Below are 288,358 nucleotides of genomic sequence, written 5' to 3'. Positions count from 1 at the left end.
AGCTCCCAACTCTGTCTTTCAGGGTTTTAATGAAAATTTTATGTATCACAACTCATTAAATCGTTCGCCATTGGTGATTGAACTATCTCTAGCTTCTCTTGCTTCCCAGAGATCTAAACATCTAATCCAGCAGTCCTCAACCTGTGGGTTGCGACCCCTTTGGGGGTCGAACGACCCTTTCACAGGGGTCGCCTAAGACCATCGGAAAACACATATATAATTACATATTGTTTTTGTGATTAATCACTATGCTTTAATTATGTTCAATTTGTAACAATGAAATTGGGAGTCATCACAACATGAGGAACTGTATTAAAGGGTTGCGGCATTAGGAAGGTTGAGAACCACTGCTCTAGTCACTTGATTGGCTTTTCTTGAAGCTATCTAGGGTCCTTCCATGAATCACCTTATAAACATAAAAAAAAAGGTGGTAAATTAGGAGCTCTGTGCCAGGAATTGGGGGCAAAGGTCAAATATTTATTTTTTATTATACCATTATAGCTAGTAACAAAGACTCCAAATTTACAAAGCAGAATTCACAGAATTAAAAGGAGAAATAAACAATTCCACAATCAATTTGGAGATATTAAAACTCCATTCTCACTCATTGATAGAGCAACTAGACCAGTGATGGCGAACCTTTTGAGCTCGGCTTGTTAGCATTTTGAAAAACCCTAACTTTGGTGCCGTGTCACATATAGAAATTTTTTGATATTTGCAACCATAGTTAAACAAAGAGTTATATTTTTGATATTTATTTTATATATTTAAATGCCATTTAACAAAGAAAAATCAACCAAAAAAATGAGTTCGCGTGTCACCTCTGACACGCGTGTCATAGGTTCGCCATCACTGAACTAGACAAAGGAATCGGTAAGGACATAGAAGATGTGAGCAATACTATCAACCATCACAATCTAGCTGATATTTATAGAACACTACACTCAGCAACTGTAAAATGCATTTTTAAAAAAATGTACAACATACACTATGCTAGGCTATAAAATAAGCCTCAATAAATTTGAAAGGATTAAAATCATACAGAGTACATTTTCTAAATATATATTTTATTGATTTTTTACAGAGAGGAAGGGAGAGGGATAGAGAGTTAGAAACATTGATCAGCTGCCTCCTGCACACTCCCTACTGCGGATGTGCCTGCAACCAAGGTACATGCCCTTGACCGGAACCAAACCTGGGACTTTTGAGTCTGCAGGCCGATGCTCTATCCACTGAGCCAAACTGGTTAGGGCTAGAGTACATTTTCTAAACACAATTCAATTAGGGATTAAGGGGAAGCAGAGTTTGCTAACCCCAAATATACCTTTTTTTTTTTTTTTTTTTTAAAGATATTTGATTATTTTAAACTGGTTATTTTTAAGAAATAAACGCTTTAGGAATTTTTTTTTTTTTTTTTTGATATTTCCACCTAACTGCCTAAAAGAATCAGGAAGGGAGCTATTATCATAGACAACTATGGTTTAATATGAACTACATGTAATAGGGAGAAACTAGCAAGGCCCATTTGATCACTCCTCTCTGTATCCTATTGTTCAAGATAGCAGAACATTTATTTGCCAGACATTTGCTTTTTAAACTCCATGTAAATTGCCTTCCTCCCTCCCCTTTGAAACCCCAAACCACAAAACTCCCCCTTTCCCTTTCTCCTTTGCTCGAGATGACATATAAGCTTTACTGCCCAACCTGTCCTGGGTTCCATATTCTTAGTGAACCCCTGTATGTACATATGTAATAAATTTGGTCATTCTTTTCTATTAATCTGTCTCATATTAATTTGATTATTAGACCAACCAGAAGAACATAGAAGGGTAGAAGAAATACTATTTTTCCTGCCCCGAGAATCAGCAACAATGATACCTTTAAGGAAAATCCCAAATTTTGGAAATTAAACAACAGGCTTATAAATAACCTATGAATCAAAGAAGTAATAAGGAAAATTAGAAAACATTTCAAACTGAGAAAAAAAATGACAATGTATCTAAATTTGTGAGCTACAGCAAAAGCAGGACTTAGAAATTTAAAATTTTAAAGGCTTATATTAGGAAAGAAAAACGGTCTAAAATCAATGATGTAAAGTATCATCTTAGGAAGGTTTGTTGTAGGCAGTGGGAACAGCAGCAGGGCTAGACTGGTGGGATAGGACCAGACCTAAGTTCAGAAACCTTAGTACTTGAGTTTTGGCTAGGAAAGAATTCAGAGCCAAAACCCAAACTATAAGAGAACATTTATTTGGAAAATCACAGAGATAGAAGAAGTTATTTGTAGAATAAGTGGGCTTAGGAAACAAGTTATAGAAGTAAAGGAAGGGCCCTTAGAGTATGGGAGTGAGGTAAGGTGCCTGGAGGGGAGGGTGAGGGAGAGGGGGAAGGGAATGTCTCTAGCATGCTCCCAGGAGGTTCTTGGGTCCTGTGCCCTAAGAGTTTTAAGGCTTCCCAGGGGAAGATCTCAATAGAATATTCAGCAGCTTTCCAGGTATGTCCTTTCTGGGTCTAGGTCTCCAATGATTCATTGGTCGAGGCGAGGGCAGGGGGTCATTATCCTATGCAGTTGGTCCTGAGGTCAGCCATGGGGTCACTTGTCTGGTTTTGCTGCTTTCTGGGTCTGGAGCTGAAATAGAACTGTGGCCTAGATGTTATCTCTGGGGAGGAAAGGTCAGGGGGGTCAACCACAAGACTAGCGATAAGCTAGGAGAGGAAGATCACCCTGGGGCAGGGGGGTAGGGAAGGGGATGAGTTCTACCCTATAATTTTCTTTTGCTAGGCACCTGGGGCTTTCCACCCTGGTAATGGTCTGTACCTGGCCCCATTGTCCTTGTTCTGCACATGTCTGTCTAACTGCCTACCACGGGTTGAAAATGAAAAGCAAAGTAACATGAAAATAAATAAAAGGAAAGAAATAATAAAGATAAGAACAGAAATCAATTAAATTGAAGAACATAAGAGAAATTTGTCAAAGCCCAGGGTCAGAGGGAAAGAAGCTGAGTGATCTGGGGATGCCAACCATGTGGAACAGTGGTCTGAGGTGTAGAATGCCCCACATGTCATCGGGTCTTTGTGGAAAACACCCTGTCATGTGAGGGGTCTTGTTGACACTTTTGTTTTGCTTGTATACAAATGGTGTTGTGAGGCATATATTATTTTTAACAGCATTTTATAATTTAAAATATTGGCATAATTTTATATCATTCAAAATAAAGGTAGTGACTTCCACTTTTCTATACTTCTCCTTTCTCTCTTTGCCATTCAGCACTATTGATGAGAACCTCTTTATTTTATTTTATTACTAGAGGCCCGATGCACGAAATTCATGCAAGAGTAGGCCTTCCTTTCCCCAGGTGCCAGCACCGGCTTCCCTCTGGCACCTGGGACCCTGGCTGGCTTCTCTCTGGCCGCCCCCAGGCACCCGGGACCCAGGCTTCTCTCTGGCCCCAGCTTCGTCCAGAATGACGTCCAGAAAAACATCCAGTCTAATTAGCATATTACCCTTTTATTATTATAGACTAGAGGCCCGGTGCACAAAAATTTGTGCACTCGGGGGGGGGGGGGGTCCCTCAGCCCGGCCTGTGTCCTATCGCAGTCTGGGACCCCTCGGGAGATAACGACCTGCTGGCTTAGGCCTGCTCCCGGGTGGCAGAGGGCAGGCCTAATCCCTAGGTGAAGCCCCTGGTCGGGCTCAGAGCAGGGCTGATTAGGGAGTTGGGGCGCCGCCCCCTGTCATGCACAAAGCAGGGCGGATTGGGAGGTTGCGATGCCACCCTCAGTCACGCTCAGGGTAGGGCCGATTGGGGGGTTGGGGCACTGCCCCCGTCACACTCAAGGCAGGGTCAATGGGGAGGTTGCAGCGCCACCCCCTATCACTCACAGAGCAGGGCCAATCAGGGGGTTGGGGCTCCGTACACTGTCACACACAGAGCAGGGCCAATCAGGGGGTTGGGACGCTGCCCCCTGTCACATACAGAGCAGGGTCAATCAGGGGTTTGGGGAGCTCCCCCCGTCACACACAGAGCAGGGCCCATCAGGGGGTTTGGGCGCTGCCCCCTGTCACACTGATCCTGGTGCTGGTAGACCTCTCGGCTCCGCTGATCCCGGTGCTGGGAGGCATATAACCCTTTTACTATATAGGATAGAGGCCTGGTGCATGGGTGGGGGCCGGCCGGTTTGCCCTGAAGGGTGTCCTGGATCAGGGTGGGGGTCCCCACTGGGGTGCCTGGCCAGCCTGGGTGAGGGGATGATGGCTGTTTGCAGCTGGTCACACACCCTTCAGGGTGGGGGTCCCCACTGGGGTTCCTGGCCAGTCTGGGTGAGGGGCTGAGGGCTGTTTTCAGGCTGGGACTGAAGCTCCCAACCGCTCCTTTCTTTCTTTTTCTTTTTTTTTTTTTTTTTTTTTTTTATTCTGAGCCAGCTTTAGCTCTGAGGCTCCAGCTCTTAGGCCTCCCCTCCTGAAAGCAGGTATCTGGTTTATTTAGGTTCTACAATTGAAACTCTGTATCAACTCCAGGTCTGAGATCCCGGCTAGCTGAAAGCTAGTTTCTGGGGTTTTGTTTAGCTTCTATTTTTGTAACTATGTTTCAAACTGCCAGCTCAGAGGCCTGCAGCGGCAGGCCGGGAACGTTGGAGTCCTCCGTCACTGAAGCAAGCAAGCCTCATGTTAGTTTCAAGCTGCCTGGCTGCCGGCTGCCATCTTGGCTGGCAGTTAATTTGCATATCGCCCTGATTAGCCAATGGGAAGGGTAGCAGTCGTATGCCAATTACCATGTTTCTCTTTTATTAGATAGGATTTTATTGATTTTAGAGAGAGAGAGTGAGGAAGGGGGGTGGGAGAGAAACTTTGATTTGTTGTTCCACATATTTATGAATTCATTGGTTGCTTCTTGTATGTACCTTGACCTGGGATCGAACCTGCAACCTTGGTGTATTCAGACGATGAGATCCTCTACTTGGTTTCTCACTCCCATTACCTTTTCTGATTCTCAGCAATATGCAAACTAATGTATATTACATTCAAAATGTAATGCCTTTAGGGCTGGTTTTGGTCTTGGTTAAGGGTCTCCAGGAAAATACCATCTAGAAGAGAGGGCTACCTATTCTTGCTTGAGTTTAACATGCTGCTGAAATTTGCAAATGCCATGTACACTTGTAAGAATGTAAGTAACAATACAGTCTATAGGAAATGGCAATTTGATTAATGAAATTTTGGTTAGTTTCCATTTGAATTTGAGCTTCAATTTAAACAGTTTTTCCTTAAGTGGAATTCATAAAACTCAATAAAAGTTTAAGTAGGTCATGCATAAGTAATTGCATTTTATTCTTATACCATTTAACCATAACATTCTTTTGTTCCACTGTGCCTTTCTTGCCTTTTTATCATGGAAGTGGAAAGAGAAGAAAAAGAAAAAATTATTTTAAAGTAGATTTTTGACCTCTAAAATGAAAACTAAAAAATATAGAAGAACTTTGGTATATAGCAATTTGTGATGGATACAGATTTGGCTATGCCATAAGTCAAATATTTTCTGAAGCATAACTACATTTTATTTTTTAAAAAGCCTCATATAAGGTGATAATTATTCAATTCACAAATACCAGCATTATATAAAGCTCCACTTTGTAGGAGGTGGAATGGGAGAGCAGAAAGAACATGCCTTTGTGTCAAACATACATGGTTTCAAATACTAGCTGAGCCACCTACTATTTCTGCAATCTTGACTATGCCCCTTAAAAGGTCAGTATTTCTGCTTTGCAAGCTTACACTGTGCTTTATACAAGGTTTCCACCCAAAATTTATAGACACTTCAAGGGTTCAATTTTGAAAATGAAGTGTATTTTAATGAACACTGCCTTTATAATTATTCAAAGTGTGTGTATGCATTTTGGGGGACACCCTATATGTATGTGAATGATAAAGTATGTGAAGTGCCTGGCACATAGGAGGTCCTCTGCTTTCTTTCCTCCTTGACCTATGATATAATAATATACCATTAACGACTGGTGACTTTCTGTATTTTCAGGGAGCTAGTGTGGCAGAGTGGAAAGAGCAAGGCCTTTGTAGTTGCACAAAACCAGCCTCACTCTCCTTGCCACTCATTGGCTGTCTGACTTTAGCCTCTTTCACTCTCTGTTTCCCCATGTATATAAAAAAGATTGGCTCAGGTGGTTGGAATGTTGTCCATGCACCAAAAGATTGTGGGTTCAATTCCCAGTCAGGGCATGTACCTAGGTTGTGAGTTTAATCCATGGTCAGGATGAGTATGGTAAGCCACCAAAGGATGTTTCTCTCTCACATTGATCTCTCTCTCTCTCTCTTTCTATCTCTCCCTCTCCCTCTCTAAAATCAATAGAAACAAATCTTTGAGTGAGGATAAAAATAAAAAAAAGAAGATTGTATTTGCAGACACAAGGAGTTATGATATGTAAATGTGTAGCATAGTGCCTGGTGTATTAATTCTTCAGTTAGTTTCCAATGAGTTTTCCATAGGAATAGTCTGTCTTGGCTCATACTTCAGACTTTCCTAAAATCTCTTAAACATGCAGCATCTGACCTCAGCATGCCCTGTACCTCTTGCTAAGTGGCTCCAGGCCCAGCACTAGTGGCAGCTGGCCATGGTTTGCTGTTTGTTCTCTCCTGGACACCTCCAAGCCCAGCACAAGTAGAAGCCATCTGCAAATTGCTTTGTAGATCATGCCTGGTTGCCCCGGACAGAACACAAGCAGTGGCTGACATTAGCCTGCACCTCTTGGGGGAGGCTCCAGAGCCAGCACACTCAGTGGACAGCTTCAGGCTATGTTGAAACACCACCCAACCATCTCCACAAGTGACATACTCATGGGTGAACTCAGCAGGTGCCAGAGCCCTGCTGAAGTTAATCCTGCTCTGTGGGGTGGGCTGCTGCAGACTTGATCCTCCATAGAAGTCACAGCCAGTCCTTGCAGCCAATAGGCTTTGGGAATAAATCCCTACCATTGATGTGCCAATAGCAATCAATGTTCAACTACAACAAGAGGGTGTACACAGCCCACACGGTGGGGCACAGCTGGAGTGCCCAGCTTGGGTGAATGGGGAGGCTATGCCACAGGACCCTAAAGGACACCTTCTACGTTAGGCCACATAACCAAGCCCAGGAGATGTTGAAGCTCTACCTAATGCATAGAAACAAACACAGGGAGGCTGCCAAAAGAGGAGACAAAGGAACATGTATCAAATGAAAGAAGATAACAAAACTCCAATGAAAGACTAAACAAAATGGAGGCAAGCAATCTATTAGATGCAGAGTTCAAAACACTGGTTAAAAGGATGCTCAATGAATGTAGGGGGAGAGTAGATAAACTTAGTGAGAACCTCAACAACATAAAAAAGGACATGGAAACCATAACAATTATCAGTTAGAAATGAAGGATACAGTAACTGAAATGAAGGATACATTACGAGGAATCAACAGTGGAAGAGATGAAGCAGAGGAATGAATCAGCAGTCTGAAAGATAAGAAAGCAGAAAATACCCAATCAGAACGGAAAAAAGAAAAAAGAATTTAAAAAATGAGGATAGTGTAAGGAGCCTCTAAGACAACTTCAGGTGTACCAATACTTGTATTATCAGGGTGCCAGAAGGAGAAAAGAGAAAATAAGAAATTGAAAACCTATTTGAAGAAATAATGATGGAAACTTTCCTAACCTAGTGAAGGAAATAGACATACAAGTCCAGGAAGTGGAAAGAGTCCCAAACAAAATTAACCCCAAGAGGCCCAAATCAAGACACATCATAATTAAAATGCAAAAGGTGAAAGACTAAGAGAGATTCTTAAAAGCAGTAAGAGAAAAGCAGTTAGTTACCTATAAGGGAGCGCCCATAAGACTGCAGATGATTTCTGAACAGGAACTTTTCAGGCCAGAAGGGAGTGGCAAGACATATTCAAAGTGATGAAAAGCAGGGGCCCTACAACCAAGATTACTTTAATCAGCCAAGCTATTATTTATAACCGAAGGACATATAGTTTCTCAGAGTCTTCTAGAAGAAGAAGAAGAAGGAGAAAAAGAAGAATTAAAAATATGAATGATAAAATGTCAATAAATACATATCTGTCAACAATTGAGTCTAAAACACAAAATAAACAAACAAGCAGAACAGAAATAGACTCATGGATACAGAAAACATATTGATGGTTTCCAAATGGGAGGGGGTTTGGGGTTTGGGTGAAAAAGGTGAAGGGATTAAGAATTGGTACAAATTGGTAGTAACAGAATAGTCATGGGGGAATAAAGAGCAGCATAAGGAATATAGCCAATAATATTCTAATAACTATGTATGGTGTCAGATGGTTATGAGATTTATAGGGATGATCACTTAGTAAATTATGTAATGTCTAATCACTGGAGTGTACACCTGGAACTAATATAATATTGTATGTCAATTATTATTGAAAAATAATAAATGATTTTTAAAAATTTGCAAAGACATTTTAGGAATGTGAGAGAATCAAAGGCTTACCTTTTATCAGTGAAAATGACCTGATTTTGCTACTCACAAAAACAGGGGTTTTGATTTTTAAAGAGGTCATGCTAGAGATAGATATAAGCAGTATTAAAATAATTATAGAGGTGATATAATCGATATAATCTATAAGGAATTAGGAATTATTTCTCAAGGTAAATCCATGGTTTCTAATCCTGGTTCAGATAATTCTTAGATTACTTCATTCCGATTTACCTACTGTTACATTACAGTTGTACGGGGAAAATGAAACCTTAAGGCTATTTTTGAAAGAAGAAATAAGATTTTGATGTGATATGTAATGCCTATGGGTAAATTCTTATAAAGTTATAACTTTAAAAAATAAAATAGTTAGAGAAACTAAGATGGCGGCATAGATAAACACCGGGAAATAGTCGCCTCCCACAACAATTGAAAATTAGCCCAAAGGACGGAGCAAACATCGTCCAAAACAACAGGAAGGCTGGCTGAGTGTAATTTCTACAACTAGAAGAAAAGAAAAGCACGCTGAGAGCCAGAGGAGCTGCGGAGGCTGAGTGCAGAGGTACGGCGGCGGCTCGCGCGCGCGGAAAGGGGGTGGCACCTGAGGACGCGGCTGTCTTTTTGAATCACAAGCTCCCGACTGCTCTGATCTCCGGGAAGTCTCTGGGGACCCAGGACTCATACGGGGAGAGGCTGCTCTGTCAGGCGGCAGCGGGCGAACTTGAGGGCGGATTTCCCTCAGAGGTGCTTGCAGCCGTTACCGGGACACTGAGACTCGCGACTCCGGGCGCGGAGAATCAGCCATTGCTTCTTTCTCCGCCCTTTGACTCCCTGAGACCCCGCCCCACCCAGGCTGCAGCAGAGGCTTTTGCATGTGAATGCCCCAGAACTTTGCAACCTGATAATTACCTAACTGCAGCCGGGCCAGCCAGACCCGGAACTTCCAAGAGAAGGCCCAAGGCCCCGCAGCAGCTTGCATTGCTTCACAGCTGAGCCTCTTCATAGTTCCTGCTGTGTGGCCTCAGGCAGGGGCTGAATTAGCACCTCCTTAGATCCAGGAGCCACTGTACCCAGTGGTCAGAGGGGGTCCATTCTCCCACTTCAGACACAGCTGCTTCCCACAGCCAATTGGCCTGGAGGTCAATTCCTCCCAGTGATCCTACAACAAGCGAGGCACCAAGAGTGCACCAAGAGTGTCCACCCCAGCTAACTGGGGAGGCTGAGCCACTGGGCCCTACAGGACACCTGGCGCGCAGGCCACTCTATCAACACAGGGAAGCAGCCAAAATGCGGAGACAAAGAAACAGGTCACAATTGGCAGAAACGGAGGAGGCCAGACTACTGGATATAGAGTTCAAGGCCACGTTTATAAGGTTTGTCAAGAATTTTATGGAAACCGCCGATAAATTTAATGAATCCCTCAAGGAGTATGGTGAGACCATGGAGGTCATGAAAAAGGACCAACTAGAAATTATGCATACACTGACTGAAATAAAGAATACTTTACAGAGCTCCAACAGCAGACAAGAGGATCCCAAGAATCAAGTCAAAGATTTGAAATGCAAAGAAACAAAAAATACCCAACCGAAAAAGAAAAAAGAAAAGAGATTCAAAAAATATGAAGACAGTGTAAGGAACCTCTGGGACAACTTCAAGCGTACCAACATCAGAATTATAGGGGTACCAGAAGGAGAGAGAGGGCAAGATATTGAAAACCTTTTTGAAGAAATAATGACAGAAAACTTCCCCCACCTGGTGAAAGAAATGGACTTACAAGTCCAGGAAGCGCAGAGAACCCCAAACAAAAGGAATCCAAAGAGGACCACACCAAGACACATCATAATTAAAATGCCAAGAGCAAAAGATAAAGAGAGAATCTTAAAAGCAGCAAGAGAAAGACAGTCAGTTACCTACAAGGGAGTACCCATCCGACTGTCAGCTGATTTCTCAACAGAAACCATGCAGGCCAGAAGAGAGTGGCAAGAAATATTCAAAGAGATGAATAGCAAGAACCTGCAACCAAGATTACTTTATCCAGCAAAGCTATCATTCAGAATGGAAGGTCAGATAAAGAGCTTCACGGATAAGAATAAGCTAAAGGAGTTCATCACCACCAAACCAGCATTATATGAAAAGCTGAAAGGTATTCTTTAAGAAGAGGAAGAAGAAAAAGGAACTCTTACCATTTGCCACAGCATGGATGGAACTGGAGAGCGGATAAATACCACAAGATCTCACTTATTTGTGGAATATAATGAACAACATAAACTGATGAACAAGGACTGATCCAGAGACGGAGAGGCATTGATTGGACTGTCGGGCCTTGGAGGGAAGGTAGGGGAGGTTGGGGGCAAGGGGGAAAGATCAACCAAAGGACTTATATGCAAGCATTTAGGCCTAACCAATGGACACGGACAACGGGGGGGGGGGGGGGGTGAGGGGGTGAGCGGGGAGAGGGGGGGTAGAGGGTACACATATGTAATATCTTAATCAATAAAAAATATTAAAAAAAAAAGAAATTCAAAAAAAATAAAATAAAATAGTTTTGGTACTTTTTAAAAAAAGAGTAGCTTTGGTTTTATCATTATATTAAGATTTTTTTTATTGTTTTTTTCCCCAAGGTGCCTTCTATTTTCACTGTGTTCTAATGATCAAAACCCTTAGGATTGAAATCTGCAATGGTAGAGCTCAGATCAATTTCTGGTTCATGTATTGGATATTCAATTTTATCTGTGCCTCTCTTTATGAGGGCTAGAGAAGCCAATTTCAGTGTTCCCTACCTTGCGGAGCAGAAGGCTGCTCATGAGCTCAATGGAGGTTATTTTTCATGGCTCCAAGAACCCAATCTTGATGATTGATGATTGTTGTTTTACTATAAAAAAATTCATCCAAAGAATTCACATCTCAGATTATTGATTTCTATTGCCTACTTTTCAGTGCAACGAAGTGAAGTATATGATCAGGGAAGGAAAGAGCAGTATTTATTTGATTAAAATTTCTTCAGCTTGATTTTCTTGTTGCTAGTGGCAACCAACAAAAGAATAGATCTAAAATGACAGGCAACAACCATGATGATTACAGTCCAAGTTTTTATCTCTCCCTAGTTGTGATTTTAAAATATCCTCACTAGTGCTTGTAGTCATAAAAACGATTGCTACATATGCCACTTCAGACATATTGACAAACCTACCTACACAACCCTATTCCACTAATGAACCTCTTCCCAGGGCTTGGCAAGTCAACCTCAGGACACATATGTCATTGCAAACAAGCTATAAGGAAGATGATACTGGTTATATTATACAAACTATTTCCCAAAATAAATGTTCTATCCGCTATATGTCTTGGGTCAGCATGTTATATGTAGCAGCAGCATTTACACAGTTTGTATCATTTTGAAAATAGTATCACTTCCTAAAAAAGCCCCTGTATGTAATCTATTTAAAAATTTGCTCATTCTGATATAGATATATTCTGAAGTCTCTAAAGGAGATTAAAAATATACCCTGGGCAGAGGTCTTCATAATGCAGTGAAATTCTGTTAGACTGCTTTCCAAAGAAGAACATCTTGGTAAGCAGGAAAATGTTACGTTTACAAAATCATGACACAGAAGCAGACACCCTTGAGATGTTTGTTGGCTATTTCAAAAATGAACCTGATATACAGGGGGAAAAATACACCAGAGCAGCAAGAGACATAATATAGTTTTACTTTTCCTCCATCATCTTATTTGCAAGGCAATAGAAAGAGTCTTCTGGCACATGATTGGATGTCTGCATGCTGTGATGCCCCTTGTCTGACTCCTGGAGGGTGACATTCAGAGACAGGTCTTCCAGAGGGGGAGCCATTATCAAATTTACAATCAGACTTCTGCTGGGTGAGAAGCCTTTTAGTGAGAATCATGTATGCCAAGTTGCATTTCTTGAGGCCCAGGGAAGGTCTCTATGCACTCCCTGGTAGGGAGGAACACCTCAGGCTGCTAACAGGGCATGGCTGGGAAGAGCTGGAGAGCTCAGCATTTTCTAGTCAGCTGGGAATGGGGAGGCTCTTCGCAGCAAGCTCTGACAGAGGAAGAAATACAGGGAGCGTCTCTCTGAGCTGAGCAAGGCAAGAGGGTAGGGGAGCAAGCCAAGAAGCAGCATGAGAAGATCAAAATCATTTTGTCGACTTCATAAAATTTCCTTAAGCTGGCACTGAAGATATTTTCTAATTAAAAAAAAGTGCTGTTAAAAAAAAGTTTAACTCAGCCAAAGTCATGAGATACAAGTAACAGTTCCCCATTTGACTTTCTTCTAAAATTGTACAGTGTCGCAACCCTCTGCCGGCTCCTTGCTTAAATTTGCCACAGGCACTGAAGATCTGACCTTCCTGGCTCTGAGAGGGAGTTGGCTCAGAGTGTTGCCGGGGCAATGGTTAGTAAACTAAAGAAGGGATGACTAAACTGTTAACCAAATGCTAACTCTGCCTGCCTCCATCGTTACTCAATCTGGAAATGGATCAGAGCTCTCCCTGTCTCTCGTGTGCACACTGGCTATACTAATTTATTAAACCAGAAGAAAGATTGGTCTCTGGGAAGAAAACTTTGGCTCCAGCCTTGCTTCCCAGACATTCCATCCTTCACTGAGCAGGTATACTCACTGCACTGGGTACCTGTGGATACAACAAACTCCCTCCTCCTTCCCTGGAGCCTACTTCTCTAGAGCCTATATTTATTCATGCAACAAATCCTTAGTAAGCTCCTACTTTATATTAGGTACTATGCTAGGGCACGGGTACAGAAAAATGAATAAAACTGATACATGCTCCCAGTGAGACTCAGTCAAGTAAGGCTGTTTTTCTGTATGCTTTCTACTTCTCATTCCTGTTTTTTGTTTAAACTATTTTTTTTCAGTTTTAAAAATTTGAATTACATTCTAGGATTCATAATATATTTCCTCTCAGTAGCCCATTTTTACAAAATCCCACAAGTTTTGAAATTTTGGAAACCCTTCCTTCCTTCCTTCCTTCCTTCCTTCCTTCCTTCCTTCCTTCCTTCCTTCCTTCCTTCTTTCTTTCCTTCTTTCTTTCCTCCCTTCCTCCCTTCCTCTTTTCCTCCCTTCCTCCCTCCCTTCCTTCCTTCCTTCCTTCTACATTGACTTCCTCTAGGTATAAAATTTGGAGTAATTCTTCCAATGTAATTAACAAGTATTTGGAGCAGAGTTTTGAGGGCTTAGTGACCTTGTATTAGGTTCTTATTGCTACTGTAACAAACTGCCACAAATTTAGTGACTTAAAACAAGTTTTATTATTTACATTTTGGAGATCTAAAATGGGCCTCACTGGGCTAAAATCAAGATGTCAAGGGCTGTGTTCCTTTTAGAAACTCTAGGAGAGAACTGCTGCTTGCCTTTTCCTGCTTCTAGAGGCTGCCTGGGATTCCTTCACGGGTGGCCTCTTCCAGCTTCCAGCTTCAAAGCTGGCAATGGCCAGTCACAGCTATCTCATGCTCACCACTATGACTTTGTTTCTTTCAAAATATCTCCTTCTCTGACTCTTACACTCCTGCCTTCCTACTTTAATTATAAGGACACTGTGATTACATTGGGTCCTCCATTGGCCAGCCTGGGTGAGGGGCTGAGGACCGTTTTCAGGCTGGCCACACCCCCTTCAGGGTGGGGGTCCCCACTGGGGTGCCTGGCCAGCCTGGGTGAGGGGCTGATAACCTCCCCATCTCAAAATCCTTGATTTAATTATATCTTCAAAATCTCTTTTGCCATGTGAGACAATATAGTCACGAATTCCAGGATTAAGATGTAGATATATTGCAGAGGGTGAAGGGGTGATGGTGGTGTGGTGTTCATTCTTCTGCTTACCCACACCTTATGGGCTCTTTAAAAATAAGGTTCTTTATTCCTTCGTGGTGAAATGGTAGCTGAATTTAACTCAGATCTGACTCTCTAAGTCTTGGCCCAAATGCTTGACTGATCTTCTCTGCCTTAAGTCCAGTAGAATAGCACCTGATATAATGCTTTTGTGAAAGAGCACATTACATTATAGACCAGAATGACTTCTTTATGTTTATGCAGGCAGGTAATAAACGTTATAGTGAACTAAATATGAGGTTGACTCTGAAAAATGTCACCTCATACATAATTTACACAACTATATGATTTGAGTGATGGTGTATGAATGCATTTTTTTTTTTTTTTACAATTTTCACACTTTATTGTACTAATTTAAATTTCACCATTAAACACTGAGCCAAAGTATATGCTGACCTATGTCAGATTTTTGAAATGTAAAAGATAAATAGATGGGTGGCTTTAAGGATGTGCTATTGTGGACATTGAAGAGAATTAAAGAATTAGGATATGCTAAAATTTTGTCTAAACACATTTATACATTTATCAGCACAGGTAAAAATCTATAGGGATAGAAAGACATACATAAAACTTTGGTTTGCAAGTTGGGAGAAAAACCTGTTCAAGACTAAACTGAAAGGTTATTCATAGAAGAGAGAATTAGCAACCTGTGAGAGCAACACTCATACAAGAAAATTAAATAATGGTGATTCAAATTGTGTTAGTAAATGACATTCAGACTGTAAACATGCTAGCAAAGATATTTTCTTGGGGACCTAAGGTAAATGTCACTTGCTTAAGTTAATATATGGAACAAAGAAAGTTGACAATTATAATACATACTAGAGGCCTGGTGCCCGAAATTCATGCACTGGGGGATGGGGGTTCCCTCAGCCCAGCCTGCCCCTCTCACAGTCCGGGAGCCCTCAATGGAAGTCCTACTGATGGCCACAGTCTGGCAGCAGAGGCTCGGAGCAGGCGTCCCGTATGTGTGTGTGTGTGTGTGTATGTGTGTGTGTGTGTCTGCTAGGGCCTGCCCCCAGCCGCCACGTAGGCTCGAAGCAGTTGCCGTGTGTATGTGTGTGTGTGTGTGTGTATGTGTGTGTGTGTGTGTGTTCCCATTGGGGGTCTGCCCCCAGCCACATTGGAGGCTCAGAGCAGGCACTGTGTGTGTGTGTGTGTGTGTGTGTGTGTGTGTGTGTGTCTGCTGGGGGCCTGCCCCCAGCCACACCATGGAGGCTTGGAGCAGGAGCCCCTCTGTGTTGACCTCTCAGGCTCCTGGCCTCCACTGCATGTTATACTCTCCTTTGAGCTATGGCCAGGATGGGGGTGCTGCTTGCAAGCTGGGCTTTCCTGCTCCAGGATCGCCATGGCGACGGGGGAACAGGCCCAGCTGGGGGCTGCCCACAGGCCGGGCTTTCCCGCTTCCAGGTCTCCATGGCAACCGGGAGCAGGCCCAACTTGGAGCTGCCCGCAGGCCGGGTTTGCTCTCCTGCTCCCGGATCCCCATGGTGACCAGGGAACAGGCCCAGCAGGGGGCTGCCCACAGGCCGGGCTTTCCTGCTCCTGGATGAGGCCCAGCTTGGGGCTGCCCGCAGGCCGGGCTTGCCTACTCCCTGATCAGGCACAGCTGGGGGCTGCCTACAGGCCGCACTTTTCTACTTACCGATGGCCGGATCACCACAGTGACCCAGGGCCCAGCGGCACTTTCCTGCTCTCCAATAGTCATAGGGTCCTGGCTGGGGGTGGGGCTTAGCAGTGTGGGGCTTAGGCAGCACCGGGGTCCCGGCTGGGGGCTCAGGTCGCACATAGGGGTCCCGGCTGGGGGTGGCGCTTATGCCCCACTGCCCAGGGCTGCCCAGGGGCCCGAATGGCAGCTTGTGCTCTCCTACCCTGCCTGTAGTAAGGTTAGAGGCCTGGTGCACGGGTGGGGGCTGGCTGGTTTGCCCTGAAGGGTGTCCCAGATCAGGATGGGGGTCCCGCTTGGGTGCCTGGCCAGCCTGGATGACGGGCTGATGGCTGTTTTTAGGCTGCCCACACCCCCTTCAGGGTGGGGGTACCCATTGGGGTGCCTGGCCAGTCTGGATGAGGGGCTGAGGGCCATTTTCAGGTTGGTGGGTGACTGAAGCTCCCAGCCTCTCCTTTTTTTTTTTATTTTGGGATTTATTTACTTTCTATGGCTGTCACTGGAGCTGAGAGCTGGCTTTAGCTCTGAGGCTGGCTCCAGCTTGAGGCCTTGACTGCTGAAAGCAGGTTATCTGGGCTTTGTTTAGCTTCTATAATTGAAACTCTGTTGCCATCACTGCTGCTCTAAGCTCTGAGCCTGCTGCCGGCTGAAAGCAGCTATCTGGAGCTTGTTTAGCTTCTATAATTGTAACATTGTTGCATCCGGAGCTCAGAGCTGGGCTGCCGCAGGCCAGGAACCTTGGCTTCCTCCATCACTGGAGCAAGCAAGCCTCCTGTTCGCTTCAGCTGCCTGGCTGCCGGCCGCCATCTTGGTTGGAAGTTAATTTGCATATCCTGCTGATTAGCCAATGGGAAGCATTCAGGGGTATGATCAATTTGCATGTTTCTCTTATTAGATAGGACAAGAGGCCCAGTGCACAAAAATTTGTGCACTTGGTGGTGGTGGTGGGGGGGGTGGAATCCCTCAGCCTGGCCTGTGCCCTCTCGCAGTCTGGGATCTCTTGGGGGATGTCCACCTGCTGGTTTAGGCCTGCTCCCTGGGAGATCGGGCCTAAACTGGCAGTCAGACATCCCTCTGGCAGCCCGGGAACCCTCAGGGGATGTCCACTTGCCAGTGGGGAGCAGGCTTAAGCTGCAGTTGGATATTCTTAGCACTGCTGAGGAGGTGGGAGAGGCTCCTGCCACCACCGCTGTGCTGGCAGCCATCAGACTGGCTTGTGGCTGAGCAGAGCTCCCCCTGTGGGAGTGCACTGACCACCAGGGAGCATCTCCTGCATTGAGCATCTGCCCCCTGGTGGTCAGTGTGTGTAATAGAGACCAGTCATTCCCAGTCGTTCTGCTGTTAGGGTCAATTTGCCTATTACCCTGTTATTATATAGGATAGAGGCCTGGTGCATGGGTGGGGGCCGGCTGGTTTGCCCCTGAAGGGTGTCCCGGATCAGGGTGGGGGTCCCTCTGGGGTGCCTGGCCAGCCTGGGTGAGGGTCTGATGGCTGTTTGCAGGCTGGTCAAGCCCCCCAGTGGGGACCCTCACACCATGGGGTGTGGCCAGCCTGGGTGAAGCCTGAGGACTGTTTTCAGGCTGCCCACAGACCCTTCAGGGTGTAGGGGGTCCCCACTGGGGTGCCTGGGTGAGGGGCTGATGGCCATTTTCAGGCTGGCCACAGCCCCCGGCGACCCAAGCTCCCAGCCTCTCCTTTTTTTTTTTTGGTGGGCTGGAAGCAGATATCTGGGATTTATTTATCCTTTACTAATAAAATACAAACATGCAAATTGACCGTACATTCACTATGCCTTAAGCCACGCCCACCAGCTGATCAGAGTGACTATATGCAAATTAACCCAACCAAGATGGTGGCCAGCAGCCACAGAGCTGAAGCGAGCAGGAGGCTTGCTTGCTCCAGTGATGGAGGAAGCCAAGCTTCCCCGCCTGCCACAGCCCAGCTCTGAGCTCCACTGAAAGCAACAAAAGTTTTAATTATAGAAGGTAAATAAACCCCAGATACTTGCTTTCAGCCAGCCATGGCCACGGAGCTGGAGCGAGCAGGAGCTGGCTCTGAGATCCACTGAAAGCAGCAAAGTTTCAATTATAGAAGGTAAACAAACCCCAGTTACCTGCTTTCAGCCAGCTGTGGCCATGGAGCTGGAGCGAGCAGGAGTGGGTTGCCCCTGGCGATGGAGGAAGCCAAGCTTCCCTCAGGCCTCTGCTAAAGGCAACATAGTTTCAATTATAGAACATAAACAAATCCCAAAATAAAAAAAAAAGAAGAAGAAAAAATGGAGAGGCTGGGAGCTTACGTCACCAGGGTGCTTGGCCAGCCTGAAAACAGCCCTCAGCCCCTGGCCAGGCACCCCAATGGGGACCCCCCCCACCCTAAAATGGGTGTGGCTAGCCTGAAAACAGCCATCAGCCCCTCACCCAGGCTGGCCAAACCTCCATGGGGTGAGGGTCCCCACTGGGGTGGACATCCTCCGAGGGGTCCCACACTGCAAGAGGGCATAGGCTGGGCTGCAGGACTCCCCCCGCCCCCCAAGTGCACAAATTTTTGTGCACCGGGCCTCTAGTCTTCTATAATTGAAACTTTTTTAGCCTTGAGCAGAGCCCAGGCTGGCCAGGGCATGTGGGAAGCTTGGCTTCATACATTGTGGGGGGCAACCCAAGCCTCCTGCCCACTGCAGCTCAGTGGCTGCCACCATCTTAATTGGGTTAATTTGCATACTCACTTAAGATTGGCTGGTGGGCGTGGCTTGTGGGGGTAGCAGAGTGGCGGAGTGATGGAGTGATGGTTAATTTGCATCTTTCTCTTTTATTAGTGTAGATTGAAGTAAAATTTTTAATTTGAAAAGTCTTTTTTTCATGTTTTTATTTTTTAAATTATTTTATTTTTTCTCCTTTATTGATTAAGATATTACAAATGTGTCCTTATCCCCCCAGTGTCCCATCATCCCCCAATCCTACCCTCACTCTCACCCCCTCTTGTCCACATCCATCGCTTATGCTTATATGCATGCATACAAGTTCTTTGATTGGTCTCTCCCCCTCTCCCTGACCCTCCCCTGTCTTCCCTTTGAGTTTTGAGCATCTGATCTATGCTTCTCTGTCTCTATATCTGTTTTTGTTCATTGGTTTATGTTGTTCATTATAATCCACAAATGAGAGCCTGTGATATTTATCTTTCTCTGACTGACTTATTTGCTTACATATTCTTGATATCATATTAAAAGATTTGATGATATTAATAAATACATCAATGCATAGAACATGAAAATGGATATTGCAGTGATTGGAAAAAAAGTATAAGCAATTAAAATATGGTTTTGGTTGTTGGGATTTTTGTTTATAAAATACCATTGAAGTCCTAAACTCCAAAGGAAAGTGAAAGACCTAGGTAGTTTTTGTTCTTGATAAATGGGAATAACAGGCAGGTCCATAATGATTAATTATAGTATAAAAATAATGTAAGTGATAAATCTTAGAGATATATAGGCAGTTACCTATAGTTTATGGAGATAATTACATTAAGACTTAGTGATTGGGAAAGAGAGAACAGTAAGAGACTAAGAGTAATTCTTGAGTGACTGCCAAGAAATGCCATTTTTACGAAAATGTCTTCTCTTATGAATAGATATTGTAATCATGAAACCCTTTGATAGAGTTACTCAGGTAGCTTTAGAATAATTTTTCTAAAGCTAGTAGAAGATATAATTAAATTTATGATAAGGTTCTGTGATCATCTTCTCTTGCATTTGTCAACCCAATCTGAGTTGACTTAGGTTGTAGCTTTGGGAAGAATCTTATCATTTAATCAAGGTAGAATTTCTATTTCTCACTTCAAAAGGTTGAAAATTTACTCTGTGTGTACATGGATGGGGATGGGTTAGGGTCACATTAAATATGGTTATAGAAACTGTAGCCAGGGCACAAATGATGATGTTTGGGAACTACTACCTCGAGTCATTAGATCTGCATCCACTTTCCACCCTTAGCCAAACCATGCTTTATTCCACTTGGAAGTGTAGTTGGTATGCCTCAAATGAATTTATTGTAATGTATTTCATATTATGACTCTCTCTTTCTCCATATACATGTCCTATATAATCATATATAATAAAAGCCTAATATGCTAAGTGTCTGACCATTCATTCAACTGGACCAGTTGCTATGATGTACACTGACCATCAGGGGTCAGACAGTCCGACCGGTAGGTTAGTTTGCTGCTGGAGTCTGGCCAATGGGGACTGGGCGAGATGGGCCAGACACTCCCTGGAGCCCTCCTGCTGTCCCTCTCTGGCCCAAATCTTGCAGGCCAAGCTGAGGGACCCCACCAGTGCATGAATCCGTGCACTGGGACTCTATTCTCTCTATTACTGTGTGTGTATGTAATCTATCTGTCTGTCTATCTATCTATCTATCTATCTATCTATCTATCTATCATCATCATCATCATCTATCATCAATCATCATCATTTATTTCCACACTCTTTTATGCTCTCCCCTTCACAGGGCTGGAAGCCTGAGAACCTTATTTCCCAGATTCCTTTACTGTTGATGTTCTGGGTGCACATTATATTCTGTCAATGAAATGAATTCATACAAGGTTCTGAAGGTAGAATAAGGCTCCGTGAATCCATATATGAAAAAAAATAAGAATACCTTTGAAATATAAATAACAATTTTCCTAATTTATTGATTTTGCAAATTTAGAATTGTAAAGAGCAGTGTGTTCCCCTTTAAAGTAAAGAATGCCTGCTTGTTCTGCATTTGCTTCCAGCATTGAATTCTTTAGTAGACAAAAAGGTGAATTAATTTTTTCCCTCTGGCTTACTTTTTATGTGACATTATTTGAGAGACTAAGCTCGGTATTTTCAAACAGATGACAAAGTGTCACCATTGAGTGGCATAAATTTAGTAACAACAGTAGTGTTTTATCATGATTTCGTTACAGTATGAACCTCAGAGTTATTCCTCTGTGCCTCCCTGATGAAATCACATTGAGAGGCAACATTAATTCAGTGATTGGGAAGAAAGGCGAGTGAGTGTGAGGAGAGCAGTATAATTTTCATCTAAGGAAATAGCACTAGATGTTCGAGAAGGTAATTGCATGTATTACTGAGCAATGTGATGACTCTCCCACATGAATAGTTCACCTCCAACAAGCATTCAATCAGTGGAACTATCAACAAGATCTGGCCTTTGATAAACACATTCACTTTAATAGCAGTTCCTGAGATGAAAGGTTTGGTTTCTTTCAAGGAAAGAGATTCATGGCACTCAATCTCTGAAGCCTGAAAAGATGAAAAGCTGCCTCTAAACCCATAAAATTATGCTAGAATCTTCTTTTAGACAGAAGAAAGACAGAAGATGTTACTAATTAATTCAACTCCCTCTTCTTTTGGTAATTTTTTTTCTATTTTATTTTTTTATTGAATTTATCATCCTATATAATAAAAGCCTAATATGCAAATTGTCCCCTCGACCAGGAGTTCGATCGCTTGCTATGACGTGCACTGACCACCAGGGGGTGGCGCAAAACATGGCAGGTGTCAATGACACGCTGTGACTTCTTGCCAGCTACCTGGGGTTCAAGGTGACAGGAACAGAGGTGCAGTGAGAATGCAGGGTGTCTGCTGAGCTCGCTCTCACTCCCCCTGTTACCCACCCCTGGGACACCAGGGCTCACGCACCAGGGAAGCCCCTGTGCTCAGGTGCCAGGTGCCCGTGAGGAGCCTGCCCCATACCCATGTGGCATCTTCTGGGTGAGCCGGGCCACAGCTGCCAGGACCACAGGGGCAGGTTGGGTTCCTCTTGAGTTTGCACAAGAGCCAGTCTGCGAGGCCAGCCCGCTGGGAGAAAGCGTGCTGCCCACCTGGCTTCCATGCGGTGCCCCAGCCCGCAGCGTCCAGCCACGCTTACTGCATCTCTGCGTGGGGACTCAGGTGCCGTGACTCAGGTGGAGGGAGCCGCATGGGGGCCTGGGGACCCAGGTGCTGCCCAGGGCCCAGAGGTCAGCTGGGACCTCCCCTTTCATGCCAGATGCTTGTGCTTCGAATGCCGGCCAGGCCTAGGGACTGCACCCGTGCATGAATTTTGTGTCCCAGGCCTCTAGTTGTTTAATAAAATTATATAGGTTTCAGGGAGTACAATTTTATAATACATCATCTGTATATTGTATTGTGGGTTTACTACCCCAAGTGAAGTCTCCTTCCATCACTATTTATCCCCCCAAACCCTCTTCTACCTCCCTCCACACCCTCTTTTTTCTCTGATAATCTCCATACTGCTGTCTGTCTATGAGGTTTATTTTATTTTATTTATTTTGCTTAATCCCTTTACCTTTTCCACACATCCCCAACTCCCTATTTATTTCTGAAATGATTTCTGGCAACTGGCTATATAATATAATGGGGAAATACTACTACTTGGCCTACAGTAAAATGAAATAATTTCTGAGGTGTCTTCCATATCACACTTTTTATGAAAAAAAATTGGGAAGTCTATTCTTTAAAACTTCATTACAAGTTGTTGCTGGAGAAATTAGTGGGCCAGATTTTGCCATTGCTCACGGGATGGGGTTCTTAGGGTACCAGTAAAATAAGCATTTTCCAGAAGCCCCCAGGGGACACTGAGATGTGGTAAAAGACTTTATTTGCATGGAGTTACATTCCTCAGGTTGCAAAGTCCCATGGCCCTTAACTGAGTCCTGAAAAAGGGGCAACTGTGGACTCAGTAAAGCCAGAAGCAGAGGCAATGTCCAGAGCTTCTGTTCCATGTCGCAGTTCAGCATCAGGCTAATTAAAGACCATTAGTCCATTGTGTGGAGTCCACATGGCTGTGGGCCACATGGGTGAATGCAGGAGAGTGTACACCCTGCAACAGGAGTTCCAAGAGAGCTAAAGGCCAAGAGCCAAGAGCCAAGAGCCAAGGGAGAGAACTCCCTTTGTCTAGGAGTTTAAACATTCAGGTTTTGAACCCTTGCAGTGGCCACACCTATTCTGGCCACTGACTTGTTCCCAGGTGTGACTGATAGATAAGCACCTTTCCACATCACCTGGACTTTACTGGGCATGTGTCTCTTGCCCAGTTCCTTTCCCAATTGATTTGTGGGGAAGGGACTTGGAGAATGTTAAATTACAGCTTTCTGGCAAAGCTGTATAAATGGCATGCCTATATTACTTAGCCTTTGCTTTATTCCTTTCCTGTTAAATAATAACCAGATTATTACAACAGTATCAAAGGGACCATATTAAGGTGAAATGAATAATATACCTCCTGATGGGGGCTTTAAGATAGACTTAAATGCATCCTAGAATCTATGATGTAGTTGGACTGTTGTGATTCTGAAGCAAACATGTATCCACAAAGTTGATGTAAAATTAGTTCCCGGAAAAATTAGGAGATAAAGTTTTATTCTCCATTCTTGTTGCTAACTTGGTGAATTTGGCAAATTGTTGTCACACATTTAGTTAACAACAGGAGAATGTTTTTATTATAATCTCTATATTACATGAATTATAAAGCTAAGTAGGAGGGGAGGAGGTTAAGAAGACAGTATGCTTTTCACCTAATAAAAATAACTCGACTTGTGGGAAGCTGATTGTAGGATTACTCAGCAACATGGACTTTCTTTCCTGACTGAATAGATTTCCTCTTGAAGCAAAGGGTGTCTGTTTTATCCTACTGAGAAATTTTTCTAGCCAATATTTTACAAGAAAACATTTTAAAGAGTTTAAGCAACATAATTCATAATAGCCCAGTGATGAAAGTAATCCAAGTAAGTATCATTGACAGATGAATGGATGAACAAATGTGATATACATACAAGGGACTATTATTATTCAGCCTTAAAAGGGAATAAAATTCTGACGAATTCTGAAAGTGAAATAAGCCAGTCAGAAAAGAACAAATATTGTGTGATTCCACTTACATGGGGTACCTAAATAGCCCAACTTACAGTGACAGAAAGTAGAATGGTGATTACCAGGGGCTGGGAGAGGCGGGAATGGGAAGTTAGTGTTTAATGGAAACAGAGTTTCAGTTTCAGAAGTGAAAAAACGTTCTGGAGATGGGTAGTGGTGATGGTTGCATAACAATGTGGGTGTACTTAAAGCCACAGAACTGTGCACAATGCTTAAAATGGCAAATTTTATGTTATAACATTTAAGAAAAAATGACTTCATGCTTATCTATTTTCCTAATTTAAGAGGGGAATGTTTCATTTCTCCAAAATTCTGTGGCTCTGAAGTCAGATAAGATAGAGTTGTATCCAGTTTTTGTTTTATAATTACAATTACAAATATGGAAGATAAATTAAGAAAATAATGTTATCATAGAAAATTGCCTTTTAGGAGATTGTATACATAACAGTTTCCATTAAAGATGTAATATTACCATGTTTTCTTATTATTGAACATATTTTTAAATGCACATTTCAACATCAAGTTGAAGATACTTATAAAATATTTTCTAATTTCTAAGTGAGCCCCACTTATTGATGTTATGTTTCTTGTTTCCTTATGAATGTTTGACCAAATCTTACTCTTACTTTTATATGATGCTTAAAGTATTCTAATAATACCCCCAAAGTTGCTTATTTTTCTGTTTATTTTCTGATGTAATAACTCAGATTTCTGATGTAAATTTTCATGCCAAATAACACTATAGTTTCATGACAGTAACACTAAAGTGAGAATTATTTTTCCATTTTTTAAGGACAAGTCACAGTAATTTATCAGGTGTTTTAAAATTCTGGTTCCCATCCAAAAACATGTATGATATTTATTTTAGAAGATGCCGCCCCCACACTTTCAGGATGGTGGTAAAAAAAAAAAAAAAAAAAAAAAAGGAGGACTCCAAGCACGTACATACAGACATATTTTGGATGACATAGAAAGCATCTTGAAATTTTCCTCTAGATTAGTGCCTTTTAATTATGAGTATGTTATTAAATTTTGAGAGACATTTTTCCTAAATGCATAATTCTTTTATAGGTAAAATGATTTAAAATAAAGCAATTATTACAAAGAAGAAGCAATAACTGGTAGCATTGCACTGAATTTAAAGGTGAAAGCATTTATAATGCAAGCAAAAAACACTTGGAAGTTTTAGGAAAGTTATTAGCAGAGAAGTACTGCATGTCCTAAGTGGAAACAGGGGTGGAGATTGGCAAAGCAGAACAAGTATTGTAAAATGCATCTTGGGCAGCAGCAACTCTGGCTTCGGACAGATTCCTTAATTTTATTTTTCCTCCCAAGTCTGTTGCAGAATGGGGAGGTGTTTTTGTTGTTGTTGTTGTTGATACTATAACAGGTGCCCCCCTCCCCTTTGTTCTCCTCTACCCAGCCCCCTTCACACCCCCGGCCTTCATCACATTGTTGTGTGTGTCCTTGGGCTATGTATACTAGTATATGCATATATGTTCTTGGGTTAACCTCTTCCATCCCCCCACTTCCCTCCACTCTGAGATCTGTCTGTTCCATGTATCCATGCCTCTGGCCCTATTTTGTTTGTCAGTTTATTTTGTTTATTAGATTCCACATATACATGAGATAATATCGTATTTGTCTTCCTTTGACTAGCTTATTTTGTTTAGCATGATAATTTTCAGGTCCAACCAAGCTGTCTCAAAGAGTAAGAGTTCTTTCTTTTTTACAGCTGTATAGTATTCCATTGTGTAAATATGCCACAGCATTTTTAAAAATTGATTCCAGAGAGGGAGGGAGGGAGGGAGGGAGAGAGAGAGAGAGAGAGAGAGAGAGAGAGAGAGAGAGAGAGAGAGAGAGAGACATTGATGTGAAAGAGAAACATCATTCAGTTTCCTCCTACACATGACCCCCAGCCGGGGATCAAACCCTCAACCTAGTTATGTGCCCTGACCTGGAATCAAACCCATGACCTTCTGGTGCAGGGACAATACTCCAGCCAACTGAGCCACACTGGTCAGCACTGTACCACAACTTTTTAATGCACTTATCTACTTATGGGCACTTGGCTGTTTCCCGATCTTGGCCATTGTAAATAAGCTGCTATGAACATAGGGGTGCACATCTTCTTTCTGATTGGTGAGATTATTAGGATATATTCCAAGCAGTTGGATCGCTGGGCCAAAAGGCAGTTCCATTTTTATTTTTAAATTCTCACCCAAGACATGTCTTTTCACTGATTTTTAGAGAGAGAGAAAGGGAGGGTGCGGGGTGGGGGGAGAAAGAAAGGGACATTGATGCAAGAGAGAGACATCAGAGCAGTTATTGGGGTCTTTAGCAAGGGATTTCTTGTAATTTGATCATGGTAGGCCAATTAGGAGGGGAGAGGAGAAGAGCATTTCTTTTTTGAAAGTTTAGTTGTGAAGGGGAGTAGAGAAGCAGAGAGGTAACTAGAGATAGATGCAGGAACAAAGAATTTATTTAAAACAGAAGTGAGCAGTCTGAATGCTGATGGCAATAATGAGGAGTGAAGGAGATGTGGAAGATGCCTGGGAGATGAGAGATTCAAGGAGTTGGGGCTACTACTTATTCTGTAATGGGGTATTAAGCGTATTATATACTTAATCCATTTCAATCCTCTCAACACCACTAGGGATAAGTATCACAGTTTTAACATCTTGTTACATTTCAAATGGCTTGAAAGTCTAATGAGAAAGGCCCAGGTTTACACATCTATTAGGAATCTCCTTGATGTACAAATGAAAATGCAGATGTTTCTCTACTACTCCCCTTGGCTGCCTTCCAGTCACTGCAAGTTTGCCCCCAGAGGGGCTCTCTCCCTCAGTTCTGACTTTTACCTCTGTGGGCAAGTTCTCTTTGCACTGTGTCTCCTCATTTTGAGAAAGTACCCATGAGACCAACAAAAGTTAATGCTGATCACTTCCCAAAACGCATCTTGGATTTATTCACCTGAGTAACCACTGTACTATGCACTGCTGAGCAAGCAGGCATGGAGCTTGTTTTCTAAAATGTGTGTGTGGGGGGCGAGGGGTGGAGAGGTGGTGGTGCCAATGATTGACAAGTGAACCAATAAATTAAAAAGCAAGATAATTTCAGATAATGATGAATTTTCTGAGGAAAATAAACCAGGGAGCCCTAGCCAGTTTTCTCAGTGGTTAGAGCGTTGACCTGCAGACTAAAAGGTCCCATGTTTGATTCCGGTCAAGGGCACATGCCTGGATTGAGGGTTTGATTCCCAGTGCGGAGTGTGCAAGAGGCAGCCAATCAATGATTCTCTCTCATCATTGATGTTTCCATCTCTCTCCCCCTCTTCTTTCCTCTCTGAAATTAATAAAAAATATATATAAAGAAAAAAAAACAGGGAAATGTGATGCAGAATTACTGAATGTTTATTTTAGATTGGGAAGTCAGTAAAGTTCGTAAAATTATATTACAAATCCTTCTTCTCCAAGGTGAGGGTGTAAATGAAGAGAACCTGACTTGACCCATGGGATGCAATGGGATGAATCAAAGGAGTGAGGTGGAAGGGAACTTGGCCCACCCATTTTATTCTCATTTCACAGAGAAAGATCCAGAGATCAGACTTACCCATCCTACTCAAGGCCCTTTAACTCAAAAAGGATAACACGACAGTTCCAGCATATGTCTAGTTATTCCTTGAACAAAAGCACCAGTTCTAGGCCTATAATAGTCTCTGGGAAACCTTGGACAAATAACCTACCTTGCTCTGTAAGTGAGGCATTACCAAACTAAGGATTGTAGGGCTACATGATGTATGTACAAGAGCACTGTGAATCTTTTGAAGCTAGTGGGCAACATCAAATCAAAATGTTCACTGCCACACCATCTCACCATTGTAAAATGTCATTTTTTTTAGATAGTTGGTCTTAGAATTCTGCCAAAGACCACTTAGTCTTTCCCTTCTCTTCTAGGAAGGAATGTGCCTAATTTTTCCCAGAAATATGGGTGTTCCCTTCAGAGAAATAGATTGCTCAAGCTTGTTCGGTGGCAGCCAACTCTAGAAAAATCACAAAAATTAGGGCATGATTTATTGTTTTCATATCTTACAAAAAGAACCGCGCAGAAATCTAAGGCGCTGCACTGTGGCCTCTGCTTCACTGTGGCAGGGAAGGATCCAGAGTTGTTATCGCCTGATTGGTGTGAGAGTCTCCTCAAGCCTCCGACCAATCTCTGGCGTATCCTTGAAGTATAACCATGGGTCACGGCTTGGGGAGCTATGGGGAAGTGCTCCCCCTGGTTAGTCTTTTAGCCTGTATTCAGTTAGGTGACTTTAATTGAAAATGTCTATGCAAAACCAGGAAATAGTCTATCTATTTTGAAAGAGAGTTAAGGGAATGAAATAATTAGATGGTTTGAAAATAAGACTTATGAGAGAAGATTAAAGAAGATGGGGAATAATGAAGACAAGACTGAAGGCATCAGATCCAGTATTGATGATTTTAACTCTTTCCTCCCCACCCCTGGGCAGGACCTCAAGGTACTCCCTTTGAAAATCCCTGGAGTACCTCAAGGAAACTCTCCAAGCCAAGCCCGTTCCATGCCTCCTTTTCTGGTATCCCTCCTCCCTAAATCTCCAATTTTTTCATACCTGGATTGTTTTTTATTACTCAACTAAGTTAATTGTCTTAGTCAGCTGTGTTGTTTTCTGGGTCTCTACCCTTTTCATAAGAACGATTCACCACACCCATTTGGTGACTAAGTAGGCGAAGACCCTTCCTGTTAGTTTCTGGCATATGGCTTGTGCTTACTAAATGTTTTGAATTGAATAGTCACAGTATCTTGGCACAGCTATCTTACTTTAGTCTCGTGCTTCATGGACCAGTGACAGAGAGAGGGAGAAAACAGCAGTTCTCTACAGTCACACGCATTCCCAGCAGCTTGGTTTTGCCATTCCAGCTCATGTCCAAGATCTTTAGAACAACATCAGTTTTCTCAGACTGGTGTATGCATTGGAACAGGTCAGCTGCCAGAGCACACAGTTTAAAAACTCCAACGTTTAAAATTTGGATTAAGAATCCAAAATAAAAGTTTATTTGTCACTCATTACATTCTTAGTTTGGTTGGCTGGCTCTACTGGGCAGCTTTCCTCCAAGCAGCAATGCAGGCTCTGCATCATTCTCTTGATCCTTAGATGTTGCCACTCAATGGGTACAAGGGAAAAAAAGAGAGAAATTGGTGCATGAGGCCTAAAAGTCATATATATCACGATTCATACACTATTACTATTCGCTATGTTCCTATTTCATTGACCAACACCCAGTCACTAGGTGACATTCAAGTGGAAAGGAGGCTGTGACATACCGCTCAGCAGTGTCCTTGGGAAGAAAGGAATAATCGTTTGGTGAACAACTACCTCGTTGTTGGCACAGATGCCATTCGTGAGTCTCTGTTTCTATTTGTCAAATGATTCTAACTAAAGCGTTAAAGAAAAAGTAAGGCAGCCTTAAAGGGTTTATACAAAGTCCTCAAAAATCCTTACAGTTGGAAAAACATTATACTCCGATATACCGAATTATAGAAATGAAATTAAATATATGAAAGCATATTAAATTTTAAAATATGCATAATTGGTATACCAGAATTGTGACTTTGCCACCACGTTAAAATTTTCTCATGGCAAAACAATTAACAGTATTATAGCATACATTGAAGACAGTTTGACCCTTTTCCATTTCTCTCATTTTTCATATTTTCAAAAGTAGAAAAGCCCCTTTATCTTATCTGCTTATATGTATAATCATGAAAAAATGAACAAACAAGTTAAAGAAAGAAAAAAGGGAGGGAGAAAAGAAGGAAGAAAGGGAGGGAGATAGGAAGAAAGAAAAAAAATCATAGTATATAAGCACTCCCACATTTACGACCATTTTGGTGCTGTTTTCTTAAATGATTGATCCCATTATTTTTGAAAATTTTTTCCCAAATGTGAATAGATAATGGGAAGAATTTTATTTCAGTGTTTATTTTGGCATCAGGTTTAATTATTTTCTTTTTGTTTAGTTATACCAGCTCATCCCTCTGTCTACCAGCATTCACCCAGGCAGGACTCCTAGCACAGGAGTTCTGTGTGCTTCTGGTGGCATACCCATTAAAAATAATAAAGTGCAAGCAATTTCACAAACACCGTAACCTGGAGGGAGTTTGGGAAGAAGAATAGACAGAGCCTGCAAAGAATATGTAGAAACATAGCTACAAACCTGATAAGAGATCAAAGAACCCAATATTCTTCTCTTGAAGCATTTAACTTTATGAAACTGTTGTCTGAGAAGCTAAATGGCTCATTCAAATGGCGCTATTGGGCCTGAAGGTGGAAGAGACAGAAAGGGCTCAGCATAGAACAACAAGTGGCCTCACTAGCAGTCTGACAGGTTTGGTGTTGAAAATTCTTTCTATATTCAAGGAACTAAAGCTTATCTAGCCATTCTTTTGTTCCTTCCTCTCGCATAGAGCACTTCCAATGTGAGAGACGCTGAACTAGACACAAGTTAGTCAATACATCAGATTGAGGAATATCAGCTAACACTGTCCAGCAGTTCAAGAACCTTAAAGTCATTGGCAAAGGCTGAACAGAGGGTGCATCCAGAGGGCATGGCCAGAGACAGCACAGACACCTGTGAACAAAGTGGAGCGCCATCCATGGAAGCTCAGACTCTAGCTTCTGGATAGAGGATTAGATTGCATGAGAAGCAAATCACCCAGGGAAGTATGCTGGGTGGGCCCCATTCTTTGCTTCCTTCTACCTTGCAATCTCATTCACCCAGTCGACATTTATTGAATTACAAATGTACAAGACAGTCAGGGGTAATTGAATGATATGTGAAACACAACCTGCTTTTTAGGAGTGTATAGTAACTGTAATATGAAATGGCTGGGGCCATCTGAAAGATACAATTAGGACCACTGGGAGTGCACATCTCTCTGGTATTTGACAATAAGAGGGAAGCTTCTGAGAGAAATTTCTAGAATCGATCCCACTGCATACTTTAACTGAGCCCCTCAGGTCTCAAACTTGGCAGGCACTTTAGAATCATAACTTTTATCATTGCTTATGACTAATTTTAATTTTACAACCTGTCCTCTAGGCTAGGTTTTTTTTGCTTGCAGTAGAAACAGATATAAAAACAATCCTTTGGTGCTCATAGTCACTGTAGTTTATGAAGGCCTCTTCAGGAATCTTAGATTCACTAATTCAGGTTTTCTATCTTTTCCAGTAACTAGAATGAATCTAGTGATCCCAAGTGGCCAAATATTTAAGGCGTGCCTGATTCTACTGCTCACATGCAACTCTTTTATGGAAAGAAAAGGAAAGGCAAATGAAGGTCATGTGGATTATTAGAGAGGCGATTAGAATAAAACGTCAGAAAGTCTATTATAAGATGCCTTGCATTGGACTCAATGATTTGCTTTTCTATGCATTCACTTGAAAAAAAAGTATTTCCTGATAAAAATATATGTAAATATGTTCAATATATTAATTGCAGTTATAATTCAGACAGATTGAAGAAACTGTCTTGGACCAAGTATCATGCTTTCTCCCTTGTACCGTCAGCAAGTGAGGCTCAGTCATCTCAGTCTGGGGAACAAGGATGTGGTCATTTCCCATTGTCTCGGTCTGAAGTACCCAGAGCCGTTTCCTCCTAGGAGCCAGCGTGCCGTTGAAGTCCCCACACAGCTGGCAGAGCTCTGCTTCCGGAAATCAAAACAGATTGGCCCTGACGTCTGTCCTAGTTCATTCACTTATGCCTAGAATTGCTAACGATTCTTAGATACTTTGAACATTTGTAAACTATAGTTATAGCCACATTTCCAAGGGCCATTCAGCAGTAGCTGATCTGGAAAATGCGTCTTGCATGTAATGTCATGGCATACAGGTTGTTCTACTTTAAAATGACTGTGAGGAAAAACTACAGGCTGGAAATAATGGAAAATAGTATATGCTGAGGCCCTTAAATACTTTTTGGTTTTGAAGTCTAGGGTGCTATGTAATGCTTAGGATTCTTGTTCATGGCCTCCCTCCTCTTAGCCCAATTCTCTTTTTGGAAAGATTTTTAAAGAATAAGAGCTGAGTGGTCCAATGTCTGGCACCATTTTATCTGCATTTTCATAAGCATTTTAGCAATTCCCTGAGTCATTTCTTCCTCACCTCCCACAAATAACGTGGGTAAAATAGAGCCACACGGATTTTTTTTAAGAGTAAGAATTCTGACTTCAGAATCTAAAAAGACACCACTTTTATTACAAACACACATAAACAGCAAAAGACCTACCAATACAGCTGCCTGTAAATGTTCCTTGCGGCCGACACCAGTGATTTGTGTTTTGGTGCATTATCCTTGATCTTCTGTCTTGGAGGCAGCGTTAAATCGCAGTGTGCTGGGAGACTGACCTCATTACATTACATGTGCTGAGTCACTGTCCTACTGCTGCTGTCCCAAGGCACCGGGCAGACTTCGCATTCTCGTCCCATGGTCATAAAAATGTGCGCCAGTAAAAATCCGCTCAGGCTTGTGTGATATTGTCCCTGCTGTTTCTCATTAATGGCACATTAATGTGATCAAGAAGATTCTCTCAACACTCCAGCCCCTTAAACAACCAAATAAATGCTTTAAAAATCCGGCAAAACAGCTTTCATTTTAAAGGTCGGATCTAAGGACTTGCCTTGTCACATCCCCAGTGTTTTGACTGTCCTCTAGCGGCTATTCTGAATCCTCTTATGTTTCAAAAAGAATTTATTGTTTTGTTTCTTTCCTGGGTCTCAGATAAAAACCTGTCTGCCGGGAGTTGCCCTTTAAGAATGCAATGCTTTCATGTCTGAAAAAGAACAGAGAATAATGATAAATTCTAATCTCTGTTTTGCCTCATCTTTGTTGAAGTTTGAAAACCCCAGACCTCTGAAATGGCTATGTAAATTTACCCACCATCTGCGCGGCCTCCACCAGAGAATGCAATAGTTTTCCCTCGTTCTTTGAAAAACAAACTGCTTTTGTCTGCACCACTCAGTTTAAGGGACAACTACTTCTGGAATCCCATCCAAGCTCTTCACACTCAGAATGATTTTTACTGCCACTCTAATGATCAGCCAGGATGCTTATTTGTAATCACCAGCTTTCAATAATTTAAGGAGGTAGTTGTTCAGCCAACTATTTTTATTCAAAATGTGACAGAAGCTAAAATCGCATGTTGAAGTTTATCCAGATGCTGTCTTCTTTTACGACACGCTAACCGATGCAGAGCAATTGTTCGTTTACTTGTAACATGTCAGAAGCACATCTTTACTTCATGAATCTAACCAACAATCTAAAACGAAGTCTATCATTTATGTATCGGTTGAGTTGCTCACCAGGACCAGCAGGCAGGGCATGGTAAGGATTAATTCAGCGTGCTGAATCATCAGACATTATCACACCCATAAGTCGTGGTTATTACACTTTAGAGAGGAGCTTTCCTTTGTCTATTTGCATTTCAACAAGGATTATTTGGGTGGTTACATTTTTCATTAATAATAATAAAGACCACTGTGAATAAATTTGTCAGTATAAGTATCACTAAATATTTCTGTAAGGCCTTAAATGTCCTTTTTTCCCAATTTTTCTTTTATACTTTTGTATATAAAATGTACCAACTTCTTAGGGTGAAGAAGAACTAAATCAGACAGAATCCAGATTCCTTAAGAACAAATTTCTGCTATCTTTAAATTTTATTTTCTCATCCAATAATTACTGCCTTCTGGGCAGCAAAGGAGCTTACTCTAAAAAGTTCCAAATCTATAAAATTGCAAAACTGAGAAGTCAGGCTAAACGTTTTTTCTGCTTTGTAAAATTTGTTAAATTTTTGCCAAATCCCCAATTTTACACTGAAGAAGTTTCAGGGAAAGCTTCTGTTGTCCTTTGTTAGGGTCCTTGTTAAAAAAAAGAATGTCTCCAGAGTGGCTAATTGCTATTAGAGAATGCAAATAGAATCAGTTGCCTCAATGCAGCTTAATGATCCTTTTGCCTGTTCCCCTCTCCTGTTCTCTTTGTGGCTTTCCCAAGTCTTCATCTCTCTCTTCAAATATCCCCTCAACTCCCTACACTCACATCAGCAGATTACCTTGGCTCTTGGCTAACAGAAGAAAGTCTCTACTTGCAATAACTCCTTCAAGTTCCTTCCACTCAATAAACATACCTACCTCTGCAATGTCAAGAGTGGGATCTGGGTGGGGGGCAAGAAGATTCCTGAATTTTCCAAGACCAACTCCTCCACTTCACTCTCATTTCCTCAGAGCCCTTGCTCCATCCTTGTCTCTTCTCTCTCACATATCTTCAACCTCCTGCTGGTCACTGACTTAGTTCTCTCCGCTTATAAACCTGACACAATCTCTCGCAGAGAGGTATTGAGTTAGGGTCCCTGAGAGTCCCAGGTGAGGGTCCCCAGCTCCCTCCTGAACGCAGAGGCCGCAGGTGGCTGCTTTGACAGAAGCTGCCAAGCTTTGGGTTACGTGGCGCTGCCACCCTGGCCTCAGGGGTTTGGGTTATGAATAGGGGCCATAGCTAAAGGCAGTTCAGATGGGAGAGCCAGAACTACATGGTGTCTGAGTCCTGTTTGGGTTCCTGTTTGCCAGCAATAGAAAGCTATTCTGGCTAATTTCACCTCAATAGAATATTCACTGGAAGGATGTCTGTGGTTCACATATCTACAGGGGCCTGGAGGACTTGGCTTAGAAAAGAAGAAAAAATCAAGGTACTCTTAAGAGTGCAGTGGGAAGCACAGCAAAAGTTAAACAAGAAGAGCAGTGTGTGAGCCTGCTGCTTCTGCTGCTGCCCCCTTCAATGGGGGTGGTCTGCAGTTGTCCCTACACTTGTCTGACTGACCTAGGCCAACTGATATGCTTCCCCATAGCCAGGCCATTTAGGAAGAAAATGCAGGGCTCCTTGCATTCTATGCATAGTAAGTAAGAGATTCCCCTAAAAGGAAATGGGAGTGTTAACAGGAATTGGATGCTGGACAGCCCACACCAAGAAATGGTAACTATAAATAGTTCTCTAACACAATGAGGTGCTCTTCTGAAGAGCAAGGACGTGAGACACAGAGAAAAGAGAAACAGAAAGCAGTAGAAACATAGAAGCAATAGCCAAGAGAAGCAAAGATGGGATAGACTCAAAGAACAGCTGGAACATAGAGATATTGTCATGAAAATGGTAGAGTTGTGAGAAGGAATAGATTGGTGTCCACTCTTAGGGGGTGATGAAGCAACTGGTGACCATATGTGCTGGATTGCTTGGGGCAGTGGAGCTGGCTCAGTTCTGGAGGAGCATGTAGTGTTACCTAGCTCACAGACTTTGCAGTCAGAGGATCCAGGAGCTGAGATAAATCCCAGCTTCACCACTCACCTGCTGGGTGAAACGGGACATAATTTTTAACTGCTATATCCTCACTCTCCTCATTTGTAAAAATTGTACCTATGTCATTTGGTTGATGTAAGAATAAAATCATAATGCAATAAGTGATTAGCATAATTCCTTGTATATTATATGTTAGCTGCTATTACTACTATTTTATGCCTTTCATGATTTCACAGATCTATTCCTTTATCTTCATAGAAAATTACAACTCACCTTTTAAGATCCAGCTCAGATGTTACCTTTTCTATAAACCCATCCAGGAATCTTTCCCCTGCCCCAGGCAGAACTTACAATTCAGGTCAACACTTATTAAGTGGTTGTTATTATGCAAATTATAGTATTAGGTCCTAGAGATAGCAAAGATGTCAAAGACTTTGTTTTGTTCCTCAATAGCCTATAATTTAAAGGGAGAAACAGAGACATAAATATACAACTTTAACATCTTGAGTAAATACCATGATAGAGCTACAACAGAGCAATACCTTGCATTTACCTCCATCTAAATCATATCTCTATTGCAGCAACTATGCCATTATGAGTTAGTTGTTTGCATATCTACCTCTGTCTTTTTGAGCTCAAGAATATGTCTTACTCACCTTTTTATACCCAGGATATATTAGCCAGTGGTTCTCAACCTTCTGGCCCTTTAAATACAGTTCCTCATGTTGTGACCCAACCATAAAATTATTTTCATTGCTACTTCATAACTGTAATGTTGCTACTGTTATGAATCAAAATGTAAATATCTGATATGCAGGATGGTCTTAGGTGACCCCTGTGAAAGGGTCGTTCGACCACCAAAAGGGTTCTGACCCACAAGTTGAGGACCACTGTAGGCACTAAATATTTATTGACTAAAGTATGATTCCATTATATTTTCACTGAATAAATTATTAATTTCTAGAAATATAATTCCTAATATGTTATTACTATGTAAGAGTACAAGTTTTATCCTGAAATTCTATAAGTTACTTCCTTACCAGAAATTAAGGTTCAGTCACTGTTCAATGTCACCTCTAATCTGGTTGAAAAAAATTTTTTCTCTAATATATTATTTGAAAAAAATTTTTATTAAAGTAGAGTTAACATACAATATTATTTTAGTTTCAGGTGTACAACATAGTTATTCAACATTTATATACCTAACAAGGTGATCACCACAATAAATTTAAAAACCATCTGGTTGAAATTTAAATGAAGAGAGGGAGATATATCTGAGGAATACCAAACTGAACCTTAAGGGAGTCCCACACATGCAAGATAAGGGCCCAGGTTTAGGGATGGCTGTTATAAGGGGGAAAGTAGGGCTAGGAGAACAGGAAGAGACAGAGATGGAACTGGACAGACACAAATGGGTACAGTCCAAGGAAGAGGTGGGGAGTGGGAAACTCGGAGACTTCTACCATGTGAAGGGGAGGAGAGGCCAGGGTTCTGGAGCAGAACGGGGAGCGAGTGGAGGCCAGAGAGGTGATGCGGGTGAGGGAAGATTTATTTGTTTGGGAGTTATGTGAAACACTGGCATGCATAACAAATGCTCATGGAAGACTGAATGCATTATCTAACCGTAACAAGGGCGGATGGGTGGGAAGGTCAGAATAATGGTTCCTGGTTATCAGGTGGGAGAGTAGCTGTCATCATCCCTGCTCCAGGGGAGCCCAGGGGAGTGGAATAGAGCTGGGATGAGGACCCAAGAAGTAGGGCCCAATTCAGATTGTGAGATTGTGGTGTCCTTCTCTCATCTGAGCTTTATGTTGCGACCCTGTACCAACCAACAATGCATGTGGCACCCAGTCCCACCTGGGATTATTGACCCACAATTTTTAAATGTCATTTTCTCTGCTTTTGACCTGTTTGGCAAATTTTATCAATGACAATTTTCTTCATCTCTGGGTCTTCCTTTATAGTTTGTGTCTACAATTTGTATTAATTTATGTCTAAATACTATTAAAAATATAATAAAGCATTATGGGAATGCTGAGTAACTAGATTATTTTTTGCTTGTATGACTCAGAATTGGCAACTTTACAATTTGTGTTTTATCTCCTTTGGCTGATTACCTTGATCAATCAAGCCAAATGGAAATAGGGCCCACTTTAGGTGGGGGTAGGGCACAAGCAAGTGAACTTTGGCCAAATAGAGTTGACAGTCTTTCAGGGCTGGAAAGAATCTTGTCCAATTTCTTTATTTTGCAACGTGGAAATGGAATGTAGAGAGGCCAAATGGCTTGCTAAGGCTACCCAGTGGAAGCAGAAATAGGAAGCCACATTTTTCTCTCTTTGGATGAATTATTATAGAATCGTTAATATTTGGTAGAGACAGTAGCAAAAACTCCATTCTTTAGTATTGGGTAAGTGAAAGAGGAATTTTTTTTAAAAAATTTAAGTCAAATTTAATTTACCTTTTCTTTATGTATAATCTCCATTTGAAGTAGGGTCTATTTTGAAAATCAGAGGGGAATTTGAGGAGGACAGTGAAATGTTTAGATTTACACTTTAGAAAGTTATTCTAGTAGGAGTATTCCTGAGTACTCTGAGTGAATTAAAAAACTATATTCAAAAAATTTCTCACTGTGCTTTTATTAATTCAAGCTAGTTTTATTTGCAGGATTTAGGTTTTTGACGTGTACAAGAAACATATTACCCTTTTGCTACTATCATATTTCCAGATATTGCCATTTGTTTCTCCTTGAATTGGCTTAGTTCAGAGAGTTGAAACTTTTGAGTTGCACTTAACAGGAATGATCAGTTTGGTATCATTCATGCTCAGTGACCTTTAGAGCCCATTGCAATGCAGAACAGCACACCTGTTACTGCACAGTCATCCATGGAGTCTTCCTAGGAACCCACTTTATAGTTGGAGTGTGATATAACCTGTACTTACACATTCTGTGATTTACTGCCGTAGAATAAAACATTGCTATATCTCATGGAGATTTATGAGATATTAGTTCATTGTGTGTGTGTGTGTGTGTGTGTGTGTGTGTGCGTGCACGCAATGGTATGGGAAATAAAGAGTATCATGGTCAATAATCTAAAGTGATCTTTAGTTGGGGAGGAAAAGCATAAGTATATGAAAATTTCATTAAAAGTGAAATATTTTACCAAGATGAGGACTCTCAAAATAGTGTATATTTTTATTGATTTTTCAAGTAATATCTTTCAGTGTTTGAACATCTAGTCCACACACCTTACTTTTAATTCCTGTAAGAGAGATTTCATATCCATTTTGCTTATAAGAAAAAATAAAATTAAGAGAGATTAATAGAAAGTGAAGGATGTGTGCAAATTAAATCTGGGTCTGTCTGTAGCCACAGCCCCGCCATTTCTAATAAAGCATCTGCAGTGGACATTTATCATTTTCTGTCCATCCAAGTACCAGGATCCACTTTCTGTGTTTGAAAAACGTTCTCCCTTATGATGCCTTGCCAAGTACTCACCTGTGCAGGTTCCTTGCAGTTAGGGTGTGGGTTTAGGGGTTTGGCCAATCAGATCCACCTGCTCTCCAAAGTATGAATCAGTGACCAGTGACACCCAGAAGCAGGGGCCACCCAGAATGTAAGTGGGCAACATGTGGGGTTGGGGTGTCTGGTTGCCGAGACCGCCTGAATGTGCTGCAGCATCTGCCCAGGAGGAGTTTAAAGATGTCTTTACTTGATTAGTTCTGTGGTTTGCTTTTGGGAATTGTTTGTTGCTGTAAAATTCCTAAGTTTGCTTTTTCAGTCTTCTCAAGAGAATATGTGAGCTAGCCCAAAGCTTTTGAATAATTTACATTAGCCAGAGTCAGTTTCTTTTATTAGCATCCAAAAACCCTGATTGCTACTGGAAAGTGTACCAGGAGAGGTTACAGGTAATAGACCTTCAGACAAAAAAGGAGGAAACTGGAATTTATTACCTGTCCTTGGAGGGAGAAAGGGGAAATGGAAGTCAAGTTGATGTTAAGAAACTAGACCTGAGCAACTATTGAAATTTGTGAAAAAACAGCTAACTAAATTGTTACCCTTTGTCCCCTTAAGTGATAGTCCCATTAAAGGCTGCGTTTGTGAGACAAAGTGATTGCTGCAAGAGGATAGTGCAAGGACTGAATAGTGGTGCAATAGACAGTTTACCAACAGAAAATGACAAATTCACTCCTTGACTCTCAGTTCAAGACCCCAACGGGAAACCAGTCACTTTCTAATGGTTCTAAAAGAATGTATAATCTCTTTCAGTCACAGTGCTGAGGTCATTGGAACCTACACTCAAAGGTTTAAGCCTCCATGTTGCTCACATCAATCTAGTATAACATTTCCTAGTCTCTTGTGTGACCATTCCTACTTTGACTAACGTAAGATGCTACACAGAGATCCTGACATAGGGTGTAGATATGTGAGAAGAGTTGGGTTGCTCAGTATTCAAACATTCAAAGCCACTGAGCCCCCATTCTCTCCGCCCCTTTCCCTCAGTGAAAGCATGCCCCAAGGCCTATTACAAAGTCAACTCAAAAGAATTACAACATTTTTTAAACTTATATTGCAGAAATCTGGCTGATACATGTGGGAGTGAGTTTTGAGGATTGTTGGCCAAGGATGGAGGAACGAGATTTAGATCAAGAAGAATATGTCACTATGTGTACAGGTACCTATATGTGAATGTATATTCAACCGGGGGTGATTTTGGTTACCTTTTTTAGACTGCTGCTAAACTTGGACTCAACAGTGACCTCGACATCTCTGGCATAATAGAGAGGAAGACATTAAAAAAAACTAAAAGATGTATAGAAGTGGGAGTGAGTTTCTGGTTTGCAATCCATTCCCTGTAGCCCCAAGGCCTTCACTGAGTCATGCCTTGAAAAACACATTGGTGAGGAGAGTCCCAGCCTTTTAGAAAATCTCTATAGAGACTGTTCTTCATGGGCCTAAAATGCAGTGAGAGGAGATTGATGGGCCTAAAATGCAGTGAAATGAGCGTTCTGATTTTACTGAGATACTAAAATCCCAGAGTGGCAGCAGCCATGTAACAGCATGTAAACATTGGAGGCCATTAGAGTTGGGCAGGTGCATGGGGAGGGAGAGGGCAGGTCAGTGTAGTAATCAAAATGGTCCAACCTCTGACATCTTTGTGTTTGCTAATCAGTCATAGGTATTCTAGAAATGAACTGTATGAACATTCAATTTGTAAAACAACACCACCACCAACCAAAACACAGAAACTCGAGGAATGGCAATCAGAGTCCCAACTTGAACTATCCCATAAGAAAGGGTTGGCCTTTTACCCAATTTTCAAACTTAAACTCCAGACACTGAAAGGAAGGCTAGATTCTTGAAAATAAATTTGTGATGTTATTGTAAGTGTGTATTTCTCCTAGTCTTCTGCCAAGGGACCTTTGTCTCTTGGGATGACTATACTTTGGAAAAGGCAAAAGCCCAGACCTTTCAGGTGTAATACAACAGCTGCTCTGAGCTAACACTGTTTCCGGAGTTGGGGTGGGGATCCAGAATACCACTGTGTTCTGTCAGTCAGAGTGAGGGCTATGGGGACCAGGTAACAAATGAGGTTTTGAGCTGAATCTACTTTAGTGGAACCTGGGCTCTGTTTTTTAACTCTGTTCTTGATTTTATGATTGAGATTAAAACCCTCAGCAACCACAAAATCTCCTTGTTGACTTCCTGACACATGGAATAAGGGTTATTATGATTAGAAGAGCTGAGTCAGATCCCCTGGATTCTTCCTAATGCCCCCCTCATACTATTTATTTATTCATTTTTTTCAACAAATTTTTGTTGATTGATTACTATGTGTCGGACACTGTGTGCTGTTAATTTATTAGTAACAAAACAAACAAACATTTTTGCCTTAATGGGACAAAAATACTAGAGGAAGAAGACCAAATAATTGTCAGGTAGTGATTAATGCTATGAAAAAGAAATCTGGAGTGGGGTGGTGGGTGGAGGGATTGCTTCATTTCTCATACAGCTAATTGGTATCAAATCAAGGAAATGGGGGCTGATGTGGGGGCCCTGGACCTCTTATGGTGACCAATGTAGGTTGAGGAAACAATAAAATAATATCTAATACCAAATGCAAAAAATAATAAACAAACAAACAAACAATTTCACGTGACAGAAGGAATCACAAAGTCATCAACAAGGACTTAAAAGATGCAGGGTGATTATTTCCTATCTGATCTCCATTTAGCTTGTCTATGTAGCAGATGCAGGAGGCAGATTGGTATTGGAGAAAAAAGTGTTTGTGTTTCTATATTAGGATTTAAGTTAAGCATGCAACAGAGAGAGAAGCCAGCTCATTGCACTGGTAATTTTGATAGTAATTTTAAGTGTTTAGCAGCTCAGCAGGTCTCCATGGAGTGGTGCTAGAGAGTCAAGTACTATACAGTATTTGAATATTATGAGCTGTAGGCTTGATTGATTGTTATATTGTTCCTTTCACGAATGGCCTTTCCACTCAGTTTTATCATCATTAATCAGCAAGGTAGCCTGTTGGGTGTTGGTGTCTAACCTGAAATTAAAATCTGTTTGTTCAGGATGGTTTCATGGATGCTTAGTACAGCAAGAGAAGAATGATTTATGCAAAGGTTTATCTTTCAGTGCGTTTGTTTTCAGAACTAAGCCAGTCTGATTATATTGAGTGTATTAGCTTTTGTCCTTGAGCTGGGTAACTTTGGAATCGAGCCCAAGCATTAAAATACAAAAAAAAAAAAAAAAAAAAAAAAAAAAAAAAAAAAAAAAGATTTCCTTCTATTTAAGGTAGCTCTTTGTTAACAATCTTTAAAAAAATGATGTCAATTCCACTCTTTTGCAAAATATGACAGTTGTCCTGAATTGATCTACAGTAATTTAAAAAAATTGTTATCAATTTTTTATTCTGCTACAAAATAAATATTTATTACAGAAAATCTGGAAAACCAGAAAGGTGGAAAGGAAATGTATTAATTCGCTATTGATGCGTGAGAAATTATCACAGGAGTAGTGGCTTAAAACAACACATATGTATTGTCTCACAGATTCCATGGGTCAGGAGCATGGGCACAGCTTCCCTGGGCCCTCTGCTCAGAGGCTGCCCTCGTGGAGCTGGTCAGGTCGGTGGTCTCATCTGAGGTTCAGGGTCTGATTCCAAGCTCAAGTCACTGCTGGCAGAATTCATTTCCCGCAGCACTACCGCTCAGGGTGGCGCTGCTTCGTCATGGCAGTCGCTCCTGTGAGGGAAGATCCAGGGTTTTATGTTGTTGTGGTTTTGTTTTTTAAAGGGCTCACTTGATTAGGCCAGACCCACCCAGGATAATCTCCTTTGTTATTAACCCAAAGTCAACTGACTAGGGACTTTGGTTACCACTGCAAAATTCCTTCATTTTTGCCAAATGAATCTTAATCACAGATATAGGAGCTCATCATATTCACAGTTTGGTTAACAAACACATGGGCCATCTTAGAATTCTGCCACCACAGGAAAATAATACTCAAATTATCCTATATAATATGCAAATTAACCCTCACACTCTTACAAGATGGCTGCCTACGACCAGGCTGGCAGGGGGGTTAGTGAGGGACGACCAAACGACTGAACAGCAGGCTGCGTGGGGTGACCAGTCTGGTGTGTGTGTGTGGGGGGGGGGGGGGGGGGCAGTTAGGGGCGACCCGGCCAGCAGAGGCAGACAGTTGGGGTGATCAGGCTGGCAGAGGGGGGCAGTTGGGGGCAACCAGGCTGGCAGGGGGTACAGTAAGAGGTGACCAGGCCAGTGGGGGGGGGCAGTTGAGGGTGATTAGGTGGGCGGGGAGGCAGTGAGGGACGACTAGGTCGGCAGGGGGACAGTTGGAGGTGACCAGGTCAGCAGAGGAGGGCAGTTGGGGGTGACCAGGCCGGCAGGGAGGGGGAAGTTGAGGGTGTTCAGGCCGGCATGCAGAGGCAGTGAGGGGCGATCAGATCAGCAGGGGGGCAGTTAGACCAGGCAGGCAGGCAGGCAGGTGAGCGATTAGGAGCCCAGCGATCCAGGATTGTGAGAGGGATGTCCGACTGCCGGTTTAGGTCCAATCCCTGGGATCGGGCCTAAACCGGCAGTTGGACATCCCCCGAGGGTTCCTAGATTGGAGAGGGTGCAGGCTGAGCTGAGGGGAACCGTCCCGTGCACGAATTTCATGCACCGGGCTTGCCATAACATTTTTCCTTTGTATTATTTAAAGTTTCAAATATACACTAAAATAGAGAGAAGACTAAACTCTCATGAACTCCACAGTCCAGTTTCAGCAATAGTCATAATTCTGTAGGGCATAATATTTGAGGTCTACTCCTTTATCATTATCATTATATCATAGCAATTCCCCAATTTATTACCATGGTCGTCTTGATACTTTATACATGATAGCTCTGACACTATTGCTAACTCAGTCCCTTATTCTCAAGAAAGGAATCTCTTCAGTTCTATCAGTTCCTGGCTGGCCAGTGGATTGGCTGTTTTTATGCAGGTGCCATGCTCTGCTCCAATCTTATTTACAGGGGCCTGGGGTGAGATTCCAGGACTCAATATGGGTTGCTGTCTCTCACCAGGTATGGTCAGTCAGTTTCCCAGTTTCCAACCAGTGGGCACCATAAAACCTGTACTGCAAAAGATGTAAGTGAATATGTGGATAGAAACATTGAATCTTAAGTGAGTTTTTGCAAATCAAACCATGATTTTCATTGACTTTATAACTTCAAAGATATAATTCATGGACTTCTTACTGTTATGAACATAGACCCTTAAAGGGTAAAGACACCATAGTGTTGTAGAAAGAGCACAAAGTTTGGAGTCAGGTGGTCTGGATGAGTCTAGCTCCTGCCCCGAGTCACTGGTTAATCCTGGCGATGCATGATCTCTCTCTGAGAATCACTTTCTTCATCTACAAATGGACAAAAATCTATCTCACAGAATGCAAGATATCAGTTATCATTAGACATACACTACTTTATAAGGAGTAGCTTCAGCCTTTACAGAAAAACTCTGCATCAGAATTCAAAAATATAAAGTGTGTCATCATTACAATAGATAAAAGGTCTTTTTAATGTCTGTGCTTGCCAAGATCAAAAGGCTGGTAACACAGAGAAAAAAAAATCAATGGTAGAGTGAATATAACAATAAAGTATAAATGATATTAAAGAACAGCAGCTCAATACTAAGCTGGAAATAATAAAATTCCAGCAATTTCCTTAGATCAAAGACTTGGGCCTCATAAAAGAGAAAAAGAAACCATTTTAAGAATTTGGGCTCAGGGATAGCAGAGTTTGCTCTTTCTAATCTCACTTTTAAAATTGCAAATTTAACTTACTTTCTAATGTTCATGTTGTATATTAATAGGTCAAACTTAGTTACATATAAGATTCTGATAGAAGAAAAACTTGCACTAAATGGATGTGTCTACAGAGTGTGATTTGAGGGGTACAGGTAGCTCCCTTCCCCGAGTACTATTTCAATAGACGGCTCAGTTCTGTATTCTCCTTGAGAAAACACATTTTAGCTAAGCTAAGGGGTTCTGCTTTGTGGAAGATGTGATTACCTGATAAATAATGCCAACCATATTTATTTTGCAAATATTCCTGAATGAATGGAATGTACTTGTAGAACAGACTCACTTTGAGTCAGGCTGCCTGCTTTTGGATTTCAGCTCCACAACTTACCAGCTGTGACTCACACTCTCATCTTTTAAGGTGTGTGTGTATTGGGGGTTGGGGTAATAAGGCTACCTCATAGTCATGTACTTCATAAGGTTGAATGAGCTAATATATATAAACACTATATAAGTATCAACACCTATTATGTTGATGAGAGGAAATGTCTGGAGAATGGAATCAGACCTTAGTGAGGGGTGTGTGTGTGTGTGTGTGTGTGTGTGTATGTGGCAGCTAAGGGACATCATAAGGACATTAGAGCTGAAACAGTGGGAGTGCTAGAAAATAACATAAAGAGCCCACCCTGAAGGGTAGTGGGTGTCAGTTATTAATTTTCATAATTTTGCATCCAGCCACACTAATTAAAGCACCTTTACCACTGTGGTTCCCAGAGAAAGATTGGTGTAAATCTCTCTCAAATTATAGTCCACTAATTCTTTTGTCAGTGAGAGAGTTTTCCGGTTCCCTTAGTTAGTTTCCCCCCCTTCAGTTTCATTAATTTAACTAAGCTTTTGGTACTAAGCAATGGGACTATAAAGGTTGTTTAATGTCTATTAATATGTCTTTGTAAGAAAATTTGATGATTGAAAATTTCTCAAAGAAAAGTGAGGGAAGTAATCATGCTTTATTTGGGGAATGTCGATGTCACTGCTCAACTTGTATGCTGCCTTAAGTGGGGTGTTAAATGGCTAAAACAGATGATCTGATTTTCCACAGATTTACCCTCTTTCTAACACGTTGTACATTGATAGCCACTATGAGCACATGGCATTAATACTTTTTTTTCTGGATGTGACTTTTACAAGAAGATGGCACAGTGAATTACTTAGAATTGGGTTTGGTTGTAACTATCAATAAAACTCAAATGACAGCACTTTTATCAAGAAAGTTCCTTTCTCTCTCACATTAACGCCTGGACGTAGGCATTTCATGACTCTGATGGCAGGAAGCTTCACTTCTTGACAAACCCCAGGACCCAGGCTTCTCTCTCGGTGCTCCTCCATCCATGGTCTCCATTTCTCGAGTCATGCCAGCGTGTCCCCATCCAGACATTGGGAGAAGGGCTTGTTCCGACCATTTTTAAGGACACTTTCTGGTGCTTCGCACAATACTCCACTCACATCCCACTAGCCAGAACTTAGGCACAGGGGTATGTCTACTTGTAAGGGAAACAGAGCTATACTGTTATTCCGAACAGGGATGTACCAAGGCAGAAGGGAGACCAGCTATTTTGGGACAAATAGCAGCCTTTGCCATCCTGGACCTAGGGGGACTCTGAGTCAACCTGTACAATAAGATACAATGTAACATGAACTTAAATGTACATCTAAGTATTTCAGCAGCATCTGCAACTGCTCAGTTTCCTAAAATATAGCACTTAATTATCACAAAAGAAGCTCATTTATTTCAATCGGTGAATTATACGTTTAAGCAAAGAAGATGTAATTTTGGTGATCTGCTCAGCCTCCTAAACCCACAATTGTTAAATTCCCATAGGCGTTTCCCAGAACATACGTGACTGGAGGATTAATTCCATGGTAAGCTGGAACAAGCAGAGAGAAATCTAGGCGCGGATGCTCAGCATCAGGGCACATTTTGCGGATTTCCCTCTTAGACACTTGAACTGCTTCTAAACTTTGACTTTTTCTTAAATAAACAAGCCCCTGCCGTGAACTTCGTTAATGGGTCCTCTAGTACCAGCGTTCTCAGCATTCCTCTGTGGGAACTGATGCCCTAAGCCTGTCTCCGAGGTCATGTCAGCATCTGTCCCTGAGATGTCATCCACATCCAGGTTTACATTCCCTGGATGACCCGGTACTGTTTCCTGGTGCTGAGACGCCTAACTGGTACCCACTGCTGAGCCATTAGGCCACTCTGGGCTTCCGGGCACTGCCTGGACTGCTTGTTCTGCTGGGGTGTCTTATCCTCTGGGTTTCTGCTTTCTTATTCCAGTGCCTTTCAGAAAGCCTATATCTTCATATAGCTAATGATCCAGATGACAGGAGAGGTTCCACGGCTCATTCTAAGTCCTATTTGTATGATGCAAACCTCCTCCCCCTGAAACCTAAGTCCTTATATATTTGTCATTGTAGAAACACAGTCCAAGATGGATGGGCTGTCAGTGGGATGACACTGCTTATGGTAGCTGCAGCTACAAATTAAATTGGAATTGGCTGATGCATAGCGTAAAGGATTCCTCACAGGAACAAACATATACACCGTCATCATCTTGCAAAGTCACGTATGCTTGACTGGATATTATTGGCCATCCAGGCCAGGATGAGTAACATGACTTCATGCAGCAAGCCAGGAGTTCCTTTTTTTTTTCTGCTTAAAAATGGCTTACAGAAAGGATCCTCGAACTTGCTCTTCACAAATATTCAATATACGATGTACTCCTTTCAGGAAAGAAACTGTCAAGGCAGAGTGGATAAAAGTGTGGGATTTGGATTCAGGAAACTCTCAGGGAACCCTGACTGTCTCACTTATCTGCTCTGTGGAAGCTGCATCATCTCCTTAAACCTCAGTTCTCTCATCTTTAAAATGGGTATGATAGTAGTGCTTATAGTGTTATTCTGAATAGAAAGGAAATAATTCATTTAAATACTTAGTGTATTATCTACACATTACATGTCCTTAATAAATACCAGCTTAAAAAAGCAAGGAAGATACTAATCTAACTATAACTTCATTGCTGTTTTTTAAATGAGCAAGAGAGGAATCACATATCAGATAAAGAAAAACCAACAACATAGCATGATCCTCCATAGTACACATAGCACTGTGTAAGTTTAAGGTGTCAGCATAATGATTTGATTTACAATATCATGAAGTGATTACCACAATAAATGTACTTAACACCCATCATATCATATGGACACAAAAATATTTTTTCTTGTGATAAAAACGGTTAGGATCTACTCTCTTAACAACTTTCATATATGTCGTACTTTTTATCACTTTATAACTGGAAGTGTGCGTGTTTTGACCACTTCATCCAATTCCCTTCTCCTACTCTCTGCCTCTGATGACCACAAAATCATGATTCATGGCATGTTCTACCATCACATAGCACTCAGCTTCATTACTGTGGTGTTTATACTCTAGTTTTAAGAGTGATGAGAAGTTAAGTGATATGCCAGACCCAATAAGGAAACCCACAGGGATGTGTTCCAGAATATTTACATAATTATTGCTCCACCTAAACCCCAATTCTAATCTCCCAAATCTCAGGTTAGGCCTGCTTTGATTTCTGGTGCAACTGGCTATTACCGTGCCCATTTCAAGCTGGTGAAACCTAAAGAGGTCTTGCTCCATTTGAGAAAGTAGAGAGATTCAGTTCTTACCTGGTGTTTCAAACAGGTATCAGCTAAAGCTTTGCCACACACAGAGCAGTTTGTGGGTCAGCACATCAACATCATCCAAGAGCCCGCTGGAAATGCAGAATCTCAGGCCTGATTGTCCCTTACTAGAGTAAATCAGTTTTCTCATCTATAAAATGGGCATTTTATTAATGGTTCTTTCCCCAATGACTCCCACAGCTTTTAGGGTCAGATAGAAGGCATTGTGTGATCAATCCATTTCCTAGGGAACCCTGAGTTGCTAGCCAAAACTAATCCATATAGAATTTATGCAATTCAAACTCTCCTGTTTTAAAGATGAGGACAGGTTTCCCATTTCCATTTCTTAAGCCCAACTTACATTTATTCAGCCAAGACTGAGTGTCCTCCGTGTGCTCAGCACTGTCCTGGTGAAAAAATACTGAGCAAGTCAGAGAGAGCCGCTACTCTCAGGGAGCTTACATCTTAGTAATAACTATCTAAATTGTAAGTGTGTTTGCAACATTCACTTTTCCTTTCTGTTTCAGAAAAATTTCTATAGGGCATGGCTTGCTGCATTTCTGTAACTTCTATGTAAGCATACAAACACAAAACTCTAGGATCAAAAGAAAAAATGCTGCTATTGTTATCCTATCTAATAAAAGAGAAACATGGTAATTAGCATATGACTGCTACCCTTCCCATTGGCTAATCAGGGCGATATGCAAATTAACTGCCAGCTAAGATGGTGGCCGGCAGCCAGGCAGCTTGAAACTAACATGAGGCTTGCTTGCTTCTGTGATGGAGGACTGCAACGTTCCCTGCCTGCCTTGCCAGCCTCTGAGCCTGCAGTTTGAAACATTGTAACAAATATAGAAGCTAAACAAAACCCCAGAAACCTGCTTTCAGCGAGCCGGGATCTCAGGGCTGGAGTTATACATTGTTTCGATTATAGAACCCAAACAAACCAGATACCTGCTTTCAGCAGTGGAGGCCTAAGAGCTGGAGCCTCAGAGCTAAAGCTGGCCCAGAATTAAAAAAAAAGAAAAAAAGGAGCGGTTGGGAGCTTCCGTCACCCGCCAGCCTGAAAACAGCCCTCAGCCCTTCACCCAGACTGGCCAGGCACCCCAGTGGGGACCCACACCCTGAAGGGTGTGTGACCAGCTGCAAACAGCCATCATCCCCTCACCCAGGCTGGCCAGGCACCCCAGTGGGGACCCCCACCCTGATCCAGGACACCCTTCAGGGCAAACCAGCCGGCCACCACCCATGCACCAGGTCTCTATCCTATATATTAAAAGGGTAATATGCCTCCCAGCACCGGGATCAGCGGAGCCGCGAGGCCTCCTGGCACCAGGATCAGCATGACAGGGGGCAGCGCCCAAACCCCCTGATCACCCTGTGGCTCTGTGTGTGAAAGGGGGCATGGCCACAACCTCCCCATCAGCCCTGCCCTGAGTGTGACAGTGGTTGCGCCCCAACCCCCTGATTGGCCCTGCTCTGTCAGTGATAGAGGGCAGTGCCCCAATCCCCTGATCCGCCCTACTCTTGTGTGACAGAGGGGGGTGTCCCAACTCCCCTGATTGGCCCTGCTCTGTGCGTGACAGAGGGGAGCGCCCCAACCCCCTGATCTGCCCTGCTCTGTGCATGACAGAGTACGGTGCCCCAACCACCTGATTGGCCTTGCTCTGTGCGTGACAGGGTGGAGCTTCCCAACCCCCCGATGGGCCCTGCTCTGTGTGTGACAGGGGGTGGTGCCGCAACCTCCCCATCGACCCTGCCTTGAGTGTGACAGGGGGCGGTGCCCCAACCCCCCAATCAGCCCTACCCTGAGTGTGACTGAGGGTGGCATCGCAACCTCCCGATCCGCCCCGCTCTGTGCATGACAGGAGGCGGTGCCCCAACTCCCCAATCAGCCCTGCTCTGAGCCCGACCAGGGGCTGCACCTAGGGATTGGGCCTGCCATCTGCCACCCGGGAGCAGGCCTAAGCCAGCAGGTCATTATCTCCCTAGGGGTCCCAGACTGCGAGAGGGCACAGGCCGGGCTGAGGGACCCCCCTCCCCCCAAGTGCGCAAATTTTTGTGCACCAGGCCTCTAGTTTAATTATAATAACCCATGGGGTTTGTGAGAGCTGTTAAGTTTGGAAATTCAGGAATAAATGAAATGAAGCATTAGTTACCTTTTCGGAGTCATTCTATTAATACATGAAAAAAATTTAGAGGTGTTAAACATCTTTTAATTTATAAATCCCCAGATTTTAAGGACCCAGGCAAGACTAAGGATTAGATCTATACTCATTCAGCTCTGCAAATAAATACCAAATATATACCAGGTCTCAAAATACATACTTTGTTTTTATAAAAAGAATTCGAATTAGTAAAATTGGCATTTATCACTTTGTTTTCCTATTTTAACAATGGCTGGCTCTTGACAAACTATTAACACGCACATTCCATGTATACATTTTAAAGTCGGGTGTTACTTCACCAAGTACTTTGAGTAAATTTACTGGGACCCAATGAGGTTTCCTTTCTCTCCCCCTCCCCCATCCCCCAGTAAGAATAGTCCCTAATTTGAAATTTGGTTGAGTAAGGCCAGTTACAAGTTCAAACATTATTACATTTCAATACCAAATGAGTTATAAAAGTGTTATATATACATAAAACACCATTTAAAATAGTCACTGTGGTAGACTTGGAAGATGAGGCTTACTTTATTGAAGATTTTGCTCCACTAAAAGATGGAAATGGACAGCAGATGGGAGGGTTAGAGACTGTGAACTCCCCAAAAGGTTTAATGACACTTGTCATCATCGACAACGAAAACCCCAGACATATTTTCTTTATGGGAAGATAATGATGAAATGTGTGCACTAACTTGTGATGTGTCTTTTTAAATTTTTTAATTTCTGAAAGACATGAACTTCCTATTGGCATACTTATAAAGGAAACTGAAGTCAGAAATGGTGGTTGCCTCCTGTTCTTAATAACAGTAAAATATATGCTCCTACATGTAATTGGGAAAGTAATTTCCTAAAGAGAATTTAAATAGGCCTTTCATCATAAGCTTGTGTAACCCCAAATCCTTCTCTGACCTGACTTTCAGCTTCACTATTTTTTCTGCCCTCTTTGGGGGTAATGGGTCTTCTGAGGTTCCAGCTGTAGATTTGTCCCTGAGAAATAGGACTGAAATATTATGAAATAAAATCCAAACTGGTATATTTTGGAACCAGGCTACCAGTTGAAAGCTTTTTTCTCCCCTAAAGAAGCAGAAATATACACTAATAAAATGGGAGGTGGGGAGTGTCCTCTTAGTTTAATACACTAGATTTTCTCATTTTTCTTACTTTGTTTCCCTCTAGTGCTCCAAAGTGCAAAGTGCATGAGGATTATATAGAGAGACATGTCTAACTCAAAGGTATTTGTTCATTTAAAAGGAACTGGGACTATTCACTCTCATTGTTCCTTTATCTGGCATTATTACCCCATTCAGGATGATGTCTGGAACCCCCTCTTCTTCCCCAACTCACCAGCACCCCTAAATACCTCTTTTCCTGGTTGTACTTAGATTTCAAGAGACTAAACACATGACTGTGTTTGTTTCCATGTCTTCTGCCTGGTCCTGGTATTATGTCTGAATTTAATAGTGCTGCAAATTATGATGATGTGCAGGTATTAGGTTCAAATTGGAACAAATTTTAGCTTATAGGTTAATACAATCAAATTAATGTAAGGTTTGATACAAATATCCACTTTATTATGCCATAATAACATATACACATAGGATTTTTAAAAGCGGGAATTGGATTAATATATGGATTTCGGGGACCAAGCATCTATTTTTGACCCAGGGACTCCGTCCTTGTCATATTTCTGATCATTCTGAGCATCTGAGACAATAGGAGTCTTTCCCCTGGTCTTAAGAAAGAACAATGGTCAGGACTTGCTACCATAGCAAGAATTATTACTTTGGGGGAGAATTACTACCTTATTGATATTCTAAATGAGGATCAATATGCTTCGCAGTCGCTCTGGGCTGGTTCTCTGGAACTGGGGTTCAGAGCTGCTTAAAATGCCTTTTGGCAGGAGGTTCCTTAAGGTATGTATGACCAAATGATATTTTCTAGCTTTTCCAGGGTTTGATGATCTCACAGTGCATACTGGACAACTCTCCACAATGACATGTTTATTCACTAGAGAATCGAGGTGTGACAACCAGTCAGGCGATGGCTTTGTCCTCTTCTCAGAAAGGAAGGTACTAGACAAGCCAACAGGGAAACTCACAGATACACTGTAAGCTTGTCCAACCTTGACCTTTTGTGGTCTTAACTTCAGAGTCACACCTCTTGCCTGTTCTCTATCAGGTGATAATCAGGAAACACAATAAAACAGCATCACTCGGCTTTCAGTCAGCCAGTTTTCTAATTTGTTTGTGCAGTCCACGATAGAACTGCTGTGTAGCAGGTGACATCCTGGTTATTTAGAATTCGAGCAGGCAAGGTTGAGATAAAGTCAACCTGGATGAGAAGTTTTCTTTGGCATTATTTCAAAGATTACTTGGCAGTAATCTTCAAAGGAGGGTGTGTGTTTATCTTTCTTGGCACAGCTTTCATTTTACTCATTCTGGAGCCCCACCTCTTATTTTGGATATTTTCTCCAATCTCTCTGGCAGCTGTGCTGAGGCTTCTCACAGTACCAAATTATCTGGTCAACTTAGGGAAACAATTGGATAATTTTAATTTTTAGCAACCATTAGAAAGATTATTGCCTTGCAGTTCAGAATGTTGGTTGTGATGGTGAGACAAACCACAAAGCAATCTTAACACTCCAAAATTTTGGCAACTCATTTATGTAGAACTCAGTAAAGTGAGACTTCAAAAATATATATAAATAAACATCTTACTTTACTTAAAAAATTATTCCAGTTCTCTTACCCATGGCCACCAGCTTCATTTTTTAATGGCAATGACATTGCAAAAGGCAGCAATTTAGGATCTTCCACTAAAACTCGACTGTAGACCAACATTTAGGAAGGAAGTATTTAAAGATTTAATTCTTAATGTAAAAATATAGTGTCAAGTGCATGGGTTTTGGAAGTATTCAACCTTGAGGCTGAAAACATGCTGACAGTTACTAGTGAGAGCTCTCTGAAGTTAAAGACTTCATGAAATTAAGAATCTCTCTTTTCTTTTATGCCATCCTGCCTTTTGTATCTAGCAAGTTGTCTAACACACAGTGAAAGCTCAAATATGTTTAATGGCTACATGAACAGTAAGTTTTTTTTCTGTGCATGAACATTCTTTTTGAGTTAGTGTTTTCCTATAAAAAGACTGACCTATTGCTCTTTTCTAAAGATGAGTTGGTTCTGCAGTGTATTGTGTGCCTATGAAGATGACACATCCTTCAGAAATCTGAAATCCCTTGCTTCCTGTTTCCTATTCTGTTGCTCCTTGTTGAGCATGGCAATTAAGTTGTTCCTAAAACTACTTCTTCACTGACTGTTTTATGACATTTAATAAATGAAGGAACTCTCCGAATTCAGAGTCTACAAAGCATGAGTCATTGAAACTAAGGCAAAGGGATTGTATTTTGCTGTTAAAACCTTCAGTTATAAACTATCTTCTGTACTCTGTGCCCTGTCACCATCAGGGAGCTTTATCAGCACCAACATTAAACTTGGGTCTTACAACCAAAGTAAACTTTGAGAAGTTGGTTCTCAAGGTCTTTTTATAATTACAGGAAATTCCTGTGCAATATCAAATGTATGTATCTGGGATATCTTGAATATCAACTCCTTTAATTTCATCAACTTTACATGAGCAATTACTGTGGGACTGGCCCTGAACCAGGCATTGGAACAACCAAAAGTCAACACAGATATTTCATATCCAAAAATTGTACACTATAGTTTACTGATAGGATAGTGACATGAATACAAACAAAATATGATACCTTGTGGATGTGAAGGTGATCCTGCTATAACATCTATCACCCCATTGATCACCTGGGTTGATTTGGCTGATCTGGCTGGCTAGGTGGGTGTCCCTCTCCTCCCTTAAATAAATAAATAAATAAATAAATAAATAAACAAACAAACAAACCAATAAATAAATAAATAGTACCTTGTAATAATGGAACATGTACAGAATAATGGAATCAAACCTGGCATCCTGTAGTCTGTGGACCGATGCTCTATCCACTGAGCCAAACCTGCTAGGGCCAACACTGTCTTCTTACTGAGAAAGTTCTAGGGCAGCAGTTCTCAACCTGTGTGTTGTGACCCCTTTGGGCGTCGAATGACCCTTTCACAGGGGTCGCCTAAGACCATCGGAAAACACATATATAATTACATATTGTTTTTGTGATTAATCACTATGCTTTAATTATGTTCAATTTGTAACAATGAAAATACATCCTGCATATCAGATATTTACATTACGATTCATAACAGTAGCAAAATTACTGGGGGCAGGGTTGACTGGGGGAGGGGCCACAGGTGGTTGGCCAGCCAGCCCTATCCCCTGGTCGAACTCCTGGTCGAGCTCTGGTCAAGGCACAGTTTGCATATTAGCCTTTTATTATATAGGATTATTTAACTAGAGGCCCAGTGCACGAAATTCGTGCATGGGTGTGGTCCCTAGGCCTGGCCGGCAATCAAAGCGCAAGCATCTGGCATGGGAAGGCAGATCCCAGCTGACCTCTGGACCTTGGGCAGCACCTGGGCCCCCGAGCCCCCACACACCCCCTTCCACCTGAGTTGTGGCACCTGAGTCCCCATTCAGAGATTCGGTGAGTGCAGCTGGACACCACAGGCCTGGACACAGCATGGGCCTCTGGGCTGCCCGGTGGCGCCACATGGAAGCCAGGCAGGTAGTGTGCTGTCTCCCAGCTGGCCTCGCAGACTGGCTACTGAGCAAACCCATGGAAAGCCTCACCGGCCCCTGCAGTCCTGGTGGCTGTGGCCTGGCTCACTTGGAAGATGAAAGATGCTGTGCGAGTGTGGGGCAGGCCCCTCGTGGGTGCCCAGCACCTGAGCGTGGGGGCTTCCTCAGTGCGTGAGCCTTGGTGTCCCAGGGGAGGGTATCAGGGGGAGTGAGAGCGAGTTTGGCAGACACCCCGCATTCTCACCGCACTCTGTCCCCATCACCCCTGCCCTCATGTAGCGGCGAGAGGTTGCAACCCCCCACCCGCCACTCGTCACTACCTCCTGGTGGTCAGCACACATCATAGCGAGTGGTCGAACTTCCAGTCTCCTGGTTGAACTCCTGGTCGAATGACCTCCCGAGGGGATAATTTGCATATTTGTTTTTTATTATATAAGATGTCCTCGAAAGTTTCATAATTTTCTGCATATCATAATTTTAATTTTTAAAGTCTTTTTTATTTTATTTATTTTTATTTTTAAATATTTTAAGTATGTTTTTTAATGATTTCAGAGAGAGGAAGGGTAAGAAAGATAGAAACATCAATTGGCTGCCTCCTGCATGCTGCCTACTGAGGATTGAGCCTGCAACCCAGGCATGTACCTTGACCAGGAATCAGACTGGTGACCTCCTGGTGCATGGGATGATGCTCAACCAACTGAGCCACACCATCCAGGCTGCATATCATAATTTTCTTGCATATCACAATTTAGTAAGCATAATGAGGTTCATCTCCCATTTTAATCTATATATATTTGTGAGACTTTTTAAAGCTCTTGTGGCTATTAAAAATAAATATTGAAATACAATGAATTTAGAATCAGATATTCAAATATGCTATTAATAGAAAAGAATTAACTATAAACTAATATTTTTATTGAGAAAAATGCTTTTATGCTATTTATAGAATAAAATAGCATTTATGTTATTCTTTTTTATTTCTATGGTGTATGTTAATAAGGAATGCTTTATAAGAAATACATGTCAATAAGATTTTTGCTAAGAAAACATAAAGGCTGGGAGAATGAAGAGCAGAGCTGCTGATGGCTTTCAGGAAATCAGGACTTGAAGGAAATGCAAGAAATGGCTGACTATGATTCAGCTATCTGTTTACCACTGAAATGAAATAATTCACAAGAGGAAGCCCAGAAGCTTTTGGAAACATCTTACATCTAAAATCTGCCAAAGAACATGATATGCCTTCCAGGGAGAGAGGAACAATATTATGATTTCTGCTTCTCTCCCATCTTCTAAAGCTCATGTTAGAGTATAATGTAAAACCCTACAGCAGGGATTCTGAGAATGTAGTTCCTAGTCTTCTAGCCCTTATTAATAAGAGATCTTGGGCAGTAAAGAGTGTTGGGTTAACCACAGATAATTTGCACAATAAAAAAATACAAAAATAAAGTCAATATACTATATAGGTATATGCACTTGAAATGTTTTAATGCTGATGGAAATCTGTATATACAAAAGAGTAATATGCAAATTGACTGGATGGCAGAACAACTGGCCGCTATGACACACACTGACCACCAGGGAGCAGACGCTCAATGCAGGAGCTGCCCCCAGCCTGCAGGCCCCGATCGCTCAATTGGGGCCTGATGGCCAACCTCTCAGTCCCTCTCCCCAGCTGGCAGGCTCCAATCACCCAGTGGGGAACGGGAACCGGGGGTGGGTGGTGGTGGACATTGGCGGCACCAGGCCAAGGCGGGTGTGAGCGAGCGGTACCCCAATCCCCCTGCCAATCACCCCACACACAGAAGGCAACCAGCGAGCGGCAGGGGGCAGGGCTGGCGAGCAGGCTGGAACAGCCAACCTCTCGGTCCCTCCCCCTGGCCTGCAAGCTCTGATTGCTCAATGGGGAATGGAGAACTGGGGATGGGTGGCAGCAGACACGGGCGGTGCCAAGCCAAGATGGGTGTGAGCAAGTGGGCCCTGATCGCCCAGCTGGTTGCCCCACACACAGAGGGTGACTGGTGTCAGTGGCGGGGGTGGGGCTAGTTGCCTGCAGCCAAGAAAGATCAGCCCTGATTGCAGGCCAGACCTAGGGACCCTACTGGTGCATGAATTTCATGCACCAGGCCTCTTGTATGTAATAAAAAAAATTTGGATTGTACTTTTCTAGAGCCCAGTGACTCTAGGGAGTCTCTCACTCAATTATTCCCTAGTTACTCTCTAATTTGTCATCCTTTTCCCTAACATTTTGATTTTTGAACACATTCTTCAAAAAGGTGACTCCAGTAAATGTTTAGGACACAATAGACTTACAGAATGCATCAATTTCCTCCTCCTCCAACCTGTGCAGGTCCTATGATGTGTAGTCGATTCTTTGGCTATAAATACTTTCTTCCTGAAAATTGACCAGAAATATAGACAGTAGAGGGTACAGTTGAGTGAGCAATGTTCAAATGCTCTAATAAGGGCTGGGGAGAAGGGAAAACTATAAACCCCTCTTCATTAATATATTTGCTTCAGCACACAAAAACAGAAATAATTATAGATAGTACAGCTTTCTGTATCTGATCTAACTCTAGTCTAATCCCAAAGGGTTGATAGCATCCCACATGCATTTTGTATAACTTTCTTTCTCCATGTTAGGGGCAGAAATAGAATATTGGGGACCAGCTACAATGATAAGAAATATTAATCATGCTCTGTTAACCATGATGGTTCTGTTCTGATTAGAGAAAGCACATTCTAACTTGGCTGAGAGTTGAACTCCCTGGGACATGGGAGCTAACATCGGAATGCAGTCCATCCTCCTGTCCTGAGAGCTGCCTATCATTATGGAAAGATTTACAACCTGGTGGCTGACACAATCTAGTCCCGGAGGCACCCGCTCTTTACAGCCCTCAGCCCCTACTGCCTATAATCTGGTCCCAGGGTGCCTAGAGGCGCCAGCCCTCTGCAACCTCCCCCCTCCCAGCTTGCATGATTATCCTTTGCCTACTTTCCCAGGTAATATTTATCCTTCTACCCAACAAAAGCTGCTGGCTTATGGGAAGAGGCAGAGCAGATTTTTGTGGATGACCTGCGGCTCTCCCATGCTGCTGGCATTATTGGAAGAAATGCTCATATATGATTCAATTCTGTCTCAGCTTAATTGTCTGAGGTAGTGACAGGCAGCCTGGACCCTCTGGTTGTCCAGTTACATAATTTGGTGACTCTGGTGGGACACTACTTGGCGTTCTCTTGGGTGAGTATGGAGGATCCTGTTTGCTCTCTGGACTGGAGGTCTCCAGGACTGAGGCCTGACCTTTTTTATTTGTAGCACTGCCAGGAATTTTCCCGTTCTGAAACTCTGTAATGGGGGAAGCCAGTTGTCTGTTGCCCACTGTTTGGGTTGAGTTTGATCAGCTTCTGGTTGCAAACAGCCTCTAAAGCAGTGGTTCTCAACCTTCTGGCCCTTTAAATACAGTTCCTCATGTTGTGACCCAACCATAAAATTATTTTCGTTGCTACTTCATAACTGTAATGTTGCTACTGTTATGAATCATAATGTAAATATCTGATATGCAGGATGGTCTTAGGTGACCCCTGTGAAAGGGTCGTTCGACCGCCAAAGGGGTCGCGACCCACAGGTTGAGAGCCGCTGCGAGTCTAAAGGTTCTTGCCTGGGTATTTTGTCTGGTTGTGCATGGTAAGGTCTGACAGTGCAGTTAGCCACAATGGTTGTCTGTCTGTTGTGCACACTCATAAATATTGTATATTAGGGTGGTTTTAGCCTGATGTAACTTTGCTTGGAATCTTGCTTAAATTGTTCAAGGATGGGTGCTGGTGGCTCGATCCCAAAAGATACTCCATTGGTACGGATATTGGGGTATTGGGCTACTTATGTTTATCCATCAATGAAAAAAATGAAAAGGGTGTCTTACTGCAATACTGCTTGCCCTCATTCTTAAATAGCCTCTTATTTGGAGAGCAGTGGAGATTAGTGTTTAGGAATGCGTGGTGTGAAGCTCTTGTCTGTGGGTTGTGCATGCCAGCAATATTGTATATGAGAGTGTCTCTGTTGATTGTTTTATGTCTCTTTGTTGTTTGGTTTAATTTTTAAAAATTCTTTATTACTTAAAGTATTACATATGTCTCCTCCCACCCCCCCACCCCCCATTCACCTCTCCCTGGTCGTTCCCACTCTGGTTTAATTTTTTTAAAGATGGGAGCATATTTCATTTTGCTGGGGGGGGGGGGGGTCCTAGCTGCTTGTGGCAGGCTGAACCCATGGCATGAATTGCAAGAACTTCCTAGGAGCTGCCAAGTTTTTAATCTTGGGGACCCTCCCTGCTCTCCTTCTCAAGGCATCAGCCACCCCAAATGCTTAGCTAGTAAGAGTTTTGTCTGTCTGTAATGTAACTTTGGATAAGGATGTTCTTTGCTTGCTTTCTTACCTTTTGGGGACTTAGTTTACTCCTCACCATTTTATGAACACAGGGAATCCTCTGTCTCTGCTATGTGGGCTTTGTGCCACTCAGAACCAAAGGTTATTTGCTGTTTTGGATTCTCAGGCTAATGGCCCAGTCCCTCCTTTTGGGAGTACTCATTTATTTACTTTAGGAATTGTTTTGTTTCTGTCTTGAAATAGGATACAATTTCTTCCTGCATGCAAGATTTCATGTTGCTACAGTCTACTCAGAAAGAAAATTATAAGAAATAAACCCTCTAAACCCCCCAAGTTTTTCTCCTAGAAGGGCCAGATCTGTAGAAGTGCCCTCGTGCAGGGACCACTCCCACTTTGTAAAGGAAAAAAAAAATAGTAAAGTCTTTGATAACTTAAAACTTTGGAGTTCTGCTGTTTAAATAATAGAAATTATTAAATATCTAGGTATTTTGAAATAACAGGATACTGAAATATTAATTTATCTGAGTTTATCTACTTTTGACCTTTTATTACAGAAAAGTTAGAAAAGACTTGAAACTATTAGTGAATTTTTTTATTAGAAATATGTCTCAAAAGTATAAATGTATTTTCCAATCTAAAGAATGCTAACTGCTTACTTTCTAGTGATCGCCTAAAAATTAAGATTTCTAAGAGTTAAGAATTCTAACCAAGTGAAAAGAAATTGTATAGTTTGGGTAATAGAAAGCATGAGGCATGGAGATGCATTTTAAAGGAAAAAGAAAGTGAGTTCTAAAGCTGGTTTTTCTAAATGGGTAAGAAGGTTTGTGAAAGTTGAAAGGTTGTGAAGAGAAATCTTAAAAGGAAATTATAGGTAATCTGAATAATAAATTTAATTAGATAAATAAAACTAAAGTAAGCTAATGCAGAATTTGTTTAGTCTTTTCTAGTCTGTTAAAAGGAGAAAAGTTCTTTCCTGTTTTTTCCCAGGAAGCAAAAGTTCTATAAATTATTAAAATGATTATATATTATGTTATATTAATCAGGTATTTGATTACTTAAAAAGACTGTCTTCTTAATTGCAGGAACTGAAGTTTTGCTAGCCCATGTTTGTGTTGAATACCCTTTTGTCACTTTGAATGAATAATTTAATACTGTTTCATAATAATAAGGATGATATATAATCTTTTGGTAAAATAAGTTTGACAACCTTCCCAGGGTTTGAATTTTGAGAAACTTTTTTGACCTAGAATTGGCTTTTGGTCATTTCAATAGGCCCTAGAATGCCTTAAGGATTTGTTTTCTCTCCTTCTGAAGGAAAATTTTGTACTTAAGTACATGGGAAGCTTTGTCAAGTAAAAAAATAATAACTATATTATCTTATCTAATAATAGACAAATATGGTAATTGACCGTACCTTTGCTATGCCTCCCATTGGCTAATCAGCACAGTATGCAAATTAACCACCAATTTGCATACTGCAGGCAGGGCGGGATAGTGAGAGCTGCCAGCACACCACCATCCAGGGCAGCCCCAGAAAACACAGAAGCTGGCCTGCCCCGCCGCGGGGTATGCGATTGTGTTCCTGGCAGCGAGGCAGGGAGGGACCCAGAAGACATAGAAGCCGGGTCTTTTTTTCTTTTTTTTTTTCCTTTAGATTGTGTAATTATTTATTACAAATAAACGGTGGTTTCACATCTGTCAAAAATGGGTCCTGTTTTTACATGTGTGTGCAGGTTCTGAATGTACAAGAAAGGGTCATGTGCTTAGTTCGTCCATGCAAAGCTCACATGTACATCACTAAATACTTTAAAAATAGAATGCTCTCCTTTTGAACCAATCTGTTTAGATTCAGGATTAGTAAAACAGTATGGAACTAATGAAATACAGTGATAGGAGTTAGGAAGTGTGACACTGATGGTTCTGGGCATGTGGAGGGTGAGGGACAGAGGGTACACACGGCCTTCCCTTCAGTTCTGCTGGAGAGATGAGCTCCGAGGGCCAGAGCTGCTCCATGCCCAGAGGAGGTGGGTGTGGTCAGTGGCTCTGTTTCAGAACTTCCTGCCAAGCAGAGAGCTTACCCGACCCACAGGAACCTTTTTACTCCAGAAAACAGAAATAGCCAGTTCCCAATGGGCATGGGAAAACCAGTGTCCCCTCCTGTGCACGGTGTCCTGATGGGGTGACGGGGGAGGTGGGCGAGGGGAGCAGTGCAAAGTTGTTAGGCAGCTGGAGTGGGAGTGGAAAGGCCATGAAATGTCCACAGTCCTGGCTGTGCCCATGGCCTGGGTGGCTCCTCCAGGCCCTGGCTGAGGGATTAGGGCTGATTCTCTCAGGAAGGGAATATTACATGGTTGGAAGATTTACAGACTCAGGGTGGGCTATGTGTTAGTTTGGGGCAAATCCCTCAGCATTCCTGCTGCCAAGCCCTCAAAGGAATGAGACAGAGGCACCCCTCACCCCCAAGACCCCTTTGTGGACATTTTAGCATCTATGTGATTTTTAATCCCTTCAGGGAGACTTTCTATCCTGCAGTCCCACCCCACCCCACTGTTGCTGTGTGTCTGCCAGCTGGGTCGAGCATCAAGGGGAAAGGGGGTTAATACTCACTGAAAGACTACTGATCCTACTGGGAAACCAACCTGTTTACTGTACTGTTGTAAATATCATATCCTTTATATCCTGTATATTGGCTTCTTTTAAATAAAAGGGGGAGCTCCCCAAACCCCTGATCTGCCCTGCTCTGTGCATGACAGGGGGGAGCTCCCCAACCCCCTGATCGACCCTGCTCTGTGTGTGACAGGGGGTGGTGCCCCAACCCCCCAATAGGCCCTACCCTGAGCGTGACTGAGGGGAGGGTGGCATCGCAACCTCCCAATCCGCCCTGCTCTGTGCATGACGGGGCAGTGCCCCAACTCCCCAATCGGCCCTGCTCTGAGCCCGACCAGGGGCTTCACCTAGGGATTGGGCCTGCCCTCTGCCACCTGGGAGCAGGCCTAAGCCAGCAGGCATTATCTCCCAAGGGGTCCCAGGCTGCGAGAGGACACAGGCCAGGCTGAGGGATCCCCCCTTCACCCTGAGTGCACAAATTTTTGTGCACTGGGCCTCTAGTATAATAATAAAAGGCTAATATGCAAATTGACTGAACGGCAGAATGACCGGTTGCTATGATGTGCACTGGCCACCAGGGAGCAGACGCTCAGTGCAGGAGCTGCTCCCTGGTGGTCAGTGCACTTCCATATGTCTGGGAAAAGGATGCAGGAATGTTTTCTCTAAAGGTTGCTGTAGTAGCTGCCTATGGTGACTGCCTGACTTTTACTGGATGTTCTAGTCTTTAAGTTTCTAATAACTACGATATAAACTCTTCTGATAATTCCACCCTCCCTTACAGTAATAGACATACTAAGCTGCTGGCTGATTGGTTTCTGATATGTGGGGTAATTGAATGCCATTTCCAGGTGTGTACATGGTATAAATCAAGAGCTGAGCCAGGTCAGGGAAGCAGTTCTAGAGAATCAGGCTTGATTTTCCCCCTGTTTATTTTTGTAGACAGATTGCTTACTGCTTATTCAATGTCTTCCTCTTTTTAGATCCTGCATTCCCTATTTTCCATCCCCATGAACTTCTTTCAAGACAAAAGCAAAGGAAGTCCAGCAGGATGAGACTTTTCAGCTAAAACTAATCTCATAGATATGAGATGATAGAAATAGCAGTGGGAAATGTTAGGGGCAGAAATAGAATATTGGGGACCAGCTAGAATTATAAGAAATATCAGTCATGCTCTGTTAACCATGATTGTTCTGTTCTGATTAGAGAAAGCACATTCTAACCTGGCTGAGAGTTGTACGCCCTGGGACATGGGAGCTAACATCGGAATGCAGTCCATCCTCCTGTCCTGAGAGTTGCCTATTATTATGGAAAGATTTACAGCCTCGTGGCTGAAACAATCTAGTCCCGGAGGCGCCTGCTCTTTATACCTCACCGGCCACGCGCCCCCCCCCCCCCATCCTCAGATTGCATGACTTGTAACCTGTAATGATTATCCAGTGCCTACTTTCTCATACCTGTAATTCCTACTTTCCCACATAATTTTTGACCTTCTATCAAATATAAGCAGTTGGCTTATGGGAGAGGCAGAGCAGATTTTTGTGGATAACCTGCTGCTCTCCCATGCTGCTGGCATTATTGGAATAAACACTCATATATGATTCACCCCTGTCTCCGCTTAATTGGCTGAAATAGTGACAGGCAGCCTGGATTCCTTGGTTGTCCAGTTACATCCGGACTTCCTTGCTGTCTATTAGTTTGTTTTTTTGGTCTCCAGGAACTGGCTTATTGTTTCACTTACCCCTACCTATGGTAAGTCAGTCTTCCTTATTGAAAAAAAAAACAAAATAACAACAACAAAAGAAAACACTTCAGTGCTCCACCCACCCGACGTTTTTTTCAAGAGGGTCATACTTAGGTCACCAGTGATTCACAGGACCATGACAATTGACTCCCATTGAGAAATAACAGGAGGCTCAGCCCTTTGTTCAGAGTGACAACTCAGCTTACCTCTGCAGTCTCCCTGATTCCTCACTCAGCATAAGATTCCTCCCCCCCATTAGAGAGGGAGTTTTACCCACATGCAGGCCAACAGAGTGCCTTTATGACCCAACATTGGATTGTGTCCAAAGTAAGCAGAACCACAACAAAACTATAAGGATAGTGACTGACTTCATGTTGTGTCTAGTAGGAATCCTTGAGATAAAAAGATAGGGGCTGGAACCAAACTCCTCTGAAGCCGTTGGCATTTTCCGTGATTGATGTGGCCTGTGGAAACAAGGGTATAGTTAGAGACATTATTATCTCCCTATACACATAATGCCCTTTAGGACTGGAAATGGTCCCTATAGAGGAGGGCCTGTTCTAGGCCTGAAGCCTATCATTCCCTGTGGGACGTTAGAGGTGCTTGCGTCATCCTTACTGGGTTTCCACGATGCACCCCGAACGTCAGGAGCTGTCTCTGCTGTTCCATGAAGGGAAGTAGATATGATATTTATGTAAAAGATCCTGTATTAGTTCCACCTTGCACTTGGTTCAGTACATTTGCCAGAGTAAGTTTTGTTTTGTTTTGAATTTTGTTTCAATATTTTAAAGATGTCAGTAGGGAAGGAAAGCAAAGCTATAGGTGTTTTAATGTGAATATGGATTTCTGGATAAAGACAATTTAGTAGTACTTTCCTGTAGAGAGGCTGTAGATAATCCATCGCCCCTTGGCTGAGGGACTTGCTCTTTATGCCACACCTTGTGAGGAAGGCAGAGCTGCCAAATTCCTCTGCTTTTGCCTTTGCCAGTGTATTTGCTCAAGCCTTGTCAGCTTTGGCTGTGCAGGGTGGGTCAGCCCACAGGGCGGGCTGCATACCTTCCCTGGGAGACCCAGGAAGCTGCCAGCCACTCACACGGCTGTGGAAACTTCAGGTAGGACATTAGGGTTTGTTTACTGTGGTTAGGCATTTGCCCAGAGGTATCTGAAGTGCTCCAGTGAGATCCTCTTGGTGGTAAAATTTTTTAGTTATTTTAAAATAACTCTGTTTACCTTTAGTAAATGACTTCAGCAACATAATTTTTAACATTTCTTGATTTGCCTCTGCTATCTTGACAAATTATATGGTTATATGAAATATGTTGGCTTTCTTTCCTTCTAATCTTTGTAGTTAACTCAGGAAGTCCCTGAAAGAAACCCATCCGCACTGTTTCTCTCTGCCTTCGGCTCTGCTGGGTGAGTGAAAGGAAAAGGAAGGCATTTACTAGTAATACAGCTGTTTTGATGATATGACCCATTGCTTCACTATCCCAGTCTTGTCCTACTTTATTGGAGATTCCAATGGGCTGTCTCACCTAATTTGACTCCAGATTTTTTTCTCCGTTACCGTTCGAGAAATATGGATTTGGATGAAAGAGTAAAGGACAACAGACACTATGGAGTAGATTTATTAGACCTTGCTGCAAGATAGAAGTTGGCTCCCATTTGAACCTATCTATTTTAACAGAGGCAAATGGACTTGGTTGGGAAAGAAAAGGCAGAGAAGGAATCTGAGTGGCCAGATTATTATGACCACCCCATCAGTACAATGAATTGAATTAGTTATGCAAATAATAATAATAATAATAATAATAATAAAACCTTGAGAGTATTTGCTTAGGAAGTTTTCAATATTCAGTATTTTTGGAAGTATCAATGAAGTACTGATGGGGTGGTCATAATAATCTGGCCACTCAGTGTATGCTTCTAGGGCTCAGTAATCTAAGGATCATGCACTTTATAGATGCCCTTTCCTCCAGTCTAAGATGCAAATAAAAGTGGGCAGACCACATAACTTCTTAAGTAAATGGACAAGTAATGGTGGCGTACATTCATGCGTAGGATCCATGAAGATTAGTACTGAATTCTCTGACATGAACACATCAATTTATAAAACTTTCTCTTTTTCAGCTCAGAGCTTGCCATCTGTGATGGCCTTTTCTTTTAATGGTGTGACACTTTCCAAACCTTCATGAGGAAATACAATTATTCAGATAAGAAGTGTGCACTGAATGTCTCTCTACTTCTTCCTACATTTTCTATACCTACTTGTTCCACAGAGCTTATCAAGAAACAAAGAGGGTAGAGCGGGTGGATGCTGATGTAGTACAATGTTAGGGGTGCCGGAAAGGCCGGACTTCCTAAAAGAATCACACATTTTAGCTGTGAGACAAAAGGGAATTACAGTCCAGCTTGTCTGAGGCCTTCCCTGGATGCCTGGTGAGCCCCAGAGTTGCTCCAAGCAGCTAACAGAGTAGGAGGGACACTTAGGTGGGTCTTCTGGGATTGGTGTTGCAGAAGCAAACACCACACACTTCCATTCTCAGCCTTTCTGCATGGGGTTGGCCGTGGGTGTGTGAAGTCGAGGTCCACTCCCTGTTTCTGTGTTGCAGAATTACAGTTGGACTGGATTGACAAGTCAGGTTATGCGAGCACTTCTGGGGGAGAAATTCCTAACCATGACACCTTAGGTCAGATGCAACAGTGGGAAGGCTACTGTTGGCTTCCAAGGACAGACAATACACAGACTAAAATGAGAAGGCTTTTCCTCGAGGGGATCATGGGATAGTAGCAGTGGAGGGTGGAATGCAGGCATGTTGCAACAGCAGCAGCAGCAGGAGCAGCAGCCAGTAGCAGAGGGTAAAAACCCTGACTCTTTCTCTACCATGTGCCTGCTGTGAAACTTGAAGCATGTTGCTTAACCCCTCTGAATCTCAGTTTCTTCATCTGTGACATGAAGATGTCAGTGTCACTTTAGAAAGTTGTTACGAGGAAATCAGATAAGGTGTGAGTGCCTCTAAGCTTACCAGGCATGGTAAGTGGTCAGGAAGTGGCCCATCATTTTGAATGGGCTCTGTTCTGACTGCCACACAGATGAACTTGCGGGGTCTTTGGCAAGTCACCTGGCCATTCAGAACCTCAGTATTTTGGTTTTGAAAGTGAGGTTTCAACTTTATGATCTTTTTAGCATTCCCTCTCCACAGGGAGAGGAGCAACAATAAGAGGCATGTTTTTTTTGTTTTGTTTGTTTTGTTTTGTTTTGCCTTTTCCCCCATAGGGTTAGTTGCACAGACCAGAGACTGGCCCAGCACTGCCAGCTCCAGCCACTCCAGACCATTCTTCCCCTGCCCATTCTTTTCCATATTGTCTATGGCTGCTTTATGCTACAACAGTAGAGGTGAATTTTTGGACCTTGCTCACAAAGCCTGAAATAAAATATTCACTATCTGGCCCTTTAAGAAGAGGATTGCGAACCTGTGGCCATGAGGAAAAAGAACAAAGAGGAGGGTTGATTCTGAGCTGTGTCAGTTCTGTTAATAAAAAGCTTTATATTTTTATTTGTAACACTTTTATTCTGTTTGATGCTACCATGTCAATCTTTGTTTCTTTCTGTGCTCAGAGCCAAGGACTGTCATATTTTATTGGCTAATGTAGGGTTTGTGAACAAGGATCTTGATGGTTCCTCTAATTGGGAGGAAATGTTCTATAAGATACATTTTCTAAAAGTAACTGTAATATTTTAAACAGCATTGACTTTGGAACTATAGGTTAGTAGTGCCTTTTATGTATAAAAATGAATTTAGTTGAGTCTTTAGATTACTTTGTAGTATGCCTTAAGGATTTGACTGGTTTGTTAGTTGAAAACTTCCTCACTTTCTTTATTCTTCTTTAGGCATTAGCGTTAGAACTGGTGAAAGTCAAGATGTGTTTTTACGGTAGACATCTGAATGTATAAACATATATAATTTTTTAAGGAGAGGACTGGAGTGTTGGCAGGGGGAATTGTGAAGTCAAAGTGATAATAACGCACATCAACTCCAAAGAATTTAAAAATCACTGTTTTTTAGGGACATCATTCATGTTATAAATTTTGTTTCAGTAAAGTCTAATCCATTAGTTTAAAAAATGTTTGGAAATTAAACTTTTTCTAGAATCTCTGCTCTCTTCTGCAGGATTTATACTTTGCTTATACAAAGTGAAAGAAATGGAAGACCATTTTGAGATGAATTGTGAGAAGGACTGTGAGAGGGGGAGGAAGTGGGTGGGAGGAATGGGTGCAGGAAATGAGTGGGAGAGGCTGAAGTTATGGTCAGTGGGGGCTCTTCAGACATTATGTGTGGAGAGACACAATTTGGGAGAGATTCAGTCAGTCAGCATGTGTAAGAGGTAAATGACAATAGAGTCATAAGCATGAAGGAGTTTATCAAAGGCTGAGATACCGAGAAGGTAGATGCAAGAGAAGAAAGGGTCTGATGATTTCATTTTCTTGTCAGGTGTCTTCCAGTCCCTGTTCCCATGTGCCACATGGTAATGTGAGCATGTTCAATTAAGAAACAATCACTGAGCTCTGGCCATTGTTGCTCAAATGGTTGAGAGTCTCCGGTGCACTGAAAGGTCATTGGTTTGATTCCTGGTCAGGGCACATGCCAGGTTGCGGGTTCCAACCCTGGTTGGGTGTGTAAGAGAGGCAACCAGTTGATTTTTCTCTCTCGCATCGATGTTTCTCTCCCTTTCCCTTCCTCGATCTCTAAAATCAATTAAAAAATAAATAAATGGAAAATGAAAAGCTCCATTTTTTTTTCTTTTTAAAAAAAAGAGAGAAAAGAAATTATCATTGAGAACTATCTAGATCAGGCCCAGTGTAGACACTTAGGCTCCTGCCCTAAAGACGTTTACATTTTTCTTTTTTGTTAAGCCTTACCCGAGGATTATTATTTCATTGATTTTTAGAGAGAGTGGAAAGGGGGGCTGCCGGGAGCCGGTCCATCTTTGCTGTTTCAAGGGACCTGGCATATATGGCATACTGTTCTTAATATGTTTGCTCACCTTCTTGGCACTATGTGTTTTAACCAAGGTCACCTCTCTGAGAAAGGTTGTTTCCCCAGGTGAGGATTTTCCCCCGAAGTTAGGGAGGGAATAAAACCCCTTAACTAAGTGCCAGGCGGGTAGTTAATCACTTTAACTACGAACAATCATGCTTAAGCTACATAATCTTTACTCCCTGGAATGGAGATAAGAAACGCCCTAACCTTTGGAATAGAGATTGATAGGATTGAATCAATTGGTATAAATACAGTTGTAACAAGACAACAGGACACAGAACCTAGACACAGAACCTAGACACAGAAGCTACACAGAACCTAGAGACAGAACCTAGCGAGAGAACCTGGCTGAAGAACCTAAAGACAGAATCTGGCTACAGAACCTGGATAGAACATGGCAAGAGAACCTGACTAGAACCTGGTGACTGAACCTGGCTGGAGAACCTGGACAGAACCTGGCTGGAGAACCTAGCAAGGGAACATGGCTACAGAACCTGGCTGGAGAACCAAGAAAGAGAACATGGACACAGAACCTGGCTGGAGATCCTAACCAGAACTTCGCTGGAGATCCTGACCAGAACTTGGCAAGAGAACCCAACCATACTGATCAACTGAACGCTGCCTCTGAGTCTTTCCTTCTTCGCCGACTCCGTCCATACCTTTGGGGACCCCTGGACCTGCTGGGACCCCAGCAGGGGGCGACTAGGGGTTAAGAGAGAGAGAGACAGAGAGAGAGAGAGAGACATCAGTGTGAGAAAGGCACATTGAATGGTTGCTCCCACACGAGTCCTGACTGGGGCCAAGATTGAACCTGCAAACCAAGTATGTGTCCTTTACCGGGAATTGAACCCATGACCCTTCCATGTGCAGGCTGACACTCTAACCACTGAGCAATGCTGGCTGGGAAAAGACATTTACATTCTAATAGGGGAGATAAGTACAGGTAGAACTATTGATGGGTATATATAAATCTAATATACATGTGCTCTATGTGTGTAAATCTAATATATATGAGATGCATGCATAAATATATGTATTACATGTGTGAATATGAATATATGGAGGTATGCATATATATGAGGTATATATATTTGTTTGCTTATATGTACAGCTTATGTATGTTTCCCCTAAGACTTAGCTGGTAACCAATACTCAAGCAACCAGTGATATTTTGAAAACATGCCTACTGAATTAATATTGTTTATCTTACTCATAATTGGAATGTAGAAAACAACTGTTTAAAATATTTCATGTGTTTCTAGCATTTTATGATTTTTAAAATATCACATTTTAGATGCAGTCCTAAAAATGTCACTTATTTTTAAGAGCATAGATTTTTTTTTTTAATTCACTAAATCAAATAGGTGCGTGCATTTTGAACTTTTGGTTACTTAACAAAATGTTTAGCTTTTTAAATTGTAAAAATACACAGAATTATAGAGAGCACTGAGGAATAGTAACCATGCACCTCGGAGTTTCAGGAAGGCTTGTCAGCATTGTTCAGGGACAGACATCAGAAGGCCCGGTCACCAGCAGGAATGTGCCTACGTGACCAGCGTGGTGTAAGGATTCCCACTGAGATCCCTTTGGGTGTTCTCTTCACAAGTCAGTGTGCTTATTTATTTATTTACTTTCCATGAAGTGAAAAACTTTAATTTGCTTGATTTGGGGGTTAGGTGCATGAGTGCATAATTTAGACATTTTTCTACCAATTGAAAGGTACAGAATATTATAGACTTTCTCTGCAATTTCCTTTTGGTTCTCTCTCTCTCTCTCTCTCTCTCTCTCTCTCTCTCTCTCTCTCTCTCTCTCTTCCTTCCTCCCTTCCTCCCTTCCTCCCTTCCTCCCTTCCTTCTTTTAATGTGCATTTTTTTCAAATGAATTCAGTGGTTCTTGGTCTGAACAAGTGGATCCTATAAAGATGCTTCCAGGGAGAAGATAACTTCCAGGGAGCTTGCAAGTGTCTCCTCTGACCTGTTACTATGAGACAGTCTTAGCTGTGGTGCTTATCTTTAATGTGATTGCTACATTGCATCTCTTTCCTGTAATAAACTGCAGATTTCTAGGTATTATCATTTTGGGTGCTGTGGGTCTTCCCTGTTGAACGGCCACTATTAGTGGGTTCCTATCAACTGAATTTTCTGGAGCTTATCGCTGATCTTTATAGCCTGAAGGGGGCTGACAAAGCAGAGGAAAGATGTGAACAGGGAAGAGCCCAATAAGCAGGTCATTAAAGTAGTATTCCCTCGAGATGATTAGCTTGGAACCAAAGCAGGGGTGGTGAGAGTCAATGGGAAGGTAAGCGTTAGACTGAATTGGAAGATAGAATCGGCAGTGGTAGGCTAGTGACCATTAATTGGATGTGGATGTGAAGAGAGTGAGGGAGGAGGTTCTAACCTTGGGCAATAAATTCAGCTATGGTAATTATTATTTGAGCAATCTCTATATAATCTAGAGAAACCTTCTATTGTTTTAAGAGAACAGTCAGTGTTACAAGTGAGTTGAAGAGCTAATTTTATAGTCTTGAGCATATTATAGTCTATAATTTAGCCAGAGATAGAATTGTCTGATAAGAAAATCAGATTTATAAAACAGATAATCCAAATTTTTGGAAAACGGTGAATACTCTTTATTCATACTTACTGTTTATGATCCTCACTCCTTCATTCAATGAACAATTACTGAATGCTATTATGAGTCAAAAACTGTTCTATGTATTTAGAATAAAGACAAATTTGAAGGCCTGGTCACTAATCTCAAGGGGCTTATGATATAATACTACAGAATATTTAGCGATGAAGAGACTAGTGCAAAGTGGATGAATTGACTGCAAATTGAAAAAATCAGAAATGATGGTCATGAAATTACAAAATAACAATCTAGATATAAAAGTGAGATTTTAATTATAAGATTAGATTTGTGAGTCTAAGTTTTTCAATGGAAGAAAGAATGATTCTTCCAATCTTTGTGAAATAGTTTATTTCAGCCTGTGGCCAGGAGGGTTGCAGTATATCTGTAGTGTATCTCATGTTTCTCTAAAGAAGACCATGAGACTAGGAAATTTTAAGCCCCCTGAGTATTGCTGGGCTGCAAAAATGCTGGGTGTGGTGGGCAGGAACGAGTAGAAAAACTTTCAAGCAGGGCTTCTCAGTGTTGGCACTATTAAGGAGAGTCTGGCTGTGAGTCCTGTTTACCCAATTATAGCTCTGCTCCTACTTCTCTCACTAATTGGAGTGATTAATGATTGCTCAGATTGCCAAACTGTGACTATATCCATAAGAAGAGCAGAAATCTGGAAGACATTAAGAAGAAGATCTGGGAAGACAGAGTGGATGAGTGACTTTTTCCACTTGACCATCTGATTACTGCCCACTTAACCTTAAAGTCGGTCAACATCACCTCCCAGGTTCAGGTAGACTTCTTCAGTCTCTCTGCTATACCATACCCAGCATTGAAAATTGCTCTGCATGACTTCTGGTGTAGTATAGCTATTTAATCCAATGTCTGTCTCCCCAAACATGGTGAACTCTTGGAGAGCAAGTACTAGGTCTCACTAATTTTTCTATCCCTTGGAACTGAAAGAGTACCAGAAGCATACGGAGTGCCTAATATCTTAAATGAACAAATAATGAAAGAAGCTAAATAGAGTAAGAGGGATAAGTTGGTAAATCCATTACAGAGGACAATCTCGTAACATTTATCTACCAAGGTTAAAATGTACTAATCCTTAGATCCAGCAATGACATCTCTAAAAATTAATCCTACAGTCATATACAGTACAAACATGTGCCAAAGATTTGTGTAAAGTGTTATTCACTTTAGCATTGTTTGTTAGTAAAAGCTTAGAAATGATGGAAATGTCCACTAATATTGATGAAATAGATTATGGAATAATTCATATTGTGGAATGCCAAGCAGCTGTGAAAATTAAAATATAGAAAGGTCTTCAGGATATAATGTTAAAGGAATAAAGCAAGATTCAGAAGAGTGTAATACACAAACAATAGTGTAAAAAATGGAGGAAATATCTGTATCTTACATTTGTATTATGTATATATCTGAAAGGACCCAGATGAAACTAATAACTACTTTTTATTTGGAGGGAGAGAAAGGCTTTTCATTGTATTCCCTTTTATACGTTTAATTTCTGAAAAATATAAATAAATGACTGATTCAAAATATTGTGTAAATAATATTTTAAAAACCTGCATATGCCCTGGCCAGTATGGTTCGGTGGTTAGAGTGTTGTCCCATACACCAAAGGGTTGCAGGTTTGATTCCTGACACATACCCAGGCAATCCAGGTGCATGTGTGAGGATTAAAAAAACAACAACACAAAACTGCATTTGGATGATTAGAGAAACTTTATAAACATTGCCAAGACTTGGTAGCAGCCAAGTTGGCTTCATTTAGTGAATGAATAAATAAACTGTGATATACCAAGACAATGAAGTATTATTCAGTGCTAAAAAAAAAGAGTTATCAAGCCATGAAAGACATGTAGGAAACTTAAATGCATATTATTAAGTGAAAGAAACCAATCTAAAAAGGCCACATGCTGTATGATTCCAACTATATGACATTTTGGAAAAGACAAAATGGTGTAGACAATAAAAATAGTCAATAGTTGCCAGGGGCTCTGTGGTAGAGAGGGATGACTAGGCAGAGCGCAGAGGATTTTTAGGACTGTGAAACTATTCTGCATGATAGTACAATGGCAGATACATGTCATTATACATTCATCAAAACCCCTAAAATGTACAGCACCAAGAGTGATACCCTAATGCAAATTAGGGACATTGGGTGATTATGATGTGTCAATGTAGGTTCATCAGTTGTGACAAATGTACCACTCTGGCGGGAGATGTTGATAATAGAGGAGGCTATGCATGTATAAGGGCAGGAGTATATAGGAACTCTCTGTACCTTCCTCTTCATTTTGCTGTGAACTTAAAACTGTTCTAAATGTAGTCTATTTAAAAAGGAAGAAAAAAAACACTAGTAGTTAGATTTACACTATCATTCAAGGGCCCTAAGTTCTGAAGTGATTCCTGGTCATTCTGTGGTCTGACATTGTGATTTACCATATGTGGGCTGTGGTATATTATTGTTGGTGCTGTGAGTGTATAGGTGCATACATCCATGCATATATACATACATTTCCTGCCAGAAGCCACTGCACTTTTCTGTCACCTCGTAGTCGGGCTCAGGCCTGCAGTAAATTTAGTTCACTCTGCGGTCTGGCCACAGTCTCCTGGCCCAAGTGCCTGTGCTCTTTTCTGGCACTTTGGAGCCTCATACCCAAGAATGTGGGCTCGAAGTCAGCCTGTCTGGCCTGGGATTTTAAACACATCTTTTTCCTAGTTATGTGACCTTGGGCTTTTGGTTTTTTATCTCTATTATGGATATAACAGCAGTTCCTATATTGTAGGGCTTTTGTGAGGATCAAATGAAATAATACATGTAGAGCACTTAGTAGTGATTGGCACATACTAAAACTATTGTGTTGTTACTGTTATCATTACCATTTGCCACGCCTAATCTCTGCTGGTTTCTTTGGGCAAGAGTAGTTGCTGGTTTGAAGCACGAAGAGTCAGAAAGACTCACTTAGGAACTCTGGCCTGACTTCTTGGTCCCTTGTTATGTCCTCTATTGGAGCACAGGCTCGGAGTCCTGGCTTAAAACACCTGACATCGTCATTGTGATCTGTCCAGTTGATAAAGAGATTGACTCATCGGTCTTATGGCACCAAGGAAGACCTGGGCATAAGGGAGAAGAGCTTTGCCATAGTGAATAGTGGGTCTGCACAGAAAATGGGTGTCAGGCTCCTGAGGGCTCTCTGCTGTGCTCCACACCTGCATCACGGTGGTGCCATCGAAGTGGATGAAGCAATGCACTGGCTCCTGCAGCACCTCTGTCCACTCCCAGCCAAAGAGAAACTGGTTCTGTAATTATCACCATAATGATAAGTCTCTTGTTTTAACATGCACATAACATTTACTTTCTCCACCTGGGAGGGAGATTGGGGACCCTCTATCTTTCAACCCCTGAAAGTCCCAGCATAATAGATTAGAGATGCTGATTTGTTCTATTATATATATAACTAGTGGCCCGGTGCACGAAATTTGTGCATCGGGGAGGGGGTGTTCCTCAGCCCGGCCTGCACCCTCTCCAATCTGGGACCCCTCGAAAGATGTCCTACTGCCGGTTTACAGAGATTGGGCCTAAACAGGCAGTCAGACATCCCTCTCACAATCCGGGACTGCTGGCTCCTAACCGCTCACCTGCCTGCCTGCCTGCCTTCCTGATTGTCCCTAACCACTCTGCCTGCTGGCCTGCTTGCCTCCCCCACCCCCCCGCCAGCCTGATCACTCCCAACTGCCCCCCTGCTGGCCTGCTCACTCCAACCTGCCCCCCCCTGCTGTCCTGATCACCTCCAAATGACCCCCACTGATGGCCTGCTTGCCCCCAACTGGCTCCCCTGCTGGTCTGCTTACCCCCAACGGCCCCGCCCCCCCACCAGCCTGATCACCCACAACTGCCCTCCCCTTTTGGCCTCTAACTGCCTCTACCTGGGCCCCGCCACTATGGCTTTGTCCAGAAGAATGTCCGGAAGGTCTCCTGAAGGTCTCCCAGTCTAATTAGCATATTACCCTTTTATTAGTATAGATAGAGGCCTGGTACATGGGTGGGGGCTGGCTGGTTTGCCCTGAAGGGTGTCCTGGATCAGGGTGGGGGTTCCCTTGGGGCGTGGGGCGGCCGGGGTGAGGGGCCTGTGATGGTTTGCAGGCCGGCCACACCCCCATGGGGTGAGGGTCCCTGCTGGGGGTGTGTGGCCAGCCTGGGTGAGGGGATGAGGGCTGTTTTCAAGCTGGCCACACCCCCTTCAGGGTGGGGGTCCCTGCTGGGGTGCCTGGCCGACCTGGGTGAGGGACTGAGGGCCATTTTCAGGCTAGCCACACCCCCTTCAGGGTGGGGGTCCCCACTGGGGGGCGTGGCCAGCCTGGGTGAGTGGCTGATGGCTGTTTGCTGGCTGGCCATGGCCCGGGGCAACCCAGGCTCCCAGACCCTCCTTGAGCAGAGGCCACAGCGGCTGGAAGCAGGTATCTGGGACTTATTTATCTTCTATAATTGAAACTTTGTAGCCTTGAGCGGAGCCCACAGCCAGCCAGGGCAGGCAGGAAGCTTGTCTTCCTCCATAGCCAGGGGCAACCCAAGCCTCCTGTTCACTCCAGCTCTGTGGCTGCTGCCATCTTGGTTGGGTTTATTTGCATACTCACTTCTGATTGGCTGGTGGGCATGGCTTGTGGGCATGACTTGTGGGTGTAGCAGAGGTGCGGTCAATTTGCATGTTTCTCTTTTATTATATAAGATTGCATTTTTAGCACCACTTTTGGAATCTTTCACGGGTGAGGAGGTATCTTGGTCCATTCAAGCAGCTTCAACAGCATACCATAGACTGGGCAGCTTAAAAACAACAGAAATTTGATTCTCACACTCTAGAGGCAGCAGATCTGATATCAGCATGCCAGCATGTGTTTGTGAGGGCCCTCTTCCTCATTCATAGCTGGGGCCTTCTTGCTGTGCCCTCACATGGCTGAGGGGGCCAGAGAGCTCTGTAGGGCTTTTTATAGAAACACTAACCCTAGGCATAAGGGCTCTACCCTCTTGACCTAACCACCTCACAAAGGTCTCAGCTCCCAATCTTTGGGGGTTAGGACTTCAACAGATGAATTTGTCAGGGTGTGAGGAACCACAAACATTCAGAATATAGCAGGAGGAAACTATCATTTAATAACAATTATTAAATTAACGTATAAAAAGTGTTTAGAAAAATGCCTGGCACATTAAAAGTGCTACATACATTTTGCTATTTTTATTATTATGTAGTAATATAATTTTCATTATTATGTAGTGTTCATCTTGGCTGATTATTTCTTTGGATACAACACATAGAAAAAGCACTGTCCTGTGTTGGGAAGAAGGGTCAGCAAACACTCCCCAATCTGAGGCCTGTGGCAGACATTGCTAATAAACCATGGCACTCTCCTGGGTAAGTCCGAAGCTGTCTACAAACCTTGTATCCTTCTAGGCAGCCAGCACCAAGCAGTTGGCTTTGGCACCTGAGAAAAACATTTGCTATCCCAGAACCTCAGCTTGGCCTGCACCCTCTTGCAGTTTGGGAGCCCTCTGGGGATGTCTCATGATGGCTTAGGCCTGCAGGGAGCAGGCCTAAGCCGGCAGTCAGACATCCTTAGCACTGTCACAGAGGTGGGAGAGGCTCCTGCTACCACCGCTGCACTCGCCAGCCATAAGCCCAGCTTCTGGCTGAGTGTTGCTCTCCCTGTGGGAGCCCACTGACCACCAGGGGCCAGCTCCTGCATTGAGCATCTGCCCCCTGGTGGTCAGTGCTTGTCATAGCGACCGGTCATTCTGCTGTAAGGCCGAAACCAGCTCTCCAACATCCTCCGAGCAGTCCCAGATTGTGAGAGGGTGAAGGCCAGGCTGAGGGACCCCACTGGTGCATGATTGGGGCTGGGGAGGGACGCTGGAGGTTGGCCAGCCGGGGAGGGACCACAGGAGGGCTCCAGGGTTTGTCCAGCCCATCTCACTCAGTCCCGATTGGCCAGACCCCAGCAGCAAGCTAACCTACCAGTCAGAGTGTCTGCCCCCTGGTGGTCAGTGCACGTCATAGCAAGCAGTTGAGCGGCCTTACCATATCATTAGCATATTACACTTTGATTTTGTTGAACGGCTGACTGGACGATAGGACACTTAGCATATTAGGCCTTCATTATATAGGATCATTTGTGGGCCATACGAAATTATCAATTTGCCTGCTGTATTTGGTCGAACATTTAATTAACTCACCCCTAATGCCTTGGTGGGGCTAGACCAAATGATTTCATGGGCCTTACATGGCCCCCAACCTGGATGTTCCTGACCCCTGCAAACAGACCTCAGGTGCTCCGACACTCACAATGAAATAGGTGTGGTGAAGTCAAGTTATTCTAAGTATGCTCAAGACTTCCCCATTCAAGGAAGTCCAGAGTGAAACCAAGGCCAAACCTATTTGCCACCTCCACACCCAGGCACATTCTTGATTGACCTCTTCACACTGAGATTCTTAATTTTTGGCTTTTTTTTCCCTGAATGCTCAGTGATAAGTAGGTCTGAATTTTTCCCAAGTGTTTAGAATTAGCTCTTTTTTTGAATCAAAGGTTTGGTTCTAAATGAAAAGACACTGGTGTGGTTTAGTGGTATGTGTTCCTGGTCCATGAAATAAAGAAACCTTCAATTACATGCAGAAATAATTGCGTAAAAGCTCAAGAGCCTTCAATGTACTTTGAGTAGTGTATTTTACTTCATTACAAGGTACAAAATTTTTCTGGTTCTATATTTTATGAAGAACAAAAACATACATTTAAACATTCTATAATGAAAGTTACTACTTGTCCCTAGAAGCCAGCTCTGAAAACTGTTTTAGCCTTTCATTTGGGCTTTCTAATTTATATTTTTAGTTCAGCCACATTATACTGGGGCTTTTTAACTTTCTCATCTGTAGTATTAATATCCAACCTCAATCTAACCAACATTTATGAGCATCACAGAAATTGAAAACATATTTCTAAAATATTTTACATACATAAAATTCCATTAAAGGGCTGAATAAACACACACACACACACACACACACATATACATGTATATGTATATATGTATGGATAGATATAATTTAAAAAATCATTTTCCATTTTAGATTTAAATTCCTTAGCCAGCCTAGAATAAAGGGCACATTAAGAAAGTCATGTCCCAGTTCATAGTGACTGCATATTGCAATTGCTTGTGACTTCCAATCCGAATCTTTCTGGTTCTTGTTATAGCCACTTCTGTGACTATAGCTCAGCTGGCCTGTGGTTTCCAGGAGCTGTCTTGAAACTGGGAGGGCTGGTTAATTGTTGGTGTGACAGATGAATGAAGGTGAAACTCCCATGACCTGGGCTCCCTCAGCATTGTTCCAGACCTGCTCAGCTTCTGTAAGGCCTCCCTGGCCATTGTGGAAGGCGCAGCTCAGAACCCCTATGTTAGGAGCCCCTCCTAGCACGGCCCTCTGCATTGCTCCCTCCTCGCGAGAGCAGGTGTTGACAGTGGAGTCTGCCGCTGCCCTCAGATGTGAAAACAGTGGGAAGCATCCTTTTCACATTTGTGTACAAGGTAAAATAATAAAAGGAGCAGAACCCTTATATCTCAGAATGTATTTTCCTCTGATAGTTTTACAAAATACTCCATGTGTAGAACTTGTGTAACAGATTCCTTTCATATGTTCTGATCTCAAGGTGCCAAAGGACTTCTCTCCTAAGAGATCTTGGTTCCTATGGGCAGTGTACTTCCTTGGGTGTGTCTGTGCCTCAGCCTTCGGTCACTGTGGGCAGATAGAGATTCCTCCTACCCCGAGTGCTTTGTTTTGGTTTTTGAAAGAGAATCCAAAATAGATTGAGTTCTGTGCCACCTTGCCGGTGATTTAGTCATGTGTGTTGCTGATATTAACTTAAAAAAGTGATCACAGCAGCACTTTCGTTTTTGGCCAAACAAGGCCATAAATTATAAGAAGAATCCACCAAAGACAGAAGATCCAGGAGTGAGCCTGTTTTCATTGAATTGGTATTTGTACCAGGTGACACCCTCTTTCACACCACCCACCTCCTCCCTGAATGACTCACCCCCGAGGGAGAAGCCTCTGAACTGCTCATTAACGCGGGCAGGTGAAGTGGAAGCTCCACTCAGCCCACTCCAGGTGCTCAGGCGTTTCAGCTGGACCCGCCTCGGGAGTCAGGCAGGCTGCTCAGACAAAAAGTCCTGGTTTTCAGTCAAGACAGGTAAGTTGGAATCATATTTGCAAACAAATATGTCTGCTTTACTTGCATAACTTTCTTTGTTTTCTAAGCAAATGATTAAAATTAGAACTTAGTATTAACTTTGTCTTTTACTGCTAAAAACAGTACAAGTCACTGAGCTGTGAGAGAGGTGCCAAAACCATTCCCTACCCATTCTATTTTCCCCATTAAGAAAATCACATATTTTGCATTAATGTACCAAGGAATGAATCAGGGTGGGATTAAATTGGGGGGTGGGGGGGGGGAGTGTGGTTTCACAGAAATTCATGCACATTTGGTTCACTTCTCTATGCTTTACCCTGAGTTCTAACCTAAGAATTGATAACTATAATGTAACCTAAGAATTGATTACTATAATGTGTATGGGGCAATTTTCAATTTCTATTCATATCCTAGTCCTGAAAAACCAGTTTTAAAAGCCCTTTGATAAGAATAGAAAGGTTATTTTAGTCAGGCTTTCCTTGATAAATAATAGCTAAATTGACTTGTGGGACTGTGTTTTTCTCCACCATTTCTATATGTGATACAAAGCTGCAAATAGAATTGAAATTGAGGGGCTCAATTTCAATTCAGGGGCTCCTCAAATTTTCAACTAGCAGCTCTCTGTCCTTCAGAGGGGGTGTTTCCCATAGCGTCCCAGGCCCTAATGCAGGGGTGGGCAAACTTTTTGACTCGAGGGCCACATGGGTTCTTAAACTGGACCGGAGGGCCGGAACAAAAGCATGGATGGAGTGTTTGTGTGAACTAATATAAATTCAAAGTAAACATCATTACATAAAAGGGTACGGTCTTTTTTTTTCAATAGTTTTATTCATTTCAAACGGGCCGAATCCGGCCCGCGGGCCATAGTTTGCCCACGGCTGCCCTAATGAGTTCTAGAGTTTTCATTGCTTCTCTTGCTGACCAGGTCATGTGCATCTCAAGGCGGTGTAGAGCTCAATTCCTGAAGGATTACTGAAGACTTTGACAAGTTGGCTTTCAAACTTATAGTAACCAGAGAGCTAAAATTTAACATTTGTGGATTATAACTTTATTTTTCATGAACTGTGATCAAATTTAAAACTGGCTTTCACTCCCACAGTTTATAATGCAGACATAGTTTTTTTGATATTTGCTTACTCCAGTGTTTAAAGTATTAGAGAAAACTGAGATATGATATCAGTAAAAATTGTAGTAAAACATTTGGTTGATTCTAAATGTCAGGATAGAGAGTGAATGTAGATAAACCTGCCAGGAATTTTATTAAAATTTTAGCTTCGTGTAAATCTTAGATCTAATTGACATAATTTTCAATGGGAAAAAGCATAGGCTCATCTAGCATAACTCGTGGGTTTTCTAGATGAGGACAACAAAATATATAAACGTTAAGCAACTTGCCAAGACCAGAGTAACAGGACCTGAATGAGAAGTCAGATCACCTGACTTGTGTTACTAAATTTCTTCAATGATTTCTCAAGTTTCTTTCACATTAAATATGTACTAGCAATAACTGGGCATTCTTCTGTATCTATAAATGGACTACCAATGATATGGAAGTGAAAATTTTCTTACCCAGTTACACTTGAAAATTTATGACAGTATGTATGATATGATTATGACATAATGGAGTATATTTTTCATTTGTGGTTTATGAAGTCAGTCTTGTTCTTTATTATATTAATGGGTTTTTAATCTCAGGAGCTGTTAGCCCCTCTGTAGGAAGGTAATGTGTGTGTATAGGTTGCGGTACAGCCAATCAGGGACATTCTCACCTCACCGATCATTCCATAGGTGCAGCTTACCTACCTGGCTGTCTTCTCTAACACTGGAATGTTTTTAAATTTACTTTTGACCCTTCACCCATTTCTCTCACCCACCACCTTCGTATCTGGCAATCACTTTTCTCTGCATCTATGAGCTAATGTGCTCAAGGTCCATCCATGCTGTTACAAATGGCATAATATCCCCCTTTCTCATGTCTTAATAATACACACTTTACAGCTGATAGCTCAATTGATGTTTCTTTCTTTTCGGATTTAACCCATTGGAATTAATAATTATTCAAATAGTGTATACATTTTTGGGGGGACACCCTGTATATATATTTATATGTCTATGTCTATATCTATATCTATAATCTATATCACATTGTTTTTATCCATTAATTCATTCGTGGGCATTTAGGTTTTTCCATATCTTGGCTATTATGATATTATTAGTGCTATAATAAATATGGGAGTGCATATATCTCTTACATAATCCTATTTTCATTTCTTTTGGTATATACCCAAAGTGGAATTGCTGGATTTACGGTAGATCTATTTTTAATTTTTTGAGGAACCTCCATATTGTTTTCCATACCGATTGAACCAATTTATATCCCACCAACAGTGCAAAAGGGTTCCCTTTTCATCACATCCTCGCCAGTACCTATTGTCTTTTACCTTCTTGATGATAGCTATTTGAACAGATATAAGGTAATATTTCATTGTGGATTTGATTTGCATTTCCTTGATGATTAGGCATATTAAACACCTCTTTTGATCTGTATGTCTTTGGAAAGCATGTTTATTCAGATCTCCTGCTCATTTTTAAATCAAATACTTTGCTATTAATTTTTATGAGTTCTCTACACATTTTGGATGTTACCTACTTTCTGGTATGATTTAAAAATATCTTCTCTCATTCAGTAGGTTGCCTTTTTAATTTGTTGATGGTCTCCTTTGCAATGAAAAGATTTGACCAGTGATCCCACTTCTAGGAATATATCCCAAGAAACTAGAAACACCAATCAGAAAGGATATATGTATCCCTATGTTCATAGCAGCACAATTTACAATAGCTAAGATTTGGAAACACTCTAAGTGCCCATCAGCAGATGAGAGGATTAAAAAACAGTGGTACATCTACACAATGGAATACTACACTGCTGTAAAAAGGAAGGAACTCCTACCATTTGCAACAGCAAGGATGGACCTGGAGAGCATTATGCTAAGTGAAATAAGTCAGTTGAAGAAAGATAAATATCACATTATCTCACTCATTTGTGGAATATAATGAACAACATAAACTGATCAACAAAACCAGATCCAGAGACAGAGAAGCATTGATCAGACCATCAGACCTCAGAGGGAAGGCAGGGGAGGGTAGGAGTAAGGAGGAGAGATCAACCAAAGGACTTGTATGCATGCATATACTAATAAGCATAACCAATGGACACAGACACTAGGGGGGTGAGGGTAGGAGCGAGGAGGTGGGGGGGCAGTGGGAGGATAAGGTCACATATGTAATACCTTTATCAATAAAAAAAATAATGAAGAAACATTTTAGTTTAATGTTGTGGGGAGCCGGCGTGGCCATGGCATACTCAGCCCTAGGGCGCCTTATGTGCCATTCCAGCTCAGCCTGGTTCAGTGACCCTGAGTGGGGGTCGGGGAGCGGGGGGTGTGGTGGTGGTGGTGAAAGGATTGAGAAAAGACAGACAAGAGAATGAAAAGCTGGGTCTCGGTGGGCCGCTGTTCCCTGATGAGGAGACAGCGCCCACAAGCCGTGTTTTTATTTTATAGCAGATGCCATGAGGCCAAGTAGGGGCATGATCACGTTGTTTACAGCATTCTCGTGAGTTCCAACCTCACTTAACTACATGCACCCGAACTCTATCACAAAGCACGTGGGGCTACGTGTTTGGACCATAGGTTCAAGCTTACAACTATAGCCGTTGGCTATAATTGTGCTGAGAGGGCCCTGCCCTCCAGCTGGGACTTGCACGTGGCAATGGGAGGACCCTGTCCTTCCATTAGTCCGAGGCTTGAACCTGTCCAAAACACTGTAGCCGCACCCCACATAATGTAGTCCCACTTGTTTCTTTTTGCTTTTAATATCAGATTCAAACAATCATCACTAAGACCTAAGTCAAGGAGCTTACCACCTATGTTTTCTTCTAGAGTTTTATGGTTTCAGGTGTTACATTCAAATCTTTGATCCATTTTGAGTTAATTTTTGTGAATGGGATAAGGAAGTGGTCCAGTTTCATTCTTTTGCATGTGGCTGTTCAGTTTTCCCAACCCCATTTATTAAAGATACTATACTTCCTCATTGTATATCTTGGCCCTTTGTCATAAATCAGTGGATAATTTATGCATGTGTTTATTTCTGGGCTCTCTGTTCTGGTCCAGTGATCTGTGTGTTTGTTTCTATGCCAATATCATACTGTTTTAATAAATATAGCTTTGTAATATAGTTTAAAATCAGGGAGTGATTTCTCCCGCTTTCTTCTTCTTTCTCAAGATTATTTTGACTAGTTGGGGTTTGTTGTGATACCATATTTATTTTAGAATTTTTGGTTCTATTTCTTTGAAAAATTTCATTGGAATGTAGATTACTTAGAGTAGTATGGACATTTTAGCAATATTGAGTCTTCCAATTCATGAACATAAATATCTTTCCATTTATTTGTATCTTTTTCAATCTCTTTTATTAATGTCTTACACAGTGGAGCCTTGACTTACGAGTATCCCGACTAATGAGTTTTTTGAGATACCAGCTGTCTCTTGGCCGATTTTTTGCATTGAGTTGACAGAGTAATTTGAGTTAACGAGCTCCTTAACGAACTCGGTCTCGGAACGAATTAAACTCGTAAGTCAAGGCCCCACTGTAGTTTTCATACAGGGTTTTCACCTCCTTGCTTACATTTATCCCTAGATATTTTATTCTTTTTGATGTAATTATAAACCAGATTATTTTCTTTATTTCTCTTTCTGATAGTGCATTATTAGTATGTAGACACATAACAAATTTTTGTGTATTGATTTTGTATCCTCCAACTTCACTGAATTTAGTAGTTCTAACAGTTTTTTTTTAATGGAGTCTTTGGATTTTCTATATATAATATCATGTCCTCTACAAATAGTGACAGTCTTACTTCTTTCCAATTTGGATGCCTTTTATTTCTTTTTCTTGATTAGTTGCTGTTTTTAGGACTTCTAATACTATAGAGAATTAAAATGGTGAGAGTGTCTTATTCCTGATTGTAGAGGAAAGGTTTTCAGCTTTTCACCTTTGAGTATGATGTAAGCTAATAGTTTGTCATATATATCCTTTATTATGTTAAGGTACACTCCTTCTGTACCCACTTTGTTGAGAGTTTTTATCACGTGTGGGTGTTGAATTTTATCAAATACTTTTTCTGCATCTATTGAGATAGTCGTCTGATTTTTATCCTTCATTTTGTTAATATGGTATATCACATTGACTGATTTGCAAATGTAGAACCATCCTTGCATACCTAGAATAAATCTCATTTCATCATGGTATATGATCCCTTTAGTGTATTGTTAATTTTGGTTTGCTAATATTCTGTTGAGGATTTTGCATTTATGTCTTCAGGGACAGGGTTATTTATCTATAATTTTATTTTCTTGTGGTGTCCTTGTCTGGTTTTGGTATCAGGGTAATTCTAGACTTATAAAATGAGTTTGAAAAAGTTCCTTCCTTTTCTATTTTTTGAAAGAGTTTGAAAAGGGTTTATATTAATTCTTCTTTGAAAGTTTTGTAGAATTTTCCAGTGAAGCTATGTGGTCCTGGACTTTTGTTTGTTGGGAGGTTTTTGATTAACCACAGGAATTTTGATGGAAATACCTGAGAGATCTATTTTTCTGGTGACTTTGTAAACAAAACAAAGAGGATATGTTTTGAGTGACTGAACTCATACTGTGGAGTGAACTGCATATAATCATTTAATTCACCAAGCACTTAACTTAAGCAAACATGATTTAACTGATAATGTCGCATATGATTTTTACCATTAACTTGAAGCATTCTTTAAGGAGGAAGTTCAAGGGAAATCTTTGTTGGGTTCACACGGCTTATCTGTTGACTTTATCCTGTTTATATGTCATTTGTTGATTTCTTTTCCCTTGCTGAGAATGTTGAAACAAGGGCTGCATGTATTAATTGCTGTGTACCTGTCTATAATTGCTCAAGTTCACTTTTTTATTAAAACTCTTTATCAAATGTATTTAAGTGTTTTTAGCTTACTGTTGTAAAAATCTATGTGATTTTGGAATTTAGGAAAGATCTTTTCTCAAATGGATGCTTTGTCAAATGACAAACACATTCATTAGGTTTGCATTTTATGTTAGTTGTTAAATTTTTTAGAGATATAAATCATCCTTTTATTGTAATCATTAATTGGAAGAGTGCACTTTATAGCTGTCCATTAAAGACAACTGGCTTACTTCTAGACATGAGAACGAATAGTCCTAAGTGCACATTGTCATTGTATACTGAGAGCTCTAAGCATCTAAATGATTTATTCCGTGTTTCTAGACCCAATTTCTCTGGCCTCAAAAGTTATTAAGTTTCCTTTATATGGAACCTTTGGGGGCAAAGTAGTGAACTATAAACCACATTTTTTAAACTGGGATACACACATCCTGAGAGACTATGGCAGTGTTCCAGAAAATGCACAGAAGCCACAAGATAAGCATGGCACATCTACATTGAGAGCTAATTTTAGTTAAAAGTTTTTGCAGAAAACTGCTCATCTAAAATCCTGCCTTCTTCCCTACTCCTTCCCATGTACTCTCTTGTGTCATTAGTTAAAAGCTTGAAAGGAATTCACATAGGAAGAATGCAGGAGGCTGGAATCCCGATAAACGTGGATTTAATTATGACCCCACTTTAGTTAAGGGTAACTTGTATGATTGTACTTATCTCACAGCACCAACAGATAAAAAGAAAATTTAGGCTCTATCCTGTTTGGCTCAGTAGATAGAGCATTGGCCTGTGGACTGAAGGGTCCCAGGTTCGATTCCAGTCAAGGGCACATGCCTGGGTTGCAGGCTTGATCCCCAGTGTGGGGCATGCAGGAGGCAACTGATCAATGATTCTCTCTCATCATTGATGTTTCTCTCTCTTCTTCTCCCATCCCCTGACCAATCACATTACACCCGCCTTGGCTGGACTGGCGCCAGTGGGTGTAATAGCGTGGTCCTCAGGACAGTCGTTCCACTGTTCGGCAGTTTGGTCACTTTGCATATTACGCTTTTATTATTATAGACTAGAGGCTCGGTGCACAAAAATTTGTGCACTCGGGGGGGAGGTATCCCTCAGCCTGGCCTGCGCCCATGTGCAGTCCAGGACCCCTTGGGGGATGTCCACCTGTCGACTTAGGCCCACTCCCCGGAGGATCAGGCCTAAGCTTGCAGTCAGACATCCTTCTGGCAGCCAGGGAGCCCTCGGGGGATGTCCGACTAAAGGCTTAGGCCCCCAAGGGATCGGGTCTAAACCATTAGTTGGACATTCTTAGTGCTGCCACGGAGGTGGGAGAGGCTCCTGCCACCACCTCTGCACTGGCCAGCCAAGAGCCAGATTCTGGCTGAGTGACACTCCCCATATGGAAGTGCACTGACCACCAGGGGGCTGCTCCTGCATTGAGAGTCTGCCCCCTGGTGGCCAGTGCGCATCATAGCAACTGGTCATTCTGCCGTTCAGTCAATGTGCATATTAGCTTTTTATTATTATTATATAGGATGTCCCTATTTCCCCCCTTTTCCCCCTCTAACCAGCTCTTGCCCCCCACTTCTCTCTGGCCATCACCATACTGTTGTCTGTGTCCATGGGTTGTGCATATATTTTCTTTGGCTAATCCCTTCTTTAAATTCACTTCTTTAAATTTTTATTTTCAGGTAAGTGCTTATAACTGCACTATTATATATTTTCTATTACATCATTTAGAATTAAGATATCTTTTAATTGAACCCTTGTAAATTTTAGCACAATTTAATAAATTATGCTAGAAACAATTAGGAGATTTTTCATGTAATGCAGATACATTTCAATTAATATTTTATTAATTTTTAATTTTTAATATTTTAATTTGAAATAATCTCATATATGTAAAAAAAAACTATAAAATACTACAGCATATTATATGAACCCTTCACCCAGCTTCTTAGGTGTTAATAATTTAAACATAACCATTATACAACTAACAACATTTAGAATATATTTTTCTTATAATCTCTTTAATGTTACTTAATCCATTTACTTGTTTTTGTTAATCTTCACCCAAGGATATTTTTCCATTGAATTTTAGAGAGAGTGAAGGGAAAGGGAGAGACACATTGATTGGTTGCCTCCTGCACATGCTCTGATAGGGACTGGGGATCAAGCCAGCAACTGAGGTACATGCCCTTGACTTGAATCAAATCTGGGACCCTTCAGTCCACGGGCTAATGCCCTATCCACTGAGCAAAACAGGCTGCAGCTTAATTCATTTACTTTTAATCTGTAGGTGTCTTTATATTTAAAGTGGGTTTTGTTTTTGATTCACCCTCATAATCTGTCTTTTAATTGGTGCATTTATGCCACTGACTTTCAGAGTGCTTACTGATAGAGTTACTGCCATATCAGGTGGCTTCTGGGGCTTCTGGGGCCGGCCTGTGGCCTGGGATCGGATCCATCACGGGCAGCAGGCAGGCGGCTTCTGGGGTCGCACATGGGTCCTGGATGGCAGCTCACACTCACGCTGTCCCGCCCTGCCTGCAGTATGCACATTAGCCACCATCTTTGTTGGCAGTTAATTTGCATATCATGCTGATTAGCCAATGGGAGGTGCTGTGAAGGTACGGTCAATTACCATGTTTATCTGTTATTAGATAGGATAACTGATTATGTGCCAGATGCTGTAATAAGCTTTAGAAATACAGCTGTGGGGAACATGATCTTGGTTATGATGTCAGGACTTAAAGTGTGTGGGGATGGGGGTTGGGGAAGAATATTTAGCCACACAAAAATGCAGTCTGTATGGCAATGTTATAGAGAAGTATCCTTTACTCTTTGAGTGCTCAGCCTGGGGAAGAAGTAGTGGGGCAGGTTGGGATGGTGTCACTGAATGTTTCCAGGAGGATATTTAATACATGACTTCAAAGAGAAGTCTTTCCTGAAAAGAAGTTAAGTAGTGAAGAAAGCTCAGAAATAAGAATGTTTTAGGCACGAGGCACAGAGCGAGCACAATAGCTCAAAGGTGACAAAAGGATGAAGCCCTCAAGGAACGACTCACTGCAGCTGGATAAAGTCAGAACTGAATGAGGGGAGGGGCCTGGGGAGAAATGAGGCTGCAGAGTGTGGACTGGGGAGCCTTATAGCAACTTGGATTTTACCCTGATGGAAAGAGAGCACCATTGGTATCTTGAAATAAAAAGCAATGCAATCAATAGTATGTAGAAGTAGAGTTGTAGACTTGGTGATTGCTTGGATTTTGGGGTCAGAGAGAAGGATCATGGATGGGCTACAGGGATTTTTAATGAGTGGAAGAGTTAATAGGGGAAAGATATAGAATGAAAACCAGAAAGCTGCTGATAAAAATATCACAATTAGAAGCTTAGTGAGAAACTGGGAAAACATGGATATTTCTGATAAATAAAGAAAATAAGAAAGTAGTAAGAAATCTATAATAATAACCAATAGATAATTTACAAAATAAGAAGTAACCAATAAAATTAGAAAATGTGCAACTGAAGCAAAATGATAACACTTACATCTTTTAAACTATTAAAGAGATTGATAAATGATCATTCTAAACGCTGGCAATTATATGGACTCTCATATGTTGCTAATGGATTATAAATTATTATAAGGTTTATGGAAAGAAATTTGACAATAGGAATGAAGAACATTTTAAAAGTTATACCCCTTGGCAAATAATTACACACTTAAGGATTCAGTCAAAGAAAATAATTAGAGTTGTGTTCAATGACTTTTGTATGATTTTATTGCAAAAATAGAGGAATTACATTGTACTGATAAATAGGCCCATAAGATGAAATATTCTGTAGTCACAGAAGAAATAATTATTTTTTATATATATATATATCTTATTGATTTTTTACAGAGAGGAAGGGAGAGGGATTGAGAGTTAGAAACATTGATCAGTTGCCTCCTGCACACCCACTACTGGGGATGTGCCCGCAACCAAGGTACATGCCCTTGACTGGAATGGAATCTGAGACCCTTCAGTCTGCAGGCTGATGCTCTATCCACTGAGCTAAACCAGTCAGGGCTATTTAATTATTTTTAAGTGTCACTGAAAAATGTGTACCTGTAGGATCTAATAGGCAAAACAACAACAACAACAAAAAAAAACAAACAAAAAAAACCCGACTGATGAAAGCTGCCTGATTTTTTTTTCTTTGTGTTTTCTTGCATTTTCCATATTCTCTGTAATAAGCATGTATTATTAATATTCTGAGAAAGATTATATCTGAAGTTGGGATAAAGAATGACCACATGACAGGGCTGTTGTGAATATGAAATATGATGAAGTATTTAAGGCAACTATTGGGGTTTTGGCCCTAGTTTGTGGTCAAAATTTGGATTTGCACTCATTTAACAAATATTTTCATTTAGAACTGACAATAACCTATGAGGGGCTCTAGTGATAGGTCATTTTTATTAGCATTCTTATTAATAAATATTAACCCAGTGTTTTGTAAAATAAAACAGCTAACTGTCCTAGAGGGTAGGACACTTTATGCGAATACTTGATGTTATCATCTGCAGAAAAGATAGGTGGCAGAAGCAAGGGTCTTACATTAAAAATAAAAACCAACAGTAAGAAAATTTTATGGTTGGTGGTTATCAGACTCAGAAAATTGGTAGCATATAGATCTCTGACTAGCTAAAAGATTTTATCTGTGCTACATTCTGAACTGTTTCACCATCAGTAAGCAAGTTTCCCAATGTTAAAATCAGACTGTCAGGCCCTGTCTGAGAAATAGCCAACTTACAACCATTGCAGCAGGCTAAATCAGTCTGCCAACCTGATAAGACTGGTTTCCTGACACACTGCATATTTAGAATAAACAGCCCATTAATTTAAATGGGCTTGTTGACATTTATGCTTCATGAAGCTCTGTTTGTTTTCTCCTTACATAATATTTCATGTTCTTTTAGGTGATAATTAGTTGTTTGATGGTTTTATTTGCCTTCTAGAAGACAATGCTTCTGTTTATTGGTTGGTGATTATTGGGTCCCACTTATTCTTCCATTGAAAATGGTTTAATAAAATTTGTGCTTTTCAAGTTCCCAGGGAGTTTTCCCTACTACCAGCGATTTCTGAGATTTAAATACTAGTGGGTATAGAAACATTATTGGGTCATGAAACCCTCAAAACTTTTTCATGCACACAGGTAAATACCACCAGGGTGGGTACATATGCCATTTTCTGGACATTTTAGCTGTATTTCTTATTCTATGTTAGCTTTTTAATACTTTCCATCACTATAAAGATTTCCCCTAACTATTTATATTTGGTCTTTTCCATTGAGATATCAATTTACATAAGTATTTTAGAAGCTTGATAAATTGATTGGAAATGCTTGGAACAGTTAAAATATTCAGTCATCACCCTATGCTGAACTCATGAGACTTTGGTGAAATGATCAAAGAAAGTCTGCTCCAACTCTCACTCTTGCTGGAGGTCCATCACGGATGTCTGTGATAAAGGAAATATTCTTCTCACCCTGTCTTTTAGTCTGGTAACTTTGTACTTGTTGGCCCCTTTTTGCTTCCTGGGCCTTTGGAACAGGAACTTTGGTGTTAGGCTTATTTGAGTTGGAATCCTAATGGTGCACAAGCTATGTAACCTTAGGCAAACTACTCATCCTAAAACCTCTTTCCAGAAAGAACTAGTTTCACCCACTTCCAACTCCTTCCCTAGCCTTCTTCAAAAGGACTCTGACTTCATTGAAATTATTGGTCATAAATTTTCACATAAGTATACAATGAGAGTAATAATAGTGGCACCCATAAAGCACTGTGTGAATCTTAAATGAAATAATACATATAAAATTTGGCTCAAATAGCTAAAACTATTACATGATCCAAAATATCAGCCATCAGAATGGAATTCTTTTTTTATGCTTTTTGTTGTCTTGTTTTTTGGTCCTCTCTTATTCTCTATTTTGTTCACTTATTTTTGTTGCACAGTTTTTCTTTTTCTGTCTTACTTTTCCTATTCTCTTTTCTTTTTGCCCCACCCAATTTCAGTTTCTTTGCCCATATAATCTTTCTTAAAAGAGAAAGTTAGCAGAGAATGGTGAAGTTATTATTATAAAGCAAATCAGGAGGCATTTTGTTCTTGGGTGGGAAGGGAAGAGTGAAATCTACAAAGTCTTTGTGTCAAGAGGACCCAAAAGATGAAGAATAAGATTGTAACTTAGTTGGGAGATGGCCTGGGGAATTCTTGGAGTTGGGACAGGAGGAGATGAGGCTGGGATCAGGCTATGGGAACAGCAGATTGATGGTTCTAAGTGGTCCCAAGGAAGTGCTATAAATTGAGAAAGATCATAAGGAGATAAAGAAAAGCTGAAAAGAAGGCAATTTAAGAAATGAGATGCTTGATAGCTTCAAATACATCCAGAGAGCACTAAGAAAGTTTATTAGTTTTGTGATTGAGAATTTCAGATGAGTGATTTCATCTAAAACCTAAAGACAGATGTCTTTGGGCAGAAGCTGTAGGTAGTGGGCCAGAAGTTGAAAAGTTTCTTTTTCCCTCTATCCTAATTAACTGTGATGTCATGATTTCATATAAGAGTTTCCAGCTTGTGTATTCAGTGCTTTAAACTCAGGAAAGGGTTTTTGTAGTTCTCAGCATAATAGACACACAGCTTTCACACATTTTTGCCCATAATATTCCAGATTTAAAATACAGTTGCTGGTGTCTGCCATTGTTAGTCATATGTACTGGTAACAGCTTTTAGAGGAGCCAAGATTGGAGTTTCATCTTTCTTAAGAAAGTGAGAAGTTAAAAACTTAATTAGAATGAATGATGGCACTTAGATATGAGTACAGTTGGCTGAATAGAGACTAAAAGAGTGTTGAGTGGATTTGAAACTCAGGATAACCTCAGTCCCTACATAAATAATTCCTTTAAAGAACAATATACAATTAATATTGTGTTGCATATATTTTTTATACTACCAATTTGAGAGGGTTGTAATCTCTAATGCACGCTATAAAAGGTTATTTTAACAAGGGCATTATTCACAGAGACATATTTTAATAACAAGAAATATTTATGTATAAAATATTGCTATATATTCTGGACAAGATGAAAGGAGTTCCACTGCAGTAAAATTTCTGTGCAATTAGAAGGTGATGAAATAGAGGCTTGTACTTTAGCAGTTTTAGAATAGAGTCTCTAAAACCTACCCAGTGGGTTGATATGAGATGGTTAGGGTGAAATGGCCAATGGGTTTTAAGGGGGAAAAAGAAGCAGAGCAGGTGGGGCTGAAGGAGGACATGCAGGAGATGTAGGAAAATTCACATAGATTTGATGAGAAACATTATTTCCTCACAATATTGGACATTTGCATTAAAATTACTGCATACTTATTAAACTATTATAACCTTAAACATAGAATACATTAGTTTCCTTTCTCATTTACCTTCTGTAAATGAATAGCATGGGCCTAGGAAAGAGTATAAAATGTTATCCAGCTATCTAATGGGGAGATAGGTCCAGGGAATGATTAGGGCCAGGTTACTCATGGCTTCAGTGTGGCCATGGGAGGGGTAAGGCTTGAGGTTAAACCTGTCCAGAGTTGATGGAGCAGTCATTCATTATTGCTGTTCCTTCTAGCTACTCACCCATTATCTTTCCTTCTTTTAAAATTTTCTTTATTGATTGAGATATTACTTATGTGTCCTCCCCCCCTTGTCCCCTCTTCCCCCCCCCTCCGCTCATGCCCTCATCCCCTTGGTGTCTGTGTCCATTGGTTATGCTTATATTCATGCATACAAGTCCTTTGGTTGATCTCTCCTCCTTACCCCCACCCTCCCCTAAATTCCCTCTGAGGTTTGACAGTCTAATCGATGCTTCTCTGTCTCTGGATCTGGTTTTGTTCATCAGTTTATGTTCATCTGGTTTTTCTCATTATTATTATTTCCACAAATGAGTGAGATAATGTGATATTTATCTTTCTTCAACTGACTTATTTCACTTAGCATAATGCTCTCCAGCTCCATCCATGCTGTTGCAAATGGTAGGAGTTCCTTCCTTTTACAGCAGCGTAGTATTCCATTGTGTAGATGTGCCCCAGTTTTCTAATCCGCTCATCTGCGGATGGGCACTTAAGCTGTTTCCAAATCTTAGCTATTGTAAATTGTGCTGCTATGAACATAGAGGTGCATATGTACTTTGTGATTGGTGTTTCTAGTTTCTTGGGATATATTCCTAGATCTCCTGTTATCTTTCATCTTTTGGAACTCCAGGACATTTCCCTGAGTGTTTGGTATTATGCATATCACATGATACTTTGAGTGACATATAATGTGTGTCCTGAAAAGAGCCCATGGAGCTACAGTCACAGTTCCTGGTTCTGCCACTTACTGTATGACCTTGGGCAGGTTATTTAACTTTTCTGAGTTTTGGGTCCTATAATTAACTATAATAATACTCATCTGGAATAATTAAATATATAATGTGCATAAAGCTGTGGCACAATCTAAAACGCATGATAGATACTCAACAAGTGAACCTTAATGGGAACATCAAACAAATAAACATATTGCTAGGGATAATATCTATACTAATAAAAGGGTAATATGCTAATTAGACGGGGTTGACCGGACATCTTCCAGTCATCCAGTCCTCCTTCCGGACAAAGCCACAGTCGTGGGGGCCGAGGCAGAGGCGGTTAGGGGTGATCAGGCCAGCAGGGGAGGGTGGTTAGGGGTGATCAGGCAGGCAGGCAGGTGAGCTGTTAGGAGCCAGAGGTCCCAGATTGTGAGAGAGATGTCCTGGATTGGAGAAGGTGCAGGCTGGGCTGAGGTTCCCCTCTCCCGTGCATGAAATTTGTGCACCAAGCCTCTAATTTTACTAATAAAAGAGTCACTAGTATCTTATGTTTTGTAGATCACCATGGGCTTTTAGACCTTTTATTTGCTCCACAATGGCCTCATAACAGGTAGAAGGACAGTATTAGGCTTAAGTAACTGAAATATAGAAATACAATCTCCTGAACAGCTTTGTTTTTCTCTTGCAAGAAGAAGTGCAGAGAGAGAGATAATCCAGGGCTATTGTGGCAGCTCTAAGATACTGTCAAGGAACCAGACTCCTTCTAATTTCCCGCTCTGCCATTGTTAGTGTGTGACTGTAGTCCTGGTGGTTAATCCATGGTCCCATGGAGGCTGCTCCTTCCTTTTGCAGGGCATCCTAGTTCCTGAGAAGGGAAGGGTTAAGTCAAAACGCCAAGGCACTTCCATGGAAGAGGCAACAAGATAAAATGGGGAAAGCAAGTGGGTTTGTTGGTAACTCTTCCTAGAAAATACATCAAGGACTTGGGTGGAGTTAGTGAGGTGTTTATAGGATACCCAAGGCTAGTAACTGGCAGGGAGAAGGAGGTTAACAGCCATGATATTGCTTGGAAGTCTTATCTCATTTGATTCCTTTTAGCTAGGACTTCTGGAGAATGCCTAGCTACCAAAGGCAGGGAAATACCAGACCCTCTTATAGAATGTTGGATCTGACTAGAGCAGGCCCTAAATGTGAAGAGGAGATACCTGCTTTTCTCTAGACAGCTCTCTGCAGGAAGTGGTGACAATCTGGAGTCCCTGACATAGAGGAAAGATGATGAATCTTGAGCTACAGAATTTTAGGTTGAGTCCCAGTTTGGCCAGTCATCAGCTACTCAAGCTTCTGTATCTGCAAAATAGGGATTATGTCACACTTAAAACACTGTTCTGGAAACTCAAAGAGATAAAATGTAAATAACTATAAAGTCATCGAAAGTATTAGTATTGTCTGAACTTTCCTCCTTACCTAGCAGAGCCTAAAGGGAGAATTGAGATGGGATATCAAGGAAAATCTAAAAATAACATCCATATAGAATCATATAGATGTCATAGTTTAATGCCTGGCTTATTTCATCACTTAACATGTTTCAAGCTACATCCATATTGTAACATGTATCAGTACTTCCTCTTTATTGCCCAGTAATAGTCCATTGTATGGATATACCACACTTATGTATCTATTCATTCCTTGATGAGCATTTGGGCTGTTTTCAGTTTTTGGATGTTTTAAATGCTGCTGCTATGCCCATTTGTGTACAAGTGTTTGCGTGGACATATGCCAGGAGAATATCAGGGAGAACACAGAGAAGGCTGCTCTGTGAGGGTTTGTCCTCTGCAGTGATTCCTTGAGAGGCTGCTCTGGGTCTCATGCTGCTGGGCACTGGAGGCAGAAGTCATGGGACTTCCACAGAGAGAGATGCCAAGAGTCAGGCAGGCCCCTGCTGTCTACCTTCTTCTCTCACTCTAATGCCAGGGCACCTGTCTGGACTTGCAAATATTCATGATGAGCATTATTTCTGGTTGCTGACTAAGGACTTGGCTTTGGTTTAGAAACTAGATTCTGCTTCTTATCACCTTCGGCATGTTAGGTACGTACTCTCCCTGAGCTTGGGTTGTCTTATCTGGGAGATGACGGTAATAATAACTATCTTGCAGACTTTATTCGAGGATGAGAGGCAATGCCTATGAGGTAACCTGTTCAGCGTAGGTGTTCGGCTAATAGGTATTTACATTATTAGCAATTGCCCTGTGCAGTAAAACATTAATGACACAAGGGCTCCGGTCAGAGATAGTGTGATCCAAAGCTCTTGGAATGACTTAGAATCACTTTTCCCAGAAGAACTTTATTAGTTTGCTGGGGCTTCCACAACAAAATAACACAGTCCGGGGAACTTAAACCCCAGAAATTTGTAGTCTCACAGTTTTAGAGACTAGAAGTCCAAGGCCAAGGTTTTGTTGTCAGGCTTTGTTTCTTGTGAGACCTTTTTCCTTTGTTTATGGATGGTCACCGTTTCCCTATGTCCTTGTATGGCCCTTCTATGTGCACACACATCTCTGGTATCTCTTTGTGTGTCCAGTTTTCCTCCTCTTATAAGGATACCAACCAGATTGGATTAGGGCAGGGGTGGGCAAACTTTTTGACTCGAGGGCCACAATGGGTTCTTAAACTGGACCGGAGGGCCGGAACAAAAGCATGGATGGAGTGTTTGTGTGAACTAATATAAATTCAAAGTAAACATCATGACATAAAAGGGTACGGTCTTTTTTTTTTTTTTTTTAGTTTTATTCATTTCAAATGGGCCGGATTCGGCCCGCGGGCCATAGTTTGCCCACGACTGGATTAGGGTCTAGCCTCATGGCCTCGTTTAACATAATCACCTCTTTAAAAACACTATCTCCAAATACATTCACATCCTGAGGTATGAGAGTTAGGGCTTCAATATATGGATCTTCAGGAGACACAGTTCGGCCCACAACAGCACCTAGAGAGCACCTGCTCTGGGAATATAAAAAGATGGGCGCTTTCAGACACCCCAAGTTATACCTATAAACGGCTGTCTGATAAGAGTAGCAATAGCATTTGTTGTTTAACAAAGTGCTTTTTGTGTACATTACTCTTGGCTCATCACAACCACCTGTAGTTGATGGCAGGTGTCATTAGCCCCATCTTCCAGGGAGAGAAAGTGGTTCAGTTGCAGAACTTGGATGTGATAAAGCTGGGCCTGGGGTGTGCTTCTGCCCTGAGAGCTGATGCCCCTCCAGCATTTCATTCCCTGCCCAGTTGGATGAACTTTGCAAAAAGCAGAACACTGCACCAGGGGCGAGCGGACATCTCTGGCTGCCCAAGAATTTTCCAGTTTTAAAACTGAAAGTCTCACGTTAGCGGAAACCTAGAGTGGACTTATCCATGAAACAGAAAAGGCAGTGCCTAGAGCCCATGATTTTTTTTAGGGGCCCGCAAAAAGCTTCTAATTTTTATTCCTTTTATCAGCAGAAGAAAAAGTAAATAAATATAATAATAATAATAATAATAATAATAATAATAATAATAATAAAATATATAATAGTGTAGCCAGCATGAATTATTCATCTTTATACTAACATAGTCATAAATATAATTTTAAGTGTATGTGTGCATGTGTATATGTGTAAAGGAAATCTCTAAAAACCTGATATGTCCTGTATGTTATCAGTTTAAATTTAAAAATGTATGTTACAGAAAAAGTATTTTTTTTAAAAGGAAGAGGCTCACACACACACACACACACACAAAAGTGCCTAATACAGGCTTGGAAACCCAGTCAATTCCAGGCAAACTGGGACTGTGGTTTGCCTTAACCCCTTAACAGCTTAGAAGTGGTTGTTGGTCATCGCTAAGAAACTTGGGGCTTCCCCAAGCAGTGGTTACCTAAATGATCAGAGTTTCCAGCTCTGTGATTGCCATGGCCCTGGCTGCTTCCTTCTTCATCACACTCCAGTTGCCTGGGTTCACCTTGGCTCCCTCAGAGGAGCCATGCGCCCTCCTTGGGGCACTCGGCATAACTCGGCTGTCAGTTCACGTCTCCTTCTATTGGCCTGGCTAGCCACGTATCTAACTCATCTTTCGCCTCCAACTACTGGCTCAGTGCCTGGCATATCATAGGCATTGAGTGCATATTTATATATTTTTAATTTTTTTCATTATCATTCATCTATATGTATATATATATATATATATATAAAATTGACAGTATTACAGACGTCCCTCATCCTCCCCCCATCCAATGCACATTTACTGATTGAATAACTGGATTAGCTGATGGCCTAGTTCAGTCACTCCCTTGTTCTATAACACTGGGGACACTAAACACTCTGGGTCTCAGTTTCTTCATCTGTAAAATGAACACAGTGGAATAGATGAACTCTCAGGCTCTTAGGGGGCACTTTATGTCATGTATTCATTATATCAGATCCTGTGACTTTGTCAGTGACAATGAAAAATGTGTCTCAGCCCCGGCAGGCATGGCTCAGTGGTTGAGCATAGACCTATGAACCGGGAGGTCACGGTTCAATTCCCGGTCAGGGCACATGCCCAGGTTGCAGGTTCAATCCCCAGTAAAGGGCATGCAGGAGCCAGCCAATCAATTATTCTCTCTCATCATTGATGTTTCTATCTCTCTCTCCCTCTCCCTCTTCCTTCCTCTCTGAAATCAATAACAAAAAATACTTTAAAAAAAAAGAAAAGAAATATGTTTTGTTAGCAATGGAGAGTCCCTTGTAGATTCTTAGAGTCATTGTTGTGTTTTCCCCACCCCCATTTTTCTTTTAGATCTGTACTGGAAGGCAGCATGTCCAATGTTTCCTTAAGAAAAACATCTGCCACAGGAAACGGTATGTAGATGATTTTTCCCTTCCTCAGAAAACTGAAAAATCTGGGGAAAACAGCTCACAGGTCCTAATGATTTTATACACATACTAGAGGCCTGGTGCACAAAACTTGTGCATGGTGTGTGTGGGGGGACCCTCAGCCCAGCCTGCACCCTCTCCAATCCAGGACCTCTTGGGGGATGTCTGACTGCCGGTTTAGGCCTGATCCCAGGGATAGGGCCCAAACCGATAGTCGAAAATCCCTCTCACAATCCTAGACCACTGTCTCCTAATCGCTCACCTGCCTGCCTGCCTGGTTACTCTTTAGTGCTCCCCTTGCTGACCTGGTCACCCCCAACTGCCTCCTTGCCAGCCTAATTGCCCCAAACTGCCCCCCCCACTGGCCTGGTCACCCCTATCTCCCCCCAACCACCAGCCTGGTCACCCCTAACTGCCCCTTCTGCTGGCCTGGTTGCCCCCAATTTCCACCCCCCCTCCAGCTTGGTCACCCTTCATGGTCCCCTCGCCAGCCTGGTCACTCCATGCAGCCTGCTGTTCAGTCATTTGGTCATCCCTCACTAACCCCCCTGCCAGCCTGGTCACCCCACACAACCTGCTGTTCAGTCGTTTGGTCATCCCTCACTAACCCCACCCCCCTGCCCCTGCCAGCCTGGTCGTAGGCAGCCATCTTGTGAGAGTGTGAGGGTTAATTTGCATATTACCTCTTTATTATATAGGATTGAATGCTTAGAAACAACTATCTAATTTAATTAGCATTGCTAAAGTTAGACAGAAGAAAAAAGTTAGAATGCAACAGCTTTTACTCATGTAAATGCAATCCAGAAATTTTTAAAAATAAAATCAGTAAAAATGTTCTGTTTTGTGTATGGCCTTCTATGCTTCTGGCTCCCATTAGATCAAAGACGGAAGTTATTTATAACCATAAAGCTTTTAAAATAGTCCTATGCATACTTCGGAAGCATATTTCTTTCTCAAGTAAAATGGCCACCCACGAAGCCCTGCCTTTGTTTATCCTAGGCCCATGGTTGAATGTTCCCGGGTGCCAGACTGGGCCTCATGAGCTGCATGGGCAGTTTCAATTGGCACCTGAGCAGTTACATGTTATCTTTGATGATGGGGTGTGGGATTTGTTTTTTCTTGCTGGTACATCCTACTTTGAAACAGTACTGGACTTGCCAGCCTAGAAGGTTGATGCTGGCCAATCAGATGTGACTTCCAAAATTTCTAGGTTAACAAACACACACTCAAGTCCATTCTTTCATTTTTCTGTTGATAGCTATGAAGAGTTCTACTCAGGGAACAACACAGAGACAACAGGGTTTTCTCGAGGTGAACAAAAGAAGGACTTTCTTACAGGATAACAGCTGGATAAAGAACCGTCCTGAACAAGAAAGGTAAGGGGATGTGGACTGGGTGGACGAGGAGAGAGAGAGAGAGAGAGAGAGAGAGAGAGAGAGAGAGAGAGAGAGAGAGAGCTATTCTCTGTTTGGGAAGCGAATGGCCATCTAAAAAGGGAATACTTTCATTTTAAAACACTTTACTACATGGCTTAATTTTTGGTAAGATTTATGAAGCATAAATTGGTAGCAAAAGATTTTCAGGAACATCACTACCATTCCTACTGTCCACATACTGAAGAGGTAAAATGTTTTCTTCAGGTGAAAACATGTCTGGTGACTGCTACTCACTTCTAAGTTTAGAGAAGAATACCAAGGAAGATAAAAAAAAAATTCTCTTGGGATATTTGAGGGTGTATATTTGCTGGAGCTGTTTCAATATTCTCTTTGCAAGAGAAAACAAGGTTTCATTGTTATAACCAAATAGATGCTTGTGGCGGGGAGATTTCTGGTGCATGTAGACCATGTCAGTTGAAATAAACACAGAATAGTATGATTGCACATTTACAAATGTAATAACAATTTGAAATAAAATTTATTTATGCACAAGTGAAGTCAATAAATTTGTAACTAATTTTAGTCTCAACTAGCTATCTCCCTCCAGCTGGTGGTAAATATGGTATTACTTTGAAAGGGAAAAGACTTACCATTCAGAAAGCTTTGTCTGCTTTGAGCATTGTTTCAATGATGATTTTAAAGCTATGACCATATTGTCTTCCTGCCAACATAGATTTACAATAGACATTTGTCCAGCCCAAATATATCTTTATTATAAATTATGTATATACATGTGCACACTTTTTTGATTCCCTCTTATGCATCAGGCTTGACACTAGGTACTTTATGTATCAAGCATTAGTAAATCTCACAGCAATCACACAAATGTGTAATGAGGATAAAATACTATCAAGTCCATAAAATGAAGGTGTCCAGACGTAATGGGAAATCTGAGGCTCAGAGAGGTTAAATAACTTGTCCAATGGCACATTACTATTAAGTGGTGGAGTCAAGATTTTAATGTGACCATTATCTTTCCATTATACCAATGGTTTTCAATCCAATCAGGGTAATTTTACCCTTAGGAGATGTTTGGCAAGACATTTTTAGTTATAAAAAGGGGAGGAGTACACCTGACATCTAGAGGGTCGAGGACAGTGATGCTTCACAGGACACTTCCCAGAATAAAAACTAATCAAATCCATAATGTCACTAGCGCTGAAGTTCAGAAAACCTGCATTACAGAATACTTACTCTGAACTTACTGTCTATGGGTGATTATTTGAAGAGTATACTTGTAACTGTTAAATAAAAAAAGTCTAGTAATTTCTGTGATAAAATATTATTTTAAGGGACTATTGGGGTATTTGGAGATTCACACTAACTTTTAGAGTTAGCACTCTTGGACAACAACTACTTCCTTCTGTGAAGCAACATTATGACTTCTGTCAGAGCCTAATATGGCATTTCTGGTTTTTTTCATAGCGGTAGAGTGATGTCAAATGTAAAGCATAAATTTTGGGTTGCAAATATTTGCACAGATGGGTAAAGACAGAGATGTCTAAGACAAATTACACTTGGCAGGAATGATGGTTTTTATGCCAAGCATGCCTCCTTATAAAGTCCCAGGGAAGCCAGCCTGGGTGGTATGACAGCTGCTAAGTGAGGGGAAATTGGCTCCAATGGTTCCCCTACTCCCACTGGCCCAGTTTTGGGCTATGCGTTATAATTTTTCTTCAGGTGAAAACATGTCTGGTGTCTGCTACTCACTTCTAAGTTTAAGGAAGGATACCAAGGAAGATAAAAAAGTTCTCTTGGGATATTTGAGGGTGTATACTTGCTGGAGCTATTTCACTATTCTTCTTTGCTTCTAATGGTCTATTATTATATTTTTATAGCTTTATTATACATGGTTTCAGAGTGTTGAGTAACATTAGTGGAGCAGAACCGGGAGAAGTGTGGTATTTCAGGTTTGATTGGGTTGACATGAAAAAGGTTCAGGTACTTATTCTCTGCCTTGGCTCGAGACCAAAGGCTCTACTACATGTTTTGACATTTCCTAAAATTGCCTGTACTTTCAGGTCTGCTGTACAAACTAAGAAGGACATGGCTTTGGGATTTTCTGTCCGATGGTCTTTTGCAGGGTTGACCAATAGGAAAAGCAAAAGTTTGGAGTAAAATGGTCTTGGTCCTAGACCCATCTCTGTCACTTGCTAACCTTTTGGCCTTAGGAAAGCCACAAAATCCCTGATCAATTTCCTTATCTGTGAATTGGATAGGAGGGTGTCTCCCCTGCCTAATTCATAGGGTTAAAGACCAGAGCAGACTGTGTATTCTCATGGATAAAAAATGGGCTATATCTCCTGTGAATAATTACCAAATAATATTAGTAATTATTTTCCTACACTTGTCAAGGAAAACTATCAAGTCCATAAAATGAAGATGTCCAGACATAATGGGCTCAATTAATTTTATAACATTTTTATGGAAAACTTTTGCCTCCCTGTAAAAAAGTGACTCTCCTAATGCATACAAAGTAGACGGCCTCGTGTTCCCACACTCTGATGGAAAATCAAAACAAAACAACAAGCACTCACTCCATTGTTGAATCACATGGAAATCTCATGGAATAAATTAGAATAATGATCATTTGTACTGACAAACTTGTTTCTTTCCACTGTGCTCTTTCAAGTGGGGACTGGTTAAAATGAATACATAGCTGTGTTTTTATGCCTGAAGAAAAATGAATTAACCTTGCCAAAAATTGTGGGCTGTTTAATGTCTCCCTTATTTAGCGATTACTAAATACTGTGGTAACTTTTCATGTGACTTCATTTTGTTCTTTCTCTGCAGAGATGAAAATTATGGTCGGGTGGTGCTGAACCGACATAACTCCCATGATGACTTGGAGAGGTGAGTGTTTCAGAAAAACTACGTCATTAGCAGAAACACAAAGGCGGTCATTTTTGAGAAGACTTGTTCAAGACAGGCTGCATATTTGCGGTTGCCTCAGGCTTTCCTTGATGTCTGGGCACGTGAAGGATACTCTGTGATATCACCAGGGGTTTGCACAGGGCAAACTCTGTGCTTCTCCAGCTCTATGCTTCCCTACATGCAGCTTGAAGAGTAGAATAACCCATCCTCTACTTCTGATGGGACAGGGAAAGAGAAAGGGCTCCCACAGAGACTTGACCAGATAAGTTATCTCTGAACCATAGAGAAAGGAACTCTAAAATGCAGGCCTAACAGCTAAAGAGTTCACATGCTTTCTGGGATAGTACACTTCTTTTTGGAAATTTCTAGGCTTGTAGAAAACCAGCAAATAGTCAGTGGCAAATGGACTGACAAAGACAAATTAGTAGGGAAAGTCAGACAAAACTAGTAATCATAATGATTTAAATAATCTAAGATTGATCAAATAAATAGATAATATTCTTATTAAGACACATTTACACTTGCACACATTCAACCACACCCATCAAAAGAACCCAGTTATTTATCAGACACAAGTTTTATCTGGTCCAGTGGCCGCATGTCATCCAGGTGTACATAGGAAAGGAGTGCAATTGTCTTTCATGGTGTGATCTTTAGAAAGTAGATACCTTCAATATGTCTATTTTGTAAACTTTTATTTGTGGATTTTTCTAAACTCTTTTAAACCTGGTCATAATTTTGACCTGCTGTAAGGTTTCCAGCCTCAACTCATCTGGTTGAGTGACTGCTCTGAGGTTCGGCGGCCTCTCCCTGAGCCTTCTCCTTATTCTTCATCAGCTTTGTTCTCAGTGGGCCTCATGTCACCAAACAAGGGAGCCTGACCACTGAGTCCAGCCTCCAGTGGAATTGCTCCTCCATTTTATTGGCCCCTCTGTGGGACTATTAATAACGTGAACAGAAAAACTAAGCTTCATGTTCTCAGTGTGTCTTAGGATAACAGGATCCTAAGGCCTTGTCTGCTTATTTTATATGTGAAATTATTTTGGTTTCCTGAAACCTCCCTGTTGGTGGGCAGCATTTTGGCTTAAGCAGCACACTTTTATCTTCAATAGCAAAAAACCTTTAAGCCCAAGACATTTTCCCTTTGACTTACATCTAATGTCTCAAACTACGTCTTCTGAAAGGGTAGTATAGATGATTTTTTTCCTTGCACTTGCTCAAACAGATGTCCACCTGACACTTGTTTGCCCCTTCGCCAAGGCTATATCCCCTTTGGTGTTTATTTAACACCACTTTGGAGCACCTACCATGGGTTGACATTGTGCCGGGTGCTGGGAATACAAAGATGCATAAGATACCATCCTTAACGAGCTCTCACATTAATGAAAAATAGATGGATCCATAAACTAAAATACTGAATAAAATTTACTGTGGACAGTGCCCTTGTGGAAGTGTGTAGGGATGCTTTAGGGAAGAGAAAGGAGAGAGAGACTAACTCTGCCTAAATAGAGGTCGTGGTCATTTGGGTGAGTGCTGCTGCCTGAAGGATGAAGAGGAAAGATTCCTAAGGAGGAAAGGGTAGCTGGTGGACATGGGGCCTGGAAAGAAGCACTCCCAGCAGAAGGACAATGTGTGCAAAGAGCTCCTCGTGATCAGAGACTGAAAATAAAGAAAAAGAAAATAATAAATTCTCACCACCCTAGACAAAAAGCTTCATCTTATCACAAACTAGAAAATTGTATGCTGCACTTCTCTGTCAGATCATTCAAACATGTCAAATAAGCACAAAGGACACTTGCACAGATGCCTACTGTGAGTCAGGTGCTATTGTAAGGTCTGGAAACAAAACGAAACCCCTGCTGGCATAGAACTTGCAGCCCAGTTGAAGGTGGAGGCGGGAGGGATGGAAAAGAAATAAAAACACTATAGTATGTTCTGCTGTGATCCGTGCCAGGAGGACTAAAGCCAATGAATGGGCGCACAGGGACAGTGTCCGAGAAGGGGCAGCTTTACGGAAGGGTCGGACGGCCCTGCAGCACCTACTTGCATTCAAGCATTGCATGCAATGAGGAGCCAGACCATGGTTTGATGCTGAGTTCGAAAAACTTGGGGAATTGTGTGAGGCACTGTCCTTTACTTTGTTCTCGTCTTACCTGACACTATTCTCTCTGCTGTTTCAGTGTGTTCACATTTATGTACCCTCCAAGGTCCCACTCAAACTTCACCCCACCCATAAAGCCTTCTCTGATTCCTACCTCTGCAAATAAGCTTTCTCAGCTTGGAACTTCCTTGTACTTTACCTGAACCTCCTTTACAACACTGACCACTTTCTACCTGTGAGTGTAGGAAGGTATGTAATTTGTTCCTCTAGCTCTGCATGTGTTGGGTCCATGGTTGTTTCTTTCTTAATTTCCTCATCTGTGCATTGTATACTGTGTGCCTCCAAATATTTGCTTAATAAAAATATGCAACATCAAGTTGAAAATTAAATCTTAAATATACTGTTTCAGGACTTTTTACCAATTTAATACTTTGGATCTGGCAACTTCAAAGGATCCTTTGATATGCAAATACAGTAAATCATGGCATAATTCCCCAATGAGCTTGCTTTCCCTGTCCCACAGGGTTATGCAAGACATTAAAAAGGCTTTATATTTTTTGCTGATTGATCATTCTGATCAAGATATTTCCATGATTGATGATCATAATTCATACTATTGAGACTTCTATCCTCTCTTCCCTTATTTCCTTGTCTTCTTCCCTCATCCTTTCGTTTGTCTTTCTCAACTCTCTGTCTTCTGTTTCTCCTCTCCCTGCTTCTCCCTATCTCTCTTCTCTTCTCCTCTCCTTCCAACATCCATCTGTTTTCTCTTCTCTCACTTTCTTCTATTTTCATGTTTTTCCAATTTTTTTGTTTCTCTTTTCCTTCTTTCCTCTTCTTCCCTTTCTTCTGCCAATGTTTTCATCTTCCAACCCTGTCCGCGGTGCTGAACTTTAAATAAAGCAATTTGTAATAGGCCTGTTGGGCTGCCTTATGTGCTGGAAAAACTCTGCAAACAAAATATAGCTGATTGTAGTAGACTAACTTCCTGGTATGTAAAAGTCAACAACATTGACAAGGGTACATATTAACCATTTTTCATGTTGTGTTGTTTCCTCAATATTACATTCTAGTTAGAAATAAGTGGACTTAGAGAATTATTCCTTTATTCGCAGGAGATTTGGGTTTTCCCTAATTTATTTTTTCCAAGTAAAAATATTTGGGTACTTCAGGTCTATCTTTTCTTGATAACATATATTATCTCCTACTGAATAGGCCAATATTTTACCAAATGCATGATAGGTTTTATAAACTATTTTTGATCATTTATTTGATTTTTCTTTATTTTTGCTCTAGGAAAATAAATGAGATAAATGAGCTAAAGGCCACAATTAGCCGGTACAGATCTGATGACAGTTTGGACAGGTAAGGCATTTTGAACTGTGTAAGCAAATGCATGCCACATATAAAATCCCATTTCCTATAAAGCATGGCGTATTTAAATGTTTACCAAGGTAAACTTTGAACCATGATATTTTATATGCAGGCACAGAAGGGCAATAAGAATTGAATTTTCTTCTTCAAAACTCAAAATCTCAATAACACTATTTTCTTAAAATCCTGCTAATAGTAAGCTGATAGAGAAAAATGGAAGAAACTGGGTTAAGTATAGGTAGGGTGGGCATTGTGTGGAATCTGTTCAATTTAAAATGAGAATATAGTTATTTTTGTGAATATGAGTTGTCATTTCTTACTCCAATTTTTGGTCTTTCCATCCCAAGGGTGGAGAAACAATAGTTTCTATATCACTACTTTATGGAGAGAGTGCAAATTTTAATAACATGATAGTTTTGATCCACTATAGGATAAAGACATTAGCTCTTTACTTTAGAAAGGGAAACGATTCTTTCAGCCCCGGCGTCACCGTATGACTTATAGAATGAGTACATTATTGTGCCTGTTGTTAGGAAAAGGCTCATCTCCATAGAGAAAGTTCAGAAATGTATACTCAGGTTGAAGTGTAAATTCTACAAAGCACGTTTAAATTTTATAGTAAAGAGATGCATAGTAAGCAAAAGTGAAAAGCATAGGTAACATCTTTAATCGGAGTCTAGACACAACGGACACCTGCAGCCATTGATAATTGAGGTCACTCCCTGTAGCTAAAGATGTGCTATCATTGTAGACAAAACTGCTGCCTGCTGCATTTAAAGCAGATGTGCTGAAACTTAGAGTATCACATTTGTTCGACATTGAGGCTATGCCAGTGTTAATTGACACAGCTAATGTATATACTTTACTCACAGGTTTTTGAAGTCAGTTACCTAAAGGAGGACTGTCAGCGCTGGTATCTCTAACGAGCTGACACCTCTCTTGTAATTAACAGCGTTAACAAAGATGCGTTTGTAGAAGTATATATGCTAGATCTCATCTCCACAGCGCTGAGCGGAGAGAGGAGTCAAAATGCCTCTGTCCATTCACCCTGGCCTTGCTGGTGTCCTATTGCGCCCGTTAAATTAGAAGAAGAAAATGCTATTTCTACGAATGAATTTGAAAGTAGATAATTATGCCTCAAGAAAGGTAACCATGCAGGAGACCTAAGCCTTTGTAGGCTCTGTGTCTGAAAATTTATCAGGCCAGTCAGTATAGAGCCGGAAGCATTAGCCAGACCAGACTAGACCACACAGGCAAACTAGCTAAGCCACCGTCAGCTCAGCTGCATGTTAGAATTACTGAAAGGGCTTTTAGCTGTCACTGTTAGCTTGTTTCCATCACCTCTCATCCCAAAATTTCAGATTTAATTGGTCTGAAATGGGACCCAGGCATTTTTTTTTTAAGTTTATAAAGTGATTCTAATGTGCAGCCAAAATTCAGAACCACCAATATAGCCCCAAACCTTAATTTTATACACTAAAATATGAAGCCAGGGATCACCTAATTTATTTATGCAGAACTTTAGTAGCATATTTGGGAGAAATATCCTGGTCAACCCATTTCCCAGGCAGTCATGGCTCCCAACAGTAATCTATATCTCTCAGAGTGTGGAAATAAATGTATGGGAGAGGACACAGGGGTCAGTATAGAAAGGCAAGTGCTGTTAGAAGGAGTTTGGTCCCATAATGTAGGCCACTCCTAACGCAGGATATGAAATAATTTTAGTAGGAAGATGATAAAATATATATGGTGTGTGGGTATATGCGCATTACAATAAAAACGAATTTAGTTTAAATGAAATGATAAAAGTACTGAGTTTACATTTGAAAAGTTCCCTTAAAAAATACATGTTTAGTTTAAAAATATGAGATATTATAAAGAAACATAAGTAAATAATAGTGTATGTAGCATGTTCTATGACACAAATCCTGACAGTGGTTTAATGATAAAGTTGGAAAAAATCTAGGTTAGGGCGACCTCTAGTGTTTTATTGTGGAAATTACCCCCCAAGTAATGTTAATAGCATTGGGTATTTTCTATCTCCAATATCGATTCCTATTAAATAACCTATTTCATACCACAAGTTTGCAAAAACTTAATTTCCCAGAGAAGCACAAAGTAATCTCTGTAATTAATAAGACATTGGCATATACTATATTGGAATGGTGGTTTAGAGTTCTCCCCATGAGTATTCATAGACTGGAAGAGATAGTGGAGGTGAAGAATAATAACTGAAGGAAGATAAGAGTTTTGGAACAATCCACAACAGAATCAGATGTGTGATGACCTGGGGCCCTACCGGACAGAGTTTGGAGATAGGCTACTTCCTGGTTGTGTGGCCAAGAGAATGTCACCCACCTTCTCTGAGATTCCATTTCTCATCTATAAAATGAAAATAATTACACCTGTATTATAGGGATGTTCTGAAGAGTAAAGGAAAATGTATAAGATGAGCAGTAAAGAGTAATAGGTAGCCATTTGTATTATTACATGCTGTATTGCCTTCTTAGACTTACACTGTAGAATTTCTATTAAATTCATTTAATGTCAGAACTCACCTTCACTTAAACCTCAAGAACGTTTGGTATTGAGGTTCTGTTTGCTTTAGACTGGTTGTTGCTTTCAGTGTTCCACAGTAGCAATTTCCCAACATGATTTTTACTTTATTTGAAGATCTCATAAGCAGCTATAAAGTCTGAGTAGAATTTCCAAGGGGCATTTAGGATTATCTGACATCTTACATATGGTATTCACAGTGGTTTACTGCAGTCCTTTACATAGAAACATCTTGGAGGCTCAGTAGCAGTTATTGCAGGGGACATATTCATAGTCTTTGCCTGATGGTCCCCTTAGTTAGATTTTTATAATAGACTCAAGGATTCTGTATAAGCTAATGGCTGTATTGTGAACAGCCTGTTGAGAATATGGAACTCTGGAGGATTCCAACCTTCCTTCCCTTTTACATTTAAGAGTTATCAGTTTGTGGCATCCTATATAATAAAAGCCTATTATGCTAAGTGTATAGTTGTCCGGTCATCTGGTTGTCCATTCAACCAATCAAAGTGTAATATGCTAATTATATGCTAAGGCCACTTAACTGCTTGCTATGACGTACACTGACCACCAGGGGGCAGACACTCTGACTAGTAGATTAGCTTGCTGCTGGGCTCTGGCCTAGACGAGCTAGACACACCCTGGGGACCTCCCATGGTCCCTCCCTGGCTGGCCAACCTCCTGTGTCCCTCCCCGGCCCCAATTGTGCACTGGTAGGGTCTCTTGGCCTGGCCTGCACCCTCTCGCAATCCAGGACCCCTCGGGGGATGTCAGAGAGCCAGTTTCAGCCCGATCCCACAGGCTAGGCAGAGGGACTCCACTGGTGCATGAATTCGTGCACCCGGTCTCTAGTTATTTACCATAAACAGAAACTGTGTTTGGGGCTGACTCATAAAATTTTAATGTATTTACCCAATATTTTAGTTATACATGTCAAAATGACATCTAGGAATTTAAATTATTTTAAATGAATGACAATTGAGTCATGTAAATTTTTTTAAGAGTGAGGCATTGTGTCCACCTTCCCAGAAATGGTTTATATAAAGCCCTGTATTAAAATTGTTGGTAAAAGTGAAAGTTTAGAGATAGTCATAGTAGACCCATAGTGTGGGATCAGTAGAAGAGTCTCACTGGCCTTCTGTTTTCCTGAGCCTAATTTTGTTCCATCCTAGTTTTGTGCAAGTCTGCAGAATGTTCCAGAAAACAGCCCATATCTCAGGAAGAGCCTGGTGTGAGGGAAGGAAGGGATGAGACATGGGCTACAATCATGAGATCCCACCATGGGCATGGAGATCCAGGGTTTCTAATTTGTCTTTTTTGACCCAAGGGACAGACAAGCACACCCTATCTAGACCCATCCTCCTTGAGGAGAGCTGAGAGTAGAAGGATTAAACCCTCTGATGGCCAGTAGGCCCTATTAACAAAAAGTCAAAGTAAATTAATTCACCAGGGTAATGTAACTCTTTTAACAAGTTCCTTCTCTTACCCCCAAATCTCTGTGGTTTAGCACAATAGATTACTGCTTGCTCTCATCAGAGTCGAATGTGATTGGCTAGAAGAATAGGGGACTTGCCCATGAAGTGACTCAGGGACCCATGTTCTTCACATGATTTAATGCTGCCACCTTCAATCCATGGGCACCAAAGCCATAATGGAAGGAGAATAAGGAGCATGGGTATCATGCAAGAGGTTTTAGGATGTGTCTGGAAGTGACAAACACGATTTTTGCCTCCATTCTTCGGTCCAGAACTCAATCACATGGTCCCAACTTAACGAAGACTGAGAAATGTGGTCTTCCTGTGTGCTCAGAGGAAAATAAAACGAGTTTGTCTGCGCCACAAAACATTTAAAAAATACTTCTCTTCCTTTGATGTACTTTACCAACATAGACAGTACTGTCATTGTCTATGTGTGTTATTAAGCAATAATGAATATAAAATAGATAATGATTTAAATGCTCAATGATTCAGCAAGGCTAATTGAAAAGCATGAACTTTAAAAATTCCAAACTCTATCAAAATTACCTCATAAACAGATTTTTGCCACAAGTAGCTTCTTAATTGTAAAACTTTTCTAAATGTAACACCTGAAAAATATTTCTTTTTACTAGAGAAAGGTTATGTCATGAGTCATTCTCGCATAAAAAAAGTCTAAAAGGAGTTTAATAATGTAATGTTCATCCAATCTTTTGTCTTGTGTCTTCATAAAGGATCTCAGACAGACATGATGCTGCTAAAACATATAAGGCCAAAACCTTGGATAACCAACTAACCAATAGGTACCAGTATCTACTAATTTTGGGAAAGGCTCAAGTTCAATATATCCTAAGCATGACTTATTTACTTACAATTCTTCAACCCTACTTAATATCTTTCTGTAAATTCTTATCCTCTATGTTTTTTTTTTAAACACAAAAAGTCTGGAGTAAAAACCTTTATTCCTGCTCATGGTTAGAGAAATGTAAAATCTTGTTTCCTGGCTTAAAGTTCAAGAGAGATCATTGCTTCAGGCCATCATTCTTACCACATTTATGCTTCTGTTTAAATGATCCTGATGGAGGAAAGATTAGGAAATACATGCAAATGTCAATTTTTAAATTCTTATTGCTAAACAACATTACTAAAAAAATACTTTTCTGAAAGAAAAAAAATTTCCTTTGCAATCTAGTACAAGATAGTAAAAGATTATAAAATCACATTACCAAATTTACTCAAATTCTGATGCTTTCCTTTTCTTTCTCTCAGATAATCTCTAACCCTTCACAATCATAATTTAAAATTCATGGACAATGTCAAACAGATGCAAGCATGTATTAATTCTTCGTTGCTGCTCAAACTTTTGCCTTTTTTTCCTTACTAGAAATATGTCCGCATTTAGATCACCAGAAGCAACAAAAATGTATGTACTTTTCTAATTGAAGTTACGTTTTCAGAATAAAGTGTATTTCTTTATATGTGTTTAAACAACAACAACAACAAAAATACAGGCTATACTGCCATCAGGCCAAGGTTTAATTGTAATATAATTGCTTAGGCAGAGGGAAACTGTAGAAATGGTCTGCAAAGCTTCAAATATTTACCATGTGGACTTTAACAGAAAAGGTTTGCTGAGCTCTGCTCTTAACCAAACACCAAAGCTTAACTATTTTTTCTTTTCTTTACTTTTTTAAAACTAGATTTTTTGTTTGTTTTGTCCCCACAGAACCATTTTATTTTTTCTTACTCCCATGCAGTTAAATCATTCTTTCCCTACATTCAAGTGCCTCTCCAAACATCCATAATATATACAACTCAACTGAGTCATGCAATCATGGGTTTGTTAACAATCTATTCAGATGAAATATATTTTCCCTGAATGTACTATTGGCAGTTGTAAATTACCCAAACTAGGTAGATTTAAAATTTTTTTTCTTTAATCCTCAGCTGAGTATATATTCATGGATTTTAGAGAGAGGAAGAGAGAGAGAGAGAGAGAGAGAGAGAGAGAGAGAGAGAGAGAGAGAGAGAGATGTGAGAGAGAAACATCAGTCAGTTGCCTCCCTTGGGTATTGAACCTGCAACCCAGGTATATGCCACAACCTTTTGGTGTACAGCATGATGCTCCAACCAACTACCTGACCAGGGCCAAACTAGATAGATTTTTGAAAACTTGATTAGTTTTAAAATTTGTATTTACATATAAAGTAATTTTCACATTGGACTGAACCTTTCAGTTGAAATAGGCCAGGGTTACTTCCATTGTTTTGAGGGTCTGTGAATACTAAATAGAAATTAAAAATTAATGCAAAAAACATTGCAGTATAATTTTTAGTCACCATATAATTATAAGATTAAAACATATATACATAAAATGCATATGTACTAGTATATCCATAGCACACCCAAATTGACTGGTCTGGATTTCAGACACACAATTAATGTCATGTAATGAATGATTTTCTCATTCAGTTCCCTTGGTTTTAGTTACTAATATGAGAACCTGTCAATTTATAAAATAGGTAAACTGAAGAAGAACTTTTTATTTTTGTTCCTCCGTCTTCAAGTTAAACATTTTGTGGTGGATGGAGAGTGGGTGGGAGTATGAGTAGGTTATAAGACCTTTAATGGTGGGATAGAATGAAAAAGTTTCAGGAACGTGAATATTTGTTCTCGTGATTCAACAGGCGACCTGGAGGTTTTGTCAGTCTGAACACCACCAGCACCCTCCCTTCCACCTCTGCTACAACACCTGTAAAGAAAAAGAGGTACGGTGAGCTCCTTGTGTCAGCCTCTTGCCGATACTCTCTCAAGGATTCTTCTTTAATAATTACCACACCAAATCACCTACCAAGGCCCCAGGCAGCATTCAAAAGTTGCTCTGCTCTTCCTCCTCGCCACCTCCCCTTCCCAGGGATCCCATGCCTGGTGAATTCTATTGTCCACAAACTTCAGTCCACCCCCCACCCCACAATCTCCTTTTCAAACCTGCGATCTTTTCTCCAGTTCCCTTAGGGCCTTGAATATCTAGGTGTTGTTTTTGACAATAGAGCCCAGATATTCAGGTAACACAGTTTAATAAAATCCTATACAGGGAATATCTTACCCTGAAATAATGACCGGTGTGGCCATAGGTTGCCACGCTCTTGAGACCAGCTTGCTTGGCGGTGCCTCCTTTGTAAAACTCTTTCTTTTACTTCCTTTTCTCTCTTTTGGTTTTTGTTTTGCTTTGTTTTGTTTTAATTTTGACCTCATGACATAGATCTCTACTTAAGGGTGTTTTGGAGAGAGTGGTGAAGGAAACAGACAGGGCGTTGAGAGGAAAAACAGACACCTGATTGGTTGTTTCTTGCAGACCCTCCAGTGACCCTGTACTGAAAACCTTCAATGTCCATGTGTGATACTGGAGCCTCCCCTGTGATTTTTTTATACCTTCAACTTGTTTTGCAGCAGAATTTTATTTATTTATTATAGTTGACATCCAATATTATATTAATTTTGGGCGTACAGTATAGTGTTTTGATATTTATATCCCTTACAAAGTGATCACCACAATAAGTCTAGTGCCCACCTGGCACCTACATAGTTATTACAGTATTATTGACTATACTCCGTGTGCTGTACTTTACAACCATGTGATTAATTTTACAACTGGCAGCTTGAACTTCTGAATCTCCTTCACCTTTCACTCATACTCCCCACCCCCTTCCCACCTGACAACCATCACTTTTCACTCTGTATCTATGTGTTTGTTTTTGTGCAGTTTTGTTTGATCATTTATTTTGCTTTTTAAAAGATTCCACACATAAGCGAAATCATATGGTACTTGTCTTTCTCTGCCTGACTTATCTCACTTAGCACAATACCCTCTAGGTCTACCCATGTTGTTGCAAATGGAAAAATTTCATTCTTTTTATGGCTGAGTAGTAGTCCATTATACATATGTACATCTTTATCCATTCATCTACAATGGACAGCTAGTTTGCTTCCATATGTTGGCTATTTCAAGTAATGGTGCAACAAATATAGGGGTGCATATATATTTTTGAGCTAGTGTTTTCAACTTCTTTCTATAAGTACTCAGAGGTGGGTTTGGTGGGTCATATGATAGTAATATTTTTAATATTAATAGTAATATTTAATAGTAATATTTTGAGGGATCTCCATATTGTTTTTAATGGTGGCTATACTGTTTTACGCTTCCACCAACAGTGCACAAGGGAGCATATTGGGAAGGGTGCAGGCAGAGGCCAGCCACCATTTGTGCGGGTTTTGGGGCTTTAGTGCAAGCTCAGGACAGCTGTCACTTGTGTGGAGCTTGAGGGTATTTGGAAGAGACTGCGGGGTGTTAGCAGAGGCTGGCTGCTGCTTGTGTAGAGGGTCTGAAGGCTCGGGAAGAGGCTCTGGCTGGATAGGGCCAGATCCCAGGGAATTATTAAAACTGGAAAAATAGTGTTAGCCAGGTTACTGGAGAGTGCCGATTTTACACCCACCTGTGCAGGGACAGCTAGGTAGGAGGAGAGCTCGGCAAAGAAACAATGGAACCTGCCAACCCTTCTGTCCCTTGAGAGAGTTTAGAACAATCCTTACCCTTGCCCTGAAGTTATTCGATTTAATTCTCCCTCTGTATGACCCAGGCAATTCTGGAACTGCTGCCTCTGTGCTAGAGCTTGGAGCTAGTGAGTTTGTGTGTGTACCCTTTACGGCCAGTATCTCAGTCTCCCACAGACCTTTTTCTCTCTCAGATATAGTCCTTGCCAGATGTTATGGGGACTTCGTTTCCCAGCACAGGTGCACCCAGCTGAAAATCCCGGTGTGAGGCTCAGACTCATTACTCCTTCAAAGCCGAGATATCCCTCTGATTTATTAATTGTGGGTATGGGACCTGCTGGGACCTTGTTTCTTCCCCTCTTACCTGTCTTGATGTGGCTTCTTCTTTATATCCTTTGTTATAGGATTCTGTTAGGTAGTCTTCAGGTGGTTCTCAGTGAAGGTTGTTCTATAATTTAGTTGTAATTTTGATGTTGTTTTTGGGAGGAGGCGAACTCAGAGTTTACCCATTCTGCCACCCTGATGTTAGCATTGTTGTGGTGTTCATTTATGTTTTCAGCTTTCTTACTTGTCAGAATTTTCTATCACAGTTTTTTAAAGCCATGTTTTGAATAGAGCACAACATAGCTATTATTTTTATCATGAAATGCAGAAAATAGAAAATGAGGTATTTTTATGGACCAACTATTTAGATTTTTAAAATGTTATTATTTTTCAGATTTCCTTCAGCTCTCTTTTTAAAAAAATTTCCACATTGCTAGTGTTAAAAGACACGGAGAAGGAATTTACATAGGGAAGCAGATAGCCTTGTGTAGAGGATGGTTGGTTTCTTTGTTGTTGTTTTATTTTTTTAAATTGTTGACAGTATTAGAGATGTCCCCCATTTCCCCCTTCCCTCTGTCTTGCCCCCCCTTCACTGAACCCCTGCCCCATCCCAGGCCTCCACTGCACTAGTGTCTGTGCCATGAGCTGTGCATATATGTATATATGCTCCTTGGTTAATCTCTCTCCCACCCTGACCCCCGTTCCCCTTACCCCCCTACCCCCCCCCCCCCCCTCACTGAGATCTAGGACAGTTACTTTCTACTGCATTTACGAAATAGCCTTTATTTTATTTCTGGGGCCTTGTAGAAAAGTCATCTTGTTGCCTTTGTTTAATCTAATTATTTTCAGCTTTTCCTGTAGAGATGTGTGTGGGGGGTGGGGGGAGGGAAATCAGGCCTTTCAAGCACAGCGTTGATAACCCAATGTCATTTCTTAACAGACAGTCCTGGTTTCCACCGCCCCCTCCAGGATATAATGCCTCTCCAAGCACAGGAATAAGCAGAAGGTAAGAGAGAGGTGCCAAATGTAGTTGCTGTGTAACTTGATGGGAAAAGTGTTAGATATTGACAATGTGTAATTGTGGATGTGGCAATCTTGTGAACTCTGAGTGCTGAACAAGACATTGCCTAGTGGAGTGCAGCCCTGGTAGGAAATCTGACAAACTGTTAGGAGTATGTAAGTAGCTGTATTAGTTTACTAAGGGCTGCCGTAACAGTGTATTACAAATGGGGTGGCTTAACAAAAATGTATTGTTTCATAGTTCTGGAGGATAGAAGTCCGAGGTCAAAGTGCCAGCAGGGTTGGTTCCTTCTAAGGGCCATGAGAGAGGATCTGTTCCATGCCCTTCCCTAGCTTCTGGTGGTTTCCTGACAGCCCTTGCCATTCCCTAATTTGTATAACCATCATCCTGATCTCTGCTTCATTTTCACATGGTGTCCTCCCTGTGTGCCTGTGTGTGTCCAAATTTCCCTTCCTTATAAGGACACCAGTCATATCAGATATGGGACCCATTCTGCTCCAGGATGACCTCATCCTAACTTAACTAATTACACCTACCAGGAGCCTGTTTCCCAGTAAGGGCACTTGCTCAGGCACTGTGCGTTAGGGCTTCTACATGCCGATTTAACTGGTAAGAGTGGCAGAGGAGAGAACAGAGTCCAGCACCAGGCAGGGCTCCCACGTGGGCTCCTGGTGCACAGCAGCTTCTAGTCTGTGGTGAGCCCAGTCAACTGCATGGGGGTAGGTGTGGCAACTTCTCTGCAAACTCTAGGTAATAGATGGGTGTTTTCTATTTTTATTTTTTGTTTGTTGAGAGCAATAATTGAACTAAATTATAGACCATGTTGGGGACAGCTTGTTCTACCATTCCAAACAGGAACGCCAGCAACAATTTAAATTAATAAGTATTGAGTAAATGATTCCTGTGCACAGATATGGTTCTAGGATCTTGGGGTGTATCAGCAAACAAAACATGTAGTCTACACTCTGGCCTTCAGAGAAGCAGGCACAAGTGTGGATCACTCCTATAACCTATGCCATCACTAACACGTGAAGAAAAACAGATCCCCTATTTGGTTTTGCTTTAGGGTGTCCAAAAATGTTTTCATGTCTTCAACCCCTGGAATATCTTTACCAAGTATTTCCGTGTTTCAGTGGGACTTATTTCCCCCATTCAACAATTAGAAAAGAGAGTTATTAAATGATGGGCTTGTTTAATATTGGGTTGTTTTATTTCTTAAAATTTTCATCTGCTGTGCAGGCTTTTAATCTCTCTTTTATTTCCAAATAATAGAAATACTTGAAAAGAAGTGTCCTTTGTTGTAATTCAGGTTAGATCTATATGGACATAAGCATTAGTCCATGAATAGACACAAAGAGCTCAAGGTGCTTTTCTCACACCTGTTGTTGCATCTCTCTGTATATATACATATGTGTGTGTGTATTCCATTATTTATATCTGTTATATTTATATATAACATTAGCAAACATGCTGAATAATCACAACTTGGAATTATATCCACCTTCTGTTAAAATGGTGTGTTTTTTTAAACCTACTCATTTGTAGGTGACTTCCAATTATATGAACTGTCAAGTATGGATTATATTTCTAGTTTAAAACCTTCTTTCCCCTCCAGCTGTGTTTAGATATTTCTCTATGAGTGATACTTGGCTACCTAAGTGGGAAAAGTTTTAACTAGGAGTTTTAGTAGCTGCTATTACTTCCTGAGTATTATAAAATCCATTTAGTTTTGTCTTGATAGAGAATAACTGGCACTTAGAAATATATATTACTTATTTCCAAAATAACTTAGTACATTTGTCTTCTATTTAGTATTCCAATATTAATGTACATTATTATTATAATAAGCAACTGGTTATATAACTATGTAGAAATGTGGAAGGTTTATTCATGAGTTAACATCTCATGTTCTCAGTGCCCATTGAGCTGTGGGTCTATGCACAGAACTGACAGATCTTGGCTACGTGCCCTTACAGTGAATGCATTGCTGAATGTGATTTACATGGGAGATAAAATGCTCCTATTTCTGATTCCTGGCTCAGATCCACAGCACCAGAACTAAGGAAAAGAGAAGATTATTGGACTAGGTTGATCAGTTTAGATATTCATTCCTTTTGTAGAGCACAGATTATTAATATAATGGCTAAACTGAAAGACTTCTCTGTGAGGATCAGAGCTAATGCCGTGCCAAGCTTTCGGGGGAAGAAGAGAGTAATAACAGCATAGCAATGCCTTTTATTTCTAAAGTGCTCTTCTTTGGAAGAGCTCAAAGTAAAGCTTCTGTTTCTCACCTTTAGTGCCAGGGCTGAGAATAGCCTTTTTAGTGAAAGCTGAAAAATAGAAGCAATTATTAAATGATGAAAGAAAGCAGAAGCTTCAAAAAGAGACCTTTGTTCTCAGAAAATCCCAAAGAAAATGAAAATAGGTCAAACACAGATTAAAAATGTGTTTTTTCTAAATTCTCTCCCAAGGATAAGTTTTTTTTTAAAGCTGATTTTAAAGACAGAGTGAGAGAAAGGGAGGGAGGGAGAGAGAGAGAAAAAGAGAGAGAGAGAGAGAAGAGAGACATTGCTTGGTTGCCTCCCATACATGCCATGATTGAGGATCAAACCCACAACCTAGGTATGTGCCTTGACTGGGATTCGAACCTGAAACCTTTTGGTGTATGGGATGCTCCAACCAACTGAGCCACCTGGCCGGAGCAAAAATATGATTTTTAATAGTAGCTAATAGATCAATGTTAACCTTATTTTCTTTCATCCTTCACTTATATACTGGTTTCCTTCCTTTTCTCTCCCCTCCCATCTTCTGCAAAGGAATTTTCCCTTAACACTGGCACTCTCACTGTCTTTTCTGTTCTTCATTTTGTGAACTTTCATTTTTTTCCATCACATGATCTTTATCAGAGATTTCATTTCTCCCACAAGCCCCTGTCTGTGTAGCACATTTGAAAAAAGACCATCATATTCTGCAATCATTATAGGAATGAGTATTTGTACTAAACTTTTTGTTGCTGTTGTTGTGTATCCTCAACTGATGATATTTTTTTTTCATTGATTCTTAGAGAGTGTGGAAGTGAGGGCGGGGGTAGAGAGAGAAAGAGAGAAACATCAAAGTGAGAGAGACACAAGGGTTGGTTGCCTCCTGTACATGCTCACCATAGTAGGGGATGGAGCCTCCAACCCAAGTATGTGCCCTTGACCAGGGATGAAACCTTGAAGCCTTCTGTGTGCAGGCCAATGCTTTAACCACTGAGCAACTGGCCAGCGCACTGGACTTTTTAACCCTTGACCTTTCTGTGGCCTTTGAAACCATGGTCTACTCCATCCCTCCTTTGTTCCTTTCTTGACTAATATAGTGTGGAACCATCAAATTTAGTTGTGTTTAGATTAGAAACTTCTGTTGGCATTGTGTTTGCATTAAAATCTATCACAGGCATGATGTAAACTGTGCCTAAAAGGTCTCAAGCATTTTTTTTTTATCAACAGAAGAAAATATAAGTAATATTTATATGTTTACCTATACCTATGACTATATAAGTATGTATTTATGTCTGATCTATTTTTACATCTACATCTATAACTATATCTACATGTAATTCTATATATTCAATTAATATAAGGCTGGTGAAGTCAACTAGAGCTTAAATGATAAAATTTAATTTTCTAAAATAGCCATAAATCATAGCCAAAGAAAAAAGCAATTTCCTAAAATAAGTATCACTTTATGTATGATATACATAGTTTTCCAATGAAAGGGTTAAGAACTGTGTGATCAAATAAAATTCTGGAGATAAGAATTAAATATCTTTGAAAGCTTCTTGTCCCCTTCTTGATAAAACAAGATTAAAGAGATAAGTTGTAATTCATGTCGGTGAGACATAGCATGTAAAGTTTGGAACTTAAATGAAACCTCTTTTAGCTGATTTCTAGGGTAGCTCCTTGGTCATCAGGAGATAAATGTTCTCTGACCTCCTCTTCCTTCTCTTGCTGAGAAGAGAAACAATCAGCATAGTGTTTCGAATGACCAACCTATGTCAACACTATTATTTTCTCTGAAATCTTCTATCCAAGGCCATCAGAACCTGTAATTTTTTTTTCCATTTTAATGAAGACTGAAACAAGATTTTAGCTGTTCTTCATTACATTCATCTGTCTCTCTTCCTACCTCTCTGATCAAACCCCTGCTTCACAGTTTTTCTCCCTTTTCCACATTCAAATCCCTTTCATCTTAAAATAGTGTTTCCTAAAATTGAATAGCCCAATCTTACAAAAAAAAGGTAAAAACCCACAAAGTTCTCAGAATTGTTAATGGTACTTTCCATCTCCATTTTGTGGTTCCTACCACGATTAGTTCATGGAAATATCTCTCCCAGCTCATTAGTGATCTTGCTGATAAATCCTTTTTGACCTCTCAGTTCTTATGACTCCTTGACCTTTCAAAAGGCACCACTGGCCATTCCTGCCTTTATTGTAGTCTCTCTCCTTGTTTTTTTTTTTTTTTTTTTTTAGAAATATCCCCCTTCCCGCCCCCCATCCGCCCCCCCCCGCCCCCCCCCCCGCCACACACACACACTCTCTTGGGTTTTATTTCTCTAGCCATTCTTTCTCAGGCTCCTTTACTACCTCATCATCCTCTGCCAAGCATGACATGCTGATGTTCCTAAAGGCTCAAAGTTGTTCTCTTCTGAGCCTGTGCCCTGCCCTTCTATAGCATCTTCCATGCCCAGGGCTGTAATGGCCATTTGTTTGCTCTCAACTCCATCATTTATATCCATTTCATACCTATCTGAGTTACCTTGGGTGACCAACGGCCTACTCGACACCTTCACGTCAATATCTGAAAAGCACTGCACACTCAACATGTTCAGAATGAAATTCACAATTCTCCACACCAACCTGGTTCTCTATGTCAGCCAGGCAACGCCACTGAAAATTTGAAGTTATTTTTTACACCCTTCCATTCTTAACCCCCAATGTTCAGTCCACCAGCAAGTCCTGTCGTTTGACTTCTGAATGCCTCTTGAATCTATATACCTCTTTCCATTTCAAGCATCACGTCCCTCCTGGACCACAACTGCAGCTACCTGAGTGTTCTCCCTCCTTCACACTGATACGCACTTCCCTGATCACTTCTCTACACAGTTGCCAGAGTGATATCTATTTTTTAAAAATTGGAACATATCCCGCTCCTAAATAAAAATTGTGACCTTTTATTATTCTTAGAATAAAGATACAAATCCTTAGCATTGACTGCCAGCTCAGACCCTCAGAACTCCCCCGTGCTCTCTGTTCCAACCTTCCATAGACCCTTCACGCATCAGGTTTCCTCTGCCTGGAATGCAAGGCGGGCAGTTGAGCTCTTGTGGCCATGTTTTAATCTGATCCCAAAATGTCACTTTGGACTTATCTCTGTTGTGTTCTCTCTGCTCTGCACTAACGCAGGCACAGGAGATAGCAGCTTTGTCCTTGCTTTGTCCAAATACCACTTGCATAAGATTTTAATAAGGATGTGGGATTGTGGGAGTGGTAGTAATGTATTGTAGAAGCCCAGGCCAAACTACGTAAAATGTTACATTACAAATCCCTATTTGTAAGTTCTTTGGCCACCTCTGCTATTGGTCCTTTCTCATTGGCTGACATTTCTCTGTAGGCATGACCCTGTTGCTAGTCTGCTCAGCAGCCCCTCACTTCTTCTTTCTTCCATCTCTCTTCTCCTCATTTTCCTCCTCCTCTCTTCTTCTCCCTCCCCCTCGCCTAATTCCTACGAGTTACTTATGCCCAGTAGTTTAGGTCTCTGTATGCTATGCCAGGCTATCTTCACAGAATCTTATCCTCATAACTAAACATAATCTTATACTCACTCTTTGGGAGGCACTCTATGCTGCCTTTAAAAGTAAAATTATTTTTGATGTCACAATAATATAAACATCCAGTCACATACACTTGAAACGTCAAAACTGTCATTGACCTCTCTATCTCCCTTACTACCTTTATTCAGTCATTGTAGTTCCAGGGATGTGCTGATCAAGGAAAAAAATGTGACCACCTGGGGGCAGTAGTACACTATAGGCTTCATTCTGATGGTGTTTTGACAGGTTGTCATGGGGAGGAAGTGACTGACAGCATGAGATTTGGAGAGGGCGAGGGTTGGTCAAAGATGAGGCTTACATGTTTAGGTGACCCCACTCAGCAGCATAGTGGGGGCTCCAACGGGTAAAAGCAGCTTGGGGTCTTTTATAACTCCAAAATTTGGATAATATATGGTTGCACAAGTCACCATAACACAGGATCAACTGTGGGATCATAAGAAAAACATCAACATTTTCTGGGAACTCTGATATGGTAAGGAGAGCTTCTAACAAGGGACTCAGGAAAAGGTCCTGAAAGAAGTGGGGGTGAGGGGAGGCAGGAGAGAAATTGCACAATGCCAGGCTTTCAATCCCAGAGTGATTTGAAGGACAGTGAGGTCACCAGTCAGTGTAGGAAGAGACAGGAGCATAATGAGAAGCACACAGTTGGTCTTATGAAGCTGCATGTGCATTGAGTGTAGCAGGTAGAGCCTGGGATACTGGAAGGATATATTTGTGGAGGTAATTTCCAAGCAGTGAGAAATGGGAGAGATGCTCACACAAGAGGTTGGCCAGAGATTTGATTTGAGAATGAGCCCCCAATTTTAAATATGGTATCTTCAGAGTGAAGTTGCGTATGGATAAAATATTAAACGGGAAGAGAATGAAATTTGGACATTGATGTGTGTCTAGACATGGGGTGGTGGAGGAGGAACCGGAAAGCGAGACCTTAACTAGGGCAAGTACGTGGCAGAGGTGCAGTGCAATGAGAGGCAGCCAAAACCGGCCCAGTCTTCACATTTTTACTTCCTCCACATGGCTTTCTCAGTCCCAGGGGTGGTCTTTGTAATCTGAACTCAGAAAGCTTATGGTCTGCAATCTTCACTTGGCAATTCATTGTGGATGACCTTTAAACATTACTTGCTTTTGTGGTATACTCATTGACTAGATAGCATCATCTTATAATCCTTTGAATCATCAATAAGTTTATCTATAGTAATTTGTTGATAAGTACATAGTGGTTAATTACTTTTAATATTTCTTAGTATATATAAGATAAAGAATTTCCCTCAACCCATTATCAGATTTGTCTCTTTGTAGTTAGGCTTGATTCTGTGTGCTTACGTTATGATGACTGTTTAAACATAGCTCTCACCCTGGTCTGTTTGGCTCCATGGTTAGAGTGTCAGCCTGTGGACCAAAGGGTCATCGGCTTGATTCCTGATCAAGGGCATGTACCTCGGTTTCAGGTTCGATCCCACTTTGTCAGGGAGGGAGTGGGAGGCAACCAATCAATGTGTATCTCTCACATCAAGGTTTCTCTCTCTTCTCTCTTCTCTCTCTCTCTCTCTCTCTCTCTCCCCCCCCTCTCTCTCTCTCTCTCTCCTCCCCTGCTCCTCCCTACCTTCCCACTCTGTCTAAAAATCAATGGAAAAAAATATCCTCAGGTAAGGATTAAAAAGGATAATAATAAAATACACATAGCTCTCTTGTTCTCTCTATCCACTGTGTGTCTGTCTCTCTTTCTTCCCCCAAACACTTATTGAGCTCTGACTGTGTGCTAAGAAAGACCTTTGCTAGAATTCAGGATTGCAGAGGTGTTTAAACCCAGTCCCTTTTTCAAGAAATTCAAAGTCCATGGGGGAGTCAGTTTGAGCCAGGAGTGCTAAAGATGAAGCCTGTCCCCAACTGAGTGGCTCCTTGGGGGTATGATAAGCACAAAGGCTGAGACAGCCACAGGATATGTGGCAGCACGGGGAGGGAAGCAATGGGGGGGGGGTGTTTGAGGTGCAGTAGGGTCCAAAGAGGAGATGACGGAAGTAAACCTTAAAAGTGGATACGAGTAAGCCAGGTGCAGAGATGAGGAGGGGACAGAGCTATTCCAAGCAACAAGGAGAGGAGTGAAGATTCTCATGTCAGAATGCGTGCTATGTATGCATGTGTATACGTGCATGCATGTGTCTATTTGTGTGTGCAGAGCTATGGGATTTCTATCCAGGACACCTTCTCTGCATTCATCCTTTATCAGTTGTATTTAGCAGTAGCAGGAAATCCAGTAATTCAAAATATGATGTCATGCGGAACAAGGTTATTTAGTATAAGAAATTATGGAGACATACTCATTTATAATTTGTAATAAGGTCCGGTACCTTTTCAGAATATCATTTCTGTTTTAAGAGTTAATGTTTTGCTGTTATGTGATTTCAGCTCTGACTATGCGCTAGAGATTGTGAAATATATATAAAAGAAAGCACAAATATAATCATTATGCAAAATTATTAGAAGGTCAGAGCCAGTGAGAGTTTTTCCTTTCCCACTTTTTTGCATTTGAAGATTTATTAAAAGGCCAGACACCAAAACTGTTAGTCACTAATCATTAGTATATGTCTTAACTTTCAAGTTCTTAAACCTTTTCTCACCTTCGAGTCCTTCAGGAGTGATAACATTCGCCAGGCTTGATCCAATAGAGTGGATAGTAGGTGCCATTCTTGAGAAATGCTTACTTGCCTCACAATGAAATATGGAAACAAGATTACTGGAAAGTTGATGTTGAAGTTGCTTCTGATTTCAGAACCTACCATTCAATATTAGTATTCTGCTTATAGCAAATTCAATGCTTCTGACTATGCACTTAGTTGACTTAGAAACTCGGTGGTTAAATGCCACATGAAGCTCTTGGAAGTTAAATTAAGGTAGTTGCTTACCAGGCAGCATGAATGTTTATGATTCTTACCTAATGTTTAATGATTCAGAATTAACACAAAAGCCATCACCACCAGTAACAACAAAACAACAATGTGTTGTTGTTTTTTTTCTGAAATCATTTTCAAAGACAGAGAATAAAATACGTAATATCCGATAAAACAAATCATGGAGAAACACCTAGGAAAATGACCATATAGCTAAATGCCTGCTTGCTATGTTCTTTCATAATTTTTCATCCATATTTGTTTCAACCTCTTTTCCTTCAGTGGTTTTCACTTTCTGTTAGCTGATTGGTAGATTCTGAAAAAAGAAAATCCTGATTGAGAAGTGTGTTGCCATGGCAACCTTGCACTACAGTTATTTTTTTTGTCTGTTACTATAAATGGTAAGATGTAATCTATCTAATTATGCTGCAATGTTTTTAACTCTTTGGGTACAAAACCCTCTACAAAGTTTGCTGTCATGCTAAATAGAAACAATATATTTTAGTTTTACCTCAACAAAAATGTTTATATTAACTAGAATCTGCTTTGTAAAAATTAAGATTCTAATGCACTCAGTAAAATGTCTAAGTGCAGTGATTTTAAAATCTTATTTGAATGCCTAAAATGCCCATTCAAAACATTAACAGGCAAAAACAATGTTATCCTGAGTTAAGGGGTATCATTGTTAAAAGCGTTGTTCAAATAAAATGAGGAGGAAGCAGATTCACAATGTGGAAATGAAGGTCTGAATCTAGCAATCAGCTCCTTTTTCCTCAGTCCTGTGGGATCAACATAGACGGTCTCTGACCTCCTGACACTAGTTTTAATGAACTCATACATTCAAACAAAAACAAACAGAAAACATCCCTGTTTCCCCTCAACCCAGATTCCCACTGCCCCTCCCTCCCATAGGGCCCAGGGCCGTCTCTACCTTCACAGGGAGCCCCCTGAAGTCTGACAAAGGAGGGAGACTTCAGGATCAGAAACAGGGGCAAAGGAGAAGCTGTGAGAATCAGGGTTCCTTGGGGCAAGCTCTCTGCCCAAAACATCACCCTCCAAACTGCAACTCCCTCTGCCCCAGCCATAAAAACCAAACTCTTTCATTAAAAAGAATTATTTCATCATTTAGTATTGCCTAAAGGTTATCAGCTATAGATTATAATTCTCACCTCAGTTACAAGCATGACATCTCATAGGCTAAAGGGCTGTCTACGGCCATTCATATCTTAGTGTCAATAACATAAATCAGGGGTTTTTCCTGCTAGAACTGGGCAGAATTGGAGCACATTGAGGGAATGGTGGTTTTGATTTTGTGGAGAGACGATGGCTTTGGAGCAAGTAGACCCTGGGAGGTTGGGGAGCCCGGATGTGGGTGGCAGGAGCATACTGTGACATAGGGACAGCACTTCCATGAGGCTTGGGGGAGCAGAGTGGTAATACCAGGTTGGGAGGTGGGATGCAAGGACCAATGTTTTACTTAGGACTGTCCTCATACTTGGCAAATGGAGGGCTCTTCTTCCTCTCATCTCTCTTCTCCCTCTTGGGCATGTGCAGAATGCCATGTAAGTGGAATCACACAGTATATAGAACCTTTTGAATCTGCCTTTTTTCACATAGCATAATACATGTGAGATTCATCCATGCTGTTGCATGTATTAATAGTTCAGTCCTTTTCATTGCTAAATAGTATTCCATTGTGCAGAGATACAAAGTTCATTTATTTATAAACTACTTGAAAGATATATATATATATATATATATATATATATATATATATATTCCCCCAAAGATGCTTTAAATATTCACATGCAGGTCTTCATATGACCATATGTATTTACTTCTCTTGAATAAATGTCTACAGGTGGAATTGCTAGGTCATATACTGAGTATTTAATTTTATGAGAAACTGACAAACACTTTTTAAAGTGTCTGCACCATTCTGCATTCCCACAAGCAATGTAGGAGAGTTCATGTTTTTCACTTTCTAAACATCACTTAATATTGTCAGCTTAAAAAACATATTAACCATTCAAATAGGTGTGTAGTGTATCTCAGTGGCTTAAATTTGCATTTCCCTAGAGACTAGTGATGTTGAGCATCTTTTCATGTGCTTATTTGTCATGTATACATCTTCTTCTGTGAAATATCTGTTCAAATTATTTATCTAATTTTTGATTGGTGCTTAGTTTACTTCTTGTTTACTTTTGAGATTTTTTTGGAAAAGGCGTTCTGTTTACAAGTTTTTTGTCAGGTATGTGATTAAAAAATATTTTTTCCCAAGTGTGCGGCTTGTATTTTTATCCTCTTAATGTCTTTTGCAAAGTTTTTAGTTTAATGAAGTCCAATTTATCAAGTTTTTTTTTTAAATAAATTGTACTTTTGATGCTATATCTAAGAACTCTTTGCCTACCCCATGATCACAAATATTTTTCTTCTAAAAGTTGTATAGTTGTATGTTTTACATGTAAGTCTATGACTCATTTCTAATAGACTCATTTTGAATGCTGAAAATGATTATAATTGCACCTGATAATCATTGAACTGTTCTAACTATGTTTTTGAGAAAGACATTTAAGGACCAAAAGATGCTATGACTTCACCAAGACTTAAAAATTTGTCTCTTTGTATCTACTGACCAGCTAAAAGGGTTATTAATGTTCTTATAGATCCAACATAAATGATACTAATTAAGATTTTATGAACCACAACAGCATCCACATACATTAGTAAAGTGCAGTATACAATGTGCAAGGTGCTTGGTCTACAGCAAGTACTTGGGGCACCTTGGAACTGAGGACTCCTTACAATAACTCTGCCTACCCATAGTTGTGTAATGGTTTGAAGCCATAGGTCTGGGCCAATCTTTTCCTTTTATGTATAAATAAGCAGAGGTTTAGAGGGAATCGGTGCTCTTTCCAGGCATGCCCCGTTGTTCTGTTACGACTTATTGAAATGGCCACTTATTGAAATGGCCAAGTGAGACATCAGCAGCAATCATTCTTCTGAACATGCATGTTACAATCTCTAAGCTCGTTGACAGCATGGGCCACACTTTTCTTCGAATCACCAATTTTGCTTCAGACACTGCTGTGTGTCCTAACAGTATAACTGGGGTAACTGTGGAATAAGTACTTGTTGAGCTAATGATTTTTTCCTTGGGCAAGGAAATTATGCAAGACAACTTGTTGTTATTAGATTTTCATTGGAAATACCTGAAGAATTTTGTTTGGATACAGTATGACATAAAGAAAAAAAGCATGGGATGTGACCTCAGAAAGAATAGAATGAAACCACTGACTGGCCATGTGATCCAGGGCAAATTACTCAACTTTTTGAGACTCACTGAGTAATAATAATAATAATGATAATAATAATAATACACACTCCACAGGATGGATGGATGGATTCAATAAAATAAAGTATACAAGAGCCTGGCAAATTCGCATGTTGCTAGAACTCATTAAATATAAGTTTCATATCCTTTGTCATCATTGGAATAAAAAATAAAATTTGTGGGATACAAAAGCTGCTCATAATGGAAAGTGAAAATGAAACTCATAATTAAATATTAGAGTCAATTGTTCTAGTTTCAATCTAGACCTGTGCTGTGATAATGGAAATATTCTTCACAAAGTCAGTTTTGAGCAGAAGTCACAGAGCTAAGCTTATTATTTGAAAACAACAACAGCACTATGAGAAGTGATCTCTGCAGTAGCACATGAAAAGGAAGTAACAGGAACAGCTTTACAATATTATTTCTATTAGCTCTCGTCCTTGCGCTTCTATCGGCAAGTTTTCACATGCTTCTTGTGAGCGCTGCCATGTTATCCCTGAAAGTTATTCATTACAGTTGTAGCCTCTAATGTGTTGGCGTTGGTCCTGCAAAGGTCTTCTGGGACTGAGGGAAAGACAGAGGGGAGAGCCAGGGTCAATTAATCCAAACTTAAACATATGTCTCCAAGTGGTATTCAAACAGGATCATTCTACATGAATGTCTCTTGTTTCCATCTCTTCAAAACATTCTAGGCCCTAGCTTCCTGCTTTGCTCTGGCATTTTAATCCCCCTGCTTGGCATCACCTCGAGCTCCTGGCATGGCTTGAATGATTTCTCTCATTTTCCCAGAGGGCTGGGGTTCTATCATCTGGGACTGTCATTGCAGAGATTCAAATGAACCTCCTTTGAGGTGAATTGAAGTCAACGTGGCATCACCTAGCCTCTGCCCAGCAGGGGTGTAAATGCATCACCCTCAGAAATAAATATGCTCCCCAACTTTTCTTGGCTTTGACAACTACACACCCACCTTTTCTTTTCTTTCCTGGGTATGCTCCAAACCATCTTCACACTGGGCACTCACGTCTACTTCTCCACCCATCTCTGCCTCCCAGACACACCCAATCAGTATTTACGCCCCCTCTTTGGGGTCTTAGCCATTCCAAACTGGAAGAAACTTGGCTTTTCATCAATGACTTCTGGCATAAGCACCGTTTGGCATCATCCTTTTTTAATCCTCCTTTTCATCTTGTCACCCTCTCCTGCCTGTTCTCAGATATCCAGTGCCCTGTGTAGATCCATGGTTACCCAGGACTGACCATCTTCTTACCCCTATCCTTTACCCCTGGGAGAAAAGCGTATAATCAGCTAATCCACACAGGTACAATAAAGACACATGATCATGTGAGTGATATCAAATGATCCTCCAAACAGGGATATTTTTTGAGAAGATGATGGCAACACAAGTAAATTACTATCTAATTGTAAACTCTAACCCTGAGCCACAACGGGAAACCATTTTTATGTAAATAGTTTTTCCCAGCATATCATGTAACATAGTAACTCAGCTGAGCACCTGGCACCTGCTAGGTACCCAGGAGTGGAATCAACAATGGACTTCTTCTATGGTGCAGCTAAACTTGAAGATTTTGAAAGTTTCAGACCCCTCTTCAGTAGCCATTTCCTTCTTCACCAAATAGAAACTCATCTAATCACTCCTCTCATTCATTTCACACATCTTTATTGGACACCCATGTCACACACAATTCTAGTATTTGAGATATAACTATCCTTTTAGGAGCTTTCAGTCCAGTGTGGAGACAGAAAATTATGTACAATTGAAAACATGATATGCTCTGTAAAGAGGGTGTGCTGTGAGAAACACAAGGATGTTCCCAACACAGCATTGGGTACCTCTAGAGACAGTAACACACAAGCCAAAGTCTGAAGGGCAAGGAGGAGGTGTCCAGGAGAAAGGGAGAAGGCAATACTCCAGAGAGGAGCCAGAATATGGTGGTACGTAGGGGGTGAGGGGGATAGGAAATGCAAGTAATTGTCACAGGTTCAGTGTTGGGTTCCTGTGGGGTAAAAACAAAGACCATAGCACCAGGCATTTCTTGAGCACCTTCATCAGGCAGTGCTCTAATGTGTTCATGTCCTTCTCCTGGCTTCAGTGCCACCATCAACACGAGAGTCAGGAAACCCACCATGCTCCACTCTCTGCTGCTCAACGGCCCATCACCCAGTCTCACTACCACACTCTGGGAGAAAGCTCTGGGACTAACTCAGCTATGGCTGCCACCCTTGTTAACATCATCTTGATCTCAAACCCTTCCACAGTGCCTCATGGATGTGCCATCCACTATCATCAAAACTTGCTGCTCTTTAAGCTCGTCTCTGACTGAATGGTCTCTCACTCCTCTGGGAGAACCCTGTCCCCACAGCCTTCCTCTCAGGGAGGACTGTTTTTCTCCTAACCCCACATGTCACGGGGCTCTGTTTGCTCCTCATTGCCACTTCCTATCAATTTCAACTCCCTCCTCCTTTGCACGCCTCATCTTCTTTGAGCCATGCCATTATGCACATCTCTTCCTCACACTGGAATTATCTGAAGGTATCTGAATCACTCTCTTCACTCCTTGAAGATTTTAGCACCAGGCTCATTGTCTCTCACAATCATGCCTCCTGTCATAATACTTGGTGATTTCCAAATCTATGACGGGGATCTTTTTCCACCCTGGCCTTTCATTTTCTTGACCCCTCCAATGATCTTGTCCTTGAGCATACCTGAGCCACCCATAGGTATTGCCCTTGTAGGTAACCACATATGGTATAAAATTTCAATTTCAAAGCTTTCTCTCTCTGGCTTCCACTTTCTGTCTGTCCAGCTCCCACCTCTCCAGTTTTCTGATTACAGAAATTTCTCACCCCCACCACAACCACCAATCCATTGATTTTATTATTCTTTCACAGTTTCTCCACCTCCCTCCATACCCATATTTCCCTCCATGTCCATCTCACGGTCCCTCATTGTCATCACTTCCATGTGTACCCCTCCCCTCCCTTGCCACTATTCTTTTGTTGTACTTACTTGGATGAATCCTAAACTTAGTTGAATCCAACTCTCTGTATATTCTCCCAAAGCAGCTTAATATGGCAAGATAAAACAATGTTAACTAGCCTTATTTTAATTTTATGAGTACCAACCTCAACTGAGCCACTAGTGCTGCCCAAGGAGCCATTAAGAGGCTGTATGGGCTGGGGAGGGCTCATGGAGCCAGATTTCCTGGTTCCGATTCCTCATTTCCTGCACCATCACATTTAGCCTCTTCATTGGATCATTCCCATCATCATATCTACCTACTCCAGTAACCTTACTTGACCTTCATGTAGCTATGCATCTCTCACTTCTCTCTTCACTGAGAAACACCTCAATGTCACTACTTCCCATTTTCTCTTAAATCCACGCCTATAATGTTTTTCACCACTGCTCCATCAAAACTGCTCTTAATCAGTTACCAATGACCACTATATTGCCCAAACCATGCTAACTCCCAGTCCTTGTTTTGTTTAATTTATCAATGGCATTTGGCATGGCCAGTTACTCCTTGAAACACTATTACTCCTTGATACCACACCCTCACATTTCTCCCGACACTCTTTTGCTGTTTTCCTCTCATATTCTTGACATCTAAAAATATTGCAGGGCCTAGGGTTCAACACTTGCCCACTTTCCATCTCTACTTACACTGATACCCTTGGTGGTTTTATCCAGTTTCAGGTATTAAACACTATCTGTAATTTGATCATGCCCATATTTATATGCTCTTCCATGGATGTTCTTGTGGCTCATTGAGCACTTCCTTCAGGTCTTGGCTCAGATTTTACTTCACAGAGAGGCCTTCCCAGGCCATTCTCTATAAAATACTATTTCTACCCCTTACTCTGTTCTATTTTTCTTTATAGCACTTTTCCCATCTATCATATATATTTATTTGTGTATTAAAAGCCTTTTGAGAACAGGGACATTGTCCACTCTGTAGAGTGCCTTGTACATAGAAAGCTACCAATAAATGTTTATTAAATAAAAGCATGATTCCATTCAGTTCTGACAACACCCCAGCAGTCCTAGAAGAAGGGTTATTATAGATGAAGAAACTGAATCTGGTTAACTCATTGTCACACAGCTGACAGTTCAGGCAGCCTGGGTGTAGAGCCCACATGCTCACCTAGTGTGCTGCAGGAGCCAGAGAGGTACACGAAGTCTAGATCACAAGGCTACTTTCAATAGGTATGGAATTTATCTTGAGAATGATACGGACAATGGGATGTTTGTGGTGGTGAGGGGAGTGACATGCTCTGGGTAGGATGCTGACTCGATTCAAAACATGCACGTAATTTGCTGACTCCAATTCCTAGGTCATCCAGTCAGGCACTGTTGCAAAGTTTAGGCTGGCAGTATGTATATGCTTCCTAGCATCAAACTGGCCTGTACTAACAATATTTAAGGGAGATTTAGAAAAGAGTTTCAAATCAACGTTACCTTGAGGTCTGCGGAATTGAAAACCTTCCTTGCCATTTCTGTAGCTGCCTGATAGTTGACATAATTCCTAAAGGAGCTTATATATTAATACCCAAGAACCATTTACTATGTTCAGGTGCTGCTGACCCAAAATGCCATGACTTAAGCTAAGTAACCTAGCAAAATTTTAAGCTGTTTAAAAAACACACACATGTTTCAAACCATAGTTAAAGAAGATAAGACTTCAAAACATTTGATTATATATTTAAAGTATGTATAATTTAAATATTTGACTTCTTTAAAGTTTAGTGCTTTTTAGATTTGACCTTTCAGTTATCTCATGTATGGGAGGTTGTAACATGCATAAGATATTTTCATGTAGGTAACAAGTGCGTTCAATTAATAGATGCTATTAAAATAGATCATGTTTCCATGGTGAAATGAACTGCTGTGTTCTGTTTTAAAGGGAACCAGGTGTTCACCCTCCAATACCGCCAAAGCCCAGTTCTCCTGTTTTATCTCCTAACCAGCTGAGACGGGATAATAGGTAAGACCTAGCACTCCAAAATTTCAGAAATGAAGAAGTTCAAGGAAAATGAAAGCAGTTGAATTGTCACCTGTTTTGTGTAAAGTATGGGTGTGTTTTGTGTGTACATTTATTGAAGAAACACTTGTAAAACTTTTTACTTTTGTTTGTCAACACAATTGTATGTTTATGTTTGCCTCTGAATACTTATGACCATTAATTGTCTTTGGAAATACAATTTCTAGATAGAAACTGAACAATCTCAATGTCCAGGCAGTGTTCATGCTCAGATGCCTTCTAATTTATGTAGTAGGAACCGATATGCAAGGAACCTCTCTCTCTCTCTTTTTCTCTCTCTCTCTCTCTTTTATAAATATACATGCCCACATCTATATGGTTTATATTACATGCAAATATATATATTTGACACATATATGATTTATATTCAGTCATAGTTAGGTTTCCCATTAAGAACTACAATTTCTGATCAAAGATGTTTTTGAAATTTTGTGTTACTGCTCAAACCCTCCCTAGGTAAGAAATACCATTGGGTAGTTTTTTAGTCTTATTTTAGCTAAGGAATTTGTAATTTACTTCAAAACTATCACTAATTTTGAAAAATGTTCTAATTAACTTGTCTCCAAATCAAGAATAAAAGACAGACGGCTTTTCCACTTTGAATCTCTGACACTCTGTAATTAGTACTGAGAAACAAATTCAGAGACCTGAACATCTTCCCATGTGTTCCTATTAAACTGTTTAATAAGCTCAAATCATTTTTCAAGATGTACATTGCACATTTCCATTATTATTGTGAAACTTAAAAATGGTGTCTCAATTAAGACAATACATCAAATCCACTTCATTGCCTGCCTTTGATTCTTTTGTATTTTTGCTATTTAATGGTGGTTTTTTTTACAACGTGTAAGGCAATTCTAGAACTATTCCATAGTAAGAGGGTAGCTGCAGCTAGAAAATGCTAACTAGGCGACGAAGCTATGTAGCATTAAGTGTTCGGCCCATTGAGTTAAAAGCCCAGGTCTGAATTTCTCTCCAGTGATACTTCATAGGGCCTTTGAAATGTTCTTAGAATAAGAGGATACATTTTTTAATGAGTTAAGAGAATACATCTTCATTGAGTTAATGAAAAATATAGGCCATATTTATAACTTTTTATTTGTACAATGGTTATAATTATAGTCTTAAAAATAACTTCTCAAGCTTTTAATCTTACATTATTTTTCTTTTATAACATTGAGAAATTAAATATTTATTTAAATAGCAGTTTTAGGGAGATAACATAAATTGGATTTAGTACTCCTAAATTCTAATCTAAAATCAGCAACTCTAAAGTAGTGAACTTATGTAGATTCAAAAGAAGATACATTTCATGGGAATTGGTCTAATCCATTTTAAGTAGTCTAATTTATTTCTTCCACCAATGATCTTAAAAATAGAATTAGGACAACTTACATGCTTTAAGTCCTGATTACTTTAATCACAGCAAGATGATTTTAATGAAAGAATATGAAAGGGAAGTGTTTCCTATGTAATTAACACATGTCCTCAGGAGTACAAAAAAAAAGTTGAATACAGTTTCTTGAGAACAAGCAAGAATGTGTAAGTAGGTCAATAAGATACTGGGAAAAAGAGCAGAGAAAAACCTATATCATAAATTGTGACAGAACCTAGCATTGTAAAATTTAATTCTTTCAATTCAATGTGATCATTCTGGATATAGTGGGTATACTGGAAATTTAAAAATATTTCCCTTCATATCTGAGCAGTTATATTTCTTGATAGTATTCAAATGGAATATCTTTAAGAAAAAATTATCCCTCTGATGTCTAATAACAAAAAATGATTCTTAATATTTTATAATATTATATCATTATCTAAAAGAGATAAGTATGAAAATGCTTTATTGATGACTGAAAACTAAAATAAAACAAACATAAATGAATATATTTAGAATAGATATTTTTATATCTACTCAGTGGTTTAAAATATATTAAGTGAGATAGATTGAATTGCAAAGTTAGTATATTAGACTCTATAATTTCAAATAGAATCTGCGGTTGAGTTCTAGAGAAGTTTGTAATCTCAAATAGTGTTCTAATACACTTTGATATTTTGGACGTAAATGTTTTAATAACAATTTAAATCTTACAGAGAGGTGTTTTCTTGCCTAACAAACATTATTTTAACTTTTAAAATACAGGCAGATTTGTCCACCTAAAGCAAGTGTATATACAGAAACCAACAGATCTGCTGAAAGAAATATAAGGTACAATGAACTATTTCTATGTCTATGCATTTGTAGAAATTATAAAGTATGCTGTATTAGAACACTTAAAAATACTAAGTAATCATCATATATAATAAGAGCCTAATATGCTAAGTATACGGTCAACCAGTCAACCGTTCAACCAATCAAAGCATAATATGCTAATGATATGCTAAGGTCCTGAACCGCTTGCTATGACATTCACTGACCACCAGGAGGCAGACAATCGACTGGTTGACCAGTCGGTCTGATGTGCACTGACAACCAGGGGGCAGATGCTCCAACTGGTAGGTTAGCTTGCTGCTGGGGTCCGGCCAATCGGGTGGGACATGTCCTGGATCCCTCCCGTGTTCCCTCCCCGGCTGGCCAACGGGTGATGTTGGTGAGCTGGTTTTGGCCTGATCCCACAGGGGGAGCGTTGCTCAGCCAGAAGCCAGGCTCATGGCTGGCGAGCACAGCAGCGGTGGCTGGCAGGAGCCTCTCCTGCCTCTGCAATAGCATTAAGGATGTCTGACTGCCACGGGGAGTGGGCCTAAGCCATCATTCAGACATCCCCCGAGGGCTCCAGGACTGCAAGAGGGCACAGGCCAGGCTGAGGGACCCCCTCGTGCACTGGGCCTCTAGTTAATAATAAAATAATTAGTTTTCCAGCTGATTTCAATATAGTGGGAAATAAGTATTCTTATATGTACCTAAGAATTCTATTTATTTAATTTCTATTCTAAGATTTACATAAAGAAAGCAACCAAAATTGTCTGAATGTGATAACAGAATAAGATTAAACCCCTTAGACAGAAAACCATCTCTTCATGTCCCAAGGTTGGTGTTGTATAAATGAAAAGGTAGAAATCTAGTCATTCGGTTGAACTTGTTCTACAAAAGCTTTGCCCATGGCTGTATAAATAAGGTCACATCCAGCTCTACCTGCATCATCAGGAAGAGGCCCACAAACTGTACTGACAACTTTGGGAAAGGTTTCCCCAGGACAGTCCTGATTTACACCTGCTGTCTTGCACATCTCTTCTAGTTTAGTATTTGTCTTAGATACACCATTATGACTTATGATTTAGAAAAAATGCTTTTTGAAATTAGCTCTTGAGCCAGTGCTATTTTATAGACCTATCAAGATGATAAGCCAATTTTCATTATTATAAGTTTACCATTTTAATCATTATGGTAAACCAATTTTTCAGTCAAAACTTCTTTTTGAAACATACATCACACAGATGCCTTACCTATGGGAAACATAGTGTTTCTCTAGTATTTAGTAACTTAAAGTGCAGCTCTACTTCAACATTTCCCAGGCTGTGTCCCAGGTGCCACCCGATGCTAATGCATGTTCTACAGAGGAAGGGTTCACTGGCCCAACACATTGAGGGAATACAGAGTTCTCTGACATAAGACTTCTCAAAGCCTGTCGTATGCATGTGTATCTTCTGAATCTCCAAAGGGGATTCTCCTCTGGAAGCCTAGGAAGACAGTGCCTCTTCACCTCATGTGAGGGATGAATCAATCCTCTGAATAGGCTGCTTAATGCTCCTTGGTTCCAGTAGAAAAAGTTCTGAACACACTTCTGTGTTTACTTGTGCAGTTAACTGTGTTTTCTTCTCCACATCCTTCTTTTTAGGTATAGAACTTCAGCCAATTACATCTTAGGAGACACTGTAGTTGTTTCAGTGAGCACTAGATGGCAGGACCAATGCCCAGGTGGACTGACAGAGTGGTGTGTGTGTGTGTGTGTGTGTGTGTGTGTGTGTGTGTGTGTACCATGAGCTGATATTATAGAACTATTTTGTTATTCAGTTAGACTCAATAATCTCTAAATATCACATGAACTATGGCTTTTTTCTCCTCACTGAGAACAGATGAGAAATGTTAGCTGCCTCAAGGGTAGCTCTACTGTCATTGACCTGTATTTACTTTTCATTGTTTGAAGTCGTCAGGATCTGGAGAACATCGTCAAAGTGGCTACTTCACTTCAGAGAACTGACAAGGGGTGAGATCTCAGAGCTTTGAGCTTGTTTTTTTTCTTCTCTTTATGTTTCAAAATACTTTACCAGTACCTTAAAGTTCCCAGTATAAGCAACATTCTGATGTTTGTAATATAATACAGAATATAAAAGAAGAAAGAATCAGTGGCTGTGGATGTGTCCCTGAAAAATTTGCTGATATTTATGGACACTTTTCTTTTTTTTTTTTTTAAATATATTTTATTGATTTTTCACAGAGAGGAAGGGAGAGAGATAGAGAGTTAGAAACATCGATGAGAGAGAAACATCGATCAGCTGCCTCCTGCACATCTCCTACTGGGGATGTGCCCGCAACCCAGGTACATGCCCTTGACCGGAATCGAACCTGGGACCTTTCGGTCCGCAGGCCAACGCTCTATCCACTGAGCCAAACCGGTTTCGGCTATGGACACTTTTCTTCCTCTGCTTTCTCTTCTGGTGACAGCACACAGCCTAGTGACCTCAGCTTCCATGGTCTTGACCTCATTCCAAACCACCAGTCCTGTAATTATGTTGCTTGTCCGATCTCTTTATCTCTCTCCCAGCACTCCCATTTAGCATGTCCTAGGCCATATTCAACATCCTTCCAAAAGAGGCTACTTCCCGACTTCTCCTCTGCTCTAATATTCATCTTTCTGGAATCATTCTTGATCTGCCCATGTCTTTTTCTCTCTATGTAACCAGACATATATGGATTAAATGTCTAAAGTATCCCTCATGCCATCATGGCCTCACCCCTGTTCAAACTTTCATTGACTCCAGCACAGGTTATTAGATTAGAGTAGCTTGTCCAGATGTACTTACACTCCTCCAGTCTCTGCTCCCACTGCACCATGACTACTCATCATTCCCGCCAAAGTTCTTTTCCTAACTTTCTGCTTGAACCATACTCCACTGGCCCCCCATTGCCCACTCAATCACATAAAACCTCATTCAAGGCCCTTGCTGAGCTGGCTCCAACCTAACATTCTAGAGTTATTTCTGACTTCACCCTTCCAGTTACCCTATATTCAATACCAAGTTAAATTATTTCCTTCCTATAGTTTACAGATACTCTGCCATGTTTATGCCATTCTACCCATTTCCATCCTCAAGGTCACCATTTCCATCCATCCAAGTCCTACCTATTTTTCAAGATCCAGGTCAAATATCACCTCCTCTGGGAAGTCTTCCCTGAGTGATCTAGTGAAGTGTGACTTCTGCTTCTCTAGGCAATTAGAGCTCCACTATTTATATTTTATAACAACTAATCATACTTGGGGCTATTTTGTGTTATTTATATAAATGTCTCATCATCTCTATCAACTCTATCAGAGCGGATGTTTCTTCTTATTCATCATATGTCATTTACTGAGTCTGACCTGATGCTTTGTACAAAGTAGTTGTTCATAGAGTATCTACACTAATAAAAGAGAAAAATGGTAATTGGCGTACGGCGATACCTTTTTCATTGGCTAATCAGGGCTATATGCAAATTAACTGCCAACTAAGATTGGCAGTTAACTGCCAACAAGATGGCGGCTAATTTGCATATGTAGGCACAATGCAGGGAGGTGAAAGGGAAAGCAGGAAGAAGCCCCCTGCCACAGACAGTGATCTGAAACCCAGGGGGGAGCTAAGAGCTGGGGGGCAGGGCAAAGGCGGCCCTGGGGCCGCCTTTGCCCTGCCCCCCAGCCATGATTGGAGAACCAGGCGCCTTTGCCGCCCTTGCCAGTGATAGCAGGAAGTAGGGGTGGAGCCAGCGATGGGAGCTGGGCAAGGTCGAAGCTGGCAGTCCCAGGAGCTAGGGGTCCCTTGCCTGGGCCTAAAGTGAAGCCCACGATCGCGGCGCCCCCTGCTGCCACTGCGGGTCCCTGCTGCCTGGGCCGGACGCCTAGGTCAGAGGCATTAGGCCTGGGCAGGGGCGGAGCCTGCAACCACGGGGAGCTGGGGGTCCCCTGCCCAGGCCTGACACCTCTGCCGGAGGCCTCAGGCCTGGTCAAGGGGCCGATCCGGTGATTGGTGATCGGAGGGTGATGAGGCTCAACTCCTCTGGCCGAGGCATCAGGCCTGGGTGGGGGGCGGAGCCGGGGGTTGGGGGGATATGATGGTCCCCTTGCCCAGGCCTGAAGCCTGGGTCAGAGGTGTCAGGCTTGGGCGGGGGGTGGAGCAAGCGATCAGAGGGAGATGGGGGTCCCCTGCCCAGGCATGATTCCTGGGCCAGAGGCCTCAGGCCTGGGTGGGGGCCAGAGCCAGTGATCGGGGGGGAGATGGGGGTCCCCTGTCCAAGCTTGACACCTCTGGCGGAGGCGTCAGGCCTGGGCAAGGGGCTGATCAGGTGATCGGAGGGTGATGGGGGTCAATGCCTGAGGGCTCCCAGTATGTGAGAGGGGGCAGGCTGGGCTGAGGGACACTCTCCCCCCCACCCCCACCCAGTGCACGAATTTCGTGCACTGGGCCTCTAGTGGCAAAATAATGATGCACAGTGAGAAAACCTTGAATATAAATATTTCATAGTTTAAATCCTCATGCCTACAAATTTTTTTTGCTTCATGGAATTTAGCAATGCTTAGTGTTATTAGGGAATTGCAGCCTTAGTTGAAAGAACTGCAGAGAAGAAACAGAAGTGGCACTTAGCTCTGTGCAAATTCGTAAACAGAAGAGGAGTTCTGAATCTGGAAGGGAACTCTAGAGAGTATCAGGAATGTTTCATTTCCATTTCTTCTCTCATCAAATTAGATCTCTAATTTTAATTATTCATTTTTGATCTAGGTAATATTTTGTTTTTAATAGGGTTTAAAAATAGTTTTTGGTAGGTGAAAGGGAAGTTTAAGAGAGAGATAGGGGAGTGATACTGAAGAGAAATTATGGTTTCTCATAAATCAAACAAAGACAATGAGAGCTTCAGTCAGTTGAACTTTCCTGTCCACTCTCCCCAGCCATGATGCACAGACCCCAAAGCCAGATACATTCTTCTCAGAGAGAAGCTGCTGCTTTGACTCGGGGGCAGGGAAAATGTCTGTTGCATCGTAGCTGAGTATTGTTCCTGTGGGATGTTCACAGGGCCTAGAATAGCTTTATTTATCCCAGCTGCCCTTTGTGAAGTTCCTTTGTGAAATTCTTATCTGATTAAAAGCATTTAATTTATTGCAAATGCAATGGTGAAACTTAATATCCAAAGCTTTCATCAATTTAAGGTCATTTTAAAAGCTGAACTTCTTCATTCAGGATGTAATCTCTATTTTATTTAATTTACTACAGAGTGTCTCCTTATGATTTATGCTAATTTTCTTGTGATAAACATGAGCAACCCCCAATCCTGATAATCTCATTATTGTGACTCATATCAGTCAGAAAGGTCTGTGGCTAAAATTTACAGGATTGTTAGGTTTGCTCTTTCCCTTGGGGACATGGGCAGATTCACAGCCTGAGAGTTGGACGGTAGAATTTCAAGCAAGAAAAGACAATGGGGCATTGTGTCAGGGGCCTGGGTAATGTGTGTCCCACATAAAGAGAGAACATTTATTTTTTTCACAGTCAGTGATTTTTGTATTTCAGTATTTATCCTCAGCCTTCAATCGTACCATAGAATACATAATATTACCTGAACAGGTTCAGCTATGTGATGGCTGTTCCAAATGCTAAGTGGGATATGTCTGCGTGCACACTTGTATGCGCAGGAGCAGGGACAATCGTATGGGACAAGTCGCAGTTGCCATGTGAAGTGCAATCATGTCAGTGCCCTAGAGGAGGTGCAAATAAACAAAATGCTTCTGGGATTGCAAACATGGAGGGACTCTATTCAGTTGGAAGACGGTAAAGAAGTTCTTTGAGAAAGAGGTGTCTGAGGACAGCTTTGAAGGGTAGACAGCATCTCCATAGGTGATAGAGGTGGGATACGTGTTGTATTTCAGAGAACTCAGAAATAGTTGTTTTAAGGTGAATCTGCTCTTGATTCTGGTCAGGCTTTGACTGATGTGAACTTTTCTTTTTCTTCCAAAAGTGAAGAATTGGATAATATAATCAAAATGAACAAAAGCTTGAATAGGTAAGATTTTAATACATTTACTTTTTGCTTTGTAACTGAATTATATAGCGTGAAGACTCACACTCTGGGCTAGTCAAAAGTATCCTACAAATTTTGAATATAAAGCTTGTGGAAATCAGCATTGCATCATTATTATGAATGGTTATTACAATGCAAAGATTCTAATATTAAAGTGACTTTGATTTTCACATTACATTTGTTTAATAAAGCAGTTAAAGAAATAATCACATTTCTCTTCCTGAAACATTACCTTAGTATATAAACAGAGTTTGGTTTGATCACTAACTGCTGTTAGTTTAACCATTACATAAACCACTTATTATCTTAGGTAACATTATCTCTGTATTTTGAATCATTTATAACTGCATACTTTAAAAATTATAAAAAATTGAGGTTTGTGTTGGAGATGTGTGGAGTTTGAACTATCTCTCTGTCACTTTGCATTCTAACATACTGAAGAGACAGGGACCAAAGAAAAGGAGAAAAAGCAAATGCCAAATGAGTGCATTGATCAAGAGATGTATATTTCATATTCTGTTCTGACAATAATGATCCACATGAGAAGGAGGTATGAGCTCATGAATCACAGACCCCACGGCCTGTGGAGGCCAGGCCGGGGTAAATGACTGTATAAAACTGAGGGGAATATCCTTTCCAAAGAGCACAGGTGCTCCCCAGCTCCTCTGAGTATTGCCGTGTGAGAATTTGAGCCCAGCATTGCCGGACATTTATAGGAGGTCCTGAAAATTCAGGTTTTTATAGGTCATGCCATCTTGTAACTATTGGCGCACATTAAAATAAAAAACACTCCATGACCCGGCTGTGGTTGCTCAGTGGTTGAGTTTGATTGAGGCACCAAAAGGTCGCTGGTTCAGTTCCCAGTCGGGGCACATGCCTGGGTTGCAGGTTCCATTCCCAGTAGGGGCCCTGTGGGAGGCAGCGGATCTCTCATCAATGTTTCTATCTCTATAAAGAAATCAATAAAAACATATTTTAAAAAATACAAAAACAAATAAGAAAAAAACACTCCATGAACCCAAACAATACATCTGTGTACCTGTTGTGGGTTATATATCCCCAATTTGGAACTTTTCTTTAAGCTCCACTGCAATTTAAATTTTGAGTCTATCAAAGTATCTGTTTGGATTAAAGCAATTTCAAGAATGTGGCTCATCTTTCCCAACAAGCGTCTATTTCCGGCCTTAGATGTAAACTGGTCTATGTTTCTATAGAGTCTATGTTTCTATTATTACCACTGACAAGGTTTTTTTATTTAATACATTTGAAGAAATCAAGGTCTTGATGGCATCTTCAGAACAACTCCTAAGGCAGAGCAAATAGAGAAAAGGTAAGTGCATCTGTTTCTAACCTGAAAATGTGATCTCCCAGATTGCTTGTTTTATTCTGTCAGACACTAACTGGGAGGGAGTTGTATCCTCTGGCATGAAAATGTACTAGCAGATGGGGTGGTGCCCTCAGCATTGTACATTTAGTTCAGACATAATTGCTCAGAAGGATTTCTGCTCTTTTGTTCACTAAGAGTAAATGAGCAATTCATGAAGAATGTTTATTGTAGTTGACCTTTCAAGATACCACATAATTTTATTGCAATATGCAATTTTTTATTTGAATTTCTTTTGTTTTACAGAGCCCAAAGCCTTGACAGTCTCCTCTTTCTGAATAGCCGGCCAAACAAAGATGGCAAAGGGTAAGGCCTGATTAAGACTCTAACAGGCTTCTCTGGTTGAGTCCTAGACTGTATTTGCTGAGGGAGACCATCTGCTCAGAACAAGGATCAGAAAGGCTGGTGGAATAGGCTGCCCAGTCAGGGTCAGGAGATGGGTGGATATCTTAGGGCAGGCTCTGCACCAGCATCAATCTGGGTGACCCAGAGTGTGTCACTTAACCTTGGGAGACCTCTGTTTCCTTATCCCATAAAATGAAGGGTATGACCTAGATGATCTCCAATTAAGTTTCCTTTTAAATCTAAAAATGGAAGAAATCTGGCTGCTCCAAGTAGTGGACAAAAGGCTGGCTTATGAACTAAATATATTTATTATAAGACTTAATGCTAGGAGCACAGCCCTTCACCACTGATGTATTTATTATACACTAAGGCCATTTTCATTTGAAATCTTAGTTGAGTCACTTCATAATGTATATTTCAAATATATTTGTAAATATCTCAAAGTCAAAAGCTATGCCTTTGTTTATTTTGTCTCATTAAAAGGGTTCATGAATGATCAGTTACTGAATTGATAGCATTTAAGGGAGTAAGTTATAGTTCTAGACTTTCACTGATGTATTAGAAAATTGACTTGTGTTACTGGTATTATTTTTTCATGTTGAAAGAAACCAAACTCTCGACAGTTTCATTAAAGAAAACCCCAGGACAGTCAAGAATGACAAAGGGTAAGGATTTCTGAGAGCTCTGTTTTTACCCCAGCTTGGCTATTTACTTTGTATTTGGTTAGTCACTAAGTTTGCCTTCCTCATGTGATAATTATTTCTTTTGTCTCAGTTACCTTTTAAAATTATTTATCTGTGCCAGTCTGTGCACAGAATGGTATTCTAGCTTTCTGTGTCACTCTTGGCAGGTGCATTCTCGACTTGCTCTAAGGTAGAACACTGAAAGTCTATTTGACAAAAGTGTTAGCGATAATAATCCCACAGACATGGGATGCTTGTTAATAATATATTATTATAATGTAAATATGCAAGTATTATTACAAGTTAATTTTTCAAGTGGAGAACAGATGAAGTGGGAAACTGGTCAATTCTCTGTAAGCGATTATATAAACTTTGCAGGAAAAGGTGGGATTTCAGATATTTAAAAAATGAAGTTTAGAAAGTTCCACAAAAGTAATAGAAAAGAGGAACAGTAGGGTAGGGTGAGCATCACAAGTAATCATTTCGTGGGCTAGAAAGGAGGACAAAAGTGATTGGTAATCTGCAATAGCTTAATAGCAACTGGGCTTGATGCAGAATGACTGATCATGTTGGTATAGTAGGGGGAGTTCATAGTTCCTTTTTATTCTTCCCTCTCTTCCTCCCTTCCTTTTTTCTTATTTTGAAAAAAAAATTAAAATGTCAATAGTCTTATCACAGTGAAATCAGAGATGGATGAAAATAGCAAAGGGGAATGCTTGGATAATTGGGGACTTGAAAGGGATAAGTTCTTATATTTCCTAATAGTTTTATGCTCTTGGCATGTGAAAATTTTATTGGTGATAGTCAATTTATATAACATGCTAGAACCATCATAGGGTCATGTCCACTTTTCCAAGATTACTCAGAACTTTGGACTTTTTATTTTAAAACGACTTCTCTAAATGTTCAACTTGAAGAAGATTTAAAATGTTGATTATCTGACTTCTCCCCTGTTGTGAATGATGTTCATGTTTAAAGAAGACAGTGTCTGAACAGATACATTAAAGTTACTTCCCACCAACCCATCCATAAAGGACAAAGGAAAAAAAGGCTGAGAGCTGGAGGAACTTATACTTTTAATATATAGAGATAGATTTCAGAGAGGAAGGGAGAGGGGGAGAGAGATAGAAACATCAGTGATGAGAGAGAATCATTGATCGGCTGCCTACTGCATGCCCCCTACTGGGGATCGAGCCCACAACCCAGGCATGTGCCCTCGACTGGAATCAAACCTGGGACCTTTCAGTCTGCAGGCTGTTGCTCTATCCACTGAGCCAAACCAGCAAGGGCGGAACTTATACTTTTAAGCTGGTTTAATCATAACTGAGGATGGCTAGGACCTTACTATTAAACAGTTACTATATCTCATCAGCACATTGCAGGAGTAGAGCCCCTTGAACTCAATATTTCTAAGGACTTCCGATGCTGTGATGCTTTAGGTACTGATAACATCTTACTCCTGTTGTGAGAAATCTGCTATTGTCCTAAGAGGTTGAATTGTTCTCTCTTTCTCTGTCTCTGTTGCTCTGCCCACCCACCTCTGCCCCAACGTGATCAAGGAACCAAGGCCTTGGGAGTTTTATCCAAGTTAATCAAAGGGCTGACCAGTATGAGAAAGGGTAAGTAAAACTCCTACTTGATGGGGCTCCCTTTTTTTAGGTCAGCTTTTTACACCTCATTAGAAATAGGAGTGTTATGCTTTGCTCTGTCGCAGATGAAGTTGCAGTTTTAGGCCTATTAGAGATAGCAGGCAAAGGAATAGGATGAATGTTGCGTCCATAGGACCACATGTTGGAGTTACATTAAAGTAAATTCAGGAAAACCTGCTATAGAATCTCTTATTCTGTATCTTCTTAAACAATTTAAAAATGAGCCAAATGTTATATTTAAATGAAGAAATATAAAGGACAAAATTACAAACTGAGAGGTATGTGAGCAAGTTTTTCTAAACTGATTTATAGCAAATATTACAATGGGAATTAATAAAGATAAGCTAAGGATAATTGCATCAAAAGTTTTTCTGGTCATCGGGCCCTGGAAATGTCTGACACCCTTTCAGGGGCATTCTTGTTTGTATGGATAAAGCTCAGATGTGACTTAACTGGCATGAAGTTTTCATGGTTTTCTAAAAAAGTCAAGATCTAGAAACAATTATCAAAGCAAAAACCAGGGCAGATAAAGCTAACAGAGAATGAGAATTGCTTTGATATTTCTCAATCTTAGTTATTTTCATCCAGATTAATTGTGTGATCTTCTCAGTGATAATGAAAGGGTCACATCTTTAAATTTGTCTTCTCTCTTCTGTGTCTGACCCCTACTGCCCTGGCCTTCATTTGGAGACTCTATAGTACATTTTGTTTGAATTTACATTTACATATAGGCCAACTAAATCCCAAAGATTAATTTAACTACATTGTTTATAGGCAATTTTATAATAAAAATGAATTTAATATCAGTATAATAATTTTCTTTAAAATCTTGAATATACATATTATATGTATAAAATCTTATATGTATATAAAATCTTGAATTAACTATTAATAATATGGAATATCTATATCTATATCTATCTATATATATAAAACACATAATACTGTTTGAAACTGATTTAAAATTTTAAAAAACTGGTGAAGACCTTGACAATGTTAACAAAATTAATCCCAGGGCAAGTGAAAATACCACTGGCTAAGACTTGTTAGTGCCTTAAATCTGATTTCTGTAAGTGACAATTCATAAGAAAAATGATTTAGCATTTTAACTTTACAGACATATTTTATTAGCCTGGAATTGGAAAATAGCAATGGGCCGCATGTCCTTCCCTCCTTGCTCTAAAAAAATCACTTATTTTTGAAGAAATGTCCCAATGTTGCCCTTTCTCTCAGATTTTGGACTTTGATTGTTTTTAAGGATGAGTTACTGAATTGAATTTCTTATGCCCAGTGAAAGCACAATCTAGATAATATTTTCAAAGTGGATCTCCAAAGTGACAAAGATAGCCAAGAGTGAGGTTTGACTAAAATTCTGAAAATTAACTTCTCTAAGGATGGTGGTCTCAGAAGGCAGCCCAGTGGAGGGCTGGGCAAGTGCGCACAGTGGGAGTAAGGACATCCTCCCACTTCTCGTCCCGCTATGTGGACATGGCAGCAGTAGTCAGTCACATACTATTGCCATCCTCTACTGTCCCTTAGGGTTCAGCTTCTGCTCCTTTTGGTATTATCAATGCATTTTAATGGGGGGAACATAATACAAGCCAATTCCTTTTCACAAAAAGGAATTGGCTTGTATTCAGGAGAGTAAATTGAAACATATGTCCTCTGAGAAGCAAGTCATTAATTTTTCTACCATTTAAGGTTGGTGGGGTTTTTTTGGCCTTTGTAACTCACTGTAACTCAGTTATCTTTAGAAGGTTTGAGTTGTGGGAATAGTTGAGTTTATATGAAAGGATATATTTTTATTATTTTAAAATATTTATTATTAATATTTATTAGTTTTAATATTTCAAAGTTTTTATTAACATTATTACTCTTATTTTAAAAACAGAATAGGCAATTATATATGATTTATTGAGTAGAAATTTATATTCTGATTGGATCCAGCATAGAACTTTAACTTCAATGCTGACCATTTGGGGTATTCTTACAAGATGAATCTGAGGACAGTTGATTTTGTTAAATAACAAGTTTCACATTTATTTATGCATTTTGAGAATAGAACAGAAAACATGTTTCTTGTTAACAAAAAAAAGGAAACTTAAATGGTCTCCAGGTCAAGATGTAAGAAAATTTTTATTTGCACTTAGAGCTTGAACAATTATAATGATAGAGAATTTGTACATTTACCACTCAATTTGTCTAATCATTGTTCACTTGATTAGTGTTTTATTTTAACAACATTCAGTAAAATTTATTTTCTTACTCAAAGAAAACAAGACCTCAGTGGGCGAATTAAAGTGAGTCCTGAAACAAATAAAAATATCAAGAGGTAAGACATTTAAAGCTTTTCCCTCCCTTTGTCTGGCATTTGTAAGCATATTAGCATCCTGAGTGCTTGTATTCAGGAGAGTAAATTGAAAATCAAGCCGAAGCAGAACTCTCTTTTCCTGAAACATTATATTAAGCAATTGTACTTTGCATACACAGAAATGATCTCTTGCATTTTATTCTTGGTTAAAGTTGGCTGCCAGGTGGATTTTGAGATATTAAATGGGAATTTTGACTGAGCTCTTCTGAGCTAAGTGATTTCTATGTATGTATATATGTATGTATGTATGTATGTGTGTGTGTGTGTATGTGTGTATAAGTAGTACATGTATAACAGAGTGGGGCAAAAGTAGGTTTATAGTTTTTCATATGGAAATAATGTAATAATTAATAAATAATAATATAAGAATAAACTCTGTTTCACATACTCACAACTATAAACCTACTTTTGCCCCACCCTGTACATATGTATGTGTGTGCCTATAAGTACTGTGTGTCTATAAGTGTATGTATTAATTAGGATTCTTCAATGAAGCAGAATAGGAGATAGACATATAGATAGATATAGATAGACAGATAGGTGGGGAGAGAGAAAGAGAGAGCTTTATTAGAAGGAATTGGTTCATGCTGAGAAGTCTCAAGCTCTGTATTTAGCAAACTGTAGCTCCTAGTCCAAGTCTAGAGGCCTGAGAACCAGGAGAGCTCAGGGTGTAAGCTCCTGTCCAAGGGCAGGAGAAGACCAATGTCCCAGATTAAGCAGTCGGGCAGGCAAAGTCACCTTTTTCTTAGACACTTTGTTCTGTTCAGAGCTTCAGCTGATTGGATGGGGCCTACTCATGCTAGGGAAGGCTACCTGCCCTACTCAGTCTAAGCATTCAAATGTTAATCTCATTCAAAACCTCAAAGACACACCCAGAATAATGTTTGACCAAATACCTGGGCACCCTGTGGTCCAGTCAAGCTGAAACATGAAATTAGCCCTATCCGGTTTGGCCCAGTGGATAGATCCTCAGCCTGCGGACTGAACGGTCCCAGGTTCAATCCTGGTCAAGGGCATGTACCTTGGTTGAGGGCACATCCCCAGTAGGGGGTGTGCAGGAGGCAGCTGATCAATGTTTCTCTCTTATCAATGTTTCTAACTCTCTATCCCTCTCCCTTCCTCTCTGTAAAAAATCAATAAAAAATATATTTTAAAAAAGAAACATGAAATTAGCCATCACAATGTGTGCATATGGAAGTATATGTGTGTATGTATATATAAGTAGTGTGTATGTGTGTGTGTGTGTGTAGTAGTAGTAGTATATGTATGTGGGTGTGTAAGTAGTATATACGTATATATGTGAACTGTCTTCACGTGTGTAGTGTATTTGTGTGTAGTATATGTTACGTGCGTGAAGCATGGTGTGTGTTTAAGATGAAAAGCTTAACAAAGTGTACTTCATTAAGAGGTCTCCTACCCATGCATTGTCAAGTAAATCTGGAAGGCTTATGTCCTCTGATTTTTATTTTTTAAAAAGCAGATGGGAATAGATTTGAAACTGAGCTTGTGGGCATGTTGCTGAAAACAGTATACAAAATAGTTCCATGTGGTTTTAGTAGAACTCGTTTCCATTCAGTTAACTCAGGACATGATATTATTAGATTCTAAATGTGTCACTGATGCCTGTAGGCCCAGCGAGCAGGGCCAGGGCTGGGGCAGCGGCAACGCTGGGGCCCTCACTGCCAGCCCGCCCTGTTCTCAGCAGCCTGGCGTGGTCAGAGGCCCACAAACAGTACAACTTTGCTGCCAACAGATGGAGAAGGCACTGATTTCCTTGGCTACTTGGGTGGTTCAGGGAGGTATCTTGAGGTAGTGAGGGGGAACATGGAGTCCAAAAGACTGGGACTCAAATTCTGACTGTCACTGGCTAGCTGTGCTCTGTGCCTCAATTTACTCATCAACAAAATAGGAATCATAATACTACCATGTCCAGCACATAGTAGATACAAGTAACTGTGAGCAGTAATAAATATCAGGTGAATTATGCTTTCTTAATAATTTATTTACTGTTCAAGGATTTAATTTACTTTGACTCTCTAAGAAATACCCATTTTCCTTTCTAATTTTTATTAGACTATTTCAAATCATTACCTATTGTTTTTCATATGTTGGTATGTATGTGTGTACCGCATGCCTATGTGTGACAGGTGTACACATACATACAAAAGTTTGTGGGGATTCATGTGTGTATGGTTATGTGTGCAGTATTCTGTAGATTTTTTTAAGTAAAATAAGATTATGTTCCCTTCCTTATTAAAAACTCTCAGCATTATCACATTTCAGATAGAATAAAATCCTAACCCTTAGTGATGGTCTTTTACTTGTTCAATAAGTCCAGCCAAAACGATCTTAGATTCCAGGCTCATTCCTACCTTCTTGACTTTATGAACTTTGAAATTGTAATAACCTTACACTAATATGTACTTTATTTAATATGTTTAAAGAGATCAAAGTCTTGGCAATATAATGAAAGCAAACCTTACAACCAACACAAATATTACAAGGGAGGAGTTACAATGCTTATTGTTGTTATTTATTTATTTATTTATTTATTTATTTATTTATTTATTTATTTTTGAGTACCCAAATGTGGACATAGAATCTTAGGAATTTTTATTTTCAGTCACTGGCACTTAAATCTCACATACATGGTTTAAGCAAAAACCAACATCAACAAGGAGTTTTCTGGAGTAGAATAGCTATTTCTGTCGGGTTAATTGTTTCATTATTTGTATGAAAAAGGTTCAAATATTTTAGCTGCTTTTAGCCTGGGTATACACATTCTCAGACATTTGGATACAAGTAAAAACTTGAGTCAACATCTGGTTGCTTTCAAATATCTGTATCTTTGATGTATAGATGCAATCACAGAGACTTTATGATATGATCTTAGTAGGGCCACAGGGCATGGAGAAATGGTAAGAAAAGCAAAATTCCATTTAGATCAGATGCAGATACTCTAAAGCAGTGGTTCTCAACCTTCTGGCCCTTTAAATACAGTTCCTCATGTTGTGACCCAACCATAAAATTATTTTCGTTGCTACTTCATAACTGTAATGTTGCTACTGTTATGAATCGTAATGTAAATATCTGATATGCAGGATGGTCTTAGGCGACCCCTGTGAAAGGGTCGTTCGACCGCCAAAGGGGTCGCGACCCACAGGTTGAGAACCGCTGCTCTAAAGGGTAACAATGAAGTCCTGACGTGTTTTCAGGGACTACGTAGAGTTTTATATTACGGTAAATATATTTTCCATTTCAGAACTCCATGGATTTTAATCTTTATATTGTTTGTTGCCAACACAGAACTAGTAAAAATGTAGTTTTAACACACAGTTGTAAGCACTAGAAGCAGATACCGGGCTGTATATCATGAACATTAACAAGCTGGTATATTAATCTTAATCCATTATTGTGAATAGCAAACTTGCTAAAGAGTGTCATTTACAAAATATATATTCTCCAAAGTTAATTTGAAAGTTCCTCAGCATGTTGAAGTATGCTATTAAGAGGGTGCCTTCTGGAATGTGCCATAAGACATATATAGGATTACTACAAAATGTTTAGTGCACCTGGCAAAGGTCAAGAGTATAGCATTAAATAAATCATGATAGACACAGAGTCCTAGTATGGCATTTGCTACTGGCATAATGGCTCCAAGATTAAAATCTCTCGCTGAGTCTCCACGAGTTTTAGAGATGCATAAGTTCCTACATTCTTCTGCAGTCGCCTTTACCAATCTCCAACTCTTCGACATGATCTCACTAAGTGTTGATACTGTTTCTGAATTTTAATAAATTATTTTGCCCACTTGTTATTAATCTCTCATTAACCTCATTATTTTTTTAATGTTTTAAAGGGGCCAGAGTCTTGACAATCTCAGCAGAGTGACCCCTGAAGTGAACAGAAGTAACTCAGGGTGAGGATTATGTCTGATCATTCTTCCTTCCCCAGCTGCATAGATTTGTGGCACTCTTCAGAGAGGCTGTATGGAAAAGTCTTTGAGTTTGAATCAGGAAGTCTGGGCTCCATTATTTGCCACATGGGTGCCTTGAACACACTGGCTTAGGCCTCTATAGTTATAAAATGTTTCTCACACCTTTGTCACTTGATTATTAAGAGAATGGATATAAAAATAATGGGTATAAAATCCCTTTAAAGCGAAAATGCACTATAAATGTAAATCATTAACACAAAAAGGGTATAGCTATAGCATCAGAGGGGCCAGGTGAAAGTTTTTGGCAAATCATTAAATAATTCCTGAATATTTTTTTAAAACTCAATCTTGCTTACTTTTACAGTTTTATTTTTAGGGTAAATGAGAAACTGGCCAGTGTGTCAATGATTTGTACAGAGGTCCTTTTTTCTCTCTCTCTTTTAAATGAAGGGCATAAACTGGTATTAATTCAAATACCAAAACTTAATAGTATAATTCATCTTGAGTACATATATTCTTTAAATTAATATACTTAGCTGATTTAATTCCATTTTTACTTACCATGTGTTTGCTTTTTGGTTTAAAGTTCCAAAGACCTTGATAACCTCATCAAAGTGAATCCAAGAACAGACAAAAGTGTGCAAGGGTGAGATTTATTAAGCTCTTCTCTCTCATTTCATGCTGACCCAGTGCTTAAAATAGAATTAAATCATCATTTCAGCGGACTGGCACTTGAGAGTTCAAAAAAAGCCATGTAACCTCCACAACCTTATATCTAAAATGTTAACAATTTGGGCCAATTAGGTGAATAGTTGTTTTTCCAGGACGGACAGGACACTTTTATTCATTGATTTGTTCATTTTGTTGAGCAGAGGGATGGCACAGGAAAGGGGAAAGAGAACCGGACTGGAACCTGCACGTGTGGGCCCAGGCCTGGCCCTGCCCTCACTCACTGTGTGAACCGGATTGGTTCCTCCCTGTTTGAGCTTCATTTTCCTCATCCTCAAAGCGAGGAAGTTGGACCAACTGCTCTAGTTACTTCCAACGCTAATTCCAATACTACGTCTCAGGAAGATGGTTGGAGTAATGGAAAGTGCATGCACTCTGGAGTTAGATTGCTTAGCTTGAAATTTCAGCCCTGCCACCCTTAGCCATGTAGGAAAATCTTAATCTTTCTGTGTCTCAGTTTTTCCCTTCATGAAATTGGGAGGATAGTTCTTCTTCTGTCATAGATTTGAGGTGAGGTTTAAATCACATTAATTATGTAAATCACTTAGAACAGTGCCTGGCCCATCACAAATTTTCTAAAAGCTTTAGTTATTGTGTATTATTTCTATGCAGTTATAGTTAGGACCACCACAAATATATTCACAGTCAGCACAGAAAATCTTTAACCCTTTGAGATATCTCTGTTATAATAAATACTTCCTAATAAAATATTTTATAATAAAAGTGTCCCTAAGATTTAATAAATATTTGCAACTGCATGATATAAATTGACCATTGATCTGATCATTTCTATAATGTCTTAAAGGGGCCAAAGTGTCGACAGCCTCATCAAGGTGGCTCCTGAAACAAACAGAACTAACCAAAGGTGAGGTTCATGGAACTCTCCTATCTCTCATCCCCCTTTTTTCTATTTAACTTAAAAACATGATAAAATTTACTGTCCCCTCATGGAGACAGCCAGCAATGGGACTCAAAATCAATAGCTCTGTGTCAGCAATCTGGCATTTACATTCTTGTTCAGGGCTCCCTGGCTGTGAGCTTTAGTGGAGGAGAGGAAATTCTTTAGAATATCTCTTATCAGTATGGGATTTGTGTTCCACGCTTGGGGTTCCCTCAAAATGAATCAGACTTGCCCATGAGATGAAACATCATCCCAAAAAAATTTCGTAGAGATAAGTACTCTAAACAAGGTTGTTTTTTATTTTATTTATTTTTTATTTTTAAAAATCTTTATTGTTGAAAGTTTTACACATGTCCCCCTTTTTCCTATTGACACCTTCTAGCCCACTCCGCCAAGCCCAAAGGAAATTTCTCCTTCCTTCTTCCTCCCTTCTTTATTCCCTCTACTTTTACTGTCTACCACAAAAAAACCCCACAAAAACAAACAAACAAAAAAAAAACCCCTAAAATTGGAAGGCCATTTGAAAAAATTATTCTTAGTTCATTGAAATAATAAGGAATATAAAAAATGACATTTCTCTGCCTTGCCAGTGTTGCTCAGCGGTTGGGCATCGACTCATGAATCAGGAGGTCATGGTTGGATTCCCAGCCAGGGCACTTGCCTGGGTTGCAGGCTCGATCCCCGCTAGAGGATATGCAGGAGGCAGCCTCTAGATCAGCCGTGGGCAAACTACGGCCCGCGGGCCGGATCCGGCCCATTTGAAATGAATAAAACTATTGAAAAAAAAGACCATACCCTTTTATGTAATGATGTATACTTTGAATTTATATTAGTTCACACAAACACTCCATCCATGCTTTTGTTCCGGCCCTCCGGTCCAGTTTAAGAACCCATTGTGGCCCTCGAGTCAAAAAGTTTGCCCACCCCTGCTCTAGATGATTCCTTCTCATCATTGATGTTTCTATCTCGCTCTCCCTCTCCCTTCCTCTCTAAAACCAATAAAAGCACATTTTAAAAAAATGATATTTGTCTTTTATATAGAGGGAATTTTCTCTAAGACACGTCATGTTAAGTAAGCAAAAAGATGACAAAACCATGATGCTATAAACATATATTGTCATGGTAGTTTGAGCATGAGTTAAATACAAAAGGTACTAAGGAATATATATTTTTTTCTGGTAGATTTCCCATCTTTGCACATAGGAATGCTCTTCTTTTACACTATGTAGCTATCATATAAAGAGTCTTAGGCTAGATCAGGAGACAGCAACTTTTGCTTGAAGGTTCTAGTCTAGACAGTAAATATTTAAGGTCTGGGGAGTCCAAAACAGTTCTGTTTTAACTAGTCAACTGGCAGCCATACATAGTACATTATAAACAAGTGGGTGTGGCTGTGTTCCAATAAAACTTTATTTACAAAACCAGACTGCAGGCTGGACTAGATAGTATTTTATGTGGGTGTGAAAGATGAATTCTGAATATAGTTGGGGTAACTTCCCAAACACAGCCTATTGACCACCCATCCCCACCCTTTGCATATATTTTAATTTATTTTATGGTTACCCCAAAATTTCATCACTATTTTATCTAAATCTTTAGTGCTAAATTGTCCTTAGTTGTTTGTTTGTTTTTTCCACCAAATAAGAACGTAACATTATTGTCTTTGTCTGGGAGTCAGATATTGAGTTTAGAGGCTATGGAATACTTTACTTTGCAGGTTAAGATTCGGTGAAAGATAGGTCTCCCTTGTTCCTCTTCCAAAAATACTTAGTTTCTACAGCTGTAGAAGCAATTGGCTTAATCTCTTTTAAGCCTGAGCTTATTTACCTGTAAAGTGAGTTACTACAAAAATTAGATAAGATGGAGCTTGTAAAGCACTCAGCGTTCAAGTACTTATTAGCCATTATCTATTAGTGTTATTGTTACTATTTTTTCTTAATTGTTGGGTCCTTGTAGCACTACTCAATGCTTAAGTCAAAGAAGATAGCAGCCCGGCCAATGTGGCTCAGTTGGTTGAGCATCATCCCATGCATCAGGAGGTTGCCGGTTCAATTTCTAGTCAGGGCACATGCCCAGGTTCTGCAGGATCAATCCCCAGTAAGGGACGTGCAGGAGGCAACCGATCAACGTTTCTCTCTCTCTCTCTCTCTCTCTCTCAAATCAATTTAAAAAAATCATTTAAAAAAGATAGCAAAGAAATTATCCTATTATGTTGAAACTTATAAAATGATTGATATTCAACCATTTTTGACCCACCAAATGATAATTTCATATAGTTCAACATAGTCACATGGGAAGATATGTGCATAAAATGAGTTTGCAGGTTAATCCTAAAAATTATTTAAGTGATATAAGCCTTTCTGATCTTTGTTTCTCCTCAGGATCTATAACATTGTCCCCACAGGGAAGTATATCAAATTAGGGTTCTTATTCAGGCTCTTTGGTATTAGGGTTTGTATGAAAGCCCAGTGTAATAGCAGAAATGTCCCTTTAAAGTTATGATTGCCTATTTGAATGTTTAGAATAAAAACAATTTTATAATCTGAAGTCTTACTAGTTCTGATTTAGCATTGCATAAAGTGTGATTCTGAAGTGATTTGATTTATATTTTGAAGTAACCTCAATATTACATATTCATGTTATGTATATTACTATATGCCTTAGAATCAGAAAATAACTTTTTTTTGAAAGTCTCTGTTTTTATGTTTGTTTAGTTGGCTGGGTTTTTTTGGAGGAGAGGGAGAGAAATATGGAAGATATGAAAATGATGAGCAATTTTATATTTTCCTCTTATCTATTAAAACCTCCAAAAATATTCTAAACGCTAATTCTACTATAAAATATAATATAGATAATAAGGAGTTTGTAAGTAATTTAAATTTGAGGTTACCTTTAAAGAAATAAAATAAAATGAAAATGAATTTTCATAAGTACAAAATTATGCAAGAAATGGATAGTAGCAATCAGGTTTTTCCTAGGGCTAAAAAGAGAATTTAAGTAATGATGAAGTTTTAAATTAGCAACAATCAGCCCTCGCCAGGTAGCTCAGTTGCTTAGAGTGTTGTCCGGATCTGCCAAGGTTGAGGGTTTGATCCCCAGTCAGGACACATATAAGAATCAACCAATGAATGCATAAATAAGTAGAATAACAAATCTGTATTACTCTCTCTCCCTTCCTCTATCTTTTTCCCTAAAATCAATCAATAAAAAATTAAATTAGCAACAATCATTGAATTAAATATTAAGGTTGAGAAAATAGGCACATTATTGATTTTAGTTGATTTGACCAGCTATTGAAACTTACAACATTGTTTTAGGAACCAAGACCAGAACAATCTTATCAAAGTGACACCCTCAGCAAACAAAAGGTAAGCTTATTAAGATTATTCAAGACTCCTGAGCAAGTCTCCAATTTATGCCAAAAAATAAAATTAGAGGATATTTTTCCATTGACTTCTAGAGAGAGTGGAAGAGAAAGGGAAAGACAGAGAGAAATATCAATATGAGAGAAACACATTGATTGGTTGCTTCCTGCATGCACCCTGACCAGGGCCAGGGCTGGGGAGGAGCCTGCAACCAACATTCCTGCCCTTGACTGGAATGGAACCTGGGATCCTTTGGTGCACAGGTAGATGATCTATCCACTGATCCAAACTGTCTAGGGCAAATTGATTTGTTGATGTATAATAATGCTATAAAGATTTTTCTTTTATTATTGCTTCCATTTATTTCATTAGAATATTGTTTAAAATAATAATATTGAAGCTAATTCTGTATAACTAGAGGCCCGGTGCATGGGTTCATGCACCAGTGGGGTCCCTCGGCCTGGCCTGTGGGGATCAGTGGACCTCTACACCTCTACAGCCCGGCCTTACCTGCCAGCTCATGGGGGAGGGGAGTGCAGAGGGAGTGTCCGGGGAGGAAGCTTGCCCTGCTGCAGCGGTGCTCCCAGCCCAGCATCTGGCACCTGTTGGTCAGCTGAGAGGCACTCCCGCTGTGGGCTGTGGGAGCACACTGACCACCAGGGGGCAGCTCCTGCAGTGAGCGTCTGCCCCCTGGTGGTCAGTGCGCATCATAGCTACCAGCCAGTCACCTGGTCGCTTAGGGTTTTTTTTTTTTTTTTAATATATTTTATTGATTTTTTACAGAGAGGAAGGGAGAGGGATAGAGAGTTAGAAACATCGATGAGAGAGAAACATTGATCAGCTGCCTCCTGCACACTCCCCACTGGGGATGTGCCCGCAACCAAAGTACATGCCCTTGACGGGAATCCAACCTGGGACCCTTGAGTCCGCAGGCCGATGCTCTATCCACTGAGCCAAATCGGGGGTTTTATATATATAGATTACTACTTGAGAAATTCATTTTGACACAAAATACCAAAACTAGTTTATTATTGTAAATTTACAGTAAATAAATATTAAGTTTATAAAACTGAATAAATTAAAGAATATTGGCTTTCTACTCCTTCACAAACCCAAGGATTATTTTTTTAAATGACTCCTAAGAAAATCGGCAACATAACATTCTTATATTTAAGATACTTTTTGTGACATTGAATTTGTTTCTGTCTTCTTGAGAAGTTAAGACCCATTATACAATGGAACAGAAGTTAAGAAAAGCATGGCAGAGCAACTAACTCCAAGCTACCTTTCATTCTTGGGAAGATAATAATGTCAGTGAAAAGCCCTGTGCAGATATAAAGAATCATGAACAGAGAGAGAGGAAGGGTGTTAGCAGAAAGGAGCATGGGGTTTGGGATCAAGTTGCCATGGTTTCAATCTTCAATGCTGGGGCAACAGCATCACAGTGTTTCAATCCTGGTTCACCCTCAGTCACTTCTTAGGTACCTGGCCCCCAGGAGTGTCTTAACTTCTCTGAAGTCGAGTTTCTTTATTTATAAAGGAGGGGTGATAGTAAACGTCTTATTAGGTTGTTTTGAGGATTTAAAGAAGATAACTAATGTATATAAAGTAGAAACAGTAAATTTATCGCTTTTTATGTAGATTCCATTGAATGATTCAAGTGTCAAAAGGAAAAAAATGCCAGTCATAAAATTTGCTGATTTCCATTTGAATTTGATCTTTTATTTTATTTTAGCAATGAAAAAGTTTTTAATACATTTAGTAATCTAAGCCTCAAAGCTGTCAGAAAAAAAATGGCTGGGCAAGAGAAGGATGTTTCTTTTTGTTGTTGTTTTGTAATGTTTTGTTTCTCCTTAACTAAACACAACAAGAATATAAATGACTTATAATCATTCTATTTACAAATGGAATAAGTCTTTTAAAAGCATCATACATTTTTAAATTAATTAACTGTTAACCCTCACCCAAGGATATGTTTTCCCTTGATTTTTAGAGAGCGTGTAAGGGAGGGAGAGGGAGACAGAAAGAGAGAGAGAGACAGAGAAACATTGATGTGAGAAAGACATTGATTGGTTGCCTCCCCACACCCCCAACTGTGGCTGGGTTCACACCTGCAACCCAGGTACTTGCCCAAGACCTGGAATCAAACCCACAATCATTTGGTGCACAGGCTGGTGCTCTAACCACTGAGAGCACTGGCTGGGGCAAAAGCATCACAATTTTTAAATGTCCCTGGAAATTTAGATTATCTATTTGTTAATAGCAAAAAAGAAAGGCAGCTGAAAAAAATATGTGGTGGCTTCACTTTTTTCAGCTTCAAGTAAAGCAATTGAAGAGAGTGATTGTAGTAGGAACATAACTGGTCTATGTGCTGTTTGTTTTGTAGAATTAATGTTAATACCTTTATCTCTTGAATTAATTAAAAAATAATATAATTTAAAAAAACACTCAGACACTTCATTAGACTCATGGCCAGCAACTATCATTCATCCTTGTTTTTGAAGAGTATTTTTTTGATACTTAGTGGAAACTTTATAATTTTACTGTTTCTTAGATGGTTTGCTGCTCCCAGCAAAGTTATGGCCCTAAATTTTGATAATTCTTTAAGTAGTACACATGTGTAAGATGATATAAGTCACTTTTTGTCTCTGGTTATATGATTAGCTTTATATCATTATACAATACTATTATATATGTTATATACTATATCTTGACAATGTTTTCATGATTTTTCTTCTTGAGTTTAGTTGGTACATATGAAAATTGCAAAATCTTAGAGGTGAAATGAAGGAACTTCAAGGAACTCATATCCCAGTTAGTTTGAACAATTTTGAAAACCTCTGTTTCAATTTAACCTAATCAATTTACAGAAGAGGAATTTAAGATTCAGAAAAGGCAGGTGATTTAACTAGGGACGTAGAGAAAACTGGTGGGATACTGATAGTAGTTCTGTGCTCTAAGTAATTATTGAGCACCAACTGGTTTGAAGCTTACAACTACTAGTAGGTGTCATGAGTAGCACACGAGATATAATTATAGGCCATGAACACCACAAAGAGAATTCAGTAGACATACTGAATCCTATTAACAGCAGGCAATTATCATAGATTAAAGCTAATTATATACCAGAGATGTTATTCCGAGACAATAATAGGTTGTCAATTTAATATATTACATTTTAGAATACTCACGTACTGCTTGCTGGATATAGAATGCATTCTTAGTGCGTTACATTTAAAAAGAAAAAAAGGCATTGAATAGCTAACTTAATAAACATGACAAGTGGTAAATTTCAGATTCATAGATTCCTAGGAGTAGAAGATATTAGAGATGGGCAGAGCATTAGAGATGACCCAAACCAATCTCCCCATTTTCCAGATGAGAATACTGAGACCAGAGGCAAAAATCTGTCTTCTGTGCGTTCTTCTAATGTCTAGCCTAACTCTTAGCCTGACTACCGTTCTTTAAACCACAGCACACAGACTTTGATCTTAAAATAAATGAAAGTTAATTGAGAACCTCGGGAAATAGAGGAGGCTGTAAGGTTGGGATTATTGCTCTTGCCATGGGACAGCCAGGAGGTGTCTTTACTGCTTTAAAGGGTCATTTGAATGATTACTTCATAGAATGATTACTGCCAAGTACTTTACTGCCAAGCTTTCAGAGTACATGGAAGTAATAATAGGTTTTAATATTCTAATGTGTCCCTTTACTACATCCTTAAGGCAAAATAAGTGAAATCAGTAACCTCAGTAGAAAACATGTTATATTTTTCCTCGAAAAAAGGTAGATATAAGATTCCTGTGGTTGTAGGTACCCAGGGCCTGAAAAAACAACTCTATAAATTTGTTGTTTTCAGTTCATTGAGATAAATTGCATGTGCTGTCAATCAAGGCAATTCAGGACTGTTACTGAGATCCTTGTTTTATTAACACACAGTATTGTCTTTTTGGGACTAGGAATAGAATATAGCGTACATTTATGTTTTATAAGTTAGTATTTCTCAAACTGTGGGTTGCAACCCATTAAAGGGTTTTGTAATTAATTTAGTGAATGGCAATCAGAATTTTTTCCCAATTAAGTAAAATGAATTAAATAGAGTGGAAAATGAGAGTTCTTATGTAGTGAGGGTATTAATTCATGAAATTTATGTTTCATTGTGTGTGTGTCTGTCTGAATAAAGAGCTTAGTATTGGGCTGTGATGTAAAATATATTTCTTTCTCTTTTTTTAATTTCTTTATTGGGCTTCACAATCACTTTATTGGGCTTCTAGGTAGTTGGATGAATCAAATTTTCTACGTTCAGCAGAACAGTTAAAATGGAAGTTCTGTTTATGGTTAATTTTATACATTGAAAGACTCTGGCTTTTGAGCATATTATCTCCTCTACAAAGTTTCATTCTTTGTATTTTTTTCTTCTAATATGTCACATTAACCTAATTTTAAAAATTGTTATCTTTCAGGCATGGTTTTGCCTTATGGCAGATTGATAGGGTTTTTTGGGTTTTTTGCAATGGATGTTTTTCATATGTTAATCATTCTTTTAATAGTAATTATAGATACCAGTTGATTATTTTTGAGAATAATATTATTGAAGGTAATTCAAAAAAGTGAAAATTCAATGAGTGGCTTTCCGCCTACCACAGAGATCTAAGAAAGGTGTTCAACTGAGTGAATCCATGCGCTGATGGAAAGCACATCCTATAGAGAGGCTAGTCAGGGGAACTTTCTCAGACCTTTTTGATGATTAACCTCTAAGAGGCTCCCCTTCCCTCACAGCAATGTTTTCCATGAGTAAAATATATTTTATTTCTATATGATTAAAAAGGGTTGTTGGAGGGAAGGCGGTACAGGCAGGTTGCTGTCCAAGATGCTGCTGGGAGCAGATGCCAGTCCTGTGACCTCTTGACATGGCAGCCTATTGTATTTATTTGAATAGATATTAAAAAGGAGTTTAGAGGAACACTTTGAAAAGTCACAACTTTCCAGCCTTTAAAACAAGGCATTATACACAATGAGGTAGTGAATGTTGGCAAACCATGTGAAAGCAAATATTGTTCTGCGACTGGGAAAAGAAACTGGTAGGACTTCAAATAGGAATTGGACAATTTCAGAGGATGTTATTCATTTGACCATAAACAACGGAGTTTAATTTGGTTTTGCAGTCATCATAGAGGGAAGAAAACTCAATTTTGATGGATTGCTGAAACTCACTTTTGCCAAATCTTATGTTAAGCGTAATCCTAATTTTAGAGTATATATATATATATATATATATATATATATATATATATATACACTAGAGGCCTGGTGCATGGATTCATGCACTGGTGGGGGGTGTGGCCTTCAGGGATCGGCCTGCTGTGGGAGCGCGGCTTATCCCGGTGGCTGTGGGCCTGCCCTCTGAGCAGCTGCTCCTTCTGCAGTCAGCTGAGCAGCACTCCCACTGTGAGAGGGCACTGACTACCAGGGGGCAGCTCCTGCACTGAATGTCTGCCCCCTGGTGGTTGGTCAGTTTGCATCTGGTCAGTGCGCGACTGGTTGCCTGGTCGTTCTGGTTGTTCTGCCATTCGGTCACTGGGCTTTTATTATATAGGATATTTAATTGATGAATATAATTTTTAAAATAGCAAGGTCATTAGAATCAGTTTGTATCTTCATAAAGTTAAAACATTTCAGAGTGGCTCTAGCTGGTTTGGATCAAGGGATAGAGTGTTGGCCTGTGGACTGACTGAAGGGTCCTGAGTTCGATTTCGGTCAAGGGCCCATGCCCAGGTTGTGGGCTCGACTCCCAGTAGGGCGCATGCAGGAGGCAGCAAATCAATGATTCTTTCTCATCACTGATGTTTCTATCTCTCTCTCCCTCTCCCTTCCTCTCTGAAGTCAATAAAAAATATTTAAATTAAAAACAGAAATAAATTTCAAAATGTTGGTTAAAAAAACTTATTTCTAGGCTGTTCTGGGCCAAATCAATATGTCTCAAACTAAGTGATAAGATAACAAATCCTTTCTTCCTATTTCCAACCAACATAAACCCTTATTACCACTAACCGAGCTGCCTTCATTTTTTTCCACTTAAAGAAATCAAGAATTCGACAAGCTCATCAAAGTGAATCCAGAAACTCTCACCAACAATCAGAGGTAATAGAACTGTACTAATTTTTCTGCTTTAGTCGGGAAGACTATTTTGTTTTATCAGAATTCTAAACAGATTTATAACCTTCATGATCTTATCAAAAGAACCTTCTCATTCATTGGCAATCTTTTTGTTTTTCTCTAAAGAAACCAGGATCTCGATACCCTCATCAGAGTGAACCCCTCAGCGGTCCGAAGCAGTCAGAGGTGATCCCATAAAATCTGTCATATCATGTTTTCATGAGTCTGTGGTCCCAGGGTGCAGCGGGTTTGTAAAATGTTGCTTTGTTGAATGAGTACCACCAAAAACCCATCGCTAACCTGAACTTATTTTCGTCTCTTTTGAATAGCCAAGATTTGGACAATCTTATTAAAGTGCAACCGTCTGCTCTCAGGAACACAGCACGGTTAGTGACTTTGCCTAACTAACATGACATGTTCTTAAGGTTCTGGGTTAGGTATTTTCTTTCTTTTCTTTGCTCGTCTTGTCTTTCTTTCTTGAAGCCTTTTATTTTTCTTTAGTGTCACATGGGGACACATCTATAACCCCAGTGTTATAGATGGAATCAATGTCGTGCTTCAGACTCAGTTCTGTACTTTTTATTTGCACCAAGACAATGAGGTGTTTGTTGTATTTAGGAAATAGACGGTCAGAACTGAAATGAAAAATGAGTGAAATTAAGTAAGAAAAAGTGTTTTGGGGAAACTGAGCCAAACTTATGGTTCATATTGATACCTCCTGAGATCGGAAAGGCTACTCAGGGTCTTTGAAACTACAGATCCACAGCTAGGGTAGGCTCACAATGTGACAGCAGATTTTAGCCTTGAACTTACAGTTGAGTTCTGCAAATATCTTATTGTTCATCATCTTCATGTCATATCATTCACCTAAAGGGCTTTATTAATAGTTAATAGATAAATGCACCAGAGTGCATTAGAAGTCCAGACTGTTCTACTGACATGAAATTTTATCAGAGGAAATATATAGATGGGAATCATAGTCTCAATCTTCTGCAGGGAAGAAAGCAATTAGGACACAGAAAAGTGCTTTAATCCAATGGGAGAAAGAGGATGGACAGGGCCATATTCTCATTGGTCTAGATCTTATGTCTCATAGTTTGTTTTCGACATTAATGCTTTTTTCCACTTTTTCTATCTGTATGTTTTTATCTGTTGTGGGGGTTTCTGAAGCAGGAAGGTACAAAGGCAGTTGCTACTTAGACAGTAGCATTTATTGGGCACCTGTCATGTAACTGGCAGTTTACACATATTTAATCCTCACAACAAACCCATGAGAAATATATTCATTCACCCTATGTTATAAAAGAGGAAGCTATAGCTCAAAGATGTGAAAACACATTCTGACCTAAACTCAGGTCCTTGTGACCTCACTATCGGCAAGAAAAACAAAAGTTCTGTGGCTAAAACAGCTCAGATTCTCCTTCTCTGTTAATTCTTTACACTCTGTACAGTCCCTTCCCTTCTATCCCCCTCCACCTCTGCAATTAAAGAACTACATCCAGAAACATTAATTCTAGAAAGTTATTGTTAAAATGAGAGGAAGGAGAGAAAGTACTGTCTCATAGAGTTTTTCTAGCAGCTAAAATACCAGCAGACTTTTGGTGTTGCTTCTGCCACTGAAAATCATATGAAAATATCTTTATTAAGTAGAACCATTTCTTCATAGTGTACTGGTTGGGGCAGATTTCCTTTTTTATTAGTAACAGTTTTAGGAGTGATTAGGTTTAATAACCACATATGGCTACTATAGCAAACTCTTCCCTCAGTGGGCCATTCCATAAATGTTCTCTTTCCCTCCCTCCATCCATCCTTCCCTTCCCTCCTCCCTCCCTCTCTCCCTTCCTCCCTACCTCCCCCACTTCTCCTTCCTCCCTCCCTCCATCCCTCATCACCTCCTTCTAACTTTCTTGTCCTTCCTTCCCTCCCTCTAGCAAATGTGCTATGTTGGCAGACCATGGTAACTTTCTCTTAAGAGTTTTGCCTTTTAGTAGAAGAGGCTAATTTTATAAAAATATGGTTTCTATCAGCAACTCCTGATAACAAATATCTATAAAAAGAAGACATTTTTCTTACACAGATAGGATTTCTATAATTTTTTAAAAAATATTGGCCTTCATGTTGTTTTCAAATGGCAGCTTTATCCACAGATGTAACCTGATATCTGATGATTCTTTAGTATTTACACCAGATTTGATGATAATCAGCTTGGATGTTCAAGAATTTTCTCAAAACAGCTGAGCAAGGAAGACTAAGCTGCCTATTTGAAAAAAAAAAAAAGTGACTTCCTTCCGTTGGTTCAGCCACTGTATCTATAACGTATTTATGCTGGCTGCTTGATTTCAGGGGGTAGAGGGAGAGGGGTCATTCTAAAGTGCCTCCCAGTGGGAATAACAGCCACAAGGCACTTTTACATCCAATCCAATGTGACGTGAACACTGATTATTTAACAGTGTAACAGCAGCGAATCGGAGTTCTCTTTATGGGACTTTGCTGACATTTCCAACGGCTGTATACTTCATTCGCAGTTAGAGGCAGAATAAACTTTAGCCATTGATCAGAATGTAAGCAGGTGTCCCTAAGCGCCTTCTAAGAACTCAGCAGATGTGCCCAGAATTTTCACCTATTCAAGGAGAAACTGCAGGCTCTTAGCAGTGACAGTTTCATGTCTTCATGAAATAAGAGATACTAAAGGGAGATATTCAGTTATTTGTAGCCTGTAAACTGCTGCTCCCAAATGAAGGTTGGAAAGCATCTTGTGACATTTAGGCCATTACAGTTGGAAAGCATATCCTTCATCTGAAGTAGAAAAAATACTCTGAACTATTGGAACCATTATCCTTCCAACGTTTTAAGGGCTTCCCATTTGCTGAGACATACCTCCGAGTTTTCAGTATTCCAACAAGAGCTCCTTCCTATTTTACATTTCCCATATTTCTGCTCAAGTCAGATAGCTAGAGGGTGGGGGAGAGGGTGACACTGACTCTCCATTGCTTCATCCCCCGTAATCAATAGGTCACTTGGATGCTTCTAATTATCTCAGGAACTGAGATATTTCATCGGCCCCATGACTACGATAGTCTAGATGACTGGGCAGTCTCCTAACTAATTCCTCAGCCGCCTGTCGTACTTTCTACCCTGCAGTCCATTGGCCACATTGTAGAGTGATTTTTTGAAAACACCAATCTGATCACCTCATTCTTCTGATTAAATGGCTTCCCATTGCCATTGCCATTGGATAATGTCCACACTTCTTAACCTGCTTTCCAAAGCCCACCCCATCCTGCCTCCACAGGCCTTCTCACCACATCCTCTATTATGTTCCACCCACATACCCTAACTTACCCACACTCCTCAGGCCTCCTTCAGGGCTATTGTGTGGTTAACTTTTGCTTACCCTTCAGGTCTCAGTTTAGGCATCAATCTCTTGGGCTCCGGAAGGCCCCACCCCCTGCCATCACATCTGTATCAGTCCTCCTAGATGTTCTCAAATTCTCCATCCTTTCTGTCCCATAGCATTTGTCTCTTAGAGGAAATGGTTACTTAATCATCTCTCTTCAACTAGAGGGTTTTAATGGTAATATTGAGTGTCTTGTTCACTTCTTTATCTACAGTACATTGTACAATGCATGGCTCGTATTAGGTGCTTAATAAATATTCTGTGGGTTAGCGGCTAAATCTCAAACTAACCAAGTCCCTACAATCCTCCTCCAAGAAAAAGTCTATTGCTTTCCAGCTCTAACATCCTGAGCCCCATGAGTGAAACCAGAATGAAGAATCTGGTTTCTTCTAAGTGGTCTCCTTTAGCCAGTGATCACTACCTGGTCATGGCATAATCCCGGGGAAGCATGGTGAATTAGAACCATTAGCATTCTTGGTCACTTCTTATATTTAAAATATCTAAAATTTCCGATTTCTTTATGGAACTGTCAATTTCTTTAATATATAATCTTTATGACTCCATCATTGAAAAGAGTTATAAAACTATATAAAGCTGGGCCCATTTGGGGGTGTCAACAGAGTTGAAGAATTATATGGTTATCTCACTGTATTCTATACTCCTTTCAGAGAGACAAATTTTCCTTTTGCACTAAAGTTAAAGCCTCAGATTTAGTTCTTGGCGTGAAAGAAGTACCATAGTAAAACTTTCATAAGGAGACTCTTAATTTTGCAAATGTGTTTGGTACTCTACGAAAGCAATTTAAGTAAGCTGAAGAGAGAGAAACATATTGAGGCTTTTAATAACTACCTCCCACATCTCATGGGAGAGGAAGAGCAGTTGGGAGTGAGCTGATAACTTTCTCTCATACAATGTTTATCCTAGAAAAAAACTGCCTAATAAGAGACCATAATTAAAGGGGATCAAATATATGGTGATGGAAGGAGGCTAGACTTTGGGTGGTGAGCACACAATGCAATATACAGATGATGAATTATAGAATTTATACTTGAAAATTGTATTATGTTATTAAATAATGTTTTGCCAATAAATTTAATTTATAAAATGAGACAATAATACCGTGGTCCCCCAAATCTCTATTTTCCCTTTAATCTGCTCTGTAAAGGACAGTGGAAAATAAATTACATAAGGAGAACACAGATAAGTGATTATATATAAAATTTATGCTATGGTTCTACATAACAACTAATATTTTCTCCCAAACATTTTGAAACCTACATAAAGAAAAGCATTATTAGTTGCTATGGTTAACAAAATTTCTTTTTAGCATTTCTCACTGTATCCACAGAGAAGTGATGGTTTTTCTGTGAGTTAATTCCAGCTGCTCATAAACTATACAATTATAAGGTGCAACTGACACAGAAAGGGTTTAGAATTAAGCCTTTGCTCAACCCTGAAGCACTTGGCTAGGCTTCTATAAAAATCATTTTTTCACACTTTGACTCACAGCTTTTTATCTTCTACCACAGTGTAAAAGACAGGATGCAATAGATGTGGTCTTAATTAAAGAATGAAATTTATTTTTATATCCTTCAGCTTGAGAAGTTTATGGGCAATCTGAACTTCTTTTACTGGATCTCCAAATCTAGCTAATGACACCAGTCAGGATGAGCAACCAAAGCAGATACACATTTTATACTTTACATAATTAGAACTTTTTATTTTGCTTTAAATATTAGTGTAGACTATTCAGAATTAAATCTTATAATCCCCCCTACCAAATTGATATGTGACACTGTTTATTGAAAACTCCACTAATAATATGGTTTATTCAATGATTCACTCTGAGGCCACTTTGGGAATGTTCTTCTTTGAAGGCATGCATAGGTTCCAATTTTGAATTATCTATCTATAATTATTGCATTTGTAAGATTCTAGTTTCTTCTCTTTCCTCAGGTTCAAAACCATTCCCATTCTCCCTCAAAATAGCTAAGGTCCAAAAAGACTTGGGGGGCAGGGAATGGGAAAAGTGTAGGAGGGGGTGGAGGAAGTGGCAATGGGGAATGGGGGTGGAAAAGAAAACACAGTACCTGCAACAGGCAGGAGTAAAACATGCTGGAGGAAGTGAGGATGCCCACCATCGGGCTGAGAAACTAAACCTAATCATGTGTGAGGGCAGAAGCAGATCTGTATTAGTTTGCTAGGGCTGCTATAACCAGAACCACAGACTAGATAGCTTAAAACAGAAATTTATTTTCTCACAGTTTCGGAGGCTGGAAGTCCAAGATCAAGGTGTCAGTAGGGTTGGTTCCTTCTGAAGACTGTGAGTGAAGGATCTGTTCTAGGTCCCTCTCCTTGGCGTATAAAAGACTGTCTTCAACCTGTGTCTTCACAGTGTCTTCCATCTGTGTGTGTCTGAGTCTAAATTTCCCCTTCTTATAAGGATACCACTGATACGGGCCCATCCTAATACCTCATTTGAACTTTACTATCTTCGTAAAGACCCTATCTCCAAATAAAGGCACATTCTGACATAATGTCATTAGGACTTCAACATATTAATGTGGTGGTGGTGGGGGGGGGGGGAGGATTATTATCCAACTTATAACAACATCCCAAAATAAGGAATAAGGTCATGGCCATGTGTCTCTTACACTCAAGTTGCAATGAAAAAGGTTCTCAGTTCATCCAGGGTTAGCAGAGAATCACTTTCTGGGACAAAATTCTAATTTCTCAAGATTCACATTTCCTGGTGATCTCTCACTACTTACTATGGCATTCCCTAGTTTGGCATTCATAGGAAGCTGGATTATGGACTACCATGATACTCCACTTTTTTTATTCCATTATCCCCAAGTATTTAGTGAAGTGTTATTTAAAAATGTTAAGGGCAGAATCACTTCATGCCTAGGCTATTAAGATAGTACAGTGGCCCCGGAGGCCAATAAGTAGTGGCCTAGTGGCACTAGGAAGTAGTGAGGGACCATAAGGGGTTAGACAAATGCAAAGCCTTCGGTCTCCATTGCTGAATTTGAAGGATGTAATCTAGGAGGTTTCCTTATACAGTTCTAGCATTTATGTTGAGGAAGCCATTTTTTGAATTTTACATATTCAGGCTGCAGAGTCAAATGATTTTGATACTTCTGAGAGATTTCTGTTAAAATCCCATACATTTTACATGTATTGATTGGCATATTTCCTACTAAAAGTGTGCAGCTAGTATTTTAAATGTGAGGGTAAGTATAGCTAAGGAATGTTGACTAACTTACAGATTTATCAATTATCAATGGTTGGGTGTTATAAAAAAGAATATTAAATCTTATTTCATATATAAGATAATTTTGAATATTATTTTTCATCCATATAAATATTAATTTTGTGACTGAGAGTCCTTATACTGATTCCATGTAAAATAACATTATTTAAGTCTACTATTCAGGATCAGAAGGGATATTTACAAAAACTGAAATTTTAAGGATGTGAAAATTTAAAAGAAAGAGAGAAAAATGAAACAGTAGTCCCTCAAAATTTTGGAATCAATCGCGCCTACTATCAGTGTTATAGCACAGATATACTGTAAATAACTACAGTTCTCTTAACTATCATTTATCTATGCTTATTCAGTTCACCTACAATTGTAGTTATTGTGCCCACAAATTTTATTTACATTAACTCATTTGTTCTCACTGCAACCCTATAAGATTGGATTTTATTATCCTCATTTACAAAAGGAAGCTTAGATAGGTTGTCAAACTTGCCTAAGGAAATAGGGGAATAGATGGCCTACTTTGACTCTTTTTTAATATATATATGTGTATATATATATATATATATATATATATATATATATATATATATATTGAGTTTAGAGAGGAAGGGAGAGGGAGAGATAGAAACATCAATGATAAGAGAGAATCATTGATTGGCTGAATCCTGCACACCCCACACTGGGATCGAGCCTACAATCCAGGCATGTGACCTGACTGGGAATCTGACCATGACTTCTTGCTTCATAGGTCGATGCTCAGAACCACGCTGGCCAGGCCACTCAAACTCTTAAATTATGTTCCTAACCAACAAAGTTCATGACAAAGGCTTTTTCAAACTTGGGGGGCGGGGGGAAATCAGGAACTATCAGTGTTATAGCAAAGATATACCATAAATAACTAATATATAAATCACATACCACAGGGTATTTATTGTATCTTATGAAAGTGTGTCAAATCATAAATGTAGCCCAAAATTTAAGAGTCTAATTGTCCCATTTATCCTGCACATTATGAATTATTGATTCAAATTTTGTGTTGATTTTTCATGTTCCTGTAATCCAAAAAGCTGGAGTGAAGTCTCTAATTAAATATCCAAGAATTGATTTCAGATGGACAGGTGGCTCAGCCTCAAATCTTGACTCTTTTACAAATTAGTTAATTGACCTTGGAAAATTCACTTAGCCTTTCTGAGCCCCAGATGCTGTCCTGCAAGATTTTGTGAGATCCGAATGAGATAATCCATATGGAAATATGCAATTAGTACTTTGTGACACAAAGTGGTGCTCATTGAATATTCACTGAATGTGAATATCAATCAGTTGTTTCTTTCCAGACCAGATTTCTCAAACCTTCCAAAGATCAGTTCTTTGTCTGATAACATCATGCTCTCATCCTTGAGTTGTATAGATCAACAGCTCAATGTCAGATTTTTAATGTCCCATAGCTTTATACCACAGTATCTATGTCTAAGGTTGTGTACTGATTTTTAAAGTTTTTATTCTGTTTTTTATTTCCTATATGAAATAATACAGTGCTTATCCTAGATAATATATATGTATATAATTTATTTTTTCTATAGAGATCGGGACCTGGAAAACTTAATTGAAGTAAATTCTAATGTACCCAAAAATAAGAATGGAAGGTAAAGCTTAATTTAATTTACTTTTATTTTATGAATTCTATCTGAGCCTGCATAAATTATGTAAACTTGAAATGTTTTCTAAGGAATTGCACTATAGTATGGTATTTAAGTATAAATACTATCTCAACACAGAACAATGTACAAGATGATTAATAAGCTGATATAGGAAAAAATTATTAAAATTCAAATTCTGTTAAAATTTCTGACTAAAAGCCTGCTGTCCTATTGCTTAGTATAAAAGGCATCATGAAAATTCAAATTTCTGTACTTGGCCTGTGAAGACTTATTTTTACTTACTGTTGCTTGGTAGATTTTCAGTGGTGCAGAAAACACACTGAGAATATTTTCCTTGGATGCCTGGTGCTAAAAGAATACACAAATTCACCGCTGCCACAAGACAGGACCTAATTTTGAAATTTCTTGATACCACACAGTATAATGGCTTTAAAACTATTGTCCCTTGGTTGCTTTTATAGGAAGGTTTGGATAGAAACTATCCTTTATTGTTGTTACAGACTGTTTAAATTAGGAAAGAATAAAAAATTATTCCATGGTAGCAATTCGTTTCCCTATCTATATAGAGGGAACCCTGAAAACAGTAGGGTCCTATTTTCTATCTTCCTAAAGTGCAGCTGCCTTTTCTGTTTAAAAGTTTTTTTAATCTAAAGAAGTGATATTGTTGATATTTTGTGCAGAGAATAGAAAATCAGGAAAAGAGGTAGGTTACTTATTCCATTCCCTCCCCCCCGCCCGCAAATTGTATAGAAGGCTCTTGCATCTAACAGATCTAACAGGTAGTTTCTGTCTTTCTCTTAGCTTCCCAAATCATCTTCCTTCTCTTTTTTTTTTGGTATTAATAAAACCTTTGAAAAAATGAAAGAGTAAATTTTCAATCACATCACCTGGCCAGCATGGATCAGTGGTTGAGCATCGACCTATGAACCAGGAGATCGCGGTTCGATTCCTGGTCTGGGCACATGCCCAGGTTGCAGGTTCAACCCCCAGTGTGGGGCGTGCAGGAGGCAGCTAAACTTTCCTTTTGGTTTTCATGTCGTTTCTATATTTGAGTTTACTAACATGGAGGAGAATAAGGAGCTAAACCTTTCACTATGTTTGCTTTAGAATTTTTCTCTGTTTCATAGGAAAAAGCAAATATGCCTATACTTTGTTAAGCATAGTGACATTTTGAGATTAGCGGAAATCTAAGTCAAAATTCTTCTACAGTCTTCAAAGAATGGCTTTCCATTAAAAATAAAATGAAAACTGGAATTTCTCCAAGCAACCTCTGGATAATTTTCATTAAATTGATAAACTCTCAGATATATTGTACATGAAAAGCTTTCTAAAATGGCACTGCTGCTGTGAAAATGTTACCAGGACCAAGTTCAGGTGGTCCCTGCCCTTAATAAAAAGTATTCCATCCTAGTACTAGATAATGTGTCATATGCCTAAAGATTATTCTTAAAGGCGGTTTCTGTGAATAAGTAAAATAGCACATGTATTCTGCTTGTGTACCTGTGCAGAAACCCAGCAAACGTAAACGGGTTCCTGTTACTTGGACAGAATTTTAATAAAATGAAAAAAAAATTTAAGATAAGAAGAATTCCAAGTGGCTTTGATTTTTAAGTGGCAAATATTTGTTTGCTTTCTCAGGCTAGAAGGCCAAGTCAATGGATTGACTGATGCTCCCAACAACTGGTCCACCAGAACGACTACCCATTCTTATGAAGCTAGGAAGAATTTCAGGTAGTATCTTGGTCAATTATAAAACAAATGACAGGACTATTCTTCCTCTGTCTTTAATAAACATCACATATACAACCTGACGCTTCGTTTCAAATGCAGAAATTTCTCATTTTATTAGTGGCTAAGCAGGCTTACACAAAGGTGTTGAGTTAGCAGCTTGGTCCTTGGTAAATTGGGACATATGGATAAGAAGGTGTAAAATGTAACTTTTCTCTAAAAAGTCCACAGTATGGTGTGTTTTTTGTTGTTGTTATTTTATTTAAAGCATGATTGTGACATTGGCATTGACATTCTTTAACTAGATTTAAAAGTTTCATTAAAATCAGATGTTATGTTTAGTTAAGGTCCATTTTTGTTTGAGATTTGAGGGGACAAGTATGGTTTGGAAATATGAATGGGACATCAGAGAAACTAAATGTCCCATTAAAGACACTAAAACATAGTGCACAAATACTCAAAGTAATCTTCATGCTCTACAGCAGATTTAGTGAGTGACCAATTTTCATATTAGTATTCTAGAAGTAGGCCAAGCCAGTGGAAGGCAGGAATAAAATGGGAGACATAGGAAATTTTGCAGAAATAAATTAATACCACTTTAATGTTTATATTTAAAAGGTAATAGCTTAGAAGTAATATAGTATTGAATAATAGCCTTGTTATTTTTTATTATTCTTGTACATAAACTTTAACTATAAACTCAATGTTTTTCCCCAGTTCCAATGCTGACACCGGGCCTGCAGGACCAAAGGATACTGTTGTGTACACGAGAACATATGTGGAGAACAGGTGCTGGAAATTTATTTAAAATATTTTTCTATACTTACAATCTTGAAATGATCTATGTTTAAGAAGAAATGGTATTATTTTAAAGTGTACTTATATATATTTTTTCAAATAGAAGACCATTTAAGAGTACATTGGATTCTAGGTATAAAATTCTTCATGATATTTCCAATATTAAGTAGTTATCAAATAATCATAAAAAGTCATTTGGTAGACTAATAATTTAATATAGCACATGCATACATAACAGGATAGCCATTTGAAAGTTTTCATATATGTTTATGTGAGAACATGACTATATATATGTATAATTAGCTTTATAAAATCACACAAGAATGTCTATGCTAATTTGGACTTGCACTTTAATTAAATGGTAGTATCCACTGTTGTTTGCCACTTATCTGAAATACTGGGTATACCTTTTGGTAGATATACTCTAGCCCAAATTCCAGGGAATTGTTGTCCCACAAAATCTGCTGGTTGTGTGATGGATGTGAGGAAAACATCAAACAAGGCCAGGGAAGTGTGCATTTGATTTTCAAGGAGAATAAAAACAAGAGTTAGTCTGATTGTGGGGTAATGTGATGGCGGGGCATGCAAATGCAGATATATGTGACATGTGTTAATCAGAGCCCATTTCAAAGAAACCAAAGAGCAGAGCATCTGGGAGGGCTTCTGAGGGGAGGAGACTCAAGGAAATTCAGTCCATTCAGTGTCAGAAGGTGAACAACCATCCAAAAAAAGTTTCTAAACCCCACACATAATTTATATTATAAAATGCAGCCCCCAAATTTGATTTTTCCGCTGAATCCAATTCTCCCTAAAGTCTACACTGATGGTGCAGTGCAGTGCCGAGGCCCTGGAATCAGACTTGGGATTGAATCTTTGTCATTTACTGACCATGTGCCTCGGCAAAGCTGCTTAACCACTTCAAGTCTCAGTTTCCCCATCATTAAAATGGGAGTAATGATATACGTGTCATGCAAAAATATGTGCAAACTCCTATTTAGCATCATGGGTTATGTGTTCCATAATATAGAGTCTATTTCTGACCGCAGTCTGCCTACGGGCAATTGGGAGGGAAAGAGAGTTTTCTCATTAAAAAATCCCAAGGGAGGGCAGTGGTGTATTGCTCACACTAGGAGCATATTGCTTCCATTCCTAATATATGCCCAGGTAACATATGTACCTGGCAAGCAATTATGAGCAGCCAGTTGCTTGGTGCATTACAGATTTCATTTGTCTCCAGAAAAGTGACGTTTACAAACTGGAGCTGCCTAAGAAATGAAACATGGAGGACTTTTAAAAATTATGCACTTTTTTTTTTTTTTGCTTTCACACTAAACTAATCTTTATTGGATGTATGCAAGTAAAAATAAAATCTTCTATAGCTTGTGTAAAAGTTGAAGGGTCTCTAGTTCTCCATGTGAGCGATGTATGTGTACCTGTGCTTGCACTGGCTCTCACTTCGTGCATTTCCTTTATGTTAGACTACAGGTACCTTTCTTATGGTAAATATGTGAGGGAGGTGCAAGCATAAATTTCATGAAAAATGACATATTTTGCTGTGCCCTCTTGCCTCATTATCTGTGTGAACTTGGAGATGGCTGTGTATCAATATTTCTCCAGATTGAAAAAAGGCTATTAGTATATTATCCTGGCTTGTAACATCACAAAGGATATACTAATAAGGCTGCATGAGGAGGAGTGTGTGCTTTCTCACCTGTCTACAGGTATATACATTAACACTAGGGAAAGAGCCCAGTTCTCACATGTCCATATGTGTTGTTTGTAGTAAATCACCAAAGGATGGCTACCAGGAGAACATTTCTGGAAAATACATACAGACTGTTTACTCAACTTCAGATAGGTGAGTATGTCTATATTTCCATACGTAAAATTCTATGCACACACATCTATGTACATACTAATACATTCTTGTTGTCTGTTGTACTGGAGATGGTGCTCGTGATGGTGATTGTTATATACAGGGTGGGGCCAAGGTAGGTTACAGTTTTGAGTATGTGGAACAGAATTTATTCTTATATTATTACTTACTAATATTTGTATTATTTCCCATACGAGCATCTGTAAAAGTACTTTGGCCCCAGCCTGTGTGTGAAGTACTACAACCTCTGCACCCAGGAATTTGTGCCTTGGCTTCTGGGCTGCTGCTCATGCATTTTATTCCAATAGAGCTTCTGTGCCTTATAGCTGCCCTCAGGACAGCCCCTCTGCTTTGCTGATTCCCAGAAGCCCCAGTACCACCACATTATGAGAGTCTAGGTCTCATTGCATCCCTAGACTGTGCCCTCAGCCCTCCCTCGTCGCGGTTTTCTAAAGCCATCTCACCTTACAAACAGCTGTGTGGATATGCTGCCATGACCCACTCTGGGCCCACACTCCGTTCCCAGGAGGGGTTACAATGAGTATCAATTTTGTGCTGGTAAACCGACCCCAGGCTTTTGCTGTTAGTGATCACCCTTTAACATTTAATGCTCAGTGGGGCACATAGATGACACTCATGAGAGTGTGGCCAGCAGATTGCCAGTGGAAGAAATGAAAATAAATAATTAGCATTATATCCCAACCACTAGAAACCAGCTGTAATGCAAATGTCCGATGTTCTACTGACAGTGTTTCTCTATAGAAGAGCCCGGAAATAAGGCTTGTTGTAGGTAAAGACATATCTAATTTTTATGTACAACCTCGATTCATAATGAGTTGCTTGGCACGACTGGTTACTCAATAAATGTTTTCTGTTTTGTTAATCCTCACCCGAGGATATTTTCCCATTGATTTTTAGGGAGAGTGGAAGAGAGAGGGAAAAACAGAGAGAAACATCCATGTGAGAGAAACACATCTATTGGCTGCCTCTTGCAGGAGCCCTGACTGGGGCTGGGGAGGAGCCTACAACCATGGTACATGCCCTTGACCAGATTTGAACCCAGGACCTTTCGTTCTGCAGGCCAACGCTCTATCCACTGAGCCAAACTGGCAAGGGCAATAAATGTTTTCTGAAAAACATGAACCCATGTTCTGTTTGCTAAGGGAAATATGGATGGACCAGGCATCAAAATTGTATCTCCTGCCCTAGCCAGTTGGGTTCAGTAGGTAGAGTGTTGTTGGCCCGTGAACCGAAGGGTCCTGAGTTCAGTTCCAGTCAAGGGCACGGACCTCAGTTGACGGCTCAATCCCCAGCCCTGGTCGGGAAGCTTGTGGGAGGCAACCAATTGATGTATCTCTCTCACGTAGATGTTTCTCTCTCTGTCTCTCCCCCTCCCTTCCACTCTCTCTAAAAATCAATGGAAAAATATCCTCGGGTGAGGATTAACAACAAAACAGATATTATATCCCCTCTGCCACTTTTATAAAATTTTGCGCATTACTAATGCTCTCAGTGTCTTAACTTTAAGTCATTGCTCTTTGAGGAGTGAAGTCATCTATACAAGCGTAAGATATAGATACTGCTGAGGTGACCAAATACCAGAGCTGGATCCCTCACATACTTAGAAAACACCTTTGACTGTGAGTGAGATTTTAATAAGGACAATACCAACACTGGAGCCTTCCCTGGGCTCATATCTTTAGTGTTAACTTAAGGGAGGAAAATATTCTTCATAGAAGTATTGCTCTTAATATGAAGAATTTCAGTCCTGGTCCTCAAATGGTCCTTGAAATTTTTCTTAGCCATGAAAGCAGAAGTCAATTTTCTATTAAGACCAGTAAGTCCAGCAACTTTTTATGTTGATTATTGTGTGACATGAGCCATGTCCCCACAGTTCTTATCAAAGCACACTAATCCCACTTAAGGCGGCTTCCCGCTTCACAGGATTAAGACAAACTCCTCTGCACATAATTTATGGCCTTCAGAACCTGCTCCTGCATATTGACTACTGTTCAGTCACCCCAGACACCCTCACTGAGTAGCACGTTGGTACAGCCTGGTCACTCTGCTTCGAATCCCCCATCATGCCCCTCCCTGCCTCACTGAGCGCACCTAGGGGGCTCCTTCTTCTTCAAGCTGTAAGTCACATGACACTTTTCCACAAGCCTTTCCTGCCATCACCTGGGATTAGCTGCTCCCTTGGCTGTTCTCTCTGAACTCTTTCCACATGTCTATAATATGCTGCCATCATCTAGTCACACACCTGGCTACCCCAGTGGACAAGAAGCTTCTCATTGGAAGAGACTGTCTCACTCATCTTTATAGTCCCAGCTCCTAGCTCAGTGCCTCTGGAATGGGTGAATGATAGAGTGTGCCTGTCTTCTACTCCTGAAGGGCTTGCATGGGACATGAAGTGTGTGTACACATGTGTAGAGTCCATAGGAAAATATTTGCCAGGATTATATAAGCGAGTAGCTATGGAGTGAGATGCAAGAGGAAGTTGTTATTTCTATACATAAGGGTTAGGAAGAGGTTACTTGACTGGCTGAACGTGTAAAGCCAGACAACCTTATCTACTCCAATCCCTTTCCTCTCCACCTCCTCCTCCCTTTCATTTCCCTCCTCTCTGCTTCTAGTCCTGGGCTAGATGACAGATCATCCTGGCTCTTGGGTATGACTCATTCATGTCAACAATGTGAGCCCAGCAGTCCTCATGGGCAGGCCCAAAGTAGCACAGGGACCCTGGGGCCATGCAGCCTTGCTCAAACCCTACCTCTGCTACTCACTCACTGTCTGGCAGGCACCCTTCTGTGCCTCAGTTTACTCTTCTGTAAAATGATGAAAAGAATAGCATCTGCTTCTCAGAGATGTGAAGAATAACTGAGTTTAAATAAGCAAAGTGCATGGAAAATGTACTGTACCTATTAAGCGTATTAGCACTGTATAAGTATTGGCTGTTTTTATTTTTCACCACTCCATTATTTACCAGCTCTGAAAATTTCAGGCCTGCATGCCAACAACCCTGAAACTAGTGAAGTCCTCAAGGTGCTATTTAAGGCAGTCCTGAGACCTTCCAAAAGGAAAAGCATCACATAATTATTGGCTTTTCTTAAGGCTCTGCTGTGACCCAAGGTCTTTTTGGACTTGCTGATTAAATATGTACAGTTCATTTATTATTAAACATTATTTTTCCAAAGTAAATAATAAAACTCTTTCTTCTTCATCAAATTTGTGTGTTCAGGGGTGTTATATCATATTGGAGAATATAAATTTTGTCATAGAATGTAGCCCAGTATTCTGTCTTTTAATGATACCAAGCGTAGTGTCATAGGAGAGCATTTTGATGATTAGATCCCTAGACCCGAGGGTACTAGGGATCTATGATTTGTTAATTTACCAACACACTCTTGAATGAAGTTCTATTTTGTCCTATTGAATGTTTTGAGGGTTAAAATTTTATATTAATCTATAGTATAATTTTTCTATGATATATATAAATTAATAATTCAAAATCCTCTTTGAGCTTCAAGGGGCACTTATAAACTAGTTCAGTTAGGAAACTGTAATTATCTTTGCCCTGTCCAGATGCATTTTGATTGCTAATGAATTAATAATTTGAGACCTTCCTTTCTGTTAATTCTTTGATATTATTTTGAGGTAACTAGAAGAATCAATTCTATCACTAAAATAAGTAAAATCTCAAAATTTCCTCAATTTTTACCATTTCCTAAAGTATCAACAAAATTAACATCATTTCCACATGACTTTATGGGGAATACATCTGTCTTTTGTGTGATGACAAATTTATTTTTAATTGCTAATATCTCTCTAGGTCTGTCATTGAAAGAGATATGTGCACCTACTGCCGAAAGCCCTTGGGCACAAACACCAAAATGATTTTAGATGAATTACAAATTTGCTGCCATTCCACTTGCTTCAAGGTAAGGATATGTTTATTGTATTTAACTAAATATAAAATTGCATAATGACTGGAATAAAAATAATTATTTAATGAAATACATGAGATGAAGTTAAAGCTTTCAGAAACACTCTCATCCACATTAATAATGCATTGCTTAAGTATTTCTCAGAGTTCTTTAGCCTAACCTCAAAGGTTTATAATTACTGGCTTGGCGTTAGGCTTAGAGTTGATTACTGAAACATTTATTCCTCCTACCCTAGAGATTTAAACCTATGAAAAGATAAACACTTGTTTTCTTTATAAAAGTTTTTGCAACATTTTAATAAATCATGCATTGCATAAAATATACAATGAAGTGCGAAAGCTGTTGAGAAGAAAGCTAGCAGCTCTTTATGAGTGCTATCAGTTAGGATGATAAGCTTAACAGCAGTTGAAACTCAGTCTGCTTTTGAGAGCACGATTAATGATAGTTAATTGTGGTCAGTATAATAGCATTAAAGCTTACATAGTAGAATGCTCCACAGTTTATATTTTCATATTCCACTGCTTTTATTTCTCAAAATAATATTGAGTAGGTCAACATCTTAGTTTTTTGTGTAACGGGATGAGCACTCAACTGGAATCTAAAGATCTGAGTTTAAGTTTTCTAACTCTGTCACTAACTATGGGACAGTCACCTAACTTAACTTGGCCTCAGTTTTGTCATCTGTAAAAATTAAGAAGCTGACTAGACTAATGACTGCACATTAAAATCATCTGGGAGGTTAGAAGAAAAATAGAATGCTTGGGACCAGTACTAACTAAATCAAGACTCTCAGAGATGATTTCTGGGCATTGGTAGATCTAATGGGCAGCCAGTTTGAGAACTATTTGCCTGACTATGGGTTCTTTTTGCGCTGACATTCTATGAGTTGATGGAAATTATCTAACTCAGTCAAGTAGCTGCAATACTTTGACAACTTGTAATTGTTTCTCCTCCAAGTAGCTTCAGTGATACATAGCAATCAGAAATATGATGCCTAGTTATGAGCAAAAATAAATCTAACTTTAGGCCATACTATATAAAATATATTCTGAAAAATTTTATAATTGTTTAATTGTGAGAAAATGGAATTTTCTTTTAGTTATTAAAATTTACTCAGTAAAAAAAGATTATAGTTCTTTATTTAAAATTAGTATGCAGAAAAAATTTTAAAACAAGGAAATTCTCCTGGTTGTTGGTTTTGGTAAATATAAATAATTCCCATTTGTTGTATTTTGGATTATTTATTTTCATTTTCAACATAATTATAAAATTCTACTAAGAATAAAAATGTCCCACACTCCTAGAAAAAGATGGATTATTCTATAGCCATGATAATAGAGAACCATGTAGACTGGTTTAAACAAGATGAATTAATCAATGCCAATTTACATCAATGAACTGGTCTCTGAGAGCCAACCAATCAATGACAGCTTCATGCTTGAAAGTCAGCCAATGGACAGTGGACTTGTTTCATGAACATAGATCTAAAGCAAGCTAACCAACACAACTCAAAACAAGCTTTTCCCTATACCCTCTTAAGGGTATAGGGAAACAAACAGAAATTTGTTTTGCTTAATGTTTGCTTAATGTCCTGTGTATATGCCTGAACTCTGGATTGCATAAGCAAACAGAAACTATGCTTCATGTTTCTGTTTAACATATCAACTGGTGATCTTGTGCTTAGCATAACCAATTTTTAAAAATTTATATCTACTCTATAGTGAGTTAAGTAGAAACTTTAATGGTAGATATGCCCTGAAATGCACAGTTCTGCATGTGGATTACAGATAAGTACACTCTCACCTTCTCTGTGGGTTCTCATGAGGCTGCACCTGAGTGCTAATATCGAGAACTGTACTGACTGAATTGAAAGGGCTTTTTATCCTGTTACACTAAGAATCTAGACTTTATTTGTAATGTAAACTTTATATATTGCCTTTTCCTTTAGTGTGAAATATGCCAACGGCCTTTGGAAAACCTGAGAGCGGGAGACAGTATTTGGATTTATCAACGGACAATACACTGTGAACCTTGCTACTCCAAAGTTGTGGGTAAGTGTTAAGCTCTGTAAGAAACTGTTACTTTTGCTAATGAAGTTAATGAGCATTTAATATTGTTGAAAATGAAGGATTTTAATAAAGCAAAACACATTTTATTAATTATATTTAGTTAAGAATTCAGTTGCAGATAGTATGGTAGTATTTTATTTTATGGTATAAAATCAGTCAACATTTATATTGTCTTTGATATCAGACCCGGCATAGGTATAACTAAAAAAAGAGATTATTTATTATAGAACATTTTCTGTTTTTTTCTAAACAAAAATAGATCTTCTCTGCTCAAATAATTGGAATTGAAGTCCATATCTGTGAATTACCTTTTACATTTGCACTGAAATATACTTTCCTACCTAATTTGGTTATTATGCTAAATGCCTTGTAATGTTTTTCATGGAAAATTTAAAGTTAATTATATGTAATTAAATATTAAATTCTATATTAAATATAGCATGTAAGTATTTTTATCAGTTTAAAATCAACATTACTATAATTTGGGCTTTTCATTAGCATAAATGATGTGAGAAGCAAACATTAATGACCTGTATTTTTAGCTCACATTTCCTGTAAATTTATCATGAAAGCTTTAAAAGTTTATTTAAAAGACATGCACAGTACCCAGTAAGATAGGAAACCAAAGTCCTATAAAACTTGATTCATTTTTTTAAAAGCCAGTATCAACATTTTATTTTTAATTCATAGTAAATAGATACAATAACCAAGATAATATTGGGGAGCTGGTCAAAGCACTGCATGGCCAGCTGGGTTCCTGATGTTTCAGTGGTGAATGAAAGGGGAACATTTGTGATTCTTACCTGGTACCCAAAATATGGAATTTGGTGACAAATGTGGAAAATGCTCTGAAAAATATTAAGAAACCCCCTTTTCATCAGGCTGCAGAATCAGTAACAAGAACAAACCTAATAATATTCATACATTGCCTTTTATTTTCTGCTTGCCCCAGCCAGTTCTCATATTCTACTTTCTTTCTAATTTAGCAGCCTTTTAATGATCCAATATTATATCAAGAGCCTTGATGATATGGTAGCGGCTCTAAAACTTCCAGCCTCCCAGAAATCCATGATATAGCTTAGGAGGAGGTGTGGCCACCAAAAGACTCAGAAGTCATTGTGCCTTCCTTCCTGTCTATGTATACATAGGCATTGCATTTTTTAAAAATCCTCTCCTGAGGATATGTTTTACTGATCTTAGAGAGAGAGCATGGGAGAGAGAGAAAAAAAACATCAATATGAGAGAGAAACATTGATTGGTTGCTTCCCGTACACGCCCCCCTTCCCCCCTCCTTCCCCCCCTCCCCTTCCCCCCTCAACCTGGGACCTAACCTGGAACCTAGTACATGCCCTGACCAGGAATCAAACCTGCAACCTTTTGGACAAGGCTCTAACCAACTGAGCCTTACCAGCCAGGGCAGCTTTGCATTCTTATAGTAAATTTAAGTTGTGAAAACATAACTCTCAGACATCTCTTAAATATGAGTACCAGGCAACAGTCCTTCAAATTTATGGTGTGACCCAAAGCCATAGTGATGAATGAAGCAGAAAGAAAATGTAAAATGCTGAATCTACCATGACCCCCTTGATGAATGATTATTTAAAGAATTTTAGTTATAGAATTACTTTTGTACTGAATTTGCATATCTAACTGTTATTTTTCTTTTAAAATTTCAGCAAAGTGGATTCAATAATTCTGGCACATGGAAGTCAAGATGAAAGCATTCATTAAGGAATTAAAAAAATTTATTTTAAGAATATGTAATTTAGAAAAGCTTTTACTCTGAAGATTGACTTTTGTATACAATGAACAATCCTGCTATTGCATAAATAACATAATTGCCTTCAAAAAGGTCATATACATAAAGGGAACCATCTGTTATCTGGATAGATTCAGTCATCAAAAATTCAAGTGGTTTCAGTTACCAATGTCAAAGGAATGATGCTCCTGATGGCTGTGAGCATCGTCGCCCCAAGCAGGTCCACCCCTGCTCCATTAAGCTGTGCATCATGATTTCTATTATAAACACATTTCTCATTGTCTCACCTTTGTTTGCCTAAGAATTTGGATTTGTGGACATTATTGACAAACTGTCAAGAAAGCAAGATATGTTTCCTTCATGTGCAAAAGAAATGTTGGTAGAAATTTTCTTATACAGTTTGGCCAATAATAACATAAAGTCATATGGACCTCAGAAAATCATTTGAAATTTCTGGTCTCTCTTTTTTTTATCTATAATATGAGGGGCATTGAAAACTGTCCCAAAGGCCCCTTTCTGCTCCTCAAATTATTCTAAAGCAACTTTTTGTTTGCTCTTTAGAAATACAGTGGGGCCTTGACTTACGAGTGTCCCAACTAACGAGTTTTTCGAGATACAAGCTGTCTCTTGGCCGATTTTTTGCTTTGAGTTGCGAGCTAAAATTCGGGTTACGAGCCAACTTCAGATACCCCACCGCTAGTTGGCGCAGCGAACATCACAGTGAATGCTACAACATCAGCCCAGCATCACGTGTCTCACTTGTTCACTTTTGATTTGACATACGAGTAATTTGAGTTATGAGCTCTGTCATGGAACAAATTAAACTCGTAAGTCAAGGCCCCACTGTATATCTGAATATGTGTTTGTTAATCATTTTGAACTGGAGAGGACATCTGAACAGCTTAACTTTCGTGTCATTATTCATTTTATTTCAGATATAATTTTTAAAAACAGAAAGACATTGGCTTATGGGTAATGGGTAAAATTATATGACATGTATTTTACATATTATAATTTGTTAATTTTTTGCATGTGTTTCAAAATCTGGTTATATAAATAATCTATGAGGAAATAATGGTTATGGACTACGAAAGACTTGTTCTTTAGCATGTTACATCTATTCATATTACATAGCACTTTATATTTACAGATGGCTTATGCAAATAAAATGAACTATCAGTGATACCGAAATCATTTTGTGGCGTGTCTATAAATATCATTCATTGGCATTGATTTTGTCAATTACAGTGATCACAATTTATTATATTCTATACCACACTGGCTAACTTAATTATTTAGCTTCTAAAGCTATAGCTTTTACTTTCAAAGAGCTTTTCTTCAAGGAATTGAAAATCCAGTAATCATATGTGAGGAACTTAGACTATTGTTAAAATTGAGACATTGAACTTATAAACTATTTTATCTGTACATAGCAAATGCTTCCTGAAGGAAGGCTGATGGAACAATGAGGAGAGGGTGTCATTTGGGGGAAGTTTAAAGCAGTTGTAATCAACTGACATAAATTAGGGAGATTAAAAAAGATAATCATGTATTTTTCAAATGTTGATAAATTTAAAGAATTAGTCTTCTGTATGATGATTTCAAGCATCTGCTCTTCTTAGAGACTAGTCCGTGGTTTTAAACACAAAATGCTTCTCAAAATTCAGCAATGTATAATTGTTGTCCTGTAAAAAGGAGCCAGGAAAAAACAATTAATAATAATTTGATATTCATTAATTCATGCTTGATGAGAAGCAGTGGTAATTGAGCCATATGTTTTATTGTTCCTTAATTACATGCTATCAGAGTGGATCAAAAGAAATCATTTTCTTAGAGTTGGGAATTCGTGGCAGAAAAGGATGGATGGAATAGTATCCCTGCCTTTTATGTAAAGTGTATTAACATCTCAATGCATTTGTAGTAATTAAAAATCATTTGAATGCCATTTTTAAAGTAGTCTACTTTATAATGCTTCATTTAAAAAAAAACCCTAAGAGGAACATATTTCTCACTTTTCTGAAGCTGTTTAATGGACCCTGTCTTCCACTATAATATATTCAATTAAGCCAAAAGCTATTGTAAAAATGGAATAAATACGGAGTGGAGAGAGAAGGGCTTCTGATTCATCTAGTCAGCTTCATCATGTCTGGGCTTATTCACACCATAGGAATGACCAATAAAACAATTTGGAAGGTCTCTTTATATTGCAGCCAATTAAGAGATGTACCTGAAAGAGAATGAATCGCTTCATAGGACAATATCCTTCTAAAAAGCAAAATGGCAGAAATATAATAATCTCAGAAATAGAATTTGTTAAAATTCTATTTTTAATAAGGCCAAGAAATAAAACTGTATTCAAGAAGTCATCTGTGCATCCCTAGCTGTTTGATTGCAGTCACTTTTACAGCTAGGTCTGAGTGGGGAATGGCCAGCTCTCACTGTGGTTCACTCACCGAGTTGTTTCCTACAACAGAAACTCCGGAGGGTTTGGCACATTTTCCCGATTCAAGGCTCTAACCAAAACAAGGGACTGTTTGGTCTATAACATGGCAAACTGACAATGAAAACTGTTTGGTACTACTGAATTTACTGGTTATTTTGGTACAATGTAAATAAATGGTTTTTAGAGTTTCACCTATTCCATGTTACTCAATAATTCCCAGAGGCACCCATAAATATCTGCATTAATGTGGGCAGGCTATTTCCCTAATGGGCCTATTCCCTGCTATTTCAAATGCAAAACTTAGATTATTGGCTTTCTACCCTACCCCATTCTTAGATGGCCTCTCTTGCTAGGTGCCTAAGAGCTGTCTGGTGTTTTGTATGTAATTTAGAATTGCATGTTAACTTTATCACAGTGCAGAATTGGACACCATTCTGAATTTTATTTACTGTGTCTTTGTCCTGCCATTTGAGAGGCATGGTTTCTGAGAGATATTACTGAAATGTTCGAGCGGATGAATTCGGTAACGGTTTCAGGCTTGTACTATGAGAGGAAACTCAACATCATCATTGTGTTAGAGATGCCATCTGGGAAAGATGTTTTACTTCTTTGCCTCTGTATTCGTTTTGATACATTCTTCTCATTAATACGTTGAAATGCCCAATTGTGCCAGGCTCTGTATTTTAAAAAGCCTGGTGTATAATCTACCATCATTCATGCATTCATTCATCTATTATTCAATAACTTAAAAATCTTCATTTAGAACCAATATTCCCGACCTTAGTGCAGATCAATACCAAGGCTCCTGTCCCCATGGAATTTACAGTCTAAAGAGAGAGCGGAGGAGGAGTTTGAAAGACAGAAAACCAGCACAACAATTTCTGAAAGTAATAAGACCCATGAAGAAAATAAAATACAGTGGTTAGGTGAAGGGGGAGTTTAAAAATAATGTGGTGAACAATAATGGTCAAAACCAGACCACTTTCTGGACTAACCTTGTCCTTGCTTCTTTAAAAAAAAAATTGAGATGGAAGCTCAAAGATGCCAGGGGACAGAGACCAGTGAAAGAATTTTCTCTATTCCTCATGCAAGACAATATTCAGATATCTCTTAGATAGCTTTCAACTCCCTGCCCTCTGTCGAGTTACACCAAATGGCTGCTTCCTCCTGGACCTCAGACTAAAGTCACCCACTTGGCTGCAGGAGCCCCTAGGCATGCTCTGCTGACTGCCTCAGAACTGGGTCTGAACCAGCCCCAATCTGGAGTGGAATAAGCGGGCGGGTATGGTTTCCTCACCTCTTTTAAGACATTAAGAATCAAGTCCCTTTCTGTTTTCCAAATAGAAACATTAGGAGATTGGGCAGCATCATTTCAGATGAGGAGAAACTTCTCCTAGGAATTTTATATAAACATTACATTGTTCTCTTGTTGCAATATGACTAATGTATCTGGTGGAAAGGAACATTCAGATCATGGTATAACATTTTGATAGTTACAATTTATTAATTTTACATTCTCTCCCAAGAGAAAAGGAAAGTTCATGAGTTTCAAGAGCCCTTCTGGCCTACAAAGGCAAATTGGATTCAAAGTCCCCCACAGGACAGTGTTTAGGCCCTAAAACAACTGAAATGTTGGTGTGGTTTCGGAATAGAAAGACTGCCAGGGTGCTGGAATTAGTGAACATGGAGAGATGAGGTTGAAGAAGCAGGCAGGAGACAGGTCATGGCAGTGTCCTTTATAATGGACCATTAAAAATCTACATCATCAAATAATGTTGGCATTTAGTAGAATTTATACCTTTTATATTTGTGTCATTAAAATGTCATTGAATATTTTTAATTTCATGAACAGTTTACATTATATTGAGACAAATATAGTCTACTGATTATGAGAAGCACAAAGGCAATGCAATGGAGAAAATATAGTCTTCAACACATGCAAAAATTGTGCTAGAACAATTTGATACCTGTATGTAAAAAAAAAAGAAAAGAAAAGAAAAGAAAAGGGAAAGAGCAGAAAAGAAATAAAGGAAAAGAAAAGAAAGTTGACACAGACCTTATATCCATCTTTAAAAAAATTAACAATTATCTCAAGATGGATTGCATTTAAATGTATAATATACAACTATAAAATTTCTAGAAGAAAATCAATATGGCCTTGAGCTTGATAAATAATTTTTAGATACAACACAGAAAGCACAATCTATAAAAGAAAAAAATGAAAAGTTCTTTATTAAAATTTAAAAACTGTGCTCTGTGAAAGACAATGTTAAGAGAATAAAAAGGTAGCCACATACTGTGAGAAAATGTTTGCAAAACACATATCTTATAAAGAACTTATCCCCCATATATAAATAACTTAACACTAAACAATAAGAAAACAAAAAAAATTTAAAAATGGCAAAATATCTTAAAGACACATAAGCAAAGATCTATAAATGGCAACTAGGCATATGAAAGATGCTCAACATCATTTGTAAATAACAATGAGATAACTACATTATGTTTATTAAAATGACTGAAAACTGAAAACTGAGAATACCAATTGCTAGCCAGGATTCAGAGAAACAGGAACTCTCCTGCATTGCTAGTGGGAATGCAAGGGGGTACAGCCACTTTGGAAGACACTTGGACAGTTTCTAACAAACCTAAGCATAGACTTACCATAGGATTCAGCCATTTTGTTCCTAGGTATTTACCCAGTGAATTTGAAAACATGTCCATTCGAAAAGCTGAATGTTTATATCAGTTTTATTTATAATCATCAAAACTGTAAGAAACCAAGATCTTCTTCAATAAACAAATGTCTCAACAAGCGGTACATTCATGTAATGGAGTAATATCCAGCAATAAAAAAGAATGACCTATCAAATCTGCAGAAACATGGATACTTCTTAAATGTATATTGTTAAATGAATAAAGCCAATCTGAAAAGGGGCTCTATATGTATTATTCCACTTATATGACATGCTGGAAAGGCAAAGCCTACACATTCAAACAGACAAGTAATTGCTGAGGGCTCAGAGAGATGGAGAATTAAGCATAGGGAATTTTTTTTAGCACAATTGAACTATTCTGTATGGTACCATAATGGTGAATAGATAACACTTTGCATTTGTCAAAACCCATCAAACTTTACAGTACAAAGAGAGAACCTTGATATATGCAAATTTTAAAAATCTCATTTAGATGGTCAGGGGCAGGGGATTCAAGGATGGAATGCAGAATGTTACATATAAATTCAACTGTATTACAAATGCTTGAAACAGTCTTACTAAAGGCTTCCAGTCTATTTGCTTCTAGCTTGTTCTATGTGAAAGTGACCTTAGCAAAGGCCTTGGGTGGTCATACTTCTGTCTGCTGATTCTCTTATTTACTGGCTTCTGTGCTTGGCTTGTCCCTCTCTCCTTCAATTAAATCAGGGATTGCTGGGGTCCAACGTCGGGCCCACGGGCCATATAAGGCCTGCAGATTCATTTGGTCTGGCCCTGCCAAGGCATTAGGGGTGAGTCAATTAAATGTTTGAACAACTATAGCAGGCTAATTTTTAAGTTGATAATTTTGTAAGGCCCTCGAGTGATGTTACAAATATCCAAATGGCCTTTGGCAGAAAAAAAAGGCTCCCCACCCCGGAATTAAATGACCTTTGCAATTGTCTTGATTCCTATTTTCTGAGGAAGAACATTTAATGGAAGACCCTGTTACAATTTCTGAGACAATGTTATCTCTTGCTCTTTGCCATAAAGTTACCGTTGGTTTTTCTAGCTTGGTTAAGCCCTCTATCACTAGCCTCTCAGTCCATTTAGATTACAGGTCCTGACAGAGCCAAACTACAATGTTTAAACATTTGTGTTTGCTAACTGGCTAATTTAGGCCTTTCATCTCTCTCAAGGTATCTTGTTAAATAAAGTAAGAAGTAGCTAACATATACCTCATGTTCTGAATGATGGGCTCCAGAGCTAAGGTAAGAGAACTCGGCCAAATATTTTGCCAAGGCATAACAAGGGTCATCAGATTTCCAGCCTGCAGAATTATTCCATATTCACAAGCAATTAGCCAATACCATGTATTTTCAGCTTTTGTATGATAGCACACTAGTTCTAGACCAGTTTCCAAATAAGTTAGGGCACAACCAAGTGGCTAGGACAAAGAACCACTAAAATACAGTGGCTCAAACAGACAGACATTGTTTTTCTCTTTGTCATAGCAAAACAGAAGTGGTCTCTCTGCTCATGAAGTTGTGCTGCCACCTCTTAGTACAGCAGTTCTCAACCTCTGGGTCGCGACCCCTTTGGGGGTCGAACGACCCTTTCACAGGGGTCGCCTAAGACCATCAGAAAACACATATATAATTACATATTGTTTTTGTGATTAATCACTATGCTTTAATTATGTTCAATTTGTAACAATGAAAATACATCCTGCATATCAGATATTTACATTACGATTCATAACAGTAGCAAAATTACAGTTATGAAGTAGCAACGAAAATAATTTTATGGTTGGGGGTCACCACAACATGAGGAACTCTATTAAAGGGTCGCTGCATTAGGAAGGTTGAGAACCACTGTCCTAGTATCTCATGATCAAAGCCGGCCCACGAGCTCCATAACTGTGCCCCTGCCTGAGGGAAGAGAGAAAGAAAGGACGCAATGAAGCTGCCCCTGCTCCTGAGACACATATCCCAGTGGCCACACCTAACTGGGTGGGAGGTTGTGAAATGCTGCTCCTAGTCCTGTGTCTGCTCACACATGTTGAGGTTCCTATTTCTAAAGGAAAATGGAGAAGCGGATTGTGGGAGCAGATTGAAGTCTCAGGGTTCCTGAACCATCCCAGGTGATGGCTTATCAGTGGATGGTAGCTCAGGGCCTCCTATAAAACGTCTCTTTGTGTATACAAAGACATTGTGATGAGACCCTCCATTCACTGCTAACATGTCTTTCCTGAGGAACAAAGGATTTGAAATCCGTGTGGCCATTTGAGAATGATGCTGGCCTGATGCCCTCAACTTACAGGATCTGCGGATAAAGAGAATCAGGGACCTGGGTCCCTGAACAGTTCCGTAATATAGCCAGTTTATCAGAGGCAACACTAGGGCTGGAAACCAGCACACTGGAGTCCCTTTCACTAACTATGGGGTTTTTAAATGAGTACAATAAATAGCAAAATGATCTTATCAGAGCAGAACACAGCAACAGACTTAGCCTCACATGCCGTTCTCTTATTTAGATAATTCAGGATTTCATTAACTTTTAAAATTTCTGTGACACACTGCTAACTCCTACTTAACTTGTGGTTTTTATGATTCTGGATTAATTTTTTTTTAATTTTTATTGAATTTTTTTGGGTGACATTGGTTCACAAAACCATACAGATCTCAGCAAAACATCTGCACACTGCATTGTGTGCCCATTGCCCAAAGAAATGTCTCTTTCTGTCCCCATTTTCCCCCCTTTGCTCGCCTCCATCTACCCCTACCCCCTTTTCCCTCTGGCTACCACCACATTGTTGTCTGTGTCTCTGTGCTATATATATTTCTTAATCCCTTCACTTTCTTTCATCCAGTCCCCCCATGCCCTTCCTCTCTAACAGTCTGTTCCATGTATCCATGCCTTTGTTTCTACTTCGTTAGTTTATTATGTCATTAGAGTCCACATGTAACTGAGATCATATGGTATTTGTCTTTCTCTGACTGGCTTATTTCCCTTGACATAATAACCTCCAGGTCCATTCTTGCAGTTACAGAAGGTAAGATTTCCTTCATTTTCATGGCTGAATATTATTCCATTGTGTAAATATATCATTTGCAAAATAAGCTCTGTTTTAGCTTGCATTTCTATAAATTTCTTCTTTCACCAGTTACTTTTTGTACTCTGTACGTGTCACTATTGAATTTGTTGAATTTACAGTCCCTTTGAATCCCATTTAACATGATGCTTTATAAAGTCAAACCCTGATACTCAATAAAATTTTTTACTAAAGTTAATATGTATTATGTCCATCATATGCTGCCCCTCCCCTAATTTACTATATTTACCACTGTTGTAAAAAAGTTAGATTGTAATTTACTCCAATGCGGAAATGGGGAAAATCAAATCATCCTATCTAATAAAGAGGGAATATGCAAATTGACTGTCATCATTACAAAGATGGTGGCACCCAGTTCCCTCAGCTCTGCCAGATTCCCCCATTCCTTTCAGCCCTGCTGTGGGAGTGGCAGGTGCACAGTGTGGTCAGACCCGCCCTCAGCCCCCCAGCCGCCCAGGGCCGGCCTAAGATGCAGGCAAGCCTCGGATGGTGGCTACCCAGCTGCCTAGGGCCGGCCCGAAGCGTAGGCAAGCCTCGGATGTTGACTGCCCAGCCAATGCCCGAGGTGCAGACAAGGCTCGGATGGCGGCTGCCCAGCTAACGCCCGAGGCACAGACAAGCCTCAGATGGTGCCTGTCCAGCCACCCAGGGCTGCCCGAGGCTCAGGTAACCAGGGCAGGCTGAGGCTTGCGCTGCTGGCACTGGCAGCAGCAGAGGTGTGATGGGGGCATTGCCTTCCCCTGATCACTGGGTTGCCTCCTGCCCCTGAGGGCTCCCAGACTGTGAGAGGGGGCAGGTCAGGCTGAGGGAACCCCCATCCAGTGCATGAATTTTCATGCACCAGGCCTCTAGTCAATATATATAAAAGCCTAAGCAACCGCTTGACCGGTTGCTATAATGCACACTGACCACCAGGGGGCAGATGCTCAATTCAGGAGCTGCCCCCTGGTGGTCAGTGCACTCCCACAGCGGGAGAAAAGCTCAGTTGATCAAAGGGCACCAGACACTGGACTCATGGCTGGCAAGCGCAGCTGCGGCAGTGCGAGCCTCTCCCACGAACACTCCTCCTGCACGTCCCTCCCCCATCTATATCAGGGCTGGGATTGGTACCAGCATCAGGACTGACTGGGCCTGAGCCCGCGGCCACTTCTCAGTCATGGGCATGCCAGTATCACCTAGGACGTACACAGAGACCACAGTGGAGCAGCAGTGAGCCTGCCGAGCCGTGGCAGGTGCAGCGAGGCGGGGAGGAACAGGAGCAGCATGGCACCCAGCCCAGGCTCAGAGTCCTCCCCTTCGTGCATTACTACATCCCTTGGGAGATATCGGACTGCTGGTTTCAGCCCTAGTCCCGCAGGCCACACTGAGGGACCCCACCAGTGCACGGATCCATGCACCAGGCCTCTAGTATACCAATGTTACTCATTTTTTTCTTGCACAATAACTTCCAATCACCAACTGTGTTTTAGGCACTTTAAACACAGGTTTCTGTGTCTTGCCTTTGCAGAAATTGTCACAACCTAGGAAAAATTTCAATAGTTAAGTGCCTGCAAAATTATTTAAGAAATACTATCGTAATTCAAGAGGTCCCACAAACCACTGCTAGATTCATTACACTCTCTTTAGTAGAGAAAAATGAACTAGAGAAAAACTTTTTCTATTATATATGTGCTTTAATGGTATCATCAATTCATTTGCTCATATACATGTTTCAGGATGAATTAAAACCAAATTTGAAATGTGATTTGTAACTTATTCCACTGGCAAAAGTAAGTAACAAATCTTCCTTTTCCACCTTCACTCTCTCATCCCCACCCTACTCCCACTTACCTCTAGGAGATTGGTTCAACGGTAGTTAGTACAGCATGCTTGCTGTATTACACTTACTATGCTTACATTAAAAAACACAACACAATATCATCAGTGTATCTCCCTAATCAGCTATAATTCTTTAATCTCCTCAAATATTCAGGCAGTGCTCACACCCCCCAAATTATGCTATCAATTTCTCTCTATATTTAAGTCTGTTTGAACCATGATTCAAAAAGCTCTGTACATTGCATTTGATTAATATGCTCTTGTCTATTTTATACTAGAGGCCCGGTGCATGAATTCATGCACCAGTGGGGTCCCTCGGCATGGCCTACGGGATAGGGCCAAAACTGGCTCTCTGACATCCCCCAAGGGGTCCCTGATTGCGAAAGGGTGCAGGCCATGCTGAGGGACCCCACTGGTGCATGAATGGGGCTGGGGAGGGACATGGGAGGTTGGCCAGCTGGGGAGGGATCATGGGAGGGCTCCAAGGCATGTCCAGCCCATCTCGCTCAGTCCTGATCGGCCGGACCCCAGCAGCAAGCTAACCTATTGGTCGGAGCATCTGCCCCCTGGTGGTCAGTGCACATCATAGCGAGCAGTTGAGCAGCCTTAGCATATCATTAGCATATTATGCTTTGATTGGTTGAATGGCTGACCGACTGACCGGACACAGCACATTAGGCTTTTATTATATAGGATAGATACTTTCTCCATCTCTCTCCCTCCTTTGCAATTATGTTGTTGTAGAAGAAGGAGAAGGGGAAAGAGAAGAGATCAGGAAGGAAAGGGGAAAGAGAAGCTGAGTAATTGTCTCATAGTTTCCTGCAGTTTTTATTTTGTTTTGTTTTATACATGTTTCTTGGCCCTTGTATTTCTGTATTGTGAGACTCAATCAGATTCAGTTGGGTAGTGATGGTGTGGTGGTGTGTGTGCGCAAAGTCTATGTAAATGATCATGGGTGCTTTTATTGGAGGCACATGATGCCTTTCATTTTGTGCTTAGCAATTTATTTTTTGAATCTATTTTGAACTAATACATTTCAACATATTTTATGTGTTTCAATCCATGGGAGTTATTCTTCTTCTTGACACTTAAGAAGTCTAATTTTTGGACAGTGGGAACTTACTTCCCATTGGTTCCTAAGTCCTTTTGACACACTCCTACCAGCTTTGATAAGAAGTTCCAGGCTCGCCTAGTACATTACCTTCCTACCTTAGACCTGCAATCAGCACTTTTTTCTAAGACCCCTGGATTGTTTTTATGAAAAATGGTATTTAGAAACCAAAATCTAGTCACTAGGGTAAATCATTGCTATTGTGCTGGTCAATATCTCTAGGCCATTCAAGTGTATAGTGCTGAAAGAATTATTTTTTCTTGCTAAAAGTGTCAATGAGTTTGTACTGATATGCCAGTCAATTCAAGTCAGGATTATAATAAGGTTAAACTCATTAACCTAGTGAATATCTTTTTTCTCCCGTGCCATTAATACCAGTTCATAGTGAAGCACACCTTTTATTTGCTTTATGCACAGTGTACACATCACAGTCTCAAAATAACCTGTGAGCATCAGTATCAACAGTATATTTTTAGTTATTTTTTCAATTCAAAAGTTTTCTAGGAGCCTTAACCAGTTAGGCTCAGTGGATAGAGCGTCGGCCTATGGACTGAAGGGTCCCAGGTTCGATTCCAGTCAAGGGCATCTACCTTGGTTGTGGGCACATTCCCAGTAGGGGGTGTGCAGGAGGCAGCTGATTGATGTTTCTCTCTCATCGATGTTTCTAGCTCTCTATCCCTCTCCCTTCCTCTCTGTAAAAAAATCAATAAAATATATTTTAAAAAAAGTTCTCTAGGAAAGGGCCGGTGTCTAAAACTGGCAGTATGGGTCATTCTTTTTTAAACAAACACAAAATGCATGGCTTAATCATATTTACTTGGTGTTATTTAAGATCTGTATGAAAGTGCTGAAGTTCAATCTGTGTGGAAGTCCATCTGAGGAGGATGGTACAATTTTCTGCTCAGAATTAGTACCTGGTAATTCAAATGAGTCACAAGAATGTCCATAGCTACTTCTCGTTTCTGCTGTGCATTAACCAGAGGGCTAACTTATTTGCAGAGAAACTCTCTAGTGATGTGACAAGACTCACAATGAGTTGGTCTCCCTCCATGAGAAAGGCACAGGAGGGGTCGAGCCATACCCGATTATACCATGCTTCTGTCTGGTATCCCTGAACGCTTACCACAACCGCTTTGAAGCACTGCAGTAACAGATGGTAAATTTAAAAGGACAGCTTTTAAAATTTAAAACAAATCCAAATGTAAACCTCCCTCCTCTTCTCCATTCCACTCTTTGCCAAAAAAAGGGGAGAAAAACATCTCAAGTGTGATTTTGAGATGTTTATTTTAAGAGTATCATTTATTGTAGATTTCAAAATCCATTACAACTCATATTAAACAGTGTTGTGTGTGTTTTGTAAGCCTGTGCCTCATTTTTTTGTCAGCTGATGACCAGTATGTGGGAACAAGAGTTACTGAGGCCATACATTCTAGGAGGTGGTGCCAAGAGGTGAGCTGCTGCCATGCCCAGTGGACTCCTCAGACTGGTACCAGACGTCATATCACTGTACCGGGACGAAAGTGACACTTTCTAATCTTAATTTCTATGAGAAAATGTTTTATATAATGTGCCTTTTAGTTTTTATGTAAGAGAGTTTAAAACCATGTAGAACTTTCTTTCATTCTCTGACAGGGCTGGGCTTGTAGAGGAATGATGCTCCCAGTAGGGTGCACTGGGAGCTGCTGGAACCGGATATGTAACCTGCACACAGTCAGCCATCTCCTGTGGAGTGGGGGTACGATGTCCTGTTTAGATTGGGGTTTTTAAAGGTAGGTAATAAAAAAGTGTAGACTTCTTACCGAAATGGCATTCGAAGTTCATGCTTTGAATCACCACAGACTCCACCTCCAACCACATAACAATGGAAGAAAAAATGTTTAATGGACCCAGAACTGGAGGCAAAATGCGAGATGGAAGCCACTGGACTGCCATTCTCAGTACCAGTGTGGCAGAGACAGGGGGATTCAGTTTCCGCAGGCCATGGACAAGTGGGATGGGGTGGCAAGTCAGTCGCCGCCACCCACCTTCCTCTCCCCCATCCTGGGAACAGAGACAGGAAAAGGTGCTGCCCTGGAGCTACAGCTTGTAGGAATCCAAGAGCCAAGGTAGACGCCAGGACACTCAGCCGTCATGACCAAGCCTAGCTGATTTATCATTTCACTTTAAACCATCCCTAATCTGGTGATGGAATAAGAACACCGAGCAGCAAGAAAAGAAGTGGTTTTGGACGATGGGTCTTTAGTCTGGACTGAGGCAACCACAAAATTTCTAAATAGAGAGGAGGAAGAGCGAGGGAAAGAAAAGTTGTAAGAACTCAAGTGATCTACAAACCAAAATTCCCAAACATACAAACAAAATTAACACCAAGAAAGATAGCAAGTCATATAAAATATTGGGAAATGAAATCAATCTAGACAAAATGCAAATAAATGTGCCAACTTAAAAAGCCTTTAAGATTAGTATGTATAGAGTTATCAAGGTGATACAAAAAGGAATAGTATCATTCCAAAGAAGTGGAAAGTTATGCAACAAATGTAATTTCTAAAACTCAGCTGAATAAACTCTAAACTTGGATAATCAAGATTTGAATAACATAAATAAGCAACATGATTTCAATCATGTATATTTTCATAAATATTATAAGTTTAGATGTTATATATTTCTATGTATATAAATTATATGTGTGCATGTATCCTACACCTAACAAGTAAAATAGATACATACTCTTCATGCACACATGCAACATTTTCAAGTATTGACTATGTACTAGGGCACAAAGGTTGTCTCATCAAATATCAATGAATCAGATTTATGTAGTAAAAGATGATGAAAATATATACAAGCAAGTAAAATTATATTTTCTAAATTACAAATGAGCCAACAATACAATAACAATTAAATTATGGCCAAACAACCACAACAGCATTTCAGAGAGGAAGGGAGAGGGAGAGATGGAAACAGCAATGATCCCCCTACAGGGGATCAAGCTGGAAACCTGGGCATGTGCCCTTGACCAGAATGGAACCCGGGACCCTTCAGTTGGCAGGCCAACACTCTATCCATTGAGAAAAACCACCCAGGGCTCAGCCAAAATCTTTAAGGTAAATCTTACCCTTTATATAGTAGCAGAAATAGTTCACATAGAAGTATATTTAGTAGGCAGTGCCAACACTAAATATTTCTTATTCTTCTGGTCATATGCTGCTTTGAAGTTATGTGTAGCCAATGACTTGCTTTGCTCAATGCAATGAGTAGAAGGATTTTGTGCCAGGGACTTTATAAGTTAGTACTCAGTTGGTCAGACCTTTTGTTCTTACCCTGGCAATTAGGGAAGCAGGGAGATGGAGCCACCCTGAGCCTACGAACCTGAGGAAGGATGACAGTCTCCCAAGCCAGCTCTGTCTTCCTGTTTGTCCACATGAGCACTGCATCTTCATGGTGACGGAATGCCACCATCTCGTTTCCAAGTTAGGTATCCACAGTTATTACCTGGATTTCTGTCTTCTCCAAGATACGTTATTATAGATTTTTTTTATTTTTAGAGATGCATCTGCAATCTCTTGGCCTAATCATCTAATGAGCCTGATCTTTTAAAATCATGTTTTATTGTTTTTGTTTTTTTCTGCCTCCAGTTCATTAGTAGCACCTGGGAACTTCCAGACACTGTTTTCCACAGACTAATAAAAAATGCTTACAAATACAATCAAATAAAGCTCCGAGTCTGAAAACAGGCTTTAAGCTGGTTCGAAAGCTGGAAAACTCTCCTAGGAGTTAATTTCCCCCCTCCTGTCTATTTGACACTTCCTTAGTTACCAGAGTTTATTCATCTTTGAAGCTTTTGCATTCTGTTTTGGTGAAAGCCACCATATTCTATCTAATAAAAGAGAAACATGGTAATTGGCGTACGACCACTACCCTTCCCATTGGCTAATCAGGGCGATATGCAAATTAACTGCCAGCCAAGATGGCGGCTGGCAGCCAGGCAGCTTAAAACTAACATGAGGCTTGCTTGCTTCAGTGACGGAGGATTCCAACGTTCCCCGCCTGCTGCTGCAGGCCTCTGAGCTGGCAGTTTGAAACATAGTTACAAAAATAGAAGCTAAACAAAACCCCAGAAACCAGCTTTGAGCTAGCCGGGATCTCAGACCTGGAGTTGATACAGAGTTTCGATTGTAGAACCTTAACAAACCAGATACCTGTTTTCAGGAGCGGAGGCCTAAGAGCTGGAGCCTCAGAGCTAAAGCTGGCTCAGAATAAAAAAAGAAAAAAGAAAAAAAGGAGCAGTTGGGAGCTTCCATCACCCACCAGCCTGAAAACAGCCCTCAGCCCCTCACCCAGACTGGCCAGGCACCCCAGTGGGGACCCCCACCCTGAAGGGTGTGTGACCAGCTGCAAACAGCCATCATCCCCTCATCCAGGCTGGCCAGGCACCCCAGTGGGGACCCCCACCCTGATCTGGGACACCCTTCAGGGCAAACCAGCCAGCCCCCACCCATGCACCAGGCCTCTATTCTATATAGTAAAAGGGTAATATGCCTCCCAGCACTGGGATCAGCGGAGCCGCGAGGTCTCCCGGCACCAGGATCAGCGTGACAGGGGCCAGCGCTCAAACACCCTGATCGCCCTGCGGCTCTGTGTGTGACAGGGGGCGGGGCCACAACCTTCCTATAGGCCCTGCTCTGTGCCTGATAGGGGGAAGCTCCCCAACCTCCTGATCGCCCTGCGTCTCTGTGTGTGACAGAGTGCGGCGCCCCAACCCACCCACCCCACGGGCCCTGCTCTGTGTGTGACAGGGTAGAGCCATAACCTCCCCATCGGCCCTGCCCTGAGTGTGAGAATGGCAGCGCCCCAACCCCCTGATCGGCCCTGCTCTGTGGGTGATAGAGGGCAGCGCCCCAACCCCCTGATCCACCCTGCTCTGTGCGTGACAGGGGGGAGCTCCCCAACCCCCTGATGGGCCCTGCTCTGTGCGTGACAGGGGGCAGCGCCCCAACCCCCGGATTGGCCCTGCTCTGTGCATGACAGGGGGTGGTGCAGCAACCTCCCCATTGACCCTGCCTTGAGTGTGACAGGGGGCGGTGCCCCAACCCCCCAATCGGCCCTACCCTAAGCATGACTGAGGGTGGCATCGCAACCTCCCAATCCGCCCTGCTCTGTGCATGACAGGGGGCGGCGCCCCAACTCCCCAATCGGCCCTGCTCTGAGCCGGACCAGGGGCTGCACCTAGGGATTGGGCCTGCCCTCTGCCACCCGGGAGCAGGCCTAAGCCAGCAGGTCTTTATCTCCCAAGGAGTCCCAGACTGCGAGAGGGCACAGGCTGGGCTGAGGGACTCCCCCTCCCCCCCGAGTGCACAAATTTTTGTGCACCGGGCCCCTAGTCTTTAATAAAAGCATTTTCTGCTAGTTGACACATATCTTCCTTTCGGAAAACAAACAAGAAAAATATCTCCAAAGATAAGAAATAAGAACCTAACTGTAATCATTATGACAAATCCTTTTGTGACACAATTATAATCATTGTTTCTGTGAAGGATCTAGAACAAGATATTACAGTTGAAAACACAGATCACTCCTTTACGATAGAATTATCATTCTTTTCTGAAAATTAATTATGTGCACAGACTATGATGAGGTACCCACTGACGATTTGTTTTGAATAAACTTGCGGCAACTTCTTTGAGGCTGGCTTATGACTTCTAGATATGATGACTTGCCCATGAGAATGCTGCACTATTCTCTGTACGCTGCCTTCCAGTGCCATTAACTGAGATTCTAACAGTCATGGCTTTGCCAACTGTGCTGGCCCCTTGAAGGAGAACTGAAGGACCCGTTGTCATAGGAAGGCTCCTTGCACTGTCCTGTCACACAGACTTTCAAATGACTTCTGACTTTGGTTTGTAAACACTCCAGGGTGATTGCAATTTTTTGCAAGGGAGTTTTACTAAAGCTCTGGAAATGATCAAAGAAAATTCTTTGAATTGAAGAAAGAAAACTCTACCACATTGGCATTTATGATAAAATATTTGGGGAAAACAAGAAAATAGATTGTCCTAAATCCAAATACTTTCGAAAGATCTAGAGGAGACCCCAAGTGTGATGGCAGTTTAAATTACCGATTTTTTTCTGGCAAGACTCAAGTCATACCAGACTCACTTTTCTCTTTGAGGAAATTAAAAAAAATAAAATAAAGGTACTTTTAAGTATGAGGTTATTCTTCCAGATTTAAGCAATCTCACATGCTTACTGTTAAAAAATGTCTATCTATTTTGGGTAAAAAATGTTTCAGGTTTTGAAAACCTTTCTGAATTTATTTATTACATTTTTAAATTTTAAAATACCTCCAAAACCATTTTGGGATCTGTTCAGGCCGGACATAGGCTGTGAGAGAGGTTACTGGCATTTGAAGAATCCAAATGGCTAGAAATGCAAAACAAAGAAGTGATGGTTTATGCTCTTTTGTCATCTGAGCAGAAATAAGTATTGAATGAATAGCCATTGTAATGTTGTTCCAGCCCTGGCAACTTTGTTGATCTTGGAAACGTACTGTTTTCTAATCTGTGCTTGGTGACTTTTAAAGTTTCAATAATATTTGCTTGCTAATGAATCAGACTTTGTTCCAGGCATTCCTGACTATTGATTTTGCATTAGTTAATAGCTTTTATTGATAAGTCACTAAGACCAGAGCAGGGTATTTTGCTGGGTGCTGCCTAAGACCAGAAAAGAGATATTGTAATTTATGAGCTTGAACTCTGAGTCCAGGCTGCCTAGCTTCAAATCCGGGCTCTGCCCCTTACTGGCTGGGTAACTTTGGGCAGACTGTTTGACCTGTCTCTGCCTCCATTTCTTCATTTATAAAATAAGGATAACAATAGAAACTACCTCAAAGGGTTGTTTGATGATTAAATTAGTTAATATGAGTAATAGGCTTAGAATAATTGCTGGCATTTACTAAGCACCAACAGCTACTATAAAGATAAACTGTAAAAATTTCATTTTAATGGGAGTAGCAGTGGATAAAAACAAAGCGATTTGACCACAGAGGAAATAATACTAGCTAGGAATTAGAACTAGGTGCTGTATCCTAGTTCTATCCTTGCTTAATATATTCTGTAGCCTATCTAATGGTGACCACCACACTTGCCCCAAAGGCTCGCAGCAGGATAAAGAGATCCAGATGAAATTCGTATGCTTTCTACAGGAAGTCCTCCCCAAATTAATTGTTCCTTCTTGGGCATTCCTGATGCTGTTAACTTGTATTTTCCTTTTTTAAAAAATATATTTATTGATTTTTTACAGAGAGGAAGGGAGAGAGATAGAGAGTTAGAAACATCGATGAGAGAGAAACATCGATCAGCTGCCTCCTGCACATCTCCCACTGGGGATGTGCCCGCAACCCAGGTACATGCCCTTGACCGGAATCGAACCTGGGACCTTTCAGTCTGCAGGCCGAGGCTCTATCCACTGAGCCAAACCAGTTTCAGCTTGTATTTTCCTTTTTAATTATCTTTTTCAAAACATTGAATTTATTGGGGTTACATAGGTTAATAAGACCATACAGGTTTCAAGTGTACAATTCCATAACACATCATCTATATACCTCATCATGCGCTCACCACCCAAAGTCAAGTCTCTTTCCACCACCCTTTATCTCCCCTTTGGCCCCTCCCCCTCTGGCAATCACCATGCTGCTGTATGTGGGGTTCCACCCCCCTCAACCGCCCTCCCCTCTGACAGCGGTCAGTCTGCTCCCTGTTGTTTTCATCATGATCCTTATCACACTGAGTCTTGTACTATAGTTAGTTTCTCATATGCTCTTTTTCTCCAGCCAGATAAGGTCTTGGTGGCAGAGACACTGTTTTACTCACTCTTAAAATACCATCTAGCTTTGTGACTTGAATGTAATAGACATGTAATAACTGTTTATTATAAAGGGCTCCGACAAGTATAGCTTGCCAAATAAACAGAATTGTTATTATTACTATTATTATTATAACTACTACTGCATGTGACTTTGTAGGATATAATTACATGGGTAGTAGAGTGGTGTCAGAACAGAGGGGGACTAGAGCCTTGCCCCAGAGATATTGATTGCGCGTTCAGTTCCAGGCCACAACAATGAAGCGACACGTAACCATGCTTTCAGTAAAAAAAGAAAGAAAGAAAGAAAGAAAGAAAGAAAGAAAGAAAGAAAGAAAGAAAGAAAAAAAGCAAAGCAACATCTGTGGAGTGCAATAAAGCAAAGCACATAAAATGAGGAATGCCTGTATTTACACAAATTCTGGCGTCATGCTTTCTTTTGTTTTCTCTCTGCATTATCCCCTTACAAGAAAATGCACTAATTACTAGTAGATGCATGTGTTTTTCTACCTTTTAACTGGGTGAGATGAGAAATAATTGATTATTATGGGGTCTGTAAAAAGCCTTTTGATCCTCCTGGGTTGTTACCATTTGGTAAATGAGTTTTATGGAAATAATTAGGTTCTTGTCTAAATTTCAACTAGAACTTGGATATTCATCTATTCTTCAAAAACCTATTTCAATGTTTCTTTGTTATGTGCTAAACACTGTGCTAGGCACTGCACAATGGCAGCGGGATGTCACAGCATTCAAGACTATTATGTGTGAATAAACAGGAATGTCCATTAAGATGCCAAAAAAAAAAAAAAAAAAAAAAGCAAACACTGTAGTCTGGGCTGAATCCACATGAAAACACAGTCAGGGACCTTTGATCTCAGTTTAACACATTCGGTGACTCTCTCTTGCAGTCACTGGATCTATCAACTTGAATGAATGTGATGCTCATATTAAGGTATGTCCACTGTACTGATTGAAAATGCACTTTTCAAACACGGCGCTTACTCTGAGAGGAACTGTACTCTAAGACGATGATATAAGGAAAGGAGGGGTTGGACCACTAGAAAATGCTGTGGATTGTCATTTTCATGATTTAACTTGGGCAAGTAACCTAACCTTGTAAGGTCATCTATAAAACGGGGATAATAAATAATCAGCTGTTCCTAGGTTTCCTTGGAGAATTCAATTTACAAATTCAAGAAGAAACTATGCTCTTTTGCAATTCTGTCTCTGCATCAGTTGGATGTCCATAGATCATTAGAGATGGATGTGAAAACTACAAGTCAAAATAAGTTTACTTTCTCTCTTGAAAGAACACGTGGCATATGGATGTTTCTGATCAGCTTATGGTGCTTCAAACATATCTGTAAGGCATGACATTTTTAATGAGACATAGATATTTTTCATATCTTCTTTGTAAACCTCTGAAATCACCTTGTGTATTTCATTTAAAATGGAAAAAATTAAAATCGAGCAACTATGTGTGAAATTTCTTTCAAAACACAAAGCCTACACATTTGCATCAAAATAAAAAAATCAAGTCTGATTAATTAAAACCTTGACACCATCAACCTCTTTTAATTATGTACGTGTTAAAGATACTGGCATCCTGGGGATACCAACTTAAAACCAGTATGCATTTTTCATGCCTCTGGTGTGTATACATGTGTAATTCACAGAAGGGGTAAAAAGAGGAAGGAAAGAAATGATTTAAAATTTCTCTAGACACAAATCACTTCACACTTTTAAAACAGGAAGAGGGCACATTTCTATTTGCAGAATAGAAATTTAGGCCAGAATGTTTTAATCTCTCTTTTAGGTCTAAATTTCAATGAATGCATTCTTTTTAAGAAACAAAGACTTTTATAATAAGTGTTACTTAGAAAACACAGTTCTAAAGCTTGACTACTGGTTGTTTGGATGTATTCTATAGACCATACGGGGTGCATGGGGGAGGAACCGGCTGTTCATTCCTCTCCTCTAGTGTATACCTTTTGCACTAGAGTGACTGCTTTTCTTTACATGTTAATTCTTGTTGTCTTCACTAGCCTGTGCCTATTCCCAATTTCCTTTCTAATGTGGAACTCAGCAGCTCTTTGTTCTCATTGTGTCTGTCGTCTCCCTTTCTTTGTGTTGCAGGGATACTGCTACCAGCATCTGCCACTGAGCATGCGGAAAAAAATCCTTCAATAGATTCTTTACTTCGGACTTTTCAGTAGTCTTACTCCACTTCTCCAGGTTTTAGTCATAACCACAATATCCAGAAGATAAACCGAAACTTGGAAAGGTGATGGGTGATACAGGTGGTTTGGTGGTGATGTAGCCAGCTGGAAGGAAGGTTCCGGGTAATTATACACACACATTTATCTAATTTATTGAAGCTCTCACCAAGCAAGTTAAGTACGGAACACCCACTTCACACAGAAGCTAGAGATAGAGTTTGACAACCGAGAAGACACAAGTGTTTTTCTGAGCAGGTAGGCACAGAGCCACATCTAAGACCAACCAATACAATGTGTTTGTGTTCCAGAGCCATGTGGTACATTGTCACACAGATCGGTGTGTAAAGTCCCTGAGTCAGCCCTTCACAAGATATCAGAGGATGAGGACCAGTTGTGGGGACTTTTCTCAGAATAAAACCTATGACTTCTGTCTGATTGTATGAGACGTTTAAAATGCTAAGTCAATAGTAATTGAAGAAAACTGGAGTCAATTCTCCTGCGTTTAAAGCCTCTCCTTCCTCGTCTTAAAGCAGGTTTGCGGATGTTTTCCACAAGATGTAAGAAACAGGTGAGTTAAGGGTAGAGTTCTGAGGTTTTCTGTTTTTCTTTCTGTCCCCCAGCAAGTCTGACCTTAATAGCTTGTAAATTACTGAACAGGTGGAGTGCTACCCAATTTTACTCATGTGTCTTGCATAATGACTTTCATCTGTTTTACTCACTGCTTGCATGGCCAAGTCTTACAAAGGTGTCAGGCGCAGAGTGGGTGCTGTTTTTTGTTTAATGAATGTATGAATATATATGATATGGAAAAACGATCGTTTTATCGGGGCAAACTTTGGTGGTAATAGAATAGTTCAAATTAGACTGTTTTTGAATGAACTGAAGTGAACATTTCTCTCTTTAGCAGTTGGCCACTCCCCCTCTCCTAGTGAGGGGATCTCTCTCCTCGGACGCCCCTCTCCCACCATTTTGCTTCTGTACCCACCCGTGAGTGGATTGACAGCATCGTTTCAAAGCCTTTCTGTTCCCTGTATTTACTTTTCGGTTCTGAGGGTAGCATTCCCTTGCCTTTTGATCTTCTACGGGTTTCATTAGCTAGTGGCCAGCAGATCCTGTCGCGAAGCCTAACAGTGTTTTTGGAAGGTAGCAAACCAGAGGGCGCAAGGTGCACGCCTCTAAGCGCTCGCACCTGCAGCAGCGGATTCTTTGGGACCCCGCCCCCGGCTTGGGGAGGCTCGTACTGCGCCCTCCTCCCAGGGCGGGAGGACGTGCCTCTGGCGGGAAAGTTCCGTCAAGGTCCAATCAGGCACCTGGGATTAGGTAGCCTGGGCGGAGCAGAGGCCCCGCCCCTTTGAGGCCTCGCACCCCAGGCCGGTCCTCCACCCAGGCCCCGCCCACCGGTGCCCGCGCCCCACCCCACCCTGGGGCCGCGACTAAAACCCGGAGCCGCGCGGGCGCCCAGGGGACTGGAGAGACGCTCTGAGCATGTGCAGAGCAGCTCGGCGGAGGCTGCCTCGGCCCGGGGCTGGGGCCCGGTGCTGATGCGAGCATCCGACTCAGCCGCAACCTCAGCCCCAGCGCGGTCGGCCCTCCCGGCCGGGGAAGCAGGGAAGGAGCCGTAGCCTCCCCGCGGCCGGAGGAGCCGGCACGACGGTGCGCATCCGCCGGCAGCCGCGGCGCCCACGGGGCCCAGGATGATGGCGGAGCAGGTGAAATGCGCCTCGGCGGGGGGCGGCTCCGGAGCGGGCTCCGGGCCGGTGGTGAACGCGGAGCTGGAGGTGAAGAAGCTGCAGGAGCTGGTGCGCAAGCTGGAGAAGCAGAACGAGCAGCTGCGGAGCCGCGCGGCCAGCGCGGCCGCCGCCCCGCACCTGCTGCTGCTGCCGCCGCCGCAGCCCGCCGCGCCGCCCCCCGCCGGGGCCTGCAGCCCGTTGGGTCCCCGGAGCCCCCCGGCCACCACCGCCGCCGCCTCGGGGGGCCTGGGGCTCGGGCTGGCGCTGGGCGCCGGTGGCGGCGGCGGTGGGAGCGGCGGCACCAGCCCCGCTTTCCCGGGGACCTACTGTCTGCCCAGCCCCGCGCCCTCCCTGCTCTGCAGCCTGGCGCAGCCCCCCGAGGCGTCCTTCGTCTACTTCAAGCCGGCCGCGGGCTTCTTCGGCGCGGGCGGCAGCGGGCCGGAGCCGGGGGGCGCGGGGACGCCTCCCGGGGTACCCCCTGCGCCGCCCTCACCGCCCCCCACGCTGCTGGACGAGGTGGAGCCGCTGGACCTGGAGAGCCTGGCAGCCTGGCGGACCGAGGACGACTACACCTGGTATTGCCGAGCTCCGCTCCCTGCCCCAGGACCCTGGCCTCCGAGGCCCCGGAAGGCGGGGAGGGCGTGGGCTGCAAGAGGGGGGCGGGCGGGCTTGCCAGGGCCCCCGGACGTGGTGGCCTGGCAGGTGCCAAGTTGGGCGCTGAAAGGAGGCTTAACTTGAGGGCGGAAACCTGCTTCCTTCCACGAGCTCCCGCCATGCAGAAGGGGATGAACGGGCCCCTCCATCTCCTTGCATTCTGGTCTCTGCTGATTTTTGGGTCCCAAGCTCCTCATTCGCGTTCATTGAAAAACCCATGCTATTTTGTCCTTTTGTTACTCGGGCTTGCTCCTTTTCCCAGTCTTTTTTCGGTAGTGACGGGGGATGGGGAGGGGTTGGCCTCAGCCTGTGACTGTTTCTGTTCTGCCCACACGAAGGCTGGATGGGGCTCGCGTGGTCCCTCCTCCCGTGTGTGCCAGGCTGCTTCGCGATGGAGCTCTCCTCACAGAGTGCCCCTGCACTCAGTTGTGCAGCCCTACGTCCATTCCCTGCGTTTTCTTTGGTAGCGCCTCATTTCAGAGACTGACTTTGTTTTTTTAAAAGGTGGATTTCCTATCCTATCAATCATGTTGTAAAAAATGGGGGCTTATTAGGGAATGGAGTGGGCAGTTTGAAGACACTTTATTGCCTAGCAACCAAGGGACTTTCTTTAATTTTTAAAATTAAACTGTTGATTGAAGAAAAGTGAGATTAGAGGAACTTATTTTTTATTTTTCAGAAACTTTTAAGTTACCAAAAAAATGTGAGGCTGGCAGAATTTATTTTTCAGTTGAAATCTGGTTAGCTCTTTCTGCTTTCCATCAGTGAGCCACTTTGGAGGGGTTCTAATTCTTTTATTGTTTTTCACGCTACTTGCTCACGGAGTAATACGAACATGCTTTCTTCAGTCACTAGAGGTGGTGGGGTACGGTCAGGTGAGTAGAAGTTTAGGATAGGGTTGGCCTTAGGTTCATGCCAGGGAACATGAACAGCGCTCTCCTCCACACAGCAGTGGCCTGAAGAAGAGCTGCAATCCCTCTTTTATCTTGTTTTTTTAAAATCTAAGGCCCTTCCTACTTTTGCAAGCCGGGCTTCCCTGGCTTTCTTTGTTTTCCTATTGCATGATTGCGCAGGAGGCACTTGGAAATGGAGAACCTTACTGGTTTTCTTTTGGGGACCGTGCTGTTCCTTTTCCCTTACTCTGACGTGAGAACTCTGTAAAGTGCGCTCACTAATTGGTTTGCCTCCGAGAACCAAAATGCATGGAGCATATTCATATGTAAGGCATTCATCCTCCTTGTCAGTGCTTTACTCTTTGGTGGTAGCTCCAAGCTGTAAAATCAAGACAACTTGCTACTTTCTGGAACTTTAAGCCATTCTTTTTAGAAGCTGCACCTTTATTTTTGTGGAACCCAAGTGTACTGTAAGCTCAGTTTCAGCCTGAATATGGTACTGGAAAATGCTCTGTTGGTGGTTCTTAGGCTATCACTAACTATAAGACCTTATGCCACTCTCATATTATTTTGGGTTGATTTAGTCCCCATTTGACCTTTTCTGAAGATATGTACCTAAGTCATGGAAGGGAACTTGTTTGTATTTTTTGATGGGGATGAATTATGTGCCTTAAAATATTAGCATTTAAAACTTATTATGCTATTACTATTTTATAAGTATATTAGATTATTAGATTGGTAGTAGTATGTACATAACTAATACGCTTTTAATATTTTCTCTTTTGAATGGATTTCTACCATAATTAGTTATCATCCAACTATTGCTAGTACTTGATAGCTAGACTTTCCTTTTGTAGTTTATTTTTAATCAAAATAGCATTGAAATAACTTTTAAAAAAATCACCTACTTAGTGGATTAGCCTAGCAGCTCTTTAGATGGTTTGAAGCAAATTTAAATTGTAGCAGGTTTTACTAATTTACTCCTCAAGTATATAGGTGAATAGGTAAATCTTGCCTTGACACTACAAGTGTTTTTATAGACAAATGGCATAGTATTTATAGAGTACTCTATCTTCTTCAAAACAAACCTAGGAATAGAATCCCAGGTGGAAAAACAGGGAGGGATCATTAATCTTAGTGGGATGGATGTAAACATTTTTTAAGGTCACCTGATTTACAGGAAACTTTCTATCATAGCATTTATGCATTGAGATATTTTTGTACTTTAATATTTGGGCTTTTTGATGAATAAATAATCGCCAGGGTTTAACTCATTTGTTAATGCTTGCAAAGCTTTCTAAAGTTCTGTCATCACTGCAAACTGTATGTCCCTGTTTTGTGGTCTCGACTTGGGTTTTTTTTCCAAACGATTATTTAACCTATATGTATTTTCTATCTATAACAAAACAACACAAAATTTTAATGTAAGAAGAATGATGTGTTTTGTTTTTCATTTTGATGAAAAGATTTGAAACAAAACAGTTGTCTTACTTCTTCAAATATTTATCTCAGTTGAATTTAAATATTTAATTTTGCCATAATATCACCTAGTTATCTTAGCACAGTGCTGCTTGAATGAAATGTCTCAGAAAATTAAAGTTGATTGTAGTTCCAGAACCTTAATTCTTAAGTCCAGTTATTATAGTCCCATACCATAGTGTCAGCTCCCTTATTTCACTGTTAAGGAACTGAAGTTCTTAAATGAAATGACTTATGTAAGCTCCTCCAGTTATGTACTGAAAGAATTAAGACCACAATCCAGATTGTTTTCACAAATTCAGAAGTGTTTAAACCATTGAGAATTTCACTCAGCTTTGATGTGACCCATTAGTGGGCTATAAAGTCAGTTTAGTGGATTGTCAGCATTTTTTTTTTAAATGAAGTGCAGTAGAATATAAAATCAGAGTGCATTATATCTTACAATACAAACTTGTCTTGGGTAAACTTATTTTAGTTTAACATGTGTGCGACCTGGGTTGAAATAGTAAATGTATTTGTGCATTATGGTCAGAGTTAGAAAAACTCCCCATTTCTACTGTTTGAAAGCAAAATGAACTTGGAGAAAACAGGTGGGAAAGCAGAGCTCTCTCAAGATAGTGTAGCACTGGGGAAAGTCAGTTTTTGCACACCTCACCCAGAAAGGTAAGTCTATATTCAGAAAATGCCAAAATAAAAACATGCAAGCTAATACATGCTATGTAGTCATAAAACGGGGCCGTTATTTTAGTGGAGTGGTAATGAGCACAATATTGAGGCTTGTGTAAAAGGATTTTAACCTTGTCCAACTGGAAAGGACAGGAGGAAAGTTCATAATTCTAGAAGGAAAAAATGTTATGTATATAAAGTGAAGAAAATTTAATGAATGAATATTCATCTTCCATGTGTAACACCAAGACCTCAGACAGCTGGCTAAAATCCTTGCCAATTTTTCATCAAAGCTGTTGAACACCTTGCACTATACATATGGCACGGCTAAATTAGACCACCTAAACTGTTTTTTGTTTTTTTCCCATAATTGATTTTCAGTGAAAAGACCAGAGGGTGCTTCACTTTCTGACAATGCTAATTGAAAAACAGCAGTATTTTCTAGGAGCCAAAAGGAGTTGACTGAAATATGTGCTGATGTGTCTTTGAAATGAGTAACTTGGAAATACTTCAGGGAGACACTGAAATAGAAGTTTAGACTTAACTGTGGATGGAGAGGAGAGAGTCTGCTATAAGACAGTTCAGTAACTAAAATTTAGATGTCATATATCCTTTTATAGCTTAGTGTGGTAGTACCTTTCTTTTGCAATGGCTGATCAGTTTGACCCTAGCCAGGTGCTTGTTAATTGAACACTGTTTAATTTGACTAGGGATTGATTTTGCTTATTAGTGCTGATGTTTTAGCTTTCCTTAAAACTTGTGATTGAAGTCTCTTAAAATTACTTTGAAAATCATTACATATTACTTTTTAGAGACAGGTGTGTGTGTGTGTGTGTGTGTGTGTGTGTGTGTGAGATATAATATAGATATAAGTATATCTATATCAATCTACAGATTGATAGATATAAGTAGATAGTTAAATAGATATTGCTTTTGTATTATCTGGAGAAGGATGACTTTAGAACCAAACCATTTACTTCAGAATAATAAAGACTTTTTCTGGGCAGTAGTAGTATTTTATTTGAAGCATTATGATGGGCTTTGTGTTACTTCTGATCTCCCAGCGTTAGCACATGAATTAAGTCTAGGGTCATATATGGAAAAGAAGATAGTTTATGAGAAGGATCAATTTCTAGTCATGTGCTTTTGGAAGTTATTGAAGTAAAGTTAGAGAAAACCAGAGTGGGACATTTCAAATATTCTTGCCAGACTCAATTATACCATCAATTAAACAATAGAAGTTGAAAGAGTAGTTTCAACTAGGAGGTATGTTGTATTAATGATGGCAAAATAGGATATTGAAAATGTTGCTGGAATTGTAATGACAATGAATAAGGCAATTTTTAAAATGACTTTAGAAGATTAGACCAGTTAGGAGAAATTCAGGTTTTTCTTTATTTATCCAATTATAGAGACATATTGTACTCAAGGAGTTTGTAGCTACAGCATCTCTCTGCCTTTTTTCTTCTTTATTTGAATTCAGCTGTAGTCCTTAGCTATAGAAAGAGTAGGCTTGAGGCTGTCTGGGCTACTTTGTTTGGAGACTAACTCTGAAAATAATCATTTGTCTTAATACCATATATTTACACAGTACTTCAAAAGTTTTATCAAAGTAATACAATCAATAGGATGTACACAGTTCAGAACTCACCTATAGCAAGGCTCATTACAGAAAGCAGCAGTCCTCTACTCGTTCCTGCCTTCGAGTCCTTCACACGGGCATCACTTTATACTCTTCTACCTGTTTCTTTTGATCTTTACTTCTCAAGTCTTTATACAATATGAACTTAGACATCTGTAGACTTGTTTTGGAAGGAGCTCTCTTCCCCTCACCCCCAAACCACCATATCTCCTTTCCCTTCTCATGTTTTTTATTATTTTTGTATTACATCATTATAATGCCTGTATTATGATTATAACTGTTATTAGCTGAACCCTGTTAATTGTATCTTACATTTATTGTCTCTAATCCCTTTGTTCCTCCAAGAGTTAATAATGGTCTCTCTTTTTTCCTCTTCACTTTTTTTAACCTATTATGATTATCCAAATACTACTGGAGCCATTAAATTCCTCAGTAAGCCCAAACACATATGATAATCTTTTAAACCTGTCTTTAAAAATGTAGGCAGTTTGGCTCAGTGGATAGAATGTCGGCCTGTGGAGTGAAAGGTCCCAGGTTCGATTCTAGTCAAGAGCACATGCCCAGGTTGTGGGCTCGATCCCCAGTAAGGGGGGTACAGGAGGCAGCCGATCAATGATTCTCTCATCCTTGATGTTTCTATCTCTCCCTCTCCTTTCCTCTCTGAAATCAATAAAAATATATTTTAAAAAATGTATTTTGTAGTGCCAATCCTTCTGGAACTCTTAAGCCCATTGCTCCAGTCTTTACTCTTTGCTCCTTAGGCTGGGTGCCCATTATTATTGTCATGCAAATTCCTTAGGTTTCATTCCTGTATAGGATCTCCTATTTCTTAAATTATTTTCCTATTTCATTTATTCTCGCAGGTGGGGCACAGCCTCCATTAGCTTTCTGAGAAAGGGCACATGTATGAAAAGTACACTTTGAAATCCTACATATTTGAGAATGTCTTTATTCTCTTCTCGTACAAGATTCATAATTGGGCTGCGTATAAAAGACTAAAAGTCAATCGTTTTCCCCTCATGTGTGAAGGCATTGTTCCATTTTGTTCTAATTTTTATTATTTTCTAGATACTGAAGTGCACTGTGGTTTGGATATATAATCCTTCCTGACCTTTTTTTCCCCAGCTTTCTTTAACCCTAGCTTTCTATAATATCACATTGTACCTTGGTATGGGCCTCTTTACTCATTTATTGTACTGGACATTGGTGGTACTTTCACTGTAACTCAATGGCCTACCTTTAGCCCTCAGAAATGTTCTCTTTCCCCCCATAACCTTCTCTGTGTGTGTGCGCGTGCGTGTGCATGTGTTTTAGAACTTGTAATCAGGTCTAGGTCCACCTGGTGCAGCCATTTAATTTTATCTCCATTGTAAATCTGTGTCTTTGTTTTGCTTCTGGGAGACTTCTTCAACTTGCCTTTCCAAACTGACTTACTGAATATAATAGTTTCATTTTCCAAGAATAAAGAAACTATTTCTTTTTAATATCCTGTTTTTGTTTTATGAATGCAACATTTTCTCTCAGATGATCCTATATAATAAAAGCCTAATATGCTAAGTGTCCGGTCGTCCATTCAACCAATCAAAGCATAATAATGCTAATGATATGCTAAGGCCATGCAACTGCTCCCTATGATGTGCACTGACCACCAGGGGGCAGACAGTTGACTGGTTGACCAGTCACTATGACATGCACTGACCACCAGGGGATAGACGCTCCAACCGGTAGGTTAGCTTGCTGCTGGGGTCCGGCTAATCAGGACTAAGTGAGACAGACAGGATCTGCCCTGAAACCCTCCCTCGGTCCCTCCCCAGCCTCGATCATGCACCAGTGGTGTCCCTTGGCCTGGCCTGCACCCTCTCACAATCCGGAACCCCTCGGGATGTCAGAGAGCCTGTTTTGGCCTGATCTGCTCATTGCAGGATCTTCCCCCTGGTGGTAAGTGCCCTCCCACAGGGGGAGGGCTGCTCAGCCAGAAGCCAGGCTCATTGGTTTTCTGTTCATACCCAAAGGAGGTGTTGAAATTGATCTAAAATTCTGCAGGGGTGGAGCTTTTTGACTGGTATACTTTACTAAGTGATTGGGTGGGTAGCAGTTCAAGGTTCAGTATCTTTGAGTCTTCTTGTGGGCTTTTCTATTTTTCGAGACATAAACCTTCCATACTCCTGGAAGTTATAAGTAAGGCAGTCCAGGTCTAGGGATGTAAAGGATTCTAACTCTCATTTATATACTCTGCTTCAGGAAGGTTCTGCATCCCTCCTTAAACTAAATTTGATGTGCCTGACGTCAGAGCTTCTCTGGCCCAGCCTATCCACATAGTAAGCCTCTGGTCTTAGGTTGTGATGGAAAGGCGGAGGTGGGCCTGGCTGTTGTGGGGTAGAGTAGGGGCTCTTGGGTTCCAGTCATTCCTTATGCAGACTTTCAACTGAATTCCCTGCTCTCAGTCACATGATCTATGTTCTATGAACTTCAGGGTAGGAGTCAGACAAATAGCATGGATGGAAATAGAGTATGAACGACAGAAATTCCCATAAATAAATATGGCAGTGTGAGTCACATAGTAATCAAATGTGCCTGTGGAAAGTGAGCATTGCTTTTGAATTTGCTGTGAGGCTGTGTGGTGAAACGAAAGAACTATATAACATAGGCTCTAAGAGGTGAAGGAAACCTTCCCGTGGAGTTCCCCTACAAGCAAAACAAACCCAAACACACACACAAAAAAACAAAAAACAACCCCCCCCCCCAAAAAAAAAATAAAAACCTCTACCAAAAAAAAAAAAAACAAATGGTGTGAGTATCTGAAGTTCTGAGGCAAGCTGGTTGATGGAAACTTCCTAGTAGCAGAAGATATGAGCTTTTGCCCCTCGTGATTCTAGAGGTAATGGGCAGAAAGTGCTTCAGAGAGTAGCTTCACATGGCAGCTGAGAAGGATTTGAGGAGAAGCAAAGGTTCAGACAGTGACATGACTTGTAGGTTTATTAAGCAGTGAGGATGTTTTATTAACTGAAAGCCACCTAAAGATAAGGATGTTTCTCACTTGACTAATTTAGTCAGGGCTCATTTATGTCAGGGCTGTGGCACCTGCTCCTCTCTGACTCACCTGTGTGGTAGATGGCTACTTGAGTCTCAAGTCTCAAGAATATTGAGGGACAGTTCCTATCTCATGACTTTTATTTTAAAAGCTTAATGAAGGGGAAATGTAAACTGCATATACTTAAATGCACTATTTGATAGGTTTCGATATGTGGTCCACCCATACACTGTCACCACAATCGAAAAGTGGCAATGCCCCACACCGTTTCTTTGTGGCCTTTTGTATTTCCTCTCTCCCGATCCTGCTCACTTCTCCAACCCAGGCAACCAGTGATCTGTTTTCTTTCCGTCTGGATTGGTTTGCATTTCCTATACTGTTAGAGGCATGAAATCACATAGTATGTACTCTTTTTCATTTATTTGTGTTCGTTTGGCTTTTCACAATCAAAATAATTATTTTTAAATTCATCTGTGTTGTTCCTTGAATCAAAATATATAGTTCATTCTTTTTCATCGTGAGAGCTATTCAATTGTATGGACATAACAACGGTTTATCTAGTTATCTCTTTTTAAAATATATTGTATTGATTTCAGAGAGGGAGTGGGAGAGAGAAGTAGAAACATCAGTGATATGAGAGAATCATTCATTGGCTGCCTCTTGCACGTGCCCTACTGAGGGTTGAGCCCACAACCTGGGCATGTGCCCTTGACCAGAATTGAACCTGGGACCCTTCAGTACCCAGGCCGACTCTCTATCCACTGAGCCAAATCAGGTAGGGCATCTGTTCATCTTTTAATGAACAGTTGGGTTGTTTTCAGTTTTTTTTTTTTTAATATATTTTATTGATTTTTAACAGAGAGGAAGGGAGAGAGATAGAGAGTTAGAAACATCAATGAGAGAGAAACATCGGTCAGCCGCCTCCTGCACATCTCCTACTGGGGATGTGCCCGCAACCCAGGTACATGCCCTTGACCGGAATCGAACCTGGGACCTTTCAGTCCACAGGCCAACGCTCTGTCCACTGAGCCAAACCGGTTTCGGCTGTTTTCAGTTTTTGGCTATTACAAGCAAGTCTTTGTTATGGACACATGCATTCATGTCTTTATAGGCTAAATACTTAATGACGTTTGAATGGCTGAAATGGAGAGTAGAGGTATGTTAACTTTTTAAGAAGCTGCCATAATCTTTTCCAAAGTGGTTGTGCCATTTTACATTTCTACCAGCGGTGTATCAGTTTCAGTTGTTCCACATCATCAGTATTTGCTGTGACTGGTCTTACTCATTTTAGCTATCTGATGGATGTATAGTAGTTCTAGTTTGCATTTGCAACAACCTCATTGTTGTTCTAGTTTGCATTTCCCTAATGACAAGCATAATTTCTATTTGCAGTTTGCCATCCATAGATTTTCTTTGGTGAAATGTTTGCTCAAATCTTCTGTCCATTTTTAAAAATTGGGTTGCTTATATATAGTCTACATACAAGTTTTTTTAATCAGATATATGATTTGTAAATATTTTCTTCCACTCTATGGTTCATCATTTGTTCTTTTAACAGTATCTTTTCCAAGAGCAAAGTTTTAACTTTGAAGTTTAATTGATAATTTTTTCTTTTACGGATTATGCTTTCGGTATAAGAATTTATATCTAAGATTAAATATTTGCCAACCCAAGGATACAAAGACTTTCACCTGTGTTTTCTTCTAAAAATTTTGTATTTTCGGGTTTTACATTTTTGTCTGTCATCTGTTTTGTGTTAACTTTGGATATTGTGGGAAGTATCAATCAAAGTTTATTTTTGCATATAGATATCCATTTGTTCCACAGCATTTGTTCAAAAGATGATCTTTTCTGCATGGAATTGTCTTTGTAATTTGCCAAGAATCATCATTCCACCTATGTGTAGCTCTGTTCCTGGACCATCTCTTATTGTCCATTGATCTATTTATCTTCATGCTACATTGAAACTGTCTTCATTACTATAGCTTTGTAATGAGTCTCAGTCAGCAGTAGCTGTCTAGCTTTGTTATTTTCTAAAGGTTATTTTAGCTATTCTGGGATCTTTGCATTTCCATGTGAATTATAGAGTCAGCTGTGACATTCGTGCAAAAAGCCTTCTGAGATTTTGATTGGGATTTTGTGTTAAATAGATAGCTCAATTTAAGAATAATTGACATCTTAATATTTAATCTTCTGACCCATAAATATTTTATTGATTTTTAGTGGGAGAGGGAGGGAGGGAGCCAGAGAGACAGAGAGAAATAGATGTGAAAGTGAAACATTCATCGGTTGCCTCTTGTACAACCCCCACTGGGGTTTGAGCCCAAACTCAGGCATGTGTCCTGACTGGGAATCGAACCAGCAACCTTTTGGTGCATGGGCCGATGCCTAACCAACTGAGCTACACTGGCCAGGCCCTGACCCATAACTATTGTCTCTCCATTTATTTATATCTTTAATTTATCTCAGAGTATTTTGTAGCTTTCAGTGTATAGGTCTTGGCATCCTTTGTCAGATTTATCCTTAGGCATTGTGTATGTGTGTGTGTGTGTGTGTGTTTTATGGTAGTGTAGTGGAAAGTGAAATTTCAAAAATACTGATTGTTGCTACTATATAGAAATACAATTAACTTTTATACATTGATCTGGTGGTATCCTACAGTCTTGCTAGAAAACTCCCTTATTAGTTCTAGTACCTTTTGTGTAGATTCCTCAGATTTTTAAATATAGATAATCATGTCATCTGTGAGTAGACAGTTTTACTTCTTTCTTTCCAGTGTAACTGTTTTTATTTATTGTCTGATTGCACTGACAGGGGTGGGCAAACTTTTTGACTCGAGGGCCACAATGGGTTCTTAAACTGGACCGGAGGGCCGGAACAAAAGCATGGATGGAGTGTTTGTGTGAACTAATATAAATTCAAAGTAAACATCATTACATGAAAGGGTACGGTCTTTTTTTTTTTTTTTTTTTTTTTTAGTTTTATTCATTTCAAACGGGCCGGATCCGGCCCACAGGCCGTAGTTTGCCCACGGCTGGGCTAGAACCGCCAGCCCTCATCTTGTTCTAATATTAGGGGAAAAGCATTCATGGTGCTTCACCATTATAGATGCTGTACACGTGTTTAATGTGATCAAGGATGTTTCCTTCTATTCCTAACTAGCTGAGAGCTTTTGTCAGAAATGGATGCATTATGCTTTAGTCTTTGAGATTATTTTATGGTTTTTCTATTTTAGTGCATATGATAAGTTACATTTATGTTTTACTGGGAAGCCAACCTTTCATTCCTGGGATAAACCCTACTTGGTAACGATGAAGTATGCCTTTTATATATGGCTGAACTCAATTTGCTAAACTATTTAGAATTTTTGCTTCTAATGTTCATGAGGGATAGTGATCTTTAATTTCCTTCATTATAAGGTCTGAGTCTGGTTTCAGTATCAGTAACTGATGTCATAAGATGTGTTAGGATGTGTTTCTCTTTTTTTTTTGTTGCGTTTGTCAAGAATTGGTATTCTTTTTTATGTATTAGATAGAATTCAGTGGTGAAAACTTCTGGGTCTGGACTTATTTTGTGGGTAGATTTTGTAATTTTCTATCCTTTAAGCCTGCGTGTTTATATTTAAAGTGTAAATGTTGCCCTATCCGGTTTGGCTCAGTGGATAAAGCGTAGCCTGCGGTCTCAAGGGTACCAGGTTCGATTCCGGTCAAGGGCATGTACCTTGGTTGCGGGCACATCCCCAGTAGGGAGTGTGCAGGAGGCAGCTGATCGATGTTTCTCTCTCATTCTCTATCCCTCTCCCTTCCTCTCTATAAAAAAATCAATTAAATAAATAAATAAATAAATAAATAAATAAAGTGTAAATGTTGTAGGCAGCATGTAATTGGGTCATTTGTGACCCCTTTGAAAATGGGGAGAATATTGTCCACATACCCATCAGAATATTTCCCCTTAGTTTTTATTGGTTAGGATTGTGTCCAGGGCTTGTGCCTAAACCAGTCACTGGGCAAACAGGAACAATGGGATTACTACGATTGGCTTAGCGCAGTGCATCCATCCTCAGTGTGTCTCCAGACAGCTGTATCAGTATCCCCTGGGAACTGGTTAGACATTCCGAGTTCTTAGACCCCATCCCCAAACCTACTGAATCCGGTAGACTTGCCTGTAATCAGGTGTTAGCAAGTTTTGTTTCAACAAGCCCTCTTAGAGATTTCAATGCACCAAAGATTGAGAACAACTGGCCTAGACTAACCTTTTCTGGGGGTCTAGAGAGCTACCCGGTTCTGGACAGTTCAGAAGTCCTTTAGCAGGAGAGGGTGAATGGGATGGATTTACATAGGTAGGTGATAATCTTGTCCCAGTAGATGGAGGTGGGGCCCAGGAATATAAATTTTTTAACTAATCAATATACTCTTGATGAAGGCAGGATTGTCCACATTCTCAGGGAATGATGATATATTGGGATTACTATTAAATCAATTCAAACAGATATTTTAGGATCCTCATTTGCAATAGGAGTTAGATTGTATCCTACTGGTACATTGGGCCTGCTGCCTGGTTTATATGGCTGGTCAGCTAAATTTTTACATTATTATTTTTTTTATACTGCCTACAAGAAACTCACTTTATTCCTTTTTTTATTTAAATTTTTTATTGTTGACACTATTGCAGATGTCTCCCATCCCTCTCCCCTCCTTTGCCCACCTCTATCCAGCCCCTGCCCCCTTCCCCTCCTTTGAACCTCACCGCACTGTTGTCTGTGTCCATGGGCTATGCATATGTGTTCTTCAGCTAATTCCTTCACCTTCTTGATCCAGTCTCCCTCACCTTCCTCCCCTCTGACATTTGCCAGTCTGTTCCATGTATCCATGCCTCTGATTCTATATTTTTCATCAGTTTGTTTTGTTTGTTAGATTCCATATATTAGTGAGATCATATGGTATTTGTCTTTCTCTGGCTAGCTTATTTCGCTTAGCATAATAATCTCCAGGTCCATCCAGGTCGTCTTAAAGGGTAAGAGTGCCTTCTTTTTTATAGCAGTTGGTCCATTGTGTAAATGTACCACTGATTTTTAAAATACGTATTTTAAAATATGTTTTTATTGATTTCAGAGAGAGGATGGAGAGGGAGAGGGATAGAAAATCAATGGAGAGAATAATTGGTTAGCTGTCCCCTACACACCCCCGACTGGGGATGGAGCCTGAAACCCAGGCATGTGTCCTGATCAGGAATCAAACCTTTACCTCCTGGTTCATTGATTAACACTCAACCACTAAGCCACTGATGGGCACTTAAGCAGTTTTCAGATCTTGCCATTGTAAATAATGCTACTGTGAACATAGGGGTGCATATATTCTTTCTGACTGGTATTTCGGGATTCTTAGGATATATAATCAGAAGTGGGATTGCTGGGTAAAAAGGCAGTTCTGTTTTTTATTTTTTAAGGAAACTCCACACTGTTTTCCACAATGGCTACGCCAACCTACATTCCCACCAACAGTGCACTAGGGTTCCCTTTTCTCCTTGCCAGTGTCGTCCTGGAGACTGACTAAATAATATTTGTTATATTACTAAATAGTTAAAAAAAATCAACAAAATCCTATTTCATGACATCTGAAAATCAGCTTTTAATGAGTATGGGTAAAGTTTATAGGAACTTATTCATTTGCATATCATCTATGATGTCTTTGGACTGCAATAGTAGAGTCGAGTGGTTGTGACAGAGCCTGGCCCACAAAGCCTAAATACTTACTAGCTGGCCCTTTACAGAAAAAGTTTGCCCATCCCTGACTTACAAGAATAATTTACCAATGAACAGTATATTCCCCAACCATCTTGGACAACTGATAAATTACTCTAGTAGGTGGGAGTCCTGACTATAAACAGTAAAAGAGTGAATAGTGAAGTGTTATTTCAAGAAAGTGCACTCATTAGAATTATGGTAACTTTGAAGGAATATTACTTTAATGAGATTTGTAATTAGAAGCAGCTTTACAAAATAAGGTCAATTATTAGTGATTATAATTTTCTTTCTTTTTTAAGTTAACTATTGGTTAATCCTCAAGATAAAACTTTTTATATAACCCTATCACTGAAATTCTAAAATTTACCTTAGCCCAGTATATCAATGATAGGAAATCTTTGTTTTAACTTATAGTGCCTCCTTGTTATTTTGTGTCCTACCCATTATTATGTAACTAGAGGCCCGGTGCATGAAATTCGTGCACTTGGTGGTGGGTCCCTCAGCCCAGCCTGCACCCTCTAGCAGTCTGGGAGCCCTCAGACAAGCCGTCAGTCAGACATCCTTAGCGCTGCCACAGAGGCTGGAGAAGCTCCCGCCACCGCCGCTGTGCTCGCCTGCCGTGAGCCTGGGCTCAGGGCTTCTGGCTGAGTGGTGCTCCCGCTGTGGGAGCGCACTGACCACCAGGGGGCAGCTTCTCCGTTGAGTGTCTTCTCCCTGGAGGTTAGTGCGTGTCATAGCAACCAGTCATTCTGCTGTTTGGTTGATTTCCATATTAGCCTTTTATTATATAGGATGGTATAGATGCTGGAAGGGAACTCTTCCTAAAATACATCCAAAAGCTGTTTGTTTGGCTTTAATAAGAATGAAGCACTTACAAAATTTAGAATAGACTTTGACTAGAGAAGTATCTGATTATTTGAAGGTTGAGAGCATGAATAAACAACTGACATTCGCTTATAAAAAGCACATAAAATTTGCTTTGTTTGCTATGTCATGCTTACATACATTAGCTCAAGTTCATGTAAGATTCTATTGCCAAGAAAGAGATGAAAATGTTTCTTTCTGGAAAAGTGAGGTAGTCAGATCATCCTGGTATCTGTTCAAGGTTAGTTCAATAACAAAAGCCTCCAATCTCTGACTCTGAGATATATTTTCACTGTTTTTGGAGTCCTTCCCACCAAGCTGCATCCCCATTCTACTTGGGGATGTTTGTCTGTTAAAAAGTAGTTTTGGTATTTAAACTAATCAAATGTGAGTTCTGTTTTGGTAGAGGTTGTTAATAAATACGTGTTATTTTTCTCTAGAAGACAGGTATTCTCTACATACCTATATAATACCTATAATGTAGATTTCTCTTTTTAAGGTTATACGTTGGGTCTTCAAAGACATTCTCATCATCAGAAAAATCCCTGAGCCCTTTGCAGTGGTGTAGACACGTCCTAGATAATCCGACTCCGGAGATGGAAGCAGCAAGGCGCTCCCTGTGCCATAGACTGGAGCAAGGTAATTGCAAACTGATACCTTTACATTCTCAGACTCTCGCCACTGTCAACTCTGTTTTTGCTGATTTTGGAATAGATACTTAAATAGAAAAACCTTGCCCTGAGGTGTGGCTGTTGCATGCACTTCACATGTATTACACATCAGGGGTTCTTAATATAGAATATATTTAGTTTTGTGCTTATTTTTTAGCCAGATTTTTAGCTTGTATTAGTTTGTATTGTACAGTAGGAATACACTTTTTTTTTTTCTTTCTGTTTGCAAATATACTATAACTAAAATGGGTCAGTCTTAAATTCTCTGGGGATAGTAACAAGGTTGTGTGGCTGAATTCCAAGATAGAAAACTGAAGATTCATTGGATGTGAGTACTGACCATTTTGAGTTCCTTAACTGTTTAGTTGGTTGTGTAACTGGAAGTACTAAACTTCATAAATAGGAAAATAATCTTGTATTATATGTAGCATTAATTAACTTATGGAGCCCAACACAAGTTTAAATTAAAAAAAAAAAATTAGGACTGTTGTAAAAAGAAAAATGGCAAAAGAAATGAGTAGTACTCAGCGCCTATGATTAAGTAGACTACTTAATTAAAGCTGTGATTATTTAGGCTTTTGATTGTCTCTTAACTTCTCAGTATCTGATTCATTATCTAGGAACACTATTTCTATCCCATGGACTACCTGCCTCCAGTTGTCAACTTGAGTTTGAAAATGCAGATTTCTGCCTGGCCAGCATGGCTTAGTGGTAGAGCATCCACCTATGAACCAGGAGATCACGGTTCAACTCCTGGTCAGGGCACATACTCAGGTTGCCAGCTTGATCCCCAGTGTGGAGTGTGCAAGGCAGCCAGCCAATGATTTTCTCTCATTATTGGTGTTTTCTAGCTCTCTTTTCTTCTCCCTTCCTCTCTGAAATCAATTAAAATGAAAGAAAATGCAGATTCCTGCCTCTTCCAGACTAAACAATCAGTGTAGCTGGGAGTAGGGCCAAGGGAATCGGCATCGACAAGCTCACAAGTGTGGCTCTTATGGGCACTGCAGTTTGAGAACAGTGCCTACGAAACTCTTCAGGGATAATGAATGATTATAAAAATATTTGGACGTGATAAGACAAAGTATAATAGGAAACATTTCTTGAGCTCTTAATTCTGTGATAGAACGTTAAGTTTTTCATATCTTTATTTTATTCAGTCCTACCCCACTCAACTGCGGTTGGTACTATCCTCACTTTTAGAGGTGAGAAAAGTGAAGTTTAGAGAAATTTGGGGGATTATGAGGCCAGAGTGATACCCTGGGGGCAGAGATAAGAGCCTGGGTGTCCCCAGTGCCGAAGACTGTCCTTAACCAGTATTCTCAGCTGTGTTTTTTGTTTGCTTGTTTTTTGGCACAGTCATTAGTAAATTTCAGTCTGTTTTAAATATTTGGGGAAGATCAAATTTAAAAAGCATATTTTATTAACATTTTAAAGTGAAATAAGTTATTTAGTAATAGAAAGTTGAAGAGCGGAATAGGAACAAAGGAGTATTGGGGTTAAAACTCTGGCAACAGATGCTTATCTAAGAGAGCAGCTCTCAGAGTCAGAAGACTCTAATCTTGATTCTGTTTCCTTTTACCTGCATGACCCTAAGCCACCATTTAATCCCTCTGGATGTTTCCCTTTCAAGGTTGTTTAGCTCATCCCTAAATTTCTTTATCCTTGATTCAAGGACTTTTTAGATGTACATTTTTTAAAAACATGAATGTGTCTTAACTTTATTTAAAATAAAATTTAGAACTAGAGTTCTTTAGCTCAGGGGTCACAGACTTTTCTGAAAGGGACCGGATAGTAATAGGTTAGGCTGGGCAGCCCCACAATCCTTGCCATCACTAGAAAGCAGCCATAGATGCAGACAGTAACGAACACGGCTGTGTTCCAATAAATCTTTACCTTCTGACATTGAGATTTGAATTTCATGTGATTTTTTTTTTTCATGTGTCACAAAATAATTATTTTTTTAAAGCATTAAAAAGTGTTAGAACCATTCTTAGCTGGTGGGTATTACAAAAACAGACAGATTGGATTTGGGCCCTTCAGACCATTTGCATATAGGGTACATTGACATACACTCTATTTTTTTTTTTTTTTCAATAGGGGAGAGGCTTTTGTTAAATTTGATGTAAATAATCCTGATTGCTGGAGGCTTTTGAGAATTTAGACTAAGTGCCTGATTATCTGATTTTCCACTCACTGACTAGGGGCTAAAGCAGAATTGTGAAGTCATGGGGAAATGAACTGAAAGCTGGAGTTTTATTCATGATGTTATTTATTTAAATTTTGTGTAATAGAAGTTAAGCAGAGAACTAGCATTTCAAAACCAAAATTAGTCTTTTGCTAAATTTGTAAATCCTCTTTTGCTCTAAGACTAAATGCTTTTGTTCCAAAGATCCATAATCCCAATATGAGATAAGAAGTAACCCCATAGAACAGGTAATCATTGGTTGAATTTCTATTTTTGAAATTTATATTTTATAAAGCATTATGTCTGTAGTTTAGAAATATTGGTCTTGTGGGTACTTTAAGAAAAATAGCAAATTCCTACCCCATCCTCCCATTCCATTTTATTACCTAGATATAATTACTTAACAAAAGCTATTTGGCCCTGGCCGGTGTTGCTCACTGGTTAGAGCATAAGCCTGTGTACTGAACGGTCGAAGGTTCAATGCCTGGTCAAGAGCACCTACCTCTCCTGGGTTTCAAGTATCAGTTGGGGTGGGTGTGGGAGGCAACCAATCGATGTCTCTCTCACATCTCTCTCTCTCTCTCTCTCTCTCTCTCTCTCTCTCTCTCTCTCTCTCTCCCCCCCCCCCCCCCCCTTCTACTCTCCCTCTGAAATGCAATGGGGGAAAAAATCTTCCAATTAGGATTAACAGTAAAAGCTATTTGTTTTTATTTTGTTGTTTGCCTCTTTATAAATTCCATGCCTATATGGCTATTGCTTGAGTTGTAAATTTTAAACATTATCCATTGGCTTTCTGCTTTGGGTGGTGAAGGTTTAATTTAACAACCCTCCCTCCCCAATATGGCACTATTTTTTTTTTTTAACATATCCTCCCATGTAGCTTTTTACTAATTTTAGGATGCATCAATTGATTATGATAGAAATAGTCACATCTAAGCCACACAATAGTTTATCATTATGTTTCTTTTCTCATCTAACTTTCTGTTTTTCCTAGAGTTAATTGTAAAAAAACACTTACTTGATATTTTGGTCTTTGTCATTAATTTATCCCCAGACTCTCCAAATGAGCCATCCTTTGTACAGTTGGACATATAAAGCCAAGTTTATTTATTTATTTATTTATGTATTTATTTATTTATTAAATATATTTAGTGATTTTAGAGAGGAAGGGAGAGAGAGATAGAAACGTCAATAATGAGAAAGAATCATTGATTGGCTGCCTCCTGCATGTCCCCTACTGGGAATCAAGCCCGCAACCCCAGCATGTGCTCTTGGCCAGATCCTAACCTGGAACTCTTCAGTCCGCAGGCCAACGCTCTATCCATTGAGCCAAACCAACTAGGGCAAAGCCAATTTTTTTAAAAAATACTATTCCTCCTGGTAGTGTCCTGTGTTCTCTTACTCTAGACTGAACTGGCTCTCTGTGGCCCTGTGCACAGCTGTCATGGTGGGCCTTCCTTCTCTCTTCAGTGCTGTATCACTTGTCTCCTTGCTGGAGAGGATTCCTTTTCCTTATATTCCATTTTAGTTAAATATATTCTCCTGTTGCTTTTTGGGGGAGTAGGAGAGAATAGAGGATCCATGGGAGAACCTCATATGTCTGGAAGTGCCTCGGTTGTACCCTCACTCTTACACTTGATTGGTTTTTGGACTCAGTAGGGAATTCTATGGTTTCTCAATATAGAAACCTTTCCAACAGAGTTTAGAAGGCTTAGTCCATTATATTTTAGCTTCAGGATTGCTTTTGAAGTCCTGTTCCTTTCTTGTTTCTGATTCTTGTGACCTTTCTATTTAAAATACACTAGGTATTTTAGAATAATTTCTTCCTGGTATTTTGAAATTTCATTTTTGTGCTAGACAGTCAGTGTGTGTAATTCAACCTGGAAACTTGAGTTGGGCAAAATTTTAAGCATTACTTCTTTATAATTCTCCCCTCCCCTCCAGTTTTCTCTGTTCTTTATTTCCAGATATTCCTTTTATCAAATCTCAAATCTCCTGGATTCCTGTTCCCATTTTTTCTTTCTCTCTCTCTCTCTCTCTCTCTCTCTCTCTCTCTCTCTCTCTCTCTCTCTCTCCTCTTTTTTATCAATTTATTTTTCCTACTTTTTTATAGATTTTTTTAAAAAACCTTTTCTACACTCTTAGCTGCATATTTATTAAGTATCTTCTGTGTGTCAGGGACCATTGTAGGTAATGGGGATACAGCAGTGATCAAAACTGATGTTAAGTCCCTGTGCTCACTGAATTTTTTACCTTCTGGTGTGTACTGACTTTACACTTACTCCTCCTGTTTTTGTGTAAGGTACTGTTATTTGTGTAACGTAACCTAAATCTAGCAGCTTTCTGTTTCAGTTTACATAATAAAAGCCATCTTTGAGGAAAGCAGGGGAGGGAGCCCAAGTGTTTCAGTAATTTGCTATAGACTTTGAAACAGTTGTCCTGTTTTGGTTTCATCCTAGAATCCCTACCCTTTGTGGTACCTGGCACCTTCAGTTCCAGAACCCTCCCGGGTCCTTGTTGGCTTATCCCCCACTGTGGCCCCTCAGAGCAGTGAGTGCTGAAACGGAAGTCTGTTACCTGATGGTCATCTGTTGTCTCACTTCTGAATGAAATGACTTGACTCAGTCTGATGGGGCCTCCTTCCCTGTTGTCTTTCATCTGTTTTAGAAGACTTTTAGTTTAGTTGCCATTCTAGTGTGGGTTTGTAAGAGAATAAATAAGAACTCATATTTTGTCCTTCATATTGAAGAATTCTTACTGGCTTTCAATTTAGGGGGTCCTTTGTCAATGATAGCTAATTAACATATCACAAATTACAGTTTACTTAAATGTTATTAATAATTAGTATAAATATTTAATTGAAATAATGTGAACATTCTATATTTTAGAAGTTTCAAGTAACTCTAATGAAGCATTTTCTTTTTTATTTAGGCTTAATTTCTCTCTTGAACAGTCAGCATTTTCAGGGAACAAATATTATTGAGCATTTTCTTTGAGACCAGGACTCTTCATTTGAGTATAAATTGCTCAAGGGCAGGGTCACACCAGGTAGAAGGGAACCTGGCCTATCCTATAGGCTGTTGCTAAAATAAATGAAATTTTATTTCTTTCTGAACCCAGTGTCACAATGACTACTGTTACAATTTCAGTTTGGGTTTTGAATATTTTAAGATGGGGTGGAGTCTTTGCACCACTTTCCGTACTAGCCATCTCTTTCTTCCAAAAGAAAGTCTGACGTCACTTGAAGTATCAGCTTGTGGCATTGTTTTCCCACTCACCGGCATGTTTAATTTTAAATAATTAGTTTTTACTTATTTTACTGCATTTTGTTGCAAAATGATCAGTAGTTGTATACATTCCCATGAATTTAAAGACTATTTGGTAAAACCATCCACTGCCATGACAAGGAGCAATTAGGGATTAGATTTGAAGAAAGGGTAAACTCATCCTTTCAGTCTCTGGTGTGTTCGTTCGTTCTCTCTCTCTCTCTCTCTCTCTCTCTCTCTCTCTCTCTCTCTCTCTCCTTTAAATCCTCACCTGAGGACATGCTTAGAGAGGGGGAGAGAGAGAGAGGCAGGGAGAGAAACATGGATGTGAGAGAGGAACATTGATTGGTTGCCTTCTGTATATGCCCCAACTGGGTATCGAACCTGCAACCCAGGTATGTGCCCTGACTCTAAATTGAATGGGCAACCTCCTGGTGCCCAGGACGATGCTCAACCAACTGGGCCACTCCAGCTGGGCTCTGTCTCTCTTTATACACACTCACTGTTTTACCAAGGGATGGGTAAATCTTTTTTAATATTAGCCTGGGGCTTCAGATAAGATGCTGCTTCTTAGCATATATTTTAGATATTTGCCCCTGATTTTAGGGGGAGAAAATTACTCATAAATTAAAGGTTAATTCCCTGTAGAACATGTCTAGAAGGGCCATAGCTAGGAGGAGCCATAGTGTATCTAGTGGGTGGACCTTATATACCCTCTGGTTCCTTGGTCTTGAATCCCATCCCATTCTTTTCTTATTCCCTCCTATACTCTAGAACTTAGCCTCTGCTGTTTTCTTGATTACAAATTATCTGTCTTTCCTGCTTAAGAAGGATGTATCTCCAGGAACAGATTGTAGTAAGGGTTTGTCAAGCTCAGTTTATGCAGGTACATTTGGCAGCATTTCTCCCAAAATTATCTCTAATTCTGTCATTGCTAATGGTAACTTCTTGAAGGACCTCTAGCTCTCCTTTTGCTACCTACATTTTTTATTTGGGAGATCTTAGCTAGGCTTGCTCTATCTGACATCATTGTGACTGGATCTGTGTTACAGGAGAGTGTATGGAAGTATTCAAGTTTTAAAAGTCTTGAAGTTGTGAGGAAAATCTTATTAAAATCCTGATCTTCTGAAAGTTTGTTTTTCTGAACAAAATGAGGGAAAGTAAGTCATGTTTTGTAATATTTAATTTTATAGGGCGATAACAAGGGTATTAGAATTGTTTTAAGATATTGCCAAGTGAAGTTTGTCTTCACAGTTCCAATTTTGCAAATTGGTTAACTGTGCGTGTGTGTATTTGTATGTGTGAGTGTGTATAAGTCACAATGGGATAATTATTTTTTGGTGGAAGGTATATACATATTCTTACAGATGACTGATATGTATTAATTACCCTTAAATTCTCATAGGGCAAATTAATTGAACATTAATTAAATCAATTGAAACTTTTTATTGTGGAACTAAAACTTACTTTCCCTTTTCCAAACTGGTTTTTTTAATGTGAAAATTTTATAATTTATAAAGTTAAATCTTTTGGTACTTCTAAATCTGCAGTCCATTGGTATAAAATTAACTAAGAAAGCCTAGAATGATATTTCTCTCCCCCCCACCCCCCAAAAAAAAACAAACAACAACAACACTGAACCCTTATTTGAATGTGCAATATTAGACAAAACTCAAAATTTTGGTTGTTTTCTTCTCTTTGGAAAATGGTCCTAACATTTGTTACTTTCTTTTTGGAAGCATCTGAGGATAGGGGCCTACTCCTCAATTTCATTCTGAATTGCCAATGCTTAATAACCTTTCAAACAAGTTTTAAGTTCTGAATGTTTGGCTTTTGTGATTTATTAATTTGACTATATTTAAATTCCTTAGATGAACAAAGAAAGTAATTGAACATTTGGTGTTATTAATGGTATCTGAGTAGCCACGCCAAGAAGAAAAATCACATAGTGGTGCTCATTAAAATGCTAGTCTGAGGGTGGAGATTTGAGTCTGTTTTGTTCATCGCTCCCCCTCCCTCGGCCCCCCCCCCCCCCCCCCCCAGTGCCTGGAATAGTTCCTATCACATTGTGGGTGTTGAATGCTAATTATGGTGGAGAGTTTTGACCTAGTAGTTAGACTTAGTGCCGGTAATGCCTCATCCCTAATTGAACTGTATGACGACAAGCATGCCACTTGTTTCTAGTGTTTTGCTAAGTAAGTGGGGACATTGAATAGGTTTCACAGAGCTATTAGAAAGATTTCAGGAAATGTTGAATGTGAAATTACTTTGAAAAATATGAAGTGCTTTATATGTATATGCAGTTATTTATTCAGAAAATGAACCCCAAAAATACAGGGAACACTCTTCGTTTAGCTATTTATACTTTATAGAAAACTAATAGTATTTTTTCCTTTGGGGATGTCTGTTTTCTCTAATTATAAATAAAAATATTAGTTAGAGTTAGAAATCTCAAATTGAAAAGTTTTAATGAATGTAGTTTATTCAGGAATAGTAAAACATTCAAGACACATTGTTAGTCTATTTCTTTTCTTCTGTTTCTTCTTAGATCAATGCGTATTCCATTTCTGACATGCTTTTCTATATTCTTCCCCACTTCCCCTACCCCTTTAGAATATAAATAACAAACACTCACAGAACTTTCATGGACAGCGTTAGCTCACATGATACCCTACATTGGAATGAGACTAGAGTCTGAGCTAAGTCCAGGTCATGAGGCTGGGATGTTAAATAACCAAGTAATGATCAAAAAGCTTATCTAAGTAATTTGAAACACCCAATATGTGGTTCAGTTAATTTGGGCCAGTTAATAAAAGCTTATCTTGCCTTAAGATACTTGAATGTCCATAACTATTGAATCAGGACAGGTCACATTTGAGGAGTGTGGGTATAGTTTTCACAAATAGTGTAGCCCTGCACAATTACTATCTTGGGTCATGTTTCCCTATGACTGTGTCTCATCTCCTCTGGGATTATGCTAAGCAAGTGTGAATGGTTATTACTTCTTTATTGAGTTTTTCTTAAATCTTCATGATACTCTTCCATTTGTGTCTCAGTTGTTATGATGGAGTATTTCTCTCTAAATTTAGCCAATGAAGTGGAAAGTGGTTGGCTAATCCAGTGCTCTGAAGGTGACCTTTTCATTTGTAAAAGCCACACAGATTGAACTGAGTCATTAAGAAGCTTGTTAAGTGTCTGTCTCCTGGAACCTGTCCAGTCTCTCCTTGCGTGGCCCAAGATGTTATCTCCATCAGTTCGTGTTTCCAGTCTTGAGGTACTCTGTCACATTTGGAGCACAAAATCGAAAGTTGGTCTGTGCAGTTCATTTTAGGTAAGCTTTGTAAAGGATTCCCTTTCTCATTGGAAAAGTAATCTGGAGCCATACTGAAATTTTTTGTGTAGAGACAGGTTCTCGTGACATTTGCTATTAGTCCCATATGTGGGAAATAGAAGTCACATTTCATGCCTGTGAGCTTCTGTCACATATTTTCTTTGTTTTTTTTGTTCAGAATAGCCCCAATGCATTTGCTTCACTACTGGTAATGTTATTTAGTACAAATAATTGAGATTGTGCTCCTATGAAATTTGCAGTTGCTACCTCATGTGTTTCTAGGTAGTTTTTATTTTGACTTTCTACCATGATTAGGAAGGTGTTTATTAAAATAAGCAATAACTTACTCCGGCCGGTGTGGCTCAGTTGGTTGGGCATTGTCCTGTCCACCAAAAAGTTGCTGATTCGATTCTTGGCCAGGGCATATGCGTGGTTTGCAAGCTTGATCCAGAGTAGGAGTGTGTAGGAGGCAGGTAATCGATATTTGGCTCTGACATCGGTTTTTTCTCTCTCCTTCTCCCTTCTTTTCTCTCAAATCTTTAAAAAACAAAGCAATAACTTATGACAGTGAGGATAAATGTTTATTATAACGAATATATAACTGACATGCTATTTTGTTACTTACCTCAATAAGGAAAAAATAAAACAAGAGATTCTCCCAAATACTTGTGTTTACTGTTTTCATACTACTCTGATAATTGATTAAATTTCCTCCATGGCAGTGAAAATTTATTTTGGTTACTGTTCATGTCTGTTATTTGTGACCTCTACAAAATAGAATTAGTTTATGTAATAATTTGTAGACTCTCCTTTTTTGAAACACCAGGCCTTGATCAGAGAGATGATTTAAATGCTACATGATAAAATAAATGTACTGAGTACTTGCTGGTGAGGCACAATGCTAGATACTAAGGATACAGTGGCAAGACAAACTCAATGGCTGGTGTTTGGAGCATGCAGTCTAGTACAAGAAACATTATAAATATAGCAGCTCTTACTCTTTTTCTTCCTTTCCTTTAAAACAAGCATGATGACGCTAATGGACCTGAGTCAGAGTGCTATGGCCAGGAAATAATTTCCCAAGGATATGGTATGTTGAGGAGTCATCAAGAGATAAGCAAGTACCTCTATGGGAGGGGCAGGGAGCAGAACAGCCCAGAGCACAGGAACAGCATGTGCACAGGCCCTGAGGCGAGATGAGACCCATGATGTGAGAGGAACTGGCAGACCAATGTGGTGGGAGTTTTATGGAGGGAAGTGAAGAGGGAGAAAACATGAACTGAGTGGCTCTAAATGAAAGGTGAGTGTGCAGGATTTTCAGGCAGTTAAGGATTCTGGATTGGACCTTAAGATGGTGGGGAGACCTCTGAATAGTTTTAAGCAAGGAAATGACATGATTCTGGATAGGAAAGCTACAGGGTACAGTCTGGATTGTCTTATGTGGCTGAGCCTTTTTTGAAATCTGGAAAAATCTGGGGAGTGAAATAGTGATTTTAGGAATTTTTTGGAATGTGAGTAAAGTTAGACTTTAGCACTTTTTAAGGGGGATTCTTTAGATAAACTTGAAAATGTTTTCTTATGGTTTTCTCATTAGTATTCTGAATTTCTCACATGACTTCATGTGAGAAGTGGTAGTTAACAATGTGGCCAAACTCTTCATGATACTTAATTTACTTTGAAAACATAAGGCTTTGATATTCTCATTTACTTATAATACATAGAGCTTTAAACTTTTATATAGTAACAAGTTTCGTGTGTTTGATTTTGGAGCTGTTGCCAGTTTCTATTTGTGAGTTTAATTTTTTTCCACTGTTACAGCTGCAAGATTGTAATTCAAGGAACGGTGTGTGTGTGTGTGTGTGTGTGTGTGTGTGTAAGTGTGTAAGTAAAAGTATGTCTTGAAATTTGGATTTATAGTTGTGTGTGCATTTCATAAGCGCGTGTGTGTGTAGTACATGCTATATGATTGTGTGTGATTTCCGTTCTTATAGCATTTTTAGATAAGGAATGTTGGTTCGGTAACAGGATTTTCTGGCAGTAGGAGTTGCATTTGCTACAGATGGTGGTTGCAAGTGGTGGGGATGTCTAGTCTTCAGGATGAAACAAGATACCTGTTTTTAAAAAAGGTAGAGCGATCTCAGTGTGGGATTCCTGCTGCTCATTGAGACGCAGAGCTCGAGCTAACGTCAGATGTGCACATTGCATTGAGCAGGGGCTGGGAGGAGTAGCAGATGGACTTCCAAAGCAGCCCACCGCTAGGATAAAGACCACCTTACTTTGCATTGTGAGGATCCTCAGCCATTTCTGCTGTTGCGTGTCCAGCACCATATGGAAAGTTTGCTATGGAATAGCCCATCCTTTACATTGTGCCTGTTTTCAGTTTTCTCTATTAAGTTAGAGGCCCATTGGGGTAATACCTGTATTGATGCAGAAGAAACTCATACTAATTACCTCTAGGATGAATTTAGTCTTTATTCATAAATATAAACCAGTAACTAAGTCTTACTTGAATTTTGGGAAAACTTAACAACAAGAAAAAATAAGCAAAGCAACTGACTTGGTAGGAAATGAGCACCTTAGGACCAGAGAGGAATTTGTGTGCTCAGATTTAAGACAGTAATGCACTTTTAAAACAAGAACAGATTTCTGGGAAAATAAGCAGTCAAATCACTTTTAAGTCATTTTTAATTTCTTGGAAATACTAAAAAAAAAAATGAACAGGGCTAAAAACCAAGCCGTTCACCTGATTTAGTCAAAGGGATCTCCCCAAAAAAAAGACAAAAGAGAAGTTAGGGGATGTGGTGGACAGATACAGAACCTCTAATTTTTAAATAGTTTTAGAAGCAGAAACAGATAGTTGAGAGGAAGAAAGCACCAATAAATAACAAAGGAAAAACTCCTTGAGCTGAAGACAGGCAAGTCCTCAGTATGAACTAGGGTAGATGAAAAAATATCTCTACCTAGATATCCTGATTAAACTTCAGATTTTCTAAAGGTAAATAGAAAACCCTGGAAATGTTCAAAGAAAGAAATAGGTTATCTACAGTGGTAACAGGCCTCAGACATTCCATTAGCAATATTGAATGCTAGATAAAAATGAGTATTTCCTTTAGTTTGAAGGGAAGTTATTTTCAAACTATAATTTTGCACCCAGGTAAATCCTAAATTGTGGGCCAAATGGAAGGGGATTTTGATTCTGCAAAGATTTAGAAAATTTTACTTTGTGCACCCTATTGTGATGGTGGAAAAGTCCAAGGAAAAAATCCCTGAGATCTAGAGAACAGTGGCCACCAAGATGACCCAGGAGAAACCAATAAAGAGGGAATAAGGAAGGAGTTGAAGCTGTAGGCTTGTCACGTACTTCACCCAGTGGTTAGGGCAGTGATGGCGAACCTATGACACACGTGTCAGGGGTGACATGCGAACTCATTTTTTTGGTTGATTTTTCTTTGTTAAATGTCATTTAAATATATAAAATAAAGATCAAAAATATAAGTCTTTGTTTTACTATGGTTGCAAATATCAAAAAATTTCTACATGTGACCCAGCACCAGAGTTAAGTTAGGGTTTTTCAAAATGCTGACACGCCGAGCTCTAAAGGTTCACCATCACCGGATTAGGGTCTAGTCTGCCAAGCAGTTGCGTTTCTTTCCCTTGGTTTTTTTACAATATTTAGTTCCTCAGTGAATGACGCTTATTATATCAAAACACTGAAAAGCCACATTTATGTGGTTTACCATCTACTGATCACTTTACAGAGGTCCTAATCACAACTATAGAATGGAATGATAATGCAGTAAACCTCGACAATGTAAAACTAGAACTGTCAGATTTGGAGATGGAAGTGGCAGGTAAGAGAGAGTGTGTGTCCTCAATGTTTAACCTTTTCACTGTGGGGAGTCGGCTACCAACAAGGTGGTGCTGGTTTGTCTACTTAAAATTACACTTATAAACACTAACTATATAATTGCCTCTCAATTCTAAGACAAAACTCTTGGAAAGTGGGTCTGGCTGTTTTAGACTTTTATGTATATTTTAATGTTCTTCTATGTGCAGCTATTGTAATAAAATGATGAGAGTGGTTAGTTTTAGGGACCCCCTTCCCAAATGTGTCTTGTTTGTCAAAACTTTTAAATTTTTTTTTTTTTAATACACTTCATTGATTTTTTACAGAGAGGAAAGGAGAGAGATAGAGAGTTAGAAACGTCGATGAGAGAGAAACATCGATCAGCTGCCTCCTGCACATCTCCTACTGGGGATGTGCCCGCAACCCAGGTACATGCCCTTGACCGGAATCGAACCTGGGACCTTTCAGTCCGCAGGCCGACGCTCTATCCACTGAGCCAAACCGGTTTTGGCAAAAAACTTTTAAATTTATGTTTACATTCCGCCACCTCCCGAGATTAGTGGGTCAGAGGCCTTTCTGTCACTGGGGATAAGCCACTTGCGTTGTGCCCCTCACTGAAAGGAGAGTAGATAGCCCCGGAGGTGCAGAATAGAAAGGACTGTCCAAATTTCATTTCCATCGCTCTTCTATTCAGGAACGTCTAGTGCATCCCAGTAGCCTACTAGGCTTGGGTTTCCTACTATACTGTACAGTCAAGGTCAGGAGACTCTTACTGGTTATCTAGTCTATCCTTAGTTTGCAGGGCGGGGTGGTGGGGGGACCCACTACTTTGAGACAGGAGATAATCTAGCCTGTTCCTTCATAGCATTAGATTCTGTAGCATCTTAACTTACTTCGTATTGCATGGTGGAACTTGGATGCTGTTCTAGCTGGCTGTCGCAGCCTGCATGTGGCTGTAGTCCAGTGGAAAGCAGCTGTCTAGAATCTGCATGACAGCATCACAACCTCGACAGATTATTAGGTCACTCTTTCCCCTTGTTCTTCTCAGGTTAAGTCACTACGTTCACACAGACCCTCTTGTCACATTCTATGGCTATTTTCACTGTCCTTAAATTTGATTTAAGCCTGAGCAGTCAGGCTTATGGAGAAAATGGCTCCTATAAAAGGGAATTTTTAAACATGCCTTTGAAGTGTGATAACTACTAAAGTTAAATTTCTAAAAAATCCCCCTTATTAACTGCAGGTGGGAAGTCTGGTGATGATCTGTGAAGCCTCAGAGATCACTCTGGTCCTGGATGCCACTGTATTTGGTCCGTGTGTGCTTAAAGCTCCTCTTCATTTTGACCAGCAATTAAGTGGAAATAGTTGACAGCCATAGAATTTCCTCTTTTCAACCCTCACTTTTCAGCTTTGCTCTTAGACTATGTCCTTGTTGGAGAAGACTCACAGAAGGATCCAGTAGTGACAGTGAGAGACGAACATCTGACATGAGGTCTTGGTTAAGATTTGAGCAGAAGAGATTTGATGCTTTAATTATGATGACTATACACTTTAACCAACGAGATTGCTTTAACTGTTAAGACCTAGGAAACACTTGGCCTATTAAATTCAGATTAATAACTATTCTAAAACTCTGATTCCTAGGGATTAAGTGCTATTAAGCAATGCTCTTTGTGGTGAAATTTTTTTAACTCTCATTGACCAAATATGTACTAAACATTTGTCTGCCAATCATTGTAGGTATATAATTCCTTAGTTACTCTCAAACTTAAAATATATTTTAAAACTTCATCCTAATGTTGAAAGTGACTTTCTTGATTAGTTCTAGGTATTATTTAAATGGACATATTAACTCTTTTACTAGATATTTCTTAAAGGTGGTATGCATTCATATTTTTGTAAATTACTACATTTTTAATGAAATTGAAATATTGAGTATCTACAGTGTTTTGGGTTATACATGGATATATATCATGGTTACTAATTTTAAACCATTACATTGGTCATCATATGCTGAATGAGCTAAAATTGTGGGAAAATATTCAAATTAATCCAGTAGATTTTTCTAGCTATAATTTGAAGATTGAGAGATTTGGGGGTTATCACTAACTCACCCTAATTAAATACTCCCTAAGTATACCAATTAGGAGCATCGTTTAATTCTACTTATATGAATACACTGGCAAATGCACAATAGTTAAATCCTCTTTACTTTGTGTATGCCTGGGAGAGAACACTATGAACACCTGTTTCTAAATAATTGGACTTCCTAGATCCCATATGCTTATTTATCAGGTCATGGGGAAATTAATGCTACTCAAGTTTACCCCATAAAAATAGTGGATCAGATAAGCTGCAAGCCATATGTTACTGTGACAGGGGGCTTGCTCATTTTGCAGCCAAGTCAGTCATGCTTGCTTAAAGTAAACATATAGCCTCTCCAGAGAACTTGTACCTCAGTCTGCAGAATTTATAGAAGTGAACCAGTAAAATACTATCTTTGCCTTTGTTGAAGCTTAGCCTAAACATCTGAGTGCATCTATGGGCCAGGCATTTCTGTAGGATCTAGGTATTTAAAGATGTAATATGACCACCTAGGAAGTTTATACTAGAAAGGCTAGTTGTGAAAATTAAAGTCTTCCTGCCCTGCTGGTTTGTGGTTTAGGTTAAAATACTGTGTCTGCATGAAACGTCCTGCCTGTATAAGGGAGAAGAAAAAGTATTGAAAGAATTGATGTCTCCCATCCTTCACTGATCTCAGAGCACGCTGGGCCATGTAGTTAAATTCCTCTAATTGTTTGAATTAGAATTGAGGGCTGCCTACCTGTTGTATAAAGAGAAAATAAAAGCAGAAGAATTGAAGTTTTGTTACTTTCTCCTTGCTTCCTTTTCCCTTACTTTCCGGGACTCTGGTAAAGAGGCAAAGATTTGAACTGGGTCTGTGGTTTTGAAGAAACCATATTTCTGAAAAATGTGGCATTTGGGACATTTGTTTCCTCTGAGATAATCTTTGGATAAATAAGTGAGAACAGTTGACCTAATTTGATTAATTGTTAAAAATCAAGGTTCCTTACTTTGCCACTGAGTTGGTAACATCTGAGGAAAGACTAAGTCTAGATAAGATATACGTACCCCATGTTCATTGCAACATTATTTACAATAGGCAAGATGTGGAAGCAACCTAAGTGCCCATCAATAGACATGTGGTACATATGTACAATGGAATATTACCCAGCCATGAAAAAGAATGAAATCGTAACATTTGTGACCACATGGATGGACCTAGAGGGCATCATGCTAACTGAAATAAGTCAGAGAGAAGCAAAACCATATGATTTCACTTACATGTATAATCTAAAGAATAAAATAAACAAAACAGACTCAGATACAGAGAACAAACTGATGGTTGCCAGATGGGAGGGGGTTGAGAGGCTGGGTGAAGGGATTAAGAAGTACAAATTGCCAATTATAAAAATAGTCCTGGGTATGTAAAAAAAGCATAGGGAATATAGTCAATAATATTGTAATAAATATGTATGGTGCCAGGTGCATAGTAGACTTATTGGGGGACTCACTTTGTAAATTATATAAACGTCTAACCACTGATTACACCTGAAACTAATATTGCAGATCAACTGTAATTGGAAAAAAGATATAATAGAAAAAGCATGCCCATTTTATTTTGAGAGGACAGGTTAAGCTACCTAAGAATTAGGAGAAGTGAAAGCGTGGAAAATGTCTGCGCTCTTTTTTCCCACCTAGCTTCTAGAACATTTTTCCTCAGTATTTATAGAAAACTAGAGGCCCAATGCACAACCTCTTGCAGTCCAGAACCCCCGAGGGGTCCTTAGCACTGTCGTGGAAGTGGGAGAGGCTCCCGCTGCCACTGCTGCTGTGCTCGCCCGCTGTGAGCCCAGCTTCTGGCTGAGCAGCGCTCCCCCTGTGGGAGTGCACTGACCACCAGGGGCAGCTCCTAGGTTGAGCGTCTGTCCCCTGGTGGTCAGTGTGTATCATAGCGACCAGTTGATTTTCATATTAGGGTTTTATTATATAGGATTTTTGCTACAACTCGCTGTAACTTTTAAGTAGTTTTTAATAACTGCTTTATAGTTTGAGAATGCATGCTGCAAACTTGTCTGAATATTTACCACAGGCTTGCTTATTACCCTCTGACAAACACCTTTTTTCAAATGAGAACACTTCAACACTAAGATGCTACCTTGTCAAGCTCCAACTTTCAGAGTGGACCTCTTGTTATCTGCATTCTCAGTCTAGTGTCTCTTCTTGGTCTTTTATTACAAGACTGTTATGAAAAATTGCAGTAAAGAAGTATGCTATCGGCCATCATTGTAATGTCTCGACACCTGACATATACCCTTGCACTAAAATGCTAATCCTGTGCATGTTTCAGAGTGAATGCCATAAAATTGGCCTGTATGTTAGTCCAGGGGTTGGAAAACTACAGCTATATCTGGCCTTATGCCTATTCTTGTATGGCCCTTTCACATTATTAAGTGGTTGAAAACAAAAGAATATTTCATGGCCCATACTTTTTATGAAATTCAACTCTCATTCTATATAACTAAGGTTTTACTGGAGCATAGCCATGTTCCTTCATTTCTTGATTGTCTGAGGTTGCTGTAATGCTGTGATGGCAGAGTTGAGTAGTTGCACCAGAGACCATATGGCCAGCAAACCCGAAATATTTACTAGCTGCCCCTTTACAGAAAACATTTACTGAGAGTGTCTAAATGTCTATTAATTTATTGTCTATACATCTTCAAAGTTGCCTGGCCTGAAAAATAACATCTATGTAGTTATATTTGTACATCATTAAGCAAAGTAGTACCTTCCAAAATGGACTTGATAAATGCTCCAGTGATGATACTATCAACTGATAAAAAATCACAAAGGCCAGGTGACATGATATGTTTAAGAAAGAATCTAAATTTCTTTAATTCTCCACACTGAAAATTATTCTTTTGGCCACGCCCCCCCCCCCCCACACACACACACAGCATTTTAAGCAATGACATTCCTATCATGTCTTGATCATCTTTACCTAGACTTGTAGTGAATATAATAAATATTCAAGTTTTTGCTGTGTAGTCCCTGCAGGTACTCAAAATCAAACTTAAGAAAGCAGTAGATCATACAAATACAAGGAAAAATAACTGATTGAATGAAAATCTTATCAAAAGGTCAGTATTACATCAACCTAAAAGAGTTAAAAAATAAAGCAACATTCTAACATGTTTTGGAGTCAGTTGTTTTCATTTTTTCTTCTCATAGTAGAAACAGCTAGTTGAGTGAGTACCTAACGGACACAATGTCTGGCACACAGTATACAATCAATAAATGTTGAATGTGTTCAAAATCTTAACAGTTGAACAACTTAGTAATTTACAACATTTATCTTAATAGGAAATGCTCATTAGGCAAGGGAGACAAAGTTAGAAAGCTTAAACTACTAGTAGATAATTATTATTTTTACATCTTTTGAACTTTTCATTTTAAATATTTATTGTTGAAAGTATTACATATGTCCCCTTTTCCTGCCTTGGACCTTTTCTAGCCGCCACCCCCTTCCCACCCAGGCCTTCACTACCCTGTTGTCTGTGTCGATGGGTTATGCATATATGAGTATGTTTCAGAAAACACTCTAAAGGTGGACATGGAATACATGGCAATAGATAAGAGTGCCAGTGAGTACCTTGAAAAGCTTGTATTTGATGAAAAGCCACTGTAGTACTTAATGGAAGAAAGTAGGAGTTAAAAGAATAGAATCTGAAACACCAGTCAGAAAGAATATATGCATGCCTATGTTCATAGCAGTGTTATTTACAATAGCAAAGATCTGGAAACAATCCAAGTGCCCATCAGTGGGTGAGTGGATAAAAAAGATATGTACATTTACACAATGGAATACTATGCAGCTGTACAAAAGAAGGATCTCTTACCCTTTGAGGCAGCATGGAGGAACCTGGAGAGTATTATGCTAAGTGAAATAAGCCAGGCAGAGAAAGACAAGTATCACATGACCTCACTTATATGTGGGATCTAATGAACAAAATAAAATGAACCAAATAAACACAGAGACATGAAAACATGAATGAGACTGACAAATCTCAGAGGGAAAGGAGGAGGGAGGGCCGGAAGAGATTAACCAAAGAACTTATCTGCATAGCCCATGGCCACAGACAATAGGGTGGTGAAGGCCTGGGGTGGGACAGGAGCCAGGTGGATGGGCAATGAGAGAGGGAAAGAGGGACATCTGTAATACATCAGCAATAAAGATTAAGAATTAAAAAAATAAAATAATATACGACTAGCATAGCTTTGGTAGTGATGTTCAGACAGTCTTGGTGAAGGCAGTGCTGTGGCTGAGAGTTCATTGAGGAACAGGTTGCAGTAACTGGTGAGAGGTCAGAGGTGGTGAGAGTCTTCGGGAAGTTGCAGTGCAACGTAGAGAAAGCAGTGTTCTGAGAGGCAGTTTAACTTAAGGCATTTGGGGGAAAAAACCTTGCCAAGTGTGATATGAAATGTATATCCTTATGCTTGGGCCCACCTCCCTGCTATTCCAGGGGTTGCAATTAAATGAAAAATACATAGTCATGCCCCCGCCAAGTATGAGAAGCCCTTTCCTCATAGCTAGAACTTTGGAGTAGGAGTCTATGAAAATACTGCTGTTCAGAAGTTTATCACCTTTTTCTCCTTTAGTCTTTCTGAGGATAATTTTGGTCATCATTGGACTTCTCAAAAAGCTTAATGCATATATATATATATATATATATATATATATATATATCCCATTAAATTAATTTATTGAAAAACAAAATTGCCCTGTGAAAAGTTCTTTTTATTTTATTTTCTATAAAAATGCTTCCTGTTACAATTCTTCCGCTACACAGAGAAGAATAAGTAGGATGTGTGGGTTTCCACTTCCTTCTCCTCTCCTCTGCCACAACCTTGGCACTAATATAGCGTGGTTGCTTTCTTAGCTTGCCTCCACAATAATGCTCCTCCCTCTTCTTAAAAGCCTCCATGCCAAGGGACAATGCACAGCATTCTCTCTTGCAATAGATGCTAATTGTGTGCTTGGTTGGGCTCTTGCTGTCGTAGTCACAATCACTGCGCCATTGTGCTGGGAGGCTGGTCACAGTGGTTACTGTGCAGAGCGATGAATGCTGTTTACTTGGGGTACGAATTTGTCTGCATCTGTGGGTGACAACACGCAGTCACTGTAATTTGCCTGGCGAGTGATCAGACTGGTATAAAATAACATTATCTGTTCAGCAAGTTAGCAGTCACAAAGAACTATTGATTCCTTTTAACATAGAATTTTTAATGAGAAACTTCGAGTAATGGAGATTGAAGCTGTGAGAACAGCTACCAAGAGTGTGTTGCATATTAACCCCTATTTTTCAGTGTATTTTGGGATCAAGTTTACATACCCAGAAGGTAAGGAGCTGGGAGTGGTCCACTCCACACATCTCTGCTCTGGCTCAACTTAAGAAGAGCTGCTTAACCACAGTTAATTACATATCGGATACGTGACATGATTGGTGTCAGTTAGGAACTGGGCTTCAGGGAGTGTCCCCTCCCCCCCCCCCACCATGAAACTTACAAAGTCTGAAAGCATAATCACAGTGAATGTAGACACTTTCTTGCCTAGTTCTTTCACCTACGTGAGGAAAAGATATTTTTTATGTAGTTGTAAAGGGGTGGTATTTAAATCTCAACAGTGCTTACTAAAATGCTGAAATAACAGGAAACATTTTGCTTTTTTAAAAATAACCTAGGTGATATTTTGCAAGGGTCTTACAAATCCCAGTTTTGGAGCTGATTATTTGCTTGACAAACTACTTCCCATGGTTTCTATCTTTCCACCCCATGCCCATTTTTAAATACTTGCCAACTGTTTGCTCGTGAGCATTGCTTATGAAAAGTGATTTGGGGAACACATTTCAAAACAGTCCTTTTTGTATGTTTTTCAAGTTTTGTCAAATTTCCAGAAAATATAAACCTATTTATTGCCTAAAGGTGAGGTTTAACCAAATTTGTATTTTTTATTTATCTTTCTCATCTTGCTTGTGTACATGCCTAAATGGTTACTTTTTAGGAAAGTGGATTTTGACTAGTGCAGTAATTTGTATTCCTTGAAGGGAGAAGAAGTGATGTTTCATGTGACTTATTCAGGTTTTTACAGTTTGGGGTCTTTTTCATGATCCCAAGCACTTAGAAAGTAACAAGGGCTTGGTGATTTTGGAGGAGGGAAACACACTAGTTAGCCAGGGGAGATAATGTAAACACTAGATTATCTAACCACTGCAGGTGAAATTCTTTTTTGTTCATTATTTTATAGTATTAAAGTAATATGTATAATTCTACCTTTAGATGTTATAGGAATAGTATATGTTCAATATGGAAATTTGGGAAATGTTTTTATAAAAAGGAAAAATCCAATAGATCACCAATTAGTCTCTATACTTGCCATCAAAACTAGCAGCCATTACATTTTGCTATGTGTACCCTCCTGTGATTTTTGTATCACTTTGGCATAAGTCTTGTTTAGACTCAAGGCCATTCAGAAACACAAGAGTCACTTCAAGTTTCTTCCATAATTTATTAAGTTTTTATAAAAAATGTTATCAACATTTTCTGATATTAAATGGGTTGAAAAATTAACCTTAGGAAGAACATAAGACTGTGTATGGCTAATATTAAGAACATTTCCCACAGTTTGTAAAGATGGTAAGTTTTTTTGAGTTTTTCAAAACAAATTTTCCTTGATATATGGGCATGTTGGCTTTAATCAAGGTGAGACTGATTTACTGCTTCTTAAAGGAGGTATAAATATGACCTTCATTCACAAATTGCCTTTTTTTAAAACATACTTTCCCCTTAGGTAAATAGAAGTCAGTTAACTTATTCTGATGAAAAGTTGCTTTTTTGTCTTTTCATTTTTTTTTTAACCGCTTCCTTTCCTTCCTCTGACAAGTCACATTCTGCTTCCATGTTGCTAACTGCTGCTCTTTATTTCTGCTTCTGTGACAGCCAGCCGATGGCGGAGTCTCTTCTCTTCAAATGTCTCCCTGGCTTTTCCTTATAGTCCTGTTGCAAGACTCAGCCCTTATAGCAATGGCATTAATACTCCCAGCTTCTCTAAAACCTCAAATAAAGCAATACTAACACCTGAAAGAACAGGTAATGTTTCAACTTCTCGACTAGCTGCTTGCTTTCTTGTCATTTAGTTACTAAACACGGCTTAAATGTCCATCTTGAAAAGCTTGAGAGTAATCTTATCACATGGAGAGTTTTTTTTGCACACTTACCTTGGATATGAAAAAGGCTAATGTTAATTTGTACTTTAACACCATTAATCTGCTCTCAGTTGTGTGTGGTCGGCGGTCTGCCCTTGTTGTCAACAGTATGTGTATATAGTTAATGTGTTTCCAAGTGCCCAGTGTGCTTTTAAAATGAAATGTCAAAAAATTCAGTGCTTTTTATTAAGATTCAAAAATACAAGGATTTATATCTTGTTCTGTAAATTATTTTAGGTTTTTATTGCAGCCAGGGCTACATGGAAAATAGACATAGTTGCTCTTTATGAGATGAAGATTCCATTCCTGCAGCTTTCTCCCCTTGGGTCCTATCTTCCTTGTTCTCTTATCTCGAGCCGTTGCTTTTTCACTCTCATGAGTGTCTACCAGTCTCCTGACTGCTCTACACACAATTTCGCAGGTTTTGTAAATGTTTCTGTGTATGTATGTGTGCTTTTTATATGTGATTTTCTTACTTATTTGTAACACTATTGTTTGTAACTGTTTAAAAAATGGACCGGATTAAATTTTAAACTATATAATAATTACTACTGAGAGAAGCATATCTGATTATTAATTAAAGTGAACATGGACATGTACTTACACAATGCATTTAGATATGTGCTTATCTAATGGCATCAATGATTTCTTTTGTTATTATGGTAAAACAACAACAACAGGAGATCTCTCTTCTTTACAGTTTGTATTGGTCGCTTTTTGGTGACATGAAAACAGGGCAGATTGTTGATAATGAATTATAAAGCATAAATAGATATCAGTTCTTTAGTCTAAACAATAAACCTACATCCTTTGTTTTTAGGTTACACCTCCAGGGGCTCCCCTCTCAGTCCCCAGTCGTCTATAGACAGTGAGCTGAGCACTTCAGAACTGGAGGACGACTCCATCTCCATGGGGTACAAGCTACAGGACCTCACTGACGTGCAGATCATGGCTCGTCTGCAAGAAGAAAGTATGTCTGTGTGTTTTTTTAGACCAGAACACATTTTAAACTGGAGGCTTCTACTAGAACTGGGAGGGCATGGGGAGTTTTCAGATATTTCTTCCCAGTAATGGGCACACACTTAGGTCCTTTCTCTCATACTCTGTCCTGCTTTGTAGGTGGAGCAGTTAAGGTTTCTCACATTCTCATGAGCATCGTAAGGTGTTAGGACATGTTCCGATCAAAATGCACTGGCACAGAGACCATTGCTGGGATGGCCACTGTGGAAACAGTTTGACAGTTTCTTTAAAACCAAACCCATGATTTCCACAAGGCCCAGCATGTTTCACTCAGGGCATTTATCACAGAGCAGTGGGAATTTGTGTTCACACAAAAACCTGTACTGAACATTCTCAGCAGCTGTTTGTAAAAGCCGAAACCTGGAATGAACTGAGATGTCTCAGTAGGGGAATTGTTAATCGGACAGTGGTACCTGCATGTCCTGGAGCAATATTCACCAATAAAAAGGAATGAACCATAGATTCATGCACTCTCATGGATCAACTACAGGGAATTACACTCAGTGAAAAAAGATCATCCCAAGAGGTTGTATGCTATACTAGAGGCCCGGTGCATGAAAACTCATGCACTGGAGGAGGGGGATTCCTCAGCCCGGCCTGCCCTCTCTCAGTCTGGGAACCCTCAGGGGCGAGAGGCGACCCAGCGATCAGGGGAAGGCGATGCCCCATCACATCTCTGCTACTGCCACTGCCATCAGCGCAAGCCTCAGCCGGCCCTGATTCCCTGAGCCTGGGGTGGCCCTGGGCGGCTGGGGTGCTGAGGGGACTGGGGGACTCTGGAGGCAGGCACCCCGGTGGGGCTGAGGGGACTGGGGGACTCTGGAGGCAGGCACCCCAGCGGGGCTGAGGGGACTGGGTGCCACCATCTTTGAGGGCGTGGCAGTCAGCATACTCCCTCCTTATTGGCTGTGGGTGCTACCATCTTTGAGGGCGGGACAGTTAATTAGCATATTCCCTCCTTATTGGCTGTGGATGCCGCCTTCTTTGCATTAGCATGAGAGTCAATTAGCATATTCCCTCTTTATTAGATAGGATAGTTCCATTTATATAACATTTTGGGATGACAAAATCTTAAAAGTGGGCAGTTTAGTGGTTACTAGGGTTAGGGGTACGGTGTAGGATCTCAGGAGGAAGGTGGATGTGGTTATAAAAGGGCAACACAAGGGATTTCTGGGGGGTTTTGGAACTGTTTGGTCAGTATTTTGACACTGGTGGTAGGCACTTGATCCTACAGGTAGTAAAATAGTAGAAAACTTAATACTAACACATACAAGCATGCATGAGTAGACCCGGAAACACCTAAGATGGCTTTGTGTCACTGCCAGTGTTCTGGTCATCATGTTATTCTATAATTTTGCAAAATGTTACCATTGGGAGAACTGGGCAAAGTGCACAAGAGAATCCTGTCTTACTTCTTTAGAACTTCATATGAGTCTATAGTTATCAATAAAAAAAAAATCAGTTAAATGCATTGGTATACTTTTCAGAATAATTATGGAAGAGAAGATCATTGGCAATGGGACAATTTATCCCTGGTTCTGCAATAAAGTTACAATAAATAATCTGGGAGTGAACACTTCAAGGACATTTATGGCAGAAAAAGGCACAATACAATGTAGATCACAGAACCTGGCTAGGCTTGTTTTGCAGTTATCTTTTCAGGTCAACATAAGTAGAAACAGCCAACTATCATTTAAGCGTAACTATTTCCTGGTTTCAGAATTAGTCAAGGCTACTATAAGAAACATGGTAATGCTCATGCAGAATTTAATAAGATACATGTTGATGGAAAAGTGATTATTTTTGGTCATTATTCAGTAACAGTAAACTAACACTAACTCTACATTCTAAATGGCTAAAAGATTAGATGTCAGTTTTCAGATGTTAAGTAGTTAAGGAAAGACTGTTTTTAAAAAAATTGTGGTCTTGGCAATGAGATGAATAACTAGAAACTTAAAGTTTACTATTTTTAGGTAGTTATCATTTAGGATGACCCCAAACCATTGCGATATTGAAATGTCACTATGCTTTGGAAAAGAATAAAGAGAATGAAAGAGGCGGCCTTGTTAGAAAATACATACTTGTACCACAGATTTTGAACTTTGCGCTGGTTTGAGAATTGGAGTGGGGAGCAGGAGGAGTTCCTGCTTGGGCAGAGATTTGATTAATGGCCTAACTCATAGCAAACAATTGATGATGAATACTATTTCCTAAGCAGCCTAAGTACGTATCTCTGGAGCTCAGCAGGGATCATTAGGGGAAATTGACAGACATTGATTAATAAATTATAGCAGTAGGTACTATATTTAATTTTCACTGCAATTGTGGCAATCTTTTTGCAAAACAGAATAGTCTAATATTTTAATAAACTAAGAACACGATAATGGGTCTCTGAATCATTTGGCACAAAATTTCCTCTAATATTTGAACTTAATTTTTGCTAGATTGAAATGTGTTAATGATAATACTATTTCTTATTATTTTTTAGGTCTCAGGCAAGATTATGCTTCCACGTCAGCATCCGTGTCAAGACACAGTTCCAGTGTGTCACTGAGTTCAGGAAAGAAAGGGACATGTAGTGATCAAGAATATGATAGATTCAGTTTAGAGGATGAGGAAGAATTTGACCATTTGCCACCACCTCAGCCCCGTCTTCCAAGATGTTCACCCTTCCAAAGAGGAATCCCCCATTCACAGACTTTCTCCAGCATTCGGGAATGTAGGAGGAGCCCCAGTTCCCAGTATTTCCCTTCAAATAGTTACCAGCAGCAACAGTGTTATTCACCTCAAGCCCAAACTCCAGATCAGCAACCAAATAGGACCAATGGAGGTAAGTTATGATGCCCTTTTGGTATGTGGTGGGTTCAAGAAATGGTTTTAAAGTCAATGTAAATAATAGGTAAACATTTCCCAGATTTATTAAGTACATTATCAAGACCTTATCAGTTTGGTCTAAATTCGAATCTGTAATTGACGGGCTTCTGATTACATGTCCCAGATTTATAAACCTAGGGCAGGGGTGGGCAAACTTTTTGACTCGAGGGCCACAATGGGTTCTTAAACTGGACCGGAGGGCCGGAACAAAAGCATGGATGGAGTGTTTGTGTGAACTAATATAAATTCAAAGTAAACATCATTACATAAAAGGGTACGGTCTTTTTTTTTTTAGTTTTATTCATGCGGGCCGTAGTTTGCCCACGGCTGACCCAAGGCTTCAGGAACACCACCGCATTGTAGCTGGCACAGATGGGCCATACATGGGGGCATCTTTTTGCTGTTGCCAGTTCAGCTGTGGGTTGGGCAGGCTGTGCCAGGTGAGCTCGTGGTGGATCTCCACGGAGCCGAGGCACAGAGCTACCCTTTCTCACCTTTCCCACAACCCCAGCCTCTTCCTGCCTGTTCCTAGCTCAGAGCGGTGGATGGTGAGTGCACGATGATGCTTGGAGAGGATGCTGCTTGTCACGTCCAGGTTAAGGGGAAGTTGGGCTATGTCTTTGCCTCTGATCCTGACATCTGGAATTAGGATCCGGGTAGCAGGAGGAAAATGGAGGCTAATCTTTGGCATGGTAATGGAAGCTGACTAGCCCTAATGTTAACGTGGTGGGTTGAAATATGTGTCATTCTCGTGAGTTTTCTGTCTGCCTCTTCATTTGTCTTCCTTATCCACTCTCAGGAGTTACACTCCTTGACTTCCAACAAATTATAGGGAGAACAACTGTAATGTTGCAAGCCTGGTATGTTTTTTTGTACTAATGATCACTCACACACAGGTCCATGTACTATGAAGAAACAAACCATATTTATACAGGTATAGCATCCTCTATAATAAAGAGCCAGTATGCAACTGGTCGTCATGCCCTCACGCCATCACAATGGCTCAGACACTCAACACTGGGGAGAGAGGAATGGGGACCAGCCAGGCACAAATGAGCTCATGAGAGAGGAATGGGGACCAGCCAGGCACAAATGAGCTCATGAGAAAGGAATGGGGACCAGCCAGGCTGTGGCCTGGGAGAGGGACAAGCCGCCCGCCCCGCAGTCCTGGGCACCTGCGGCTGCGGCCGGCCTAGGCAAAGCTGGCCTGGGTCCTGGGTGTCTGCAGTTGGTCAGAGGGAGGGAAGCCCGGGTCCCAGGTGCCTGTGACTGGCCAGAGGAGGGAATCCTAGGTCCCTAGTGTGGGGCGAGGCAGAGGTGGTTAGGGGCGATCAGGCCAGCAGGGGAGCAGTTAGGGGTGATCAGGCAGGCAGGCAGGCAGGCGAGTGGTTAGGAGCCAGCGGTCCCAGATTGTGAGAGGCAGTTGGACATCCCACGAGGGGTCCCGGATTGGAGAGGCCAGGCTAAGGGACCCCCACTCCCATGCAGAATTTCATGCACCAGGCCTCTAGTTTAATTATAAAGCACCATTTCTCAAAGCTGAAGCCAGAAGTGCTCGAGTAGGTAATTTTATAATATTGCAAAGCCAAATCTATATATATAAAAGCATAAGCAACAGAGTGACCGGTCGCTGTGATGTGCACTGACCACCAGGGGATGCTCAATGCGGGAGTTGCCCCCTGGTGGTCAGTGCGCACTCACAGCCAACCTCCCCCAGCCCCACCCTAGCCGGCCAACCTCTCACAGCCCCAGTGGCCCCAATCGCTGGCCAGGCCGAGGGACCCCACCCATGCATGAATTCGTGCACTGGGCCTCTAGTACAAATTATTTTTGGGTCATTTGTTACCATGTTTTTACTTTTTACCCTTTCTTTCTGTGTACTTATATCATTAATGCTAATTGAGAGAGAATTTGAAAATACTGAAAATTTTAGTCATAATTTCACTGTTTTGTACTTTCAGATTTAAAAGAAAACAGTGGCAGCCAAAGAGTGTCATAGTGGCTAGATTATGAAAGCTAATAGTATCAGAAAGACAGTATATGCCATATGCTTAATGAAAGTCATAGCCTTATTTTACAATTGAGGGGGAGGGCACCTTGTGTTGTTTCTCTGAAGATTTTTTTGTCAGGTGTCGGAGAACGTCATATCCTAGTTGTCTAGCAGATGTTGGCTCTGTATCTTGATTAGTATTGTCAAATGGGATCATTGTCTCACCTTGGAAAAGTGGTTTTGACTTACGTTAAACCCCGTTATGTGCAGGATTAGGTTTCCCCGAACCTGTGCTGTGTGACTCAGCTCCGCGTCCGGCTGTGGTTCCTAAAGGGTCTGATTTCCTACAAAGGAAAAGGGGATACAGTATCAGAACCTTCATGTGTTACCATGGAATATTTTTGGAACCCAATTGTGAAATGAGAATGGTAACATTGAAATTAATCCATCAAATATTTTTCTAAAATACCAAAATAATATAGATAGGAGAAAATAATTGTTAAATCATTGATGCATTAAAAATAATAAAAAATAAACTGGAAATACGTTATTTACATTTATTGCTTCTATAGTTCCTACATGGTCTAGGTTCAAAAGAGGTGGCTCTTAAGAGTTATTGGAATATTTCTAGGGATCATAGGATTGAAATAAGCCTTTGTAGAGTAATTTACCAGATAGGAAACATGACTAAATCTTGCAGAATGTTTATTGATTTGTAGGACACCGCAGGGTTATTGGTAGCGTGATGACATAATCACTCTTAGCCAGAGGATCTCCCTGGGCCCCACTGACTGGTGGTAACCGAGTCTTTTCTTTATCCCCTGACTCTTTAGTCTTTATTGCAGAGTGGCGAGTCTTGCCACTCCTTTCCTATGAGAAAACTCATGTGAAATCTTGCCTTGGTCTGTGCATCCAGCTTCCTACTGCATCTTAGTCCTTGAGGATAAATTGCTGGTTTCTTGTGAAGATAGAACATTATTTTTGATTCCTTGAGTTTTAAAGTGTAACCACACAGGAACCTCATTTTCTTTCATCTGCCCTTTATTTTGATTTTTTTTCCTTTGACTCAAACTGGCCTCACCTAGTGCCCAGACTCACCCACCTCTCACTCCCTTGCTTAATTAATCATTAAGCCCTCAGGACCATGAGGTTCTGGTCAGCCTCCAATAATCCTAGGAATAAAGTCTTGGGTCTGTTGACCACAGGTTTAGAGTTCTGGTCAAACTAGAGATAACAGCTAGTTGTGTTTCAGCTCCCGAACTACCCCACTGACTGCATCCTTGTGAAACCAGACAAAGCGGTGCCATAGCTGACATCAGGACCAGTTGCAATGATCAACTATCCCTACCCTAGTGCCAGCCCATCAGTGGAAACCACGACCCAAACTCCATTAGTCACCATGACTAATGATTTTCCCTGAATAATCCATTTCCTGGAAGCCATCGGGAGTCAACAGTAGCTCATGTGACTCTGGGCATGGGACCATCTTCTTAATAAATCCTTACTTCTTTAAAAAAATTGATTTGAGGAGGGAAGAGGAGTGGGGGACATGGAGAGAGAGAGAGAGAGAGAGAGAGAGAGAGAGAGAGAGAGAGAGAGAGAGAGGAGCATTGATTTGTTCTTCTTATTTACGTATTCATTGGTTGATTCTTTTTTTTCTTTACTGATTAAGGTATTACATATGTGTCCTTATCCCCTGATTGCCCCCCCCCCCCATGTCCTCACTCTCCTGGTGTATGTGTATGTGTCCGTTGGTTATGCTTATATGCATGCATACAAGTCCTTTGGTTGATCTCTCCCCCTTACCACCACCCTTCCCTACCATCACTCTAAGGTTTAAAGGTCTCTTCGATGCTTCTCTGTCTCTGGATCTTTTTTTGTTCATCACTTTATGTTGTTCATTATGTTCTACAAATGAGTGAGATCATGTGGTATTTATCTTTCTCTGACTGGCTTATTTAGCTTAGCATAATGCTCTCCAGTTCCATCCATGCTGTTGCAAATGGTAAGAATATACATAATATATGAAGATGAATTACTAGTAAATGTGGCAAAATGAAAACTACATCTAGATGAAAAACATAACAGACGTTTTTGATACTTTACAACACTATATATGTGTATATATATGAAAACTTTTAGAATAAAGAGTTGAAAAATTAATAAACATGAAACTCAATTCATTTTCTAAATAATAACATGTAATTATTTCCCTGTACCTCTCTGCTGCTTAGTCAAAGTAATTTAATCTTGTATTGATAGAGACTCACTTTTCATGCTAGTCATTAAGATGTTCAAAAATCATATCCTACAGTGAGGATTAAAAAAACAAAACAGTGATAAGAGGTCCAAACCAGGTGATGGTAATGCAGATTCATTAAATATTTATGAGACAGACTTTTTAGGACTTGGAATCAAGGGTGAAGAAGGGAGGCAAATCTTAGGAGATTCTCCAGATTTCTGGATTAGGTGACTTTCCAGACAGGGCTTACAATCAACAGATCCAAGTAATGTGGAAAGGCCCTGTGTGAAGCAGAAGGAAATGAATCCAGTTTTGTACTTAAATGAGTTTTGGCTTAGTATTTAAACACTAAAGGCCCAGTGCATGAAAATTCGTGCACTGGGGGCCGGGGGGAGGGGGGGGGCGGGGGGGGGCACGCCTCAGCCCAGCCTGCACCCTCTCACAGTCCGGGAGTTCTCGCAATGTCCTCCTGATGGCTTAGGCCTGCTTCGCATGGGGCGCGGGCCTAAGCCGCAGTCTGGCCTCCCTCTGCAGGAGGCAACTGGGCCAGCCAGTCAGGGGACGGCATTGCCCCTCGTCACTGTGCTGCTGCCGCCTGGCCTCCCTCTGGGGGAGGCAACAGGAGGGGTGATCAGGGGAAGGCGCTACCCCCATCACTCCCGCTACTGCCGCCACCCTGCCGGCCTCCTCCTGCGGGAGGTGATCGGACGGGGCGATCAAGGGATGGCGCCAGCCCCTGCCAGTCACCCCTCTGCCACTACTGGTCGCGCCACCCTACCCCATCGCAATTCCTTCTCTCTGCCCACTGGCATGTGCCTTGGCTGGCCTGGCACTGCCTGCTCGCTGGCCACGCCCCTCGCCAACTGGTCGTTACGCTGTTTGGTTGATTTGAATATTACATTTTTATTATATAGGATATCCTTTCTTTTCTAAGCTCAAGTGACCTGATATATGTTAGTGGTTGTGTTGTGGGTTTTTTTTGTTTGTTTGTTTGTTTTGTGTGTGTGTGTGTGTGTGTGTGTGTGTGTGTGTGTGTGTTTTGGGGGGCGGTTATTATTAAAGAGAAAACTAACTTGTGGAGTTGCAGTTTGAAGCTTCTCAGCAACACCGAGACCCGTGTCTGCCTCCCGCTGCCCCTAAGCGGCAGCAGATGTACATGGCAAGGAGAAGGGAATGGAAGCATGTTCTTTTTCAAGCCCCCAAAGGTTTGGTGGCATGCTCTTGATAATTAAAACTTTTTAGAAGTTATATGGTCATGTTGATGTGATTAGTGGATTTCTCAAAACATCTCAAGTTTGAATTTTAATAATTTCTTCTATTTTGATATGCTAGCAAAAGATCCAGTGCTGGTTTTCACTCTTCTAGGTTTTCATTAAAATGTAACAATTTCTAGTATGTTTTTAAAGCTGAATGGCTATAAGATTATTTTCTAACCTCACTTTGATACAGTTTTATTCACTTCACATATGTGAACAAATATATAATTGACTAATCCCTTCTTTTTTTTTTTATTGATTTCAGAGAGGAAGAGAGAGGGAGAGAGAGAAACAGCAATGATGAGAGAGAATCACTGACCAGCTGACTCCTGCATGCTCCTCACTGGGTATTAAGTCCGCAACCCGAGCATGTGCCCTTGACTGGAATTGAACCTGGGACCCTGAGTCTGCAGGCCAATGCTCTACCCACTGAGCCAAACCAGCAGGGCTTGACTAATTCCTACTTTTTATAGAACTCATGTTCTTTTAGCAGTCTATTTGGTGCAACCTTTCTGGAGACGTTGAGTGTGTATTCCTATACAGGAGGTTAATTCCATTAGCTTTTTATAATTCATAATGAACATGATAATTTTATTTTTGAACAAAATATGATTTATATGTGTACTTACTTTTGAAAACTAGTATTTAGTAGGTGTAAAGTTTGTGATTTTTAACTCAGTAAAAATTTTTTCTCTTCTAGACAAGCTCCGAAGAAGTATGCCTAATCTAGCTCGGATGCCAAGCACAATGGGCGTTAGTAGCAATGTGAGTTCTCCAGTCACCGTGCGGAATAGTCAGAGCTTTGACTCAAGCTTGCACGGAGCTGGAAATGGGCTTTCAAGAATACAGTCTTGTAGTAAGTATATCAGTTCTTAATTTTTTGTAATTTTTAGTTAATCATAACACCATTAAGCAAATATCTTACTCTTCCATTTCTTCTTTTTCCTCTCAGGAACAATTTTCTCGTCTTGTAACTTTTTCCCCCCACCATTAAAATTGAGTAGTATTTTCATCAGTGCCTATGTTACCAATTACATAGTAAGTTATATGTAATCCTTCATATCCAAGGATAGCAGCAGAAGCACTAAATGGTGATTAATTATCACACAAAATCTGTTTTCTTTATAGATCTGCCTCTTTCTGTCTACTTGATACCTTTACTCTGAAGAAAGCACACCACTTCTGTTAGCTGTTACTTTTGTGTTGTTTTTTAATACCCCACAGCTTTTTCCCCCCAAAATGAAGTTTTATTATTTGTCTACTCCATTTCATCTTACCACAGTCTGTCATTCTGTGTTTTATACAGCAACAAACAGAGTAATGAGTGTTCAGTCTGGTGTTCATATTTTTACTTTTTGTGGGGATGTCGTGGTTCCAGGCCCCCACACCTCCTTTCCTGCTCATGTGATCTATACATGCAGTTGGGGTTAAGTCTGAACCTGACCCTGGGAAACAGACTCAGCCATAGTATTGATATGTCCAAACCTGGAGGCCTGGAGATGATTTGTCAACCAACAAAAGATTACGGTGTCCCCAAAACTCGATGGGAACAAAACCATAGCAGAATTTTACATAGACCTTATTTTTTATTGAATTTGACTACTGTACACATACATCAGCACTCCTGGATATAGAATTCACCTACTATATACTTGAGAAAAACTAATTTAAGAAAACATTTTCAAGAGATCTATAATAATAAAAGCGTAATATGCTAATTAGACCGGACAACCGAATGACCTACCAGATGTCATTCTGGACGTCCTTCCAGATGAAGTGTGGGGGCTGAGGCAGAGGTGATTAGGGGTGATCAGGCAGGCAGGTGAGTGATTGGGGTGATCGGGCAGGCAGGTGAGCAATTAGGGGCAATCAGACAGGCAGGTGAGTGATTGGGGCGATCGGGCAGGCAGGCAAGCAGTTAGGGGCAATCAGGCAGACAGGCAGAGGGATTAGAGGTGATCAGGCAGGCAGAGTGGTTAGGGGTGATCAAGCAGGCAGGCAAGTGGTTAGGGGCAATGAGGCAGGCAGGCAGAGTGGTTAGGGGTGATGAGGCAGGCAGGTAGGTGAGTGGTTAGGAGCCAGCGTTCCCGGATTGCGAGAGGGATGTCCAACTGCCGATTTAGGAGGGATTAGGCCCAAACCAGCAGTCAAACATCCCCTAAGGTGTCCCAGATTGTGAGGGTACAGGCCGGGCTGAGGGACCCCCTACCCCCATGCATGAATTTCGTGCACTGGGCCTCTAGCATCAAGTAAAATTTTATAGACATTTTCTTTTGCTCCCATCCTATTTTTATTTCAAAAAGATATTTTATATTCTATGCTTAAGTTCAAAATCAGCTAAAATGTTTTAGAAAATAGGGTATGTCCCTGTTTAACTGAACGTTAAGTACGAGGCAGCAAAGGCTGGAAAAGTTAGCAAACAACAGGCAGAGTTATGTGCATAAATTTCCGTTAAATTTGTGATTCAGTTTTCCATTGGAGAAAAGAATTATAAAACTAAAAAAATTTCTGCCGAACAGTTCAGTTTCTTAATGTGAAATGATATGCACTGTTGGGCCAGTACATTAGTGAAGCTTTTAAGAGTCTTACTCTGAGAAGTTTTTCATTTTATAGATTTTGCTGTCCTTATCAAGGTAATAATAGCTAGCACTCACGTAGTGGTTATGACATGCCAGATGCCTTGTAAGGCTTCATATAGAGTAACTCACTTATTCTCCCCACAAACTGTAAATGTTATGATGAAAACTGTTTAGGAAGTATATCTGTAATCAGCTGTACTTTTTACTTACTGATGCCACCTCTGTCTTCCTTTCTATAATAACAGCTAAATTATCCCTTGTATTTTCATGAAATCCTCCTCAAAGTAACAATCAAGAAATTCTAATGTCTTCCAAGCAAGGAAGAAATTGTCCTGTGAGAACTTAAAATTGTTAAAGAAAAGGAGGTTATTCTTAGAATATAATAACACTAGAGGCCCGGTGCACAAAAATCAGCCCTGCTCTGTATGTGACGGGGTGCGGCACCCCAACACCCCCCCCCCCCACGGGCCCTGCTCTGTGTGTGACGGGGTAGAGCCATAACCTCCCCATCGGCCCTGCCCTGAGTGTGGCAGTGGCGGCCAGTGCCGTCTCGCAATCTGGGACCCCTCGGGAGATAATGCCCTGCTGGCTTGGGGCCACAGTTCACGTCAAAGCTACTGGCTGTTCTGGTCATTTGGCTTTCTGGTCACGTGGCTTTTATATATATACTAGAGGCCCGGTGCACAAAAATTTGTGCACTCGGGGGGGAAGGGGGGTCCCTCAGCCTGGCCTATGCCCTCTCGCAGTCTGGGACCCCTCGGGAGATAACGACCTGCTGGCTTAGGCCTGCTTCCGGGTGGCAGAGGGCAGGCCCAATTCCTAGGTGCAGCCCCTGGTTGGGCTCAGAGCAGGGCTGATTGGGGAGTTGGGGCGCCGCCCCCTGTCATGCACAGAGCAGGGCGGATTGGGAGATTGCGATGCCACCCTCAGTCACTCTCAGGGTAGGGCCGATTGGGGGTTGGGGCACCGCCCCCTGTCACACTCAAGGCAGGGTCGATGGGGAGGTTGCGGCGCCACCCCCTGTCACGCACAGAGCAGGGCCAATCGGGGTTGGGGCTCTGTACCCTGTCACGCACAGAGCAGGGCCAATCAGGGGGTTGGGGCACCGCCCTCTATCAACCACAGAGCAGGGCCGATCAGGGGGTTGGGGCGCCACCACTGTCACACTCAGGGCAGGGCTGATGGGGAGGTTATGGCTCTACCCTGTCACACACAGAGCAGGGCTGATCAGGGGGTTGGGGCGCCTTCCCCTGTCACGAACAGAGCAGGGCGGATAGGGAGGTTGTGGCCCCACCCCCTGTCACACACAGAGCCGCAGGGCGATCAGGGAGTTTGGGCACTGCCCCGTGTCACGTTGATCCCGGTGCCGGGAGGCCTCTCGGCTCCACTGATCCTGGTGCTGGGAGGCCTCGCAGCTCCGCTGATCCCGGTGCTGGGAGGCATATTACCCTTGTACTATATAGGTTAGAGGCCTGGTGCATGGGTGGGGGCCGGCTGGTTTGCCCTGAAGCGTGTCCTGGATCAGGGTGGGGGTCCCCACTGGGGTGCCTGGCCAGTCTGGGTGAGGGGATGATGGCTGTTTGCAGCTGGTCACACACCCTTCAGGGTGGGGGTCCCCACTGGGGTGCCTGGCCAGTCTGGGTGAGGGGATGAGGGCTGTTTGCAGCTGGTCACACACCCTTCAGGGTGGGGGTCCCCACTGGGGTGCCTGGCCAGTCTGGGTGAGGGGCTGAGGGCTGTTTTCAGGCTGGCGGGTGACTGAAGCTCCCAACTGCTCCTTTTTTTCTTTTTTCTTTTTTATTCTGGGCCAGCTTTAGCTCTGCTCTTAGGCCTTGCTGCTGAAAGCAGGTATCTGGTTTGTTTGGGTTCTACAATCGAAACACAGTATCAACTCCAGCTCTGAGATCCCGAGCTGGCTGAAAGCTGGTTTCTGGCGTTTTGTTTAGCTTCTGTATTTGTTACAATGTTTCAAACTGCAAGCTCAGAGGCCGGCAAGGCTGGCGGGGAACGTTGGAGTCCTCCGTCACTGAAGCAAGCAAGCCTCATGTTTGCTTCCAGCTGCCTGGCTGCCAGCCGCCATCTTGGCTGGCAGTTAATTTGCATATCACCCTGATTAGCCAATGGGAAGGGTAGCAGTCGTACGCTAATTACCATTTTTCTCTTTTATTATATAGGATATTATTCTCTCCATATAAAAGGCTAATATGCAAAGTGTCCCCTTGGGAGTATGACCGGGAGAATGGGAGTTTAATCACTCGCTGTGACATGCACTGACCACTAGGGGGCAGTGTGGAATGAAGGGAGGCCCCAGCCAGCAGCCAGAAGGCCCCTATCAGCCCTGATCGCTGGCCAGGCCTAGGGACCCTACCCATGCATGAATTTTGTGCACTGAGCCTCTAGTAGTAATATAATATAGTTAGGCACTCAAAAATGTTGCTGATTGATAAAATACAAGACTTTCTTGTCAAGAATTAGAATTTTCTAGTCCTGGCTGGGTAGCTCAGTTGCAGGCTCGATTCCTTTGTCAGGACAAGAATCAACCAATGAATGCATAAATAAGTGGAACAACAAATCAATGTTTCTCTAAAAAGTCAACGATTAGATTTTCCAATACTAACAGAGTCTTCTGTCAATTGGCAACATTGTATAATGCAGTACAATTATATATAATGTATTAAAAATTCCATTTTATATAGACATATTAAAAGTTCCATTTTATATATACATATATCTTTCAGACAATATAGGCTTTTAAAAAATATAACATTTCTGAAGTTGGATAGTGATAGAAATTTTGTCTCATATGAACATCATTTTCTCTTCTAGTTCCATCACCAGGACAGCTTCAACACAGAATCCACAGTGTGGGTCATTTCCCTGTGTCTGTCCGACAGCCTCTTAAAGCCACAGCCTATGTGAGCCCAACTGTTCAAGGCAGCACTAACACGCCTTTATCCAATGGCTTACAATTATATTCCAACACTGGAATCCCCACACCAAACAAAGCTACCACTTCTGGGATCATGGGCCGCAGTGCACTTCCAAGACCTTCACTGGCAATAAATGGGAGTAACCTGCCTCGTAGCAAAATTGCACAACCTGTCAGAAGGTAAGAGTCTTCGTCCCCAATGTCAGCAGTGTGTCTACATTACTTCATTTGCAGTTTTAAATCAGAAGCTGCTCCTGCCACCATCTTGCCTTTTTCTTGGCCTCGGTCTAACCCTAATAGTAGGCCATGCTACCCTTTTTGGCCTGACTTTTGTCCCCTCCCTCTGGAAAGTGATGGGTGTGGGTGTCCCTGTGTGGTCAAGTCTTCCTCTCTCTGATCTCATCTTCTTTCTTCCTCAACACTTCACCCTGATGCCCTGTTTGCTTTAATTTACCAGGAAAGCTCCACCTCCAGAACTCTTGCATTTGCCTTCCTTGAAGTTATTTGCAGGGCCTCCTCCCTCTCTCTCCCTTCTTCTCCTACTCCATTTATTAGTTTATAATGTGGTCTGACTCTCCTCACTAGAATGCAGGCCTCCTGAAGGGGGGTAGTTGATCTTTGCTTCATTGCTATATGTCCCTAATGGCAAGCGGTTTGTCCAGCACAGAGTAGGATTGCAAATGTTTTATGAATCAATTTTCCTATCAAAATGAGCCCAACTGTATTAGGCACACATGCATGTGCACACATATACCTTCCCATCACATGCATGGTTAAAAAAACATCTTAGTGATAATTAGTGGGTTTTGTTAGCTTATGTAAGTTCATTGTGGTCCAGGTAACAGTCCTCCCACTCCACAATTCTAGATTCCTTGCAGGACACACTTTAGATGAGCTCATAGTCATGAGGTACCCTTCTGGAACTTAGATATCCTGGAGTGTTTTATGGTTAAAAATTTCTGTAAAAGTGTGTTGAGGAGAGCTTGGAAGATGAAACAGTGGAGGCAGTAAATGTAAACAACTTTATAAGAAAAGAATATATGAAGGAGGAGAGGGAGGGAATCAGTAAATATTTGAAAGGGGTGTGGAAACAAGTAACTTTTCTTTATGCACTGGTATGTGTAAATAGTTTTGCTTTTTTATTTTCTGATTAGAAGTAATAGGTGTTCAGATCAGAAACTATTGAAAAACACAGAAAATAAAGTCTGATTTAGAATCCTACTACCCAGATAGCAATAACGTTGGTGTATATTTGTTAAATAAATTCTCCCCCAGTAAATGCAGAGCTGTGTTGTGATTATGGCTGAATAGAACATACATAGGTTATTTGACACATACTGTATAGGTAAATAGGACCATCTATTTGTCTCCAACCTAGCTTCCTGGGAAGGTTGTCACTACCAGACTATTTGTGAGGGTCTGTTTTCCCAAACTGGAAAACACTGGGAATTAATTCTTTGCCAATCTGAAAGGAAAATGTTTGATTATCCATAAGGTTTAAAATTTCTTCATGTTATGCTCTGGCCAGTGTGGCTCAGTTGGTTGAGTGTCATCCCATGCACCAAAAGGTCTCGGTTCTATTCCCAGGTTGTGGGTCTCTGATTGGGGTGCATATGGGAGGTACCCCATCGATGTTTCTTTCCCCCTCTCCCTCTCTCTATAAAAAGTCAATAAAAGCATGCTTTAAAAATTTATGTTAATTTGCTGTTTATAATCAATGAAATAACTGTTTGTTCTGGGGCCATTTTTTTTTCTATTGAGTTTACCTTTTTCTTTCTGATTAAAGTGTGTTTTATACATTAAGGGTATTGATCATTTTTTTTCTCATGCCCACGCAGAGTACATAGCACTGTGGTGAGCACTGGGTTTCTAGCAGATGCGCATGTTGCAAAGCTCCAGTGTGTTGAACACAAGACTCACTTGGGGAAGTGCCAACAGGTTGTCAGGACTGGAGGAGCTGATGAAAGGAAGCAACGTGACCCATAGGATTATTTTTATATATATATATAATATATTTTTATTGATTTCAGAGAGGAAGGGAGGGGGAGAGATAGAAACATCAATGATGAGAGAGAATCATTGATTGGCTGCCCCTTGCACGCCCCCTAGTGGGGATGAGCCCGCAACCTGAGCATGTGCCCTTGACCAGGAATTGAAGCTGGGACCCTTCAGTTTACAGGTCGACGCTCTATTCAGTGAGCCAGAGCGGCTAGGGTGACCCGCAGGGTTATTAACACTGTTTCCTTTTTCTCACCTTTACAGTTTCCTTCAGCCTCCAAAGCCTCTGTCCTCACTCAGCACTCTGAGGGACGGAAACTGGAGAGATGGCTGCTACTGACGCAGTTTTACGTACCCTCGAGGAATGGGAAAGAAGTGGAAATGAGGGCTGTATTACCTAGCTGGCTGGGTAACAGTGGATGTCAGGATATTCTTTCCCTTTTGCATTTTAACGTACTTACTGCATTGTTTTTCAGTGAACCAATCGCCAGAGACTAATTATTGCACTTAAACATTTGCCTGAGATACTGCAGCATTCTCAAATCCATGGTTGCAGTATTGCGACACTTAGATCTAGAAAGTTTTTGTAGAACTGCTACGTACCTGAACACTTTTTGAGAGAACTGAGATGTATCATTAATGCTTTCTTTGCCATATGAGTTTTTAAAGTAACTTGTTCAATTTACTTACGTGTTCTAAACATCTTCCCAGTACATGTTCTGTGTTTTAATACATTACATATTTACAAATATGTTTGATCAATGTATGCTTTGAAATTTACTTTTTTATAGTTTACAGGAATTTTATTTTTTTGTGCCTATTTCTTTTTACACCTATGTGAACCACTATGGAACAACTTAAACTTTGTGCCATAAAAATATTTTTGTGGTAAGGGACTATTTTTTTAACTCTGAGGATATATCAGCAAAAATCCACCAAACAGTTTCAGAGACATAATTTTGTGTTGAATGAGCACTGTGTAATCTGAAGCATTGCAAGGAGGTAGCCAGACAGCAAGTTAAATGGTCTCGTCTTTTTCATTGTTAATTTATTGTCACACATGGGTTTCATATTTATAAAGGCATCACAAGCTCATTGCGCTTAATACCGGCAATGTTTGCTACTATACCACCACCGATTTTCAATACTTTATTACAGAGGATGAAACTGTAATGTTTTATTAACAATGCTTCTGGAAATGAATGCATTTTAAAGCAAATAAATCTTTTTGATAGACCTTTTACAAAACCCATTTGCACTAATGAATGCTTTTCTTATGGTATATGACTTAATATTTGTTACTGTGTACACTGCTGTTTTGGAATGTTCAGAAATAAAGACTATTTCAGCAATATCAGGTCATGTATGAATGTGCAGCATAAATGTATGCATACCATATATATATCTCATCACAGTCGTGAATGTGGTCATTGTTGCTACGTTCTCATGCAGGGCATTTATAGCTAAAGCAGGTAGATAGAATATCCACATTTGTAAAAATTATTTCCTTCTCTAAAATACTTGTAAGGTTTAGTTTTAGTCCTATTTAGAAGGGCTACTAGAAAACTCAAGTAGGCTGTTGCCCAGAAACACATTTATGGATGAACATGACCAGGGGAGATTTTAATACTTTGTGGGGATTGAACTTGAAATACTTTCTCAGTATCAGCAAAATATTATCGTTATTCTACATTATATTTGATAGTTGTTGGAAGACTTTTCATCTGAAGGTACAGTTATGGAAAGGTGATGAAAAGGTTTTAATGTTTAAAAATAGAGTTCTGCTTAAAGTCCTTGGAAATTTTTTTTTTTAAATGTGCCTTTAGATAGAATTCTATCCAAAATTAAAAGACTGGCTTTAAAGTAGCCTGTACTCTAAGTGAAGTGTGAGCTGGAGGAGGAGCGGTGTCAAGGGGGAAGTGGTATGCAGTAAGCACTTCTTTAGTGACAAGACTGTGCTAGATATTTTGTATACATTTGTCTAATTCTAATAATCATCAATGTTGTCACAAGTTTAAAAGTATAGGCACTGAGCCCTAGAGATGTGACATTAACCTTGTGTACATATCAGCCAGGAAATGGTGAAGTTGGCTTCTGAACCCAGGTGTTCCCAGTCTCAAAACTCTGTTTTCCCCACAATGCTCTCTTCCTATGAACACGTGTAGTTAAGTTAGTACATTTTTTAAATGAGTTTATATTCTGCTGAGGAAGTTAAAGGATCCAATTCATTTTCAATTCACAGGTTTCATTTATATTTTTTAAAAAAAGTCTGTTCAGCCCTTGGAATCAAAAACAAAAAATCCCTGCATTTTAGACTTTATAGTCTCATTGGGTGGAGAGACAGTAAACCATAAACAAGTAAGTGAATCACAGTATGTTAGGGCCTAAGTGCTATGGGAGAGAAAGAGAAAAGGTCAAAGTAAGAGGAGTTGAGAATCTGGAGATGGGGAGAGATCACACTAATAAGTGGAGTCCTCGGGGCAGCTCTCATTAAGGAGTTGACACCTGGACAAAGACTTGGAGCCAAAGAGACAAACTGAGTCCTGAAGCTTTCATGGCCTCTTTTACCTATTGTCACAACTCTCCCTAGGTTCATACTTAACAATTATTCTAGGTGCATAGGAGAGAATTTAAAAGGTTGCATACAACGGATGCCTTAGGGTAGTGGTTTTCAAAGTGTGATCCCCACATCAGCATCAGCCTCTCCTGGGAATTTACTAGAAATGCAGGTTCGCAAGCCCTCCCCAGATCTACTAAATCAGCCCTCTAGGTGAAATTTGGAGCAATACAGGTCTACCTCTAGAAACAAGAAAAATATCAAGTAAATAATCTAATACTTAAGGGAACTATAAAAAGAACAAAGACAGTCCAAAGTGAGTAGAAGGAAGGAAATAACAAAGATCAGAACAAATAAATGAAATAGAGTAAAAAAAAAAACACCCCAACCCAACAACAATAGAAGAAATCAATGGAACCAAGAGCTGGTTCTTTGATAAGATAACCAAAATTGATAAAACTTTATCCAGATTTGTCAAGAAAAAAAGAGGGCCCAAATAAAATCAGAAATGAAAGAGAAATGATAGCAGATGTCAAGTGAAATAAGCCAGTCAGAGAAAGATAAGTATCACATGATCTCACTTATATGTGGAATCTAATGAATAGACTGATGAGCAAAACAGATCCAGAGACATGGAACAGATTGATGAATCTGAGAGGAAAGGGGGGCATGAGGGATGGCAGGAAGAGATTAACCAAAGAACTTATATGCATAACCCATGGACACAGACAACAGGGCCTGGGGGTGGGGGTGAATATGGGGTGGAGGGGTTCACTGGAGAAAAAAAGGGGACATCTGAAATACGTTCAACAATAAATTTTAAAAAGGAATGCAGCAGAAACCACAGAAATACAAAGGATTATAAGAATATACTATGGACAATTCTATGCCAACAAATTGGACAACCCCCAAAAATGATAAATTCCTAGAAACATAATCTTCCAAGGCTGAATGAGGAAGAAACAAAAAATAGCATTGGAAGTCCTAACCACAGTAATTAGACAAAAATAAATAAAAGGCATTCAAATTGGAAAGAAAGAAGTAAAACTGTCAATATTTGCAGATCATATGACATCATATAGAGAGAACTCTAAAGAATCCTCTAAAAAACTAGAACTAAAAAATGAATTCAGTAAAGTATCAGGATTAATATTCAGAAATTGATTACATTGATATCCTAAAAACCACAGAGAGATTTTTCTGACATTAAGTAGCTGTATCAGATTTCTTTTAGATTTATGATACACGTTTTAAAGTCACACCTTTATCATTTTGATGTTCAACAGTTTATAGTTCAATTTTTTTAATCTTGTGTGAGAAATTTTGCCCTTCAACTTGAGCAGGACAAGCCATCCTATCTAATAAAAGAGAAACATGCAAATTGACCATGACCCTGACACCCTTCCCATTGGCTAATCAGGGTGATATGCAAATTTACTGCTAACCAAGATGGTGGCCGGCAGCCATGCAGCTGAAGCAAGCAGGAGGCTTGCTTGCTCCAGCGATGGAGGAAGCCAAGGTTCCCCACCTGCCGCAGCCTGGCTCTGAGCTGCACTCTAAGCAACTATATTGCAATTATCGAAGCTAAACAGGTTCCAGAAACCTGCTTTCAGCCAGCTTCGGCCTCAGAGCTCAGAGCTGCAGTGATGGCAACAGAGTTTCAATTATAGAAGCCAAACAAACCTAGAAACCTGCTTTCAGCCAACTTCAGCCTCAGAGCTTAGAGCTGCAGTGATGGCAACAGTTTCAATTATAGAAGCCAAACAAACCTAGAAACCTGCTTTCAGCCAGCTTCAGCCTCAGAGCTTAGAGCTGCTGTGATGGCAACAGAATTTCAATTATAGAAGCCAAACAGACCCAGAAACCTGCTTTCAGCCCTCAGAGCTGGAGCCGGCTCTCAGCTCCAGTGACAGCTATAGAAGGTAAATAAATCCCAGAATAAAAAGAAAAAAGAAAAAAAGAGGGTGGGAGCTTAAGTTGCCCTCCAGCCTGAAAACGGCTCTCAGGCCCTCACCCAGACTGGCCAGGCACCCCAGTGGGGCCCCCAACCCTGAAGGGGGTGTGACCAGCTGCAGCCATCAGCCCATCATCCAAGCTCGCCAGGCATCCAAGCGGGACCCCCACCCTGATCTGGGACACTTTCAGGGCAAACCAGCCAGCCCCCACCCGTGCACCAGGCCTCTATCCTATACTACAGGCAGGGCGGGGCAGTGCGAGCTGCCATCCGGGCCCCATGTGCAGCCCTGGGCAGCGGGGCATAAGCCCCACCCCCAGCCGGGACCCCTATGTGCCACCTGAGCCCCCAGCTGGGACCCCTGTGCCACCTAAGCCCCGCACTGCTAAGCCCCGCCCCCACCTGGGACCCTATGACTATTGGAGAGCAGGAAAGTGCCGCTGGGCCCTGGGTAGCTGTGGTGATCGGGCCATCAGTAAATAGAAAAGTGTGGCCTGCAGGCAGTCCCCAGCTGCGCCTGATCCGGGAGTAGGAAAGCAAGCCTGGCCTGGAGGCAGCCCCAAGCTGGGCCTGAAACGGGAGCAGGAAAGCCTGACCTGCGGGCAGCCCCCAGCTGGGCCTGCTCCCTGGTCGTCATGGGGATCCGGGAGCAGGAGAGTAAGCCCGGCCTGCGGGCAGCTCCAAGCTGGGCCTGCTCCCCGGTTGCCATGGAAACCTGGGAGTGGGAAAGCCTGGCTTGCAAGCAGCACCCCCATCCTGGCCATAGCTCAAGGGAGAGTACAATATGCAGTGGAGGCCAGGAGCCTGAGAGATCAACACAGAGGGGCTCCTGCTCCAAGCCTCCATGGTGTGGCTGGGGCCAGGCCCCCAGCAGACATACACACACACACACACACACACACACAGTGCCTGCTCTGAGCCTCCAATGTGGCTGGGGGCAGACCCCCAGTGGGGACACACACACACACACACACACACACACACACGGCAACTGCTTCGAGCCTACGTGGTGTGGCTGGGGGCAGGCCCTAGCAGACAGACACACACACACACACACACACACACACACACACACAGGACGCCTGCTCCTAGCCTCTGCTGCCAGACTGTGGCCATCATTAGGACATCCACTGAGGGCTCCCAGACTGTGAGAAGGGCAGGCTGAGCTGAGGGAACTCCATGCCCCAGTGCACAAATTTCGTGCACCGGGCCTCTAGTCTATCTATATAAAAGGCTAATATGCTAAGTGTCCTTCCCACCTTCCGACTGGTTGCTATGATGCTCACTGACCACCAGGGGGCAGATGCTCAATGCAGGAGCTGCTGTGACATGCACAGAGAAACGGCACTGCAGACCTGGAACCCAGAAAGCAACACTTGGCTTCTCCCAAATGGGATACAGGCCCCCCCCCCCCCCCCCCAGAGCAACAGCCCACCAAGTCACAGCCGACGCTGCCGAGGCCCAATGGCGCAAAATGCAGCCCATAGCCCAGCCCAGAAACGGCCCCTGTGGGGGTCGGGTAATGATGTCATGTAGCAATGGCGTGCTTCCTCTCCTTAGCAACTAGCCTCCTTGGAGTTCCAGGAATATAGGTGTAAACATTTTACACTTTAACCAAATGTTTGTAAAGCGTTTTTCCATGCCTCATCTCATTTGATCCTCACAGAAGTCCTGGAGTAGGTAGATAGGAGAATCCTATTTTCTTTTCATTAGCCAGAAAATGGAGATTTAGGAAGCTTAGAAATTTGACCCGACTGAAAAGAAGTAAGAAATGGTGGACTTTGAAAATGACTTCAGGTTTTCACATTACTCAGAATATAGTCAAACACTGTGGCAGTTAAATATTTTACCCTTTGTTCTCCCTGCGTGATCTACAATAATAACCTGCTTCGCGTTGATATTTACTGCTGTGTTGCTGACAATTACCTGAAAGAGAAGTTGGGGTGCTTCACTGGGCTAAATCAGAAAGCAGTTCTAATTAAGCAAGTTTATTCTACTTATATAAAAGGCTAAGTTGACTCGTGCATGTGTGATACATATAAAGCTCTCACTGGTGCCAAACGCATGCATGTGTTTCTGTCATTGTCGATTGTGAATTTGGTTGACACTTCTATTATAGAGAAAGGATGAATGGCGATTTTAAAATATTTCTTCTAATTAATTTCCTTTCAAATGTGTACGAATTCATGCACTGGGCCACTAGTATATTTATATGAAAGAAAGCTAATGATTAGTGTATACAATAAAGAAAAAAAAACAGTTCATATCAAATATAATTTTGGTAATATATAAAAACATGTGAAATGGCAGCTAAAACCATAAAATGTTGGGGGGGATTAAAATTGTAGAGCTTTAGTAATTATTCAAACCTAAGTTGTTATCAACTTACAATAGACTATTATAAATATGTTATTATATATAAGCATCATGGTAACCACAAAGCAAAAACCTATAGTAACTACACAAAAGATGAAGAGAAAGTAATCTAAACATACCACACACACACACACACACACACACACACACACACAAAATCATCAAATCACAAAGAGAGCAAGAAGAAGAAAAAAAAGATAAAGTACAAAAGAGCCAGAAAACAATGAATAAAATGACAATTCGTACACAGCTACCAAGAATTACTTTATATGTAAATTAACTAAATGCTCTAATCAAAAGACAGAGTAAGTTGGTTAAAAACAACAATACCCATCGATATGCTGCCTATGAGAGAAACTAACTTCAGATGACACACACATATTCAAAGTAAAGGGTTAGAAAAAGATATTCTAGGCAAATGGAAACCAAAAAGAAGCTCTGGTGGCTATACTCATATCAGACACAACAGACTTTAAAACAAAGACTGTAGGTGATGCCAGCCTCATGGTGTCATGAGATATGCCTTAAAAAAAAAAAATTTTCCCTTTCTTTGTTCTCTCTCCTTGAATTTTTAAATAATCAGACATCCATAATAATTTTTAAACGTGCCTCTGCACAGCACACCAGAATACCTAAGAGATCCATCCATTTGTGCAGCCAAAAAGTGAGTGGATTGGAACTTGGAGGAAGTTACAGAGCGGAGGGAGTTGTGGACAGCCTATAGCAGTAGTAAGCTCTAACAGGGGAGGTGGAAAGTGAAAGTGGTGAGTGGAAATACACCAGGCTGTGCTGGCTGCAGCTGGGGTGGGGGGAATCCATTCCTCTTCCTGAGGAAGGACCTTCCTGACTAGGGGGAGGGAAAGGAAAGGGGAGAAGGCAGACAAAGAGAACTGAGGACTATGCTTCCTGCCATCTGCCCTGGGATTTCAATAAGAGGTCCTTCAGCTAACCTCTGGAACTCCTTCCACTTGAGAATTCCTCTGCTGGGTTGTGGGCACACCCTAAACTTCAGGTGCTAAGCCCACACCTCCCTCTGCTGCCAGCTTTTTTTTTAAATGCCAACACACACACTCCCAACTTTCTCAGCCTGTCAAGCCAAAACTTGTTCTATAGTGCCACCTTCTGGAAAGCAAAATAAAATTTCTCATTGCCAACCTGATGAAATGTTAGAATCATACAAAACCATCCCTACATAAGAATGGTGTTCGCTGCTTCAAATGTGATGGCAAAGCACATTTCATCAAACGTTATGAAAAACCAGGGTACTCGAATACCTCAAAGAGAAAAGGACAAATCTTCAGCAACAGAACCCAAGGACATGAAATGTTACAATCTAACTGACAAAGAATTAAAAATAGCCATATAAAGAAATTCAGTGAGCTACAAGAAACTCAGGAAGGCAATTCAATGAACTCAGGAATAAAGTGAATGAACAGAATAAGTACGTTACTAAAAAGATTGAGATTATAAAGAGGCACCAAACAGAAACTCTGGAGTTGAAGAATTTAATGAATGACATGAAGAATGCATTAGAAAGTATTGGAAATGGAGCAAATCAGGAAGAAGAGAGAATAAATCAGCTGGAAGATAGGAATATAGAAGTGATTTAGGTGGAAGAGGAGAGAGAATTAAGATTTTTTTTTAAAGTAAAGAAACCACAAGAGTTATCAGACTCCATTAGGGAAGCCAACATAAGAATAACGAAAATACCAAAAGGAGAAAAGGAGAAGCTTTATTTATTTCTTAAATAAAGCTGAGACCTTCTGAAACATTGGAATGAAACTTTACATAGAAATCTACAAAGCTAATAAAACATTATTTCAGTGAAAAAAAGATTTTCTTTAAGACACATTATAATGCAACTGTCAAAAGTCAATGATTAAAAAAAAAAAGCGGGGTGGGGGGGGCAGAATCTTAAAGGCAGCCAGGGAAAAAAAGAAAATAACCTACAAAGGAACTCCCATTAGGCTATCAGCAGATTTCTCAACAGAAAACTATAGCTAGGAGAGAGTGGAATATCATATTTAAAGTACTAAGATATGAAAATACCCATCCAAAAATATACCATCTGGCAAAGTTACCCTTCAGATGTGGAGGAGAAGTAAAGAAAGTAACTATAACAATTTGTTAAAACTCACAACATAAAAGATATCATTTGGAACATCAAAAATATAAAAGAGCTGGAGTGAAAGAGTGGAACCATACAGGAGAAAGAAGACATGTTGCTATCAACAGCAAAAACAACAAAAAACTTTTATCTATGAGATATTTGAAGTAAGCCACATGGTAATCACAAAACAAAAATCTAGAGTATAGACACACTACATGAAAAAGAGGCACTGCTCTGGTCGGTGTGGTTCAGTTGGTTGGAGCATCATCGCATACACTGAAAGGTCACAAGCTTGATTCCAGGTCAGGGCCTATATGTAGGTTGCAAATTAGGTCCCCAATCAGGGTGCCTATGAGTGGCAACCAATCGGTGTTTCTCACTTCGATGTTTCTCCCTCTCTCTCTAGAAAATCAATAAGCATCCACATATCCTGGGGTGAGCTTTAAAAAAAGGTGGGGGGAAATACTGAAGATATCACTAGGGAAAACCACCAATATACAAAAGTAGACAGAAACAGAAGGGGCGGCGGGGGGGAGGGCGGGAGAAGGAGGTGGAAGAACCAAAGAAGATACAAAATAACTAGAAGCCAAGAGATAAAATGGCAGTAGCAAGTCCTTACATGTCAATAGCCATCCTAAATGTAAGTGGATGGAACTTATCAATCAAAAGACACAGAGTGGCTGGATGAATAAAAAAGTAAGACCCAACTATATGCTGCTGACAGAAGAATCATTTCAGCACTAAAGATGCACATAGGCTAAAAGTGAAGGCATGGAATAGGATGTCTCAAGCAAGCAGAAACCAAAAGAAAGTGGGCATAGTCATATTTACATCAGATAAAATAGACTTCAAGTCAAAACAGTAAACAATGTCATTATATATTGATAAGGAGGTCAATACATCAAGAATATATAACAATTATAAGTACATACGTACCCAACACCAGAGTACCTAAATATATTGACCAAATACTACAGACCTGAGGGACAACATTACAATCATAGCAGGGGGCTTCAATACCCCATTATCAGCAATGGATAGTCAGAAAAGCAACAAGAAAATGGAACTGAGCCATACTTTAGAACAAATGGACGTAATAGGCATATATAAAACATTACACACAATAGCATTAAAGGACACAATCTTTTGAAGTGTACATGTAACCTTTTCCAGCATAGTTAATATGATAGGAAATAAAACAAGTCTTAGCAAATTAAGAAGATTTAAATCATGCCAACTATGTTATTGATCACAATAATATGAAACTAGAAATCAAGCAAAAAAAATGAGAATATCTACAAATATGTAGAAACTACCTGTAGTTTCTGAATAACTACTAGGAAGAGAATAAATTAAGCCTAAAGTTAACAGAAGGAAGGAAATAATCAAGATTAGAGCAGAAATAAATGAAACAGCAGACAATAATACAAGGGGTCAATGAAACTAAAAGCTGGTTCTTCAAAAAGATAAACAAAATTGACAAAACTTTATGGTTAAAACTAGAGGCCTGATGCACGGATTCATGCACATTGAAAGGAAATTAATTAGAAGAAATATTTTAATATCGTTACTCGCCCTTTCTCTATAATAGAAGTGTCAACCAAATTCATGATCAACAATGACAGATCGAAACACACACGTGTGACTTCAGTGAGAGCTTTATATGTATCACACATGGGCGAGTCAACTTAGCCTTTTATATACGTAGAATTAGCTTGCTTAATTAGACCTGCTTTCTGATTTAGCTAAACTTTTTCCAGCCCAGTGAAACACCCCAACTTCTCTTTCAGGTAATTGTCAGCAACACAGCAGTAAATATCAACACGAAGCAGGTTATTATTGTAGATCACGCAAGGGAGAACAAAGGGTAAAATATTTAACTGCCACAGTGTTTGACTATATTCTGCGCCGGGAGAAAACCTGAAGTCATTTTCAAGTTCCACCATTTCTTACTTCTTTTCAGTCGGGTCAAGTTTCTAAACTTTCTAAATCTAAATCTCCATTTGTTAGGTCAGAAGCCCAGGTTCTCTGCTCAGGGTTTCTCAAAGTGGAAATTAAGACAGCCGATGGTCAGCCTTCCTTTTTCAAACTTTGTGTCTTCTGCGCTCATCCATGCTGCTGGCTGAATTCACTTCCTTACAATTGTAGGACTGGGGCCCCCATTCTACAGACTGTCAGTTTGGGGTCTATCTCAGTTCCTAAATGTCCTACTTTGTCATTCGGCTTTCTCCTTAAGCCTCATATTTCTTTCAAGAGAAGCCCGGATGCTTTTAAGGGCTGCCTTAATTGGATTTGGCTCACCTGGATTCACTTCCTTTTGATGAGCTCAGCAGGCAACTGGGGAGTGGATACTCCATTTTATACAGGTGTTCCGAATGCACTCAAGAGTGAAGTATACATAGTGTGTGCACAAAAAGGCAATAATCTTGGGGGGAGGCACCTCAGAATTCTGCCTACCACATTGGTCCATTATGTAGATAGCCAAATTAACTACCACAGGCCAGAACCTAAAGTGAGATACTAGTGAGTAAAAGATCAAATGGCCTTCCCTAGCTAAGATGTGCAATTATCACATTATTCCTGTCAGATGGCTTTCATACACTTACACTTCCCAGCGACCATTTCTTAGTTTACAGGGCTCTTCTTAAGAATCTGAGAAACCCTTCCTAATATTTTCTATTAATTCTTTTCTGTTCTATTTTATAATTTTAAAAGAAAGCTGATCATAACTCACAAAATGAATTTCACAAAATGAATTTCATGATCCATGATTTAAAAACAAGGTCTTAAAGGTTAAATTTTATTTTAATGAGTGATCTAAAACTAATTATCTTTATAGAAAAAAATCACTCTAGTATATTTATAAAAAGTAATTATTCTGAATAAATTAGTATGAACTTAATTATAGGTGCAGATGAGCTGAATCCACAAATGCATAATCTTCAAATGTTTACTTAAAATTATCACAGGCCAATTAACAATATCATAATCCTCCACACGAGAGCAGCATCGGCTCTACGTAGGCTTTAGGCTTAACTTAAAATTGCTGTTTTCTGGTGAGTAGGAATTCTGGTAAATGAATTATTTATTATGTACTAGGAAAGGCAAAAAGTTTTCTTGCTTGGTAATTGTGAATCATTCTTGTCAAAACCAAAAGAGCTATGATTGATTTTTCTGTCTGCTCCAGCAGAATCTGTGGAATTCTTCTTTTATCCCTTCTTTCTCTCCTCTTGCATTTCTTTCACCCCATTTTCTTTTCCCCCTACTTTTCTTTTTTGTCCTCTCTGTCCTAGTTCTCCCACAGGTGGTCCATGGAAGGTCAAATACCATGGACCCAGGGGGAATGGCAGTCATAAACATTTGATTCACTGAAAAGTCACCCTCTTAATTTCCTCACTGACCACCACCTCCTTGCTACCTGTGCTAACCAGGGGCTCCTGTGGTGTCACTTTTGTGAACTGATACCATGCTCTTCACTAGTGTGGAGGGGGGAGGGGAGTCCTGCCTGGAGGTGTGTCAGGATACCTAATGAAATATTGTTAGACTATTAGGTCTTTTGAAGCTTAAATCTAATTATGAGTATAGAAGGAACTATGCTATTTTGAATCCTTCTCCTCACCTTTTTTCTGGACCCACTAACAATCTCACCTTAAAGTCATGGTATGATTTAATATCATCCTGTGACTCAATCGATAGGAAACGGGCAAGAGCGCCCACATGTTGTAGTTCCATATGGAATGAGTCCGCTGCCCGTGGTTTTCGTTGGGCCTGCATCGACACAGGTGATAACATGGCCCTTTGTGTGTATTTGTTTCAGATGCTTCTATTTTGGGAGGGGTTGAGTTAACCAGATCGTGTTTCCACACTTTTAAAGGGCTTAAAGTACATTGAGCACAGCTATTTATGTGAATTTCGTATTTTTTTCTATTCATCAATGTGTCATTTAGAGAGGTTTTGCAGTTGACCTGCTTTCTCACGATGTTCCCACAGCCTGCCCTATGTCTTCATGCCCTGCTTCAGGAGTCACCTGAAAGCAATTCCAGGAAGTCTGAGCCGTATCTGGTATAGCCACTCATCTGGCATTGTAGGTCCCTGTTGACTTACCAGTCTTTCTAAATAGACTGTACCCCCTTTAAGACAAGGACTGTGCTCTTACCCTAGACATGGCTTAGTGCCTAGTAGGAACATAAAACATTTTCTATAAACAAAATCAGAATAACTGCTGATGCTGTTGTTGACCTTGAATACATAGACAAAGTAATTGATAACAAGTTGGTAGACAAGGTCTTATAGGTAGGAAGAAGCCAGAATGGCAGGGGGACAGGGAATTAAATGTGTTTGGATGGGAGAAATGTCCAACATAAGGTGAGATGAGGTCAAGAAATTGTGGGGAATGAGAAATGAGCTGATGATGGACATGCCAAGTGTCTGACGAGGTTTTGGGAGGTATGGGTTGCAAATATGGCTGAATGCTTTGGTTCTGGGAGGAATAGGCAACAAATCTTCAGCTTAGCATCCTTTATTCTGGTGCCATGACCACGAGGAAGCACAAAAAACCTGCTAGATTCTTGGGGTAAGGAGAAGATGTCAACTTAGAAGGGGGGTGCTGGGAGAGCAGAGAGGACTCACGCTCTGGACCATGAGAACTTGACCTGAATCCCGAGTAGGATTTGGAGAGGAGGAGCAATATTATGGAGGAGAGAGAAGTAACACACTGGTGGGAAAAAAACCCAACATACCAGTTTGCTGGAGCTATGGTCTACATTTGAAGGAGAACAATTCAGGATCTGCCATGAGAGGAACATAGAATGGCATATGTTTCCATAGTTAGAGATCCCAGAATCAAACATTTTATTTATTTATTTATTTTTTTAATATATTTTATTGACTTTTCACAGAGAGGAGGGGAGCAGGACAGAGAGTTAGAAACATCGATGAGAGAGAAACACCGATCAGCTGCCTCCTGCACCCCCCCCACTGGGGAAGTGCCCTCAACCAAGGTACATGCCCTCGACTGGAATCGAACCTGGGACACTTGAGTCCGCAGGCTGACACTCTATCCACTGAGCCAAACTGGTTAGGGCTAGAATCAAGCATTTTAAACCACAATTTGAAGATCCCTTGGAAAAAATCTCTTATCACTGAAACCCAGAAATGAGCCATATTCTGGAATTGGATGGGTTCTCTCCTGTGAATGCACATATTCTCCCGTTGGTAGTGGAATAGCAAACCCTTACCAAAAAAAAAAAAAAACCCTTAGAAAGTTAATAGATGAACACTAAGTTGCTTTGCTGCCATTACAGGTGATACTAAAGTTGATGGAAACACATTGACTAAATTTTTCTTAATTCAGAACAAGTGTTTGGGAAGCACAGAAAGTTTTTGTTATAGATGATGATGTTATAGATGTCATTAGGATGAGGGATGAACTGAACATTTCTCCTTTAAATTTCTTTTTTATTTTGTTTTTCATAACTATTCCAAAAAGGAGTAGAGTGATAAAATAAATATGTGAAGAGCAAGGCATATACTAGTATAAGAATGAAGGATGAAAAGCTCTAAGTATAAGAACATTCACTGAGGTAATTTTTATAGCAGTGAAAATGGGAAATAATATAGAAGAGCATCAGTAGGAATATGGGAAAAGAGCATGGAACACAGTGCAAGACTGACTAGTGGTTTAACTGAATGAGCTAAATTATATGGAGTAATGGAACATTTTTGAAAACATTTTTTTTTCAAGTTTATTGAGATATAACTAACATATAATGAAACCATAATTTTGAATGAAGAAAGCAAGTGACAAAATGATAGCATTTTATGAATGGTGATATTGAAACAAAATGATAAATTGTATAATTCATCACAAAACTTGAAAATACTTGCAAGAAAGGATAAATCCCCAAATCCGGATATTGAATTTCTAGGAGGTGGAAGGAGAAGGAAGGAGATGGGAGATGGAGGTTGTAGCTGAAACTATAATATCATAGTTTTAAAAATACAATTCTGAAGCCAACGTGGCAAAATGTTAAAATGTATTTCTTTTTTTTTGTGATGGATTCACAGATATTTTGTTCTTTTTGGTAGTTGTGAAGTGTAAAAATACAATTAAGGAGACATACAGATGTAAACCTTTAAAAATTAACCTCAGAGAAGAACTACTATCAAAAGCCTCCGTTTACCAGCCTTTTCCACAGAAGCCCCACTTCATTAAATAGTGCCTCCCCCAAGCTGTGGCCTCTGTGAACTCTCTGGGGGGACGGGACGGAGAGGCTGCAGAGGGAGAGGGAATGCAAACCAATAGGAGTCTTTGGCTACCAGGAGGTTTTTATTTCCTCCCAAATGGGGACTCTTTGAAAGGAAGGAAGGTCTTTGATCTTCCTGTACCGATCCAGCACATGCAGCCAAGTGCGCGGAACAGAAAGGCAGCTGAAAAGATCAATAATGAAACTCTCAGTCGGTCGTTCTGAACAGCTCCAAGCAGGTTCACGCCGATTCTCTCCTGTCCCTCGCTGGGGTCCTGGGGATCTGATTCAGATCACATTACCAGCAACACTCTGCCTCACCACCATGGCCTGTCCTGTTCCATACGGAGCCAGCGGGCTTTGTTTTAGGAAAGATGACCTGGGGAGTCCTGCCGAGATAGGTTAGTCTGGATTGTGTTTGGCTCATCTCACCACCGGCTGGAGAAACGTGGAGAACAAGGACAGCCTGTTTCTCTGTTGGATTTTATTGGAAGGAACTTGTAGTCAATACTTCTGTGGGTGACAGAGCCTTAGCATGTTTTCTCTCAGTGCCTGCCATAGAATTCCAGAGGGTTTTCATGGTTTCTGTCTATAAGTCATCATTTTGAGGGTTCTCTGTGTGAAAGATGTAGTAAAAGTTGCCTTAAGGTGATTCAGGAAAACTAGAGATCTGTGTATATTGTGTAAGTTAGTCATTCTCTCTAGGCAAGAGAAAAAAAAACCATGTAACTTTAGCACTGTCCTATCAGAGTTCATTATTTATATCATGGGTGAGCGATTAACACGGAGAGTCAGAGAACAGAGTATACTTTGTTTTGTTTGGTCTGCAGAGATCTTTCTGCCCGTTACCATCCTAATTCCTGATAAGTATCTTTGACTCACAGCCAATGGCTTGATTGTTTCCAAAGGATAAAGAAAACACCCTGGATATTATAATGCAAGTTTTACAGTTTCTTTAGGCAGGTGAGTGGTGTTCAAGTGAAAGTGGCTTCCACTCTAGGCCAGCTACCTCACTCAGCCAGACGATTCTGAAGATACAGAGACATTAAAGACATCAGTCAATCTCTTCATTTACTAGGCAGCAAATTATGATGCAGGAAATTATGTCTGTGGGGTCCTGAGAGGTGGCTCAAGAGGCAGAAATCAAGAGTAGAACCTCAGAGCCCTTATAGTGAAAGCTCTGCTGTATGACTTCTACATAAGGGATGAAGTCAGGTAGCCTGGTGGGCAGTGACTGGGAAGGAAGAAGAGAGAAAATTCGCAGGAAGAGGATCAGAAAGTCCTACTGTTGCTCATGGCTACAGATATAACATTTCAGTTAGACTCGTCTTTGATTTTGGTGGAAAGGCTTATTTTTGAGCTCTTCCTATTTTCTAAGCATTTCCTTGAGCATTTAAAAATAAGTTTTAAATTCATTTGTCAAACATGTGGATGCATATGATTATGTTAATTTTCTAGAGTAGAAAATCAAGCTTGGAGAGATTTACTTCCCCAAGGTCACAGGTCTAGTAAGTGGAGGAGATGGAATTAAATCTAGGTTTGTACATGACTTCAGGGCAATTTTTATTTTACTATTCAACATTTGGACCATGAAGTGGATTATAATACAAATGGGAGCATCCATGAACACAAACACATTCACTCAGATGCTGTCATTGTGTTAACAAAAGGGGTTTCCACAGTGGGGTGCATATCCCCCATTGTGTACACAGGCTCATCCATGAGAACTTTCATTTATAGTTTCATCTCAGCTTTTAAAAACTACTATTTTTTGTACACGTTGTAATAAATATACACATGCTATATTACATATATTATTTATACCAGATATAATGTAAGTGTATATGTACACATTTGATTGTGTGTGATGTTTGTATGCATATACAAGATACGTGACCAAAAAGTTTGGAGTGTGCTGATATAGACCAGGGATCAAGATAAACAGCCCATGGATAAAATCTGGGCCATAACCTGATTTTGTAAATAAAGTTTTAATGGAACATAGCCATGCTCATTTGTTTACATATTTTCTATAGCTGAGTCAAGCTGCGACAGAGACCGCATGGCCCACAAAGCCCAAACTGCTTCCCATGTGGCCTTTATAGAAGTTCGCTAACTCCTGACTTCCATCATGAAGTAGAAGTAGACAATATAAGTTTTGAAGCAAAGGATTTTACTTTACATATAAATTGATATTTAATCACTGTTCTGCCTAGAAGTGGATAGAGCCCACTATCTCATCTCAACAATTGTAAATCAACTTTTTAGTGCTTGATATCTCATTACCTAAAATTCTGCATCTTATCAGCATGTTCTGTGTAAAATAGGTTATGATGAGCAGGTTATGAAGAGTTAGCACAGAAAAACTAAAGGAAAACATGCAATAACAAACAAATACAGGATACTTTTGCCCTGGCTGGGTATCATCCTGGTATAATGACATCCTGATATACCAAGGTTACAGGTTCAATTCCCAGTCAGGGCACATTCAAGAATCAACCAATCCTATGTAATAAAGAGGAAATATGCAAACTGACCATCACTCCAACACAAAAGATGGCCGCCCCCATGTGGACACAAGATGGTCAGCAGAAAAGGATAGTAGGGGGGACCAGGACTGCAGGGGAGGGCAGATGGAGGGGACCAGGCTGGCAGGGGAGGGCAGGTGGGTGGGACCAAGCCTGCAGGAGAGGGTAGTTGGGGGCAACCAGGCCAGCAGGGGAGGGTAATTAGGGGCAGCGAGGCCTGCAGGGGAGGGCAGTTGGGGGGACCAGGCCAGCAGCGGAGAGCAGTTAGGGACAATCAAACTGGCAGGGGAAGGCTGTTGGGGGCAGCCAGGCTGGCATGGGAAAGCAGTTGGTGGGAACCAGGCCTACAGGGGAGGGAAATTAGGGGCAACCAGGCTGGCAGGAGAGGACAGTTGTGGGGGGACCAGGCCAACAGAGGAGGGCATTTGGAGGGGACCAGACCTTCACCAGAGGGCAGTTGGGGGGGGGGGGTGGCAGGCCTGCACAGGAGGGCAGTTGGGGGGAACCAGGCCAGCAGGGGAGGGCAATTAGGGGCAACCAGGCTGGCAGGGGAGGGCAATTGGGGGGAAAAAGGCCTGCAGGGGAAGGCATTTAGGGGGGACCAGGCTGCAGGAGAGAACAGTTGGGGGGAACAGGCCAGCAGGGAAGGGAAGTTGGGGGGAACCAGGCCTGAAGAGGAGGGCATTTGGAGGGGACCAGATCTCCATGGGAGGGCAGTTGTGGGGGGGACCAGACATGCAGGGGAGGGAAGTTAGAGGCAATCGAGCTGACAGAGGAGGGCATTTGGGGGCAACCAGGCCAGCAGAGGAGGGCAATTAGGAATGACCAAGCTGGCAGGGGAGGGCAGTTGGGGGGGGGGCAGGCTAGCAGTGGAGGGCAGTTGGGGTGACCAGGCCAGCAGTAGAGGGCTGTTGTGGGGAACTAGGCCAGCAGGGGAGGGCAATTAGGGGCAACCAGGCTGGCAGGGGAGTGCAGTTGTGGGGGGACAGTTGTGGGGGACTAGGCTAGCAGGGGAGGGCAGTTGGGATAACCAGGCCTGCAGGGGAGGGCAGTTTAGGGGGACCAGGCCAGCAGGTGAGGGTAGTTGGGGGGGACCAGGCCAGCAAGGGAGGGCAGTTAGGGGCAATTGAGCTGGCAGGTGAGGGCAGTTGGGGGCAACCAGGCCAGCAGGAATGGGCAGTTGGGGGGGACCAGACCTTCAGTGGAGGGCATTTGGAGAAGACCAGGCCTGCAGTGGAGGGCAGTTAGGGGCAACCAGGCCTGCAGGGGAGGGTAGTTGGGGGGGGTGGGGGGTGGAGACCAGGCCTGCAGGGGAAGGCAGTTGGGGGGAACCAGGCCTGCAGGGGAGGGCAGTTGGGGGCAACTAGGCCAGCAGGGGAGGGTAATTAGGGCAACCAGGCTGGCAGGGGAGTGCAGTTGGGGGGAACCAGGCTTGCAGGAGAGGGCAGTTGAGGGGGACCAGGCCTGCAGAGGAGGGCAGTGCAGTTTTGGCGGGGGGCGGGGGGACCAGGCCAGCAGGGAAGGGCAGTTTGGGGTAACCAGGCCAGCAGGTGAGGGCAGTTGGAGGCAACCAGGCTGGCAAGAAGGGCAGTTAAGAGTGACTGGGCCAGGAGGGGAGGGCAGTTGGGGGTTACCAGGCCTTCAGGGGAGGGAAGTTGGGAGTGACCAGGCTGGCAGGGGAGGGCAGTTAGGGGCAATCAGGCCTGCAGGAGAGCAATTAGACATCAATCAGGCTGTCAGGGAAGTGGTTAGGTGCGATCACACTGGCAGGCGGAAGCGGTTAGAGGCTATCAGGCAGGCAAGCAGGCGAGCAGTTGGGAGCCAGCAGTCCTGGATTGTGAGAGGGATCCCACTGGGATCAAGCCTAAATGGGCAGTCAGACATCCCTCGAGGGCTCCCAAATTGGAGAGGGTACAGGCTGGGCTGAGGGACACCGCCCCCTTCATGCACCAATTTCATTCACCGGGCCTCTAGTGAATGCATAAGTAAGTGGAACAACAACAAATCAATAATTATTTATTTTTAATAAACAGACACTTTGCATAACAGCCTGCACTAACTACCTATGGCTCTGAGGCTTGCCGCCTCTAATTTTACTCAGCTGCAGAAACTGCAGATTTTAAACTGTAAACTCAGTCGTGCTTGGTGCCTTAGTCAATCCCGACCAGCCTGGCCTCAACCCCATCAGCAGGTGGTTTCTGGAGTAACTCTAGGATTTGGTCTACCTGGCATGTAGATTTGCCCTCTATTGTCCCTTTGGGATAAAGTTGTAACCTCAGTATAGTCAGCTAGGCATGTGGTAGTCAGTCAGCTAGGGTGATGAAAACTTTTGTTGTTGTTGTTTAATCCTCACCAAGAATATTTGTCCATTTGGTTTTAGAGAGAGTGGAAGGGAGTCAAGGAGGCGAGAGGGAAAAGAAACAGCGCTATTAGAGAGACACATGAGTTGGTTGCTTCCCACATGCTCCAATGCGCCAACTGGGGCCCGGGATCCAACCTGCAACCCAGGTATGTGCCCTTGACTGGGAATAGTACGGATGACCCTTTGGTGTGCAGGCTGACTATTTAAACACAGAGCCACACTGGTCAGAGTGGGTTGTGATAACTTTTTAACAGCTACCTGCCCTTATGCCTGAAAATATCCTGTTCTGATTGTGTAGTTTTCTCCCCTGCCTTACTCAGAGCTCTCTAGAACCATTATTCTGAAACCAAAATGTGGGATGTTGAGTCCAAGTTAGTTGTCTCGAGAAGTCGAAGAATGGTCGAAGAATGAAGTTGCTGACAAAAATGGTTAGTGGAACCGAAGTTTATTGGGAGAAGCCAACCTGGGAAAGGTTCAACTGGGGTTCCAGGAGCAGGTCAGTGTCCAGAGTTTCCTTTCCATGTTACAGCCAGGAGTAGTTTAGCATCCAAGCTAATTAAAGCCTAATAGTCCATGTGTGGAGGCCCACATGGCCATAAGCCACGTGGGCACAGGGATGTGCTCCCCCAGAGAAACCCATTGTATGCTGGGTAGAAGAGAGAGAGAGAGAGAGAGAGGGAGAGAGAGAGAGAGAGAGAGAGAGAGAGAGAGAGAGAGAGAGAGAAAGAGAGAGAGTGAGAGTGAGAGTGAGAGAGAGGAAGTGCGCGCTTTTGGGTATCTGTGCTTGTTAGTTCCTGAATTTTGCCTTAGCAACATCTTTTAGCTTGTTTTTTATGCCTTACTACCTTGTGATTGGTTATCTGCAAGCTGCCTGTCTTGGCAACATTTGTATATTTTAAAGTTCATGTCTCTTGGGCACGGCCTTCATTCCCCACAGTTGGGGAGCCTAAATAACTGGGACCAGTTTGGTTCAGGTTTTACTCCCCCCAACCCCCCATGGTTCCCCCATGGTCCCCCCCATGGTCCCTGTCCCTGTCTACCTAGCTTTCCTCTGTCTCCTCATTCTCACCACTTGGGGATCTGAAACAGTGCCCTACTTAACCGGCCAGCTCAGAAATCTAAGCAGATAAACAGCCTGAATGGATTACAACTGCATTTCTACTTGCCCTCAGACCTTGTGCTTTGGGCTGCTCCTTCCCAGAATGACTAATCCCATGGCTAGGTGAGATTCACAGTCTCCACAGATCCGCAGCCCTCACTCCCCTTTCTCTGACAGCTCATTGTGAGGCTCCAGCAGGCCTTGCAAGGAAAACCATAAGGGTTTTGTCTGAGGCCTTTTCAAGCAGTAAGCCTTGAGCATCAAATGTTTGAAACAAATAGGATAACAAAGCAAGCTACTTATGAGATAAAGCAGTTACAAGTAAGGTATTTTTCAAATGATAAAGCACCTTGCCTACGAGCCCAGTTCCACATGTGAGTTCTTAACAGCTTTCTCAACCTCCTTCAGGGCAGAGGAGCTCCTCAGAGGTTGAACCCTCCTATCATACAGGGATCAGAGGTTAAGAATTCCCTCCAGCATGACTCCTACACTCAGTGGATTGGTGACCTTGCAATGCCACTCCAGGCCTCACAGGCTCTCCCCAGTGTCCTCAGTTTCCAAATAGGGGAATGCCCACTTACACTGGCCACAGTTCAATGAAACTCAGCACTGGTTCCTGATTGCTATGTGATGTTATATGGCAGTGGGGCTGGCCCGGTAGCCACTCCCCAGTTGTTAAAGGATGGCCACAGATTGTTACCTTGTGTTTTGTTTGAATAACCTTGAGGGAAATTAACTATCCTTTGGGATCTAGTCCTTTCTAATTGTTGTAAAAATTCATCACATCATGGAAAATGCCTCCAAGAAAGTGGCTGATTTTGTACCTGGTCTTATTCCTTCAGCCCTTGTTTCTCTAGCCAGGCAGATGCTTCAGCACATACATCAGATTAGATTTCTTTTCTGATTAAAATCTCTCATAGTTTCCCATAGTACTCATTAGGGCCCAAAAGGCTCTGCACAGTCTGGCCGTACCTGCCTCTTCACACTCTTTGCCTTCTCCATGCTTTGGCCTCATTGACCTTCCATGCTCATTTCTACCTCAAGGCCTTTGCAGTTGCGACTTCCTCTGCCTGGATATATGCTTTTCCCCAAGATATTTGTGTGACCGGCTCAATCTTATCATCCATGTCTTAGTACAAATGTCAGCTCCTTAGAGAAGACTTCTCTGACCACCCACTAAAATAGATACCCCTCAAGACTCTCTTTCTCTCTTCTGCCATGATCCTATTTTATTGTTTTCATAGCACTTATTACTCTTTGTATTTATGTTATTTATGCTACTTACCTCATTTCATTTGCTTGTGTATTTATTATTTATTTATTTATTCATTCATGTTCATATTCCTACAAGAATAAGAATTCCAACAAGAATTCTTCCATGCAGGAAGAATTTCCTTTGTCTTGTTTACTACTTTATATTCAGAGAATAGTAGTATGTTTTCAATAAATATTTGTGGACAAATGATTGAATAAATAAATAGGGCAATGACTAGTTTTGTCACTACTTCCTCCATCACTATTCATCTTCCAAGAAGTATTTCATTTCCATGAGATTTTTAGGTACATCCTCTCAAACAGGCCTCACATTTCACATGTACCACCTAGAAAACCCTTAAATTAACTTTGCAGTAATGGTCTGCCATGTCTCTGTAGAAAAATAGGAAACTCAACTGAACAGTCCTATAATTACAGTTTTTCTAACTTCCATTTAATTAAGCTGTTCACAATTATTAACAAGAAGCCCCAAAACTTCTTCTGCAAAATACCTACATATTTTTACAAATTTATAAAATTAAATAATGGAGGTGAGCAGGCTATGAAAAGTTTAAAGTACTCTACAAATTAAAATTACATGTATATTTCAGAGACATTTTCTTTTATGATTTTGAGAAATGTGCTATGTCAAAAGACACTATTTTGATAAAACATGGTAGCCAATAACGATTTTCGAATGTGTCTAAACCATACATTACTTAATTGATTTTAGTGTAGTTGGATACAACCAGAACCACATTAAGTAATAAAAGGAATTTATTATAAGGATTTGACTTTATGCAGGATGGGAACTGGTTTAGACGTATGTTGCTACAGTGGCTAGTGCTGGGCCCAAGTCACCTGGAAGAGGTTAGAAAGGGGAAAATGTCATGAAGGTGGGAGGTCAAAGACGAAGTGAAGACCATGAGGAGAAACTGGAACTTGTGTCTGTCTTCCACTGGAGCTCACACTGGTCTTTGCTTCTGGCTTCCTACTTCATGATAAGGGTGATTGCACACGAGCTGCTGCACTTTGCCATGGAGAACTGAAATGGGAGATCTGGGAGTTGCTGGAAGAACCAAGACCCCGACATTGCCCCTGCCAACAAGGTGATCAGGCTGTGACTGTGCATGATGTGAGAGTTGCAACAGAGCTTGACTTCACCTGACCTTCCCTGTGTCAACATGGCTGCTGCTCCCCTTCCACCTTGTCAATCTTGAAAAAACTTCTCTTTTGGCCCATCCTAACTCAAGCCATGCAAAGAATCACAGTCCTGGCTTAGGTGATTTCACACAGTACCAAGTCATCATAGCCATTAGCAGATTTTACTAAACTCTACAGTCCCTAAAGCTCTAAATTGAAGCTCATGGACTCCAGATAGGCCAGGGATTCCTGATAGTCTCCTGTGGTCGGCAAACTGCGGCTCGCGAGCCACATGCGGCTCTTTGGCCCCTTGAGTGTGGCTCTTCCAAAGCCTTAGGAGTACCCTAATTAAGTTAATAACAATGTACCTACCTATATAGTTTAATTTTAAAAAATTTGGCTCTCAAAAGAAATTTCAATCATTGTACTGTTGATATTTGGCTCTATTGACTAATGAGTTTGCTAACCACTGGTCTAGACCAAGCATGTCAAACTCAAAGGCTAACATGGGCCAAATAAATGAGGCATGCAGCCTGCGGGCTGCGAGTTTGACACGCTTGGTCTACCTCCAACTAGCACCTCACCTCTGGGAGGTCACTTAAACACCTGACCATAAGATATTGCACTGGTTAATTATGAGCATTTAGATGATATCTCTAAGTGGCTTTCTAACACCATAGTATCCGGATTCTAGGATTTACCTTCTTCTTATTTTTTTAATTTAAAAGAAATGGGTTTAGAAAACTCAACCGATGAACAAGTTCTTTGATGATAAATGTGTAAACCTAGATGCTAGTTCTAAATCTGTGAAGTTTTAAAACACTTATACTTTTTTGGAGAAACAAACTGACCTCTTAGTGGAAGAAATGACATGATGAGTAAGCCTTGCTTAAAAACAATAAGGGATAAAAGGAAGTGCCCAGGAGGGAAGGGAGTAATGTGAAACACAATAGGCCATAAGTTAATAATTGCTGAAGTTCATAATTGTTAAATGTGGATAATGGGCTCATTACACTATTCTTTTTACTTTTGTATATGTTCAAATTCTCTATTATGAAGTGTTGATTTAAAAACTGCATGCAAAGTTTTGATTGTTCCATTTTCCCATTTTATTTAATTATTGACTAATAAATATGAGGTGTGATTATTTTATTGTAAAATTCCTGGGAGGACAGAGCATTCTGCACATATAATAATTTATATCGATTAGTCCTTATAAATTATTCTCCTCCCACCTCCTCGGGTTGCAGCCCCAGACCTGGGAACATTTGTTCACTCACACAGCAGAATATTAAAACATTCAACATGCAAAATATAATACAGTCCTTGTCAATGAGGTGCTTCACCCTCACCCCAGGAGAGCCTTTTAGGTCCAACTTCACCAGAGAATAAACCTCCTACCTCATGTCTGTTTTGGAGGGAACAGCCACCCACCTAGAAGAGTTGAAAGTGGATTTGGAATTCTACCTGTTTCTTATGACTCAATGAGCCCTGTTTTATCAACCCCCTCCCACATCCCAGCCTGGCTGGCTGGGGTCTGAGGTGGGAACTGACTTAAGCAGATGGGACCCTGCTTTTTGGACTCCATTGAGTCAGTTGGAACTAATCCTTGGAATTTCCATCTTCTAAAATGTTACTGACATATCATCTCATATACAGTTCTTTTGTGTTTTTATTAATTGGTGTTATTTTTATTCTTTTTTTTTAAGTTTTAGGGCTTAGTGGGTGCTAGAGATAAATGCGTTTATTTAATCCAGTCCCTTTAGCTGGAAATCCCTGCTTGAGTCTGTCAGCCCAGATTATTGTATTCTCTTGTTTTCACATAACTCATTTCGGGTGTCTTATGTGGATCTACAATTCATCCTTTCTTCCTCATAAGTTAACTGGCTGTGTGCCTTGAGCAATGTCTGCCTGGATTTGCAGTACCTGTCAGGCTCACCTGCTGAATCAGATTCCTACTTTCAGAGTCTTTTGGTCAGTCTTGTCTCTCCTGGCATGAGTAATGCTACACTGAATAGAATTTTTATTCTAGCTTAACCAAATTATTTTGATTATCTCTATCAAAAGCATCCAGACTACTACGGAAGAGTACACTTATCTGTGTTTAAAAGCAGAAGCCAGACTAATTCTACCATCTGGCAGGTTACAGCCAAATCTTGTTTAAGCAACACAAGCAGCTTGAGGGAGCTCCGCTAGGTACATTTGCAGGCCCAGTGAAAGGGGATTTTTCTTACACAGATCAGTAATTCCTCCCAGCAATTTTCTTAGTAGTATATACAGCACCTTTGGAATGAGCGAAATGCTTCCACAGGTGATGGAGGCAGCTCCCTCTGTCCACCTTGCATAGCTCTGGTGGAGAGGGAAGGCCAGGAAAAGGAGGCATCAGGGGATCAGTAGGGACCCTGGGAAGTTTCACAGGGCTAGCAGAATGGGGCCCCTTTTCCCATATCCTACCTCATGTAGGTCTTCATGCTCAGGCCACAATCCTAACTCAGATGAGATCTGAAAGGAACTGTGATCCTGCGCCAATTTGCAAAACTGCACTTGGAATGTATACTTTAAAATATTTGTTTTGATTCAGACAGTGGTTGTCACTATAAAGAGAGTGGTTTTGACTTAGCAATTTAGGTCAAGTATTTAAATGCAGAAAGCCCCCATATTCAGTGGATCTATTTTTACTTGATAACTTCTCATTGCAAGATAGGGATGAGGCCTCTGATAATAACACTGACTGTTTTTCTTCACTCTTCCTCCTTCTCTGTTTTTTCTTTTCAATTGTTATTATTTAACATTCATTGATTTCCTGATATTTGAGATTAAAAAAGGGGTAAGACATAGTTCCCTGTCCTCAAGGAGCTTACAGTCAATATAATAACATTTAACTTTGAGATTGTTGTTCAGTTAAGAAGAGGAGAAAATATTTTTTAAGAACCCTTGTTTTCATTTTCCTCTTTATTTAAAATTGCATTCTCCATTCTCTGCTTCACTTTGTTTCTGTGCAAAAACATTGTCATAGTCACATACTCACAAAC

General features: G+C 40.6%; 2 protein-coding genes across 3 annotated transcripts; both read left to right on the top strand.

The window, feature by feature from the left end:
• Positions 1–79,636: 79,636 nt before the first annotated feature.
• On the top strand, positions 79,637–184,163 carry SCEL (sciellin; the record flags this gene model as incomplete). The annotated part of the gene is made up of 32 exons (XM_081083887.1): positions 79,637–79,838; positions 99,004–99,065; positions 100,339–100,456; positions 103,310–103,369; positions 106,788–106,856; positions 111,628–111,696; positions 112,278–112,316; positions 113,581–113,661; positions 116,709–116,774; positions 133,809–133,889; positions 136,090–136,155; positions 138,092–138,151; positions 142,147–142,191; positions 143,480–143,539; positions 143,840–143,899; positions 144,544–144,603; positions 146,181–146,240; positions 148,543–148,602; positions 152,501–152,560; positions 153,165–153,224; positions 154,113–154,172; positions 157,526–157,576; positions 163,655–163,714; positions 163,856–163,915; positions 164,059–164,115; positions 171,975–172,037; positions 173,691–173,783; positions 174,498–174,569; positions 176,362–176,436; positions 180,287–180,395; positions 182,350–182,452; positions 184,147–184,163. Exons 2-32 carry the CDS (start codon positions 99,023–99,025, stop codon positions 184,161–184,163), a joined length of 2,037 nt encoding a protein of 678 aa, XP_080940013.1. The 5' UTR covers positions 79,637–79,838; positions 99,004–99,022.
• A 22,813-nt stretch (positions 184,164–206,976) lies between these two features.
• SLAIN1 (SLAIN motif family member 1) lies at positions 206,977–264,096 on the top strand (the record flags this gene model as incomplete). Of its 2 annotated transcripts, XM_081083306.1 has the most annotated exons (8): positions 207,180–207,790; positions 222,687–222,826; positions 244,545–244,694; positions 245,631–245,780; positions 248,319–248,660; positions 254,893–255,048; positions 259,598–259,880; positions 261,963–264,096. In XM_081083306.1, the coding sequence occupies 8 exons, from the start codon at positions 207,180–207,182 to the stop codon at positions 262,036–262,038; spliced, it is 1,908 nt and encodes a 635-aa protein (XP_080939432.1). In that variant the 3' UTR covers positions 262,039–264,096. The 2 variants fall into 2 exon arrangements, with proteins under 2 accessions (XP_080939433.1, XP_080939432.1); XM_081083307.1 differs by lacking the exon at positions 244,545–244,694 and having other exon boundaries at positions 206,977–207,790.
• Positions 264,097–288,358: the final 24,262 nt, after the last annotated feature.

This window comes from Myotis nattereri (assembly GCF_964212035.1).
Source record: "Myotis nattereri genome assembly, chromosome: 2".
Classification (NCBI taxonomy): domain Eukaryota; kingdom Metazoa; phylum Chordata; class Mammalia; order Chiroptera; family Vespertilionidae; genus Myotis; species Myotis nattereri.
This window is presented reverse-complemented; position numbering and strand designations above follow the sequence as displayed.